Raw genomic sequence first — 288,358 nt, forward strand, 5'->3', positions numbered from 1 at the left:
CGTTCATTGTGATTTAATTGTCGAGATCCACTTAGGTTGCGTCTAATTGTATACCCTACTACTATTCTCGTAATTAAAAGACACGATGTTAACTGCGCTAACAATATCGCAGATCGACTCACTGACGCATCGAAATTTTCCTCTGGACCAACCTTGAGAACATTAGAATGCAATTTAACTAATGAGTCATTCGAAACATCAATATAGTTCTGCTGGTTAGCAGACATATCGAGCATTCATTTATCCACGTTTTTATCAGATCTCTATTTTTTTTATCTTATCTGATCGCGAAAATTTATTTCTGAAATCTTGTCACCTGTATACGTCACTGGCGCGATAATCAATGTATTAATAGCCGGTTACAAATGATTCCAAACGTGATGCATTAATATTGATTACCCACATTTCATTATCGTGAGAACCTTATCTCGCATAATTCGAAGTTTAATAATTTTATTCGTATCCTCTCTTCTCTAAAAATAGACACGTGTCGGAGTGAGCATTATAATGAAATGAACATAATTTTCGTCCAAGTAAATCTTATTCAGAAAAGCCAACGCCATTGTAACCAACGTACTCTGCCAGGGAATTATTTTCTGGATTGTAGCACGGTAGAAATTGAATGTTCTCATTTACAAGATTGTCATCTTCATTTTTGAGTTTTTCTTTATAATTCTTTATAATATTTGATCAAACATTGCATAATGCTGTCTTTTATTAACGCATTAATTATGCATATTTTTCCATTCATATTACACACACTTTATTTCATCATCACTATAATGCCTGTCATTATCAAAATAACAAGAATGTGCCATTTTTACAATGTATGCGTAAAGAAAGAAATTTAGTGGACAATATTTACATTTTTACAATCTCAATAATCCTAAATTAACACTAACCGCACCGGACACAAAATGTATCGGATATATCGAATTCATTTAGACTTCTCACAATTTTTATAATAAAACGTGCTCGAATAAAGAAATTTACTCAATAATTTCTAATGAAAGCATCTTTATAATTTCAATAATTAAAAAATAAACAATGTCAGAGTTAGTGTTAAAAATATTAAAATCCACCATTTCTAGTATAATAATTCGGCCAACCTCTGCATCTTCAGCGTGTCCGAGTTAGTGTATCTCCATCTAATGCTCGTTTGAGTGAGTAAACGCACACACGTCGAAATATTTCGAAGCGGGGAAAGTAGTTTCGGCGGTTCAAAGTCAGACGAGGAAGTAGCGAAGGTTTTATTTTGATTCGAAGGCAATTAGATTGATGACATCTGTGAATGACTTCGAGCTCTTCGAGAAAATTTAAAGTGTGATACCCGATTACCGACCGAGTCGGCCGTCAGGGTGTCGCTCGAACGATAAAACACGGCTGGCTGGAAAGAAGCCCTTATGCACGTTTTATCGTGCAGACTCGCACTCTCGAGTTCTTCCCGCGCTCGTTCACGAGAGCCGTGCTTCGGTTGAATCACGTGGACCTTTGACAGGTTTGTATACAAAACGCACGTGACACCACCGCGGAACGGTCAATCGGACGATGATATCCGAACCGGGTTCGAAGTTGCATCGAACATGCAACGTTTTTCTATAAATATCTCGGATAGTTCGTAAACAAGTCTGCTCTCCGTCAGAATTGACAGTCGCAAAACCGAGCGAATAAAATGCTATGTAACAGGGTCAAAACTTGATGGGAACGCAACTGCTTTAATTGCTTCTTGGCTATTTTTAACGGAGTTGATGTTGGATCAGGCAGTTCTTACTGACATCTTTTCTTAATTATTATCCTAATGATTACGATTCCTTTTGCTTCGGGCCTTGTTACCACTTCAGATTACTTCTTTACCCACTATTTTACTTTGTTGATTGACGAGGAAAAAATTCCTGCTTTTTTATTTGCAGAGTAATCACGAATATGTATTTCTGAAATGTAGAGCAGAAATTTTTGCCTCTGTTAAACTGTATGTGCCGTTTCATATTTTTACAGTTATTTTCATGCCGTATCCTTCGAGTGTAGAACGGCGCTACGTTTCTTTGTCAGCATAACCGTAGAACAAAGAGCATCTTCGCGCAACGTTTTCATAATTTTTTAAAGCGGCGTCGCGTCGGATTGACGCAAATATTATACTTGGAAGTGCTTAGTTATCGAACGCGTCGAGATAAATTATTAGTTCTAAGGAATGCGAGAGCAAAACGAGAACGTTAGGTATTTAACACTAAACCTACCACCACCGGTCAAAATGGCCGGTTCCAGAGATGTTCTATTTCATAATTATTGAGATAATAAAAATGATTACACAAGAAATTATTGTATAGATGTCTGCAGTGGAGCACGTATTACAAAAGGAGCCGCACAAAGTCTAAATAAAATCAATTTTGTCATTTTTATAAGGGAACGTAGCCGTTGCTTTTAACCCGTTGCTCTACAGTATCGTGTCAGATTCCTGATCAAAATTCGAAACGGAGTCTAATAAATATGTATGTCATTAATAGACTGCGGATCTCTATGCATTTATGGCTTATGAAAATGTTCAAAAAAGACTAGATTTTAAAATTCAATAGCATTTTGTACAATTTCCATTTGTTTTAGATCCACAAAGGCTGTTTCCATTAAAAATATGATTTTACTTCATTCCACTTTCTTAAAATTTGTCGACAAAAATTGAAAAATGCATAAACATTCGCAGTCTAGCCATTACTTTAATTTAAACCGAATTAAAGTTCTTTTTTGCTTTTGTTAAATGTACAGCTACTGCAGAACATAAAATCACGATCTACAAAAAAGTTCTGGTCACTGAAACCGTGAAATAAATCGTAGGGCAAGGGGTTAAGTCCCGGTAGGTTTCGTGTTGAAAATATCCTGGTACACGGAACAAGGCAGATGTACGCGGATGAAGATCCTTTCCGACTTGAAACTGGTCGTTTCTATCGCGTGCTTTCGCACGGAAATAATGATAAGCGACGCGTCGCAACGCGGGCGTATCGATATTCCGTTTGTGCACGAAACAATGGCGTAATTCACGTGCATTTTCTGGAAGCGTTTTATTTTCTTCTAATTGCTGGTTTTATGCAACGATGACGGCCCCGGGTAATTACGATGTCCCTGAGGGAACGCCGCGGCACAGCGCGGCGCCACTTGAATCACTCGATTGCGAAAACAAGGAACAATTAGGCGCCTTAAGCATTTAAGTAACCAACAAGAAATTTTGGGAAATGCGCGTCGCGCGTTGCCAACGTGCTCGAATCGTTTAAATCGGATCAATTGACGCGTCTTTGCTCGTTCGCGCACGCGATACCGCGAACCCTCGTTGATTACGGCTATCGACGCGTGTCTGCATCATGCACTGATGATACCAGACCAAAATGTCGTCATTTCTGCATGCATCAAACACGAAGCCTACTTTATTTACACAATTGAACGCTGAAAGCTTCGTCATACGTACGTACGTGCGCGCCGCGCACGTTTTTATCACGTTCAATGGTTTTTAATGGCCGGGATATTCATGATCTGCTCGTAACAATCGACGGATCTATATTCGACGCGATAAAATTATCTTTTCTATCAACGCCAGATTACTTCCGTTCAACGTCTCCATATATCAACTTCATTCGCAATTTTTCTTTCATATCAGCAAGATTTTCTGGCGCTTTCTAGTGTACTTACTAGTTTCGTCTAAATTAATTCAATTTTAATTTATTGGTCTTCGTTCGATACCGATGTTCAGTATTTTTATAAAACAATCATTTGATGGGGCTAATCTTGGTAAATGAAATCTTGCAAGTTGAACGAGAGCCCGTTGATAAAACGGGTTTTTATATGTGCTTGGCTCTTCCTTTATTTATTTAATTCTTTGTAGATTCCACAGGATACAAATTACAACAAAATTTGAGTAATATTTAATATAATTAGTAAAGAAAATTGTTTAAAGTAAGTAGCAGTCAAGGAACTGTCCTTCGAAGTAAAATGAAACACTTAAAATAGCAGGGAGTTGTCGGCAAGTAAATTGAAAAATAATTCGGAGTGTAAAGGGTTAAAAGCACTTTGGAAGACGATAGTTTTGGTCGTGGCGATTTTATGTACAATGCGTCTAGCTCAGGATCTTAGCTTAGCTCAGGTTCTTACTCAGAAGCCTGATCCACGAGGTAGTGGGGGAAGGGGGGGGGGAGTAGCAAAGTCCAGTAGAAATTCTTGGATGTTACTAAAGGGTTGTACGAGGTTCAGAGGCACGATTTTGAATAATTATTTATCTTAAACTAAATCCTAAATATTACCGAGGTTAGAGCTGTATCTAAGATATATGACAATGAAACCTCTTTCCAGGATCTTTTCAAATTTACTCTTTTGCGGGCCGACTTGGTGAACCCAAACTATTCCGTACGGCTGGCTACTGACATGTGAAACTTAGCTTCGGACACGTACACGTCTTGGAATTTTAGCACGGAGTAAACTAAGGCAACGAAGAACATGATATGTTATGTTACCATGTACATATACGCTGTTTTCTTAGAGGTCCTAAACTCATACACATAGATCCAAACACGAATGAATTCGCGAGCTATTTATAAATGTAAACACGAGTGAAAACACAAGTATATTCGGACCCAGCACTTAAGGTGTAAATATTAGAAGTTCATCATTAGGATCGCTCAGTATTTCCCCGATTGAAAGCATTTATACCATGAATATCTAGTTTCAATTAATTCTAACGAATTGCATGGTAATTTCACTGATTACAAAAAACGGAGTTCGTATTCTAGGGAAACGTGCAGACAGGAAATTGTGCGAACGTTTTTCATTAGTAGACAGCGGATCTTTATGCAAACAACAATTTTTTAATTCCAACAAACTGGAGTGAAATAGAAATTGATTTCCTTTCTTAATATGTTTAGTAGGTTGAAAATAATATTAAAGTATCTTTAAATTGTTCTAATGTTTCCACTGTTTGGAATTACACTTATTAATTTTCCATCCGTGCGACGGATGAGTAGAGCGATCGAAATACACGAACCACTGGCAAAATAACTTAACATTAACGTAGGCGGCGTGGTATGAGGTATCGGTATCTCTGTATCTAAGTGTGCATGGTACAGTGAAAAGGATAGTGTATCCTCCCTGTCGCATTCCACCGGGACGTGGAGACAGGCTGGAAGAAGCAAGCATTTGCAGGCAGACAGTTATTTAAAGATTCTCGCTGCATTCAAATTGTGTCACGTGACCGTTGGCTAGCTGCCGTTTCTTCAGCCTCTGCGTTACCTCTACGTCTACACGCAGAACGTCCGGGTGTAGAAAAAGAGAAATCCCGTGTCTACAGGTCATTTCACGCTCGTAGAACTCGATTCCTCCGTACAATCTGCGCGGCTTGCCAATTTCTGTTCGCAAAAGTTCGCTCAAGTCTTCAGGCGAGGCTGTGACATAAGCTCCGCCATCTTTGTTCCGTTTTATCCGCCGATCGTTCTATATATACATAACGGTGGGCTAACTTTTGGACTACTTTCGGAAATACGATAGACAGAGAGAGAGAGAAAGAGAGACTCGAGCCATGAGATTCGACAAGTTGCTCAACTATGTCGATAGCAGATTGTTCGTATCGTGAGTGATCATGTTGATTAGTAGATCGACAGTAGCTGGCGCCTGCCTGCCCGTTTGTTAACCTACGACCTTTATGCCGCAATTAACAACGTGGCGCTTTCCGTTCCTGTAAACTTACACGCGCATTTTTTCTTGACACAGATTCAACAATTAAGCGAAGAGAGAACCAACAGGCCCCCGAGGATGTTCAAATAAAAGAGAAGACGATAAAGAGAGTATTTGGCACATCGATCGACGGTGCTTAATATCAGCTGCTAGATATCGTGCTTCGGTAGGATAACGTCGTTCGAGGAACAAAAAAGACAGCGCAGGTCGATCACGTTCGTCGCAATTATCGTACAGCTCCTTCGTGAGAAACCCACCGATGACTCGTCAAATTTACCGATCTCTGCACGCCTTCGACTCGAGCGGTCTCGTCGAGATGGTGCTACTGTCCACTGGAAATTCGTGTCTAGAGTTCTCTATTGACGATATAAAGTAATGGTAGCCGGGCACCGAAGGCAATAGAACGACTGGTGCGCATGTTATGTACCAGGATATCAACGAATTAAAACATCCCAACCGCTAAGCAGGTCACAAATCATTTCTATCCTAAAATTCTATCTACATTCGTAGATTTGTTTCCAGGAACCAAGAATTTCTACATCCTCCTCCTTCTAAATCAAACATGATTGACAAATAATTGCGCAATCTTTGTTCATACGACAGGTTTAGGACAAGCAACTTCTGTTTCCAGAAGACCCCGCAGACGTTCTCGACACCAAGAAAGTCAACGGAACGACGGGCGAAACCACCGAGAAACGGTCCTGCATTCTTTGTTCGCCCACGAAGTGCGTTATGCGCAAGTGCAGTCAATATCTTCGGGTAGAACCATAGTCTCCTATATTATTGCGGTAGACGCGCAATCCGGAGCAAGGACAGCCTCGTTCACGTACAGCGATCCTTGGTGTCGCCAAAATGAATTCGTTAAAGGAAACCCTGTCGCCTCTGTAATCATTCGAACGTGATCACATTAATGTGGCAGACCAGTCTGACGAACTGTCATGTCGCGTGTCGAACTGTCGTCGACGGTACACGCAGTCGCCGCGTGTGTTGTCCCACGCGATTTTGCGACCCTCGCAATTGAAACTGCCTGTAACCCGGGTGGTCCTCGTGTAGCACACGTTACGGCACGGAGAGAGAGTATTGACCGTCTCAGCGGGCACAGTGGAAATTTCCACTGCCCTACCCCAAGACTCTTGGTGACTACCACATACACTTTCCGGCTCGCGACTCTGTGTGCCCCGCGTGCATGTAACCGAGCCCTAAAGTCTGCAGTCTCCAATGCTAAAGACACAGCCGTCTTTCAGGCTATGTTATGCCTTTACGTGTCTCGGCTAGACCGCAATTCGATACGAGCCATCGTAAAAATCAATAGCGACATTCGGCGAGCACTTTTAAAACCGTCCGCAGCACACGCATTCCTCTGCGCTTCGTCATTTCTCCGAACGGCTTTCGATCAGGGCTGCTACTTTTCCGAAGCTACGACACTTCGAAGATTCGAAGGACTCGGAGGAACGAAGGGAACTTCGGAGTGTACGAAGTTTTGAAGTATCGAAGCCTGGAAGAATATTTAGTATAGAATAAAAAATTTGACAGAATTTTCATAGAATATAAAAAATAAAGAAAAGCTTTGATTCGAAGGTTCGAAACTTCGATTCTCATCACTTTCGAAATTCCGATATTCGAAGGAAAGTAACAGCCCTACTTTCGACCGCTCCGAATAGGATTAGAAGAGTAGCTCCGCACTTTTCTTAGCAGAATAATTATCACCGAAAATTTGTCGATGTCTGCAATGATTCGCAGAAGTCATCCATTGTAATCGTTAGATGAATATGATTATTAATGAATTCCTGTGTTTCAGGTTACTGTTCGAAGCGTATTTCTGCATATGCATGAACGCATCCATGACAACGTGTCTCGACAGTGGACGTTTATCGATTTATTGGCACGCGACGATGATGAGAACCACTGGCTGGTATGCAAGACTTCTCCGGTTTGAAAAGGTGTTGAAGACTCTACCAGGTGGAATTTTGTGATTGGTTGCCGTGACCTTGGGTGGAAAACTGCAGAAAACTGGCGTAGCTCTGGCGGCTGGAGCCGTTTCGTATTTCCGTGGCATTTTTTCGTTCGTACGAGACGAAGAAAAGGGAAACCGAAGACCGCTGATTCAGCATGCTTGGCTAGAGTAACACGAGATAGCGGTTCGTGCTCGCCTATTTTTAGCTAGACGCCGTCCTTCGGTTTTACGCAACTACATAAAAAGAATGTATTTGTTGCATTCCGACTGCATTGTCGCAGGCAAGCTTGTGAAATCTTTTGCAAAATTGTCGTCTCAATGAAAAGAACCGAATGTTCATCTTTTGTCCATGTTCGATCATCATTCTCCGAGGAATTTCAGTCTGAAAGATATTGCGATTCTACGTGAGCCGTTTAAACAAGAACACGTAGTTTGAATTCATTCGTTCAGACTTCTCTTTTACCGATTTATGATGTACGCGCCATCTACGGTGAATGAAAAATCATTTTGATCATTCAGCTGCAGCGATAATCGCTAATGTTACCGGCTACTGGTAATACTGTGTTCTGTGTTATTCAACGGGACGGGTAACCGGGCGCAACGGGCGCGGGCACCGACGAGATACTATTAAAGACTGCCAGCCTTATGGGAGTTAGCGGGACTCGAATTTTTCGGTATTTCTTACGCTCTCTAGGATATATTCTGGCTCCATCCAGAGAAACAGAAGGCCAACGACAGCATTTTGTCGGTAAAGAAGACCACTGAGGAGATTCTCGTCGCGATGCATCGGTGAGAATGCGAATTATCACGAAACCATATCGATTATTATTAAATGTTACATTCTCCGCCATATTTCAGACGATGTTTTGGCACTATTTTGGCACTATTTAGAACTTTTAGCGATGTGGTATATCAGATCACTGTAACTTTCCCGTTATCCCCGCGCCCACTTACCGGTCCCGCGGAATAACACAGGGGCTGGCAGTCTTTAATAGTATCTCGTCGGTGTTACTGGTCCTGCTGAATAGCCGTTGATGATACTATTGCCCGGTCAGTACAACTGAATCAGTAAATAGATGTGTATTACAACATTCGTGGAGCTTGCATAAATATCTGTAAATAATTTCTAACCGTAACAATTCTCAGTAAATTCTGCCAGAAATTAATTGGTTATTATTTATTCCCTGAGACATTATATTTACATTTATTGATGAAAGTCAAGAATATTGGATATTCAGTACAGCAACAAATGATTCGTGCCGCTGTCCCCATAAGACACAACGCACATTCCGGTACGAATTAAAACGTCCGTACAGCGCTATTTTATGCAGCGGCGAAACGTTCGAAATGTTAGCCAGATATAGTTCCAAATCTGCCGCTAGATGGCGCTGTACGGACGGTCTGTAACATGCAAATCGAGTTATAAATAGTTTAATTTCCGTTATCATTTTCTATTCAAATTGAATTGTCTATTTATTATTAATTCTTATTTAGTTTCTGACTGTTGGTCGACTGAAGTTAATGAATTTGTTGTTTCTGTTACAGATTCCGAGGGAAAAGAATCCATGGATACTACTCGATGCTATTCGGTGCTTTCTTCAATAAGTAAGTACAATTAATAAATATTCAACTTTAATTATTTAATTCCTCTTGCGATTAAATGGATTTATTCTTTCTGTTACAGAGACCTAAGGAATAAAATATTTTGAACCTGTTGCCTAATGCTGCCTAATGCTGGATGCCTAATACTGCCTATCTTGACGACCCAAGACGACATCGATACTGAGTGAGATCGAGAGCAACGTATCGTGTTGTATTCAAGGGGGAGAGAATGTGAGTACCAGGACATTTTTGCAATTAATCTTTATTATAGAACATTTGCTTTCAAAGTATTAATCAAAAATTGTACATCCTACACTTGCTATTTCGAAAATCATTTAAATAGCATTTAAATTAAAATGTTTTTATATGCCAATGAAATTGTACGAATCTATTTTAATATGTTTTTGTCTTATTTTTTGATTTCAGGAATCTAACGCAGCTTCTCATCCTCCCAGCAAGTAGTCAGTGAATAAACAACTGACTTTTTTGTTATTCTACTTCTTTCGTAGATAATTTAGACGGGTACAGTGACCGTGAGAACGCCAGGCGTTCCCTCGGGTAGTAATTTGTTTCCTAGCTAGGTAGGGTCTTTTTGTACGTCATGTTTTTGTTTTTATTAATCAAAAATTTCATAGTTTGGAACACAATTATTAGAATCACTTTTTATCATTGAGATAATCGTTTGTATTTTAAAATTATATTTTGAATTGCTCAGAAACATTAGATTAGATACCATGTACAAAAAGACAATTCGCGACGGATCGATTCTTTAGACAAAGCAAAATTACTTAATTAATTAACCTTTGACGATTACTTTACATTTAGTAGAGTACTTTTTCATTATTTCGAAAGTTTGCTGTGTCGAAAGGGTCGTCCGAGAGTTTTCAAATATATTCATAAAGTATCAGAATAAATAAATTAATATAAATGAAGGTCTTTATTAGAATCATTTCAGTCTCTTTTCATTCGACGCGATAAAATTCATTACCGTTTTCTCTAATTAAATATTCAATTTGTAAATTAACATTAAAAAATTCAGATTCAGAAGCAATATTTAAGATATTTCAATTTTATAAGAGTTTAAACTTTGCATACTTATTTTGCACAAAATGTAAAGTAGTTTTTCGGATCTCTGTCCATTGAATTAGCGTTGCGCAGCAAAAGGATCGTGTTTGCGTTCGAGTCTTTCAACATTTCAGGCGCCCATGCTCCATCTGCAAACCACTGAAAAAGTGGTCCATACAGTCGATATGGCTGCCGGGTGTAGTGTAGGCATTCGCGATTTCGAGTAGTGTTGCGAGACAATCATAATGGTTTGTCAATCGGTTTGTTAATTAGTTACTGTCTTTGACAATGGCAAAGAGAGATAGTGAAGGAACCGGTTCTCTCCACCAGTACACTTTGCCATTTTTACTGCATGCCGCGAATTAATTAATAGATCGCGAAACACCATCTCTGTGCAAGAATTTATTGTCGCGATTGTTATAGTGTCGCGAAAAATACCAACGCGTTGTATTAAGGCGGGATTAAAGTGGAGGCTATAGTTGGTCGATCGTGTCTACACGCATATTGGAAAATGCATCTAACAGTTCACATTTAGTGATAAGAGTCGCGACCTCGTATTAGAATAGATGACCTGACTTTGCAGAATCACTAGCGCACGGAGCAGAGGACCATTAAATTTCGGAGATACTTCATGGATATTCAAATGTATTTGGATATTCCTTTAGAGTTTTCGATACCGTCAAAATGTGGAACATATGCCTACCGGATCACTACGTAGACGAGAAACGTATTGGTATGTTCTTAGGTCGCAGTTAGAGCAAAATCACGGTGCACGTTACTACGGTCAACTCCCCGCGGTGTGCCATGAGACATGGCTCGTTTGCTGTTCCAGCAATGGAACAAGTGTTTCCGCTGTCGTACGACAATACCGTACACAAAAAGAAGACGTATTAAGATACGTCAACTGTGGCGGTATGCACGACTATGTCATGGTGACCATTGTATTAGCATCTAATGCGGTGCAAACCATGGTGTTGGGGCGTGACTTACGATGGCGGAAATCACTGTAGTTTACCTGAACGTAGCGACGTGTGCCTTTAGCCATTTAATGTTGTGTGGGTGCTAAATGCAGGGAACGTACCACTGCGTTTCAACAGAATGTATATTTTTTGGGCTAACCCCCACAACGTAGTGGTTCGATCGCGTTAGTAAGACATACACGATGTGTATGTAAAGCGTATCGAACGCCTCGTCGGCCCGCATGGTAAAAGACGAGGTATCTTTACGTTTAATGCAGTAGCTTTGTCAATGAAATTTAGTATTCATAGCGCCCTGCGAAACTGATTTCTGCAATGTCCGACTCTGTAATAATATTCGAGACCGCAAAGTATCTTCAATGTGAAAGTTTTCCAATATTCAAAAGGTAGAAAATCTCTCTACCTCTCCCGCTTTTTAGAGTTGCGATAAATAAAATGCTGCACTGCACCTTAATATGACTGCCGCTGATGACTTCTATTCGGTGAGGCTGCCCCTGCATTCTCGCAGTCATTCCTTTCCGGGGTGAACCAGCTTAAATAATATATTTTGTTCCGAGAGAAGGTGTCATTTTAATTAGCAAAATGCCACAAATAAGTTGATGAAAGTCCCATAAAAAAAATAATGAAAAATAAAGAAGTTTTGTAATTGTTTATGAAAATAGCTACATGCGCAGCATGTATGCAGTCATTATGCTTCCGAATAATGCAAATGATTCTGAAATGTGAAATCATGAAATTTTGAGGGCGATTGCGGCCTAGATTGATCTAGGGAAGGTCTAGATTGATCGAGAAATGAGAAGGCGCATCCCTCGCCCTTGCAATTCTAGAAACGAGTCTAACCCCATTAATTCGTTTTACCTTGCATCTTCGGCGAGATCACTTTTCGCGCACGCGGTTGGATGATAGAATTAGCGTGGGTTAAATAAAAAGCGGCCGTGCTGAAGTTGCGTTAAGTATCTTTCGTAAAGTGCAGGCTTAATAACATAATTAATTGCATAAAAAGAAATGTAGCATCCTTTGTTTCCACCTGCTCACTGTACAAACGAGAGTCCCTCGCTGCGCGCCATTATCACCTGCAGCCGCCACCGCCGCGCCGCGAGAGTCTGAACATTTAATGAAATAAAATCTGTTAAAAATTGAATGGCCACGGACCGGCAGTGTTCCCACGAAAGTTTCGAACGTAAGCGAACGAAATATCGCGGGATCTATGTAAATTACATTTGAAATAGACCAGCGTGACGCGGCGCGGCGCCGCGACGAACCAAAAGCGGTATAGTCATTTTCGTGCGCTTTCTGCATTTTCATGAATTGCGATGAGTCGTGGATTTAAGTTAGCCAGCATAAACAAGCGGGCCCGGTGGCGGAGAGTATACACTAAAATTGCAGCTAATGACATAAAATATTCCAATATGATTAGCAGGTGTACGCGGAATATACACAGCCCACTATCAATCAGTGGCGGTAATCAAATGCAGATTTCATTCCGCGAGCGTTTAATCACCGCCTCTTGTCTGCCTTATTTATTCTTCGGGTTTCTTCTCGCAAATTTACCTTCGGAGCCCAACGCCCGTGGAATTTTATACCCCTAATAACACAAATATTGACGTACCAGCCGAGAGAAACGGCCACGGACTGCTTTATTTCACGCGCTGGTCGCACGAAACGAATATTATCCGAGGACTTCGTGTGTGTGTAAGTTGTGGCCGGAATTACTCTACGGAAATGTGACTCGTATTTCACTTGATAAAAAGGTTAACGGAATTGTTATTTTATGCTGTGCATCGTCGGAGCTACCGCAGCATGTGGCGGGTCTCGGCCCAAATTCGCGAGAATGGATACAGAGATGTCTAACATTGCTTAATCCTCTTATAGTTGGATTTTATTCTATTCTCTTTTAGAAATATTATTGTGGTAAACTGTAGATGGGTGGCCACCAAAGAAAAATCTCTGTGGCAAATTTCAAGTCGGTACCCTTGCCACAAGCCGCCACAAGGGTGGTTAGCAGGTTTGAAACTTATATTTTGTGACATTTAAAAACATAGATATAAATAATCGCTAGAACCAATTACTCCCCTCATCTGGCGACACTACTGCCAGGGACTTTCTTGTTATCCGACGACAAGAATAGTTGAATTCCCGTTATTTTTCAGCCGTTTGAAGACACGTGACCCGTTAACCGTACACTGGTATCAATTTAGCCATGGATCTTTCGGTCTGATTATTAACATAACGCGTCTTATAATCCAGGAATAGATAGAGTAGGTGGTCAAACGATTGACGGAGTCGACCGTTCAAAATAAACTGACCGGTGAACGGCCTTTGGGAAGGCTGGCCAAACAGGGGTAAAGACACAAAAGAGGAGATACGGTTACGTGAACATTGGCACTCGAAGAGTGTCGCACCGGAATATCGATTTCCGATAGAATGGCCCGGGTATATATTCGCCGGCGCTAATTCGAAATATCGTCGATAGCCGGTTGTAAGATTGGAAATTCCGTTCTGTACATATACTTCAAGGGCAAGCACGCCTAATACACGGCGATGTTACGTTACCACTTGACTACCACCACCGCCACCACAAATCCCCACGATCCGTATAATCCTGCGGAATCGGCCGATACGGTCCCGCTACTGTGTAAACCACCGATTGGATTCTGGATTATCATCGTTTCGCAATATCTATCTTCCCCCGTCTTTTACTGTAACGTCTTTCCGCTGAGCCGTGCCGCGACACGGGACTCCAAGTCGGTTAATTGGAAACGTCTGCACTTTTCTTGCTGGTGGATTGCGGCCGCAATATTTCCGCCTTCATCGCCGTGCAAACAATCGCAGGAATTAGTTCGAATCATCAAACCAATGCGTTCCAAAAGTCATCACTTCTTTGGAGATCCTGGGAGAGACACAACGCACAGTGGTTTGGCCACCGGATCTAACAGTTCATTTGGTAAAACATGACCCAACAAAAACATCCTGCAAACAGGAGCCAAGTTCCTATGGTCGTAAAAAGTTGTGAGATCAAACAAAATACGTCCAAGTTCGTTAGCTTAGACAAATACCTCTTGCAATACTGAAAAAGCGTTTGTAAAAATTAGTTTAAAAGAACGCTATTTAATTTTTGAAGAGTTACATGGAGGGGCTAAATTATTTTCGATTTTTGAGATCCGATATCTCGGTACCTACACTGAGAAAAAAATCCTGTCGAAACAAAAAAAATATATGTTGATTCAATAAGATGTACTATTGAATAGTGCCAATATCATATGAACTTATTTTAATATTTAATACTATTGAATTTAATAGCAAAACTCATTTCCGCCAATCATATAAGCGAATAGCTTGACCATCAATGTTCTCAAAAAAAATAAGATATGGCCTCGAACCAATTTCAGTATAAATTAATACATTTCTCAAATTTTTTTAACAACATATCTGATTGAAGGAAAAAAAGAAATATTACGAATAATAATGTACGGTATTGAATCGAATAATATTTTCAATCATTTCATGATAGACAATTCAAATACATCACGATTTGCTTCTAAATTTCATACTATTGAAAAGAATACATTGATATTCATCGAAGTAAAAAAATTAGAATAACACGCGTGTTATTGAAGTAACTACTTTTTTTTCTCAGTGTACTAATGTTAGAAGATTAATGTTTTGTCAATATTGAGACATGATAGCATTTAACAAGTGTACGTAATTACATATCTCCATCTGCCTCCAGTGCCTTCCTGTAAAACGAGGTAGTGCGAGAACTTGGCTGGTGCACCTAGATTTTTCTCGTATCGGTATTTAATGCATCTAAAGTAAACTCGCGATCTAGCTCACTGAGGATCTCCACGATCACTGTCCCTTCGCCTACCTCTTCTACTGGTATCTTTTGTTCTTTCGGCGCGGTCGACGTAATTATAAAAATAATTTACCTACACAATCTCTCTCTCTCTCTGCTCGGAACAGGCGATGGGAGTTAAATTGCGATTTTACTGTAAATTATAATACTTTCCAAATGTTTAGCAACGCCGACAATTTCGATATCAATGAAATTTAATCAAAATTATTTAATAGGACAAGCATTTAAAACATTAACATTTTGTGAATATGATTTTGAATCGAGAAAATCACTAATTTAATATTTTTAAAGTTTACTTTTTAAATGAAGAGCATTCTTTTACCTTGAAAGTGCATACCTCAAATTTAGAATTACAGTTTGTCATTTATTAAATCAGGAATTCTTAATGGACTTAACTCCAAACAGTTCTGTATTTTTTCAAATTGGAATAATTTCTGTATACTTCTGCTTGTATGATGCCGCATGAATCATTCCCACTTGCGTCATTCTTCGGGAATTATTATTGTTTAAAATGTGACAGATACTTCAGTATATTGCTCTCTAAATGCCCATCCCTTCAAAAACGATTAAATGAAAAAGATTGATTTTAAAAATTGTACTAACATTTTTAAAAATCATTTTATGAATACTATTATGGACTACTGTTTATTTTAAAACTGAACATGATTTTTTTTTAAAACAAGAATGTTTTAAACAAAAGTCAATCAACATTTAGCGGTCTACAAATTTCATAAATTACATTCACAATTTCGTTCATGATTATATGCCACTGACGTTTATTAAATAATTTTTACATTTTCTACCTCCTGTGTATGCAGTACACGATTCTTTTAGACTCGTTCCATAATTGAGAATAAATGTGATACTGGAATAAATGAAATGTCCACTTTTGATCACTAAGTAGAATCGTTCTTCTGTTTTTTTGCGCGTTTTGTTTATCATTCTTTGTTCCATAAACGTTCGAGCGAGTACACTGTTTTATTTTGCCTTTTGAACTAATACACCCCCCGGTAATTTTATGGCGACTATCGATTTATCGAACGTGTGCCGGGTACGATAGCGACCGTTATTTGGCACTCGTTGGTCGCATTTGCGGCGGTGTCCGATGATATTTGCTGTGCTCCTATCAGTTTTTGTTTGACTTTTATTCGAGTTCGAATAAGAGTCGATACAGCCATGGTTGTACTCGCGGAGAATGGTAAACGGAGTATTTGTTTGCGATGATTTGCCAGGTTTTGAATTACCGAATCCAGTCTGGTAGCATCGACGAAACCATATAATATAACTATATAGTTATCGTCAAACGCATGATCAACTTTTACAGTGCTATATAATCATGCTATTAAATTTCAGTCGATACGGATTTGTTATTTTTTCGTTCACGTCATTCACAGTGAATTTATATTTTTCATCCTTCTTTATGTTCCTGACCTTACATGACCTTAAATCACTAATCGTTGAAATTGTCTCGCGAAAGGCTACAAACGCAAGAGTTCAGGTTGACCTTCGAATCGCCTAAGCACCTCCAAAGCCAAACAAGTTTTGTGTGAAACATTTCTTCCTATCTCAAAAAATGTAGAAGTTATTCAAGTAGCTTTTTTTAGGTGACTCACCCTGTGCTTGTTACTATATTGTCTAAAATACAGGGTATTTCACCTAACTTGAACACCTTGAAGATCTTTGTTGTTTTTAAAGATACGTCAAATGTCTGAAGGACAATAACGTTTTCAATATTGCACACAAAATTGCAACTGGTTGGGATTACAAAGAAGTTGTATTTTACAATTTATGTGGGCCTATATTGATAATTTAAAAAAATAGGTTTTGTAGATCTACACGAATTATTCTGGAAATTTCGTCTGTGTCTATATAAGGGTTAATGAACAGAGATTGGATGTTGGTCAAGATGCTTTTGTAGACACCGACGCGGCGGCGCGGCGCCAACAGAAACGCGGCGTGGCGTCCTCCGCGTTCCATTTTTATTTGCAACGTGCAAAACGTAAGTACCCCGAAAGTTCCATTAAAAGGTTGAAAATGCACGGCGTTGAATCCTCTTCGCCTCCGCTTCAAAACGAGTGGCCACTGCTGAGCCCTCTTCAAGTGGCTTCAAGCGTGCTTCCGACAAAGAGCAGTTTCAGCTTTTGATTCGCTAGCTAGCGTTGATGATCGTCGTCTGAATTCCACATTTTCCCGCGGCCGTCGCGGCGCTTTTGATCAATATTTTATTTGTCCATTCGCGAGTAGAATCGTAACCGGAAACAAGGAGCCACCGGTCGCGACAAAAACTTTCCCACCCATTATTCATCGAAAAGGCCGTAATGCCGTTCCACTTCTTTTTAATCGTTCATTTTCATTCCGACAAGGCACACAACGAAATAGCGAGAGCCACGCTGAAACTTTCATTCGAAGTTATAATTGCCATTATAAAATTTGGCAAGCGCAGATTGCTTGTCCCGTCACTTTGCCTCGCGGACCGTGTGCAACTGTGTGCACGTGTCGATTCGTGCGTGGAAACAATGGCGGCCGCGTTGCCCGCTTTTCTGACCGAGCTTTTAGCGCGAAAGCACCGACCGTCCGGCCAACCCTCGGGAAATAAACTACTTTGCTGGATGCTCGTTGATGGAGACAATGGAATGGACGGCGACCTCAATGGACAGACCGAAAACTGAAAGGGGAGGTCGATAAATGTCTATACAGACGGCGAAAGTTTGCTTCGGAAGAGTTCTCCGCCGCACAATACCGTCAGGACTTTTTCCGCTCTGATCTTCAAGACGGAACCTGTCGTCAACAGGTTCTTTTCTTACGTTTCTCATTTTTGCATTCTATTTTCGCTATATTCGATATAGGGTAAGCGTAGCAGAGACGCCATTTGCATTAGGAGCCAATATCAACTTTGTTTCACAACGTAGTTTTCACATAGTCGGGACTCTAGCAAACATACTACGAATTATGTCATATTTGGTATTATTCCGATTCGCAGAATGTCACAAACACGTTGGTAAAAGTTTCACAAAAACATAGTGGAAAATTAACGAGTTCTGTCATTGAATTAATATTGTCTCACCGACGTAATCTTTATTCTGTGAAAACTAATGACTAGACCAGGGGCCGCCAAACTTTTCTGATCATCGACCACAAAAAATTTGCTAATTCTCTTATCGACCCCCGCTATAAAAAATGTTCAAAAAAGAAAAAAACATGTTTTTAAATGATTTATTTTATTTTGACAAAATCAAATTTTTACATAAATCAATGAGAAGGATGTACTTGATGACACTTAACAAGATTAGCAATGTTTCGTTCGAAATTTGCGATTGAATAGCATTGGTATTCATCGACTCCTAATCTACCCTCTAGATGAGATCGACCCCTAATTATATATTATATCGACCACTATGATGATCCTTGGACTAGACTTTAGATCTTTATGCGTTTATAGCGAAATTGAGTAGATGAAATTCAAAACTGTTGAAAAATTTTAAACTATTAAACTCAATAAGGGAAGAAATAACATTCAATTTGGTTTCCATTTCTTGCAATCGATGCAGACAATTTTTATTGTGCATAAAGATCCGCAGTCTCCTAATGACTCACATGGAAACTTCTCACACTTTCTGAAAGCGTGTTAAGTTAAATACCTTTCCACATTAGGATAGTAAATGTGATATTTTCTTCTGCGTACAAAATTGGAAAGAACGAAATTTTATTGTCTTTATTAGATAGCCGGTGGAGGAGTCAATGTTTCAATCAGACCTTCTCGATCGACTCCAGCAACCACCGGCGACGATATTACCGGTATCCTGACCCGTTAATTACTTAGACGTATTAGGAAATGAACAGAAGGGACTGGAGAGGTATTAGGAAACGAACAGAAGGAGACGGGTATTCTTTTCGCGTAACTTTATTCCCCAGCAATCGGAGGAATGGATTCCAATCCGGCTCGAAGACGAGCAGACTGTTGTTCGTCAGCGGCCGAAGCCGTTTTCATCGGCTCAATTTCCGTCTGTTCTCTTCACCTTTTTTCTTCTTCTCTCTGCGCCCTGTCTTCTCGTGTAATCGTAGATGTCGAACGAGTAGTCCGAACCAATTCTTCCGCCCCCGGTTGATTATTGGTTTCATATTAACAGCAGTTTATATCCCAGTTTCGTTCTGTTTTCACGCATTTATTTTCGAACGTTCCACTACTTTCTCCCAGCTATTTTGTTTGTAATAACTCTTTTCTTATTCTTTAACGCTCTTTTTTAATTCTTCGGTAAAAATTAGAACATCAATATTTTTTATTACATGGTACTTTCATTCAAAAACATTTAATAACATTTTCCTAATTTTTTTAAACCTGTTCGAAAAATCCGAAAAATCTGAAAAAATACACATATATTAATAAATGTGCCACTTTGAAAACTTTAAGATAATATCGACAATTTTATGCTTCTGGATTTCTTAAAGAAGTTATTTTACAATAAAAAATTCTGAAATAATTTACTGTCGTTTGTGCTAATAACAATTTTTCCGTAATTTTTTGCTGAGCAGAACAGAAGAAATGGAGCATAATTCATTGAAACCGTGCTCACCCTATAACTACCCTTGTGGTAGGGGTAACGACTTGAAACTAGTTACAGAGGGTTTTCTTTGGGAGCCCCATATATCGAATGATCTTAATAAAAATCAATTTGGTTTGGGGGCATTTTTCAACGTCTTATCTGGCGACAGCCAAAAAATAAAAAATAAAAATTGTCTGTACCGATTGCAAGAAATATAAACGAAATTGAATGTTATTTCTTCGCTTGATGATTTTAATAGAGGAGAAATCATGTTTTGACATCTTCAATTTTTTATATTTTCCACCAATTTTCAATTTCATTTACTCAATTTTGCTATAAATGCATAAAGATGCGCAGTCTAGTTATCATACGTCATTTTCTTGCTGAAGACAAGAAAAACCCTCGACCATACTCGAGTCGTAGGTCAACTATGACACTGTATGACGGATTAAAGATTGTTCGGCCTTATCGAACGTTGCCTTCGTGACAAATAGTCGACAAGCTACGATCCCGGTAATGGCCAACAGGTGCAGCCTTCCATTCGCGGAGACAATACATTCTTTTTCTGTCGGTTCTGTTCTTCGTCGGCGATCTTTCGCCGCACGATGCAAACAGAGGTCGACGGACGGGGGGTTGCATTAGACCGATGGAGGCAGGAGTGGATTAAACGCCTCGGTGACAGGTTGTTTTATGAGCGCATTTGATCCAGTTTCCGCCATAAGTGCACTACCGCCAAGTACAGAACTCGACCCGCTAACACTCCCTCCACGCCTCGGTTTATTACCAACCGAACTATTTTCCGACGCGCGGCCCTTTTCAATTAAGTCGGCCGTTCCTCGCTCCGTTGTGATATATTTACGCGGTTGTTTCAATTGAAACACTGCGTCGCGAGATAACCGCGTCTAATGCAACCATGACAGCGACTCCTGCGAGTCTGTCATGAGAGCAGGGTAAACGGTTCACGCACTTAGACGAAGCAAATTGTTCCAGCTAGTGAGACCAGCGATCCAAAGAATTATGGAAGAATTATGGTATTATGTGATTTTGTATTTTACGTAAGGAAAATCATTATACGTCGGAGAACTAATAACAGCTCTTAGCATTAAATACAGCTACGATTTTTTAAAGAATAGAGTCATCTGAGCTGAAAATATTTAACTTTAACGTGTTAATAAATTTTAAGAAATCATGATCCGTCAGGTGAAAAAAATTATATCTCGAAAACTGTAAGATTTTATTCAGAATATGGTTTCTGCACTTAAAATGTTATTCATAACTAAACAGTAAGAAATAGTATTATTTTAGGTTTTAAACAAAATATTTGAAGTTTATTTTTCGAATCATACTGTAAATTGAAAGATACTTAAAGTACTTATTTAAATACTTATTTCAATAACCAGAAAAACTCCTGTGGATTTACAATTCGGGAGGAGTATTGTATATTTATGTGTGTGCTAAACTCTTGCGTGAGCGACGCAGGTTTAATATTGACAATCTGCATTTATTTCGCATAAACAATGATATGTGTTTTTCGCAGCCTTCTGGCGCAATTAAAATATGAGGAAGATAGGAAAATGTACGAGAAATGTACATACGCGTGGCGAAAATAAAAACAATACAACTATAAAAATACCATGTATGAGTTTATAGTAAAATCAATACGACGGGAGCAGCTCGTCAATGGAATTGCATTTGCACACCAGGCCACGCGTGGGATACGCTTTTATTATTGCAACCTCGAGTTTTCATAAGGAGCCGGAAGAAAAATCGAGATACGCGCAGGGGAGATAACACGCGTTCTACAGGTTACGTATTAAAAATTACCGTGTTTTGACGTCGAGACGGCCATTACTCTTGCATATATCTAATATTTAGGTACTCACGGAAATGAACTGCAAGCTTCGCGTTGCCGGCCCATTTAAAAGAGAGAATTAGAGAGTAGAGAAATCCTTTATTTCGCCGGAATTACGAGGTAATCTTGAAGTGAAGGGTGATACATGGCTGAGCCATTAACTTAATTTCGCGAAAATCCCGGGTCCGTTATTACGGCTCGCGCGCTTTCCGTCTCCGCGTTTCGTTTCGAAGTTATTCCCCTCCGTTTGTGAATAGTTGAAATATTCAATAGCAGTTGTCCAGCCGAATAATATTTCATGCTAAACTGTCAGAAATTCACGGAAACGGATGGGATCACCACGGATTTTCTCGAGGCTCGACCGGGAAGCGCGTTTCCACGTCTTTTCCTATCTGCATCCTGCTATGAGCAATTTCCATTCGGAGGAACGAAGGGCTGCTGTTCGATCTAGGGTACCACAAATTTTGGACTTCTTTTTATATAATCCCGTTGATTGTGACGAGAAAATGTCGATAAGCCAAATTTCAATCCTAGGAATTCAGTAGTTCAGAAGTTATGCGTGTTTGAAGTCAAGCGATTTTCAGTATTTTTGATAGCTAAGGAGGCTGCCATGTTGCTACGTATTATATACTTTGTTTTGGAAAATTTATTCTTGAAAATCTACATTATCGATATCAGTGCGTGCTTGTGGTACCACCTAGCGGCTGCGCTCACTACGTACCAATATGGCGGCACCTTTACCAATCAAACACGCTGAAAATTGCTGACCTTAAGTACTCGTAACTTTTGAATTACTGAACTTCTAGAATTGAAACTTGGATTTAAGCGTTTCCTCATCAAAATCTACGTGATTATATTAAAAAAAGTCCAAAATTTGTTTGTAACCATTTACTGACGCAAGTAGAACATTAGAAGGACTTACTATTATACTTGGTACTGCTTCGTGGTCGCTGCTGCTCTGGTGTTGCTGTTGCACTGCTATCGATGCTTAGTCGATGCTAACGAAGAAATGACTGAGCAACTCCCAGATGGTCGACAGGATTTTTTATGTTTCTATTCCTCCGCCAGTAAATTCGAGTTCCTCCGACCTTATTTACAGGCACTCTGCGGGCTGTCAGCGTAATTCATAACTTCCGTAAGGCGGCATGTTATAAATCCAAACACTCTTGACATATTAAAAGGGAGCGGAGGGAAACAATTTTACGATATCGGATTTCGGCGATGGCTCGTGTGTCACTGGCCAATTTGTTCAGTTCCCAGACAATTCGGAGAACTGTTTTCAGATCAATGACTTCTTCTCGCGATTTACGCGTCAGACGAGAATGAAATTTATCGAACAGACGAAATTCAATCGACCCGCTCTAAGCTTGGCTCGAGGTCTGATTGTTTTGGGATTGGTGAGGACACTGGCGGACGCTTAACCATATCCCAGTATACTAAAAAATACTATACTATAAACCGATTTTTGTCCCAGCATTGCAACTGTAAATATGAAATTTTGTTCAACTTCTCTGGGACATTCGGCTTTGTAATTTTAAAATATATAGCTACTAGTATTTCAATAAAGTTTAACAGAATGTTTAGGACGATCCCAGTATGGTACTTCTTATTGTTAGTTTGAAGAAACCGTATACCACTTAAGTGTGCAAAAATGTGTGCCAAGATAATACATATTAAACTGTCTAAAATGGAAACAGAATATCAGATTTATATATATAATTAACGCTTAGCAGTCGAGGGGAGACTTAGAGTCACTAGTAAAAATTGCTGTACCATTATTTACAATGTTGTTTAGATTATTAAATATTTTGGTATCTCTAATCAATTACTAAACATTTAAGTATTGCATATCCATAGAATGAAAAGTATCATATACGATGGAATTAATCCAGGTCGGAAGAAATGTTTAATTTTCCAGTTAAAATATTTCCGAGTGAAAACGGTGAATATATGAAATATATGAAATATATGAAATATGAGAAGTTGAAAAAACGATGTGTATTTTAACGGAAACGAAGCAACGCAATCCTCCCTCATTGCGGTCCGGAAACGCGTATCCACTCTCGACCTACTATTTACCAGATACTGGATATTACCCATTATCCGGTGGGTTTTGATTAATCGTTGGGAATAAGCTACGCTTATTGTCGACCTTCCCGCAAAGGTCGGGAATCGACCGTCGAACGTGAGCGAACGTGGCGTTCCGTGTATACCCCAGGACTAATGGATTGTCGGTGGTGCGTAATTGCGTGCGTGCTCGGAACTGCATTATGCGGTTGTTCTTCGTCAATGCTTTCGATCGTATAATGCTGGTGTCCTCGGGTACGAGTATGTATCGAAAATAATTTGATTCCCACCGGTGCAATGAATTCCCGTCGAATCTGATTAGACTCCGGAGTTGCCCTAATTTTCACGTTAAACATCTTGCGAGCAGTTAGTACGTAACACGTTATTAGAGAAAATACGATACATCTACGGGAGATCCTCGAGCTAACCAGCGTTATTACATTCCCCTAGGTCGAGGTCAATGTTCCTCAGATTATTCTGATACGAGAAATTGCACGGATTTAGAGTCTACGAATCTAGTTCATTCATAACTAGACAGCGGATTTTATGCATTTATGACAAAAATGAGTTGTTGTAAAGAAGCTTAATTCCTAGGATAAGAAAGGGTTGCTCTTTTCCTTGCGTAATCAGAAATTTTTACCATTTTCCTATGTTATTCGGTAGATTTGGACGAGATGATGAGAGAAATCCAAGTTTCGATCCTGCAGGGGAAATGGTTCACAAGTTAAAGATGCTTGAAGTTGAGAAATTTCCTGTGTTTTGGACAGAACACTGGAAATTGATCAACTTTAAATATTTATAACTTGTGAATCATTGATCGTGCAGGATCGAAACTTAGATTTCTCTCATCTTCGCGTTCAAATCTACTGGATAACATATGAACAAGACAAAGATTTCTGGTTACGCATGGAAAAGTTTACCCTAAAAATGTGGTGTATTTGATGATCGGGTGTAACTTACCTCGGCCAAGGTAGAGCCCGTGTTTCTTTCCGATAGTGAACCAACACGACGAGTTTAAAATGTTCAATTTATTTTGCAGGTCGTAGTATTGTGAGGATGAAAACATGGCTTATTATTCTATGTTCGAAAAACTGTACTCTTACAATTCACACGCTCTCCGATATTCGACGACGCGAAAGAAATGAAACGGTTCTACGGCGACGCGGTGAACCGCTAGACACCGTGCAGATCGCAAATTTAAAACAATTCAACACTACAAACGTCAATCAATACGATCCTGAAAATGTTGCACTGCGGCTAGCAAGACTCTACATCGCTATTAGATAGTGAGCACATCGATTCGGTAAATGTCAATAATAACCGTCGCATCTTCCGGCGAGGTGTTCATAAATTATTTGGTAATCGGTCTAATTAGTAGAAACGCGTACGCTTGTCTGACGAAATGTGTATTATCCCATTGCATGTAAAAAGACACGATAAAATCCTTGCATCTCGTGTATCTTGTGTCGTTCTAGTCACTTTTGGCCGGAAGATCGATCTCATTTTTCCCCCTGTTAGAGTAAATAGAGCTTTCGATCTTTTAATTAATTCATTTCAGTAATTCAATACTAAAAATTTAGAAACAGATATTTTTTTAGTGGGATGTCAATTAACAGTTTTTTAATTTGCCGACGAGAGTTTACTGAAAATAGTAAAACTGTTTGCTTTAGAGTAGGAGAGAAACAATTACGTAGCAATTTGAAGAATTAGAAAAGACGAGGTTCGAATCGAGGATAATTGGAACGATCTTCCCGACCAAGATGCTGTATCTAAACGTTGCGCTTACTTATTATATAATTAACATACATGTATATACACTGATCACATTAATACATTAGGTGAGCATTTTAATGTTACCTGGAAACATTGATTGTGTTCTTAAATCGATAAAACGGCTCTTACGCATTCTGGAAAACGGTGTGCATGATGGGACGATAGACGATTGCACTTCGTAATTTAATCTAACGTAATTGACCGTTGATTGACAATTCCTGAATAAAAACCGCACGAGTTTTTATCAATACCGAACGGCATGGGTCACTCTTTTTTATATTCTCTAGTTTCGCAGACGTTAAAACCCTTTGCACTCGGAGATATTAACTCGAAAATTAAACATTTCTTCCGACCTAGAATATATCCATTCCCCACAATTTTTAAAATTTTATGGATTGCTGTGATACCTCATGCAATACCTAAATGTTTAGTAACTGATTAGATATCTACATATTTAATAATGTAAACAATATTTTCAATGACGGTACAGCAAGTTTTAGTGGCGCCGCAGAGTCGCCATTCGCGTGCTAAGGGTTAAGTTTACAAATACATAACAAAAGATTGTAAGAACTAGTAGATTGATGACAAAACTAATGAGAAAAGTCAACAGAACAGCAGCTGACAACAGCGGTTTATTACCAGACTGAGAATTTTTATGCAAAATAGAAAATTTCCGAGTGCACGTCAAGAACAGAAATCAAATAAAAATATCCTATTCTCCTCCAATGTCCTCGCAAATTAAAAGTAAAATTGAAAATAGAGTAAAATTCCAGATGCAAGTGGCCCATGCACACGATTCCGCAGTTCGGAGATCTTGAACAGCAGTTATCAGGTAGCAACCGTGAAGATGGCGTGCAACTGTCGCAGTCGCGACACCGAGTTTCCGATAGTGACTGTCCACTGCGAGAGTGTTAATTAAAACCACCACAGGGTTCCGTGGTACACAGTACAATCGTCCGTTCGCGACAAAAGGTGAAATTGTCGTGGCCAGCATTAGAGGAGAAGATCGAGGGCGTGGAAGAGGAGGAGCGGGGACGGCGCGTTCGAAAGAAATTTAAGACAATGGTAGTCAGTATTTATACGAGAGACGGTGCATGAACGACAACGTAAATACGTGAATAGGCCATGCGCGCGACACTTAGCCGTAGCCGCGTGTGACTTGCCATTATGGTGGTCCTTATTTATCGAGCATATTCCGCCGCTGCTCGAACGCCAGGGGAGAAGCGGCGAAAAACTTTTGACACATTAAATTCGTACGGATTCGAGAGCGACCTTGGCCTCTTTCAGTTCTTCGGCGACGCGTGTTGCCACTCGTTTTATTCGCAAAACATTCGCGCACGCCAAACGAGCATGCTGGGAAACGTGAATGCGCGCGGCCGCTGAATGCTCGCGACAATCGCCGCGCGTTTTCCGCGTCGTCTAAACGTCTCGCGTTATTTTTCTTCTCTTAATTAGTGAAGACGACGTGTCGGGCACAGTCGAAAGGCTTCGAATCTTGGCGCAGCAGTTCCCCGGGTCGCGTTGACATTAAAGGCTGCTTGTTACCGACGACAGTGTGAAACGTTCCTTTGACTCGAGTTTACGGTATTCAGTCTAGCGTCGCATATTTCGTATTACCAGAGGCAGAGACACGGGATCATTCTGCTGGAGGTAGACGATCGTTTGAGTCCGCAGAATCCGAAAGCACCTTTCTCTTCAGGAGTAGACTTGGCGAAGTTGAGGAAAATTACGGTGAATGTCGAATACATTTCTGTGTACACACGTGCCGTGTTCAACGATTTCAACAGACGTTTCGAATCTTCGCGTTACAAATTGTAATCAGACGATGGTATCACGAATCCAGGATTCCGAGGTGTAATAGTAGAGAATTTAAACGACACGCGATAACTCTGCTGGAAGTTGCCAATCGTTTTGACTCCGCAGCGTCGTCAATAAGCTCCGATGATGACGTTGAGGAAAATTGCGGTGATGTCGAATACATTTTTGTGTAAAGTCACGTGCCGTGTTCAACGAATTTCAACAGACGTTTCGAATCTTCGCGTTACAAATTGTAATGAGACGATGGTATCACGAATCCAGGATTTCGAGGTGTAACGGTAGAGAATTTAAACGACGCGGGATCATTCTGCTGGAAGTAGACGATCATTTGAATCCGCAGCGTCGTCAATGAGGTCCGACGGAAAGCACGTTTCTCTTCGGGAGTAGACTCTTCGCAGTCGAGGAAAATTGCGGTGAATGTCGAATACATTCTTGTGTAAAGACACAATTGTTTTGTTCCAACAGACGCTTCGAATCTTCGCGTTACAACTCGTAGTGAGACAATGGTATCACGAATCCAGAATTTGGAGGTGTAACGGAAGAGAATTTAAACGGCGCGCATACGGTCCCGACGAACTGGAACGTCGTCCAATTTGGAGTGTTCCCCTAATGACAGCGTTGAATGTTGCACCGTGGCCCGAATTCTATCCGCGAAATTTGAAGTTGTCTCGGCGCTGCGAGACTTCGAACTGCTTCGTAACTTTGAAACGTCGCCGTGAATCCGTTGTATCGCGTTTCGCCGTTCATTCGAACGCAGACACCGTTCCTCCTTGGTTATCGTTATTTCAAGTCGACGTTTCATCAGCGCGTCGCGTTTAGATAAACTATACTCGGCGCCTCCCCCTCCCGAAGAAATCATTCGCACGTCTCCCCGCGTTCACGGAACGAACTTCCAACGGTACACACCTGATCCAACACACCGGAGGAACGTGTCGTTCCCAATTCACGTGCGGCGAGTCGCTCAAAAGATCGCGCAAAATGAAAAAGCGGCAGCGCGGCCGCTGGCCTAACGAGAAAGGTGTCGGGAAATGTTCGAGTTCCCGGCGGATGCTAATTCGGCGACGATGCTGATACGGTGGGCTGGTCACGTGACGCGGGAATGATGCAGACAGAGGCGGCTTGTGCACTGTACACCGAGGAAACTCAGAAAAATCAACATGACGTTGATGGACGCCCGACGAGCCGTGCTCCGCCGATCGCCACCGTGCATCGCTGCTGGTTTTTCCTCCTCTGGAAAAGAGAAAAGAACGACAAAAACATTAACCGTCCTCCGGCTGGAAAAACAGCTGATGTTTATGATGAAAACTGAAAGATGGCCGGGCGGGATGTTGACGGGTCAACATGACGACGAAAATATGAAAAAATGTCTTTCGAACGGGAGGAGATTAGTTTTTTCGGATGCGTATGGTTTTATTGGAAATTCGACGATAACGATGGCGCACAGTCCACCTCTTCGGCGGAGATATTTTGACGAATTGTTGACCGAATGCAATGAGGTAGAATTGGAAGAAAAACAGAGGAAGAAAGAGAGTAGAGAGTCACCGAAGAAAAGAGAAGATAATAGAGTCGGGAGTAAGGAATTCTTTGATGCAGAAGGTACGGAACATTATTGCATTGTGTGTCTCGAATGAATGAATGAATGAATAATGGAATGCAACGATGCACATGGAGAATGGATTATTTCATACTATTATATACTTCATATTTTATAAGAATTCTGCTCATTAAACGATACTATTCTCAACATCGATATTCATTAAATTTTGATTAGATATGTTTGCCTCATTATTACCATAATCAAATATCAACGGTTAGACACATAGCTTCATTGGAACTGGGTGTGTATTGCTAATTATGTTTACGGTAATACGATTCGCAATTAGGTTACAGTTAACAATACAGTTAATTGTAAAAAAGATATTCGATATCCCCTTTGGGGACATTACTATTAGCGTCATAAATATAGTTTTCAGGAGCTAATAGTATTAATTGATCCCTGTTAGCTTTGTCCCTGCAGATAATTTCATGGAGCAGCGAATAAACATTTTGAGAAGTACTTGCTGTTGTGTGTATACCTGACAGGGAGGAGTGAGGGTAGAATGTGTAAATTAATCATTGGTTTAGATCACTGACCCTCAATCACGTGGATCATGATGTAGGCAGGCTTGGCGTTGCTTGGAGAGCAAGTGTAATTGGCGGCGTGGGAAAGCTTCACTTTGTCAACCGTCAGGATGGAGCCGTTTTTCGTTGCCTCGACCGTGACGCCCGGCTCATTGTCGTAATTGATCATGTGACCCTGTCGGTACCAAAAAATGAAGCTGGGCGCTTCCGCCGAGGCCATTAGCTGGCATTCCAGTCGGAGGCTGGATCCTTGTTTCACGTGTAGATTCGGCCCGCCAGGGATCGTCGAGTACGCGTCGGTGACGTTCAGTTGAATCAATCGTTTCTGGATCGGATTCGTTTGTATCTAAACAGTAGTAAACAGACGAAAAATTTCTTCGGTCCTAGGAAACAGAACGAGAATCTCCACAACGACATCCGATTACAGTGACCGGAATTAATATTCGGACGCTCTAAAAAAGACGATAACTTTTTTGATATTGTACTATACGAGTTTAACTTTTTTTCGGAAGCTAGAGCAATTAGTTTACTACAGGATGTGAAAAGAAATTTTTCCAAAAATTGCGATTGGTCGGAATTGTATTGGGTTGGCAAGAAAGTAATTTCGGTATTTTAAGGTGAAGTGAAAAACCAAATTCTTTTATTCAAGCGATGAACTTTAATCAACGAAATATTTTCTTATTTATTCTTTTTGGCAAAAGATCATCGAACCAAAGGGAAAATATCTTATTCATTAATGTTCATTACTTGCTGAAAAATTGGGCTCTATTTCTCCTTAAAATACCGAAATTACTTTCTTGCCAATCCAGTCTAGTCATAAGATGTGGAAAACTGTTCTTAGTCTATCTTGATAATTAATGGTTCACTATTTCACTACTGTTAACACGTTTACTTCACCCGACAATGGCGTAGAATAGTGTCGTCTCTGCAGTGTTCGGTATATCCGGCCGTCTCACAAGTCACCCGTAATTTTATGTTACCGTTTGTTTCGCTTTTAGTGGCTGTACGACATTTTAAGACACTATTCTACGCATTACCTGACACTCGTAGAGTCCAGCATCCTCTTTCTTCACGTTCTTGATCATTAGGTTCCAGTCCGGCTCATTCAGGACAACCATGAAACGCGTGTCGATGGAATGTGTGCTTCTGCCCAATGTCAGCAGCTGTCTGTCTTCTTTCAGTCTGCTCCAGGTCACCTAGAACAAGAATAATTATACGTTTATTACTATTGACGCCATTTAAGAGCGTTAGTTTTTCATCGATTGCCTATCAGTTATTTATATCCTGGTAAAATTAAAAAAATTTTTTACAAGACTGTAGAAATGGAAGAAAATGGTTGGATTTATTTGTACCGACTTTTATACTTTGGTTGTTCTATCTTACTGTTTTGTTTTTGTATCTCTACATCTTTTCTTCTTAAACTGTCAGTAGTATTGTATCTCTCTACATATTTTTCATAAACAATCAGTATACAGTTAGGAGCAAAACTGATCACACACACAGTTTAAATCAGAATAACTTTTTTATGAATGGACCGAACGACTTGAATTTCTCTGTAAGGCTACAAGGATTAGTTTAGTAAATGACGTCTAAAAAATATGTTGAAAAAATGCATTTGGTCAGAATTGTGAAAAACAATAGTAAAAATAATAAAAAATGTAAATTATATATGTTCTGAAAATTTCATTGAAATTGGTTAATTGGTTATAAACGATCAAAAGTGGTAAAAAGGCCGCAAATCTGGAAAAATTGCAATTTTTACCACTTTTCATCGTTTATAACTCGTAAACCAATTAACCAATTTCAATGAAACTTTCGGAACGTTTATAATTGCATTTTTTGCAAACGAATGCATTTTTTCAACATATTTTTTAGACGTGATTTACTAAACTAATTCTCCTAGCCTTAGAGAGAAATTGAAGTCGTTTGGACCATTCATAAAAAAGTTATTCTGATTTAAAGTGTGTGTGATCAGTTTTGCTCCTAACTGTACATACATAAGTATGTAGATAAAAATAATCGTTAAAAAATATGCGCGTAAATCAAATGCATTTTCATTAACTGATATTGTACGAGTTTCGAAAGGTTTCACCTAATATCTCTCTGTTCATTGTCACAGGGAAAGTATTATACCTTCAACTGTTTTTTTTTTTACAGCAAATTCAGATCCTTAAATATTAAGATCCTAAAAATTAAACATCCATCTAAATCAAATGCATTTTGATTAACTGATGTTGTACGAGCTTCGAAAGTTTCTACCTAATAACTCCTGTTCATTACCGGAGGGAAAGTATTACGCACGTATTGGGGATTGTGTACGAGGTTAATCCCCTATCGCGAGTCCTTTAATTTTTTACGAGTCCCTCCTCTAAAAAGTTTTGCATTTTTAATAACGGCACCGCGGCTCTATCCGTTGTACCCTCCAGACAGTAAATATTATACTCTTTCGAGAGATTGCCTCCCTTGCATTATTTATGGCCCATCCAAACTGAAGGAAAGTAGCTCTAATAATAAATCCTTTCCTCTTCCATAAGTACGAAACATCGTCATCCGGCTTAGCCATCCGTAATACTGTTTTCATTTCTTGGCTAGCGTTATTCTTACGGCCGCGGCAAAGACGATTTGCGCGAGAAATGCCGGGGGGTTCGGTCCCTCTCCAACCCTCTCCTTCGTCACGCATAAATAGGAGATTAAAGTCCCGTCGCGATGGCAGCTCGAATACATTTCTCTGAACACGCGATCTTTTTTGGTGACTCAGAAGAAAAAGAAATCACAGATTTCTGACGGTACCTTCTGCCCTTTAACCTCTATGGGTGCCATAACTAGTCTAAATATTTACATAGCAATTGTTTTTTATATATCACCCAATCCACTTCTTCGAGGTCAACGTTATTCTTCTTCTTGGACTGAATATACAGAGTGGACGGAAAACTTCCGTTATTTGTAATGATTAGACTTGATGCATTTATTTAAAAAATGAGTAGGTGTTTCAAACAGTAAAAACATTAGAAGAATGTAAAAGTACTGTTATATTATTTTTCACCTATTAACAATATTAAGAGAGAAAATCAATTTCTATTTCACTCCAGTTTGTTGCAATTAGGGATGGGATCCAGTACCTCGCAAACAGGTTCGAACTTTGATTCATCGAATTCGAACTCTCTATAAGCACTTTCGAAAAACAGAAATAGTACTCCTAAGTATACTCGAATCTATGCCAAACAGTTTCGAACCTTTTACAAGTCCTTTGGTAAACGGAAATAATACTTGCAAGTATATTCAAATCTTCGAGTTATTCTTAATTTCCCTATTCCCGATTTTATAGGGAAGTTATTGTAATGACCCCGAAAATCGAGTTTTTAGCGCTCAACGCGCTCAAAGGCTGGATGGTTGGCGTTAGAATTCCCAGTATAATTTTGCAGGACTCCGGAAGTTGTCATCGACAAACGTAGAAAGATCGTCTGTTCTGAACGACTGCGCTAGGAAAAGGAGACCGGACCACTTGCGTGGCTTAATTGTCTTTGTCGAGCGCCCTCGACGTTCGCGGCAAGTAGGTTTCGCGATTTTCTGATGCAGGCCCGAGGATCGACAAGTACCGTAACGACGAGTGCACTCGAGCATAAACGAGTTGAATAATGAACTGCCGCGACGTATTACGAGTCAGCGTCTACCTTTCCCGTTGTCCGTTAACGCAATCACCGCGCCACTCAATCTTTTTTCGCTCCTTTGAACCACGCGATTTCGTTCCTCGCGAATCCCCAGGACAGGTTGCTTCCATAAAGTCGATCACAATTGTCCCCATCGCGACGAGTCCGCGAAACGGGATTTTTTTGCGGCGTTTGCACAGAGTTCGTTCCCGCGAGCAAAGAAACGAAAATAATTCTTCTTCCGTCCGGCCGAGCTCCATTAATCAGTCTTTTCTTTGCACGCGTGGTCTCGGTCGCTATTTAATTAACGTCTCCCTTCGAAAAAATCCTTCGGATATCCATTCACATTCTGCTCGAGCTATACATATATACCATGATCAGGAAAAAACTCTCATGAAATTATCGACGCGAGAAAAGTCCGAGAAAAATGACCGCGGAATGATTGAAAATATTTCTTCGAATTTAATCTCGTCCTTTCTCCTTAGCCAGAATTTTTAAGTACGCCCGGAGGACGCGAACTTTTTTCCTTACACCGACAAAAAGTAGGAAGAATAGTTTTGTCAGACGCAAAGAGATCTCCACGAATTATATTCCGTTATTTCGGGAAGAAGCGAATCGAGGATCGAACTCTAATTATTGTAAAACTCTTCTATGAAATAGAAAAATTGCTGTCGCGTGGTAACCTCGCAGAAGATGAAGCTCGAATCGATGGAGAGTTAATTAAAAAAAAAAAGCCCGGGCAGGCTCGACCGCAGAGGATATACAGTTATTTTTGAAAATTGAATTTACGGAATCGAAGTTGCATTTTTATCAACAAATATATCGAGTCGGGTAGACCGTGCAGAAGCGGGGCGTGTATCGTTTTGCTCGTAATCGCGATGTGTATTCGCGTCGGCTCGAGCTCGTATAAAAATAACTTTTAATTATCATGCGCGGGAACGGCTCTTTAATTGAAAAGTAACGCGCGCGGAAGTTATTAATTCGACGGGTTAACGAATTCCCGCGGCCCGCAATTTTTTCGAATCAATTCCCGCCGGCTTATGAGAATTTGAAACGTCGAGGATCACGTAGATTAGGCACTGTATCCATGAAGATGCGGCTTAGGGCACGCGCGGGAACAACGAAAATCAATGGACAGCTACTTATCCAGACGATATCGCAACGCGAACAGATTAAATTTCAATTATGTGCTTATGATGTCGAGGAATGATGGATTAAGCGACGCGTCGCCGGGAAGATCGATGCCTAACGCGAGGCCAGATTTTTCGTTTCATTTTAGCGTGGATTCGTAGTCGGCCAATCTCCTAATGGAAACGGGATTAATAAGCACCCCTTTGATGATATAATTGAATAAATCAACGCTACACACTGCCGACGCGAAACCTGATCACAAAGAAATGCATTAGCTTGATGTATATTTTAGCGTTTCCTATTTTCTTTGACAATTAAGAGATTGTTCCGCATAGGAAATATATGATGCTTCATTTCATTGTACATGCATGTTACCTTGTAAATTATAATTTTTGGAAAATCTTTTTTGCATATCATTTCGTAAACCTATGATACTAATTGATTATAAGGAATCAGGTCGTTTGGAACAATTATAAAAAAGTTATTAGTTTTTAAAAGGTGTACGAATACTTTGTACACTCGATGTATATGTTGCCTTATACAAATGACAAGATTTAATTTATTTAGACTTTGCGCGGTTTGTTATTATATAATATGTGCTCTAATAAAGACATGTGTTGGGTGTCAGTAAGGGAAGGTTGAGATTAGGAAAACCAAGATGAAGATTCGCGTGACCGGGATAAAATAAATAAGTGATAATCTTCAAGATGCGTCGATCTGGTTCGGTCAAATGGGCAAAACTTTATCATTTCATGTATATGTCTGGTCGAACGACGTCGCTCTACTTCCTCTTACGACGTACGTGCGACAGGTTATAACCAGGAGGGAATTTATAGCTACTAAAATGGCTATTCCGTCGCAAAGTGCCACCATTGCAAAGCAGTTGCCTTTAATTGCGCTCGCGACTCGGAAACGTATTCTCTCCGAACGAAGTATATACCGGCCACTGATGTTCCTCATTAATATCATTAACTAGTCTGCTTAATCCATGGTAATGAACCAATATGGTGCGCCGTATCCTTCCTGGTGGTAAAACGGGCGCAGAGTGTGGTGCGTGTCTGCTCGTAAAACTCGACAAGTCTCGTAAAGCTAAACGATTATTATGGACCTCCAGCCTAACTTAAGAGAGTCTAAAAGGTGCTGGGAACTGGTCCATTGAAATGTAAACAACCACGGCCATAACAGACCATGCGTGATGTTGAGTACGAGGAATAACTCGTAGAAGCTTCAGGGGTTACATGTTTTTGAACGGTGGAAAAATAAGAGAGATCCGACAATTATGTTTTCTTAAAAAATTAAACTGTTCCTTTCATTATATATAAAATACTCTACGAATACTCTATAAAAGGTTCAGTCTTTCTTGTAATTTTCTTCTATTTATTTATTTTAATCCACGACTGTTACTAGTCGTAAATAATTAATCAATGCGAAGTTCATTAGATCAGAAATGACATGAAGTCTGAGACAGCTCGGGTACCTTTGTTATTTGATCTAATTGGCTAATTATAGATCTTTTACACGAACTTCTAATTAAGGTCCATTTGACGAGTCTCGCTTTAATTCGAAAGACAGACAGTCGGCAAGATCGTTGATCCAAAATTTGATTGCATTATACCCATTCTGCCAGCCGGTTCTCCTATTCACAAAGGGAAACAACAGAATGCATTATAATCAGCGGATAGCCACACAACAACAGGCCAGTCGGTAATCTTTGTTCTCCCATTTAATTGTAGTATTTACGGGAACAATACAACTGATTTAGAACAGTGCAATATTACCTTGTTCAATTGTATTCCATTTGATCGTTTCATAATTCTTTGATGTTATTCACATGCTACATGCGCGTAACATTAAGCTGTTCCGTAATTGGATGTTATTAGCTGAAAGTCGGATTTTGGAGAAGAATAGCGAGTGAATTGTTTGAGGTGTTACGCTACCACGGAGGTTCAAAAAATTGCTTTTAGAGGAACGAATCGGAATTTTCGTTGAAACTGGCATGTTTTCCAAAATTTTCATCCGATCGCTTTCAAATGTTAGCATAATTCTACTGTATGCACGGGTACTTGAAACAATTCCAAGTCGATTGACAGAAAGTTGACCGAAACGGTGTCCGAGGGATTGTCTTACAATAGCGACACGGCCAAATATGTTTCACCCTCGGCGACTGATTGTTCGAGTGACAGAAAGGGGTTGAAAGCGGCGGATTCCTCCACCGTTTCCCATTGGAACGTGTAGGGGCGGGCGAAATGCCGAGGAACACGTGATTCCCCATTCATTATACTGCAGGCTGGTATTGAGTGGATCTTCGAGGGCTCTCGACGTTCACCGAGGGACAAGATGCGGTGTTATTCGCGTCGGGAGCACGCGACGTTGCGGCTCGCAGTATCCCGCGTGTCTGGTCTCTCTCCTCGGCTCGGTTTCACTCGGTTTCCCGATCTTTCCCGGCACGCAGGAAGAAGGATGTCAAGGGAGAAAGCCAGGCGACGGGAATTCGCCATGAATAAAAGATCTTGGAAAGGATCGCAAGTTTCCGCATGGCTCGGCACCCGGCCCGACACGGTTCGGTACGGTCCAGCTAGCGATGGGAGCGATCCAAACCTTTCTCACAATTTTCAAGTAATTAAAGCGTATTCGAAAGTAAAGTACTTGCGGTTTCGGCAGCTGATGTTGAAGACTGAATGAGATCATGATAGAATGTCCATAATCAAATTCAAATACTTCGTGATTGATCAATCCAAGATCAATCCACGAATAGCCGATGTTTTCGAGTAGGGATCATTTAGGAATCGATACTGATTGATGCTTACTATTCACACGCATCTGCAATCATACTTTGTAGTAGGATTATCGATATTAATTCAGAACGATCGTGCCCATCGCTAGGTCCAGCTACCCTCCTCCCCATATCGATTGCCTCCTTCACGCTTTTTGATCTGCCACGATATACGAGTCGAACGGAGCAACGGGTTATCTTCAGCCCGTGAACTCACTTTATGTGCTTTTTTTCACCATCTACCAGCCTCCGGTCTATCGCGGCTCGACGAGATTTACTGCTCACCTATGGCCGCGCGACCGGTCGACGTTTAATGTCGGGAAGCAAGTTTTAGAGCTGGAAAGACAGGCTAACTCGTCCGCCTCGATCGGAATACCAAGGTCCTTTGTTTGCGATAGGAGTTTTAATGTTATTAATCATTTTGTATATCAATTATTATTAATACTGTCAGATGATTGCATAAGTTCGTGCCCGATTTCCATAGATGTCGCAAACTATACTGCACGGCGGAGTGTAAAAAGAATTACATAGCCACCATTCTTTTTAAAAGAATTGTTCAATTATTTTCTAATTGTAGACAAGAATGGTGACTATATAATTGATATATTTTTTTAATAAACTTAAATAAAATAAAAATAAATAAAATTTAATAAAACATAGTTTTATTTAAGTTTTAATAAAAATAGTCATCTAATATAATATTAATGTGCAAAATTGAAAGAAAATCCTTCGTGGCTTCGTGAGTTTTATACGTATTTTCCATATGGTGCTTTGTTCATACGAAGCTCTGAGCAGCAGTAGTTATGGCCGCTATTCATATTCCTGTTGGGAAACTAGATTTGTAACTCGCACACGATTAAATTGCTACTATTACTACGTAAATTATATTTTGACAATCTGAGAAATCATATTATTGGCGTACCAAGATTTTAACTACGAGATTGGATGTTCTCCAGTCACACATCAACAGTGTAATTATGTAGAAACTTCGATAAGCTGTTTACCACCGTTTCACTATCCTGAAATTCGAATAGTCTTATGTTCGATGAATATTCCTGAATGACAGTTTCACTACGTAGAACTGAATTCTGTTTGTTCAATACATGCACGCAATCGATAACACAAATTGTCCTGATAGTCTGCAAACGACGGCCTTGTCGTTCTCCATACGTCTATAGAGATGCCCGTCACTGTGTTATTCCACGCCTGTATCCCCTCTTGGCCGTGTTTCCATTCTTCTATTGTCTAATTGTATGCAAAAATATCCTAGACGATAATGGACGTTGGTCCACGAAAATAGAGGCATCAAACTCTAAAATATCCACATCGATTGACTATTAATGAAACTGTTCGAAAATTATACATTTCTTTCGACCTAGAATATTTCCATTCCCCATGATTCCTCTCTGAAATTTTATGGATATGACATTGGAATAATACCTCGTACAATACCTAAACGTTTAGTAATTGATTAGAGCCGACATATTTAATAATGTAAACAATATTTTCAGTAATAGCACAGTAATTTTTAGTAGTGCCTCAGAGTCATCATTCGAGTGCCAAGGGTTAACATGGAATTATACCACCCTCGAAACCAAGTTTGGTCCGATACATTGTTTGCTATCACCGATAGCAACATTATTCAGGTGGCCTGTTTTAGAATGTTGACCTTGACAACATATTTCAAGGTGTGACAATATATCCCACCTGCCATATCATGTAGAAATATCCTAGACAAAAATGAACGGTGGTCTGCAAAACTAGACGCTTCAAGCTTTAAAATGAGCCCACATCGATTGTTGCATTATATTTCTTAACGAAATTATCAAGGTCTGAATATAAATTATTTGGAGACATTGTATTAGGTAGGCAACTAAATTCGCGACCTTTCGTTTCGTAATTCTTTTATCGTATCATTCTAACCTCATTCAGTGACCATTTCTCTTGATCTGTATATCATTGGAGAGCTCTGAATTTTTCGATTAATTTGATATAAAATACTCGTGCTTGAAAAATATATATATATATATAAATGATTTTGTGTGAGAAAATGTGGAGGTCGTGAACTTAGTTGCCAACCTAATATATTTGACTGATCCTCGTAGAGCCTAAGCCTAAGCACCTTCTCTCGACTAGCCTCGCGTCCGTCTGACGACGCCGAAAGCTCGGTTCAGCCGCAGACTTATTTGATCCGCAGCTCGGTATCAGACTAGCGTAAAATATTTCTATCGGTCCCGGCGATTGTTCGGCCACGTAGACAGGAGGCGATCGTGTGTGGCGTGTCGATGCCCGCGCACGGAGCGAACGAGGAGTGTTTCAGCATTATATTCGACCGTTGTGCCGAGTATAAATTTCACGGTAGTTGGAGGCAATATGAATATTTCGGAAATCGGTACACGTGCGTTCGAAATCCAGGGGGTGCGCAACTTCTCCAATTTTCTGGTCAGGCAACGAATTGTCTCTGAAACGCAGCGGAAAGTTCATCTTCAGGAGATCCATGAATTCGTGGTTAGTTGACCCGCTAATCAACTCCCGAATAAAGATTGTGTATCACTGCGACGTGCGAAAAAATATTTATTAGAACAACGAGTAACTTTCTATTAGTCCGCTGATCGATCCGTGATTCTCTCAAGCATTCTCTCAAGTTAATTGGAACCGACAACATGATTATAGAGAGTAGTGGGCACGACACTGCGCTAATTTAATTGTCTGCCACTTAGGGCTATCTTCGCTGTTCACTGATTCGATCGCAATATCAAACGATATTATAGAGAAGGAATGCTCGATGCGCACGAAATAATTCGGGACGTCGATGTATGTTTATAAACGAATTCGTTCGATGTATTAAGTGCTGGTCTTCAGGGACACTCCACAGAGCTAGATGGGCTATAGCACCGGAGCTCCAGAGCGGCAATTTTGTATTTTAATTTGTATATTGGTAATACAGTAAATGTTCTATAGATGCAAAAATTTTTGTACGATAGATGCGAAAAAATATCCCCCTCCCAACTTAGTAATCTGATCTCGGCTCGGTATATCGGTGTTAACCACTATTAACGCGACGCGGAGAGTCGCAGTCGTCGGCACAGTTCAAACGCCCGTGCGTTATCACAATGTAATACCAATGTTTAATCTTCTTTATTTTTTATGGAACTTTCAGCAATATATTCCTGGCATTTTTCTAATGCAAAATGATACCAAACACGATATAATTTCAACTGTATTTAGTGGTTTAATCGATGATGAGAGTTTCGAACGCAAGGAAGGACAGCCGTGGTCTCTCTTTACACGCGCTGTCCTTCTCTACGTTCGGCTCGGCCTTTGGATCCTTCTCTACGTTTGGCTCGGCCGTCGAAGCTCAAAAAATAGGTACCCATATGCGATAGATGCAAAGAAATCCCCCCGAGACCTTCGCGTCTATAGAAAATTTACTGTACAGTCAATCCTCTATAGTCGCAAAAAATAGTAGACGGACACTATTTTCATGAGGTTCAAAGACCGAGCCGAACGTAGAGAAGGACAGCGCGTGTAAAGAGAGACCGCGTGCTTTCTTTCCCATTTCTTTCCGCGTCTCTTTCTTTCCCATTTCTTTCCGCGTCTCTTTCTTTCCCATACGCTGTCCGTCCTTGCGCCCGAAACTTTCATCGTCAATTAAACCACTAAATACAGTTGAAATTATATCGTGTTTGGTATTATTTCAATCAGACAAATGCCACAAATATATTGGTGAAAAACTCGTAAAAAAATAAGTAATAATAAAAAAATTTTTATATTGGTATTAGATTGTGAGGACGCACGGTCCTGTGAACTGTGCCGGCGACTGCGACTCTCCGCGTCGCGTTAGTAGTGGTTCACACCGATATACCCGAGCCGAGATCAGATTACTACAGTGGAAGGGATATTCTTTCTGCATTCATCGTGTATGACCTCTTTGTGACTATAGAGGATTTGCTGTATATTAACTTCTTTTTCAGTTCTGAATATAAACTTTTAGTATATCTTGGTACAGTCTAGTTTATTCTGGTATATTCTAGTATATCGTGGTATATGATCTCATAATATTCACTATATTTGAATGAAAAGGGGCGCATTATTGTTAGTAAATATCTCTGTCAAATATCTGAGAGCGGCTCTCAAAATTTGTCACAGTGAAAGGGATTCAATTTACGAAACAAGTGAAAACGCCACACGTTCAACGAAATTAACTTAGCCATGTCCCGGCGGAAACAGGAAGATTTTAATTATGGAGAAGTTTGATGCAGTTTCGGCACGAGTTCGAAACGCAGACGTTCCCGGGATGTGTGTTAACGGTCGATAATTTTGAATTGACTCGATCGGTGTAGCGTCCCGAAACTTTCGAGGCTGTATTGATACAGAAGCTTCCGGCAAACCACAAATTGAGGAAGCTGCGCCGAACTTTCGTGGAACGGGAGCGCGGCGCGGAGCAACGTCGAGCCTCGCAGAAGAATCGAACTATTTGACGGGAATTGCAAGACCAGTTTAACATTTACTCGAAGGGTTGACTGGATCGCGTCGGTAAATCAAGCGTCAATGGTAAAACACAAACGAACCGAAAACCAGATTAACCTATTTGCCGTTCGACGATACGCAGACCCCGCGATTCGCTCGCGGAAATGACGTTGGCTTATTGATAGAAATCGAGAGCTATACTCTCGTTTGTCTTATTACCCCGCGCCCGACGGGTACACCCGTTCGATTCCCGAATTAACGAACCATTCGAATATCTGCCTAATCTGCATAATCATTTCCTGACCAGCTGCTTGTTATCTGCGCGCCGAAAGCGGGCTCTCGAAACCCGTACATGTTGCATTGACATACGCGCTCATTGAGCCGAGTTAGAAACTGTTCGTATTACCATTGAACAGATACGAACACTCTATGTCCAACAACTTCAATCAGTATTATCTTTGCCTTTCGACTTGCCAGAAACAAGGGTAAAATACAGAATAAATTAAGAGCGATGTCTATTGATCTGCGAAGAAATAGGAGGGACACTTGTACATTTTAATCCTTGGTCAGAATATTGTTTAAATTATTACATATGTTGGCATCTAATCTCGATTACTAAACGTTTCAGCATTGTATCAGGTATTATATCAATTTCATGTCCATAAAAATGAAAAAATCATATACAATGGAATTATTCTAGGTCGGAAGAAGTGTTTAATTTTCAAGTTAAATCAGCTCCGACTGCAAAGGGTTAATATAAAAAGTAAAGGCTACTACAGTGAGTGTTGCACCACATATCTTCAGTATCGCCACAGTTCTAAGACGTTCAAAATATCCGGAATCTACTAATAATTATTCGTCATAGAACTCCTCCACCGACAAAAAGATTATTGCAGTCTACAGCCTCATTACAGTACAACCTTCATGTGAAATATATTTGTCAACGTCTTAGAAATAACAAAGATACTTACTTAGACACAATCAGATTAATTACTTCACTCTGTACATTCCACGGGATCTATCTGGTGCACGTTGCAACTGTCGTCGAGTCTCCTTGTTTCCGAGAATATTAAGCAAAGTAGATTGCCGTGCAGAGGACAGTCCGGATATCGAAGCGATAGCTTTGGCGATAATCGAAATTCAATATCGAATAAACTTTGGTAACGAACTGCTGCGAAAGGAGGAAGTTCGTTCTGCGTGCCGTCCGACGGATTATAAAAGCGGGTCTCGCTCGCGTAAACGGAACTATTGTTGTTCGATCTCGACAGCGTGTCTTCTTTCCATTACGCTCCGCCATTAAAAGTCCTCCTCGCAGCCGATACCGTTAGAACTCGATGGCCGCGCAATTTTTCGCACTCCCACCGGCGCGATCACGTTTTTTAATGGGTTTTTAACCCGGCAAGTTTTTACTGTTTGTCCCCCCCCCCCCCTTCCCACCACCACAGCCGTAGAGCAGCATCTGTTTTCTCCGCGGGAAACTCGCGCGAAAGTTCACCGGTTTACGAGGAAATCGCCGCCATATTGCCACCATATGGCACGAGCCGAAACGTTTCGAGAAAAGTACGGCGAAACGAGAGATACACGGGTCGGAATTGTTTCTCGATCGACTTTACAAAGTTACCCGCGGCATATCAGAAATGTTCTGTCGTGTTCTTTTTCTGTTTTTTCCTTCTTTTTTTTTCGTTACGACGCGAAGCGATGAAATCTATAAGACTAATGGACGTCGAGCTTGATATTTCCTTCCAACGACGACACTTTGAACTTCCAAGGTTCACGTGAATTCCCGCGGACCGCTTCGACGTTTGCAACTTCGAACGACCTTGCTTCACGCGGATAAAGATGCAGTAAATATCGCAGAACCGATTTGCTGCTCTGAAGCACCTGCAATAGTGGACGACTGTTTAACCCTTCGGGGACGACGTCAGTGTTTCAAAATTATATGTTGCGACCACTATAGATTTGTTACAAGAATGGACCGCTAAATTCACCTTAACATTGAATTCCAAGATCAAAAATTGTTTTTATATTGCATCCTATAGTAGTCATCGCGACTAACAAAAGTCTGGAAGGAACTGTAGGTGTCATAGTCCAATTGTTCTCTTAAAGAACAACTTTAAAGATTCGCCAACTATTTTACTCCATATGTCTACAAGGTGTCTTGAAATGGTATAAACGTGGAGGGGATGATTATACACGGGAAAATAAGTCGAAAATGTAGAATAAATTTTTTCATTTGACGCGTCGTTTTCGAGAAAACGCATTAACAATCCGTCAAGTTCGCGTGGATAGTGTTCTTAAGAAGTAGAATGAGTCGATCATGAACAGACGCGTCAGACGATTCCTATTCAATAGCCCGCGTGTTCGCCGAATTTTCAAACTCAAATTCCTCTGAAAGGAGGAGACAAATGAAAAAAATTTGTTTTCTTACAGTGAGCCGAATATTCATTAATATTCGGACGCTCTCAAAAAGACGATAACTTTTTAAATAATGTTCTATACGATTTGAACTTTTTTCGGAAGCTAGAGCAATTAGTTAACTACAGGATGCGAACAGAAATTTTTCCAAAATTTGCAATTGATCGGAATTGTAGAAAAAATACTAAAGGTTGCATTTCACAACTTTTATATGTGGGCCTGTATTGAAAATTTAAAAAATACGTTTTATAGATCTGTGTCAATTAAACATATTCTGAAAATTTCGTCAAAATCGGTCGACGTTGCAATGAGCTACAACGTTTAAACATGGTAAAAATTGCAGATTTTTACGATTTTCTCCCTCTATATATACATATATATAACACTGCAATAAATCTAAGGTTTCCTACGTCTTTAAATGCCTCTAATTTTTTCCCGCATCAACCGATTTGGATAAAACTTTCACAGTGCATATAATTGACACAGATCTACAAAACGTATTTTTATAAATTTTTAAAAAGTTGTAAAATGCAACTTTTAGTATTTTTTCTACAATTCCGAGCAATTGCAATTTTTCAAAAAATTTCTTTTCACATCCTGTAGTGAACTAATTGCTCTAGCTTCCGAAAAGAGTTCAAATCGTATAGTACAATATTAAAAAAGTTATCGTCTTTTTTAGAACGTCCGAATATCAATTCGGGTCACAATATGTACGATCATCCCCTCCACGTCCCTACCATCTTGGAACACCCTGTAGACATATGAAATACAATAGTTTACGAAACTTGAAAATCGTTTTCTAAGAAAACGGTTCACATGAGACATATATGGTCCCTGTGAGACTTTGGTTCGTTGCGATGGGTACTATAGTACAATAAAATAAAAAATAATTATGATTCAATAAATAATCAATAATTCAATGTCAATCTCCACCGATCCAGAGGTGCACAATCAATCTAAAAGAATAGTTTTGGTAATTGTACAGTAAAAAGTACACCTCACCGATTTTGATGAGCTTGAAATATGTTGCAGAGCTCATCATTCCGAACAACTTTTCCCTACACATGTTAGGACACAGGGGGTTGCGAATTCTTCTTCTTTGTTCAACTGTAAATCAGCTCGGATAAATGGGAATGAAACACAGTAACGGTGTACACGCGAGTGGAAAAACATTCTCGTTATATTTCCGCGAAACAATGCCAGTTAAATAAACATGGATTAATTCGCAACGCGTATCCGGCTCGGATGTATGCAGTACAACTGATCGTTCGCATGGACCGTTTCGACTGGCTGAATGGCGAACAAACAATGATCAGTTACATGGTGGAAAATATCGTTATAAATTATAAAATATTATAGAAGAATATGGACGATGCTTGATATAGCAGGTGAGAAACTGAGGACACCGATTTCCATGGCCTTGAGATTTGTTATCAAGGTCAACATTCTAAAACAGGCCACCTGAATAAGGTTGCTGGAACTTGCGCGGTTTCGAGGGTGTTATAATTCCATGTTAATAGTCTTTTTTGTAGGTAGACGCTTAGAGGACATATGAAGGTCAACTCTCAGACACCGACTTTCTATGAAGCTTTTCTTCTCCGTTTTTTCTCTTCCATTGCCGGCTTGAACGAGATCATGTGAATAAGGGGACAGCTAGTATAGCGGGCGACTTCTGCAACTATATCGAAGGGCCAAGGTCGAAGAACGTGTAATCTCGGGAAGCCCATTTTTTTCCGGGGGCTCCCTGGAATATTCGTGAAATGGGTTCGGCGGTTGTCTCGGATCGACAAGCGTAGGCAATATACAGTTTGTGACGTATAAAATATTCGATGAGATGAAGCCTGGCTCCCCTCGCGAATCCACGCCTATATTAAACATGGTATGGCGACTCCTCTATGCGTATGGTCGAGGGGATCGTTCCATTATATGAAAAAGTTCCGCGGGAAGAATATACAGGGTGTCCCAGTATTCATGGTTACAAGTGAGAAAATAAATCGAAAATACGAAATAAATCTGTTTCGAGGCTTTGTGTTCAAGAAAATTGACTTTGAAAATCCGTCTCGTGCCCAGCATTCGTAAAAACGGCTGCTCTTTACTTTATTCGACTCAAAATTAGTGCGTTTCTCCTATAAATTATGATGTATTTGGTATGTAATCCAGTAGATTTGTACCCGGCGCGGATGCAGATGGAAGTTTGGAACCTCTAGGATCAATAGTTCAGGAGATATGGTCGCTTAAAGTTGAGCATATTTCCAGTTTCTTGACAGGTAAGGGCGCCGCCATATTGATTTGTAGTGACGGTCGCAGCTGCTTACTGAGTTGGTTAGGATTAAGTTGAAGGGGGTGGGGCGGGGGCGGCGGCAAGGTAAGCGGTCCGCGGTCGTCACTACACACCAATATGGCGGTGCCCTGACCTGCCAAAAACACTGAGAAATGCACAACTTTAAGCAAGCATAACTCGTGAACCATTGATCCCACAGGATCGAAACTTCGATCTGCAGCCGCCCCGGGTACAAATCTTCTGGATTACATACCAAATACATCATAATTCGTAGGAGAAAGGTACAAATTTTGAGTCCGGAAAAGTAAAGTTTACCCGTAAAAAATCTATACAACCCGTGGAAAGAACTATTTGGTCGCATTTAAAAATGGTACTCGTATAACTCTCTTTAGAGTGGAACCAAACGAGTTGAAATTGTTCGTAACGTTAGAAGAACAAGTTTACTGAATATGGAGCAAAGAAAATTCTGAGAAAAGGTAGAAGTCAGATTTTTTCAACTGTTTATCCGAGTCTGTTGTTTTTCCGCGCACGTGTAATGAATTGCGGTCAGAGTGCCACAAACATGTAAGAGTCGTAAATCCTTACTCCGTCAAGGTTGCACGTGAGGGATTCCCTATCTTCTATGTATATACATATGTATATACACGGTGAGAATTTCATCGAAATCGGTTAGCGTTGTTATGAGCTATAAACATTTATGGGTAATCACGCGAGGGTGAAATTTCCTGAGATCTGCGACTTCCAGCCTTAAGCTCTTGAGCTGTGCTAGGGCTTGTGATTTGCGGGTTGTAGAACCAGTAGGTCGTGGACAGTCGTGTCAGACGAGTTCTATTCAAGCCGAATTTTCCAAACTTGATTTTCTCGCGAAACCATATTTTCGATTTATCTCCTCAGGATTACACCCTCCACGGTTGCGTCATCAATACTGGGACACTCCCGTGTTTCCCCTCTGTATCTGCTGACCTGGTGTTATGCTTATACCGCGATTTCCTTGTTATCGCCTCATAGACGCTTTAATCCCTCGCAATAACAGAACAAACGCTCCTTGTGTCCGCATTATTTCACGGGACAAAGGGGCGCTCTTCTTTCTCGCAGCCGCCATGCCAGGAAGCAGTAAAAAATTCCCCTAAACAGGGGTTACAGCAGCGGGCGCAAAAGAAAATTCATTCCGACCAATGGCTCGTATACTCTTTATACAACTTGGATCGTAAAAAAATTGTTTAGTATAGAACAGCCGTCTCGTATATCCGGCGGGAATAGATTCTGCATTATGAGAATGGTACGTTCCCCGATAGTGGAAGACAAAAACTTTCATGGCCTCTCGTGATTCTGAATTACCATGCGAATACGCTTTCATTCATCGAGTAATCGTTTCCGTAAGCTAATTTCGAACGGACTCGCGCTAATGATTTTCATTCTGGGATCCAAATACGCGGGTAGTTCAAATATATTCTACGTCTACGTTTCGTTAACCCCTTGCCGTACCATTTTCTTCACAGTTACAGTAATTGAAACGACTTTATGCACAAAAATGTCGTAGAAGGGAAAAGAAAATTTGTATTTTTTATATGAATCAAATTTTATTTCATCTAAAATGAAACGCGTAACATTCATATTTGCTGAAATCCTTCTACACGAGTCTGGTTCGTCAAAGTACGACAAGGGGTTAAACAAAATGTGTATCTCTCGTATTAGTCACGACATATAAGTTCCTTCCCCCCTGTACCCAGTGAACTCTCGGTTTATGTCACTATGATGAAGACATTCGTATCGTACGGGGGTAGACGCTGAAAAATAAATTGTGCTATTTAGAAATCGGGTTGTACGATAAAAAATAGTTGCAGAACTTCAGAATATCAGGTTACAAGAGGGCTGCTTATTACAAAAATTTCGGAGCGTGCTACCCTCACACACAGCAGTGTATTTTCTAAGGGGAATACCGTGCTAAATAAAACTACTGCCAAGATTATTTACACAACACTCGGCTGGTATTTGTTTACAGGAATTTCGGGGCACGGCGGCGACAACGTTGACCCTTTATCAGGGCAACGTCTATCGGCGGAATGTTTCTGCAGCAGAACGTTTCTACATCGGTTCGTTCGCGCTCTATCGCGTAGAAGGGACGAACGAAAGGAATAAGGGAGGTAAGAAGGAGTTTGTTTTACGATCCAGCGCCTCTGATGAAATTTTCTATTATTTTATCTGCGCGAGGTGCAGCGTGCCAAACAACCTCCCGGATTACAATCATTGAGCTTTGTGCTGCATCGCGCGGCACGTCCAATCGAATTTTTTCGGTTTCTCTGTCGTATCAGCAGTTGCAATCGGAGCCATTCCTCCGCGGACCGAATTGAAATTCTAACCGGGTGCGAATCGATCTTTGGCCAGCGCTAGGTGTCCTTTTGTAGGCGAATGCGCGTCGTGCATTCCCAGTTATACATCAGTCGAGGCGAGCTTGCGCCTTAGTCGCTGCTGCAGTCACGGGGACGTGCCTCGTTACTTTCAAGTGCCACGATATTATACGATACTGAACGCCGAAGCGTATCTCTCCGGCTCCTCGAAGACGATCCAATTATATACGCCGGAGGTATCCTTCAAATGACTCTCGCCCTACAAGCGCTTGAATTTAGACTAATTGTAAGAGCGTTCAAACCTCTCGTTCGAGAAATATGAATTCTAAACATTTTATTCACTGCAGCGCCGACGCCCGGACACTTTCAACGCTTTTTCATCCTCGCGAGTCGAAATCATCGCCAAATCCATTCAAATTATTATACAGGGTTGGGGCGATAAACTTGTCCGCCTTGGATATTTCAGTTATCCGTAATCAGAGTTGTTGGTGGACTTGGAAAAAAACCCACTTTATTCGAAATTGTTATTCAAATAAAATTTTTGCCCAACTCTGCTCGTAGTAACACGAAAATATGACGTATACAAAAGTTGAATGGGGTGTAGAGGGGGAAATATTGTGGTGTAAACACTTTTCAACCACCAAAATTATGTGTATTTAAAGTGAATGCTATGAATCGGACATTCCAAATGCAACGGCGTAATGCTTCACATTTTTAATGTGAAAACTTCTTTAGGCGCATCGCGTACACAATTGCTGGACGGTGAATGAGTCTGATCCGTCACGCTCCGAGGTGAAACGCTGTTCGGGTAAATTCGAAGAAACAGACAGGTGTGCAATCGCCATAGATGTGTTCACGTTATTTGTGCGGTCTTATGCGCACAGTATTGGTCTGATTTTTTTCATTGAAAACAGTAATGTTCTTATAGAAATGTCGTCCTCTGTAGACGACCCGTGCGCATCTTCTTGCTGAATAAAATCTCTCATAGTGATATTTAGATGCATACAGGTGCAAGATTTGAAATTCAATTGGTTTGAATGGAATCTGGCGCATGCCAACCAGTACTGCAATGTCTTTCAGGCGACGTGTACGAGTATTAAGACTCCGGTGGTAATTCAAACTTAAGACTACCCATTTAGTTTGTTGAGTTACTGCCGCAGACAGCCGCGTCGAAGACGTATTCTATAGTGCATAAGAAATTAGGACATTGGAAGTCGCGTTCACCTACTTTAGACTGAAAGATTAGAGGATTTACTTACTCGAATGAATTTCTAGAAACGCCCGAGATAAATAGCGAGCGTTTAACGAGCGCTTTCCACGACCCCGCGGCACGAAGAATCGATAGTAACGCGACACACCGAGTCTATTGCAATTACTCGCGTTAATAGACCGATGCGTTTTCAACTCGCCGCGATCATACTCGAGCAATGAATTTATATTAAACCGGAATTGCTTTCGTAACGGAAGCATCGTATCGTCGGGTACATCTGTCGCGATGTTCATTTCTGTTTCCACCACGCACCGAGATCTCTGCAATTGTGCGGTACTCGCAAACGTATACGACTATGAAACATTCCTCTCTTGCGAATTGCACGCAACGCGAATTACTTCGTTCGCAATTGCACCCCTTGGAGTGTTACTCGCGTCTTTATACTAGCCGCAATCAGGTTTTAATTCTCTTCCAAGTTTATTTGTCCATACGCGCTTTCATCCTCACGCGTCCATCATTTTCGTAATTGAACTCCTAACCACATAATAGTGGATCATATTCGCGACGAACATTTCAAACAGGATATACTAAACACGAGCGTTATTCTCGTAAAAATAAGTCGGAAGAAAGGAATAATGTTTTTTGAAAATGCAGCAAATACACGTGCTAAAATTTAAGAGTTACTATCGTCGAGTTGTCACAGGACGATAGAAAACAAGTTTTAGATAATGATAGTAAAAGGTGTTTCTGATAAAATAAAATGCGTTTTCTTGTTTCGTTTCATTAAGTAATGGTATAATAATTTTGGCGGCGACAGGATATCAAGGGACAGCTGATATTGGGTCTATTTCATGCAATTGAATAGTGAAATGTATGTTAACACCCTAAACGAGCAATTAACAAAACATGCACATTGCAATACTGAAACAGAAATACATCATGTCAACAGGACAATTCTAGTGTAGGGGAGACCGGGACGCGCGGTTGATACAGGGACAGGGTTGATACAATGCAATTATCTAGACACTATGTATATGTAGCACAATTATAGCTAAATATTTGCGGCTTGTCAGTTAACTGTGATGAAAATTACGCATGTTTCAACAGCGTTGACAATCTAGTTTGTTTCGATGTATTTCAAAGTTGCCGCAAATTCAAGTATTCAAATAATAAAGCTGGCTATTTAAACGATTCAATTTTGTTTCTTCTAAAATGAATATTATTTCAATAATTGTGAATCATTTAAATAGAAAAATATTTCTTCAAGAGTGTGAATATTATTTCAATAATGGTGAATCGTTTAAATAGAAAAATATTTCTTCTAAAGTGTGTGTGAAATGCTATTTCAATAATTGAATCGTTTAAATATAAAAATATTTCTTCTAAAGAGAATATTATTTTTCAATAATTGTGAATCGTTTAAATAGAAAAATATTTCTTCTAAAGAGAATATTATTTTTTTTCAATAATTGAATCGTTTAAATAGAAAAATATTTCTTCTAAAGAGAGAATATTATTTCAATAACTGTGAATCGTTTAAATAGAAAAATATTTCTCATGAAGTGTGTGAATGTTATTTCAATAATCGTGAATCGTTTAAATAGAAAAATATTTCTTATAAAGTGAATGTTGTTTTAATAATTAAATCGTTTAAATAGAAAAATATTTCTTCTAAAGCGCGAATATGATTTCAATGTTTTCCACTTTGTCCGTAAACGATTGAAGCGGCGAGTGTCAGGGGTCAACGAGCGAGTTTGTTTCAATTTCTTCCGGGGTAAACATTGAATTTCGCCGTCGCGGCCGGAAGCACAATACTTTTTCGACGGCTGTAATATTTAACCACGTTGTTTGGCCCGGAGGAAGAGGCAACAAGCGCCGGAAAAAAAATCTGGCACGCTCGCTCTAAGAAGAGTATCGTTGCAGGGGCTTCAGTGGCTCCTCCGTTATGAAAACACGTCGCCCGTATTTCTTGGTCGTGTTTACCGCTCCCGGCGGTATTTGCCTACTTTTTTCGAGACGAGGCGCAGATCCACGGAAACGCGAGAGTGGCGAATCGAGCCTCCCGGAAACAATAGGCGAACGAACGAGCACTCGGAAATGGCCCACTTAACCGTGCGTCACCGGCAACATATCGATATCGCGATGTTGCTTTTGTCGCGAGCAAGTTCCACGGATGCCTTCGCTATAATTGAACTGCGATGCCATATCTCGCTGTCTCTCTTCCCCTCTTCCACCATTTCTCACTCCTCCTCGTATACTTCCTTTGAACTACCAAGAAGCAATCGACGAGGAGGACGGGAAAGTCACTGGTGTCTTCGGGCATAAGGAACCGCACACAAAGTCGGGCAATATTAGCACACACGGGGAAGCCAATATGTTAACGTTGACGTGTTTGGGAGGCACTTTTAGCTGAATTCAGGCGTTCGCGGTGTTTATAGAGGAGCGCCCGTACTGGGGGACCGTCCCCGACGTGTTCTGATCTCGTTTGAAGGGTGCAGTTTTAGTCGAGAATGGAAAAATTGATAGACTACGTCTAATAGAGTGGGTTACTTGACCAACTCCGTACAGACCTTATAGTCCCGTCTAGTGGGCGAAAACTTTATTTTGAGCTGGATTTTTTACTTTATTTTTACCACGAATATTTTCATATTTTGTACAAACACAAGTCACATACCAGGCAAAGTTGTATTACTAGATTGCGGATCTGTATGCATTTATAGCAAAACCTTACTTTACCGGACTCAAAATTAGTACCTTTCTCCTACGAATTATGATGTATTTGGTATGTAATCCGGTAGATTTGTACCCAGCGCGGATGCAGATCGAAGTTTCGATACTCTGGGATCAATAGTTGAGGAGTTATGGTCGCTTAAAGTTGAGCATATTTCCAGTTTCTTGACAGATAAGGGCACCGCCATATTGGTTTGTAGTGACGACCGCGAGCCGCTTACCTTGCCGTCCCCCCTCGACTTAATTCTAACCAACTCAGTAAGCTGCGTGCGACCGTCACTACAAATCAATATGGCGGCGCCCTTACCTGTCAAGAAACTGGAAATATGCTCAACTTTAAGCGACCATAACTCCTCAACTATAGATCCTAGAGGTACGAAACTTCGATCTGCATCCGCGCTGGGTACAAATCTACTGGATTACGTACTAAATACATCATAATTCGTAGGAGAAAGATGAAATTCAAAATTGTTGGAAAATTTAAAAAATTGAAAATGCCAATATATGTTTTCTCCTCTATTAAAATTATTAAGGGAAGAAATAACATTCAATTTGGTTTCTATGTCTTGCGATCGATGCAGGCAATTTTTATTTTACATAAAGAGATCCGCAGTCTATGTATTACAATACACCGATATAAGATTCCTCCAAAAGGGTCATCTAAATCGTATGGTATATGGATACGGCATGGTGCTTTCTAAAGTAGCAACAAAATAGAAGCGGTGCAAATCGTTGGTGTTGCTCACATTATTTGTACCGCGAATTCTGATGTACCTTGTACAAATCAAATCGAAAACTATAACAGTAAAAGTTGTACGCACAATCCCCTGACAAAAGATGGAAGGGTCATCTAAACGGTGTTTCCTAGGGCGGCAACAAAATTGAAGTGGTGTTAATTGGCGATAATTGTTCGAATTCGAGGTCAAACGCCCTCATAGTCTCCGGAAAGTTCCGCCCCTTCGCTCGAGAGCGGCGTAGCGCTGTTAAGGAGGGGTTGCTCGAGTGGCTTCTGAAATGAAAAGTTCGAAGCCGAGAGTTCGGAAACGAGTGGCAGTTTTAATATCGCACGCAACATTTAACGCGGCGGTGTAGTTAAGGATTCGCGGTTTTCTGGTGAATTCGGCTCGCCCCGGGCGGGGGTTCTCGTAGACGTCGGTGGATTTCTGCGCAATTACCGCCGCAGAATCGCGAGAATTGGGTCGCGCGACCGTTTAATCTTCCCGTGGTGCTCGGAGGTGTTGAACGGTCATCCTGGCCGGCGCATACATTACTTACTCTGATGGTACTCGGGGTCGTCCGGGGACGAGCGCTATTCGAGTAAGTTTTCGTCTTCGTAAAGATGTAAAGTATATTTCATTCTCCTCGCGAGGATGTGCACTATAGTCTTGCTCACTTTTATGAAGACATAAAGAGTATAACGGTATAATAACGAACAGAATATTTCCCGTTTATGGAGTAAAAGACGAGAGCTCTGGGAGTTATGTTATTTTACTTAAATGCAAACCAAAAACCCCATAAATCTCTAGCAGTTGATTGCACGAGTACGGGGACCATTCAAATCTATGATCGTCGTCTCTTATTTATAGGGGGATGCCTCTAAAGAGGCACTATAACCGCGCCAGGTGCATTTCAACATGAAAAAATAATTTTATGGCACAGATAAACGGTATCTCTTCGAGAAGATTCATTTCTTCATGTTTCTATTTAATGTAGTCTCTCCCTTGGAATCTTTACGATGAGTTGATTGCTCTTTCAGTGATTCATGGGGTCCCACCTAAGAGTAGAAATTATAGATTAACTGGTAAACTCAATACTGTTTTCGAAACAAGCCGTTAAACAGGAATCGGCTGACGTGTCTGACCATAACCGACCAATTCTACTTCTTAAGTTTGCTAGGACACAAATCCATAATTAACACTAAAGCTACCACGGTCAAATTATAAAAATCCATTTATGGAAAATAATGGAATAAATTTCCTTGTCCAAGCATCTATTATATCGCAAACTTACAGGCGATCTCAATCAAAATTTAGCGTTGCCATTTTTATAAGGCAATATTTACCAGATACTTTTAATGCTTGGTAGGTTTAGTGTTAAAAAATGGATATTTTAAATTTTCTTTACGGACACGTATTAAGAAGGTTTTACAAAGTACCTTTTTTATTTTCTCATGCGATTCTTACCAATTGCAATTCCTTCAAAATCTTTTAAACTGTCAAATCTTGTAATTGCTCAAAAAAAGTCACGTCGATTCTTAAGCAGTGGACAGTCTTTTAACGGTAAGAAAGTGGATCCGTTCGGCCGAATGTCTGAGATCGTTGCGGTTTAGCCAACCTCGCGTTATTTCTTCCTTTCTTTCGTTGACAGTTCGCCGGTTCACTTTGATTTCACGCTGGCGCAATTAACTGCTGTCAACAGCACACGCTCGCCGAGCGAGCTGACGTAGGCCGGAGGAAGACAAAACCGGCGGTTGGAGAAAGAAAGGGTAAGGGAGAGGAGTTTCCTCAGCCCGGAGCGTGGATTTCTCACCCTGTCATGATCACATTCTCACTTAGACAGCCGGCGCGGCCTGTCAGCGTTCCGTCCAACTTCCGCTCTCGTCTATCTATTTACTCCGGTTTCGTGTCTCGACTCGTGAAATTGATCTCGTGTACTTTGTTCACGTGGTCGTTGGCTTTGTCGCGCTACGTGTTACGAGAGCAGACAAAGCTATTCTGCTGCATTAACCCTTAACACCTAGCATCACTGAAAGCGACTATTTCACATTACTTCATGAAAATAACAATACTTCATGAAAGTATCTATCCAAATTGTTAGCCATTCTTTTCATAATATAAATTTCTTGATGATTTCAGTGTGAATCTTTGCATTTCTATAGTACACATTTTAACTCCTTGCCGTAATTTGACGAGCCAGACACGTGATGAAGGTTTTTGACAAAGTCTAACAAATATGATTGTTACGCGTTTCATTTTAGATCAAATTAAATTTGCAATTCTCAATTTTTGTAAGCCAATTTTAAGAATGTGGAATTATATAATATTGTACAAAATCCCATTCCCAGTGGTAGTAGTCTTTACAGATCTGAAATAAATAAAAATTGTACTGAATTTTGTGGAATTTTATCTACTAGCATTTTTTGAAAATTTTTAGAAGCAATAAATGATATCGTATTTAATATTTCATCAATATTTAAGCATTAAAATAAATGTAACCGTACAAAAGATATACATTTTCTCTTCCCTTCTACGACATTTTTGTGCATAAAGACGTTCTAATCACAGTAACTGTAAAAGAAAAGGTACGGCAAGGGGTTAGAATTGAACTGAGTGAAACATTTCTTTCGATGATTGGAAAATTCATTGTAAAATGACAAAATTAAAAATATTGTTATATTTTAATAATATAAATACTTTCTTTCGATTGAGAAAATTGCACGCGCTATAAATGAATAAAGATCCGTAGTATAGTAATTAGTTAGCCAAGATGTTCATTATTCCGTCAATAATCACCGTTCGAAAGGTCATAGAACGCGAATTGGGCCAAGAACCGCGATGATTTTTCTACATAACTTATCCCCCTGTCTCGGATTGCTGACGTATTGGTCTCTTAAAGGGTTCACTGAATGGGAACGTTTATCACCGTTGGGTACACGCAGCTCTTCTGTCGTCAGTCGAACGGAAAATCAATCCTGCGTGTCCTTCCTGAGTGGTAATGGTCCGCGACACGGTCAAAGCTTAGCTGCGACGTTCTCGAGCTTAAAGGACAGGGGAAATCCGATTCTCTCGTGCAATTTCTCTCGCAAATGAACTACTGGCTTTTCCACGTCCCAGTTCTCTCGTCTACGATTATTTGCACCTCTATGCGCCTCAATCCACGTAGAACTAAACCGCTATCGATCACGATGCGCCGGTTATTTAATTTCATCTATCCTTCCATCAGACGCTGCCCCTCGAGAATGTATTACTACTTGTGCGAGTGGTCAAAGCATACATATACTGCGTTGCTCCGGAATGTATTTGATCATTACACTTTCGCTTTTCGACCAGTTGTCGATATTTAAAAACAAAACCTGGAGGAATAAGGTCACGTTTTAAAGTTTGAAACATGTTTTAAACAGGAAACTGAAGACACGCTGTCCCTCTAAAATGATACAATTCGAAACATCTCTGACAACATGCTTCAGAGAAAATTTGAACGGTATCGAGTGTTATTAGTAGACAGCGGATCTTTGTGCAAAATAAAAACTGTCTATCTGATTTGCAACTAACTGGAGTGAAATAGAAGTTTATTTTATTTCTTAATATGTTTAATAGGGGTTGGTAATGAATTCTTCTTCTAATGTTTCTACTGTTTTAAATAATACCTACTCATTTTTGTCATGAATGGTTAAAACTGTCTAGTTGTTCGTTTTATTCGTGAATCGACGCATGAAGGACATATGGAGGTCGACTTCGTTGTCTTTAAATTTTTGAATGCATTAATGGACGCAACCCGACATTAATTATAAATAAGTATTAACCTAATTACGTCGAATCTCGTCCCCGCGAAGATTCCTATGAATTTTTTCCGAGAATTTTTCATATAAAAACATGGTCGTAGAAGAAGTTTCCACGCGAGGCCGCGTTAATTGGAACCGGGGCCTCGACCCCCGAACAACAGGCCGCGAGAAGTTGTCGCGAAGACGATAATATTCTTGGATGATGTTGATCAACCGAGCCGAGGCCGGCGCGGCGGGCTGTGGATAAAATTACGTCATGCCGGAACGATTCTGCCCACCTACGTCCTGAATAATGCAGCATGAATCTTAATCACGCTCTCATTGTACATACTCGCGGGAAATACAAATTTTCCACGGCAATTTCTCCGGCCGCGTCTGCGAGTGGCGCGCGCGGATCGGGTTGCTGCCGAGCTGGGAAACTGTGGTTCCCGGCGCGGCGCGTTGACGCTTGCAACATTAATAACGAGAAATTACGTTCCCGGTAGGGGCACGGTTTTCTCAACCCCGGCGACCCAACCTGGACTTCTTCCTTCTTTCATCCCCCTATTTCCCGGCATTTCTACACGCTGCTTGCGCGAGACTGCCATCCGGCTCGTTCGGGCCGAAACGCGCCGCTAGGATTTTCTTTCCTCCGTTCGTCGCAACTTCCTGTTGAGCTATGTCCTGATTCGATATCGTACGACGACAATATCGTTTTCAAACAGCTAACCGGTTTCGGTAATATTTTTATACAAAATCAATAAAAAATAATTTTATCCCTTCCAATGACCAAGTTCGTCGTAACTTCCTGTTGCGCTATGTCCTCATTAAATGTCGTACTAAGACAACATCATTGTCGTACACCTGTCTAATTGCGGTAACATTTTTACACAAAGCAAATAAAAAATAATTTTATCCGTTTCAATGACCAAGATTGCGGATATAAACGTGTGTGACAATAATAACCGGCATGGTATGAAAAAAATCCGTAACTGTGCAGATGTGTTCTAGAAAATCGTGACCCAGTCAATGGTGAAAATAGAATATTTGGCTTTGATGCAACGGGTTCTATTAAAAGTCTTGGAGCAGCAGCAAGGTAAGTCTGTCATGTTCCTGTCATGTGACAAATTTTTCTATTATTCATTTGTATAAACCTTAAAAATAGCACTGGTCCCTGATTGGTAATAACCTCATCTGTCAACGTGTCAATCATCGGGATGCAGTTAGAATGTAGACTAGGGGAGATTTTATTTTTCGACTTCTCCGAATTTTTTTAGGATATCCCCTACTATTGTGACACTATGATTTACCATAATTTATCACTATGTATATGCAAATAAAATGCAATTTTGAAATTTCATGAATTGGATTTCGAAAGAAATTTTTTCTTTAGCATTACATCTACTTCGTCTAACAATACATACAGGTTGTGTCTATCGTTATCACCTCAAATATCTTTGTTGTTTTCGAAGATACATTAAATGTCTTAAGGACAATTTTTGTTTTTGTGTAATTTTTTTAGAAATATCGAAGGTCACCTTCATTTTTTTAAATTGAACCACCCTTTTGTAAACATCTACAATGATAGTCCCTTTCATTACGAATTCAGTGACTATAATTATTCAAGGTCATTCAAGTGACTACTGAAGACAATGAAATTAATATTTGAGCAGCTATAGCTGTCAATCCATATGTGAGTACGAGAGAAATTGCCCGAGAAGCAACCACGAGTCAAAGTAGCGTACTTGATACGAGTTCTGGCCCGACATAAATTTCATTCGTTTCACATATCGCTACATCAGGAATTCATCAGGTTTTTTCTGTCCGTGACCTTTAATGGCCTTGAGTAATTATAATCACTGAATACGTAATGAAAGGGACTAACATCGTAGATTTTAAAAAAGGATGGTTCCATTAAAAAAAAATGAAGGTGACTTTGATATCTCCAAAAAAATGACATAAAAACAAACATTTTTTTCGGTGTCATATGATCCCCATTTTACCATTCAACTTTGTCCGCAAGACATTTAATGTATCTTTGAAAACAACAAAGATATTTGAGGTGATGAGGATGATTTACCCTGTATAATGGAGAAAACCGAGTTAAAAAAATCATAAATTTTCAACCTCAATAGCGGCACGTTTTCTATTCTTTTAGATGGTGTCACAATCCTGGGGAGTGTCCCAGTAGACTACAAAATTAAGTTTAGAATCCTGGAGACATTAAAGACTTCTTTCGTGTTTCCCAAAATACGAACGGAATTAAGCCAAGCTGCGCAGTTTCGCTAACAGAAAAGGCTACCAAATGATTCAATAACGTAAAAGCTTTTCGGAACGGTTTACCGTGTGTACGTCAATGTGAGAATCCGCGCTGTTTTCCCCGCACAATTCTCCAGTTATTGCCGCAAAGTCCAGCCGCGCCGGCTCTTTTAGAATTGGCCATTCCGCGTCGCTCCGTCTTTCCCGCATTATCCAGGCCATTAATAAATGATCGGGCCGGAAGCGTTTGCAAGCCTCGAGCCGCACCGGGGTCAACATTGGTGAAAGGTGGGACATCGGGAAACGTGTCTCGAGAACGACGCACAGTGGTCCGCAACGACGTTTTAGCAAGAGTTTAATTTAAGGGCAAATAGCTTTTAATATGAAGGGCGAAGGAAATCTACACAACGATGTAACAGTGAACGAGGAAGTACTTCTTCCTCTGTTTGAGTGGCCCTCTAAGACGGACCCTGTTTATAATTTTCGTTGCAAATATGGAAGAGTAGCTAAAAAGAAATGGGTCTCAGGAATCACTCCTTTTAAGGAAGTAAGGGACTGTAATGTACTAGACCGCGGATTTTATACATTTATGACAAAAATGGGTACATACACTTTAAGACAGTGGAGGTGTTAAAAATATTTAAGGCCACCAGTGTATTACTTTTACCTTAATAAGATAATTAATTTTATTTGGCTCCTGTGTCTTGCAATCGATGCAAACATTTTTTATGTTGTATAAAGATCCGCAGTCTAGTAATGACAATAACGCACTGGCTACATCAATGTCATGGTTGTCAATTTTATTTCAGTTTATAAACAAACTTTTGAGCATTGAGGAGCAATAAGTCGTGTTCAGTGTAGCTGTGCCAAGCAGAGGCTAAAAATATGTCGTGAAAAGTTTTATCGTTTTTCCTATTGATTCGTTCTCAACTGCAATAAATGAAGTGCTGAATGAAGCTGCGATAAAGAGAAAAAAGCGGCGCCGAAAAAAACACCATCCAAAAAATCAGAAGCGTCAGCAAAATTTTTTTACCGAAAACATTGTCGTCAGAAAATTGGCTAGAACTTTTCATCCGTTGACGCTATCATTACATTGGGTTGGCGACAAAGTAATTTCGGTATTTTAAGGCGAATAGAGCCCAATTTTATTATTCAAGCAATAAACTTTAACGAATAAGATATTTTCCATTTTGTTCAATGGTCAAACAAGAATAAATAAGAAAATTTGATCGATTAAGTTCATTCCTTGATTAAAAAAATTGAGTTTTACATCACCTCAGCGTACCGAAATTAAATTTCTTGCCAACCCAATACTTCCTGCAGCGAAAACGTAGCTGGAAACTGTACCTTTCCAACGGTATCAAATTTTTTGCTTAAACTCGTCCTATGAAATTTAAAAACTAAAAACAAAACTTTTGCCAACTATTACGACTATCAGTTTCTAATAAATACAGTAAGGAGCATAACTGATTCCACTCACTTTAAATCAGAATAGCTTTTATATGAATGGACCAAACGACTTCAATTTTTCTGTAAGGCTAGAAGAATTGGTTTAGTAAATGACGTCTAATAAATAAGTTTTGAAAAAATGCATTTGGTCGGAATTGTGGACAACAATAGTAAAAATTGATTTTTACGACTTTTTTAGCTGGGCCAATAACGAAAATTTAAAAGATGTATTTGGTCACAACTTGTATAAATTATATACGGTCCGAAAATTTCATTGAAATTGGTTAATTGGTTTACGAGTTATAAACGATCAAAAGTGGTAGAAATTGCAATTTTTCAAGATTATCGGTCTTTGTACCACTTTTGATCGTTTATAATTCTTCTCGCCTTACAGAGAAATTGAAGTCGTTTGGTCCATTCACAAAAAAGTTGTTCTGATTTAAAGTGTGTGGAATCAGTTATGCTCCTTACTGTACGTATAACTATTTTTAGCTATCCATTACTTGTTCGATCAAAGTACTTAGAGCATTTTTGATTGGTAACAGCGGCGTTCTTGTAGGAATTTCGAGTGTAAGCGGGAACGCGGCCCGAAGCTGGGAAAGCGTGGCTCCCTTCCGACCTGTGACACGTGAAATCTTAAAGACGGTGGCCAGTCTTTGAGAGATTTTTGAAAAGGCGAAGCCCCCGGGGGCATTGAGCACTGGTACGTCCCGCGGAATTAAAAGCGGGGCGAAAAACCGTTGCGCAACGCAATGGCGCGGGCGGTGTATGAGCGTCGGAAGAGAACGCTTGTCCCCGGAGCGGCTTTCAGCGAGCGCGTTTCACGCGTGTGGTTTCGGAATGCGCAATGCTCCGCTCCCCTCTGTACACTCGCAATCTGCAAGCCCGACTGTTTATCAATGTTCTCCGCTTTACACAATGCCACGCAAACTTGTGTACAGTATTACATATTTCCTTGGTGTGCAGTGGCCCGTGGATAATGCGGACACCCAAGCAGCTAGCACAGGAGTGTACGGAATGAACCCTGCTACCTGATCTGCCAACATTTCTTCGCGGCGCGGCGCGGCGTATCGTTCGAAGGTGTTCGGCAAATGTTATTCGGAATAACGAATCAACTCAATTATTTGGTAAATAAATCAATTCAATCGTATCGCACCGCGAGGTCTTTACACGAGCGAACCTTTATTTTGCGACACAGCTGAACATGTAAAGTGTAAGCTTCAAACTTGTAGTCACAGAACAATTTTCCAAAATTTTTAGAGACATTTCAGTATACAGAATTGCTGTTTCATGCCAATACAGTCAGAGTTGGGCATTAATCGATTAAAATTTTAATCAAGATTGATTAATGTGTACGATTAAATAAGGTAATCATTGAGAAATCGACGATTGATCCAATCGTTTGATGAAGTTAATGAGCAATCGTTGATTAAAAAAAGACTTCATGGAAAAAAAACATAAAAGCACGTAAACAAAGTTGGTATTATAGACCAAATGACAATACACCTAAACTCGGTTTACATTTCTTTCAGTATTCATATAGTTTCGATACCGTATTTCATTTCGAAGTTTCAGCAGTTAAACATTAATCAATTATCCGATTGACGTAGATGAAGTAGAAATTTATTTGTCAATCGCTGATTAAATTTTTGTCCAACTCTGAATACAGTGAAATATTTTTGAAAGGAATAATGCTATGAGAACAATATGTTTCAACAAAATTTGCTTGGTATGGAGGAGGACGTTATGTGGTCTAAATATTTGTTGATACCTCGTATAATGAAAGAGTTAATTTTGACTTAAACAGTGGGAGTCATTAATATTCGGACGCTCTAGAAAAAGTGATAACTTTTTTAATATTGGACTATACGATTCAAACCTTTTTGCGAAGCTAGAGCAATTAGTTTACTACAGGATGTGAAAAGAAATTTTTCCGAAAATTGCAATTGGTCGGAATTGCAGCGAAAATACTAGATGTTGCATTCTACAACATTTTTATGTGGGCCTATATTGAAAATTTAAAAAATACGTTTTGTAGATCTGTGTCAATTAAACATATCTGGAAAATTTCGTCAAAATCGGTCGACGTCGCAATGAGCTACATACCTATAAAGATGATAAAAATTGCAGGTTTTCACAATTTTCGTGAAAATCTAAGAATTCTTACATCTTTTAATCTCTGTCGTTTTTTTCTGCATCAACCGATTTGGATAAAAATTTCACAATTGATATAATTGACACAGATCTACGAACCGTATTTTTAAAAATTTTCAATATAGGCCCACATAAAAAATTTGTAAAATGCAACTTTTAGTATATTTGCCGCAATTCCGACCAATTGCAATTTTTGGAAAAATTTCTTTTCACATCCTGTAGTAAACTAATTGCTCTAGTTTCTCAAAAAAGTTTGAATTGTATAGTCCAATATCAAAAAAGTTATCGCTTTTTTTAGAGCGCGCGAATATTAATGACTCCCACTGTAGCTGATACAGCGTTGTTCTTTCATCAGGTACATGAAGAACCGAACAGTGGATTACGAAAATAGAGACTTCAGGCTCTAAAATGAGTCCAGAGGTATTGTTGTGTGATCCTTTTCTACGAAATTATAACAATTTCAATAAAGACAGTCTAATCAATAGGTTTGACTCGATATTCCAATGAAAGGGATTAGGACGAGTCCACGTTTACCATGATGCGGTTCTGTTTTACAGAGTTATTCAGCTGGTTCGAGTAGTTTTTGAGGCGAGGGAGTGTATTGTGCGCGGTAGGAAAACAAATTCGATTGAACCATCAACAACGGAATAATTCAAGGTGATCCCGTTAGGAGATCCAGCGTGTACGTGGGGGGCTCACTTGTACGCGAGCTATCTCCCTTGTGTACCTCATCTAGAGCGCATATATTTGCCCGTACGCAGGTATATATGTACTCACTATTCCGGTGCCAGTGAATCTGCACGGTAGCATAGCGTTGCCTCCGGTCTGAGCCAGGACATTCTTGGCAGGTGCAGCCACCGAAGAAAGGACATTATTCTGGCTCCGAGTCTCCTCCGCGGCCAGCTTCTCGTTTCGAGTAGCGCCATCTGGAAATATTGAAAAGCACCGTGTGTAGTACATGTCCCGGTCTGTATACGTCAATGGATCTGGGTTACACGGGAAATAGACGGAGGAAATTAGTGGGACGGTATCGCAACCCGTGTAAAAAGAGCCCGCCCGCCCGCCGAGTGGAAGCTGTCGTTCTCCGACGACTGCGTACGCCATTCTACGACCGGCCATTATGCTTCCTCGTTGGCTGACACTAATGCAGACCGGCCGTTTTGTTCCTGTCTACCGTACAACAAGAATGCCAAGACCGCGGACATTTCTACAACCTAATTTCCGATAGACTTTTTAAGCATCGAGCGCTATCGAGTCGCCGTGAAATATCGCCGAGAGAAACTCCGAGGAACGGTGGCTTATGGGAGGATGATCTCTCCTAGAGGCGCTATAAAAGTGATATAGTGGCACGCCAGTCGGAAAGAATGATATCCTGCACGATTATCTCGGTTTTATACTTTCAAAACTTTCGTATATACGATTCTTCGGTTCCGTGTCGTGTGAATGTATATTCTTCAAGTATCTTTTAAACTCGTTCGTCTTATGTCGTACGTTCCTTTTTTCTATCGTATTGAAACGCAAATCTGTAGGCAATTTCAGTGAAAACATTTGGTATGTACGTCACCTTTCTTTAATGCTTTTAACATGATACATATAGCTACGGAGATTTTTAAATGTTAGACGAGATGGATAAATGAATTTTTGAGGATGGAGTTATCAATTCATTCGAGCTCTGAAACGTTAAAAAATTCCTACGGGAGTATGTTCTAAAATCAACTTGGAAAATCCTCTTAAAATCGTGTGATTTTTGTCTGTGCTGACAGCCAGGTTTTATCGAAATTTCGGCATGATATCGTATTTCTTTTTAAACGTGAATATCCCTATCATGAAATGCAATATTCCATCTTGAATTTAAACCGTAAAAGGTTCGAAAATTTCTATACGAATACATTTTAAAATGGAGTCGACGAATCCTCTTAAAACCGAGTGATTTTTGTCCAATCTGATAGTTGGGTTTTATCGAATTTTCGACATGCTGTTAGATTTTCTTTTAATAAGTAACAATAGAGATTTCGAGGCTTGAAAGATTTATGATTTTTCTGTTGCGCATGTACGTTAAATCTGAATCTATTTTAAATGGGTATCGGATTAATTTCTATCTAGGTCATCCCATAAGTCCACCCCATCAGTAACCATCGTTTTATAACCTTCCCCCATCTTTCAACTAACGTTTATATGCCGAGTTGAATTGTCAATAGTGAATCTACGTCATCATATTAATCATCACATCAATCATGGGAAACATAGTTTCTAAAAATTATTTTTATAAAATATAAAGCTATTCTGCAATGATAGAAACCCTGTATTTTTGCAACGCAAAATAGTCTCGCCCGAGATCAAAGTTGCTCGAGTAAAAAACAGAACAAAAATTGTCTATTTAGAAAATAAAACGTCCTGCTGTTTCTCTGCTCGTGGCTGAACAGCTTGACGGTTATTGGCGAGGACATTTAATGAGACGAAGTTCAATGTAACGACAGCTTTTGGCGTCGCGCTGGAAAAGTTGCACGTTATCGGACCAGGAAACTCTCTGACCTGGATTTACGGTGCCAAACAAAAGCACGGTCCGGATGTTCGTATAAAATTCTTTGTAAATCTGTGATGAATGTGATTGAATACTTTTGTCAAATATTTCTTTTATCCTTAAAGTATACCACGAATCATGAATTTTCGAGATGATTATTAGAATCTGGAGATGTTCAGGTAAATCTTAAGAAAGCGGTAACAAATATAATCTTACTTTCAGTAGAAGTAGCCTCTATAGATCTCAATGAGATTTTATATTAAAGTAAAAATTTATTAAAGATCCGCAGTTAAATGAACATAATAAAAAAAATGAAAAATTTGTTAGAAAATTTGTTGTAACAAAGTAATTTCGGTATGTTAAGGTGAAAAAGAGCCCAATTTTTTTATCCAAGCAATGAACTTTAATGAATAAGATATTTTCCCTTTTGTTCGATGATCTTTTGAAAAAAGAATAAATTAGAAAATATTTTATTAATAAAGTTCATCGTTTGAATAAAGAAATTCGGTTTTCTTTCACCTCAAAATATGGAAATTACTTTCTTGCCAACCCAATAGCTAACCATTTTCAATGTTGGCAGACCCGTTAGATCACGGGAACAATTTAATCGTTTCAATTCGATCGAGATTTTCGACAATCGAGCTTCTTGGCTGCTCAAAAGGCAAATTCCACAGTGACGGAAACAAATATCTCGCGCAGCTCTTTCGCACAGTAATAAACAAAATCCCGGAGCAGTTAGAACGAGCGTTGCATTCGTCCGTTCTCGGCGTGACGAAGCTGGGGTGGTTACGATTTTATCTTGTTTTGTCCGGGTTTTTACAGCATCCAGTTGAGACCCGGTGTCTCGATTCGCAGAGGAGCGTCGCGTCGTTCCTCCGGTTTGAAGGCAACGATGGTCATTCCGACGTGTATCCCATGCCGAGTTTTCGTTGGTCGGTCGCACGAGAAGCGCCGCCGGCGTTTCCCGTGTACCTGAAAGTCTCCGGCATAGAGTAACGTACGTGTAACGACTTGGAGCTCGGCCGAAAACTCAAGAAATTGCATTACCCGAGAATATCGTCGGACGATCACCGGGGACCGCAGAAGTCGTTGCTCCCGATGCTGATTGAACCAAGCCGGGGAGAGATCGGTGCCAAGTCGGGGGGTCGACGCGACGACGACGTTCAGCTTCGTCTTCGCTTTATTAAATGCATTTATCGTCGACGAATTCCGCCGGCGCGGCTCTACAGATCGGTTCTTCCTGCCTTTCGATGGGAACGGGTCCGACTTACCCGAGATGCAAGCCGGAAACGTCTTCCCCTTTACTTACTATTGTTTGCTGGCTAGCACTCGAAAAGTTCTCGTTCTTCGAATCGGTGGCGCCGGATCAGAAGCGATCGTTCCTGAACCGGTCAGACCCGAAATGTAAACCCGGTGCCACGATCGCGCAACTAGGTCGCCGGTAATTACCGAAGTTATTCACTCAGCTATGCAGACGGAAGCAAGCCAGTTGCGGCTGCTACAGAATTTAAGATTCACACTACGTACACCACTCAACTGCTGCTGGTTATCTCGGTTGCTACCCGTCCCCTCCCCTCCTCTCTCCCTCTCACTCCTTCTCTCCTCGCTGTACCAAGCCGACAGCCATCTGCCTACGGTCCCTGCTGCCATCCAGGGTTGACGAGCTTCTTAAATTGCATTACCTATTAGAGCGAGTGCCTTAAAATTGTACCCTCCTCTACTTGCTCCCGGCCGTGCCTGCCTGCTAATTTGCACCAGCAAAGAGAGGGCCCGGTAATTCGGGGTTAGCTCGGCTTATCTGGCCAGCTGCAATATTCGCAAAGGGGCTGCGAATCTCGCCTACCGCCCCTACCCTTCGCTCACTGTCTCCTTCTCCCTCCGTCGCTGTCTCTTCTTGATTAATGGCATGATTTTTTGACTCCGTCAAGACGGAATTATGCCGGCTACTTCACCTGTACCATCAATCCGAGGGCATGCTTCTGCACGGTACTTTCGAGACGTCGCTTGGCATCGATTCGGCGTCGGCCAACCGTATTGCAAATTGGACGCACGTTACCAGCGATAAGAGATTTTTCTAAATACAGAGGTGCAGCGCAATATCTCTGCTGGAATCAAGACGCGGAAATGTCCGAGATCAAAATTCCACGGTTTCGTAAAACGCTTGAGACTTTGCTGTTGGACCTTCATTCGACCAATTAGTATACTGTTAATAACAGAGTTGGGCAGAAACGTAATCAACGACTGACGCATAAATTTCTACTTCAATCGTTAAACGCAATTAACAATTAAACTCCTTCTTTTCAAGCCATTCTTTTCAATTGTAATCGTCAATCGGATAATTGATTAATGATTAGCTGCTGAAATTTCGAAATGAAATACGGAATCAAGATTAAAATTTTAATTTATTAATGCCCAACTCTGGCTAATAATGCTGCAAATTGTTTTCTTTTTTCGAGATGCATGGCTAAATTAACCCTTTGCACTATGTTGTCCCCTCTGAGGCACCACTAAAAACTGCTGCAGCATTATTCAAAATATTGTTTACGTTATTAAACATATCGGTATCTAATCAATAGACAACGGATCTTTATGAAAAATAAAACATTTCTGTCTAAATTGCAACAAACTGGAGTGAAGTAGAAATTTATTTTCTTTCTTAATATGTTTAATAGGCTGAAAATAATATAACAGTATTTTTGGAATCTTCTAATATTTTTACTGTCTTCAATTACACCCACTCAATTTTGCCATAAATGCATAAAATTCACTGTCTACTAACGAGTTATTAAACATTTAGGTATTGTATGAGGTGTTATATCAATTTCATGTCCTATAAAATTTCAAAAATCATAGGGTATGGAAATATTCTAGATCCATATAATATTCCAGTGAAAATAGCTCCGAGTGCAAAGGGTTAATATGAACATGATCTCCTATTTAATCAACGGAGAATTATAGTCAATGGTAAGAGACAGATAGACTATTATTATATGAACCACCTGATTATGTGAACCAACTTGGCTTCCCACAGTTTCATATAAATCTACATCATTCTTTAGAAGATGTAAGAACGCGAAAAAATTTTTTTTATGCATTAGGAATTTGAATGTTACAAGCTTAATTCTTCGAACATTTTCATTTTGCTTATCGTTATTGGAGAGCGACCTTAATATTGTTCTAGTTATTTTCATTTTGCTCTTCGTTACTAGAAGACTACTTTTATATTTTCGAATAGTTTTCGTTATTGGAAAATAACTTTTTGTAGAATTCGTGTTGCTTTTCGTTATTGGAGAACAACTATTAATTCTTCTGACAATATTCGTTTCGTTTCGCATTATTGGGAGACCACCTTTACTTGTTTGTAATACTTTTCTTTTTGCTCTCGGTTATTAAAAAGCAACGTTTAATTCCTCTAATAATTCCCTCTTTGCATTTCGTTATTCGGAAATAACGAATAAAAGAAGGAATTTGCATAACTATCCGCAGTTTCATTATAACCCTTGGATCTACACTTTCGGTCGGCCAATGTCTGTAGAATGTAAATTGAAACGTAATGAAATATCGATTGAATCGCGGCTAAATTGCGTCCTTTAATTAATCCTCAGCTTTCCGGGTGTGTTGACTTTGTTGGTAAAACGTCGATTCAAACACGAGATAGGTTTGTTTTTGCGAGCGGTGCTATTGTCACGATCGAGGTATCACAGGTCACGTAAACTGACCTCTGAATCATTCAGAGTCATGATCATTCGCAGAGGGCAATATCTCCGCGTGTGGTCGTATACAATAATAATACGGTTCGTTTTAATGGCTTTACGGCTACTGAAACGAGCACATAAACCAAATAGATTTCACACCGGTCATTTTCCGAATTCATGCCAAATTGATCGTTATAAAATCCTTTAACAGTTTTTTTCTAAAGATTTATGCCGCGTTCATTAAAATCGTGCTTAATCTGCTTAATCTGCACTTGGGCATCAATCGGTCTCGTTATCAGCGTTACCAAATTTTCGAAATAAATTTAATTCCATTTCAAAATGCAAATTCTTTCGACCCGAAATGTTGTCAACGTTTAGCTGTGTCGAAATCGTATAGCAATTGAATTCACTCATATCACTGGAAATATGTATTATAGTGATGGTCCAGATGTGCGGTTCTAAAGGGTTCAAAGTAAATTTGAAATTCAAAGCAAAACATACTATACTTTTGTGTATGTAACACAGTCGAATCTCCGCGAAATGAACTTTTTAGAGGTATGCAAAATATTCGCCACACGGCGAGAGAATTATATTTAATTAATATTTCACATTCATGGGAATTTATATTATACTTAAGGTATTTCAGTATTCATCGAAATTGCTCGCCCAGGAAATTACGAATACTGTGTCTCATGTAAATGGCAAAGGTGTTGACTATTATTATGATCGCACAGGAATAAATTAATTTAGTTGATGATTTTCCAGAGGATCATAATTCCGGAATTACGCTGGAATTTTGCTGTAACATGCGAAAACATTCTAGAAAAAATGAGCACTGGTCACGTTCTCATTTCTCGATAATACAAAAATGGGGGTTTCTAATACTCAAAAACGCTAGATAAAAGATCGATCTAGGCCGCTATCGCCCTCAAAAGTCCTATTTTTTCGTTTACGAGGCGTAATTTGCATTATTCGGCAGCATGTAGCTATGAAAATAGCTACATTCGTAGTTGTATGCTTCCGAATAATGCAAGTTACGCCTCGTAAACGAAAAAATAGGACTTTTGAGGTCGATAGCGCTCTACGTCGTTCTTTTTTCTAGCGTTTTTTAACTACTGCAAAACAGAAAAACCCAATTCTTCTATTATCAAGAAATGGGAACGCGAATCACGGACCCTTGCAATCCTGGAAGAAGTAGTCTACTCCCTTAATGTTGTACCGTTATTTTTCAGAAAATTATCACAGGTCGAACGTAGACAATTTCTCAAGAATCGGGGATTTCGTGTTCGAACTGTTTTTGGATCCACTGTACATTTGTGCTGCTTGCCGGTTCTCTTAGGTAAATAATCAAACGGCCGTAGGATGACATTTCCGGCCGCGTGTAGCATGCCTTTCCGGGAACAGATATTACTACGTGTTATGTGGGATGACACAGAAGACAGAGGAGCTTATACCGACAGAGGCCTTACTACCACAAAGGCATTGCTGCCTCTGCTGTGGGATCACAAGCCGTCACGGTATAGTGCGGTTTACTTTGTAGATCAAGACTGTGTAACCAGCGCGAACGTTTCGCGACGTCATCGTCGACGTTACTATTGAAGATTACCAACAGGTTTACGCATTCAACTTGTTAGAAGCGCCGCATATAGACGACGTCCATTTCTCTCCCAGAAAATATTGTTTTCTTGCGACATGGTCATTTAACCTCGAAATATGTACGAGGATCCAGAGTTGGGCATTAATCAATTAAAATTTTAACCATGATTGATTGATTAATGTGTACGACTAAAAAAGGTAATCATTGAAAAATGGACGGTTGATTCAATCGATTGATGAAGTTAATCGTCAATCGTTGATTAAAAAAAGAAATCATCGAAAAATCGGAGACTGATTTAGTCAATTGTTGAAGTTAATCGCCACACGGCTTCTATCTTTAATTTTAATTTACACCTATAAATTTCCTTTTAAATGATTTCAACATCGGACAATCAGTGCGATTGTCGCGTGCCCTTTTTTTATGTGTGGAAAAATAACATATTGAATGAATGAGTGGGTGCAATTTAAAACAGTAAAAAGATTACAATGATTTAAGAGTACTAATCAGGGACCCTAACTGTTATAATCAAAAAGAAAAAAGTCGTAGAATAACAAGGTATTTCATCGACTAAAATCGAATTGGTTACGAATAAGGATTCTAAGTGACAGAAAATTTGTTCTCTTGTTGGTAAATGTTATCATTGAGAGATTATTTTAAATTTCAATAATAATCAACTTTTTATTAATGATTTTTATCGTAGAGAATTTTAGAATAACTGTTATTTTTGGTCCCTGGTACTAATCTATGAATTTTTTCCTCAGCTTATTAAATTGATTAAAGTAAGTCACTTGATTAAAGTAAGGCTCCAGTCACTTGGAATTACCAACGCACTATTTGTTGATAGTAAAAAGAACTACGAAATAGAGATGACAATCTTGTAAACGGAGCATGTGTGTGTGACCAAAAAATTCAATGTCTACCATAATAAAATCAAGAAACGTGTGATTCCTTCAAGTTCCAGTTCAAAATCGGACATTTCATATGCAACGTCCTAATATAAATTTGAATTCTGTTTCAAGAACAGTGACGATTGAATTAGAGACAATGAAACAACGAGGACGACTGCAGTGTATTAATTGGAAGCCACCGTTACTGAAACCGTATATTATTTGAAAGCCTGCGGCATTACCGAATACTCGGCAAATGATTTTATAATGGAACGATAAGACCCCTCAGAGCTGAAAATACCAAGTATGCCTTGATGATGTTGCGTAGGGGTCGCGCGAAGTTGATCGTTGTTCATAAGAAAACAAGGTCCGTAAAATATTCAGCCGCGTGTACACTTGCCACCCCTGCGAGCAGCGCACTTTGAATTAGAGACACCTTTACCGCTGGAAATCTTCCCTTTATTCCGCGGCGCTCATAGCTCCTCATAAAAGGAAACCGTTGCTGGCCGGAAGAACAAAACGCCGGGAACCGTCGCAACTTAGTACTGGAGGATACTCGCCACCCCATTCCCGGCGGTCTTCGCCGTTTCTTCCGCGCAAGAAAATTTCTCTTTAATGGAAACGACCGCGCTACGGAGCATCTTCTTTGTTACATCGCCCGCGAACAAGACGAGGGAAGGTGATGCAGGAGTAATGGTTGGGGATCGCAACGAGGAGAATATATTTGGTCTTGTACACTCGCAAACTAAGTTTGCTCATCATTACCGTACCGGCGGAATTTTCGTTAAGGAACACTGTGAGTACTCCTCCTTCTACCCCCTACTCCTCCCGTCCCACCCCGCTCTTTACTTACCCCCACCCGAATTGCATACTCCGCGTTCCCGGAACCACTCGCAACTTCTTTGCCAATTTCGTTTCGGCGATGCGGCTCGGTTAAAAAGTGTGTGTGTGCGCGCTTCGCAGTAACGATGTCAATCGTCTGCATCCCTTTAACGGGCCTCCTTGTTTTAAAGGGGTAGACCACTTCGGCTATACAGGGTGTCTCAGCTGAAGGAGGCCACCTGAATATCTCCTTTATTTTTAATGGCACAAAAAAAATATTTATGGCATAATTTAAATGGTATGGAAGGAGGAATATCATAGAAAAACAATTTTTATTTGTCCGGTTATTTTTTCATAGTTTTTTCAATGTCACTGTTATTTTTTATCGGCAAAACTTTTCTTTTTTATTCAATCTTGTTAATGACTTAAGCATATTCAAATGTATTTTTTCAGTCGCTGTAAGATGGAATTAAAAACAAGTTTTCTCGATAAAAAAAATAACAATGACCTTGAAGAAATTATGAAAAAATAACCGGACAAAAGAAATTGTTCTTCTATGATATTCCTCCTTCGCTACCATTTAAATTATACCATAAATATTTTTTTGGTGGCATTAAAAATAAAGGAGTTAGGTGGCCTCCTTCAGCTGAGACACCCTGTATAAAGATGTGCCACGTTCTCGGGAATTTTCTCAAGGGCAATTAATTAGTGAAAACCTCCAGTTTTACAGCGATATTGGCCTGCGTAACTATCAACTTTATTCGCCATTTTCTTTTCAGAAGAAAATGTGAAAAAATGCTGTTCGGCGTGTTTGTGCACGTACAGAAAATCTACTGTCCGATAATAATGTGCAGTCAGAGTGACGACCTTGATAACATCTTTGAAAATCCCCTATTCCGAATAATTACGATAACATTGTGTCTTTTTGTTATCGATATTCGAATATAAACCCTTTGCACTCCTTTGACAACTGTGACTCGACGTCAGAGAAAGCAAAATTTATTTAATTGTCTTACTCTTTAGTTACAAACAAATGTAAATTACAACAAAGTTTGAGAGGTATTTTTAATATAATTAGTAAACAAAATTGTGTTTGCAATAAGTTGCAGTCAAGGAACTGTCCTTTGAAAAAAAGAAAAAAGGGTTGATGGAACAAATATAAATTTTATGTCTCCTACAATGTCCGTGTGGCTTTGTATTACACGCGTCAATTTCCATCACGTATGTGCACGTACAATAAAATCTACTCTGTCCAATGATAAGGTACAGGAAGAGAAACGCTACGGTGCGGTGCCCGCGTGGGAATATTGCAGCGAAATTGTGCATCAAATAAATATCGATGAGATCGTTCGGCGTGTAACATCTCTTTGAAGGAAAAATTATGCCGTGGAATCGACGTTAACGTCTGCCAGAATTGGCGGACAGATAGCGTCAGAAAGGAGTTCGACGTGCGGAAGAAATTTCTCGGAAAAAGTCGACACTGCGAACTACTCGTTATCCCTTATCGGAAAGAAATAGTTTCTTATTTCCTGCGCCGAGGTCCAAGCAAACTTGTTTGCATCGTTATTGGCTACTTTCGAACACCCGAGCGAGACCCGCGCTCACTCCTGCATCCCTAAGAATGACTCAATTTCCGCTGTTTTCCTAGGACCTGCGGAGTCCTACAGCAACCTACAGTAGTCCGAAGGGAAAAGCTGGACGAGCGTGCACGACTGTTCTCGCGATGTTCGAACTTTTCTTGAAATTCATCTTTGCAAATTGTCCAATTACGCGACAATGGTAGACTGTCCCTTTCTCAAACTTTCGTTATCTACAGCTCTTCCTCAGGGATGCTCCAACTGGTTCGATCAGTCACGTAAGATTTCGTCCATTGCCCGCGTTCCAATAAATCCCACTTGCTTTCGCGCTTCTCGTTACTTTTATACAAACTACGCTGCACGATTCATTTAACCCGAGTTTACTCGAAAATTGTGTTACGCACAGAGAAGATTTGCATTTCGATTAGAATTTTCACAACGAGGTACAACGGGATAACCTTCCTGGAACAATAATCTTCTTCAATGTTTGTGTTTACATTTCTCATTGAGCCTGTTCTCCTTTCGCACTGTTTCATTAGAACTAATATTAAGTTATCGAACTTATTGTACGTGTACTCGGAGATCCGTATTTATCTTCTTTATATTCAAATTGGATTTACGCGTACATATACCGAAATGAATGAATAAAGAAGAAAAAAAGAGGATTTCAATCTCGTCAGGAAGCGCGAGGAAAGTGGATTTCAAGAGAATCGGGAACGAGTACAGAATCGAATTTCAGTACCATCAAGAAACAGCAATGCATAGGATTTGAACGACGCCGCGGAACTGTCTAACAGAATTTTAGTGGAAGAAGTTTGACAGTGACGGGGACATTAAGCGTACGAGAATGATCATATTTTACTACATCTTTGAAAACATCTTTACAATTCCAATAATCGTGAAAGAAGTGCATTATAGATAAAATTCTGTCGTTTTCAATGATTTTTTAAATGAAACTGTCACCCATATATTTTTGCCATTTTTCATCAATTCCCATCATATTTGCCTGTTTAATTCACAATACAGTAGAACCTCAATTATTCGAACTGATCAGTGGAACGTGAGTGTTCGAATAATAAAACAGTTAGTTAGCTACAGGTTAAATCGTTATTGATTTGTACATACAATAAATATTTTCGCTTTGGACAGCGTTGAATTAAACTTGATAGAACCGAAGTCGCGCGCGGATGTTAACGGTTCGGAAACAAATGTGCTCCGAATTGTGTCATATTAGGTCTCATTTTAATCAGAAAAATGTCCGAAATATGATCGTAAAAAAGTTTCATAGAAACAAAAAATTTTGATCACTGAATTAGTATTGTCTTATCCCTCGAGAGTAGTCGAGAGGTATACACCGCGATCGTAGACAAATGTTTCACAATTTCATGCATATATACAGTGGGTGTAAAAAGTATTCGTGTGCCCCTTAAAACAGAATAACATTTTTATAATTGTACCAAACGTCCTGATTTTTTATAATCAATTAGAAGCATTAGTTTACGAAATGATATGCAAAAAAGATTTTCCTAAAATTATAATTTACAAGGTTACATGCAAAAATAAAAAAGGCATTCTTTAAAACTTTTTTATTTGGACCCTTAAAGAGAATATTTAAACTATATGTTTTGTAGATCTATGTTAGTTATATACATGACTTTTGATCAGTTTCTGCTTAAAACCCACAGAATCGTACATCTTTCGATGCGTGTCGTTTTCTCCTGCATCAACTGATTTCGATGAAATTTTTAGTGTGTGTATAACTAACATAGATCTACAAAACATATATTCTACATTTTCTTTAAGGGTCCAAATAAAAAAGTTTTAAAAAATGTCTTTTTTATTTTTGCATGTAACCTTGTAAATCATAATTTTTGGAAAATTTTCTTTGCACATCATTTCGTAAACCAATGCTCTTCTAACTGATTATAAAAAATCAGGTCGTTTGGTACAATTATAAATAGGTTGTTAGTTTTTAAAATGTGTACGAATACTTTGTACACCCACTGTATGTATATCGAGGCGTTACTGCGATCTGAAATCGATCATTTGGCCGACCATGGTGGGTTGAGTGTAGAAAGAACTAAGATTTATGAGACACGTTAAAAAGCTTTCGCAACGACGATCGTTAACAGTAGCACCGAGCAGTTTGATATTTACGCGTATTGGTAACCTAGCTTGGATCCCGGCACGATAGTACATCATTCCTAAACCGTAATTCACAATGGCCGCGGCTATAAAACGATAATCACCCCGGTCAGTAGCACCATCGAGCTGGTCGATCAATAGAATGAAACCATAACGGTTAAGTGGTCCTTAAAACGTTGATTAGGCAGTACTAGTCTAGTATCGCGAAATAGAATTTTAACAATTATAGAAGCTGAGACAATTCGAACGAGCAGAAATGAGACGCGAGTTTGTTACGCATAAGCGGCGCCAGTCGAAACAGCTGCCTAACGAAATTTAGTGGTGATCTGGTTAGATGTCATTCGTAATTCGAGAATTTACTGTAATTCAATTGGCAGCCATGCAGATCTGTAATGGTTACTCTATTCAACAATTTTATGAATCGCGTTGATAAACCTTACTCGACTAAAATACACGTCTGTCTCTCACACTCTCAATTAGTTGATAATAATTGTTTATCCCTTTTCTAAGTTGACTATTTAGATGCCTTAGTAACCAGAAATTTTTACCTTTTTCTTTATGCAATCCCGTAGATTTTGGCGAGAAAATGCCAAAAATCCAAGTTTCAATCCTAGGAGGCAAGGGCGTCGCCATGTTGGTATATACCCAGCGTCCATCCCAATATGGCGACGCCCTTGCCTGTCATAAACGCTGGAAATCGCTCAGGTTTCAACACTCGTAACTTTTGAACCACTGATCTCCTGGGATTGAAACTTGGATTTTTGGCATTGTTTTGTCAAAATCTACAGGATTGCTCAAAGTGCAGCTGTAACAACAATTTTCTTTGGTATAAAGAATTTTACGGCAAGTTTCTTCTACAAATGTCCACCGATCCATAGGCGTAGACACCTTACTAGGATGGATGAATTTTTAATTTGTAGATTTAAACTGGGGTTCTCCGAGATGTGGTATCATTTTGATGGAGAGTGTAGACCGCAGACAATTTCGAACGCGATGCATGGAAAGTTCATCCAGACCTTTATACGGTGGTCAAAGCCCTTTAGACGCATCGATCGTGCTCACTCTAACGTGGATAGTTGAAACTTGCGCCAACGAGCTGACGATATACCGTATACCAGTGGTCACGGTGCCTGTACGCGGCCAAGTACACGCGCCCATATGTCACGTATGGCCGCATTGATACAGCGTTCAAGGTATATTTACGTTCTCCATCTGCACACTGCTTTTGTCGGCCACGTTGATCTACCAGTATCGAATGGCCACTGTTCCAACTGTACAATGTTACCAACTGCAACAGGATTGGTAACGCGAAAATTGATCCGTGTTGCTTGATTCGGCGGGAACGGTTGGCCCTCACCCCTAGGGCACTGGTCGGTTTTCTGCTTAATAATTCAGCATCACGCTAGAAAATTGGGCGGTTCGTCTGTGGATCGATGAAGCTCTGATCAAGCTGCGAACGTCTATGCAGATTTTCGATGTTCGAGAGTGCTCTAAGAGAGCCAAGGACATTCATTTTGTCGAATGGATTAAGAGAAATGTTACTTGTCCTAATCATTTTAACAGTTTACCTACCGGCAGCCTATTAATAGTATTTTCAATAATTGTGCCGTACCAAAAGAAAGCATAGAAATTTCCTTTTACATTGCAATCTTAAATGAAACTATTAGATGACGTTATCGAGGGTGACTTGTTAGTTCACAATGAAAATTGCTGTTTGAAGGTTCCATTAAAAAGTGTTTATAATCACCGGTCGGTAATGTGTTAATGTCACGATAACAATAATATCCTCCATCCTCCATTCTCACTGTTTATGTGAGTGTATGAAAATATGTGAGTATGTGAGAATATGAATTTTCACATTTTCCATTTCGTGAAAGAGCCAAACATATTTATCTTTACATTGTGTTTGTTTCAAACGTTGCAGGAGGCTTAACATCGCATTGCCCTCTATCATTAATGAAAATATTTTCCACGTAAAATATGCAGACTGTACATTTGCGTGATCGAATACTTTCAGCAAAAGTGCATACACGAGCCAATGGAAAATGGAACTAATTAATTGCACTTTTTTATAAATTTCGTGCCCTCGTTATTCGAGCATGCGCCAGATATAAATTTTTTCAAGAATGGAATATCTACGTTCATAAATGTATGTATGTATTGTCGAGAGATGGCATACTTCTGAGCACTAATTGGTACATGATGGAAATTTTTATAATTAACTCCATGACGGAATTTTAAAAAGTAATATACAATTGTACTCTCAAGAATCGAATTTCATATTTCGAAGATTGATGAGAGTGTCACGTTTCAGGAAATAGAATCCCTGATTTGCATATCAGATAGCACGTTATATAATTTTCAGTTGATACGAGCTATTATACAGAGTGGTTCACTAGATATTTCCATATCGATTTACATCATTATTATTATTCGAGAAATGTTTGGATGGAGATTAAATATATTATTTAATATGTATTATAAGATGTATTTCTTCCTTTAATCATTTTAATAAGTCGAAAATAATATTCTTGAATTCTTGTAATACCTTTACAGTTCCGTATCGAGCGCGCGGTCATTTTTGTCATAAACGCATAAAGATCTTATCGTTTTGTCGTGGAGAGTGTACCCGGCCGGTTCGGATAGTTTCATTAGTCCATTCTTGTGAATTTCACACACAACCTATTAATTCTGATTTCTCCATTAATTCCTAAGTTTCGACGTAATGGAAGAAAATTAATCCAGAAGTGGCGCGGTGAGGGGAAATTTTCAAGGAGCGGGATGAATCAAAGGGGAGGAAAGTTTCCGGGAGCGCGTTCCCTTGCGTGTTCTGGAGAGGTTCGCGTTGCGTTCGTTGTCGACACCCCAATCGGGAGGGCTCCTTTTATTTCGTCCAGGTTCGAAAACTCGACAAAAACCGGTTGTTCCACGTTAACGTGCTGCCCGGGAAATAATTTCACAAGATTTATCTACGTCGTTACACCGGGGAATAAGCTCCGCTTCTTAGCCGGGCCAGCAACTTGTACCGGGACAAGCGATACCTTTATCTTCGTTAAGCGTATTTCGCGCCGCGCCGTTTCGGCCCCGACATATTTTACCGCTTGTATCTACTCCCGGTACGTCGACTCGGTCTAGCAGCTAGTATATCAGGAATCTGTTGTTGGCTGGATGCTAAAGGTTTATAAGCATTAATGGTGACAGTTACGGCGTAATAAAAGGTGAGCGCGAATTGTTCCTCGAGCCTCCGCTGCACTGTTTACGTACCCACTCGGGGCTATTAATTGAAGAGGAGATGGTCGAATATGAAATAGGGCGGTGATACGAGACCCTAAGGTACTGCCCTTAGTCTGTACTGTATATCACGTACTATGACTACTGGAACACTGACCTATTGCAACTGTTCTTGATAGGCATTGCTCTTTTGTTTAACACTAAACCTACCACCACTGATCGAAATGACCGGTTCCAGATTTTTTATTATTATTAGCACGCTTATATTAACTTGCCGCGTTGTGTTGTACGCGTCAAATGTTGTAATCGAATTTTAAACCTCTTGCTGAAATTTTGTATACACACTTGCTTCCGATGTCAATAAAAGTAGAAAATAAAATTTATAAAAAGAACTTTTTAAAAACCACGCTTATATTAAAATGCACTGAATAGAAGAAAAGAATTTTTTTCCTGGTTCTCTATAAAATACCGTATCCAGTTAAATGATTAATGATATTTTTCCCCAAAAATTTTAAGCAATCAGTTCAAAATTTCTTCTGTTATAAAATTAGTGCCGGAATAGATGGAAAAATTTAATATACATTTAAATAAAATCATGACATTAGTGACTATAAAGCTCCACGCTTTTATTTTTATAGTCACTAATGTCGTGATTTCATTTAAAGTTATATTAAATGTTTCTATCTATTCCGACACTAATTTTATAACAGAAGAAATTTTGGACTAATTGCTTAAAATTTTGGAAAAAAATATCATTAATCATTTAACTGGATTCGGTATTTTATGAAGAACCAGGAAAAAAATTATTTTCTCCTCTTCAGTGCATTGGTCCGTGTTTTTCGATAATATCTCGTTATCAGATCCGCGGAGAACATTTTCGCAAATGAAAAAGATTCTTCAAAAGACCTCAGGAATTACTGTATATTTATATTACCAATTCCCCTTCAAACGAAATCAAATTATACTTCGGTGTCATCGATATGCAGTCCACAGGCCAAATCGATTAATCCTTTCCGATTCTATATCGAGCCAGACTCGGAATTGGAATTATTCTCTTCCATTATCGTGTAATATATTACTTTTCGAATCTACTGCACAGTTATGTAGACCAGGCCTGGCCAACACGCGGCCCGCCGTGCTATTTTATATTTTTATTGAAACTTTTGTTTCTCGTTGTATGTATACAAATATATTAAATAAATGGAAAATTGCATTTGTCACTGTTATAATGCGCAAGTGCGACGTATAACAATAAAGTTTTGTTCATTTTGTATTTGTATTACATTTTTTAAAAGCATGATTACCTCAAGTGCGGCCCGCGAAACCATTTAGGTTGGCCAGGTCTGGTGTAGACTGATACGAAGTCCGTGATTTATCTGGAATCGTGTAAATATCTCCCGGAAACATACGAACGATACAGAAAAGGTTTTCAGACGAATGTTGTTGGGTTTGGAGGAGCAGATATGATGCGCTAATATTCATTTGACTTTGCGATGATTTCCCGCGATTGAGTTAAACTGTTCAAACAGAAACGTGTCCACAATCTCACAAGAATCCGTATAAACGATCATACGCGTTCAGCAATTAAAGTTCCGAAATCTTTCAAAGTTTAAAGAGATGATTGAAAGCTCTTTCTTGGTTACAGGCGCGCGGGACCAGCATCCGCAACGGTTCGAGGATATCGGCGATCGAACCCCTCACTGATTCAAACGAACGACAGTAATTAAAAGCTGCGATTCCAATCGGTCCCCCGTCCACGCTCCTCCGGCACTTTTAGACGGCGACGTCCCTCTTTGTCCACGACGAAACTCCCCGGGAAGAAAGTCAAGTGAAAGAGAGTAGACCCGGGTGGAAAAGAGGAGTAACAGCGGAGAAAGTGTCGAGAGAGAGAGAGAGAGAGAGAGTGGGTTGACAGAGGGGTGAGTGCAGAGCGGAAGACACAGCCTATCGGTCTACTCCATCTACGGTCCCAGGTTCATCGTGAATACGAATGAGCTCCTGGTCGATCGGGCTCTCGAGCACTAATTGAGAAAGTTCCACGGGCGGCGGTGCTCTGCTAGTGTTCCTCAGGATGAAGATAGCCGACCACCTCCGAGGGTAACTCTTCCTCGTCCATTCCTCTTCTTCGTGATTAAGGCCTGTTTCTTTAGGCGGCTTCCCGCTGGCGGGTAACCACCGGGGAAACCGGCGATCCTTGCTGGATCTAGCTGCTCGTAAGTGACGTATCTTGGGATCGGACCGCGCGGATGTTTAGAATGAAAGGGGAACTCCCCCATCGTGTCGTTTCGGTGGATTCGAGTTTTATTCGGCGCCACGACAGCGTTTATTACCCTCCGCCGCGAGTTTCTCCAGACTGACGGCTGGCTTCCTCTCCGACTATTCGAATTTAAAACTTCCAATTTCTCCGCGCTTTATGTACCCATTGTTTTGTCGCGCAACTGTCGGTTCGCGAATATTCGGATCACTGCCCGCCAAGCTAATCTTGGGCAGGTAATTCAATGATATGATGAGCATAAAAGACAACAATTATTTCGCATGAAAATGAATGACGTTAATGGAAGCGTTTCGTCCCGGACCTGCTAGTGGACTCGTCAGTAAGGCTGATCTAGCAGGTCCTGCCTTATACGCTTGGTAATTCGTGACATTTACCTTATTTTGTCGTGGAAAGATTATTGGTGATGGAAGTTTTGATTACGAATAAAAGAGTCGTTTTGTTAAATCGATCGTAACTGTTTTTTATGGGGGGAAGCATTTGTTATTTGTTTTTGATTTGTGCCGAAACCTTCTTCATCGTGAAGATGAAGTTTCATGAAAATGCAAGGCGATGTGTTGATTGGGCATTGCCGAATGTTTGCAAAATCCATTCAAACACACCCTTGATGACTCGTCATCCTCCACGGCCGACTTGAGCAGCCTTCAGGTGAAAGAAGAGAGTCAAAGAATGAAGTAATCGATATTACTCCAATAAATGGTCTCTTGTGATCGAGACAAAACGCATCTAAATATCGTCCGAAGGAAATACGCGAATATTGTTCCTGCGCGACGGAACACCCATCGTTTCGAAAGCTCTTGTTGGCCACAGAGTCTCTTTCGACAATTTCACAACAATTAGGATAGAAGCATTTACCCTCATTCGTCCCTCGTGTCAACTTGTCAGATTGTCGACGTAAAGGATGACGTTTTACTTATTTTTAATATGACATACAGGTATTTAGTATTGTCGTGAAAAAATGTGACAATTTTTTTATGTAGTACTAATTTTATATTGAATGACTAGACGGCGGATTCATGCGTTTATGATAAAAATGTGATAGAAACGTGAAAATGGAAAAGCGAAAGGAATTTGGGAGTATGAATCTACCTTTATCAACTTAATAAAATGATTAAAGTAAGGAATAAATTTTAATCCAGAGATCCGCAGTCTTATAGCGGCAGTAGTTATTTTCCTCGTTAATTATTCGACAGAAAGTCTTTGTACTAAAAATTAGGGAACATCTGTAGGAACGTAGGACGACGGAAGAAATGATACAGATCTTCAAACGATGTAGTACCACGCGATTATAATCACAAGATAGATAGTTCGCCTGGATCTTCCAAGTTTCCTCCGAGTTTTCGACATCACTTGACTGTTATCTAGCACAGAGAGAAAGCACAGTCCTTGAACCGCGAAAACTGGTGCTTTCGTTACGAACTTCTACTGGCAGCGATATCGATGAAATCTTGGTGTTAAATAATACTAGCATTCGGAACAAATTCATAAATTCCTTTATACTCGAGAATACTGTTGTTTGATCAATCCAAGTTTTCGCAAACACCATTCTGATATCAGTAATTGTACAAAGTTGAAAATGGCTCACTCTATTCGGTTTCGTGTTTCCAGAATTGACGATGTTGGCGGATCGTAGAACTATTATACAGTGCACGAAAAAGGCGAAAAACGGAACAAGCGACGGTATTACGAAAAATTTCGAAAAACCACGCCACTCTTTTTCAAAGCGTTTCTATGTAGGGCCACTTGGAAAAAAGCTAAAAAAAACTATGGCCCGGAGCGTAAATTTTTCTTTGAGTATGCGCATTCATTAAATGGAAACTCGACTCACCGATCGGATGAACGAGGTAGCGCGATGATGCCAGCAGCAGGAGGATCAATTCGAGTCCGCCCATGATGGCTTCGATTCATGTATCCATCGTGCGTTCGTCCATGAACTCTCCTATAATAGAAAAATCTGTATGGGTGCGCGATCGTTGCATCTATTGGCGAAATCCGACTGCTACTCGAACGCGGAATCCTCGTTGAAATCGAGAGCTCCTGACGGAAACTGAATTATTCGCGATTCGCGAGCATCATTTTCTTGCTAGCATTTCAAAACGATGCTGCAATCGACTTTTTCCAAAACTGGGCCATCGCGACGCCTATTTTTGTACATACCTGTACTCGCGCATAGTATTCGCAGAAAGTCATACCATTCGATAGGGCTCCCAAAACCTGACTTATCCCCAAAAAATTTACCTGTGGTTCAAGTCTGTATCACTACCACAAGGGTAGCTATGACGTAAACATGGTTTAATGACTTATGCTGTATATTACTTCTGTTTTGTTTAGTAAAAAATTACAAAAAAATATTAAAAGACATTCTACCGGATAGCACACACTACTGTGAAATTTGTTCGAATACTTCACTGCAAAATGGATTTTTAAAAAATTCCAGAATCTTAAAATGACTGATTTCATACTGGTAGTTGTATCTGATTATGGTTATTAAATATTATTATTAAATTATTATTATTATTAATATATAAATTATTATTATTAAGTTATTATTAAATATTAACCTGTATTTTTCCCGATTTCTCGGGTTAGGTAAACATGTTTAAAAAAATTGAAAATCTCCAAAAAACCGAACAACTGAATATTTTTCACAGAAAATGAAGCTTCTTGTACTTTTTTGTTCATCTTCTATGAAAATATCGTCACCTTGTTCATAGAAATATAATATGATTTGGTTCGTGCTTTTTTATGCGTTCTCAATACTATTAGATATTTTAATTACGCGTGTGTCGTCAAAGAGAAATCAGGATACCGAGAGGTACCGCGCTGTTGACACTTCCGCGAAAATAAATATTCATAAGCGCATCAGTTTATAGAAATTAATCATACCTCGCGAAACGAGCGACGCCACTAGAAATTTTATTTTCCTCGCGCGGCCCGTTATCAATTTGCGAGCTGCACGATTATGAATTCGTTAATTGCCAATTATCTGCGCGTAACGAGATCGACGGAATATAAATTGCAATCGCTGTGAGACGTTTTCATAGAGATTGTAGTCGTATTCGGAATTTAATCCTCTGGGGGTCGTAGATGTCGAGACACTCGAACGGGGAGACGAGAGGAAATTAATAGGCCGATCTAAGGAAGACGAACGGAGCGCCAATACATTATTACGTTAATTAATCACTATTATATTGTAGAAGTCGCCACATTTGAAAACGCCTTTACAATTCGTTGTACCGCGTCGAGAAATGCCGGAATATTGTGAAAGAGTTTTCGTGGCTCCCGTGGCTCCTCGATAATCCGCAAATTGACTAATGGAGAAGTTGATACGGTGGTAAAGGAATGTAAAATGTGGGAAACTGAAACTGCGGAATGGTGCTTCGATTAGCTGTCGCATGGCGGAACGTTAGACAGTCAAATAAAAGGCGCAGCTGGGCCGGTTCCAAACGCACGATAAAGTTTATTACCTGTCCGTTCGTAGCTAATCTAGCCATACCGTAGCCCGATACGTAGAACTTAATACTGTTTCTCCAAAATCGTTTTCGGGACGTACAATCAATTTTATCTGTAACAAGTGACAAATATTTTGAACACGCGTTTTTAAATTTATTTAAAAATCAGTCGTATCAGTAGATCTATAACTAGACTGTGGATTTTTATGCAAAAGAAAAATTGTCAGCATTAATTACGAGATACAGAAGCTGTGTAAAATTTGTTGTTTTCTCAAACAATTTCGTACATTTTTAAAAAAATATTTAATCTCTTCAGGAAAAACCGCTGCAAATAAAATCAAAAGTTGCTGAAGTACAACGTAATCACTACAGATTTTCTGAACAATAAGAACAGAAAATTCGTCTCACGAAAGCACGGATAATATTCCGATGAAACAATAAATTAATCTGTGCGCGCCCGTATCGCAAATGTTTACTATTAGCGTGCTCCTAACGTGGTCTCTATAATCGGCAAACACGCACACAATATATGAGAAGAGTAACGAGGTAGGACAACGCAATCCCCGATGTAACACGAAGTGCACGCAATAATCCGAGCATCTGGATAGTTTCCGAGCTGCACACGCGAAATGTCTGCGCTCGAACGAAGCGCAGGGAGGCGTGAACGCAGCTCGTGAAGGTTGCCGGTCGCGTAATCTGCGCGAATCGGTTCCCGATAATTCACAAATCGGATAATCTGCCCGCTCGGTGATATACAGTGACAAAGGAATATGATAGGTGGGCGACAAAACGGAAACCGGTGCGGTACGGTGCGGTGCGCTGGTTGCACAGCTGTTTCAATGAATACCGGCAACCAAGCGGGAAAGCGCCTTTTGTATATAGAACCTTGAAAAACTCGATTTTCCTTTGATAATGTTTTTTGAAGTGCTAATACACCCAGTATTTCTATCTCTTTGATAATGCCGAATGTGAAAAGAATGTCTACAAGATTAAAATCCAAAATTCAGAATGCCACCATTTTGTTAAATAATAAAATTGGATCATGCCACAACTAAATTCATTCTAATTGAAAGACTACTTAAATTTTTTCAGACCAACAGAACGGCTGGAATCATGTCAACTAATGAGGCATTTGTTTCGTATAGTATGCCTCTCTTCAAGAAATCATAGCTCCCACAATTTTAAGGGTTCCGACTTGAAAAAATTATATTGTATAGTTGAAGTAATACAGAATATGTATGCAAAACCTCGATACGAAACAGTCGTCTGATTTCTTTACAAAAGTGTACGAAGAATGCTTCTTCATTTTTATGTTTCAGGCCAATAGAATGGCTGGAATTTATCAACTAACGAGGCATTTTGTTCGTATGCCTCTCTTCAAGAAATCATAGCTCCCACAATTTTAACGGTTCCGACTTGAAAAAATTATATTGTATAGTTGAAGTAATACAGAATATGTATGCAAAACCTCGATACGAAACAGTCGTCTGATTTCTTCACAAAAATGTACGAAGAATGCTTCTTCATTTTATGTTTCAGGCCAATAGAATGGCTGGAATTTATCAACTAACGAGGCATTTTGTTCGTATGCCTCTCTTCAAGGTATTATAGCTTCCACAATTTTAAGTGTTCCGAATTGAAAAAATTATATTGTATAGTTCAAATAATATTATAGAAAATATGTACGCAAAACCTCGATACGAAACAGTCGTCTGTTTTCTTCGCAAAACTGTACGAACAAGGCTTACGAAATGACGCTTTGCACCAAAAGAGGCTCTTAAGAGCGGGTGAGGCTGTTAGGTGATCGGTCGAGTAGCTTCGCAACACGGGTTGATCCGTAGTCCGTGCCGGTGGCCAGTGAAACCGGGTACACGAAGAGGCGGAGGCGGCACTCTCCGGTGTCTACCTGGCTTATTCGAGATACCCGGCACATCACCGCGAAATCCCGAACACACATTTTCCGAACGAACGGCCCGCTTGTCTCGCTATAGGTCCGAACGGATGAATGGCTGCACGACGCCGGATCTATGCGAATCGTAGTCATCGATCGGCATTAACAATGTACGGGCGGCTTTCGTTCGCGATAAGGCTTCGCGATCAGGGATACGCGTATCGCGGATTAATTAGGATTTTCGAGGAGGAGAGTCGTATCGTTCCCATGTTGTTCAGCCGAACCGAGCCACCTACGCTTTATTCTACAGATCGTCGATCTATTTTCTAATTAATTCACTCGCTCTGCGGGAATGCGAGAACTGGGGGCGTGGTTATTGCGTTCAGTCTTAATTATGGTTGGGCGCTCCGGATTTGAGCGGCTCGATTCTTGTATGAAACTGTAGAAAATTTTGTGATAGACTACGGATTTTGATGCATTTATGAAGAGACGAGATAGAAAGTGTTAAAGACTTTATTTGATTATGTAATTAAATAATCCGCATACTTTATATGAATTAACTCAACGAGTTTACTCAATAACGAGAAATGCAGCACAAGCAAAACACGTCTTTACGTTTAGAATGTAACACGTCAAGTGAGGATCATTCGGGTTAGAAAATTGAACGATACTATGAGCAAACAACCATCGATTTCATAAACAAACTGAAATAAACTCATGTTGAATAGATCGTTCCTTGTGCGGAATAATAGATTAATTTTGTTTCTCAAACCATATTTCAACACGGCCCCTCAAAATTAAATCTATTATTTAATGAAGGAATTTTGTTTATCAAACAGACTTATGTTATATAGCCAGATTGTTATTACTAGACTGTGGATCTTCATAGAAAATGTTTTGAAACAATTGTGGACAGCAGGAGGTAAATAAAAATTAATTTCACGAATTAAAACATGAGAACAATATTCTTAGATTTTTCTAATCTTTGACTGTTTCATATTTTATCTAGCCAATTTTTATTTACCTCCTGCTATCGACAATCGTCACAAAACATTTTTATTTTCTATGAAGATCCGCAGTCCAGTAATAAGAATCTGGAGATATACCTTCCTGTTTCATATTAGGTCTTTAACACTTTCACTGTAACGTCATACATAATGGGTTATCCAAAAGTACCTTTAGGATGTTGAATGAGAGTATCTGTCAAACGCCATGTTTGTTTCTTGTATTTCTAACCTACAATGATATACAATTTTAACAATGGAGTCGTATACGATTGAAGAGCGTGTTGAAGTTATTAAAATTTGTGTTGCAAATCTGTGTTCAATAAAAAGTACCCATCGTAAATTGCGTGATTTTTTCGGCATACATAATCGTCCATCAGAGCAAAGAATTCGAAATTTGGTTAAAAAATTTGATGAGACTGAATCTGTTCATGATAAACCAAAGTCTGGCAGACCAAGAACAGCTCGTTCGAATGAAAACATTGTTGTTATTCTTGAAAATGTTGCTAATAACCCATCAACGTCAATTCCACGTCGTTCTCAAGAATTGAGCAATTCTTCGAATTGAAGTCTCTAAACGTGGTCGTGGTGGTCATTTGACAGATATCGTCTTTCACACATAATTGTCATAGATGATACCTGACTATTGAATAAAAAAAACCAATAAAATAAAAAATAGTATGTTTTTTATTTAAAAAATATTTTCTATAGTCTATTTTGGATAATCTTATACAAGCTTTTTACTATTCTTTTTGTCTAGACATGAAAATTAAATTTTATCACAGCCTTGCATTTCATATAAAGTTTCTTGTGTCATTGTTAAGGAGAAACTTCAATCTTCGAATTTTCTGAAGAGTGATTCACGAAAAAACTTTTTCAATGTTTTAGAGACGCTTTAGACTGAGAAATTTAGTGTTTCGATACTTTTCGGTTTGCTCCGAACCTTCTCGATTGTTTCGAGTTTCACAGTTTCGCAGGTCGGATTGAAGCGACGCGTAGTCCGGCTAATTCCAGCGAGTTCGCATACGTGCTCGTAATTTCCGCACTTAATTAGACGGTCCTTTAACTTGTAGTTATGTTCGTTACAGCGGTGCGCGCGCGACCGAGCTGAAAGCAACCGACGACGCGACAGGTGTTCGTCGGTGTGGATGGACACAACTAAAGTGAAGAAGCGACCAGCTTTACCTTATCAGCGAGTTCCGCTGTCTCGGGAACGATGCTCGTCGCTCACCTATTCATTGATATAAACTCCTCCCGAGTTGGAAATAAATTTCTTTGATGGCTGGTGTTTATCAGTGTCTCCTTTATCGACTGGCGGACGTGGCCGATGCTACGAAACGACACTGTCGCGACACAGTTTGTTCTTTGTGTTAAAACTTGCTCTTTGTACTAGGTCGACCCGCTGTTAATCCATCTGACGTGGCTAATCCTCTGACAATCTCTTTCAGTTGGCTTTGTCCGAACACTTTGCTAGTTATAATACTTATAATTGCATTTAGAGTTCCTGAACAATTCCTTTAAGCTTCGCGAGAACATTAAAGATTACATTAACACGTTTTTATTGGACCACGAAGATTGCAATATTGCGTGGAGTTAACGAGCTGCCTGTCTAGGCACAAACGTGCTGGTCTGACTTTCTTATCGGTTCAAGTGCATTAAAGAATTATGGCGGCGCGGCGTCGCGATATATGTACAATTCCATGTCATGTCCTCGGGTCTGAAACTTCACTTATATCGTGTACTGAAACGATTCCTCGAGGAATTGCGCCAGGAGCCGCAAAGACGCGGCCGAAATTCAATTTCTCAAGTTTAATATATTAAAGAAATTTTCTTTCTATGGACTGAAAAATCCATTAAATCTTGGAAACTCAAAATATCAGTCATTTTAGATGATTGCACGATCCGGGGCATCACCCTGAAGACGAAATTCGTAAATTCAAGGTAAAACGAATTTCTTTAGGACTTACTTTAGAAATTAGCAACACATAAGAAAAAAGGGTGAAAGCTCACCAATTTTCTATTTCCAGGTAAAATCATTAATCATTGTTGTTAAGACTGTTGTTCTCCGTGTACTATTTTCACACGACTAAAATAATGCAATCTCCGCGAAGTTCCAAACCGGTTGTTGCACACCGGGCCGGTTCACTGCCTCGTATCGGTATAATCGGATTAACACAAGTTACCCAGCACTTTCCTTTAAGTTTTGGTTAAGTTTTCGTGAAATTGTTTGCATGCTCTGGCGATCTATGACACCGCAGCACCATCGTTCAAGAAGGGAATGACACCGTCGTCTAAGTTGCAACCGTTAACAGGACGTTCATAGCGTTGCCGAGCGACAAGCATGCATCTTGTAAGTCCCAAAGTTTGTTTTGCAACGTATACATAAAGCAAAGGATCATTTGGTTGAATGCCATGCTTTCAAAGAAAAATCTATTCATCAAACGGCTGTTCATACATCAAAGTATACTGTACCAATCTAGCGATCCTATGCTCGATACGGAATCGTTTATGCATTACATCCATAAATTTTGTAAATCGCCCGCACCTTCCCGCGAATAAAAATTATCGATCGGCAATCAGGATTGCAAATTTCAAATATTCCCAATAATGATAATCCGTTGTTTCTCGGTGAATTTTAATTCGGTATGGAGCACAGGCCCTGAATAAACACGCCATCCGCATTCTGCGTTTTTTTACGCCTCTCAAACAAAAGTCCGGAAAATGTAAATGGGAAACATAATGGGAAAGATACGACGATTTCCATCGGAATCGTCGTTGATTACGAGGGTAATTTTATTCCCGATTTTATTGTATCGCCGCGTGATGAATTTATTTTACGATCCTCTCTTCTATCGCATCGAATTTCTCTTCTGTTTTTTAAACATTTAATGCTTCCATACTGTATTCGTACACCTCGATACATTTATTATTTTGTTAACGAGTTCTTTTATCTCTTTTGGTTTGCGCCATAACTGTATTCATACTTATATTAATTAGAATGCTACTTTATTCTTTCACTCGCGACCAATAGAACGACTGGAACCGTGTCAGATCTCTAGTCCGTTTGTCTGGCCATAGATCGCCATGTACCACTTATCCTATCGCTACGCTTTGTATTCCACTTGTCTGGCCATGCACCGCCCCAATCTACTTGTTTGCTCGTAGACCTCTCTACACTGCTTGTCCGCCCAACGGCGTCTCTATACTACTGATCTGACTGTAATTCGCTTTATCTTATTATTATTTTGACACGCGCATATGACGTCAACTTTTATTTTACGCACTACAGAAGCTTGTTATATTAATCGACTTCGAATATTATGCATTTACGACAAGATCGGATCGGAGGAATTAAAGAATTCAAGACAGTCTATACACATTCTTCACCTTATTGAAATTTCTAGAGCAACGTTTTTTAATATGAATGAAGGGATTAAAGAATTCAAGAATGTCTATATACGATCTTCAACTTATTGAAATTGCTAGAGTACGAGAAATATTTTTTAATATGAATGAAAGGATTAGAGAATTCAAGAACGTCTGTACACGATCTTCAACTTATTGAAATTGTTAAAGCAAGAGAAACATTTTTTAATATGAATTGAAGGATTAGGGAATTCAAGAACGTCTATACACGATCTTCAACTTATTGAAATTTTACTGACCTGACTGTAATTCGCTTTATATTATTTTTTTTACACGCGGATGTGACGTCAACATTTATTTTACGCACTACAGAAGCTTGTTATATTAATCGACTTCGAATTTTATGCATTTATGACAAGATCGAGTGGGTGGAATTAAAAACAATGAAGGCATTAAAGAATTCATGAACGTCTATACGCGATCTTAAACTTACTGAAATTGCTAGAGCAAGTGAAATATTCTTTAATATCTCCTGATTGCTACAACTGAAGCTGATAAAATTCAATTTCGCAAAAAAAATCGACAGTGTACGTATCAATTTAAGATAAGGAAAGAATTTCGGGAATTCTTTCGAGACTTTCATTGTTATGGCGTAGCAGTGGACAGTGTAGCGAAACTTGAAATCAAATCGTGCGAGCGTGTAGAAAACGGAGCCGGAGACTGCGATGAAATGAAGTGTCGAAGTGGTCTGCTGGAAAAAAGAAAGAACAACCCGGGACAAGTTCGGTACAGGTGCTGCGTAACCGCGGGAACACCTTGGAAAGACGAATGGCAAGAATTTCTCACGCGGTCCGGCTTCTTGCTGGAAATATTTAAATTTCATTAGACATTTATTTGGCGGCGGGTTCCAACGGCGGGATGTAAAACACGTAGTTCCTTTGAACAGGATAGCGGTGGTCCAGGGGGATGGGAGCTAGAATTTTACGACGGGCTCGAGAGAAACCGGGAGACACGAGGAACGGGGCAAATTAGTGTCAGCGCAGAAAGCAGAAGCCCGAAAACCTCGAGAGGAGGAAATATAAATGTGGACACTCCCATCGCGGGTCACGTACTTTTCTTTCTTGCATTTGTCGCGCTTTTCGTCGCTGCTGGGGATGCGAAAGACGCGGGACAGAACGAGAAAACGAACGAGAGCGAGAGAGCAAGAGAGAGAGAAAGAGAGAGGAACGAAAAAAGGGAAGAAGTCGAAGAGGTACGTGGCCTTTTCGGTGAAACGTGCCTGCGCGTCTTCAAGAAGAACTCTCGTCGCCAAAGGGGAAGGAAATTGAGGAGGTTGCAGAAGTTGCTAACGTCTTGACGACGACAATTAGGTGCGTTTGTCGGATTACGGAGACTGATCTCGGCAACGTTTTATTCTTATCGCGCTTACATGATCTCCCAGGAATTATTCTCGAGATGTTGCTAGATCGTTTGAGAAATTGTAAACCACCCAGATGTCTCTACTTTCATTTGTATATTCGAATATGCAGGAATATCCGAGAGTAGACATTTTAATGGTGACTGCAGACTTTTCTATAAACTAACAATTTCGAAGTTGAATTAAAATGAAATCCATACAAATACGTAACACAAGCCGGTCATTGTCAGTACAATATAATTTGTAGCAATATGATCACTTACGACAAAATATTTTGAACTTTTGTAAAATTTAATCCTGTAGATTTTGACGAGAGATTTTACCGGTACAATCAAAGCGGTTGTATTTAAGGATTTACTTTTGTCGGGCTGTTCGTTCTCGTCGAATCCATAGTGAACTAAAATAAACAAAATATTTCAGTTTTCGTGATTCAATCTACCTTGATTTACGTCACGATAAAACGTCGACTGTCGTATGGAGTTGCATTTAGATCTAATGAAATACGAATCTTTTGTCGCCATAGTGATTTCTAGTGGTCCTTCTTTTTTTTATCTATCTATAAATGGCATTGTATTTTGTTCCGGTGGAATCTGTCGTGAATACCATCCATTGCTCCTCTAAAATTGATGAGGAAGCGCGCAGATTATTTACGATTCCAGATACGGTTATTAAATATAAAATATTGTATGAATAAAATTCGAATGGCAGACGTTTTATGCATAGTCGGACCCGGGTGGATTTTCTGGTCGGCAATAAATATTATATGTAAAACGAAAACTAGTTCGCACGGTGCTCCATTCTTCCGGAAAACAATTTTATGAATTCGCAACGAAAAATAACAATTTTTAGTATCGATTTCGGAACACCAGAATAATTTTAACAAATTCAAAGTAATTTATTGACTTCCTTCACGCTTCGATTACCACATAGAACATAAATTTTTAGTACAATTTATTCTAGAGTTCAAGTACAACCCAATGTATAGCTAAATCTATAAAAATAGAAAATCAAAAATAACAGAAGAATTGTAAAATTACGATCGCCAACAGATTGCAAAAAGAAGACAGATCGAAATGAGCGCCCACGACAAACACGTCGGTCGTTAACTCCTAGTTATCCATGTGCCCAATTTGGCTGCTCTTTACTTTACCGGACTCAAAATTTGTGCCTTTCTCCTATAAATTATGGTTTATTTGGTATGTAATCCAGTAGGTTTGTACCCGGGGCGGCTGCAGATCGAAGTTTCGATCCTGTAGAATCAATGGTTCAGAAGCTATGCTTGCTAAAAGTTGAACAATCTGCAGTGTTTTTGACAGGCAAGGGCGTCGCCATATTGGTTTGTAGTGACGGTCGTGCACCGCTTACCGAGTTGGTTGTGATTAGATCGGGGTGGAGGGCAAGGACCGGCGCGGCAGTTTTGTTCGGTGAGCGACGCGTGACCGTCACTACAAACTAATATGGCGGCGCCCTCACCTGTCAAAAACACTGCAGATTGCTCAACTTTAAGCAATCATAGCTCTTGAACCATTGATCCTACAGGATCGAAACTTCGATCTGCAGCCGCCCCGGGTACAAATCTACTGGATTACATACCAAATAAATCATAATTTATAGGAGAAATTATTAATTTATAGGCTAATTATTTGGTATAAAAGGGTGCGATGCGTTTGCAAACAGTGCATTTCAGAGTGAAATGGACTCCGTAATAACATCGCGATAAAAATGATGAGTTTTGCAAGTGGATTCGAGTCCGTCAATTAGACGACCAATGAAACAGGCATTTGTTCAATAATTGACGAACAGTTCGGCCCGCGGGCGTTTCAATTGCGTCTGTTACAGTCGTCGCGTCGGTCCGTTGATAAAACGGTCGCGAATAATGTCACAGTGATCGAGGTTTACAGACGCACTTCTGTGGCAGTTCGCGAAGCAAGGATAGACAGCGTTGGTACGGTCCGTTGCACACAGTGCAGCACCGTCGATATAACATTTAATCCCTTTCGCAGTTTTTCTCGCGGAAGGAACGAGCAGCCTTACGCGGAATCGTGATTTACCGTCGAGCGGGTCGAATTATCGATTGCAGCCCATGCCGATATATTAACTGCGATACATTCTCGCGACGCGGCTGATACCATTGTTACCGGGGTCCTATAATATCCTACATGCACACGGTTTCGTTTCGTTTCCCTTGCCACGCCGCGGCGTAACGTATGGAGGGATTTTTCTTCTTTTAACTTTCGTTCGCTCGTACGCGAGCTGCGCCCGGGATGGGAACTGGCACGGTAACAAATGGCCTCCGTGCATCCAACACTCGTTTAATTTTAAATAACGCGGACGAACCAAATGGGAACGATGGAGATTTTCGTGCACGTTAAATGCACCGCCACTGAATTATTTCGATTTTCCGAATTTTCCAGGCGCATCGACCGCTTAAATTCTTCATCAGCCGTGTGCCTTCTACTTACTTAGCTTCTCCAGTCTGCTTTCGAGCTATTTGTTTCAGTTTTCTTGATGGAAGCGATATATCATACGTATTTTCAATGGAGGAACACTTTTTATGGATATAAAATTGATTTATATCAATTGATTCATTCAATCAATTGATTTATATCAATTTTATAATACCTCAATAATACTCAATAATAATAACAATACCTCATATAATACTTAAATGTGTAGTAATTGAGATTAGATACCAACATATTGTATAATGTAAGCAAAATTGTCAATAATGGTACAGCAATATTGAGTGGTGTCTCGTTAAAAGTAAAATACTCGATCAAAGTATGAAGTATTCGTACACCTTTTAAAAACTAATAACTTTTTCATAATTGTACCAACCGACCTGATTTTTTATAACCAATTAGAAGCATTGGTTTACGAGATGATATGCAAAAACGATTTACCAAAAATTATAATTTACAAGTTTACATGCAAAAAAGGGATATTTTAAAACCTTTTTATTTGGGCCCTCAATGAAAATTTAAAATATATGTTCTGTAGATCTATGTTAGTTATACATATGCTGAAAATTTCATCGAAATCGATTAACATACACACGAGCTACAAGCGTTTAAAAATGTAACCTTGAAAATTATAATTTTTGGAAAATCTTTTTTGCATATCATTTCGTAAACCAATGCTTCTAATTGATTATAAAAAAAACGTGGTAAAATCAGGTCGTTTGGTACAATTATAAAAAAGTTATTAGTTTTTAAAATGTGTACGAATACTAAACCACATTGATTTTTCTTCATACTATTCGATAAGGCCCCCTCAGAGAACCCCTCTACGGCCAGTTTTAAGTCGGTATTGTTGCGTTGGTGCAGCTTGTTTCATTTTCCTTGTGGATTTTTTAAATAATAAATGACACGTATAATTTTGACTCGTGACACACAGGTTTTTATTTTATCTCAGGTAAAATTCTGAAGTAGATGAATTTGTAACAGCACACGGCAATAAATTTGTTATGAAGCATACAGTTCTTATTACACAAAGTTGCCTAAGACTGGAACGCAGAATGCTAAATTATTTATTTCAGAACGCTACTGTGCAGTAAAAATGCTTGGAACTCTACCAGGGAATATAATTCTCCTACGAAAGTCTTTCGAGATCTTGCGAAATAATTCCAGCATTTCAGAGATACCGTATTTAGGTGTCAAAAGCGGAAGTTTTATTATATGTATTCATATTTGCGGGTGTAATGAATTCTCGGCAGTATACTCGCATATTTCATACATTCCATGCAAGTGAGATAAACGGCAGAAATGAAAGGTGATTTATTTAGATTACGTTTGATTTATATGATAGACAATTGTGTGTTCATACATAATTGTCGAAAATATTCTCACTGGAAAATACAGTGGCTTAGAAACATACTTCAACACTGAAAGTTTTTAAATCTGGAAGGAATATTCATGTTTAAATTATTACATTTTCGTAAAAACGAAACGTACAAGTACAAATTTGGAGTTGCAGACAATTGAAAATAATGAAAATTACCATTATTGTGATCTTTGGCCTGTAACTGCAATTTTTTTCGGTTAAACTTCACCTCCGGAAACCAAAAATTTTCATTTTTTTAGAAAATGTAATGTAGATTTTGACAAGAAAATACCGAAAATCCAAGTATTAATATTAGGAATCCACTGGTTCGAAAGTTATACGTGTTTAAAGTTCGCCATGTTGGTATATGTATAGTACCAGCCAAAAACTTTACAAACTTTACACGCATAACTTTTGAACCAGTGAATTCCCAACAGCAAAACTTGGATTTTCAGCATTGTCTCTCCAAAATCTACAGGATTACATGCAAAAAAGTGAAAAATTGTTAGTTTCCTGGGGTGAGGTGCAGCTGTAAATCTCATTAATTTCATCGTTTTTGAATGTGGTAAATGTCGATACGAGCAAGTTGATTTGAACGAACTAATTCTTCGATCTGACCCAGCGTGCGACGTGTTAAGGTAACCTGGTGAAGACGGACACTTTTACCGAAAAGGCGGGGTTGAAGAGGGGCGACCGTGCACTATGTAGCTTTCTTCGAGGGTGGAAGTCCATCAAGACCCTGCGAATCAAACCTCAAGGCACAGATTCGGTAATTAGTACAGTCACGCGGCGGGAATAGCAAAGTGGGATTCGAACAGGGGTGTTAACGGGTTACTCGAGGAGAAAATTAGGTTTCCTCGGCGAGCGGGGAAGCCCTTCCTGGTGAAAACGTCTGCACGTGGCGGCGAAGCCGCACATGGGGACACTTGAATTATGTATACAACGCCGTCAGCCGAGCGTCTTGACGGTGTAACGAGCTGTCGATGTCAAGGCAACGAACGGGGGCGGCAACCCTTGCCGAGGTGGAATTTATCGGCACGTCATAACGAAAGAGGATGCTTGTTCGCGCCGTTAGCCCCCTCGACACCGAACGATCCGCGATTCGGATCTCTTCATCTAGTCCGAGTTCGCGCACCCTCGTATGTCAACGGGTTATTACTTTGCAGGAGGGTAGATCGATTTATGCGATTTGATGACTGCTGCGCAACTCAGGATCCTTATACTGCTTCGCGATCAGATGGGGCTGGTTCGGGTGCTGTTCAGTGTTTCATAATTATTGCGCACTGAGTACGTAACAGTAGACGTTTAACCCTTTGCACTCCGTTGTCCCCTCTGAGGCACCACTAAAAATTGCTGTACCATTATTGAAAATATTGTTTACATTATTATATGAATGTGTGTACAATATTTTGTGCTACTAGGATAGGGGATGGAAATATTCTAGATCGAAAGAAATGTTTAATTTTCCAGTTAAAATAGCTCCAAGTGCAAAGGGTTAATCCTATGTGGACGAGGACTTTTTATAATATTAGACTCTCCTTAGGAAAATTCAGAGAAACAGGATGTTTATAAGAAAACCAGAATGCCTTTAGAGCAATCAAGGAAGATTTATTTGTAGAGATAATTACGAGTAGTATGTTTTACATTTTGTATTGTATTTCTCTTTTATCAAGGAATGCGTATTTTTCTTCGAATTGCTCTTTCGTTAAAAAACCGCCTTTATTTTTAATCACAGCCTGACATATTCAGGACATCCTGCCAATTAGTTTTATTATTATTATTATTATTATTATTTATTATGCAGGGACCGAGGTCCATTTACAATAGAGTAAAGACTTACAATAGAATAAAGACTTAACCTAAATTACTAAGAAAGGACATGCATAAAAGAAAAAAAAAAAATCTATTGGTATAAAGGTACTGATATTATGAGTTAATCCTGCATAATTTTTTTTTGAAAGTTTGTAACGATCCATTAAAATAGTCAATACTGTTATATAGAGTGTTGGAATTCGCAATAATTCGATTTATAGGATTTGTTAATCCATATGTGGATTTGCATTTACGTGTTTGGAAACCTGCTCGAGATCTCAAAGCACGTTCAGGTGCGTAAAAATTGATTTGCATAAGGAGAGAGGTGCAGTCTATATTGTTATTAATTAAATTAAAAATAAAGCTCTGGTCGGATACTCTTCTGCGAGCAGACAATGTTTCCAGGTTGACTATGGTTAATATTGTGGAGTAATCGTGATCAAAGATTGACATAAGATTATTAATCTTATGAGTTTTTCGAATGTTTCTAATTTGATATTTTTCAAAGACGTCGTACACTGGATGTACAAACTATACAAGAGCATTGTGGGCATAAGAAAATTCTGAAATCTGTTTAGAAGTATTATTCAACTAGTTAATAATTGATATAATGATCATTTCAAAATTTATCGGTATATTTGAAGTTTACGAAAATCAGCAAGTGAATCGCAACTTTCGGCAGGTAGTGTACTTCCGAAAACCGATTGGACTGAAATTTTGCGCATAGGTTCATTTATTTAACGCACATTAAAGTTTACATATTAAAAAAAAATTTCGGCCTTCGACAGTGTGGGTCGTGCACGGTATCCTGTATCGGCTAGTCGATACAATTACTTTCTCGGAGCTTTCCGGCACGATCGCCGGGCTCGTTTTCATTAGGAAGCCGATCGCAGAGTACCCGACGTTACGAGCTTCCTTGATTTTTCCGAGAGTTTTTGGCGAACGAGCCGGTCTCGTTACGCGAGAATCGGATTTGCAAATAATAGGTAATTAAAACGTGTGAGTATCGAGGGGATTTCGGAATCGGGCGAGTCCCGTCGCTTGTGTCGCTCGTATTTTCATATTAATGAACCAGTACGCGTCACGCGGATAATTATCCGCTCCTCGTTTGTTTGGCCCCGATCACGGGTGCACTGATTTTAATTCTATTTCGAGCTGCATATCGATGCCATATGCTGCATGCTCTTTTTCCCGGATAAGACTGGAAAACATGAGAATACTAAAAACGCCAAATATATCAAGCTCCGTGCAGTTCGAATAAATTGCTCTCCTAACTAGGCTACAGTTACTGCAGCAATGTCGAAAATGTCGATATTAATCTAATAAAACTTATAATTAGTACGAGCATCTAAAAATGAACGTTTTGTGAATGTGATTTTTCATCGAAAACCTTCAAAAATGACTCAATTAATAAGATTTATTAAAAGAACATTTTGTGAATACCATTGTGCATTATTGTTCATTTTAAAACTAAATTTGATTTTTCAGGCAGTTCTGAGACAAAGAAATGTTTCATTCTATAAAACATCAAGGTCACCTTTAATTTTTAGAGATCAATATATATTTTTTGGGTGCATAATATTGTAGCTGATGTCAAAACGAATCCAACGACCTACATTGTTACACTCTTAAACTTCCAAATAGTGCTAAAATCTTCATGAAACCGCACCCCGGCAAGAATAGTGACATAACTGAAAAATCCAGTATTCTCACAATAACGATTTTAAGAAAATTATAAAATTTCCATCTACGTTGTACAGACCTTTTTAATTTTCAAGAAAAATATTTTTGGAAGTAAATTTGACTAGGCTCTATAAAATGATATTACGCCACTGCAGATATGAATTAGCTCAAAAAGAAAACCTGACGCAACTGCCTTCTAGCGGTTCAATTAGGAGTTAGACACATGACGTTTTTCTAACACGCAGATACCAACTAACCTCATCTATCACTGTTCCAACTTCAAAATCGTTATTTCTTGAATTGTGTCATTGTTCTTGCCAGGATGCGAAATGCTAGATTGTTCCCTCGGACCATTCTGCGACGTGGTACATCTGATTACGAAATTATAGAATAAGGTAGAAGGTAAATTCACAGAGCGAGTATACTTGGACATCGAAGGTCGATGATTCGAGCCGCGTAAACTCAAATAGAATTTTAAATCAAGAACGAAACGACTGCTACTTCTAGGTAATACACGGCTCTACAATGCTTTCATTATCCATCCGTTCCTCCTTAGCGCGCTGCTTCTTCTTCGCATCGAAATCATTTTCCTCGGTGGATCCTTGACCCAGATATTAACGTCGCGGAATAAAGCCGTCCCGCGTACAATGTGTTGCGACGTAACTTGCGAACGGTAGAAATCAAAGCAGCTCTCAAGTAGCAATTTCAGTGAAATGTACAATTGTTAGGTAAGTACTTTATCGATCAGTCGTGCCCGGCTAGGTCGCTGTAATTGCACTATTACGTCCCGCCGCCGATGGACGGTCGCAATCTTTTATATTAAGTTACCAATGCCCCCATATCGGCAGCCTATACTTCGCTCACCTAATCGAGCCATCGATACGTCTAGAGTCCGAGTGCCCGCATCGATCGGAATGCGTCCCCCGTTTCTCCACCGAATTTCGTGCAGACGTTTCACGACGTTATCAGAACATGAAAGGTGGCACACCTGGGAATTGACTCGAATCAAGGGAAATACAGTTATCCTTTCTAGTCACGTGACATTGTGACGTATGCACGACAGAGACGAAACCCGTCACGTGACTGGGCCACGGCGTGGGGGAATAGCGTCGCAGAGGGGAAGGGTAGAGTGAGAGACAAGTCTTAATCTGTGTGACCACATCTTCATCATTCACAACTATAGTAACTCTACCGATTGATACTTTCCACCCTATAAAATAGATGCCTTTTTGTGTGAATCCTCTCTTTGTCCATAAATTCCTTAAGTCTCACTGTTTGCACCTTTAGAGTTGCCTTCAGAAATGTTCTTACCTTATTGTCAACCCTAGATTCTAAGTTATTCTTGTAATGTCAGCATGCACAGCAATGTGCTGTTGCCAGTGTTGGTCAAATTATATTTTAAATAATAAATAAACATGTGATTTCAATTGCAAATAATAACTAAACTTTTTATTTCAATAAAAGTAATTTAAATAATTCCAAAAGTGATTTATTTCTTATTTCTTATTTGCAAATAAAAGATATTATTTACTATTTGGATCGAGGTGGAAATAAAATAAATAGTTTTTAGTCTTCTCTTATTTCTTGTATTTTGTATATATACAATGTAAATGCAATTTTTCAATACAAATAATGATTGAAATTGTATTTGTAAATAACAATTAACTTTATTATTTTAAATACTTCTATTTGGACTTGCTCAAATAATAAATAATTATTTTCGCTTTTTATTTGAGTATCCAAATAACAAATAACTTGTTATTTAAATAAATTTATTTATTGCCCAACATTGGCTGTTGCTAATAATCCCATACAGGTTTTATAGCTTAATATGTTCGCTACCACCGTCGAAAATATGTGACATCCATAATCTGACAGTTCACTTAAAAACAGTCAAATTAATTTTATGCACTATCTCTCTCTCTCTCTCTCTCTCTCTCTCTCTCTCTCTTCGTTGTTTAAAGTCATGGTAGAATGCACAATTTTCAGAGAATCTGTGACTTTCTTCTGCTAAATTGTTTGAATAATTCAAAATTGGGTACGTTGCATTTAATAAAACTTTCGAACAAGGAAGGTTAGCAAAGAAACAAATGTTGGTAGCGAACGTGTTAATAAAAAAGAAAAGTACCGACCAGGACCATCTTCATGATTAGTACTAGTAGTAGTAGTAGTAAGTGCGTTTTGCCGGGGAAGGGCGGGTCGGCCGTCCCTCGCTTCCTTAGGGCACATCGGATCCAACACTAACTCTATGCGTCCTCGTGTGGGAAGTCGCGAGTGGGGAACCTGATGGTGAAGAGGGAAGCATACACTATACATTGGCAACGCTGCTCGCATCCAGTTTGACTGTGTGCACTTAAAGAAACGCGGTCCGCGATTCGTCGCCATCACCGTTAACCTCTGGTGTTGGCCACGAATTTTCGAAGTAATTGCAAATCCGTGGAATTTGATTACACCGTTGACTCTCAGGGCGATCGCAATCCAGACGAACGACGCCGCGCCGCGCCGGGGGAGAGCACGTCGCGCAATTACAATCGCTCACGTGCACGCCGATGCACGTTCCGCCGTAGAACTTTTACATCGTATCGAGGAAACTTTCGCCGACCAAGTTTTATCACTCCCCCCTCTTACCGAATGTTTTCAGTGTCTTTCGCAACCAGTGATACCTTCGATCGTCGCAGAAATAGGGACCGAGATTAGCGAGAGGCTTCGCGAGAACGAGAACCGCTCGAGCACAGCTGCAGCGCTTGGTAAAGGCGAATTTAGACTTGTCAGTATTTCTACAATGGGGGAGAAATTTTCCAAGTATGAATATCTTATTTTCAAATCTGTGGAGTTGCTGAAATGGAAAGACATTTCTATTTGGCTCCTGCTTGTTATAACTAGACTGCGGATTTTTATGCAAAATAAAATCTTTCTCCCTGAATTGCAATAAATCGGGGTGAAATAAAAATTGATTCTCTTCATAATATGTCTGATTGGTTAAAATAATATGAGAACATGAGTGTATATGATGAAGACATGAAAAGTCTTCTAATGTTTTTACCGTTTTAAATTTCTTCTACTCATTTTTAATGTAAATGGATAAACTCTGCAGTCTAGTTATAATTGATTCGGGAAACATTTATTTCCCATGAAGATCCTTAAGATCTTCAAGATCAAGAATTGATTGGACAAGATAATTGATACAAATATAAAGATGGTTTGATGTTCTTAAAACCTCCTCTAGAAAAATAATCCCAGAATGAACGATTGGATTATGTTCTTGAGAGTGACCTGTTGATTCATCGCCAAAAACTACTATTAAGAATTATTATTTCACGAATTCTCGCGAGGGTTTCGAGTCTGCTAACTAGAGGCTAAAGCGAATAAGAGAATCGCTGAATGTTCAAATGTTTCAGTATTCGGATGAAAGGTAATTTCTAGGATGAAAGAGTACATCCAGTGTTGAGGGACCACTCTAAATCGGAAATTTCTAGCGTTTCTGGCGACTTTGAGCTCGCTGAAACAATTTATATTAGTCTTGCTTTGTTTCGCATAGCTGTAGGAGATTACGTTTGAATGGCGAAGCGCTTCGCCGTGCCGTGTCCGTGCGTTTTCTTCCTTTTGTAGTCAGAATTCATTCGATGCCGGAAAAAGAAATTAATGGACCGTATCGCCGGTGCACTCTGTAAACGTGGCACAGCCGAAATTTCGTTCGGTGCTCTTCTGTACACGTTAATCGAATCGACTCTTGCGCTAACGTCTCCACGTTAAATTCGGCCGGGTATCGACGTTGCTTTTTAATCGAGGACGCAGCAGATTAGTTTTACGATCGAATCGAGAACGCCGGCCAACTGAAACCGAGTCTGTACGCTGCTGTTAAATCGATTGCGCGAATAACGAATTCCTTTCCTGCGGGCGGAATCGACAGGCACATCGGTATTCCCCCGACGAAATCATTAATTATTCATTGATTATCGTCGATGTAGAATTATGTTACTCTCAGACGTCGAACAAGACGCAATCCAAATATCTTTTCTCGTTCATTTCGATCTTTCATTCTGATCTTTTTTCAACAGCGAAATGATGTTTTTGTTGGATTCACTTAACGTGCTGTTTACTTATAAATACGATACCGTCAAACGACGTAATTATTATTTTGAATGGTATTATTACAATTGCATTTTACTTCATTATCCATTTATATTTCATCTGTTTAAATTTCAATTAAAATTGTAATGGTCTGCTTTATGCCGAATAATAATAATAAACTCGTGTCGACGATTGTTATCGCCTGGTTATAGCTTTGAGTTTGCGATACAGCAGCCTTTCAAATGATTATCTGACTTTTGTATTGTTGAGTAGTTGTAAGCGTACATTACTGCTTCGACTAAATAATTATATTTACATTGTCGGAATGCTACGTGCCACAGGATACGGATGAATTATGCATATGCTGCTGTCGCTTGGACTTTCCAGTGAACAATTGATTGTATTTTATATTTTTACTGTATACTTTTCAACCTCTAAAAAACTGTTTTATGTATTTGGGTCGCATGTCTGTCATCTTTCGCATTAAATGCAATTAAATTACTAGTCCTATATTTTGGTAACGAAAACAATTAACAATTAAAACAATTACACTGTGCCACTGGAAATACATGGGAGCGAAAGGTTCGTCTATATAAAACTTTTTTCACAAATAAACTTTTATATTAATTACATCTGTCAGTCTTCATTCATTGTTACGTACGAAGTGACCGACTTTCTAATTGTGTTACTTCGAAAATACGTGTATAAATTATAACGTTATAATTATCATAACCCCTTGCAATTTTTGCATAAAGTTGTTAGTACAGAAAGTTACAGTTTTGTTGACCCAGAAATTGGATATTCTTAAACGCCAGATTCCACAATAAATTAAAGTCCGTCTGTGGTCTGGGACAAAATCCTCCTTTTTTAACTCAATCGTATTATTCTGGGCGGTGTTTCCGTTTACGTCCTAGGTTCTTTTTTGACTAAAATGATGATTGTCAGAAGGATTTTTTTAATGTCAGTTAAACCTTGCCGACAAAATTTTTTTACTATTTTAATGTCACTCTAGAGTCTAAGTAGAGGTGGCATTAAGAATGATTCAATTATAGATCACATGTGTGAATTTTTATGGCGCTGTGAGGTCAACAAATCTGGTGATGATCCATTTTTGCAATTAATTAAAATTATTAAGTATCTATATTCTGGAAATTAATATATTCAAAATTCCAATTGTTAAACCAATTAATTGAATATCTACAATGGGAAGATTATGCGATCAGAATTAGTTAGGGGGTGGAGAGAGGGCCCGTCCACGCATACGAAAATACAGGAGTGGTGTCGGTAAGGTAGGGAGTGACATTGAAATGGTAAAAAATTTTTTCTCGAGTCGCCAAAAATCCTTCTGACAATCATCATTTTAGTTAAAAAGGAACCTATTCCCAAAATTTCATCCAAGTCTGAGCACGGACGTAAACGGTAACTTCGCCTTATTCTGAAATATTAACAATTCCAACTTGAAAAAAGATTAATTAATTAACGAATTAACAAGTTAGCTTACTGCCATAGTAATTGGGACAGGTATCCTATACTGTCATTTTGTGTCCTAACCCAGAACGTGTTTATCAAATTTCAACGCGATCGGATTTGACCAGATTTCAGCGACGTCACGTGATAAACACAATCACTCACGATCGACAATATGTATCACTGATCATCGCCATGGGTGTAGCTATAATTCTATACGGAACTCATGGTCGAGTTTAATATTCCAATATTTATACTCCCCATTCCGGTTGTCGGCGTATTTATTTTCATAGCTCAGCCTGCTACGGCGACACGTATATTTTCGCGCGGCGTCGCGCCTCGTAGTTCCAATCCTCCCAGGGAGGCGGCATTTTATTTGACAAGCGACATCTCGTTAAGGATGCTGCGCTCTCACCCCCCTACCCGGCTGCTACTATGCTTTCGCATCCTCTGCCCGTTGAATCCGGTCCCGGGACCTATACTCTGCTTTCTTAAATTCCTCGAGTCGCGAGTTCGAAAGGATGCGCACCCTATCAGTGTCAAACACGGCGAAGAGAATCCTCGAGATTGCGGAACGTCGAATCGACGAACGAATGGAACGAAGAACTCGCCGGGAACACTATTCCATTCGTGATAAAATCGCAGAGTTTCTTTTGTGTAGATCGAAAGTACGGGGTGTACCAAAATTGTATGTCAGGACCACTATAGCGTGACTCTACACTTCTGGATGACTATGATTTTCAAGGTTAAATTTTTTCATTGTTGCATTTCACTCAAATAATTGCCGAGGCTAAAGTTAAAGGAACATCGGCCGTAACTCGAACGATTTCTTAAAAAAGAGATGTAGAAATTTTATTTATGCCTAAAGTTTCTTCTTTTTATGTTTATATATTCTAGTTTTGTTATCGTACAAGAAATGGAACATGCTTCGACGAAAGTGGAGTCCGACGTACTCCGTTGAAGGAATACATAGAACCTGGAACACGTTCGTAGATGGTATGGGAAACTAGAAATCCTCTCTTCATCATTCCTGAAGGGCTCATGAATCATGGTGCGCACTTCGACGTAAAACTCCCCGTTTGTTATCGGCTGACTAATAAAACTCTCGCTCCCTTCTAATAGACACGGGCAACCTTTTTCCCCATTCCTTTGTTACGCGGTCTAGATCCTCGTCCTCCGAGATTGCGGGATAGACTGACTTAAATCCTGCCAGCTCTCTCTACGTTTATTCTTCTTGGATTTTTCCAGATAATATTAGAACGGATTTGCTCCTGTATTGTAAGTGAATTTGTGGTCTGAAGAAGGAATGAGAGAGCGCTGTTTTATTCTTGTGGTGTAGAGTGGAGGTAGGGTATTTCGGAAAATATTTATGAACATCCTATGTCAGAGTGAAGTCTTTTCATGGTTATTATTAGCAAGCGTAGTGAATTTCGCTAAAAGTTCAACAGTTCTTCTGAAAAAAATTAGAAATGATATTGAAATATGTATGAGTATACTTTGAAATTTTTACCGCAAACGGTGCTATGTTCTGGGGTGCTATGTCGTAATGTCCCAAGGTCCTACGCCCGAAGGTTCTACGTCCCAAGGTCCTACATCCCAAGGTTCTACGCCCTGAGTTCCTATGTCCCAAGTCCCTATGCCCCAGATCCTATATCCCAAGATCCTATGCCGCAGATCCTATATCCCAAGATCCTATGCCCCAGATCCTATATCCCAAGATCCTATGCCCCAAAGTTCTATGCCCCCAGGTCCTATGCCCCAAGGTCCTATGCCCTAAGTTCCTATGCCCCAGATCCTATATCCCCAAGGTCCTATGCCCCAAAGTTATATGCCCTAAGTTCCTATGCCCCAGATCCTATATCCCAAGATCCTATGTCCCAAAGTTCTATGCCCCCAGGTCCTATGCCCCAAGTTCCTATGCCCCAAGTTCCTATGCCCCAAGATCCTATGTCTCAAAGTCCTATGCCCTAAGGTCCTAACGTCCTATATCCTAAGATCCTTTGTAAAAAAATCCCCAACACCACAAAAAATGCGTTAGGAAATCCCCTTGAGGGTCTCTTCGAGACGTTCTAAAAACACAAGTTATGATTCGAAGATGACCTGAGATCAGGCCAATGTTGTCCTTCTCCCTGATCAACAGCCTGAATGATTATTTCGCGCGTGGGCGACGTGCAGGCTCTCGATGGAAATTCTTAGGGTGACGAAGTAGCAAAGGGCGTAGGGCAAAGCGGAGCCAAAGCCCGATAGGTTTGACGGGATTTAGTGCTTGTAATGGCAAACTCGACGTCTGGTGTTGCGGTCGGCTTTGGCCAGCGTATTAAGGTAGGGTCGGCTGGATTATAGAGGTGGGGTAAACACGGCCCCGCTCTAAACTGCGCGACATTTTGAAAGTTACGCTGCGCGAATCCTTCCTAAACGCATTAAAACCTCTTATACGTGTACTACGTAACTCGGAGGAACCGTCCTACCTGTCGTCAAGTAACATAGGGATTAACTGCAGTACGTATTATACATATAAGCTGCTATCGTTGAAACGATGACAGTCAATTTTCAACTTGTCTCGTACTTGTTCGAAACACTATAAAACGGTGCGGCTCTTCTGCATCTATTAGCGGCATTCAATTTTAATGGCTCTGAAACAACAGCTGTTACCTACAAGCGATTAATACATTGGAGATCGTTATGCGTAATCTTGCAATGAATAGGTAGAACGTTCGAAATCTTTAGGCAAAATGAAAATTGTTTGCATCAATTGCAAGATTTAGGAGCCAAATAGGAATTTATTTCTTAAAATGAATATAGGCAGAAAAAACATTATAAATCTTTGTGCAAAATGAAAATTGTTTGCACCAATCGCAGGACGAAGGAGGTAAATGGAAATTTATTTCTCTAATAAATAATTTAAATAAATCGTAGGAAGTATCGTTGTTATAAAATATTTTTAATCTGATTAGGTATACTACTAGGAATTTCATCCAACATTTCCGTCGCAAATGCATCAAATCCGCAGTCTGTTGCCCAAAGTAATTAGGAGTAGAAAACCGATGGGAACTCCAATAAAATCGGAAACGTAGAATGAAATTTTTATTCGACGTGTCAAATTTGTACAATTAATGAAATTTTCCTCCTGCTTCGTCTCTTTGCATTTCGAAAAACGTTAACGTGCACGTATCGTACTATAATATTATTTGCATACGGACAAACACACACGGACGTTCCAGCAAAAAATATGGAAAAATGCTGGTGGCGATTTCAAATATTTTTCAGCGATGGTTCCACTTGATACGTAAAACTAGAGCGGAATGGCAAAGCAGCCAATATGAAATAGTCAATGTTTTGCTTTTTCATTTTACCGGGTACATACACAGCGAATGATATCAGTGACTAAATACAATTTCCTATCCGTGGTACATGCAGTACCGTGCGCGACTTTATATGAATTTTATCAGCGACAATTTCGTCAAATAATCCTCTATATACGTTTTTCTGCATACGAATATGTTTTCAGACTCGTCGGATCGTGCGGGGGAAAATAAAATGCAGAATATACAATATTCGAGAAGAGAAAGTGGAAACGCGGAAACATGGTTGCGCGTTCGTTTATGAAAAATATTACCTGTCCCGAGAGTAAATGGATTTATGGTGGCAATACATTCTGATGTAAGTGTACGCAAGAACGCGGTACCTGTCAAAGTGTTCCCCGCTCTCTAATGAATGTTTCTTTGCGTCGTTTCGCGTCATCGCGTTTCAACTAACGAGAGCAGGGAGAAACGACCGCGATCCAATCGAGCCGTGTACTGTGCGTGCCTCACAAAAACTCCCGTGAAAATAATGCGGCGCTGATTGGTCAAAGGGGAAGGGGCACTCCGCGTTTCACACGCATTTTCGGCGCTAGCAAACTATTGGTTGAACAATAATTCGGCTAGAACCGAAAGTGCGAGTGGAATGACCCAATAGATCAGTTTGCTGTCGCATTCCTTCCGAATTCCTCCCAGGAGACTTCTTGTGTGGCATGGGGAGTATGTACTGTCAGTGCCTTGCAAGAAGTCTCATTGACGGGACAGGGGCAAGAGGGTTTCTCACTCGCTACGCTTATCCCCATCGTTGGCGCTCCCGTAGATCCAATGTTTGGGCTTTGACGTCACACGCTACAGAGTTCACCCCGGGACAATACGGGTCCCATTGAAATCACCGACACTGTTTTCACCGACAACATTCCATCGACTCCAGATTTGACCGACAGATTTCATTGACAGCCGCTTTAGTCGATGGTGGTATTAACCGAGAATTTTTCTTATAATTGAAGGGGTGGATGGATAAAGGTGTCAAGTTTTTTTCGGTAAAGGAGTTTTTAACCAAATATGTTGTCCTTTTTTGATGAATGAAGATAATCATTATCTTTTTTTGTATTAGAGATTAACCGTAACAATATGTATATTTGTAATTGATTTGTGTTATTATCTTCATTCATCAAAAAAGGGCAACATACCTCGCTACGAACTCTTTTACAGAAAACAAACAATTTGTTACTTGACACCTTTATCCATCCACCCCTTCAATTATAAGATGATTGCATAAGTTCGTGCTCGATTTGAAAATAAAATTCAACGGTTAAATTTTAACACTAAACCTACCGAGCACTAAAAGCGATTAAAATGTTTTACCTTGTAAAAATGACAAGGCTCTGTTTATTTAGATTGCGTGCAACTTTTATTACAATATGTGCTTGGATAAAGAAATTGATCGAATCAATTTCCATGTGAGCAACTTCATAATTTCAATAATTGTGAAATGAAAAATATAAAACTGGTCATTCGACCGACAGTGTTAAAGAGTACAGCTCTGTTAATCGATTATTCTACAATTAGATAACAATGATGACTATATAATTTTTTTACACTCCACCGTGCAGTTCAGTTTGCAACATCTATGACAATCGCGCGAGCGCGCGCGGGCACGAACTTATGCAATCATCTGGTATAAAGAAAAACAGTTGAAATTCTCGGAAAATGTCAACGTGTTCCTTCATTTCAAAGGCCCTGTAATGAATTTACGAATTGGTCGACTGTTAGATCGGTGAATGGACCATCGAGACCTTTAAACGAACCGAAACTATGCGGTCGCATCGACGCCGGCAACAAAGTTTCGGCGGCAAGTATTGTTCGCTATTCCGCGGGATAAAGCGGCGCAATCGACCGCGTGTTAGTTAACGCAGATTTCCGCAGGTGTGGGGAGAGTGGACAGAGCAAGTGATGGTCGCACAAAGAGTAACAACCAGTCTCGTTTGGAAGAGTGGAAACACTTCGAATCAAATTGAAATCGAGCGAATAGAAATTTTTCGCCGGTATTGTGGTGGCGAACCGGCCGGAGTGTTTAACGCCCTTTTATAGAAAATTGCTGGGGTAAAAATCACGCCTGTCCATGGGGCCGGGCAGCAGTTACGACGATGACGATCGATTCCGCGTGAAAATATCGCGCACCGCGGCGTCCGCTCGTTTCCGAGATATCAATGACAGCTTTTTTCACCAATCGCATCTAAATTCTTGTCGAGTCGGACGTGACCCGATTGAATGATGCACTGGACTCGGTTGCAGGCTTGGTACCTCGTGATACGCTACCGCAAATTCGACGATTCCTTGTGTGCTGAATTGGTACGTACGGCAAATTGGTTTTATTTATTGATTTGTTTTTTCGATGGCGCAGTTTGACAGCGGTCGACGCGAGTTACTACAATACGGGGTGGCTCACTATACATTGCCACCTTGATTTACGTCATTATTATTGTGCGTAACGAAAAATGTGTTTTTTGTTGGTGGACGAGTCAAGAAATTTTTTTGACCTTATGGAGGGTGGTCTCTCATCCTCCTGCTTGTTATTGATGCTGGAAATTTTAGTCTACAAAACAATATGTATGCAGAGTTGGGCAAAAATTTTATTTAAATGAAAATTTCGAATAAAGTGAGTTTAAAACCCACTTGATTCGAAATATCTATTTAAATACAATTTTTGCCCAACTCTGTATGTATGAAATATGAATCGAGAATTATAGGGGACAAGAAAATCAGTACAGATAAAGATGGTCCGATCTTGCCAAAACCTCCTCTAAAAAAATAATCCCAGATTGGATTACGTTCTTGAGAGTGACTCGTTGGTTCATCGCCAAAATTGTTATTGCTGTTATCATTTCTTCACAAATTTTCGGATCGTAAAGGTTTCGAATCTACTAACTAGAGGATAAAGTGGGGCTGCTCTTTACTTTACCGAACTCAACATTTTTGCCTTTCTCCTACAAATTATGATTGTTTTGGTATGTAATCCAGTCGATTTGTACTCTGCGCGGATGGAGATTGAAGTTTCGTACCTCTAGGATCTATAGTTGAGAAGATATGGTCACTTAAAGTTGAGCATATTTCCAGTTTCTTGACAGGTAAAGGCGCCGCCATATTGGTGTGTAGTGACGGTCGCACGCCTCTTACCGAGTTGGTTAGGATTAAATCATGGGGGGGGGGGGCGGCAAGATAAGTGGCTCGCGGTCGTCACTACAAACCAATATGGCGGCGCCCTTACCTGTCAAAAATGCTCAACTTTAAGCGACCATAGCTCCTCAACTATTGATCCTAGAGGATCGAAACTTCGATCTACATCCGCGCTGAGTACAAATCTACTGGATTACATACCAAATACATCATAATTCCTAGGAGAAAGGTACTAATTTAGAGTCCGGTAAAGAGTAAAGTTTACCCTAAAGTGAACAAGAGAATCGCTAAATGTACAAATATTTCAGTATTCGGATTAGAGGTAATTTCAAGGATCCAAGAGTGGTTTGCCGTATATCGCCATCTTGATGTACGTAATTATTATTGTTCGGAGCGAAAAATGTTTTTTTTTTGTAGGTGGATGCGTCAAGAAATTTACTTGCGCAATCGTTTCAATGTGACCTTACGGAGAGAGGTCTCTCATTCGCAATCACCTCTAAAAGGCTGATCTGCGATTTTTTGTCGCGGTTTTATTGTACTCGAAATGAGAAGTGTGCAAACAGCCGAAGATCCCGTAACTCCGGAGTTTTTTACAGTAGGAGCATTCGGGAAATTAGAATAGAAGTGGGTACGTCGGACTTTTCACGCTTTTCAGTGTCGGCCGTTCGGCCCGTGGCGCGCGTACCGGCTCGCCATTTTTCGCGCCCGTGCTCATTTCAGCCTCTTTCGTATTCTATCCCGTTCGAAGGGTCTGCATTATAGATCGTGTGAAATCCAAGTGTCTGACCCCAATCGAATGGTCGACTTGCGCGGAAAACAGAGAGCCACGCGAGAGAAGAAAACGGAAACAGAAACGGTTGAGAGGGCGTGCAGGACGGAAGACGAGTCCGTCGGTGAAATCCCATGCGAATCCGTTGGGCCGTGGGACTACACTGTATCGATCAATAAATCCCGGTACGGATAACTCTTATGTGAACGCTGCAAAGCTATCGTTACACTGAATAATCTTTTGCTCTTGGTATCCAGCGACGACACAAAATTTACGTCATACGTTGCAATTATAGCAATTGAATTTGGTTCGTCGAGCACTAATACCATTAGTGCCAGACACTTAAGTGTTATTTTAAATAAATACAAAAATATGATATTCGGGCGACTACTATTTATGCATTTATGGTTCACGAAAATTAAAAAAATTAAATTTAGAACGATATTTATTTATTTCGAATCTACAAATGCTATTACCAATGAAAATAGGATTTTATTTGATACGGCTTCTTTAAAATTTGTCTGCAGAAATTGAAAATTGCATAAACATCCGCAGTCTAGTTATAAATTAACAATGTCAGGAATCAGAGAATAAAATATATTTAAAATATATATTAAATGATTAAATTATTAAATAATTAATAAATAATTATTGAACTATATTAAAAATATTTTTACGCACGTGGTAGTATAAGCTCCCTCAAAATATACAATATGCTAATACGTAAATATGTTAAAACAAATACTGTGCACTTTTACAGAACATAGATACGATTAGCACCTGCCGGATAGACTCGAAGTTACAGTTGTCTGGCATCTTCTCTGGATTACCGTACTTCGAAAATTGAATTTTGCCGAGCTTTTCGAGAAAATGTAGCAATGTGCAGCACTGCAACGCGGATTATCTTGTTTCCACAACAGGTTCCCGAAGCCGGCCGCGCTCGATACAAGCTGCTGTACGGTTTATTAGCAGCCAATGCGGGGAAACTTAGCTATCGGGTAACTTTGACAAAACGACCGGAATGGATTTCCTTAAACCGGGCCGCTGACGCCGCCCGAAGTTTATGTTTCCCTTGAAAGTTACAGCCTAGGCACCCTCGAACGCTTGAATTGTAGGAAACCTATGCGAGAGTGACGTCAGTGTAAAGACAACGTAAACACACCTAACGCGAATCCTGACGAAAGGAATTGCACAAATCCACGGTTTAGTGGATTCTCTCTGACGATCTAAATGACAGGTTTTTAGACATTTGCGTTAAATGAACATGTCAATTTCAAAATTTGATACGTGGACTTTATTCAAGGTTATGTTGCAGTAGTTCTGAAAACAGTATCACTCTTCAACACTGAACCTTCTTACCTTACAAAAATGACAAGACTGTATTTACTTGGATTGTGTACAATTTTTATTATAGTATCTGCTGGAATAAAGAAATTTATTAACACATTTCCCATGGAACTAGTTGTATAATCTTAATAGTTGTAAAATATAAAATATGAAAACGATCATCTGACCGGCAGCAGAGTGGTAAGTTCAATGTTAATTGAATTCGCAAATGTTTCGTTAATCTTTATCAATGTTGAAATTGATCGAGAGGGAGTAACGCGTAAAATGAAGACCAGTTGCAATAGACAAACTGGCGGATTAGACAGGTTGATTAAGCTCTCGGAACTGAGACAATTCGCTCAGAACGGGCGGATTAAACGAAACAATCAGCGCGAGTGAGCTCGATTCGACGGAGAAAACGAAGAATCGCGATGAAGCTGATGAATTGCTGGAACAATGAATATCGATGAAAAGTTCGGAACGGCCGAAAATAGTAAGAAACAAACGAATCCTACGAAATTACCGAAATGAATTCATTGATTGGTTAAAAGGCAATCGAATAAAAACCGATATAAAAGTGATGAAAGTGGATTGTACGAAATTATCAGACTGGAGAAACAACGGGGACGGTTCCATTTAGTTAATGGAATAAAATACCGAGATTCAATTAAATCGAGCCTCGAAGCTCGTAGAAAAGTGTTCGCCGATCCCGGCGTTGAAATTACGGCGTTAACAGAATCCCGAAAATTCGGCGTGCGACCGGGGCGGCTTGTTGCGCGCGAGCGAACGCCATGGAAACGAATCCTTCAATGAATTTCTTTTCATGACGCGAGAGTGAATTCAATATCACGCGGTAATTTTCTGCTTGGCGGGGCCCTGGGTGAAATCTAAGAGTAACCCGACATTGTTCCTCTCTCGATTTCACGGGCCGCGTACCCGTGAAGCACAATAAACGACAGTCTTGAAATTCCTTCGCATCTGTCCCTGATTTCCATGCCTTTGCTCCGGCCGTGCTGCCGGAACGATTAAAAGTTTTTCTCTCCGCCGCACCGCACCGCGCCGCGTCGCGTCGCGTCGCGTCGCATCGCGTCGTCCCCCACCTCGAGCCCCTCGTAACTGCAATAACCATTACTTATGTTCTCTTACGGATATTGCGTTTGTTCGACGACGAATACCAGCCCCCTGTGATTCCCAGGCCGCGCAATCGGCCGAGAAGTTTCCGGCGACCGTGCAAGTACCAACAGCTCGCCGCAAACAAGACCCCGGCACACATTAAAATGTTTCCGTTGACAGAGAATTACCAAGTCAAATTAACCGCAATCAAGATGCACTGGACTTTTCCTGTTACCGCCTCGCCGTTTAAGAATTTCCGCGAACTCGGTCCACTCCCCCCACTCCTCGACAGATACGCACCCCACTACAGTCCGCGACATTACAAAATAAAAAGTTTGTATATCAATTACAAGACACAGGAGCTAAATATAAATTTAAGGTCTCTTAAAGTCTTTTCACTGTTTCATATTGCACCTACTCGTTTTTGTCATAAATGCATTAAATCCGCAGTCTAAATAATAAGACATGTCATTGTAGGAATCAAATCATGAATTCTATTCGACCTTTTATTAATGCAGGGTTTGGAATACCGTCAAACTTGCATTTTTTCAACATATGTTCTAGACATCATTTACTAAACTAATTCATCTGGCCTTACAGAAAAATTCAAGTCCATTCATAAAAAAGTTATTCTGATTTAAAGTGTGTGTGATCAGTTTTGCTGCTAACTGTATAAGTCACATTGGAAAGGGTAATTTTAGGAGTTCAAACAAATCCTTGTGTATATGGCATATGTTCAAGAAGGCTCACAGTTAAGGAAACTGCAAATAAATTGATTTCTCCAAACTTCAAAGCCAGAGTGCCCGCCTAAATCCGGGGAAAAATAGTCGGTTTTTTTTATTTTCAGTGTCCTGGAGAACTTTACTCGACCCATTTCATTTCCACAGCTGTCGATATTCGGTCAGCACTCGACCCGGCGCGGCGCGGCGCCACCCAAAGGGTAATTTCGAGTAGCGAGATAAATAATTAGACATCCAATTAAGTCGAGCCTCGTTGTTTTTACGAGGTTAAGCATGTTAACGGTGTCGACACGATGCAACCGTCCACCTTTCGAAACGGAGGAACTGCTTAATCATTTCAGTCGAATGGCACGGCATGCATTTTATAGCAAGCGGAACGTCCGCTTGTCTCGTCATGGTTAAAATTTCAAGTTTCTGATTGCGGAGTGGAAACTAATTGAGAAGTCTGCTCGTAATACTTAATAGCAAGTAGGTCAACGAAAGCTAGCAGCGAAATAATGAATAGCTCACCGTTTCTTTCCAGTTATGGACTTATTCCTACGAGAATCTAAACTCTGTCGTTCTTCCATAATATTCATCTGTCGTCATTATTATCTCTACTGTGATCGTTGTTGTTTTTAGAGAAATTGATAAGCTTTATCAACGACATTTTCATGTTCCGTTTAAAAAGTAACGTTTGCAAACGAATATATAAACTAACAACATTAAATGCACTTTTTCATTATCATCGCAGATGGTGCTAACGAACGACATTCATTTTTATGTCAGATACGAAGGAATTTCTGGGTGCACCTTGTTACTACAGTAAAAACAATGTTCCGTAAACATTGCACCGTATACAATCATTAGATACAAATCAAAATTGCAGATCATTATACAATGTATGGCTAATTATTTAAAATCTGTCTCTATTTTTAGTCCTTTCAGGTCTAAACTTCTAACAGTAATGCGTGGGAGGGGCCATCAATGACCCACGTTGTCCGGGTCGCAGCTCGGATTCTGATAATCGACTCCATTCTTCATCCGTGAATACGTAAACCAGAAGCTCGGTTTTTTACGGCTCATTTGCCCTACTCCCACTTCATCTCCATCCTGGTAATAACGGGGCGATAAATTTGGAAAGGGTCCGATTTGCATAAGATCGGCGAGACGGGTGCGCCATGAAAATGAACTACCAATAAGAATCCCTGGATCGTCAAACCTCGGAGACTGATTCATCCTGCCGTCGAACAATACTGGAACGAAGAGAAGAATATTTTTCACCTTGATCACCTCTTCTTGTACAACGAAATAAATCTACGAGCTCCATCGGTCACGGCCCGGCTATAAATCGACGAATCGCTGCGAATAATCTCGTAGATTTCTAGGGAAAAATATACTAAACGCTGTATTTTACAATTTTTGTGTGCCCGCATTGAAAATTTGAAGAACGCTTTGTGTAAATCTGTATCAATTATATACATTGTGAAAGTCCTTTAAAAAGGACTTTAAAAACTGTCCTTTAAAAACCGTAAAGCGAAAAGTGTGATAATTCTTCTGAAAAGAATTCCAAAAAATTGGAGAAAACGGCATTCATGACCAGACTAGCCCTTGAAGGAGTGGAGCCTTTAAATTGATAGGAGAAGACTGAAGTTTTTAGCAACCAAATGCCCGGATGGCGGTACTCGAAAATCGTGAGATGCAATTTACGCGAAGAAAGCTCGACGGAGAAGCGAAAAACAGGACAGAGGGAAGGGCAACAAATACAAATTATTCGGGAGAAGCACGCCGTAAATAAGAGGCGGAATCCTGTGGCTGACAGTGCAGTGCATCGCGCTTATTATAATTAAGTAAAATTGCGTTCTGAAATACTTGCGCGAGAGCGAACCTCAGCAGTCGGGTGAAAACTCGTGAAATTTTTTCACGAAACCAATGGCGGATCCCGGTTGAAAACCGGCGGCGTATTCTCTTCGGTAAACACAATTGTCGTTGCGCGTTCAGCATTCCAAGGAGTACTTCGTCAAACGGTTCGAACGGCAAATTATTATTGCAGACACTTTTCAGGTACCATGAAAATTTCTCTCGTCGCCGCCGTCTTATGAAAGCCCGAGGGCTGGAGTTAGCTCCTGCTTAGGCAGCCTGCGCTGAATAATAAAACGCACGCCCAAGCACGCGCATGGATAAAATAGTCAGCAGCCGCTGCGTTCCTGCCCGTTATGAAAATGCAAAAACGTATTTACGATGTATGTAATGTTTTATTAAAAAACGTATTTCCGACGGATTTGAAACTTGCTCGGTTCATTCTGACGGACTCGATTGTTTGCAGGAGAGGATGAGAACCACTGGTTATTTATCTGCAATAATAATGTAATCTGTGCACGTATATTGCTCACGAAAATATCCGAATGCCCTTTATTTTTTATGCCCAGTTTTTTTTTTAATTGAAACAAATAAATGATGAATTCACGTTAAAATAATCGTTGTGCATTGTATACACAATGGGTGTAAAAAGTATTCGTACGAGCTTTAAAATAGAAAAACTTTTTTATAATTGTACCAAACGACCTGATTTTCCATAATCAATCAGAAGCATTGGTTTACGAAATGATATGCAAAAGACATTTTTCAAAAATTATAATTTACAAGGCTACATGCAAAAATAAAAGACATTTTTTAAAACCTTTTCATTTGGGTTCTTAATGAAAATTTAAAATGTATGTTTTGTAGATCTATGTCAGTTGTACACATATTGACAATTTCATCGAAATCGGTCGACGCAGAATAAAACGACACGCATCGAAAGATATATGATTCTGTGGATTTTAAGCAGAAACTGATAAAAAATCGTGTAAAAATACGAGTCTTACCATTTTTAACCGATTGTATCTCGTGTGTATGTTAATCGATTTCGAGGAAATTTTCAACATGTGTATAACTAACATATGTAGATCTACAAAACATATATTTTAAATTTTCTTTACGGACCCGAATAAAGAAGTTTTAGAAAATGCCATTTTTATTTTTGCATGTAACCTTGTAAATTATAATTCTTGGAAACTCTTTTTTGCATATCATTTCGCAAACCAATGCTTCTAATCGATTTCTAATTGATTATAAAAAATCAGGTCGTTTGGTACAATTATAAATAAGTTGTTCTATTTTAAAGGGCGTACGAATACTTTTTACACCCACAGTAAATATAAAATCCTTGTGCTTATTTTCTAAATTTAAAGTATAGCTACGTATGTTTAACTATATTATAAGCTGCATTATCCATCACACGAGCAAACACATTTTTTTCTGTGTCTCTGATAATTTATTCGGCGACTGTATTATGATTACTCGACAGTGACTGCAACGGGGTGCATAACTCCATCGCGGATGATCACCGAATCACCTTTTTATTTTCCGTTAAATACAACCTAAGAGCGAGGGAAGCTCGCTCGTTACGGAAGCCAGACATAGGCAGACGAGAACAATAAAAATGGCCTCAGTCACTAAATTGGATTCGTAGCAATTTTCTTGATTGAACTTAACGTCGGATCGCTGGAAGGCGGAAAGCCCGGCAGGAAATTTTTCTCGGCAGCACGTGCCGGAAACGAGCGACCTGCCCCTTCCGGCGTTTTCTACCACCGGCCTGAACTGATTCGCGGAACGATTGCTTTCTTTGCCGGCGTTTTTCATTCCGCTTCTTTCTTTCGAACCGTTCCCTTCTGTTGCGGTTTGTCCTCCGCGCGGAACATCCGCCCGCGACGACGATAATTCCGCCACGGAACGTGACCGTTCCCCACTCGACTCTTTCTATCAGACATTAGGTGGTTGCACTAATCCTATATCAGGTTTTTTCAATTTTATAGGAGCGCAATTTTGAACTCAAACGTGAATTGCGATAACAAGAACCAGCTGAAAATGACATCAGCCCTTTTTCCATTGGAAAAAGACTGAAAACTGAAAGACTTTTTTGGTCTGTTCTATTAAATGTTAAAGGAAAATAAGTTGGCAATGTTTCTCAAAACTTTCAGTTGGCTAAGCTCGAAGAAAATCAACCAAGTTTCTGGAATATTCTGTTGAACATCCGCTCGTGTGACACGTACCAACAAAATGCAGAAGTAACGCTCTACTACTTAGCGTGGTTCGCGTAAAAAAATTTAATAATATCAGAAGCGTAAATATAAAAAAAGTGCAATATCTGTACCAACGCGCGGCCTAATAACGCTGCATACTAGACCCGTTGTTTCATTACCCACCGAACAGACTAGGATATTGGGAGGGTAGATGATAGTATCCCCCGAAAAATGAAAAGAAAATAATCATACCGGTCAACATATGGACACGACCATCATTTGCAATCACATCTTTCCAATGGGATCGACGTGGTGCTGCAGACAGGCGAAGCCAGCGCCGCTAATTGTGCTCTTTTCAGAGTGCGGAAAATTCGAAGCTCGATGGAGCAGGGGATGAAAATAGCGGCGTGTAGGTGGCGGACAAACGGTAGCGAATCCGTGCAATTATAATCGGCGCGGCGAATGGGTTAATTGAATCGGCCGTAAATTGCAATCGGCGGAGTTGCAGGGAAATTGCTGGATGCGCGGTATGTCACGCATCTGCGGCGCGGGGTACGTGCTCCGCCGCGCCCGTGGGATCACGGTCCGTATTCGTCACGTCTTCGGACTCGGACCAGTCCTGGATCGGTTCGGAGTCGGAGTCGGATTGGATCGGGTCGGGTACGACTTGCCCAATGGTTCGATCATCCTATAATAACCGACCACGTCAAGACAAATATGCGGTGAGCAAATTTTGACGAGGTACCGTGCCCCATATTTGCGTTCGATTTTACCTTCCGGCATAACCGCGATTGGTAACCGCGGACTTCCGCTTTTCGCGTCGCGCGTCCGCACACCGATCAGCTTGCCAGTGTTACCGCGATATTACCGATGGTTTATTCCCGACGGCATCCCGCCCGACAACATCCTATCCGTCTACTTTAGTCTTATACCGTTGTTAGCTAGATCATTCGGGAATCAAATTCTCATTGGCACGAATTGGATGCGGCTTACGTAACGCGCCGCAGATTTCGCTGGTTGATGAGCTGCGGGAGCCTGTTATCTGCTGCATGCACAGGGCTGCCGGTATTATAATACTCGGTTGCCGAGCAGGAAATTTAACGTCAAAGGGAAGAATACGCACGGTACTGTGAACATTTATAAACTCAAGCGCGTTCTTTGTATTATGTTTTCAATACATTCAAGAAACCACTGGGATCATGCAGGGCCGCCGGAAGCCCTCCCCATCTACGGCTCGGTCACGTGACTAATCGGGTACTGGCAGAGAGAGGGTAACTTTTTCCCCTCAATTCACCTCAATGTGATTCCTCATTAAAGCTGTGAGCCATTCCATTTAAAAAATTACTAGACAGCGGATTTTATGCATTTACGACAAAATTGAGTAATGTAATTTAAACATATTTTTATAACATTCTCAAGCTCTTGAACATATTAAGAGGGAAAATAAATTTTTATGTCTCCCAGATTTGTTGCAATTCGGGTGGAAAATTTTTATTTTGCATAAAGATCCGCTGTCTAATCATTAATCATTACTGTTCATGAGATCTGAGAAAATGTGACTTTGACATGACTTTCACCCACAGATCCGCTCCAAATATGAGAACCTTGTTTTCGAACATTTTTTTTGTATCTGTACAAATAGCAGAGTTATTAGGGGTGGCAGAGTTAGATGGGACACCCTGTTACAATGCTAAATTAAATTTCTCTCAATTTGTACAATAAATTGTTGCATATAGATTTCCTCAGATCGGACTATTTACTAGAGACTTCAGACGGAGGTTCGCATAATCGAGGACTCACTGTGATTGAACATAGCAGCACGCGTGCTATCTGTTAGTCTGATAGCGTATTCTGCCTTGGATCGGCTCTCGACCGTCAATCCTCGGTCGTGGCGCGGTGTCGATATAAAGTTTTCAGTAGCCAAAGACAAACACAGGAAGCCAACCGTAAGTCCAGCAGGACTTAACACTTGCCGCATCCCCTCCCCTGTGACCACTGACGACAAATTATCGTCGTACGTTACCAGAACGATTTAATACTCGATTTAGGGAAGGCCCGTTACTTGAGCGCAACCCCGCCATTAGCCCGACCGACCGTGGCCGAACTTTATGGTACTAACGACGATGAATAATGGCGTTGCAGAAAATCGTTAGCTCCCCATTAACGGACGAGCCGGCCAGGAAATCCGGCCGGTAAACACTCGTAAACCAGGCATTTGGAACCTTGATAATGGATATCAAGTCGCGAACACAACGAACATCCGCTCCTTCAATTCTGCCGAAAAACGGGGATGGTCGACTTCCGTTCAATCGGCGATGGCTTCGACAGAGCCAGACTGGAACACACATTTGCTCGGATAATAGAGCTGAGACGAGCTCTGGAGAGCGGGGAAGACGTACATTTGGAACGATAAACATTTTTGCAACGCATTGGTCAACGATTTTATATTGAAACAGTCAATTATTAAGTGGAAATCCTGCCACACATACAGGGTAGCCTTACACATACAGATAGCCTTACTGATGAGTCCTCTAGCGGGTCCAGGACGAAACACACCACCTTTCTTTTCGTTACAATAGCTATTTTATGTAGAAACTGATCGAAACAGAGCGCCGAGAAAAATACTATTATTTATAATTAAAAATATAGAATATAGAATATACTCTCTCTCTCTATACAGGGTGTCTCAAAATTAGGTCCGGAGCCGAAAATGGGAGGTTCCTGAGGTCATTTCAAGCGACATTTTCCTTTGAAAAAATGTCGTCCGCGGCTTCGTTAACGAGTTATTAACGAAAAACACGGACCAATCAGACCAATTTCAATAAAAAATTGTGGTCACCTTCATTATTTATTTATAACTATATATTTTTTATTCAATAATGTTATAGCTGACGGCAAGACGAGTCCAACGACCTATTTAATGTGGTCTTTATGTATTGAAATAATGGTGAAATAGGCGTGAACAGCTAGAACTCGATTTTACCCACTGTGCGGCGCAGTAAATCGGCGAGTTCACGCTGTCGACACGCTCAGCCAATCCCAAACAAAGCTAATAAATAAATAATAACTTATATAACCTAAATACATTGACCATATCGAAGAGTGCAATGCACTCAAACTACAAAAAATAATGGCCAAATCGTTTAAATTACATCGAACTGCACAAACTTCGACCGAATCGACGATCGAATACAATGATTTATTATGAAAAACAAAAACGACCTTGACAACATATGCCAAGGTCAAGGTCATTGGCACTGTTCGATGTATGTTCACTAACGTACTTTTCCTCAGTATCTACAGTGTGTACTATATCAATGTCGAATCTTTTTTCAGCACCCTGTATATGGATAATATCAACTAGTTCTTCTAACATCTCGAGCAAGCTCAAGTCGTTTGAACGCATTGTAAAAATGTTAGTGTCTTTCGGAGAGCGCACGGAGACTTTTTCGACTGACTGTGTGCGAGAGGACGAACATAACTTCCGAGTAAGACGAAACAGCATCTCCCGATCAATTTTTCAGCGAACAGCTGGACTTGAGACTGTCGGATCAAATAATTCGGCGAAGCACTCCGTCTAAATCATTCGATTCTATTAGTTTCTCCAAGACTGATTTACTATTCACGACAGTCGTAAATGCGAGGATCGCGTACGTCAGCGTTAGGATCCTCCATTTCACAGCGAGTCCGGAAACATTACGCAGACTCGACCGCGACAAATGGAAACAACGTGGCCACCATTTTTGTCGGTGGTAACGAAGTTTTATATTACGAGTTGGAGGAGGCTGTCACCGTTGGCGGCGTTTCGAAATTTATGTTGTCGGCGGGTGTGCAGCAGCGGCGTTCGAATAAAATAACAGAGAAATTCTATCCCGATCCGCCGCGTTAATAAATCTGTATCACGTTGGAAGCGAAATTTGGTATCGGTTGCGGGCGACGCGGCCGAAGAGAAATATCTACCGCTCATTAAATGAAAATTAATTTTTAACTCTCCGCGGTAACGGTTCGCCAGAAACGGCCCGATTCATTTTTTCCCCCACCTTCGCATTTGTATCGACGTCGTTAGGCGGTAATGGCGGATTTCTTTCGGGGAGGGGGGCAATTATAGCCCGCGTAACCGTAGCCTGGTTATGCGAACGGGAACAGAAGACGGATGCCCACAGTGGGACGATTCTATCGGAATGCAGGACATCGCGTTTAGCACCCCTTTCATTTTTTGTATCGCCTTGAGATTTCGAATTTCCTTGTTCTCAGTAGTATAGAATAAACCTGAATTGAAAGGACAAGAAGACTGACGAATTTTTCTTTCTTTGGCAATAAAATCCATAAAAATATTTTTGTTCGACTTGCTATCTCTGAATGACACTCGTCAAGGTGCAATAGAAGAAGTATACATACAGTGGGTGTACAAAGTATTCGTACACTTTTTAAAAACTAACAACTTCTTTATAATTGTACCAGGCGACCTGATTTTTTATAATCAATTAGAAGCATTGGTTTACGAAATAATATGCACAAAAAGACTTTCCGAAAATTATAATTTACAAGGTTATATGCAATAATAAAAAAGGCATTTTTTCAAATATTTTAATTGGGGCCTTAAAGAAAATATGTTTTGTAGATGAATTTTCAGCATGTGTATAACTAACATATAGATCTACAAAACATATACTTTAAATTGTCATTAAGGACCCAAATGAAAAAGTTTTAAAAAATGCCTTTTTTATTTTGGCATGTAACCATGTAAATTATTATTTTTGGAAAATCTATTTTGCAGATCATTTCGTAATAATTATGAAAAAGTTATTAGTTTTTAAAAAGTGTACGAATACTTTGTACACCCACTGTATATGGGTGGCACCCACATTAGTTGCTTATAAAAATGTTCAAAAAATGCTGGAGTATTAAAGTCAACAGAATTTAGTACGATTTTTATTTATTTTGGATCTACAAACGCTATTACCAATGAAAATAGAATTCTCTTTGATACCACTTTCTTAAAATTTGTCCACAAAAATTGGAAAATGCATAAGCATCCGCAGTCTACTTATAACACACTTCAAATTTTAGTCAATATCGTGGGTTTTCGTATATTCGTCCCACTGTGGCGCGCGCCCGGGTTATAAAAACTGAGGAAATGAATTCGCGAAAGAGCTCGCCGGGAAATAAAAGACGAGATACGGTGGCCAGTGGGCATCGGGAGCATGCAGTCCATCGGGCTGTTTTATTAAAGCCATGCACCTAGATTTGCCCACTCCGACGCGGCTAACAGGCCATGACGATAAGCACGGTGTTTCTGATAACTTCGAATAACAACGGTACCGCGATGTACTAACGCGAGACCGCGGCCAGCGAACTGTCGCGAAACTGAATGCTCCCGCGGAACCAGAGATAGCCGAGGCCAGAGAGAAAACTCGGGGTCGCTCCATTCAGGGGATAATTGTGTCGCGCTATGCCGGCGTGAAAGAAGAAATTGGTGGAAATTTGCTGTATCAAATTTTAGTGGAGCAGCGATTAGACGCGCCTGCAGTCATCTGATAACATTCTTATAAACAGAATTTTATTCCTGGCCATTCTGTTCTCTCTGAACGAAATTAGAGAGCTAGCGTACTGCACACGTTATTAGAAATTATTGTTACAATGACATAATAATTTTAGATTGTAATGAGATAGGAATTTTAGTGGACTTACAATTAACAAGAATATCAGTCTGAATATTCTGTTTCGTTTCTTACGAAATCATTTTTATTATTTTAATAATCAAGTTAATTAAATTAATAATTGTAAGTGTAGCAGGTTTAGTGTTAATAATTTTTTTTTCTTATGTAAATCACGAAGAAAAGAAATGAAAGTCCACATTCCTGTTAATCTGCTTAAAAATTTTCTGTGTAGTAAGCAATATTCATTGTTTGGGAATGACTAACAAGTAAAAATTACTAGAATATTGAAATACTAACACGAAATGGCACTTCAGCCAACTTTACCAGTCGATTCTTAAAAATCTTATTAGAAACTTGTACTCTGCGAATTATTAAATCCGCGAATATTAAATGATGAGAATCAATCGAAAGTAGCAGAGCTGAAAGAAGTTCTTCTTGACCGTTTCTTTTTTTAAACCTCCTGACCGATGGTTTCGAACATCCTGCGGTTTATTCAGTGTAGTCGGTCGATCGGAGAAGGGTGTAGTTTCAGCCACTTGGTAGTGTTTCAGTGTCGGAATCCTTGTTAGCAGTGATTGCTTCGTTTCATGTTTCAGTAACCGAAATTTACTTCTGCGGTCAAGGCTTCACGCGGTTTATTAAACGTTCAATTTGCCCATTGTTTCGCGCTCTTGATTGCACTGCTGCCCGTGATCACTCTTTTTTTCTGTGTCCGGTATCTCGTTGATTGCACTAGCCGCGGAACAGATCCGGCTGTCTGTCGATGTAAACGAACCTGGGTACAGCAACACGGAAGAAAATTTAATTGTCGACTTTGAGCCAACGCGTGTTAATAGATTCTATCAGTGAGATTGGTTTAACGCGTTTCAAATTAAACTTCTCAATGGTGCTAAAAGACCAACAATATTATATATTCAAAAAATAATATTAAAACATTTATAAAGAAACATCAGTCTAGATCAGTGGTTCTTAACCTTTTCGAAGTCGGGGAACACTTTTGATTATATATGAAAAATTTGCGGTACACCAAAATTAATGATCTAAAAATCAAACAGAAACATCCCGCGTAGAAATAAATATATTTAAAAAAATATATTTAATATATTTCGCGGAATTTCGCGGAACACTTGCAAAAAGCTCGCGGAACAGCAGTGTTAAAAACCAGTTATCTAGATTCCAGAGAGAAATCATTCATGACTGTAGCACAGTCTCAGACACGACGCAACGACTAGACAATTCTAGACAATGCATAATTTATAATTCGGATTCGGTTCGAATTTCATTTTGATGATACTTTGTTAAAATTCAGTGAATAGATAATGGTGTCTTCAAGTGAAATTGGACAGTGACATACAATCTCTCGGAATACGAGAGATTGCTAATATTAGTTGCTAATACTCCTAGATTGTTATCATTCTGTTCCTATCTCTTGCTAGCACTTCGACACGGGCGAAGTTACACTCGTTTCTTTTGCGAAATTTCACGACGATTACGCTGGTTCAAATAAAAATTAGCTGCCGCTGCCAGGGGAAGAGCTACACGCGGTTATTGGACCCAATGGGTCAGAATCTATGTGGTTATCGTGTGCTAATTGTGGTTCTATCTCTTGCTAGGACACTTTTAAAAAGACAATAACTTTTATGATATTGGTCCATACAACCCAGACATCCTTTTTAAGAAGTTAGAACAATTAGTTTACTACATGCCGTGAAAAAGAAATTTAGAATACGGAGAAGCGATCAGAAAAGTTGTTAAACTTTCTCTAACCCTTTGTATACGAATTTTTCATTTTATAGATATGAAATTGTTATAATACCCCATACAGCACTTAAATGTTTCGTAATTGATTAGACACGAACATATTTAATAATGTAAACAATTTTATAGATATGAAATTGATATAATACCTCATACAGCACTTAAATGTTTAGTAATTGATTAGTAGACTGTGGATATTTATGTGTGAACCAGGGATAAAATAAAAATTCATTTCATCCCTTAATGACTTTATTACGTTAAAAAAACAACATTACAATATATTCTTAAATTTTTCTAATCTATTACTGTTTCATATTTCACCCAACTAATTTCTTCATAAATGCATAAAGATCCGGAGTCCATTCATTAGATACCAACATATTTAATAATGTGAACAATATTTTGAATAAAGGTACAGCAATTTTTCTATATACAAGGAAGCCGACAGAGTCCGGTTTCTTTGTGACCACACCACGTATAAGGGGCGGAGTTAAGAAAATGCAGGGGCCGAAGCGGAGGAGGCAATATTATTAAACAGTGTCCGTATCCTGGAGCTATCACTCTCCCGAATCGAAACTGCGGAAGACGATTCCGCCCGAGCATCATCCTAATAAAATATTCGCGTGTTATCCGTGGGCCAAGGGAGAGGGACACACACACACACGCGTCCTCGCCGAACGTGCCAACTCGGTGCTCGCTCGCTCGCGCGTTTTCTCTTAAAGGAAAAGCCCGACTTTTCCAGTTCTCGGTCGTCATTGAAATCCCGTGGGCAAGTGGCCCGTGACCCATTTAGCCGGCTACACACTCCGGCTCACCCCCGTTCGTTCGGCTTTATGTAACGGGTTGGCTTTGTGCGACGTTCCGTTTCAGTTTTAAGGATCCACGCGCGATCGATACCGAGCAACGTAGACGCGATGTCGCGATCGAATCGAATCGACGCGGCGCGCGGGACGTTCCGAAAAGTTCCGCGAGCGCCGCGTTCTCGGTCCCGATGGGATTTCCCTGTTAGAGGGCCGGGTTACCGTGAAAATCTCCGGGAAACTACTATAGGTCGTTCTTTCTTGCGACTTCGCGGGGATTACGAGGAGCCGGTGTTATCTCGAAATGAAATCTTTCACGGTAAGACCGATGTACCTCCTATCGATATCTCCTGCCGTTATCGTGCTCGGCCTATGACCCGGCTGCCAGTTCAAACACCGATTCTCACGGGCCGAGATGCTATTTATGATAATCGCAGCTCGGATACCCATCGGCAGGGCTGCAAGTTTACGTACGCACGCCACGTGACCCCTTGTTAGAACCCCAACAGAGGCGATCCTCGAGATCAGAGTGGTCGATACAAGCCGCTCTCTGATCGTGCTCCGCTTTAACGGGCTGTTCTGCTTTTCGGAACTATCAAAAAATCCATTCCTTTCTGCGGATCTTTTTTTCTATTACAAGTTTAACCCATTCGGTCATGGCGTATAAGGACATGCTAACACTAGAACTACCAGACCAGTCAAAATGACTGGTTTTACAATTTCATTTTAAAATTCCTACTTCATGTTACATTTTTTTCCCGCAATGATGTAATGACTTTTACAGCGACAACTAAAGGAGTAATATAATGAATTTTATTTTTGTTTAATTTAATTTACTTACAATTTACTTATAACTTATAGAATTTTTAATTTACTTATACCAATACCAGTCATTTTGACTGGTACTTCTCTAAGTAGAAAAGTATTCAATAATTTGTTTACCGAACCCGAAATCGTTTATTAGATATTTAGATAGATTTATTAATGTTTTGCGCAACGTCTTATTTTGGCGTCACAACATAAACATAAACATAGCTACGATGTAACGTAACATGTTAGTTATCGATGTTGTTTCACGCGGTTATAACCTTATCCTTAAAAATATAAAATATATTTTGTATACCATAGCCGTTGGAGTAGGACCTAATTCTTTTTTATATAACAATATTTTACTAGCCCTAAAAATGGCAAAACGATTGAAAATCTCTGAATTGTTACCAAAAGTGAACAACATACCAATGGAATGTTGAAATTAGTTTCTCGATCGAAATTCATATATACCAATGGAATGCTCTGATATCGAGGATGGGGAATTGTATGAGCATGAAGAAAGTAAATCAGAAGAAAATGAAATTGAACTATACAGCGTTAATAGTAATAAATAGGGTAAATGTTACGTTTAGGGGAGGCTAAATAGTAATAATAGGATAAATAGTAATAATGAGATTATAGCGACAAAGAAAATGTTCAGGAGTTCACGGAAAGTGAATTAAAAAATATTTTAAATTTACGTAAAAGAAGACGTGTTTATGTGCCTTCAAGTTCTGACGAAAGAGAGAGTCTAAGGCTGGAAGATTACCACTACATAATATTTTCAAATACATATTCGGTCCCATATTCCTCTTGTAAGATAGTAATAAATCAATAAATATTTGACTGGTTTTTGTAGAACTACCTTAGTCCTAACCTCGGTAGTTCTAGTGTTAAATAAATGCTTGGTGTATCGAAATAATATAACAATGATAATAATTCACTCACCTTTTCTTCTGAATAATCTCGTTGATTTTCACCTTCAAAAACGAACTTATCACAAAACAAAACGAAAATATATATATACCGGTTCACGGGAGCCACAAAGATAGATGGGAAGTTCACTTGAATGTGCGTCTTTAGTTTTGTTTTGTGAAACGAACACACAGCTGACGACAAGAAATGTCGACACAATTGTCAAATAGAATCTATGGTTGTGACAATATGACGACAACGTTTACAAACAACAAAATTGACCGAATTTAGATACACCAAGCATTCATTTAGTATGTTCTTATATGAGGACGCCACGACCGAAAAGGTTAAGCACGCTTTTTTTAGTTGCAAAAAGTTGTGTTGTGTCCGCCCCTGGGAGCAATTGGCCCCTGGGCAGATGCCGGTGATCGAGTACTGAGGATCTGTTATTGAAAGAGAACCGCATGAAACATGTACTCCATATTGTCAAACATTGTTCAGATTTTTCAGTTGTTACGTTTTAGATTTTACTTTTTTGAACTTTCAATTTTCACTTTTTTTAGTTCCTTTAACAGTTTAGTCGTCTCACTCAAGTTTCATCAATATTGATTTGTGCAACTTGACTATGTTTCCATAAAAAATATGAGCTCTATTATCAGCAAGTTTTCCGAAATCGGGCGGTCCATATTGCGAACGTTTAACCTACTTGACCTACACCCGAGTGACGCAATTGTTCGGCCAGATCTAAAAATTAATTTTCGTTCCATCGGTGAAACTACTTCGTGTTATGGAACTTTTATAGCTGCTAGTTAGGTAGTGAACACATTCCCTGATTTCAGTTTCTGCAAATTAGTCCCAGAGGAGTCGGTATTTGCGTGAATTCAAACAAACTGCAAGCAATTCCAACCGACGATATTTGCTGGAAGGTCAGCGTATTCTATATATCATTATTAAAAACTCGGCCGTTTGGTGCGCGGTAACATAATAACACCCTCCGCCCCCGGCTCCTGCCTGATTCTGTTTAATCGGTCGCTCTATACTGCAACGATGTTATAAATGGCCGGTTGATAAACGAGAATAATTCAATCGCGCGATAACAAAGATCGTTCTTTCGGCCTGTGACATCGCTAAAATCCTATTTCGCGTTAATTCATTGATCGCTGCGTGTCGGTGCGTCATGCTCACGGCTACAAATGTTGCCCCACTTTCGTGACTCACAACTGTCTCAACTTTCAGGGAGATTTGAAAGCTTTCACGACGATGTATCGCGCAGCTACTCTCTCATTGTTGTGGGGTTTAGACTGTTCGTTGCGTCGGGCCATTTCGGAAAAATTAGCCCGCACATTGTCGCTGGATTTTTTGTCGGAACATGTCGAAGTAGGTACTTTTTAATGAAGCAATGTCAGCAAAATGATTACTTTTCCACAGAGCTTGTATTGATCAAATTGAGTCGTGGCTTTCGCCATTAATCAAATGTGATTACATTCTCAGTTCAAATTTGTTAACCAGCATATTAGAGATTAATTAACTGCGTGTATTACAGTTGTTTATAAATAGACTACGGATTTTTATGCATTTATAGCAAAATTGAGAAGATGAAATTCTAAATTGTTGAAAAATTTTCAACATTCAAGATGACAACATATGTGATTTCTCCTCTATTAAAATCATTAAGTGAAGAAATAACATTCAATGTAGTTTCTGCTTCTCGCAATCGCGATGCAGACAATTTTTATTTTTATTTTATTTTAATGAATTCAAGCATGAAGGGCTACGAATGAATTTTCATACCTCTTCATACCACTAGATGCGTTCAATTTTCCGTACAATGTTATTTCTCTATGCAAAATCAAAAATGTTTGCATTGATTGCAAGGCACACACGAGCCGAATAAAAATTTCTTTCTTCATTTGATGATTTTTATTAAACTGAAACTAACACACAGACGTCGTTAAATCTTTTTAATATGTTCACTGTGTAGAACTCTGCAGTCTAGTTATAACCATAAGGTTTAATAGTCAAGAATATTGGGATCGCGAACACTAGACTGACACGAGTATCCTATCCCGGCTTATCCTGCTCTTGATCCTAGAATGGAAGATGTAACGCCTCGAGTTTTCTTGCAGAAAGGGTCACCGAGAAGGAGATGCGATCGCGCTAACGCGGTGCAGAGAGACAGAACCGGGTCGAATGAAACCCGTAGTCTATTACATTCGAACGGGTCGTTCGAGGCGAGGTCCGCTTTCTCGAATCCCAGAACCCGTGGCGCAGCATTGCTGCAATTTTTTCGCGGGTTCCTTGCCTCGAATGGCGACTGGAGCGGACAGCTTGGAAGATGATTCGGACCGCGTGCAGGATACGATCCTCGTGTAGGTGGCCATCGAGTGGCTGACTTAAACGATGACCGAGCTGAATCGAGAACGGAAGTGCGAAACCCTAGGAAATGGAATATTCCGGCTTGGATATTGGACGGACAACGAATCCTCCGGAGAAAACGATTGCCGGCCGCCTGTTGGCAACTGTCACGCTTATGGTCTCTTACTGCTGCTCTCTAGTCGCGACAGTAATTCCGTGGAAACTCGGTCAAACTGCACCCCAACCATTTTCGGAATCATCGAGTTACGCTCCTGTGATAGCTCCCGCGTCAAAGCAAACGAAGGGATTACAGTAGACTGCCGCATCACGTGTCTGACAATTGTTCGATATTACTGTCCCACCTAACTCTGCCACCTCTAATGATTTTGTTATTTGTACAGATACAAAAAAATGTTTGCAGAAAAATGTTCGGAGAACAGTGTTTGGAGTAATACTCTCTACTCGTTAAAATTACACAATTTTAAGGAGAGACATTATGTATCAGATATGAACTAGACCAATTTCGCTCCATTAGGAGTTTCACAGTTAATTTCCTGTCTCGGAACTTTCTATCCTGTCTCAGCTATGTTTCGCCAGTAATGACAGGTCCCTGCGAATGTTCCGCAACATTTCCAGTTAATGGTAAAATTGACAGGTGGATTTCTCCATTGGACCGCTATATTGAATAATAATGATCGCCTTTGCAGAACGAGGTTCTGAATACATTGCGAAAGAAACAGTATTAGGGGGTGACTCAGAGTTACCACTAAAAATAGCTGTATCATTATTCACAATATTGTTAGTATTAAAGATGTCGGTATGTAATCAACTGTTAAAGTATTTTATGAGATATTATATCAATTTCATATCCATATAATGAAAAGAATCATATAGAATAGAACTATTCTAGGTCTCCGGGTGCAACGTGTTAAACAATTGAAAATGGAGAGTCTGTATAAAAATTCGAGTCGAATTCTGCGTTCTAAGAAGTTCTTCTTAGTAAGAAGCCATTTCTTCCGTAATGAATAATGCATAAATAACAACGGTATGAATTAATTCCGCGTTTTGACGATGTTAGGTTGTGCCGTGGGATTTTCGGCCGCGGTTATAGAAAGAGGCTGGCAGAAATCTATGGACATCGCGAGTGAACAGAATATTCCACTTCGAATAACGGATAAACGAGGCTAGACCATTCTAGGGAAACGATAACCGGGAATGTTGGGACGGTACCACGGTGAGCCGAGAGACCGTTTGCCACGCACGGTCCTTCCTTACGACTATGGCCTTCTCGCGCAAATAGAAAATACAGGGAAACTCTTTCCTGGCCGAGCTCCGTACCCTGGAATCTTACGGACCTAATAGCTGCAATCCTATTTTCGAGTCCGCGTATGCAGCCTCTCTCCCCCCCCCCCCGGAACCTAACCGCTCCAACGGCCGGGGGATAGTAATCGCGTGCTTGACCCGCGAAACGGACCGCTAAATCAACCGCAACGACGTCGTCGAAATTCTTGAAATTACTTTATTCATCTGGCTTCCGTGGCCGAAGAATTTATTCAAATAGCAGCTTTGGTTTCACATGTCGGGCCTAACGTATTCGGAATGTTCTACGTTCGGCTAGACTCGCCGATTGAAAAGAGAACTGATCCCGAGAATGTGTGGATCGAAATTTTCAGTCGTTTTATATAAATTATACACGAATAAATAAATGCGTTCAATAATTTCTCAAACCTAATGTTAACAATCCTGCTGAATTAATGTCGAACTACATACTAACTAGATACTTGTTCAATTATGTGAACATTCTGTCAGTGCAATAGTTCATTTAACAAAATTTACCAACCATTTAGATGAACGTGAAGCAGAAGGTACAACTTACTTAGATGAGAATTAATCTTTTTTATATTTTTCTGATGGTTTTCGAACATTTTTAGATATATTTTCATTGAAAGTTCGACTAAATTCTGGCTGAATTAGTTGCAGTCAGAATGGGTGGAAGAATACATGATTTTAACGTTCGAAGACCACGTGAAATTCTCGGAAATTATTTTTAGTCTAGACCACGTTCATCTGCAAAAACTACGACACTAAACGTTCGAACCATCGTGAACATGCAAGTGAATGATTCCTCCGGCAACGAATGGCTCGCTGTAAAACAAGTGGTGGAACGTGTAAACGTCGTCGGAAGCGGAAGAAAAGTCTCCGTGTCGGCTGTCGCTCACATAAACCGAGGGAACACGTTCCAATTGTTATCGTTTCGCCGATCGATCGCTGGAAAAAGCTTGGAACCTGGAACTTTCGCCACGTCGAGCTCGCCGAAGCATCCAGCGTTACAAAGTTACCGGTGGAGCCGGACGAGGTAGCAAATATTCCGTCAGTTTTTCGCGACATGTCCATCGAGAGAATGAGAACTCGAGGGAAACCGGTTGATGCAACGAAAACCACGACGCAACGGTCCAACATCGTCAAAACGCGGAATAAAAATAATAGCGTTGTTATTTATGCATTATTCATTATGGAAAGATCGGTTCTTTTACGTCGCCGAATTCGATTCTTAATAACTAGACTGTGAATCTTTATGCATTTATGAAGAAATTAACTGGGTGAAATATAAAACAGTGAAAGATACAAAAAATCTATCAAGGGATAAAATGAATTTTTATTTAACAACTTTTTGCCACAATCGACGCAGAATATTTTTATTTTGCATAAAGAACCGCAGTCTACTAATAACCATTTTAGTACACAACGTCCATTTTTGTCAATATTCAATTAACATCTAATTTTAATTTACGAATATTGAGATTGAAACGATACATCCATGAGAAATTATTCAATAAATTTGTTTGCTTGGATATACATTATAGAAAACGCTGCTACAAATTTGGATAGACTGATTTTTGTTATTTTTGTAATGTAATGCGAAATGGTTACTTTCTTTGGTAATTTATTAGTGTTGCCTGAAAAATCATGTTCAGTGTTTAAAATGAACAATAATGCATAATGGTATTCATAAAATGTCGACTTTTATTCAATAATTTCTGTTCAATTTCATTAATATCGACATTTTCGACATTCCTAAACATTTAGAAATCAATGTCGATGCATTAAATATGAGACAGGTGATTCTTTACCAAATGAACTATATCGGCCGCAAGAACCACTGTGCGTCGGGTCGGCTCGGGTCTTACGAAACACAGGTTGCATCGTGCTAGTCTGATGACGCGAATGGACAAGGGAAGGCGGAAGTCTGCTGGTCGGAATAGTTGAATTCCAAGTGGACGAAGAGGGCGAGAAGAGGAGGTCCATTCGGACCGCAGATGTCGGGATGTCGTGGAGCTAGTAGCCGCCGCGTCGGTTTTAGCTAGCCACGGCTTTTTACGAGTTTCCAGCGCGGAACTTGCATTACTTCTTGGACGCAAGGGGTTGGAAGGACGACGGGCAGACGAGGAAGGAAGGGCTACGCCATCTTCTGTCTCGTTCCCTCTCCTGGTTTTATTCAAATTCTCCTGCAGAATCCGCTTCCTTCGAGCTTTTCCTAGTCTTCCTTCGCGCGGCCTCACTCTTTCGCGTTCCAAGCGGTCCGATCCCGGCGAAAACACGGCGTCGACGCCGGAGACGGACGCGTCCCGCCCTATTTTGTTCTTTTTCAGCCACGAATACTTCTCCTTTTGTCCCTAGTTTTCGGGTTTCTGCCTCTTTGTGAATGCCTTCCGCGGTTTCGCTGCCATCCCACAGAGATGGCCTGCAGCCGTTTTAATGGAGAGCCCGGCAAAAGCCGGCGCGCCTTTCACGGATAACTAATTAAATAATCTCGCTAAATCGCGAATATTCGCTCGACTCGCTCTCCTTCTTCTACATTTTGTCCTCATTCATTGCTTCGTCAATAATCCCCAAGTCTCGTGATTTATAAAAATGATACTGGTTTCGCGAACACTTTTTATGCGATGAGAAGACAGCAGATTTTATGCATTCATGACAAAAATTATTTTCAGTCTTTCGTTAGTTTAATTATTTTCAATCCATTGAACATATTAAGAGAGAAAATAAACTTCCACTTCACAGCAGTTCGTTGCAATTCAGGTACAAGGTTTTTATTTTGCATAAAGATCTGCTGTCTATCGATGAGAATGTGAAAAAAAAACATGAAGTAAGAGGCATAAATGTATGCAATGAATTTCATTGTGTGAAATAAAGAAATGAGTGTGCATGAAGCAGCGTATTGTTTGAAAATATTATGTCTTACATCCACTGCTCGAACACTTTTAACGCTGGAATTACCGAGCCCTAAACGAGACTGATGTATGTTCCTTTATAATAATAACAGAATCATTATAAATAGACTGTGGATTTCATGCATTTATGACGAAAATGGGTACGTATAACTTAAAGCAGTGGGCGTGTAAAAACTATTTAAGGACATCAATGTGTTAGTTTCAGCTTAATAGGATAATCAAAAGAAGAATACAATTTTTATTTGGCTCCTGTGTCCTGCGATCAATGCAAACATTTTTTATTTTGCATAAAGATCCGCAGTCTAATTATAAATAATCTTTATTTTCATCTAATCCGCTGGCGACCGACTCGAACCCATTTTTATTTTGCATAATAATCCGCAGTATAATAATTCTTGGCTAAACAGCCCTCGTAAACGATTGAACCGTATCGTATGGGAACTAAAATAGTTCACACTGTACTCGCGCAAAGATTTAGAACGAAGTCGCATGTAAGGGGTTTTAACAAGAAAAATATAAAATAGATCGTTTAGCACGAGTGACCCGGTTGCAACTTATCGACAGCCGGCCCTAGTTACAATAAACACGCGAGTTTGGTTCGCATCCGTTCCCCTGGCACGGACGTTGTGGGAATGTTCAGGCGATTCGTTCGAGGCGAAGTTTACTAGCGGGAGAAATCGTTGCAACCGGCGTGCAATTGCATTTTTACAGCGGTGGCTCGCGCGAAGGCGGCTGGGAAATACATAATTTCGTGACGCGGGGGTGTCGTACAATTTAATAATGCCCGCCCGATGTCCTCTACGTGACCGGATTTCTATTCTATAAGTTCCGGAAGGCGGGCAGGACTCGGGGGTGGGAGGTTAGGGGGTGGTAAACTTTCGTCGGCAAGTTTCAACGGCGAACAGTTCTCCTCGTCGTTTCATTAATCCGCGGATGGCTCGAGTAATACCTAACTGCGGGGAGTCCTGACGATGCATTCAAGATTCTTCGGGGTGACAAGTTCTTAATAGAACTCGCCCGATGAGATAACGTGAAAAATCGTGTCGACCTGCGCGACCCTCGACCATTCTTCTCGATCGTAATTTGTCTTCGCCACGATAATTCCGGTCGGCGGTGATTCCGCGCTTAACGCCGCACGAATTTGTTAGGTTAATTCTAATCGCACCACCACATTTTTTATTTCGCTCGAGGCGGTAACGGGCAAAAGGCATTCCAGAAATTATTCGAATGACAAATATTCGGTTGGAACGAGAGTTCGTAGCGTTTGTAAATTAAAATTAAGAGCTAAAATTCAGATGTTTATTCATAGATTTATTCAATAACACATTTTCTAGAATAGACATATGAATAAATACCTTAATTTTATCTTCGAATCTTAATTTGAAAATGCTGCGAACTTCCTTTCCAACCCAATACATTGTCGATTTATGATTTTTTTCTTTTTCAGTTTGCGAAATTAGAATTTAGATGTTGTACTCGATTGTTAAAGTCTAAATTTGGTTACTACTGTATATGTATTGGTAATTATTCACAGCAAATGAAATTTAACAGTAGAATTAATAAATTTAAAAAGGAATTCACAATTTTTGTGCATACAAATGATTGTTATGTGATTATTAATAATTCAATTAGCTCTTAAGTTCAAATTACAGAAATATTTATTCAAATACTCTAAATATTCAAAGACAAATGCAAAGTATTCAATGGAAGTATTCGACACTTTATACGTTTTTCAATTACAAAAATTGTATATACAGAATAGTCGATGGAGGTCCATCAAGAAAGAAGACAAAACAGGCGCATTTGTAATTCATCAGAGAAGATGAAATCAGTCTTCTTTTTTATTTAAGAGCTTACACTGATGAGTTACAAATCCGTTTTATCCACTTCCCTTCAAAAGGTCTTCACTTTATCAGCAACTGTGTTCGTAAATATTAATGTTCCTTTAATGAAACGTTAAGACGCAGTGGATTCGAAGATATTTTATAGAGAATTCAATAAAACTTTTAAAAAAATACTCCAAGAGTCTTTCTCTTAAGAAATATCGATATCAGCAAAGTAGTATCTACGTTCGCTCGAATCAGAAAAATCGAATGATATCGATATTGTTTAAAGTTTCTCTCGCGATCTTTCGTCACGAGTTTAATGCAGTATCCATTAAAAGAGATGCAAATAATAAATAGACCAGGCCTTTATATCTCGATAAAATTTTATTTAAGCTTTTCCTTTCTGAATCCGTTTGGTATATTTAGTGAGCGTTCCGCCGTTTACCGCGATAGAGTGAAGCGAGCACGGAAATAACACGAGAGACGGAACTAATTTGTAAGATTTTATCGGGATCCGGGAATCGGTTCTCTAAATGAAATTAATTTCATTCCTGGGGGATTCCGAAGGGATCTCGGCCCTTTACGGACTCGGGGAATTGTTCTGGCCGGAACTGTGGTCCCCGTAGCAAAAACACGTTCGCGTTCAGCCATGGGGTTTTGTTTGCTCCGTCCCGGAAAAAGGGGATGATCCACCCCTCTAATCGCTGCGCGTAACGTCTGTTATTTTCATCCTCGAGTGACGGAAGAACGAGGAAACCCGAGTCGATTCCTCTCTTTCTCTTCCAAGGGACAGGAAGCTAAATCATGTCCGGGGGGAAAAATGTTAGCCGGTTTTTCAGCCCCGCGTAAAATCGCGGAGGTCGAATGTGTGTAGCGAACAACGGAACGTTTACTTCCGAAACGCGGGCATAAGAAGGAAAGAATACGAGCGGCATGCAACTGCGGAGGAAGTCAACGGTGCAGGAAAGAGACAGAAAATACACAAACCCGTAATACCATAGAAAATAGCCGAAACATGTACCGAAGCCTGCATAATGCATTTTACTCTCCGGGCCCAGACGAACCTTTGCTTCCGAAAGTCACATGGCCCTTGTGATCCAAAAAATTGCGAATGGCGCTAAATATATAATTTGATGCGGAATCAGAAGTGTGCTACGCTGTCATCCGCTTCTCGTGTTCATATTTACCAGGAAGAGGGCCACCTAAATATCTCCTTTATTTTTAATAGCACAAAAAGAATATTTATGGCATAATTGAAATGGTACCGAAGGAGGAATATCGTAGAAGAACAATTTTTTTTTTGTTCGGTTGTTTTTTCATAGTTTTTTCAAATAGACTGCGGATTTGATGCATTTATGACGAAAATGGGTACGTATAACTTAAAGCAGTGGACATGTAAAAAATATTTAAGGACATCAATGTGTGTTAGTATCAGCTTAATAGGATAATTAAAAGATGAATACAATTTTTATTTGGCTCCTGTCTCGTGTTTGACTTCTTGTCTATTTAAAAAAAATAAGTTTTCCCAATAAAAAAATGACGATGACCTTGAAAAAACTATGAAAAAATAACCAGACGGAGGAAATTGTTCTTCTATGATATTACTCCTCCGACACCATTTAAATTATTCCATAAATATTTTTTGTGTCATTAAAAATAAAAGAGATATTTAGGTGGCCTTCTTCGGCTGAGACACCCTGTACAAGAAGTTACAGAAAAAATTTTATTTACAAAAAATGAAGGTTACCTCAATTTTTTTAGATATTAACATATATTTTAAATAACACAATATTCTAATTAGTGTCGTGACGAATCCAACGACCTTAAATAATATAACATTAAACCTTCAAATAGGTTCCCGGACAACTGTGTGCCGGTTTGAGATGTTAAATTAATACTCAGTATCATATAAAACTATATTTCACGCCAAAAAAAAAACAAGTACCAATCGCAAAGTCTACGCTGTTACTACACCATGGGTTAAAACAAAAAATAAAGTTAATTTTTACGGAGACTAGAGTTTCTATGAAATTATGGACCATTTCGAACACGACCCTCTGGGCATCGGACCATTTTGTTTATAGAGCAACACGAACATTAATGAAATTCTTGTCGCTTGGGTAGAATTTCAAATTTTTTAAGTAGAAAACTTTCGTTCTACGGGTAGTCAAAGTTACCCCTCATTAATTGGAACCGAAATTGGATTTTCCTCTCAAACTTTTTACACAGTGACCGAAAGCGTAATACTAACTTTTCGCACGCATTATCGCGCGAGACGGAAAGCCATTTGTGAATTGCAAAAATATAATTGATTATTTTGTGACAGTTTTGTGTTTCTCTTTATTGTTAGACCCAGAAAAATAAACGTTCCGGCGAAATCAAGTTAACTGCATCCGTACAATTGAAAAAGTGCAGTTTAATAATAATTAATAATGGTAACCGCAATGGCAAGACATTTGACCATTCACTGTAAATGTTGGATAAATGGTAAATCGAATCACGCAAAATATTATAAAGTAACATTTAATTTATAAAGTAACAAGTTAATCATTTGTTTTCTATCTTCAGTAACAACAGAGCTAGAATTCGATTTACCACGTACCATATAATTAATTAACAAATCTGTCACTTAAAATGCTTAACCGCTCGTGTATTATTTTCAAAAATCGGACACGAGCTGTCGCAATAATAAAACTGAAAGCATGCAATTACAGCTGAAAGAGTGAATCGAACGTTTCGTTTGTGTTGGTAGGTACGTGTCGGTTGGCTGCGAGTGTCGATGGAATTCGGGGGAATAGAATTTCGATCGTATCGTAAATACGAAATTGACACTAATAATCGTTTGGCGACGACAGTGGTGAATACTTCAGGAACACTTCCATTCGATCGAATCGTACTGTTCCCTCGGATTCGTACGGCGAGCTACACACAGCGGCAACGATACAGTGGTAAACGTTAATATTTTATCCGGTGATTTACCGAGGCCACGGCTAACGCGCGATAATGGCAGATGGCATCGATTACGGTCGAATTGCTTGCTACAGTCGAGATGCATCGCGAGATAAATGGTTCTCCATTACGTGAAAGAGCTATCGGAAATAAATCGGGAATTCGGGGTTCCGAGCAACAATGATCAACCATCGGAGAATAAGATATCGGTTTTTTGATAGCATCGAATCGATATGTGCAATGAGTTAGCTTCCTCCGATTCGTCCACCATCGCTCCTCATCCTTTCAACCTGCGATCGGCGGAACGCATTTAAAAAATATTCGAATGACAAATACATTATCCACCATTCGATTATATCATATCGTTACAAAATGTTTCTATTGAATACATAAAATGCATTTTGTATTTAATCATATCGCTCGTGCATAAGAAAAACTTCACAAATAAGGAAACACAAAATTTACAGAAGTGCGCTTCGAAGTCCTTTGATAGTTTAATTAGTTATGGGTGCGAGTATAAATAAAAAAAACCTAATAGTTATATAAAAAAAACTGAAAAAATTATAGTTGTGACGTTTTTCTTCAAACATGTAATTGGCACTTTGTGTGATTTCGTGAGGTACAAAGCAAAAGAAGAAACAGAAGAAGTAGGTTGCAAAAAAAAAATTAATAAAAAGTCACATTTGTACGAAATTCAATTTTTTAAATTAACTATCACTGAACTTGTCTACATTAGAGATATACGTCCGGCGAATATTTTAATGCAATAAAACGAAAACTGAAAGATTTGGAGTTGTCACGTTTTTCTTGTGCATGGACGATATTATGGAATATGAAATACTTCTATAATTTGTATTTAGGAGCTCATCAGACTCATCAAATTTCGTCACGACACGATCTTATTAACCCCTTGCTGTACCTTGTTAAAGAAAAAGTAAATGTATATTTTTTGTACGGCTACATTTATTTTAATGCTCAAATATAACACATAACATTCATATTTTTTATACTTTGTTAAAATCCTCATGACGAGTCTGACTCGTTCAAATACGGCAAGGGGTTGATGACAATGGCTGGATCTATGAATTGATAAAATCCATCCACACAAGCAGCGCACCTGAAACGCAGCACGCAGTTCAAGGACCCGACGGAAAAGTTTTTAGTTATTTTCTGCGGAACGCAGTTACGATATCGGATTTGTCCCATGTGTTCCAGGGCCGTTGTAATTTGTGGCGCGAAGTTTGCTCTCCATGTAATTGCAGTGTCATAACGCCTGAACGGGGGTAACTAGTGGCGTAAGCGGCGCGATAAGGTGGTTGGAACGCGTCAAGGGAAAGGCACTTCGTGGCTAATTACGGTGCGCGGATTAATTTCTTTTTTTTTTTAAATAAAAAGGTTCCTAGAATTCGTTCCACTCGGCCAAGCACGCGCTGGAACGACGACCCTTTTCTGAAGCTTAGGTTGAAAAATTTTCGGTCCGTCGAAAAAGGAGCATTCCGTTGCAGCGTGCCTTTGACGAGCGATGCAAACGAGCTACGTGCTACACGATGACTGGCAGAATGATTTCTTACCCGTTATCGCTCGACGAAATCGTGACCCGCGCGTCCAGTCGTTTGCTATTCTTCCCTTCGTTAGTCCATTCCGCGTGTCACAGCTTGTTTCTTCAGGCGAACGGTATTTGTACACTGTCCAGTGTCTTTTACGAAGGCGATCGAGGATTTACAGTTCACAAACGTCTCGATTGAAATCCAACCTCAGCGTCGATGCAACTACCGTCAGCTTCGAACGCGATTTCACGAAAGATAGTAATTAAGTCGTTGGTGTCGATCGTGTTTCGCGGAGTATGATAACGCGCAAATACGCACAGCGCTTCGGAACGGCTAACACAAATAAGACGATTCTTTGTATAAGCGTTAGAAACGGCGCGCGGCAGTGTGTTGAATACTGTGTTAAGTGGGATCGATTGATGGTCTGGCTCTAGAACACTGTTTCTACTTAGGATAAATATTAGCAACAGCATAGTGCACTGTCGTACGACTATAGTTTCCCAGCTATTAATACTCTATCTGCTTAGTCTGAATCGCAAATTGCGTTATGAATTATCGATCATAAATGGTTGGACGTAGATGTGGTCAAGTGGTACCATAGAATTCTGTCTCAAGTAGAAATCTCTATTAATGGTCAGACGTAAAAATTACTAATTCACATTTTAAAGCTACTAACCTTTATATCGCAAGCCAGTAATGATCAGACTCGACACTTGTAGAACAATACTATAATATGACTAAGCTTTTTGAAGAAATAAAATTAAAAATTTATTTCTTCTCTGAATGTTCACGTGTCCGCAATTATGTGGATGTGGTCAAGTAGTACGATAAAATTCTGTCTCAAGTAGACATCTCTATTAATGGTCAGACGTAAAAATCACTAATCCACATTTTAAAGCTATTAACCTTTATGTATCGCAAGCCAGTAATGATCAGACTCGGCACTTGTAGAACAATACTATAATATGACGAAGCTTTTTGCAGAAATAAAATTGAAAATTTATTTCTTCTCTTAATGTTAACGCCTCCGCAATCATCCAACGATAGTAACTATCCTATAATAGCACCAACTATTACAAAAATAAAAGATACATCAAAATTTATCTCTTCTTTTAATAATCTTAATCATGTAGCAATAGTGTCAAATTCTTGGGTTACGAAATTATTCCAGAAAATGATGTGACTTCGCTTCCCAAGTAGAATGGTTTAGCAAAGATCAAACAAGAACCGTCAAACACGTTTGAATCGGTGACTGGGGCAGCGTTGTATGTGAGATTTGCAGTTTATATGATCCAACGTTGTTCTAGCCAACAGTTCAACAATGAATTGTTAGCTGGAACAACGTTGGACGACATAAAGTGCAAATTTGACGGGAGAGCAGGATTTGATGGGAGAACAGTAAAAGGAAAAATTGATTTAAAGAAAATCTCACACACAACGTTGCTCGAACGACCAATTCATTCGTTTATCTACCGAGCAGCGCATCGTACGAACAGAATATGTCCATGGGGATTCTTAATTCATTTTTCCTTGGTAGATCACGTCTCGATTACGCTTCCCGGTTATACCGTCCCGAAGCGGGCTGCAGAAGTTAGGAGTTCCGCAACAAGGTAGCTCGATCGGAAATTGTTGCGGTGTCCTCGCTCGAAAGAGTGACGAGGATGCAACGAGAGATGCTCGTTAGAAACTTTGCGCCGTGCGCAGCGTCTGCAAGCTGCATGGCAATTCTAAGATAATTATGGTCAGATGGATTTCACTTTAACAGTGTATGCGTGGGAACGGTTGCGCGCCGCTGTGGAGATGAGACAATTAGTCTGTAATTACGGGAATAAATTTCTTCGTGGCGCGCATGAGCGAAACGCGTGTCTGATGATTGGACGACGTACCCGCGAAACGTAATTTCCTCTCATCAACAGGGCTAACGAAATGATAAGATTATATTTGACGACTATGTCCTGACACTGTGCCGGCTGCAACGAGTGGCTCTATTTTTAGTGCGTTGCACGGAATGCATTTTGCAACGCGACGATGGAGGAGATTGGCAATTGGATCTAATCGCGAATGGAAACTATCCGCACGCGACTGTTGTTCTACAGACTTTAGATCGATGTAGAGATCTACGGGATTCAACAATTGAGAATAAACGAATTCTACTAAATACAGAGGGTCCAAGGTAGACTTTGAGTAAGTCAGAAATTTTTAGTATCGTCGAGACATTGAGTCTGACACACACGGTTCTGCAACTGGCAGGTCGAACACTCCTGAAAATAGGTACATTTTCTTTGGACTTTCTTCTTCCTGTTTGGAGAACAAGCTCTCGGAAAGATATCGAGGAAGGGATCGTAACTGTTCCCTTCACGGTTGCGTATATTTTGCGGAAATAGAAAAATGTTGTGTTAAGAAAGATCTCGACGCATTATGTCGTAATTTTTTGGAAGTCTGTGGTCCATAACTAAGGATTCTTTTAAATGTATTTTTTAAAAATATCTTACGTTTAAAAGATTATTCGCAAGATTGGATGGTAAAAAGGATTATTTTGCAATTCGACTCGTGAACCAACAACTTAGAAACGTGATGTAATAAGTTCGATAGGGATTATTCCGTAAAGTATGATTTTTAAGTTGCCTTTTGGTGCAACACAATTCTTGAAAATTCTGTTCTGCTCTATACAGATAGATAGTATTAACACGTTCGACGATAGAGAACGGCGATAACAGTGCCGATTACAAACACGAATTTCCACCCAAAACCGCGCCACGTTGTCTCATCCGTAAACAAAACTGCAACGACAAACGAACCATTCCCAGGCAACAGTGACTATCCTGACCCAACCAAAGCGTACGAAAGCCGTAATATCCTCAACTTTTATTGCCGAAGATCCACAATCCACAGATCTCCGTCGCTGGCTCACGGCACAGTCGCGAAACCGAGCACGTTCAATTTCCTTAGCTAATGAAGCAGAGGTGTCGTTCCCTCGAAAATAATGCGAGCTGCACGAGGAGATGTCACACGAGATGTCAGCCGGACGTGCCCGAGCGACACGCATCCGGAAATAATTTCCGCGGGCATAAGATTCGCAGGTTCGTAGCTGCGATATGTGTGTGTTGTGCGTGGGTGAGATAAGAAGGGAGGTCGCGAGTCACTTTGGAATCGGCGGATGCGCGTTTGGACCCAGGTACGCAGGTGTGTCGGCGTTTTGGCGCGTAGGAACGGACGCGGGCGCGCGTCGCGTGGGAACAGGCCGCGAAGCCGCTTGTTTCAAGTTCGGCCGACGACTGACGAACGCTCCTGGGCTCGACGCCTGCGTCCCGACGCCTCCATGAACCCGGTGCGCGCATCACGGACCGCTCCGCATGCATCCGGATCCTACAGTGAGTAACTTCAACATTCAAACAGTTTTCACGAAAGAGTCACCCAAAAACGAAGGGTTTTTCTTCACCCTTTTTGGTCCCTAGATTTTAGCTCTAACTTTTGTGCCAAATAGTTCATGTCAAGCAGAGTAGGGCAATAATCAACTAGTATTTAAAAATGACTAATAGTCTTTTTGAATGTTAGTCATAGCAAAATAGTAATTAGTCAACACTTTTTGTTTAGTTAGTGATAACTAATTAATAATATTAATGTATGTTAATCGCACAATAGTGACTGATGACTAAAGATCGATGACTGATCATCAACTACTAATTCACTAATAAGCAATAGCTAACGATTACTTAGAGCTGTGACTAATTATTTGCCATTTAGTTATCACTAACAAAGAGTCACCCAAAAACGAAGGGTTTTTCTTCACCCTTTTTGGTCCCTAGATTTTAGCTCTAACTTTTGTGCCAAATAGTTTATGTCAAGCAGAGTAGGGCAATAATCAACTAGTATTTAAAAATGACTAATAGTCTTTTTGAATGTTAGTCATAGCAAAATAGTAATTAGTTAACACTTTTTGTTTAGTTAGTGATAACTAATTAATAATATTAATGTATGTTAATCGCACAATAGTGACTGATGACTAAAGATCGATGACTGATCATCAACTACTAATTCACTAATAAGCAATAGCTAACGATTACTTAGAGCTGTGACTAATTATTTGCTATTTAGTTATCACTAACAAAGAGTCACCCAAAAACGAAGGGTTTTTCTTCACCCTTTTTGGTCCCTAGATTTTAGCTCTAACTTTTGTGCCAAATAGTTCATGTCAAGCAGAGTAGGGCAATAATAAACTAGTATTTAAAAATGACTAATAGTCTTTTTGAATGTTAGTCATAGCAAAATAGTAATTAGTCAACACTTTTTGTTTAGTTAGTGATAACTAATTAATAATATTTATGTATGTTAATCGCACAATAGTGACTGATGACTAAAGATCGATGACTGATCATCAACTACTAATTCACTAATAAGCAACAGCTAACGATTGCTTAGAGCTGTGACTAATTATTTGCCATTTAGTTATCACTAACAAAGAGTCACCCAAAAACGAAGGGTTTTTCTTCACCCTTTTTGGTCCCTAGATTTTAGCTCTAACTTTTGTGCCAAATAGTTCATGTCAAGCAGAGTAGGGCAATAATCAACTAGTATTTAAAAATGACTAATAGTCTTTTTGAATGTTAGTCATAGCAAAATAGTAATTAGTCAACACTTTTTGTTTAGTTAGTGATAACTAATTAATAATATTAATGTATGTTAATCGCACAATAGTGACTGATGACTAAAGATCGATGACTGATCATCAACTACTAATTCACTAATAAGCAACAGCTAACGATTACTTAGAGCTGTGACCAATTATTTGCCATTTAGTTATCACTAACTATTCAAAAAGTTTGGCTAATGACTATTTTGCTATGGCTAACATTCAAACAGACTATTAGTCGTTTTTAAATATTAGTTTATTTAAATATTGCCTTACTCTGATGTCAAGACAGGGATCATTCAAGAAATGGAAGTAATAGTAATTCTTGGTTAAATGTCCAAGACCATTTCCACTTTCCCCCTTCCACTCACAAGGGAAGGACCCGAGGTGGTTGTCGTCGATTTTAATGTACTTTTGCACGGTGGTCGTATACATGTTTCTGATGATGTATGTAAAATATTAGGTGCAGTTACTTATAAATATTGAAGATATGAACATTTAAAAATGACGTACCTTCAGCACGCAGTATCAGTATGGAACAGCAGAGTTCCATTTACAACAATGTACGTGTGTGTCTGTGTTAGCGCGGGGTTAATTGGTAGCGAGACTAGTAAGCTGGAGAGATCATCGGATCAAATTCGGGTAGTTCGCAATTTTGAAAAATGAATTTAAAAAAAAAAATCGAAAGCGACCGGGAGTTGATCCGATGATCTCTAGCTTACTAGTCCCGCTGCCTATTAACTTCTACAATGTACAGAGTGTCCTAGAAACAGCGTCGACGAAAAAGGGGGTGATTTTTTATTAACACCCTGTATATATACTGTAAATTACGTAAGTAAAATGTATACCATTTTTTAGATTTTTTAATAAGGATGTTTTCGTGGGAAATGACTGAATACGTTTTTGATTCCAGTATATATTATCATAAAAACCGCAGAAAATATAAATAAATTTAATCTTGTTATAATATACACACATCAGTCACTTTGGATGGTCGGTAGTTTTTCGTTAATTGAACAGAGCACATAAACATGTACATCTAACCGCGTACGTTATCTTTACTTTACGAGCAACATGATAAAGCCGCGGGGTAAAAATCTGCAGGTGTCTGAATTTTGAAGTAACTTGCTGTAATTCGGCTTCCCGAATCGTATCCTGCTGACTTTACTCGAATATGTTCTGCACAAATAATACCTGCAGCTACGAATCCGTGTAGGAACGTTACCGCAAGAAAATTAACGTTATGCTCGCCGCGTTTCGGGATTCGCGCGACGTTCCACCGCTCCGTTGCGAAACATCGTCACGGGATTCAACGTATTTCCTACTCATTGTTCTGCTTGTTTAACTTTGCTGTTTTGATTTCGACCGTCGCTCATTGGCTAAACGAAGCTGGAACGCTACGGAATGTTGCAAAATCTCGATGAACATGTGACGAGTTACTGTAACTCTCACAGTGCTGTTCAGCAAGCTTTGTGTGAGGTCAAAGTTACGGGAAAATGACGTCAGTTGAATTAAAGCGGAGTGGGGCAAAAGATTGTTATTTGTCGATGATCATTCCATTTCATTCATTTTCTGTTAAGTGCTGTCACTGTCTTCAGCGAAGAACGACAATACGTACGATGGATACACGCAACGTACCCCGGGTAGGCGTGGCTTGTTGCCCGAGAAGGCGTGGTTTGTTGCCCAGCGAATTATGTATGAGTGAGCAATGCTCTTTAAATATTAGACCATACAACTTGGATTTTTTTAGAAATTAGAACAATTAGTTTACTTCAGCATATGGAAAAAATTTTTTGAAAAAATTGCAATTGTTCAGAATATCAGAGAAAATACTAAAAGTTGTTTTTTTACAACTTACTACGAAAATTGTCTTTTTTTGATATTTTAAGTCTTTACATATTTAAAATTCGCGTAGATTCGTCTGTGCGTGTGGTTTTAAAAAGATAGTTTCTTATTCTAGCAAATAAGTAATACCATAAATAGGTTCTACGGCTCCAAAACTCTTGAAAACCATTCTGTTCGTAATTGATGGTGTATAATTAACAGGGGTATGAATTTTGCCCGGCTTTTTGCGATTGTGACCCGGTGTACGTCGTTCAAAACTGTTGCCGATCGAACCTGTTGTTCGTCGCAACTGTTATTGATGACTTTTCCTCGGTGAAAGCTGTGTCGGTGATTTCAATGTAACACAATCTGTCAGACACTTGATTTTGATTGCAGTACACGTGTTCTCCGTCCAGCAAAACGATTCGAAATGGATAAGCAAAATACAAGCGTTCCTCTTTTGTTAACTGTCTGAAAAATGTAATTTCAACTCTGTCGCATTCAAGTCACTCGACTGTAATCGTTTTCTTTTTTACAGTTACAATTATCTGAATAGCTTATGTGATTACAGAGAACAGAGAACATGATTCTCTGGTATTGTTCCATCACTTCGCCTGTTTTGTCTCGTGTAGGGAAATAGCACGACTGACAACGAAGTCGTAAAAAGTGTTTTAAACCAACCAGGCCATGTTTTGCACGTAGATTCTACACCTAAAAAAAGTAACAAAACAGTAATGGGGCAGTAGGTCAGATTGGAGTGGTAGACCAAGAGAAGAATGTATTGTCGAGCTGCATAACCAGAAGCGACCTCGGATTTTGGTAAATGAAAAGCATTCTACTTTTTATAAGAATAATCTTGATTCAATGAAACGCTCACCATTCTGTCCGACAACCACTCGTGACTACAATCAACTCTCGGGTCTTTATATAGCATAAATTATTATTTAATTGTGACAGAAGTTTCTTAAGAAAATATTTTTATTCTTTTAATCATTGAAGAATTCAGGAACAACTTTGACCCGTCTGATGGTTCTAGCGTTAAGAACGTTCCGGAATCGTAAAAGAAAATACAAAAGAGATGAATTCGCGTAAGGATTGCTTGGATCCACCCGTTGGTACAGCAGCCTCATACATATTCAAAAGTTCAAGTATGGCAGTTTATCTTTTTATTAAATGAACTATGCCGTATATGGTACGGTAGGTTTTGAATGGTTTAAGTTCACCTACGAGATACATAGATCCCCTAAAAATGTCTCATATATTACAAAACATCCTGCATAGACTCTAATTAAGCTCATAAGTAACATTATAACACACCGAACTTTGTAACTAACATTTTGCTCTAATTCAAGCGATTATCTATATTATTGGGTGATAGCACAAAAGTTCATATCCAATTCTCAAAGACCTCAAGGCTTCTGAAGAAAAACCACGTGTTTTGTTTGCAGATCGGGCACGAACGATTGCACAATCATCAGCTGCTCTTTACTCTACCGGACTGAACATTTGTGACTTTCTCTTATGAATTATGATGTATTTGGTATGCAATCCAGTATATTTGTACCCGGGGAAGCTGCAGATCGAATTTTCGATCCTGTAGGATCAATGGTTCAGGAGTTATGTTTGCTTAAAGTTGAACAATCTGCAGTGTTTTTGACAGGTAAGGGCGCCGACATATTCGGCAGAATAATTAATTAGTTGGTTTGGTGATTAGCGGCGCGCGACCGTCACTTTAAACCAATATGGCGGCGCCCTTACCTGTCAAAAACACTGCAGATTGCTCAACTTTAAGCAAGCATAACTCCTGAACCATTGATCCTACAGGATCGAAACTTCGTTCTTTAGCCGTCCCGGGTTCAAATTTACTGGATTACATACCAAATACATCGCAATTTATAGGAGAAAGACACAAATCTTACGATTACAACAATCTTACGATTGTTACTCACTCAATATATTTTATAATAAAAGATTTATGACTCGTAAAACTGTTTGATTTTGCTGAAAAATCTCTATTAGCTTATAGTAATAGCAAGTTAAGCTCGTTTAAACATTTCATAAAAAGATAAAAAGATTTTCACTACGATTTTGGCTTAGGGTGCCAATTATTGTACAGTTTACCCTACTAATGGTTGGGACCTTGCGGTTCTCGGAGGGAAACGAGTTGGAACTTTCTGATCTAATAGATACAAGATTTCAAGATACAACGTGACGAACACTAATCCCGCGGCACGTTCAACGAAGATAATAAAAGGACCACAAGAGTCCTCTCACGCGGAAACGCAAACGTCAAAGAGAAAAGTGTTTCAACGCCACGAGCACTTGACAAACTCGCCAGCCATTGCTGAGCCTGTCGTTTATTATTTTGCGTAACGAAGCCGTTCGTTTGGCGCGCATGGCCTTCGGACGTTTAATAAAGAAGGAAGAAAAACGTCGGCGACGCGACGTCACGATTGTAAATGTTTTTTCGCCGCGCGTTTAGCTTGCATCCAGTGTTCGCCGGCTCTGTTTCTTTTTGCGCGGGGAACTTACGCGTTCAATGAGGTTGGAAGGGGGTCGGTTGTTTAAATTGCGGCGAAACGACCCCCTCCAGGAAACCTAGAAATGAAATCGGACGGAAGACGAAACCGTGGTAGGCGGTTGCGACGGATGACGTCCGACCATTGTTTGAGATTAAAATTAAGCCGCGGTTCGTTTCACCCTAACGAGACCGTGCCGCTTAATTGGCACGAAACTGTCCGGGGCAAATTCTTACCCGGCCGGCCGATTTTAATCCCCTTCCCCGACTCGCCGGTCATTGACAGTGACAAGTGACGAGTGGAGTTTCTACTCTCTAGTCACTGTTAATTGTAAGGCAATTTCTCCGCGAGAACATTTCGCGAACCGGTTACACGAACGTCCTAAATGTCTCAATTATTTTTACGATCGACAAAAAAGTCGGGGAAAAATTGGTTGCACCATTATTTATGTTTCTGTTGATTTATTTTCGGATTTCACCTTAGTTGTAAAAGCGAAAATGAATATCATTTTTTCGTTTGATATTGTAGGCAATATTGAGCATGTTATAATGGGTTATCCAAAAGTACCTGTAGGATGTTGAATGAGAATATCTGTCAAACGCCATGTTTGTTTCTTGTCACTCTCTTGTATTTCTAACCTAAAATGATAGACAATTTTCACAATGGAGTCGTATACGATTGAAGAGCGTGTTAAAATCATTAAAATTTATTTTGCAAATCAGTGTTCCGTGATTTTTTCGGCATACATAATCGTACATCAGAGCAAACAATTCGAAATTTGGTTGAAAAACTTGATGAAACCAGATCTGTTCATGATAAACGAAAGTCTGGCAGATAAAAAACAGCTCGTTCTAATGAAAACATTGCTGCTGTTCGTGAAAGTGTTGCTAATGACCCATCAACATCAATTCCACGTCGTTCTCAAGAATTGAACATTTCTTCGAATTGATGTCTGCAAACGTGGTCGTGGTGGTCATTTGACAGATATCCTCTTTCACACATTATTGTCATAGATGATACCTGATAATTAAATAAAAAAAAACCAATGAAATTAAGAATAGTATGTTTTTTATATTAAAAAAACTTTCTATAGTCTATTTTGGATAATCATATACATACGAGTACCCTACAACTAGTATAGTAATGACTAGACTGCGGATCTGTATGCAAAATAAAAATGTTCTTCATTAAATCACATTTCTAAATCACTTTGATAACTAGAACCAATTGCGTCGTCACGTAGATGTCCAATGGACTAGCCGCTTACGTCATGTAAAAACGCCGGCCGAGGATTAAGCGGCCAAAGATGCCGCGCGAACACGCGAGCTGATAGCGTTTCTTTGTTTCGAGATCTTTTCCAAGTTCGAGGGAGCTACTAAAGTCTGCAAATGGCCAGCAACTGGAAAGAAACCGGGCAGAGGTTGCAGATAAAATCTAGGAGCTGGTGTCGAGCGTCGGGCACCGGCCTCTTCTCAGGAATGAGGAAAGGTCCTGCAGCTTTCACAGCTTAGAGAAAGATGAAAAAGAGACGCACACGCGGGGGATGCTCGGTCCTTGCACCCCCCGGGTGTTTCCCTCTGTTGGATCCTCCCGTCCGTAACAGATTGGCAGTGGAAATGGCGGGTCAGCGTTTTCCAGGAGGTGTGGAGTCAGAGTGCACGAGACAGAGAGAAAAGAGAGAGAGAGAGAGGGGGGTGGGGGGAGAGGGCAGGAGAAGGTCCAAGCCTGCGGATTAAAAGGCGCCGTCCAAAGGCCGACTGTAATAAGAGTCAGCATCTTTTTCCGAGCAATATTTCACGTCATTACACACCATTTCCCCGCAATTAAGATTTGAAAATTTTCGGTAGAACGCGGTTTATCGAGAGCAGACCGGCCCATCCTTTTTACATTCGCGCCCACCGTACCCAAACCCGCCGCTCCGTTTTCTGCCTCACTTATTATTCCCTTCCGATAATGTTCTCGACGCGCAGGCGAATCGCTCGCGAGACCTCGCGCCTTTCTTTTTCTGCGAGTCACCGTCAGAAAATTCGGGATAATCGATGGCGGGGTCGCTAGTCTATCAGGCGGGCCCGGAGATTCGCCTTTCTGAATATCGACGACCCTCGGAAGAGAAACGTTTTCCACGGATTTTCATAGTGGAAGCCGCAAACCGCTGGAGAAGTGTGCAACATTTGTTGTTCCATTCCATAGGCTTAGTATAAAACGAGCAGACCGCAGGTTTTGTCTACTACTACCTTGAAGTTATATGTACACTACTATCTTGAAGTTATACAAATTATGAAAGAATGGAAAAGCTTTCTGTTTGAAAATGAAAAAGTGTTTATTTTCGCATAAAGATCCGCAATCTATGAGTACAGTAAAGCCTCGATCTAAGAGAAACTCTCGGGTCCATTCCTACTATTTCTTTGTGACCTTGTTAACCGCGTCGAACGTAGAAAAGTAGTCTGTGACGTAGAATCGGCTACTAAGTACCACTAACAAGGGAAGGACTCCAAGTGTCCGACTTCGATTTTGATAATTTTTTTGTGAGATGATGGTATATGGATCTCTAATTATGTATGCAAAATATTAGGTGTAGTCACTCAATAGTTCTAAAGATATAAACAATTGAACTTTCACGCAACCTGTTTACACGGCTAATGGAACTTCGAAAACTACTACGAGTATGGAACTTTAATTGTTTATATCTTTAAAACTATTGAATAACTACACCTAATATTTTGCATACATAATCAGGGATCAATATACCATCATCTCAGTAAAAATGATCAAAATCGAAGAGGACATTTGGGGTCCTTCCTTGTAAGTACAGTTGAAATTATGTCACAAATAAAAAAAATGCAACAAATAGGTTGGCGAAAGTTCCATAAAGAAATAAAGCAAAATAAAGAACTTTTTTAATTGAATCACGTGGCATGTTTACAGTTTACACTGCTCGGCGGTGGAGGGGATGTTCGGTTTTCGTAGATCCTGCGGTTCCCGATCTCTTAGATCGAGGCTTTACTGTAATAAGGTGAATAAAATGATTTCACGCGAGACTCCGTTCCAAAAGTACTTTACTGCGAAAGTGGATAGGCGGATGCACGGTAAAATTGAAACAGATGAATCCGAGATTAAATTTCCTCGAATCGATTTGCGGAAATATTTTATTCGAAAGTTTCGAAACTAATGTTCGAGATATCCCGGGGGCGAAAATCCGTAATTCTCCGTTACGGTTGAATGAACGACGATCGAACGGTAGTGCTTGAATGTGGCATAATTCAGTTAAGGAATTCGAACAAATATCCCCGCGCACTCGAGAAATCGACAACTCGAAATCTCTTTAAGGGGGTCAGTCGCAACTTTCCGTTCGACAAATTCAGCGAGCGTAACTTCGCAAAGTCGACGCATACATTCGCAGCCCTCGCGCGCATTATCGAGAGTGCATTCCGCTGATCGTCCCGGGAAATGTAACCCGCGTTTTTCGATCCCGGAATGGCCAAAGACCCGGGATGAAAATTGTATGCCATCCGACGCTTTCGAAACTCGTCCCCGAAATCGACTACAAGTAAATCGCGTTGCTGGATAGACCGGCCCCATTCGGCTCGCCGAGATTTTCAACATCTGTGCAGTCGTTTTGACGTTTCTTCTCGTTCTCAACTTTCGTAATCTTGTTCCGGATTCTGTACATTCTGACTGGAACGCGAAGCATTCTTTTCTCTTTCTCTCTGCTGTGTTATATTTTAGAAGTAACACTTCTATTACCACCTAGAAAACAGCAACTTCTATTACAGTAGACATTTCAGATATTTCGGAAGTTTGTGGAACACCTGTGGATGGATTAGGAATCGATCGTAGTATAATAATCGATTGATACGCGGTAGATTGCTTTGTACTATGATGTAGATGTCAGCATGGTAATTAATTTCTACTGTTGATGCTATTAATCAAGTTACAACTGTTCCCTATTATCAGGCCCATGGCATCGATCAATAAATTGACAATTGTTCTCCGTTGTTATGTTGATGGTATCGACCAAATTGAACTTCCTCGGATTTCACACACGCAATTACAGATATTGTCTTTTGCTAATTAGATGGAAATTATAACTAAACACTGAATTAATTATTTATAACGTCTGCACATCCGTGAAACGTGATGCAAAGTCGTTTTTGTATGGTAAACAAACATTAACATAAAACATTTACATTAAATGAAAAATATGCGCGCTGTGCAGAAATTGGGACGTGATCTGAAATAGGGACATCCACCTTATGCTACATTGGTTAATACTAAAAGTACCGAGCACTGGAAGCGATTAAAATGTTTTAGCTTATAAAAATGACAAGGCTCAATTTATTTAGATTTTGTGCAAGTTTTATTGCAATATGCGCTTTGATAAAGAAATTTATCGAGTCATTTTCCACGCAAGTAACGTCATAATTTCAATAATAATATAATAAAATAAAAAATGTAAGACTGGTCATTTGGCCGGCCATGGTAGGTTTAGTGTTAATTCTATGTTACATATGACTGTGCAGCTGGATTCTAACCCCTGGGAGTTCGAAATCAAAGTTGTTTTCACAAAGTTGTTTCTGTATCAGAAACAAACATTTACATTAAACGAAAAATATGCGTGCTGTGCATAAATCGGGACGTGATCTGAAATAGGGACATTCACCCTATGCGACATTGGTTAATTCTAAGTTACATACGATTGTGCAGCTGGATTCGAAATCCGTGAGAGTTCGAAATCCCAGAGACGAGGCGAGATTCTGCGTGACGCAAAATTATCTTGAGCCAACAACGGGGGTAACGCGATTTTCCATCCGCGACGTTCGGTCTTCCCTCGTTAATCGGTCCGGCAAACGTTTCCATGATTTAATCGAATTACAAGGAATAGTCGTCGCTAACGCTGTAAACCACCTCGGGCAATCCTCGCGTCGATCGATGCGATTAGCACCGCCTCTGTAACCGGAAGGAGAATTCCGGTGGATCCGATTAGAGCGGCGTAAGCTCGATCGAACGAGGGACAGACAGAAAGAGTGGGAGAGAAATGGAGCCCGACGCGAGGTGGAACGTCGACGGCCGCGATGATTTATAAATGACGGGAGAATTGCCGACTGGCACGGCCATCGCTTTCTAATTGCCCAGTAAAAGGAACCGCACCAATTCGATAGACGAGCGGGATTGGTAGTTCGAAGCAGGCCCGTAAAAGATGTGGCGAACGCATGAAACGCTTAATACCGTCTAATGTACTCGATCACGAACGATCCGGTATCAACGATCACCGATAGACGAGATAGTCCTTGTATCGCAGTAACGATCTATAATCACCCCATATAAAATACTCCGCCGCTGGAAGTTCGCCGCCTTTAATCCACAACGAGCTATAAGATTCCCAAGTATTTTCGTCTGAATGGGCGTTAAAACCGTTTTGTCTTCGCAATAAAAAAATTAAAAATGCAACTTTCATTTCAACTGTTTTTACCGTGCTTATATTAGGTTGCCGAGTTGTCGTTGTTGTTGTTGTTGTTGTTCTATGCGTCAAATCTTGTAATCGAATTTGAAACCACTTCCCGATGAGCTAGAGACTTGATTAAATCTAGAGCTAGAGACAATATTAAAAAAACAAATGAAAAAAAACTGTGCGTTCGGCGATTCCCACTCCGCGCGCCAGCTCTCCCTACTCCACTACGTGTTCCCACTCCACTGGCCCACTTCGCACCGAAGGAGTTCAGTGTGGTTGTGGTGTTCCGTTCATTCAGTTCCATTTCGGACAATTTCGGAATCTATCAACAGACGTCGTCTCTCGGAGTCATCCCCTCATTCTATCTCGCGTTCTACCTCATTCTATATCTTACTATGTCATAGTTTATTACTGTATCTTGCGTTCCATTTAAAAAAAACTAAAAAGTAGAAAATAAAAAATATATAGAAAAATTTTTTTTAAACCACGCTTATATTAAAATGCACTAAAAAGGAGAAAATAATTTTTTTTAGACATTAGTGACTATAAATAAAAGCGTGGAGCGTCCACAAAGATTACACTAATGTCTAAAAAAATTATTTTCTCCTTTTTAGTGCATTTCAATATAAGCGTGGTTTAAAAAATTTTTTTATATATTTTTTTTTAATATCATCTGTCGTTCTTGAGATATTCCACGAAAATATTGAAATTTTCTCAAGGGCTGATTTCACCCCTTCAACGCGAGAAATAGCACGTAAAAAATAGGGTTGTATTAGGCATAACTTACTCTACTTGTGTGGGAAGTTTCGTAATTTGTTGAATGTACCGGTTCGATAACTCAGCAACGGGACTTAGAAAAATGTGAAGCGCGGTTCCTGGCGACTGCTCGAAGTTGCTGATTGAGTGACATTGTTGCGTCCGAACATTCGAAATTCTGTCAGGGTTGATTCGCAACCGTTCCGCGGAAAAGAAACTCTCAGTCTCTTCATCAACGTCCACATAGTTTCGCCGCAAATGCCTCGATAAGTTTGAGATGCGTGCAGCCCCGAGGAACTTGGGGAGAGAGTCCGAGACCCCACAGGAATTCCACACCGTATAAGCCCGCAGGAAGTTTCGCGGTCGGTCCACACGTATCCTTGGATCGTTCCATTCGTTAGCTGACTTCGCTCCGCCCGCGTTTTATTCAGGGTTTCCCGGCTGGGTAACTTTCTGCTTCCAAGGTTAGTTTTCTCTTCGCGGTACGTACGTGGCGAACGATGTTTCTCCGTGATCCTGGATCCCACCCCTCCCCATCCCCGACCAAGCGACCGTAAAACTTTTTACCGCAGTAAAACCACGATACTTGCAGATAAATCACGCCCGATTTTCAATGAAGCCCCGATCACTTCTCGATGCAGATCGGACGGAAACGAACCCGACGAAAGAGAAGTTCATTTGAAGATGTCTCGCGAAATCATTTCTGTAATTTCGACAGATTATGAATGGCAGAATCAGAAGCAAATTATTTCGACCAACTCGGTAATTAACATTTATGTGCGAAGTTATCCACAAACAAATCGTATTCACTTTATCCTATTATCTCTTAACCCATTTAATCTCGGAACTAACTCTGTCAGAAGTCAGAATATCATGGAATCTTTAATAGGCAAAGTATGGTAATTTATTTTATATTTAATCAGCTGTACCGTATAACTGGGCTAATTATTATGTATCGAATAATGTGAGCGCAATACGTTTGTTGTTCTATTACGTAATAATTCCTGTTCCTGTAACGAGGATCGGCTATGCGCGGAAACGCTGAAGAAATGTCAGATTTGATATTTTACACGATTCTTGCTCATTTTTCCTGTCGAATTCATTCCAAACGCAAATTAACGCTGTAAGATTATTCTCAAAGAGCGTCCGTTCGAAAACTCGCGATTCCCAAGATATTTGTGCTCGTCCCGGCGATTACTTTCACCGAGAAACACGTTCCAGGCTGTGACTATCGTCTCGAATTGTTCTTTTACAGCAATCATCGTGGCTCTACGGTATTTGTTTGACTAATCTTCGGAATAATGAGCGACGAGTGAGACCGAGGGAGAACCGTTGCGTCGCGTCGATCGTGACGGTGAAATTCTTATGGTCCCTTCTTCCACTATCGGGGTTCCCAATACGGGACCCTTCGGGATACCTCATCCGTGGAACAACTTCATTATTCACCCGCATTCTTCAGCCGACGAGTGTCCCGAGAAATCTAGCGTGAGAAAGACGACGATCCGGGCCAAAGAGCGTACATTAAACGAATCGTTTAGAGCCTCGAGTCCTCCTTGTCCTCGGTTCGCGTTTGATAACCTGGTTCGTGACGAGGAGGAGGATAGTTCTTTGAATAATTTGTCGTTTGACTCGGCGCCGGCCGTCTCCCGTTGCCCCTGCCTAATTGGAAACTTCATTCAACTCGTTCTAAAAAGCACAGAACGAAAAATACCAACAGAAACATTGAATAAAGCACACTTCCCGTAACCCCTGGCTAACCAGATTATCTCCTTGCGATTGTCATTTGATTGTTTACCTTGCAAACGGACACAATTGGCTTTGTTCCTAACTCCTCGCATTAACCCGTTGTCCTACGATTTATTTCACGGTTTCAGTGATTAGAACTTTCTTTGTAGTTCGTGATTTCCTCAAAAAGGAGAAAATTTGGGTCTAGCAGATTAAGAATGGTCCAGCTACCCCACCCACAATTTTTATTGATATTGTGTGGAAAACAATGGTTTTAGCTTGGAAGATAATCCTCTAAAATTTCAAGTCACTAAGCCTTCATATAAGGATGATATGAGAGTAAATACCCTGAACTGTATCATTTTTTTTTCTCAGTTGTTGATTAAGATGTTCAGATGAGAAAAGGAAACAAAAATATTCGAACATACCTCCTTCATATCACATATTTTCTCACAATTGTGATCAAATTATTAAGGGTAGAAAAAAATCGTTTAATTTTTTGGGGGTGGGGATTGCATGCAATCCTTCGAGTGACCACTTCCAAAAAATTCAAGAACAATGTTCTTGAATTTCATCTCGATTTAAAGGAAATTAATGACATACATATTTATTAGACTCTGTTTAGAATCTTCATCACGAGTCCGACACGATATTGTAAGGTAAGGGGTTGAAAAGGTCAATCAGCCCTTGAAATAATTTCAATATTTTCGTGAAACATCTCTCAAGAACAACAAACGATGTTTAAAAAAAGTTGAAATGAAAGTTGCAGGGTATTATCCTGTCAACCAAAGCGGAGGAAAAAATTTTTTTAAATGCATATTTTTTTTAGATATTCATTTAAGAAAATTTTTCACAGTTTTGTAGATACAGTAATACCATGCAAGTTTTGTTTCAACTTATTTTTTAATATTGTTTGTTGCTCTTGAGATTTTTCACGAAAATATTGAAATTTTTTCAAGGACCATCTCACGCTAGTAGTAGCAGAGAAAAAATAGTTTTACGGGTTCTCGACCCGTCTCGGTATTGGTCACGCGGCGAAGCTAATTCGCCGATGATATTTTTATCCGAAGTTTGTTCGACGGATCGCGCGACGACACAAGAAAGCCGAGCGACCGGAAGTTTTGTCGAAGAACAACTTGTAACTCGACTATGAAATTTTGCGGGCGACGTGTTCGGCCAGAAAATGGCCGAAATTATTGCCCACGGCGGGTGCCGCATCGATAACTCGGTTTGCTCGACTCTCGGGATAGTTAGTTCACTTTTACGTGGCGCACTTATGCTGCCTCGTATAGTCACGAGCTTTCGCAGTCGAAGGTTGTCTTATTATCGTTAAATTTGTTTTTCCATCAGCAGTGTCACAGAACCGATGAGAACATCGACATGATGTGTGACATTCAGCCAGCACTTTGAATTTTTTAGCTCCGTTTCCCTATGTGTATCGTGTGTTTGTACGCGAAACGAACCAAGTGACTTATATGTAGTACGCGGCGCGGCGGGCCCCTTAACAAAAAAATTATTTGCACACCTTGTGTGTAAACTAGGCAGACGTATCCGGCCGGATTCCGGTAAATTGAATGTTAGTGGTACGCGCACAGTTCTTTGATACATATACAGTGAGCCACGAAAGTATTCGCGAACGCCCTTTAAAACAGAATAACTTTCTTATAATTGTACCAATCGACCTGATTACTTATAATCAATTAGAAACATTAGTTTACGAAATGATATGCAAAAAAGATTTTCCAAAAATTATAATTTACAAGGTTATATGCAAAAATAAAAAAAGGCATTTTTTATAACATTTTTATTTGGGCCGTTAACGAAAATTTAAATATATATTTTGTAGATCTATGTTAGTTATACAAAATTATATTTATATAATTAATAGGGAAAATCGTAGTTTTACACGACAAAAGATCAGTTTCTATTTCTGTTCAGTTACTCATTTCTGTAATAAATGCATAAAATGCGCTGTCCAGCGATTAATCAAGATGGCGGAAATAATTGTTGTAATGTAATATTTTCTATACAGGACAACTCGCGAAATACGAAACGGTGATTTCTGTGCTGCAGATTATCCAAGATTACAACGCAAATGACGTAACAACGGAGTAACAATATCTGCAGGAACTCCGACTGGCTTTCGGTTTCAGTAACAACAAACGTCTAATCTTCTGGCACCGCGTACATCTCGCTACGTGACACGCTTGTAACTGCGGCGAACCGTCCAGACGGGGCTGAACGTGTGAAGAAGCATTTCTGAAATTGCTCGCGCCGGTATTTCGCCGCAAGGCGAGACGAGGCGAGGCCGCAAAACGGTTTTTCGCTGGGTATAAATCGCGAAGGGATTCCGAAGGTAGGAAACACCAAGGAAATCTCAAGGCAGAAAAACTTGAAAGGGGCGAGAAGGATTAAAAGATGGCTGGAGACGTCCGAAAAACAACCCGAGAGAACCCTGGGTGGTTAAGAAGCACGGAGGACGGGCTGAAATTAAAAGAAACACGGAGCTTTGTTCCTTATTGATAATCTTTTGCGAGCTGCCGAACCGAAGTTCGCAGAAAAGGGAGATTAAATTAGAATTCATTTTTTCGTCCAGTAAGTTGAATAAACCGCAAATAATGTAATAATATCTGTAGTTGTCAGGAAGAACGCCGCATGTCACTTTCGGGAAATTGCCATTTGCAGTTTTGATCACTAATTTCGAATTTGTTTTCATGACTTTTTTTCTGGTAAATACATAAATCGCATTTAGTGCATAAAATCCGCAGTCTGGTAATATATTTGAAATTGTGGCGTTTTTCCTTGCAACCACAGATATTTCTAAATTCGCCTAACGTCTGGTAAAGTGTTGTGAGCAGTTCTTGACCCTCGCAAGACGGACGTTGCCTCTGATCGAGTCTCGCGTGACTCATACTCGCGACTATACAGTCAGTCTAGTGTGCTACTAGTAAATAACATGATACATGCATGTCTTCTGAGATATTCTGGTCTATACGTATTCGAAGTTGCAGCCTGAAGTCTCCAGCTACTTCCGCGGCAATCCAATAAATGTAGAACAAGAGGAAACGAGAACTAAGCTAGTCACGTTGTAGATACTTTATCCGGAAGCACGGTAAAGATAAATGATGCATGCGGACCGAACTAAATCATTAGATATGCAAGGTAACAGGTGGCACCGGTGTTCCAAATGAATACCAGACATTAAAGTGATCTTGAAAAATCGATACACAGTACCGGCGGTTACAATGGCAATAAGCGTCGAGAGGAATGAGAAAATGTCTCAGGAAGCAATAGCGAAGATAGCGAAGATCCGCAGGAAACCTGTAGAAGAAATGGGAGAGAATCTCGCGATACGTATGGGAGGGGGAGTTGAAAGGTTAAAATAGTTGCCGGTAAATAACTGTTGGAAATTTGTGTTGCACGGGGACACGGATGGAAAAGAACTCGGGTTAGGAGGGGAGGGGCAAAGTCGACAGAGGTTCCCGTCGGCGAAGGAAAATTGCGTTTGTGTGTTCTAAGCCAGCTAACAGAAATTCCATCTCATCTTATATACCGTAACCACGATTCACCCAGGCAGTCAGCTACGGGAGGGGCGACTGTTATTTATTTCATTCCGCGACTGCCGCGCGATCCGTCACCTTTTGCTCGCGCGGATGAATTGCGGTTCGCTCGGAGCGTGCAGGCACTTTCCTCGTTAAACGTGCTCACCGCGAGATATTCCCGGTGTTTCTGTCACCTTGAAACGTCATCGGTCCACGTCCGTCTGGTCCCGTTTAATCTTTGAATTGCGTTCGCCCTCCCGAGGCGTCCCGACGCCGCGATGATGCATCCTCTTCCTCCAGAGGCAGCTTTTTCAAGGACCAAACTAGATTCAACCGTATCTTGTGACGAATATGTACTCGGCTCCGTCTCGAGCCATTTTAACTGTATACGATGTTCCGTAGACGTATCCTGGATCTACATTTAGTCTGCCTTTCATTAACGTCAACAGGGTCTCCCTATGTTGAGATTATACGAATCTAGTTTAGCTAAGGTTCACGATGCGGACGTGGCTTTTCTTGAATGCACTTACAAGGGAAGGACCCCAAGTGTCCGACTTCGATTTTGATAATTTTTTGCGAGACGATGGTATATGGATCCCTAATTATGTATCCAAAATATTAGGTGTAGTTACTCAATAGTTTTAAAGATATAAACAATTGAAGTTGAATACCTATTCATATCTTTCATTCATATCTTTAAAACTATTGAGTAACTACACCTAATATTTTGCATACATAATTAGGGATCCATATTACCATATTAGGTGTAGTTACTCAATAGCTTTAAAGATATAAACAATTAAAGTTGCATACCTGGGAATCACGCAACCTGCTTACACGGCTAATGGAACTTCGAAACCACGGAAACTACTAAAGGTGTGAAACTTTAATTGCTTATATCTTTAAAACTATTGAATAACTATACCTAATATTTTCAATACATAATTAGGGATCCATATACCATCATCTCACAAAAAATTATCAAAATCGAAGTCGGACACTTGGGGTGCTTCCCTTGTTTGTTCTTTATTACTATACTTTTAAAACAGCTAACTTAAAATAGCAAAAGGATTAGAAGAATTTATGAACGTCCATGTATTATTTTCATCTTGTTCAACTTGTTAAGAAAAGGATCGCAATTTTATTTGGCTCATGTTTCTTACAAATTGATTCCAACAGTTTCTATTTTGTATAAAGATTCTCAGTCTATTTATTACTAGACAGCGGATCTTTACGCAAAATAAAAATTTTCTACCTGAATTGCAACGAACTAGAGCGGAATAGAAATTTATTTTCTTTCTTAATAGGTTTAACAGGTTGAAAATAATATAATAGTATTTTCACACTCTCCTAATGTTGTTACTGTTTTAAATTACACTTACTCATTTTTGTCATAAATGCATAAAATCCGCTCTCTATTTATTACTTTATTTCGGTGGCGGGGAGGAAGACTCGGAAGTTCTTCCTTTGCGTCAAGAGCAGTAACGTATCATAAACCTTGTAGGCCACCACGGTCAGTCGCGAGCTGCCCGTCTTGGGATTTTCCCGACCTGCATACCGTGTTCACTGACCTTGTGACCTGTCTCTCCACCTTCATGTATGTAGTTGGTATGGACTTAGGGAAAATGGGAGGACACGCTCTTCAAGATCGACATTTCTACAATGAATTCGCTAAAAATTACATTTCTTGGGAATTGCTGATAGAGGGCACAACTTTCACGACTTCGAAAAATTGAGAATTAAGACAACCAACGTACTGTTCCTCCGGTGCTGCTTTCCGGCAGCCACGGTTAACAATTTTTCGACGGCAGCATGATATTTCTGTGATGCTCGAACGAGGACGATCGATGGCATAGATGCTGTGCGACGGTGTACGCGCTGCTCGATGTATTGGAAACCCAGTTCCAGCCGATCCTTTCACCCTTTTTATCGCTCTCACAATTGCTTGCGTCTTTTCACCTCCACGCGCGTGAGATGCGCGATGCTAATCGATAAATTTCCCGATCATGTGCACGATACTTTGCGCGTTAATTATTTGTATTTAATATATTTGAAGTTGTGTGAACCCGATAGAGTGATTGGTAATTGGATTTAAAATAACATCGATCAGAAAAACTCAAGTCGTTTCTAAATGGTGTTCACTTAATTCTGTCACCGACTGTATGCATGTGGTTGCGAAATAGCGTATCACAATCGACAACCGAACATTTCATTACGATAACGGTAAAAATTTCGATTCGAATCGCAACGGCAATTTCCGGTCGGCACGAAGTAATTAAAAAGTTTGCGAAACGGCCAAATGGGAGAACTAACGTCGTCGTCGATGATTGAATTCTCTGTTCCGTGAAAAACGACAAAAAAAACAACAACAAAAAATAAACACGAAAATTCAAATATTCCCGTGAAAGTGCAATTCGATTCGACGCACGTTTCCTGTCGGACTTGCCGTGCATGAGATGTTACGCCTTTCGGAAAATTGCTCCCGACCGAGTTGTCATTCGTCCCGGTACATTAGTCGATCGAATGGTATCGATACCGGATTGCAACCGGGAGCAGCAGCGCGGAACAATGAACGGTATCCACGCCTGTTGTCGTTTAACATTCGCTTTGCGCCGCGCCCGGGCGTTTTTGACGTTGCACAACGGTTGTACACGTCCAGTGAAAATTAAATCATTCCTCGCTGGCCCCGCCAGTGTTAATGTTTATTGCTACGTCCACTCTCTTTAATTACCAAGAAACAAAAAACAGAAACCGTTCATTTTTGACGTAATAACGTTGACGCGAAACGCAAACATACGCGGGGGCCTCGGCCGCTGCAACAACTGAATTTTATCCACGTAGTAAACAACAATCCGCCGCTGCAAGAAGCTTTTCCGTGGATTCTAATAAACGCTGTTGCCGCATCCGACGCGCCATTTTGTGTGGGTAAACTTGCGTCTCTCGCCCGATGCGTCATACGTGTCACGCGTGTTTACAGTCACCTGCAAACTCCGCCGCCGCTGCTGAATCATCATTGTTATTGTTCGCATATTTGCGTAAGTCGCTGCCGAGCTGCCTGCGTCGCCTGGCTTTTCGCGATTCTATTAACGTGAAATGTGATTCTAACCGGGTTCACCTACAATCGCAGCTTCGACGACGCCGCGCCGCACAGTGCTTGATTTTCTTTTTCCGGGCGAAAATCAATAACGCTCGAAATCTCACAAATAAGTTAAATTTATTAACACTGAAACTACCGACGAAAATTTCCGTCCTCTCGTATAAATTGCATTGTTAAATCAACTTCTTTCGAAAAGAACTAAAAAACTACTGGACCAAAATGGACCAAAATCTAATCAGCTCTAAGTTACAGCGGGGCACATCGATTGCATCATTCATCATTCTGATCGCGTTGTTACTTTTTCAGAAAACGTTAACGAAAAATTTGATACCATACGCACGGACATACATACGCGCGCACACACACATCAGAACATTTTGCTAAAAATAGTCTAAAATGACTCCAATAACCATGAAACGTGAAGATCTGCTAAAAAATCGATTTTCGATTTTCGGGGTCATTATAGTAACTTCCCTATGAATCGGGAAGTTAATAATTAAATAATAAATAAACGTATGATTTTAATTGCAAATAATAAAACTTTTTATTTAAATAAAAGTAATTTAAATAATACCAAAAGTGATCTATTTATTAATTCTTATTTGCAAATAAAATATTATTTATTATTTGGATTGAGGTGGAGAAATCAAATAAATAGTTTTTGGTCTTCTCTTATTTCTTGTATTTTGTATAAACAATGAACACGTGCGCGTTTTCTGTCTGCTACGGCAACCTTTTCAGGTATACCGCCAGTGGTCGGGCCCGTCCGGCCTAGCTGCCTATAAAAAAATACAATTTAATTTATTCTTTATCAATACAAGTAATAATTGAAATTGTTACGCCGGATAATTAATCGAGACGGCGGATAAAAATTGATAAACTTTTTTCATTCCTCTGCTATTGTATTGGGAATTCATTCTGCTGCTATAATTTTTCAGACAGTACAGACACTATACATTCGCCTAACTAGCCGGGGATTTTTTAACATTTTCAGAGAGATGCAAAGTGTTTATGCGCTGTACTAAAATGTTCTAAAGTTTCTACGTTCCCTTGGGTTTAATGAAACCCTAAAGTAAACTGCAATTCCCTGGAACTACCATTCTTGAATATTTTCCTCGAAAGTACAAATTTGCATAAACATACGCAGCATAATTAAATAGTCATCTTATCATATTATTAATTTCACCGTGAAAGCACATCTGTGAACAAAGGCAAAAAAAAAATGTCTTGAATATCCTGAACGATCCGGGGACGGTTAATTAATTACACGATTAAATTATATACAAAAATGTTAAAATTACGCTGAATTTTCCAGCAGAAAGGTTTCACGATACAGGTTTCAATTTCCTGAGACTGACTAAATAAAATCTTTAATTATACACAAACGAGTTCTATAGTGATTCACGGGGGGTGCGGGTTAGCGTGACCCGCCTAAACATACGATTTCACTTTAGCGTCACGTCGCGTTGGCATCGGCGTCGGCGGGAAAATTGAAATCGGCAATTACGTTTCCTGAGAGCCGATCGGGAACGGCGTCAGGCCGGGTCCTCCGAAACGAAATAATTAACCGAGTCGTTACGTCGTTGTCTAATTATCTCGGGGGCAGATTTACGCGGCGGATCCGGACGAAAACGTTTCGACCAAAGGTCGAGAACCTTCGAGCCCGTACCTCGATTATGCGGCGGCCCCGCTTGGCCCGATAAACGTCCTCGCCTATAAATCAAGCCCCGTCGCCACGGACGCATTAATACCGCCGGTTGTCGTTTCGCCTGCCCCTGGCCATCATTATGCGAAAACCAATTAAAACCGGTTCGATTCTCTATGCGTATTCCTATGTACAGGGTGTATGAAAAGTAATGGTCATCCGTCGTAGGGGTGAATCTACACCTCTGGATCGGTAGACATTTGTAAAAGAACCTTGCTGCAAAATTGTTTACAGCATAGAAAATTGTTGTTAAAGTTTGTTTTTACATCAATACTTTCTACTCATCGAGAAGAGAAAAAGTTTGAAAGAAGCCACATGTCGCAAACAAATAGTTATTGAGAGATATCAGCTGTTAACGTTCTTGAATAGACAAAAGCCTACTACCACAGTCCACACGACCGTGTCGATGAGACGGAACATGATCGTGTGCGTGCTTCAAGCCAAACGAAGTTTAAAGGGACATTCGTCGCTATGCCCGTACCAGAGGTGGACATTAATCAATTAAAATTTTAACCAGGATTGATTGATTAATGTGTACGATTAAAAAAGGTGATCACTGAAAAATGGACGATTGATTCAATCAATTGATGAAGTTAATCATCAATCGTTGATTAAAAAAAGAAATCATCGAAAAATCGGAGACTGATTTAATCAATTGTTGAAGTTCATCGCCACACGGTCTATCCATAAATTGTAATAACCAGGGAGAGAGAGCCAGAGAGCGGAGATGGAGAACTGACAGAAATATATCTCAACACAAACTCAGTTTACATTTTTTTCCGTATACATACAGTTTTTCATTTCATACAGTTTTTCCGTATTCCATTTCGAAATTTCAGCAGGTAATCGTTAATCAATTATCCGATTGACTATTATAATTGAAAAGAATGCAATCGTTAACCGCAATTAACGACTAAAGTAGGAGTTTAATTGTTAATTTCGATTAGCGATTGAAGTAGAAATTTATTCGTCAATCGTTGATTACATTTTTGCCCAACTCTGGCCTGATTCTCGGCTCCATGTAAAAATACAGACCCATGACAATTTTCGTTCTTTTTTTTACCTGTTAAACAATTTAATAAAACTGCTATAAAATTTCAGGTCTGTACCCCTAAGTTTAATGAAGAGAGCTCACGACAGTGGGGTCGTCGATTTTATTTAAACTTTTTCTGGTGAATCTAGAACAAAAATAAGCTGACCCATGTCCGAGCGTTTTTGACAATACTCATTATTTATCAAGATAATTAACATTTAATTTTATGACCACCCGCCCCATTGTTATTTGAGATATTTCGATGGGAGAATTTTAAATCCGTTATTAAGTGTTGAAAAAAACTAATTTATTTTTCAGGTGTGGTGTTCACAAACCACCCTTCGGACGAAAAAACAGTTATTCTTTGTAAATGGGTTTTAAGATATTCATTAATATTATAAGGTCACGTTGTGTAATGTTATTGACATTTTCCTCAGAAAATTCAATAAACGGTTATTATATAAAAAAGAATTGCGTAATGGCATTCAAGACTTTACAATGCTTCAAGTATCGCAGAATAAATCTATATTGATGCATTGCAGGGTGAGCTAGCATTCACGCTTTATTCATTGTTTTTTGTCCGTTGTATTGTGTCATCCTTTATTCTACGTTACAAATACAGTCGTCGTATAATAGGATATCCGGAAAATTAACAAACTGTGATCAAACTAAATAAAACATACTCAGCTCACTATTTCACTGTCATATAGTCTGATCTATTGAGAAGCTGTAGCTTTCAGCAAATGTTTAACCAGTAGTCACACGCGTGGAAAAATTGTAACGTTGAAATTTATAATTAAAAAAATTACAAGCAGGGGGTGAAAGAACTTTTTCCACAGTCTTCTTTGATACGTTGACGTAGAAACGTGATTTTACGAGGTAATATGCAGAATATTCAAGTATTAAAATAAGCTTGAAAATAAGCTTGAAATATAAAATGAAATATTTCCGTGTGAGGTTCCGTTAATTAGAAGAACAAGTATTATAGATCGTAAGGCACGCGTGTTTCCCAGTAGTACTGGCTAACAGTCTGACTATAAACTTACTGTTTCTGCTTGTATATAGTAATGCACGCGTGCTCGACAAATTCTAGAACTAGATTTTATCGTATAACGTAAAGCCTCATACATGGTGTTTCTTTTATCTTGCACTCCTTAAAATCTACGATATTGTTATGCAATTCTATAAATATTCCGACATGACTTTTTTTTTATTTTCTCGCTCGTTAACATTGGTTTTTGATCACGTAGCACACATCAAGATGAGTTCAACGAGCCGCAACATCATATCCTTCAAATTACCTTCAACGAAAAGGAATTACGCTATCTTAAATGAGGTAGATACGTCATTATTCTTTTTGTCTGTAGAAAAAAGTGCAAGCTAATAGAAAAAAATCTGTATAAAACACTATTCTTCCATATGTTTAACTCATTTTTTCATTTAGAATCGTCCTAATAGAATCAATCTGTATAAAAACACTATTCTTCCATATGTTTAACTCATTTTTTCATTTAGAATCGTCCTAATAGAATCAATCTGTATAAAAACACTATTCTTCCATATGTTTAACTCATTTTTTCATTTAGGATCGTCCTATTCCCGTTTGCATCGCAAATGCTGGTGAACCCTGTATATATATTTCTTATGCGATCAGTAATATTATGCAGTGCAATGAAATTCGTGGAATATACATAAGTGGTAATTCGGGGTTCATTTTGCTGCACCAGTAAATTTGCGAAACCGATCTTGTCATAGAATAAGAACATTAGGGCGTGCCAAACGTTTCTGTACGACTCTGTACTTTATAATTCTGTGATTCATAAGCTGATGTGGAATGGAACTCTGCCCCATTACCAGAATTACCCTGTATAACACAGGTTCGTTAACGTTTTCGTCATCGCGATGAAGATCGTATCGATACTCGAATCCATTCGGAATCGTGCGGCCAGAGACGTCGTCGTCGTTCTTTAAGGTACATTTTCACGTGCCAAAATTCATAATCGTCGTTGTGAGTCTGTAGATCCCATTTCGAAAATTGTTATTTAACTTCTTGAAATCATACAATAGCTTAAATACATCCGCTTTTTTTTCTGAAAACAAAATCTAACAAAAAGTACATCTGAAGTAGAAAGCAAGTAGAGCTATCGCGTGGAAACGTAGCTTTATTGTCGGACTCGCGAATCGAAACAAACGATACTCGGCACGTCGTAAATCTGTCGAGCTTTCTTCTATTTTTTTCCCTAACGTTCCGCGGGACATGCAAAAACTTCTTATTAATTAGCTATCAACCCGACGATTTTTTGCACGTCGTTGTAAATTACAGTTCTTCGACCCTAATCGTGCTTGCCCGTGTTTCCCGCGGCCTCCTTTTTACTCGATCCCTTGCGGGGCCAGTTCGCTCGACCCGCCGCCTGTGAAAAATATCCGCTGAAAATCGCCGGAAAAGTATCCAACGACTACACGAGATATTTATCATCTTGTATTGGTCATTCTTCTGCCTGATCTTCTCGCGTGCTGCCGCTAATTTCCTCTGGGGTGAGCGTTCGTTCCAAACGAAACTTCTTGAACGTGGCTCGAACCTTGAGAATCGTCCAAGCAAAGTGTATAGTAAGCAGGGATGGAAATAAACAGTTGTTTTTCGTTTTTGAAAATTTTCTGTGTGACCATACATTTACATGTACTTGATTTAAGAAAATGTGATTAAGATTTAAGGATATCGGTGTATTATTATAATTTCAGCTTAATAAGATTATAAAACGAAGAAGGAAATTTTTATTTGGTTTCTATGTCTTTCAATCAATGCAAACATTTTTTATTTTAATTGTAAATTCAAATATTAACTTCCTTATCATCTAAAATGTACATAAACATTATTGAACATTAGAAACTAATTTATTCAATTATCGCTACAGAGATTGTCCCGACGCGTCGATTGAGTTATAGCTGTATCAGTTTTCCCAACTCCCGGATTGATTTAATTGTGCAGTCCATTTCGAAATTACTTTTCAGCGAATTGCATTGCGGATGGCAGAACGAGAGAGGTGGCATTTCCGGTATGTCATCGCGAATCTTTCATTCCAGTTGCAGTTCGGAGAACTTTTTAACGAAACGCAACGAGTTACCGTCGCTGAAAATGGAACGGAACGTTTATTCCCTTTTGTTTTCCGGTTAATTGACTTAGGTGGCCAGTTTTCGGCATATTCCGTGGTAGTTCGCACCGACATTGGTTTTCGACGGTCAGGCTTTATATTTTTGTAGGCAAGTTTATTCGAACGTTCTTCCCGAACGCGCCGCGCTCGTACATCACTATAATATTCCGCGCGCACTTGCCATCCTATCCGCCGCGCCGCGTCGTTCGCAAACCCGAAAATGCTCGACAAAAAATGCCCCTCGTTCGCCGCGATTGTTACTGCCGATGAATTGATCACTCACACTATCATTTTCAGGCGTGTGCGGCCGGATTCGTGTTTGGCAATCTAAAATAAAATGGTTTACAAGCTGCACATTTACTATTTCGCTATCTAGTATATTCTCTCCGTTTTTTCACGTTAATTTCATATTTTTGGCGTCACTCGAATGAGCCGACTAATGCAAAAATGGGGAAAATCAAAACAGTTAATCGTTAACCTTCCGTTACTCGCGGCTTCTTCCCATCATACTCCTCTGTATGTGTATATGTATTGTGTATCTGTGAGATACGCGCGAGTAACGGAAGGTTAAATATCGAGGAATTATGTAAAAGTTCTACAAAACACAATAATGTCCAGCCAAGCCATGCTCTAAAATTGTACCAGAATTATTTGATTGGAATTGAGATGTCGCTCATGCACAAGAAAAACGTCACAAATATAAAAATACAAATTTTACCGGAGAGCGCTGTGGCTGCTGGTAGAAACAAATAAAACCTAATAAAAACGTATTTATTAATACAGCGGTGGGTATTTTAATGCAATGAAACAAAAACTGAAAAATTTTGAGTTGTGACGTTTTTCTTGTGTGTGAGCGGCAGATTTGGGCAAAAAAATCAACAATTGACGAATAAATTTCTACTTCAATCGTTAATCGCAATGAACAATTAAACTCCTATTTTAGTCGTCAATTGCGGTTAACCATTACATTCTTTTCAATTGTAATCGACAATCGTATAATTGATTAATGATTAACTGCTGAAATTTCGAAACGAAATACGGAATTAAAACTGTATGCATACTGAAAAAAATATAAACTGAGTTTTTATTGAGATATATATCAGTCAATTCTCCATCTCCGCTATCTGTCTCTCTCTCCCTCCTTATTACAATTTATGGATATACCGTGTGGCGATTAACTTCAACAATCGATTGAATCAGTCTCCGATTTCTCGATGATTTCTTTTTTTAATCAACGATTGACGATCAACTTCATCAATCGATTGAGTGATCAGTGATTACCTTTTTTAATCGTACACATTAATCAATCAATCTTGGTTAACATTTTAACTGATTAACACCCAACTCTGGTGAGCGGTGTGACGTTAAACAAAATAAACAAATATTGCCTTACACTTATATGATGATACAAAAAAGTCTTTTGAAGGTCATCGATGGTTTTGCATACGGTGCCATACATTTTCAACTGCATAGCGTGCTAGCTGATGTCGAGACGAGTTCAACTATGTGGTAAACTATGATCTTCAAGTATTTATGTATTATTTCGCCCCGCTCTGTATGTCCCGCTCATTTTTTCCCGTTGAACCTGTCCCGCTTCAGCCTGCGCAATCAAGTGTCTCCGATTGGAAGCTTTAAAAATGGCGGTGCGATAAATCCGGGAGTGTAATCGCAGCGATGAGGAACAGGTTCAGCGTCCAGATAGAAGCGTGTCCCGGAATTACGAGGGTACCAAAGGCACCCGTTTCCGGTAGCAGATATTACGAGGCAACGAGGGAACCGATTCTCATCGCCGCCGCAAAATGGAGCCGCGTACCCAATATTTCTTCGGCCTTGTTCTCCGGCCGTGCTCTTTTTTTTTTGCCTCCCCCTCGCGAAATTTATGTCCACGGCTTCCGGACTGCGGTTTACACGTCGGGAGGAGGCGGGACGAGGGGATGTGGGTGTATGAGGCGGGAGAGGCAAAACTGACAGGTCTCTCCGAGCAGTAGAAAAATCGGAACAATGGGCGGACGGACAGAGAGCGCCGCTGCAGAACACGCTAAGTGGAGAAAAGTGGTAGAGGGAAGTATAAAAAATGCGGCGCTCGTGTTAATGATACTTTATACGAGGTGGGGGAGGGAAGGGGGAGGTGTGGGTAGGACAAACGAGCCCGGACGATAAACGGGTAGCAAGAGTTAGCAAGGAGCTGCAGCGAACGACGCCTGCCCTCGGCTTCCCTCGAGGAGGGAAACGCGCGCGCTATGAGTAATGATGTTACGCGACGAACACCGTCGCCAGGTATTTTTAATTTGGACCCTCGTTTCACCAGAATGTTCGAACTTGACGCGATAAGATGGCGACAATCGGGTCGTTTGCTCTCTCAACCCTTTGCGCGCGTGACCTGTGCACACTATCGGCACCAGTGTGAGCAAACTTCCCTACAGTAATGCCTCGATGTATGCGGCCGAGATGTGCACGATATTTGCGAGAAAGTTATCCCTACCACTGCGCTATGACCTCGCGAGACCCAGAACAGTAACGTGATACGGAATCAGTATATATCGGTGAGAAAATACTACAAACCCTGGCTAAAAATACCGGGTCGTTGCGAAAGTCTTGATATGATCTCTGATTTATTTTTTCTATTTTTTTATTTAATGCAATTTGAATCTCCAGATAGAAATTATTTTGCCGTACATTATTTTTCAATACATTTTGATACTTTACACAGGGTATTTCACGTAACTTGACCAGCTTGAATATCTTTGTTGTTTTTAAAGATACGTCAAATGTCTGAAGGACAAAGTTGAATGGTAAAATGGGGCTCATACGATACCAAAAGAATTTTTGTTTTTATGAAGGTCAGCTTCATATCTTTAAAAAAATTTACATAAAAACAAAAATTTGTTGATATCGTATGAGCCCCATTTTACCATTCAACTTTGTCCTTCAGACATTGTACGTATCTTTAAAAACAACAAAAATATTCAAGGTGGTCAAGTTAGGTGAAATACCCTGTATAATACAATACAAATTATACATAAACGTAGGTCAATACGCAAGCAGTTTTAAAGATGTACCGTTTTCTTAAACCTTTATAAATCATAGGCATTCAAAAACGAGTAAGTTGTTTTGCATATTTCCACCGTTTCGATTTATTTCGAATTTGTTCCTTAATACAGGAAATGTTACAATCCCAACATTTTGGTAGCGTTTGTACGACTTTTTTCAGAAACACTGGCTGAAACAATCGACATGATTTTCATAGGGTATTTTTCATTTCTCAAATTTCAATTCGTAACGTAATTCTTTGAATGAACTGACACGGATGTAGAAGAACCGAAAACGTAAACAAAATTTACGAAAATAGGTTGTTTCATTAAAGCCATTTTCGGAGCTAGTTCCGGCGGACTTTGACTCCAATTTTTTGTAACGAATATCAAATTTTCCCAGCAAATCCGGGCACTCGTGTTAGTTAATTGACAGTGGGATACCATAACATAACCTAATTGGACATCTGGGTAATTTCCCTCGCAAGTGTTTGCAGTATGACGCCATTCGAGAAGTGCGTGCAATATAATTCTATTTAAATTGTTGATCAATACAATTCTATTATAGCCGAAGTTTACTATGATTCTATTTTGGCATCGAGTCCTGAGTGATTCCACCTCGGGCGAGGATTCAATAATCGAAATGTACAATGTAAATTATGTAAGTAATTTCTAAAGTGGACGATCTAATTCTGTGTGGTACTTTCCACATGACCTCTGAACATTTAAAAGTATGCGAATCGTTGACATCGGTAAACGTCTAACTTTATTTCCAATGGTGCATACAATATGCATTCAGTCGGCGGTAAAATCAAGTAACACTCTTAAAAACTAATGAATATTTCAAAGTTGGTCCTGACATCTTCAGTTCCTTTTAGATGTTAAAAGGATTAGTTTACTTGGTCATGTGTGAAGAAAAGTTTTTTGAAAAATTGTTATTGCTCGATATTTCGAAGAGAAACATCGCGATTTTTAACTTCTTTAATGTGTGCGTACAATGAAAATTTCAAATACGCCTTTCAACCAAAAGTAGCCTAAATCCGCTTTAGTCGACAGCCAGCAAATAAATAAATTCTACGTGTATTTACTACAGTTGAATATGGATTAAATAATCGTTTTCCATTGAGCTTCTTAAATTCTTATTATTCCCGTGATAATAAAACGTGTTCGGACACACGATATGAAAAAATATGCGTAGCTAATAAAGATTTATTGAACTGCTCGTACCGGAAAGGGGTTTTTTCAATTTTGTCCATGTTTTTTCGTGCAGATTGACCACTGTGGCGGCGCAGTATGATAATGAGGACTCGGTAGGTTGCTAAGGGCGAAGTTTCCGCGAGTCTTGGCCGAGTAATTCAATCCTAATGCATTAGCATGTTTCCAGAGGAACATTCCCGCGGACTCGAACTTTATAATGCCTTGTCCTTTAGGTAATTTTGATAATTAAGTAGCTTTGCGGCTGGATGCCCGGGTCTATGAGGAACTGCAACCGAATTCAAACGCTTCTAATTATTAATTGCCTTGCTGGCAGCTCGTTAACGATCCGCCCGGGTGACTAAGCAGCGCCCAGGTGAAACCCGACCATTCAGTCACTAAGTTCCGTGGCCCTTGATAACGTTCACAACAGAATGTTCGAGGATGTAGCTGTGTGTCTGAGTTGTCCTGCAGCTTTGGTCAGTTTCACGAAAGAAATAAATATGAATTACGAAAATCAGTCATTTTTGGACCTCTTACTGACGGTAATATGGTCCTCTAACAGGAATCGTACGAAATCATAAAAAGATAATACAGGGTGAGTCACCAAAACAAAATACCTGAATTTCTCTGCTGGTATGAAGGATAAACGAAAGTTTCAAAAGTGAAATGCAAGCATTCAGAGGGGGCAATGATTAACGTTTTTCTCGTCGTTTCATAAGTGTACTACATCGTTGAATTCGACGACGAAACGACGAAAACAAATGTTAATCACAAGATCTGTGGATATCATCATATTGCACCCTTCGAACGGTTTCATTTCACTTTTAAAACTGTCGTTCATCCTTCATACCAATAGAGAAATTGGGCAAAAGTTTAATCAACGATTGACGAATAAATTACTACCTCAATCATTAATGAAAAGTTAGAATATGCTTCAACTATATGGTCTCCGAAGCGTTTTAAGTATGAAATCATGCTCGAGAGAGTGCAGCATAAATTTCTCAGGTTTTATGCATATAAGACAAACAACCCAATGTTAATCTTCCATCATGATTACTCTAGAATATTAAACACAGTGGAAACTGGAAACAATTGTAAACATTTGTATAAAAAGATCTCGATCCGTATATAATAATAATAATAATAATAATAATTAATCGCAGTTAACAATTAATCTCCTAGTTTAGTCGTCAAGAAAAATTGCCGTTAACGATTAAATACTTATTAATCGTTAATTACGGTTAACGATTAAATTTCTACTTTAGTCGTTAATAATTGATTAATGATTAACTGCTGACATTTCGAAATGAAGTACGGAATCAAAACTGTATGAATACTGAAAAAAATATAAACTGAATTTCGGTTTACATATTGTCTATATAGAATACAAACTCTGTTTACGTGCTTTTATGTTCTTTTTTCGATGATTTCTCCTTTTAATCGACGATTGACGATTAACTTCATCAATCGATTGAATCGATCGCCGATTTTTCAATGATTACTTTTTAATCGTACACATTAATCAATCAAACTTGTTTAAAATTGTAATCGATTAATGCCCAACTCCGTAGAAAATTGCTAAGACACGCAATACTTCTGTAATAAATGGTATAAAGATTCGCGGTCTTTGACCAAAACCAATTGCGCTGGTTGCCCGGCAATGTCAGATCAACTGTGGAGCAGATTAAGTCGTCTACCGCGCAATAGAGTGAAGTCTATCGGATTACCGCTGTGCCCTAATTATTGACAATAGGATAACTTAATGCGTCATTAGTCGGCCGTGGTTCAACTCGTACAGCATCTACAATGCATTATACTCCGTGGATCGTTGGTACATGTTGGACTGTTGGGAGTTCGGTATAATAACGTTTCATGCGAATTACCTTATCGCGGGTATCATGCGCGAGAGTTCCGGGCCAAACGTAATTAGAAATTCATCGGCGTAGAACTTCACGAAACGCAGACAATTCGCGACGTCAAATATGCAAGGCCGTCCGAAGTATGAGACTGTGAAACTCGTTCATTTTGCACTATTTACACGATACGCGCGCGAGAATTAATGCGGGTGACACAGAATTTACGGGAACCGGTTGTTAGGGCGCTGAATACTTCGTTTGGCTCTGTCGCGGTATAGTTATAGTTGTGAATAACTTCTTCACAATTGTGTAGGTACACTCAAGAGTTTCCTTCTTTGAAAATCATTCCTGCAGTGTTCTTGACTTAATCCTCTATATACGTATGCATTTAAATGATTAATCCATGAGTTTTTAATGCGACTACCTTTTGCAGAAAATTCCTCGACGAAACACAATGGCACGAAGCTAGTTAGAAGCGTGCCAATTTTTTATCTGAAGAACTTATTCAGTTTTATTACTACGTTTTTATTAGGTTGCTTTCTTGTCTGTCTATCTATCTGTTTGTTCGGTACAAATTTCGCATTTGATTTTAAACTAACTTCCCGATGAGCTAGAGACTTGAAATTTTAAACATAGCTCAGAACTGGATGGCAATGCAATATTTAAACAAAAATGTTTAAAAAGCCTATGCGTTTAAGGGATATAAACTATTAAATTTAACCCTTACACCTCCCCGCGCGACGCTCGGTAGTACTTACGTGTCGCGTTCAACGTTCAGGACTATCTGTACGGGGTTAGGAATCTGTATGGGGCTAGGAAAAATGATTTTATACTTTTTAGTCCGTTTTAAAAAAACGTGGTATTTTTAAAAATTTATTCTTATTTTTTTTTTAATTAATCTACTCCCAAGAATGTTAAAATTGTGTTCAGTTTTACTAATGACTGCAAGGAAATGTATAATTAAATAGTATAGATCTCGAATTTGTTGATTTCGCGGATTCCTTGCGAGCACGTAAGCATTTCTCCGTACGAGGGGTTAAGAAGTAATTCTGCTTGAGCGCGCGTTCATCGAATTCGTTTCTGGCAACGGACGATTTGATAAGCATCCGCAGTTGGTTCATAAAAATTCTGGGTTCATAAAATAATGATATTTGGATGAAAAGCTCACAACGGTAATCGCCACGAAACGAGCCAGGTCATCTAGAACGGCGTCGAGTCGTCGAAGCGGGAAAAAGCGTCTGCCGCATTCGAGTTTGAGAACGCGGAGATTATGTATTTATGCAACACGGTAGATTAAAACGGAGTGCTTAGGCTTCCTCCGCTTTTGCCGGGTGGTTTCTTCTTCTTCTTCCTTTTTTTTCTCCTGCGTCTGTGCGCCCGCAGTCACGTCTTCGTATGGCACTTATGCGCGCGTGCGGTAACTAACTTGAAGCCGTGTCTCTTCCTCCCTCTCGGCCTTTATTCTTCGCCACTTGTTCCTTTCGAGACAGCGACGACGAATCCGAGCCGCAATTTCAGGCACCCTCGTCTGGTGGCCAGTTTTACGAGCCCACTGTTTCGTTCGTCTGTGCTCATGCCGCGCCGCACTGCGTAAACGGGTCCACCGTGACAAACACTGTCTTCTCATAATTTCTCGTCTGCAACAGTATTCGGCAAATGTCATTCGGTGTTACGAATCAATTCGCGAATAACACTGATCAATTTATCTCGAATTCCCATCTATTAAATCGCCAACCCCCAGCCGACAATACAGGGTGTCCCAAAATTCGTGAAAATGCCGAGAGGGGGAGGTTCCTGAGACCATTTCAAGACATATTTTCCTTTGCAAAAATGTTATCCGCGGCTTTGTTTAGGAGTTATTAACGAAAAACACGGACCAATCAGAGCGCGACCTAGAAGCGAGTTGCCACAGTCGGCCAATAGACAGTTGGCGCGCCGGGCCGACTGTGGCAACTCGCGTCTAGGTCGCGCTCTGATTGGTCCGTGTTTTTCGTTAATAACTCCTAAATAAAGCCGCGGATAACATTTTTGCAACGGAAAATATCTCTTGAAATGGTCTCAGGAACCACCCCCTCTCGGGATTTTCACGAATTTTGGGACACCCTGTATATATTTATTACGATAATTATCAGCAGATAGGAATCAGTTTTTATTGAATTATAGTGCAAATTTCATCTCGATATCTCTTATGGTTCAAGAGTTATGCAAATTTCATCAAATCGATCACTTTTTGCAGACGCCATCGTCGATTTTGTTCGAAATGAAATATGTTGTAGCCCATGTGAAAGTAGGGGGGGGGTTTAAGTAATCATTTTGCCGGTTTCGAATTTTTTTAGAAATGGCAGGCCTTCAAAGTTTTCAATTTTTGTATAAAGACGCGATGAACTATGACCGATCATGTCGCAAAACCGAACACCGTGTCAAGTCACGAGTGTCTCGCTCGCTCCATTACACAATTTTTTGATAAGTAACAAAATTAAATAAATCTTAAATAAATCTTAAGTACATTGCTTAAAACAGTTCAAAAACTACAAAAAGTGTGTCTTTTCCTGACGGATGCAAACGCTCCAATTCGATAGTTTTCCTTCGATGGTATTTAAACTGTAGAGGTTTAAATGACGATGGGCGTTTCGGGCGCAAGGAAGGATAGCGCGTATAGAAAAGAAAGAGACGCGGAGAGTCGCAGTCGCCGGCACAGTTCAAAGGCCCGCGCGTGGTCTCGCTTTACACGCGCTGTCCTTCTCTATGTTCGGCTCGGCCTTTGAAGCTCGAAAAAAGTAGGACCACGATCGAAAAATGCGAAGAAATCCCCCCGATGCGTTCGCGTTTATAGAGAATTTACGTATGTATAACTTTTACGTTTCGCTTCTTCTGCCTCTTCAGAAGTAATTCTTATCGCTAGCTAAAAGCCGTTGACTCGCGTTCGTGTCTCTAATTGATGTGGTTGATTCCACGCACCGCAACCTGAGATATCCGAGGTTAGAGAGCCGGCGTACAAAGGCTTGACAAGCGCGATTAAATCGCGCAGCAGGGACAGTGAAATATTCACGATCACCGAGTGTCTGAAAAGAGCATTGAATTCTTATCGGTCCGTTTGCGTGGCCTGAAAGAGTGTCTCTTGAAAAGCTCATGATAAAAGAGCAGGCTCTAAGTAAGATGGTTCATCAAAGGGAGAGTAAAATGAGCAAGGACGAGGCTAGGGGTGGCGAGAGGAGACGAGACGAGATGAGAAGGTGTGGTGTAACGGGCGTGACGGTGGCATAGAACGGTGTATCCCTTCAAAGGGTCTCTTCCGACGATCGAAACACGATCGGCGACGGATTTTATTTCTCGGTGTTCCCATTCAGCGGCGTCGCCTTACGTCTGCGGCGCTGTTATCATTGGCCCTCTTCTCGCTGCGATTGTATCGGTTATTTCAGACGGCTGGGAGAGCGGACAGAAGCGATCGAGTCGATGGGGATGAATGGATATTGATTTGAATGCTAACTCGACTGTGCTCGAACAACCCTTCGTTTTGTCTTAAACGAGTACAGGATCAGCGGGGAAAGATAGAGAGAGAGAGGGGCGCGGGACAGGACTGATGGCGGACAATTGTGGATAGATAGTCGGCGAGGAGTCCAGGAGGATAGGGACGATAGCAGGATCGAGGGACGGATAGAGAAACAGGCGCGGCCGAGAGAAGGAGAGAAGATAAAAGCGGACGGTCGAGAGTAGAGCAGAGAGAATCGAATGTCTGCAGGGATCCAGGGATACGTACTCGATCGGAATCTATTTACCAGGTACTTAAGTGGATTCGAACTACCGTCCAGGATTAAATTGACCTGCAACCAGTTCGGTACGGCTTCTCGAATCTCGTGCAGTTGCTCCGAACTCTCTCTTTCGCTCCCTTTCATCTCTCTATCTCTCTCAATTCCTCTCTTCCCATTTCTGTTCCACCCGTCTCACTCGTCGCTCGTTCATCTCTCTCGTCTTTCTCTATCTCGAATTTTCATTCCCGACGACTTTTCCATATTTTCACAAATTCGCTGATTGGATTCCGCGTAGCTGCGAGCCACGATTCAGGGACGATCACGAAGATCTATCGGTCGGAAACCGGCGCGGCGCGGCGCGGCGCGGCGGCGTCAACCATCCGCTGGGATGCTATGCACACCGGTGCGACGGATGTTACACGGCAGACGGCGGGCCAAATGTGTCAGGAATCCTGCAATTTGTTTTGTTGCGATGTAACACTTTCGTTACAGCTCGACGCGATCGTTCAGAGCCACGTTTCCGTATGTTTCCAGATCGATTCCGTGGAGCGTTTTGATCCTGGTGCATTGAATTTTGAGCATCCGGGACTAAATTTTAAATGATCCTCTTCTCGGGTTAAGCGAAAGTATTCTGTAACTTATCTTGGCTGACGTAGAATCGAATTATGTATTGAGACTGCGGATTTGATGCATTTATAATGAAACATGAACAGGCCAAATGCAAAACCAAAAACACATTGGAAAAAAATTTAAGGGTACAATTATATCATTCTCGACTTCATAATATGATTAAAAAATAAAATTCATTTTCATTAATCTTCGATTTCTTGCAATTGACTGTATATGCATGTACACTATTGGGCTAATGGAAAGATAATTGAGTTTTTGTTCTTCAATTCTAAAGCTACATATAGAGTGGCCCACAAAGATGTTCGTACACCCTTTAGAACAGAATAACTTTTTTGTAATTGTACCAAGCGACCTGATGTTTTGTAAGCAATTAGAAGCATTGGTTTACTAAATGATGTGCTAAAAAATTTCCAAAAATTATAATTTACAAGGTTACATGCAAAAATAAAAAATGCATTTTTTAAAACTTTTTTATTCGAGTCGTTTTTTATTCAGGTCGTTTGGTACAATTATAAAACAGTTATACATACTGTTCTAAAGGGTGTACGAACACTTTTGTGGGCCACTGTATGTTTGCGCCAAAAACGAAAATTATATTCGTATTCAGTACCTCGGAACGAGTAGAAAGTATGGGGGTGGATGCAATTTGAAAGTCTTGCCCTATAGAGACCTTATTTCAGCAAATCTGCCAGAACTTAATTTTCCAAAGTTCCTCTCACCCGTTTCGTACCGCATTAATAAAATCTGATCGCTCGGCTGTAGGGTGTCCCAGATAAATTCAGTCGCAAGTTGTCCGGCCACAGGCGTGTCGATTCAACTTTTAAAAGGTGCACGATGATTAATTGGCGCTCCGGCGTAAACGAAGTAATAATTAGGAGGCGAGTGGCAAGTTTGCTGACGCTGTGATCACTGTTTCGAGGAAAAGTTTCCCGGGGTTGATGAAAGGGAAGGGCCCGTCATATTGCCGTTGATAAGGAAAATCCATTTGGTAATTATAACGCGGCTGGCCGTGGAATCGCGGACAGAAAAATGAGTCGATAAAATTCCGCCGCACGCCGCGCCGGCACGAATCCCCAATGTTCATCAACGCTTTAATGAAAATCTTTTAATTAACAACGCCACTTGGCCTGGGAACATTGTTATTGTCGTTATCAATCTGGCCTTTGTGACGGGTCCCTGGTAAATAATCACAGAGGACTCGTTTGATGCGGAGAAGTATGATTATACGACTGAAATGCAATCACCGCCGCAAATTTTCAAATGAGCTCCCTCTGCCGTGCCGAATTGCTTCAAATATATCGTCGATATTTATTCCAGAAATATTGGCGCTCTTAATGAAGCGTATGTACGATTCAGAATGTAGGCCGAGGTCTGGTTTTGTCGAGGATTAATGATCGAAAGGATGCTTACGGAGCGCTCGAAAATATTCCATGGAGGCTAAATGAACATGCACACCACGCCAATCAAAAATTATTCAGGAAAATTTCTTCGCCCGATACGACACGACGACGCTGAAAAGGAAACGATCGAATTACGTTTCTTCACGAAATGGTTACGATGCGCGTACCGAGGAAATCGGAAAATGGTGGCTCACTTTTTAAAAAATATTTGTTGTATATATACAATATATATAATAGTTTAATAACAACTATACCTAGAACACATAGAAATATATTTGTTTCGCACGTCTTATTTTCCCAATATAGTCAATCCTCTATAGATGCAACAATTTCTATATGATAGATGCGACCAAAAATATCCCCCCCCCCAACTTAGTAATCTGATCTCGCTTCGGTATATAGGTGTGAACCACTACTAACGCGACGCGGAGGGTCGCAGTCGCCGGCACAGTTCAAATGCCCGTGCGTCATCATAATGTAACACCAATATTAATCTTCTTTATTTTTAATTATTTTTTTATGGAACATTCACCAACATATTCGTGGCATATTTCTAATACAAAATGATACCAAACACGATATAATTTCAACTGTATTTAGTGGTTTCATTAACGATAGCGTATAAAAAAGAAAGAAACGCGAACAGTTGTAAGAACAGTATTTAATATTCACTTTTGAAATTTCAGGGGTGTTTTATTGGCTAACTTAATCGTACAGAAATATTCTTTTTATTGCAAAAGGAAATGAATAACGATGAACGAAAGAAACGTACATATCTAAATATCTCCTTTATTTTTAATAGCACAAAAAGAATATTTATGGCATAATTTAAACGGTATCGAAAGAAGAATATCATATAGAAGAACAATCTTTTTTTGTCCGGTTATTTTTTGAAGGTCATCGTTATTTTTTATCGGGAAATCTTTGTTTTATTCCATCTTATAGCGGCTGAAAAAATACATTTGAATATGCTTAAGTCATTAACAAGATGGAATAAAAAAAAAAGTTTTCCCGATAAAAAATAACGACGACCTTGACAAAACTATGAAAAAATAACCGGACAAAAAAGATATTCCTCCTTCGATACCATTGAAGTTGTGCCATAAATATCATTGTTGTGTCATTAAAAATAAAGGAGATATTTAGATGGCCTCCTTTAGCTGAGACACCCTGTATAATAGAATCACCCCTGCCCGTTTCTACTACGATTTCCGGCCCACTCTGTATAGCTCGTGTTGTTATAGCTATTGCAAAGCTCAACATTTCAACAGGATTTATAATAAAATCGTCTTTACTATCACAGGACAATATACTCTCTACGATTACTTCGCAGTCCGAAAAAATGTTTGAAATTTCATTTCAGGAAAATGGCGTATCCGATACTGCGGATTGTACATAAACTCGAGGATATAAAGTCGAAGGAATATGTAGGACGATTGTAGACCTCTTAACCTCAGCTGCCCAGTTCCCTCATGTCTCTAAAGGTATTCTCATCTTATTATGATATAACATGTCATCCTATCTGAGAACTAGAATCTATACTTTATCTCTTAGATATCTTTCCTTTATTTTTCTTTAACGGAAAGTGTTGAGGGATATGGTTGAAGTGGAATCAAACACAGCCTAGTGAAATAGGTAACTGAAAAACTTTATTATAAAACGGCTAATAAAAACTGTACCAGGTATGTCCTGTCTATACCGACTCTTCCGTCAAAACTGAACTCGCGTCTCGCGTCTCGATCTCGCGGCACTTCGAGGTGACGCACACCACCATTTGTTACATTGTAACAGCATTCTTGGGTCCTGAGTTTTCATTTCAGAACTGTTTTACTTCAACAGAAAAACGATGAAGAAGTGGACCAAGACGAAAGCGTGGTTCAAGATGAATTTACTCATATGTAACACAATAGCTTTCGAGGTCATGCAAGGACAGGGAAGTATGTAGATTGAACATTTCGTAACATGTCGAGATTGAAGGGAGGCATTCCTTTCGCGATCCTTCCGAGTTTCTTCGCTTCATTCCCCAACAACTAACCCCTATTCTGGTGGGTAGGGGGTGTCGAAAAGCGATGGGTTTCAGGTCGAAGGCGACTCGATTGGCTGATATCAGTGCTTGAGACGTACGCGGCTACTTAACGGGTGCTCGTTCTTCAAACCGCCGATAATAATCGAAAGGGAGTCTTCCCCATCTGTCCATTTACCCTCTGGTTCATTCGAGGGAGAGAGAAATACGTCTCGAGCATAGATATAGCCTCCATTAATGTACCTTCTACTTGGATTCACTTTACCGTAAACCCCTCGAAGCGGCCGGCGAGGCGGAATCGAAAATCGAACCGCGCCCCGAGGTTCTCCCGAAATACCGAGGTAACAATGCCAAATGGAACCCGGCTATGTATCCTCGGCCGACTTGTCTAACTCGATCGTTGGTCGTCGAGAAAGTTAAAGACTCGGCGAGATTCTTGCAGAGTTCACCAGCTACCGACGGGGAATGGCATTGTCTCGGTCTCGGGAACCGGCGCGACGCGGTGGGAAAGGGGTGAGCTCGGTGCTCGGCTCGTTTCTCGTTCTTCGATTAAATCCGTTTCGGTTATCAAGCGGTGTATTAACTTCCAAGGCTATTATATCAGCTTGAGCGACAGCGTTTGATTGCTATTGCGAACGTTCCCGTATTCTCACGACGATTAAATCTATCGGCGTGCCGCCGCCGCCGGGCTCGATGAAAGTTCCGACAGCGCGCGGCAACGTTATTGAAACAGGAACCAGTCGATTTTCTGGTAATTTTTAGCTTCCGATCACAGATCTCGAGAGACCTTTTACGAAAAAAGACCGTCCAGTTTTACAATGAATATACTGCTCGTCTGTCGAATGATGGCTGGCGAATAGGGTTCCCGTCCGTCCGGGTTTCCCCTGATTTGTCCTAGTTTTTAGTGCGTCCGGGGGGATTTTCTTTACGGATCCGGGTTTTCGATGCACTGCATTGGATTTTGTTCAAATTTGAATATGTGTAGTCTTTACGATCATAAATAACGACGTCCATAAAATTAATTTTATTAATATCATAACAAACTACTGGTTGAATCGCATCTTGAAGACAAGTGAAGCAAATTATTATTATTATTATATTTGTTCTGAACATATTGAAGTCCTTTTATACAAATGTTTACATTAGAATAACAAAAAGAATTAACGTAATTTAACAAAGAGGGAACATGTGCAAAACTGTTGGAATACAGGTATGGTTGTTGTATTCCGGATACTCAATATAAGTATATTTATTAAGTACAATTTCTAAACGAAATACAAACTACGGACGTAATACAAAAGATCTTAGTAGTCTAGACAAGACTCGGTAAGAGACTGATCGGAAGCGAATGAAGACTGAGAAAAGAATGCTCGCGAGAGGAAGAAATCAGCAGGAGATATAGGTTTTGGGTTCTGTAAAGTGGGGGTTGTTTTAGGTCTAATGGTCAGTAAGGGATGAATCATGGGGACGAGGTTCAAAGATGAGTAATGGTAGATGGAATGTCGAACTGAAGATAGAGAGACGAACTGAAACGTTTAGATTACATGAGTGATTACTAATGCTAGAGAGAATCTTATCGTTGGTATACAACATGGTATTATCAGATAATCGTGCGTAATTTTCTTTTGAATGCGTGTAACGACCCATTAAAAAAATCAATACTATCATACAGGCTGTGTCCGTTAAGTTATGTCACCATTTTTTAGGCATTTCCAGTAGTGTAATTAAAAAATGTTTTAGACAAAAGTTTCTCAGTACTTGGTGAGCTACATTTTCGCATATTCTTAAATCTGAAAAAATGCTTTCCACGTAAAAGAGTAAAGGTCACCTTGACTTTTTTATATGGCACCACATGCTTTGGACATCGTAGGATTGTTTCTGACGTCGTGACGAATTTAACAGTGTACTATACTATAACCTTGAAATGACCTCGGACTTGAAAATTTTGTGTAAACGTAATTTTAATGAAAAATTATTTCTTACAATATCCATCAAGTTACATCAGATGTTCGACATAACTTAACGGACACACCCTGTATAGTGTGTCAGAGAGTTTGCAATAATGCGATATATAGGATTTATTAATCCATATGTGGATTTGGATTTAAGTGTTTGTAATCCTGCTTGATTGAAATTGATTTGCATAAGGAGACAGGGACAATCAATATTATTATTAATCAAATTAAAAATAAAGCTCTGGTCGGTTACTATTCTTCGAGCAGACAATGTTTCCAGGTTGACTGTGTTTAATATTGTGGAGTAATCATGATCAAAGATTGACATAGGATTATTGATCATATATGAACAAAACCTAAGGAACTCATGCTGCACTCTCTCGATCATGATTTCGTAATTAAAGCTTGATAAATAAACAATAACATAAATTGATAACTAAATAATTACTCAAATAATTTTTCCTCACAGACTCGGATAGCCAATTTATTCAGTTCATACATTTTCGAAGACGTAGAACCGTACCTTGTTAAAATAGTTCGTCGATAGAAAGTTTAAAAATCGTGTTTCTGGAGCGATTTCCAGCCCCGTCGAGAACTTGAAATTTTTCCGGGCCAGGGGCTGGGGCCCGTTGTTCTCGCGGAATTGTACTGTGAAGCCATTAACGCGTTCGAATAATAAGCGAACTCATTAAACGCGGAATAATAAACGAACGAAATTGCGGCCGAGCGCAAATAAAAATGGTGGTACGAAAACTTTTAACATGTTGTTAATTCGAGTTGCCGGGATCGAGTTAAGTTGTAATTAAAAACGCGATGAAAATGAAGCTGTAATTAAAAAACGTAGTTACTTGGTCGATCGTAAGCTTAACAGCCTTTCCTTTACATTTTTTTTTTTAAAGAAGTTTTGAGTTTGTAAATTTACTTTACCTTGCTGCAGCCAGGAAACTTGGGAAATGGTCGGCTGTTTCGTAAAAGGAGATTACATACAAAGGAATGCTCGCGTAACCTTCTCATTTGACGGAGTGTTTCATCTATTAGTTTCGCCAACTTTTCGAAACGAAGATGCCAAAGATTATTAATCATAATCGAAAGCCCTCGTGGCCTAGACACAAGAGTGTAAAGTCTGCAGTGTGTAAACTGCATTTTTACTGCGAATCTTTAGTATGATTTAGAGACAATGCACAGGCACAATTGTATATACACCACATAGAGGCACTTACAATTAGTCTTAGATATTATAGAATATATTATAGAATATTATAGAATAAAATATTAGATCGAGTTGAAAAATCTGCAACTTTGACAAAAGTAACACGAATGTAGGTGGAATTTTTGGATCTCAGAAGGATGCTACAATGACTCCTGGATTCCTACGATTAAAAATTGGATTTTCGGCAGCTTCTCATAAAAATCTACAGGGATATATCAGAAAAAGATAAAAATTTCTGGCTTCCTCAGGAGAAGTTTAACCTGAAGTTTTATCAATGGTGGTATTTCAGATCGTAAGACACGAAACTGCTTGGTCTACTCCTACACCTCGTCTGCGATACGAGAGCCGGAAGTAAAGTAGTAAGGGACCGAGTGTCGCTTGTTGATCTTCGACTATTATCATCGTACATACCGATGAAGGTTGTAGGCAAACAAACGACACACAGTGCCGGCACCAGGCGAAAACGTGCGAGTCGTTCGCCGTCCTCCTTTCGGTCGCGGCGGCCGGGCCTTTTGAACAAAATCCATGCGGGATTTGAATAATTTTTGTCCCTTATCGTGAACGCGGCAGGAAACCAGGCCACCTCGGTGTAGTTTTGCCAGGGAGGCAATAAATTATTCTTGGGAAATATCGAGCAGCTTCGACGCTCCCCCCGAAGGTAACGCGCGTGCAACTTTCGAATTTCGAGCGGGAGTAATTCTACCAGGGATTAACTGGAGTTAATAGTTCGTCCGCCGAATTTCCATCCCACGTATCTCCGCCGCTAGCGATAGGGCTCGCTAATTAATCGAACGTCCCGGCGAAACGAGCTCCCTGCAATTCCGGCGAACACAAACTTGAAGAATTCCGGCATCGATATTTTTCTTTCTTTACATCTGCCCAGCACAGTGACTCGTTTCTATGAAACAGATGGAATTCGATAAAAAATGTTCATGTCACGAAACAGGTGACAGCTAACAAGGTAAGGACCCCAAGTATCCGACTTCGATTTTGATAATTTTTTGTGAGACGATGGTATATGGACCCCAATGAAGCCTGCAAAATATTAGGTGTAGTTACTCAATAGTTTTAAAGATATAATCAATTAAACTTTCAAATTTTCGAAGTTCCATTAACCGTGTAAGCAGGTTGCGTGAAAGTTCAATTGTTTATATCTTGAAAACTATTGAGTAACTACACCTAATATTTTGCAGACATCATTAGGGATCCATATACCATCATCTCACAAAAGATTATCAAAATCGAAGTTGGACAGTTGGGGTCCTTCCCTTGTAAGTATTCTGATGTTTGAAGACATTCTGACGTCATCAACGCAGTGGAAATGATTTCTATTCGGTATATTCTTTATTTCTGGAAACATATTTTTGATTAACTACAAACTATTTCATACACACATTCAACGCATGTCTTTCAGAATATATTTTTGAAATATTTCAGAAGCGATTTATTCGAAACAAAAATTTTTTTCAATTTTTCGATCGATTTATAGGATTTTCTGTTTTCTATATTAGGAAATTATTGAACAAAAGTGGTATCACAAAGGGGTTTAAATCCCTCCTGGCTTTTATAGCGTGTATCCTGAGCTCTGTGACAAACTAATTTCCAAACATTTTACAGAATGTTCGATCGATGCACCGTGCAATTCGGAAAGGTATGTCGACATCTTCGATGAAGCTCGGAAAGTTCGTCGGTTCAAGATCTCTCGACGTCACCTACTTCGCTCCCACTCATGCCCGATTTACGTGGCGAATAATTAAAGCTTCCCCCTTCCCGATCATCGAAATTACCGTCACCGGTCTTTCAATCTTTTTCCGCCTTTCATCGTATTTCAGTCTCATCCCTGTTCCACGGAACGCTTCTCACACCTCCAACGACGGCGACCGGCGTCGTTATGTCTCGGTACGGTCGTTAATTGGCAAGATTAACAACTGACTACGCAACCCGTAAAACGACACCGCAACGACCCGAGACGCTCCCTTTCTAGCCTCGTAATCGGAGTCCTCGCCAAGTACCCGGAAAATTGAAGCTGCGTACCACCCTTCGCATGCATTTTTTTCGAAACCTCAGTACTCTTTCGTTAGATGCAACCACCACGTAAAATCATGTTATTGTACATCGACACTCACCTGCTTTCCATCCCTTATTTAGCACGTTGACTGAATAAACTTCTCTAAAAATGTTGAAATAGAACAGACAAGATTTATTATAGCGATTTCTTTTGTGGCTACCATTTATTTAACAAATACGATCAGATGTAATAAGTCTGTGTCCTTTTCAGTCTATCGCAATGAAGTATTAGATCTATCTACCGCGATTAGAACTTCTTTATCGATCATAATTTCTTCGAAAAAAGAAGAAAATTTATATTTATTGTACACCTATATGTTCTCCAACGACTAGACTGCGGATCTTTCGGCAAAATAAAAATTGTCTGCATCGATTGCAGGAAATAGAAACTGCATCGAATGTTATTTCTTCCCTTAATGATTTTAATAGAGATATCATATACTGACATCTTCAATTTTTAAAATTTTTCAACTATTTTGAATTTCATCTTCTCAATTTTGCTATAAATGCATGAAGATGCGCAGTATACTAATGACTATATATTGACGACAACAAAATATAATTTTGTTTCGGTTTAAAAAAAAATGAATAATATTGATATTTAGTGGAAAAATTTTAATCACGAGTCTCACACGATATTGTAGTGCAAGGGGTGAACACATTTCATGACATAAAAAACTTTTCGATTACTTTAACTGATTTTGTGAAGACAGCCCACCGTGCTCCGATGTTTAAAGTTATTTCAGCAGCGTCGGCGTTTCGCAACCGTCTACAAACATTTCCACTGACAAAGAATTTACTCGACGTCAGCCGAGTAAGCAAATATTGGAGATCTTATTTCCAACACGTGCAAACACGTTCGGCCGCAATGTATGATCGCGTAGACGAAAGCGAGGCGCGACGAAGGGCGCGGTTAGCGTGCGCTAATTAAGATCTAACATTGAGTAATGGCTATTAATCGTTGCCCTGCGTCGGCGAAGTATAACTCACGGTGCGATGCAATATAATTCGGTGGATGGGGACGGTTTCCACGAACCGCATTTTCCTTCAGGAGCGTGCTGCGTGATTTAAGCGGTCGCGGGTTAATGAGCACCTGCACTCCTTCGAAATTGTCGACGTGATTTTACCACTTAATCGCGGCAAGTCGCGCTTAAGCTTTGCATGTTAGCCACTTTTTTAACATCTTAACTGAAAAACCTAAGTCAGACAACACAGGTTACAGTCGCCCGATCAAACATGTAGAAACTACATACTTTTTGCAGAGCAAAAGAGTATTCGGTTCGGAAAAATTTTCTCCAGGTCACTTTTTTGAGATTTCAAGGTCATCGAAGTTCCTTTCAATGAGACTACACACTTTCATTACAACGGCGTTACAGCCAGAGTTGTGCAAAAATTTTATCTAAATAAAACTTTCGAATAAAGTGGGTTTTCTCCAAGTGGGTTTTCAATGCAAAATTTAAATTTACTGATTTTCACGACAGTATTAAAAATGTCATTAAATATATAAAAATTCTCTATACATATAAAAATAATAAATTCAATAATTTAAATTCTCTTTTAAATAATATGTCACCTACAACATCCCAAGAGAATTTTGGTCATTTTCCATTCGGCAACTTTTCATGTACGCTTTTATTGAGCTGGGGGTGCGCTTACACCCCTATACAATCGAAAAAGTGTTCGAGAATGTTTCGGCGCCTATATATACGAGACAATTACTCTAAAGAAGGAAGTTACGAACGGCAAGAAATGGTCGGAACAAATATAATTCAAAACAAACAACGAGTTAACTAGTTTCTCCTCTGTTAATAAATTAAATTAATTTCCAAAAGGAATAACCGTAAGCAAACCGTAAATTTTACGCAACTACAGTTCAAGCAACAGAACGTAATATAATTAAAGCTGAACTTTAATTAAGTTTCACACAAACATCATTTCCTCCATTGCCTGCGAAAACGTAGTTAATTCCTCGGCTGTTTGAGAAATTGTTACTGTGACACACTCTGGCTTGTGCTAACATTCACTTTTAATTGTGCAAATTTGCTTCTCTAATTATATGGTAATATGTAGATACACTTTACGGAAACATTATTTGTACATTTTCACAAGTTCAAAATAAAAGGAAATGAGTGGAAATAGATGTTCGTTGTACGAACATAACGTTGTTCAATGAATGTTTGTATTATTAATTATCATCGATTATTTTTGTAAAACAGCTCGTTTTGTAGGGGATTTATTCTAAAATATTAACATACGCGTTTACAATAAATAAACGTTGTATTACATTTATGAAAATGAGGGGATGGATTAAGGGGAAAATTAATGGATCGATGAACGGATTATCGGGATACTGTAGAATAATAGGTCCAAACAATTGATCTTCTCGCACAACATTTTAAAAATATAATCCTAAATCTTTTTAATCGTATTAAAAAATATCGCATGCATCATGAGCATATACAAAAATGTGACATTTTCTTATTAATATTCTTTTAATTAATTGAGCTATTGGCGTGCTTAAAAACGTATTATACTAACAAATGAATTTTTAAGGCAACCTATTATTTATACTTGTATTATTAATACTAATAAAACACTAATTTATCTATCTGTAAATAAATTGGGGAGATAGGAAACTTCAAAAATGGAACGAAACATGTAAAATTTCTCGATAGATCACTGTTATCGATCACGTGGATTCGTCAGAAGTCACACATACACACGCACACACAAAAGCGCGCGCGTCAGATGAGTTCTGAAGGAAAACACATAGGCAGTGCTTCAGGGAAAAGCTTGCGCACGGCTAGGTAAGAGTAACCGAGCGTTGTCACAGGGAGATTTACTCGCACGTCGTGCGCCACTCAAGTTTTCTAATTAAGTACACCTAATGAGGAAACGCGGCGTCTTGCCGCCGCCTGTCTAAATGGCGAAGTCTACACCGGCGCCGAGGCATTGCGTAACGCTGCTGCATACAAACCGCTGCCATTTGCGGCAATACCGGAAACTGACGCACTTGTGTTTGTCTACAGCGTTGCCGAGAGATGGATGGGATCGTCTGCGACCGGGCAAAGTCGGAAGAATAAGGGGGCTGGGTTGATGAGAGACCGAGAGGAACTAACATCACTATCGAACATTATACTACCATGTCGCGAAGTTACATTTTTAATTCTGCTAAAATATAATGAATTTTGGTTTCCTGGTTTACGTGTGTATACATTAGCGTAAAAATTAATAACTCAACCATTTAGTAATTTTATTTAATAATGAAAATATAAAAATAACGCTAAAATGTTGCTTAACCTTTCATGAAAAAATCTTTCTTTCACAGTATCTTTATACGAGAAAAAATATTTGGGTTTACTCCATTTTATTAGGCTTACAGGGTTGCCTCTATAATTATTTTATAAAAGTGTGTAATTGTTAACACCCCTACAATTATATAATATTTCAGAGAATATACGTTTCGTAGAAATTGAAACAATAACAATAACGACTGATACAGTTGCAGGGGGAATCAATAAATTGAAATTTTAATGTTCCTATAAAAGTTTATATATAATATATCGTACAAAAAGTACCGTTGATATCAATCACCCCAATATGTTCCAAATAATGATACGTTCGTGACACATTGAAATTGTACAGAACTGGAGCGATCAAACGATGGAGGTATTCTATATGTGAAGCCACCATTATGACATCCTCTGTGTTACCCCTGACAATCTGTGCTAATTAATAGTAGTGTATATTTGTATGGTTGAACAGAGAGCACCCCTCGAAACACAATTGCAATTATAGATCGACGTGTCCGTAAGACCTTGATATCGTACAAATACGGTCGAATTCAGTAGTTTCGTGAGACAAGCGGTGAACCATTAAATTAAAATTACATTCTGGATATATACAGTGACTCCAACTAATATTGGGACACTCCTAAAAAGACCATAACTTTTTACCACGCTTATATTAGCTTGCCGAGTTGTTTTTATATAAAAAAGTTTTTTTTACATACTTTTTTTTTAATATTGGAATATACGATTTGAAATTTTTGGAGAAGTTAGAACACTTGGCGTGCTACACAACGTGACAAAAGTTTTTGAAGAAAACTGCAAGTTGTCGGAATTGTAGAGAAAATACTGAAAGTTGGATTTTCCAACTTCTTTATGTGGGTTTATATGCAAAATTTAGAAAACACGTTTCGTAGATCTGTAGCAATTAAACATATTCTGAAAATTTCATCAAAATCGGTCGACGTTGTAATGAGTTGTAATAAAGATGGTAAAAGTTGCACAGTTTTTCACGATTATCGGCGTTCAACTGCAGTAATTTTAAGGATTCCTACATCTTTCAATGCTGTCCTTTTTTCCCGCATCAACCGATTTCTATGAAACTTTCACAGTGCATACATATAATAGTCACAGGTCTACAAAACGTATTTTTTAAAATTTCAATATAGGCCCGCATTAAAAAGTTGTAAAATGCAACTTTTAGTATTTTCTCTACAATTCCGACCAAATGCAATTTTTGAAAAAATTGCATTTCACACCCTGTAGTAAACTAATTGCTGTAGCTTCCCAAAAAAGTTCAAGTCGCATAGTCCAATATTAACAAAGTTATCGTTTTTTTGAGAGCGTCTGAATATTAATGGGAGTCACCATATTGCAATTCGATCTTCAATTTCAATTCCCTCGTTCGCATTTTAACAAGAACCTCGAGTTTCTCATTCGCGTCTCCATGGCGCATCTGTTACATGCCCCTTAATCCAAGGTCGCAGCTGTGGAATTGCTTTACGATGCAATCTGTATAGTAACGTTTGTAAACCTGCAATTCCCAACCGCTGATATGTAACTAACAATACGCCGCAGATGCACCGTCGCGGAAGGACCTAACTTATAGATAATAAGACGACACAGCTACGTACGTTCATATGCAGGTTCACCGCAGCAGCGTGCTGATTCCAGAGAAGTGAAATACACGCGAGACTCAGTTGCCGCGAAAAGACGCCACGAACTGTTGCCAGGGCTGCGCGAAAATTAACAATTCACGAGCGTAAACTCTTATCGGAAATCACACTTCTGATAACCCGCGCTACCAGTCAATTTTCATTACCAATTTTTTATTTAAGTCTGTCGAAGACGATCAATAATTTCGTGGACACTCTTTAACATCTCAAAAATATTCAAATCGTTCGGTTCAACGTTGAAAAAGTTATTAAATTTTTCCCTTAATTTTATTCCTGGCTGTATACAATGGAAATGATTTTATTTCAATATTTTGTATATGTATATCAGAATGTCGAAACACACATGGCTATTTTATGAAAACTTTTTAATACACGTTAAAAGCCTCTTTATGAAACATTCAATCACGGTGACACGTAATTTGTAATATAGACTGCAATCATTATGGTAGTCCATTATTACAGAAAGTATTATTAAAACAAGTTTTTGGGTGAAGTTGAGTTGACGCGTGAACTGGTGTAGAACTCTCAATGGGATGTGACACGAATCCGACATTGGCAAAAGTTCAACGACTGACGTTTCACGAAAACGTATATTATGGTTATTATGGAGATGAGACACACTGGTTTTTGAACGAGGTGTTCTTTTTCCGAGGGACATAGTAACGGGCAACATTTGGTCTTCCGGGTGAAATTACCGATTCCACTCAGCGAGATTGGAGAAGAAATCTTTGATCTTCAGCGACGGCAGGGCCGGAAACTCGGAGCCTGAATGTTTTACGACTGTCGCATGAGGCTGCAGTACCACCAGCACAGAAATTCGCGCGAAAGTGTCATCAGATAGTCCTGTCGGTCAGCAGTCGCAAATAGTTCGCACACGCTCTCTTCTGTTTATGAAACTGTGCTCTTTGGAATAATCTGGCTGCGGATGAAAGGGTTCCTTCAGTTGCGGCTGTAGTGGCATCACTAATTTGGAAATGCTACTACAAAATTTATTTAATGGGTTATACGAGAAACTGAATGTGGTGATTCCTGAGCTGATTCTAAGCCCCATATTCCATCGCGCTGCGGCGTTTTGTTGTCGAGTTATTAACGAAAAACTCGAACCAATCAGAGCGCGGTTGATGCTCACTCAGCGACAGGCTGCGCGGAGCGTAGTGTCAGCGTCGCGCTGTCGTTGAGTCGTGAACAAGACAGAGAGAGCAGAAATTGATTTTAACTCTTTTACATTGATTAATATCAAGATTTGTTACCTGGGACAAGCTTTCTCTGCTCTGACAACAATTCTTTTTGTCTCATAAAAGTATCATAATTAATTTGCGGATTTTATGCATTTATGAGGAAGTTCAGTTGATCAAATATAAAACAGTAAACAATTTAACAAGACTGTTAAGAATTCAACAACACTGTTAAGAATTTAACAACACTGTTCTATGAATTTTTACTATTTCAAATGATTAAGAACAGAAATAAATGTAGCTCTCGCATCAGAAGTTGTATTGCAACTTTAAGGATTTACGAGGTACCGATCGTGATTTTCACTAACCAAAAGCTAATTTATGAACTATGTGTTTGTGTAAATAAAAGTGAGAAAAGTTCCTCATGTATAATGGTCTCATGAGGCTTCTACGAAACCTGATCGTTCGTGTTTAGCGCAAGTTTCACTAAACATCCGCGAAACTAATAAAGCCCAGAGAATTTGAGATTCTATCGTCGGTTTAAGGATTTACGAGGGATTGATCGTGATTCTCACTGAACAAGAGGGCTAGACCAAATACCAACGGATTTGTGCAAAGCAGAGCATCGAGAGCTGCGTCAGATTATGTTAGCGTTAAACCGAATATGTTCGTTCTATTCGCGTACGCGAAAATTGCCAACGTAAATTTTCAGACTTTACATATACTGTAAACGAATTTCGAACCAGCAAAGTCAACTCGCTCTAATTTCGCATGGAGTACATTGTTTCAACTTCATGAAAATCATTAACCGTGCCAAAAAATGTTGAATAAATTAATTTCTCGATTGACATTTTCTTTATACAGGGTGTCTCAGCTGAAGGAGGCCACCTAAATATCTCCTTTATCTTTAATGGCACAACAAGACTATTTATGGCATAATTTAAATGGTATCGAAAGAGGAATATCATAGAAGAACAATTTTTTTTTGTTCGGTTATTTTTTCAGTTTTTTCAAGGCCATCGTTATTTTTTATCGGGAAAACTTATTTTCTTTTTATTCCATCTTGTTAATGACTTAAGCGTATTCAAATGTATTTTTTCAGTCGCTATAAGATGGAACAAAAAAAAAAGTTTCCCCCTATAAAAAAATAACGATGACATTGAACAAACTATGAAAAAATAATCGGACAAAAGAAATTGTTCTTCTACGATATTCTTCCTTCCATACCATTTAAATTATGCCATAAATATTTTTTCTGCCATTAAAAATAAAGGAGATATTTAGGTGGCCTCCTTCAGCTGAGACACTCTGTATGTGCGTTTTTTTCGTGCATCGTTATTCATTTCTTTTTGTAATAAAAAAAATATTTTTGTATACGGTTAAATTAGCCAGTAAAACATCCCTGAGTTTCGAAAGTCAATATTAAATACTGTTCTTATAAAAAAACTCCTAAAATTCGCATTAATTTTATTAATTTCCTCCAGGCCCGCCCTTAAGGAATGACCGGTTCTCGAACTGGCACTGACGCGGCATGCAGCTCATTGAGAACCTCTGGAACTGTAGCGAAGAGATACTGACGCGGAAGGCGGCGCGAGGCATTAACGAGGATCGAGGAAGATCAAAGGGGAGTAGAATCAGCAGATTCTAGTGAGAACTGTGTTGGCATCGACGCCGACGTGCGCAGGCGTTCGCGCCGACGAAAATGAAGAGCATTTTCCAATTTTCGTCTGGATATGACGTGGGTCTTAGCCGCTGGAATCCGGAATGCCTGATACGTGATGGCGTTACCGATTTCGCCCCGCGAAGAAGGTCGTGCACAGCCGCGGAATGATAACGTTTCCAACGAGCTCTAGCTCCTGCTTCTCCCTTTCTTCCTTTCCTTTCCCTCCCATTCCCTTTCCCATGGCTGTATGTCTGACCTTTCTGCCTCACATACTGCCGCGGAAGGAACCAACGTGCGCCGGCCGTGTGTCTGTACGCTACATCAGCTAACGTTCTTCTGCTGATGAGAAAAGATCAACGGGGAACGCGGGAGAAGATAGGCGGATTGATACATTGCGCTGGAACAATATACCTGACGAGCATGAAATGCACTCGGTTCCTGCTACGTCGTGGTAGATTTAAAAAATGTTGCTCCTTTTTATGCATCCTACTTGTTTCGTGGCGAGAGAAAAACATTTCTGTTACCGCGAACGCGGAACCAATAGCATTTTTCTATTTCGCGCTATACTTCTCAACTGGTTATGTTTGTTTGTCACCTGAGTTCGCTCTATTTAAATGTATGTAGTATATGTCGATCTGTCTCCTTAATGTACCCTCTCTCTCTCTCTATCAAAGTTGGGCAAATTGAAATAAAAATTTCGGGTAAACTTTACTTTACCGGACTCAAAATTGGTACCTTTTTCCTACGGATTATGATGTATTTGGTATGTAATGCAGTAGATTTGTACCCGGCGCGGATGCAGATCGAAGTTTCGATCCTCTAGGATCAATGGTCGCTTAAAGTTGAGCATTTTTGACAGTTAAGGGCGCCGCCATATTGGCTTCTAGTGACGACCGCGAGCCGCATACTTTGCCCCCCCCCCCCCCCCTCGAACTAATCCTAACCAACTCAGTAAGCGGCGTGCGACCGTCACTACAAACCAATATGGCGGCGCCCTTACCTGTCAAGAAACTGGAAATATGCTTAACTTTAAGCGACCATAACTCCTCAACTATTGATCCTAGAGCTTCGAAACTTCGATCTGAATCCGCGCCGAGTATAAATCTACTGGATTACATACCAAATACATCATAATTCGTAGGTGAAAGGTACCAATTTTGAGTCCGGTAAAGTAAAGAGCAGCCGAAATTTCGAATAAAGTGGGTTTTTTCCAAGTGGGTTTTGAACCCACCTTATTCGAAGTTTTTATTTAAATAAAATTTTTGCCCAACTCTGCTCTCTACTATCCTCGTTCAAGTCAGTCTAGTTCCCAAAAGTCTTCAAGTAATCGGTATGCTTTCTTTTCCGTTCAACTCTTGTAATAGACTATTGTTGAAACCATCTCCTTTTAGCTATCGGGCTTCGAGAGATTAAAATTTAACCAATCTCCCACTACGGTTTCCAACTGATTCTTGTGGAAAATTTCTCCGTAAAGATCATCAGCCAACCGACGAATCTTTATTTCTGTGATCTGCAACAGTCCAGCGTGCAGAAGTGGTCGGAAACAATCGCGTTCCGCACGATAGAACCTTTAAAGTCAAATTTTCAATTGGCCGAGATCCAAGCGAAACGCGGCGTCGATAGAAAGATAGAAAAGGGAGAACGGGGTGCCGTGAAGATCGCGAACGATAGGGATCGGGTGACAAAGCGACGGCAAACGGGTTGGGGGGTGACTGGAAAGGGTAGCTGTGATATTACGTAATAAATCATCTGAATCTCGCGGTGTCATACAATATGTGCCTGTGCGAGAGCGGACGACGTCTATACCAATTTTCATTCCGAGCGACATTCGACGTTCCCGTTGTAGCTCGGAGTCCTTTCAGGCCACCGTCCATCCGTCCCCTCAACCCTCCGTAACCCCCCAGCAACCCCCGGAGCAAGAGTCGACCGGGCCAATTCTATAACCCGGTACTGGCCTTCCGTTTCGCGCCGGAGATTAATTCGTTCTGCGTCACCCCGCGAGCCGTATTTCAAGTTTGACCGTGCCAGAAAACTTATGGCCCTCAAGGTCCACCAGTAAACCTTCGATGCCATTCGACTCGCGGAACTGTCCTCCTCGGTTCCGGTACCTCTCGGACAAGTTAATCGAACCCGTCCGTGTTTAATTGCTTGCGGTCGCCGAGCGTTTTGCCACGCTGCGGAAACGAATATTGTTCAAACTCGAAGCACAGTCGGGGAGGTCTCGCTCTTAGGGGTATCAACTTCTTGCAGTGCGATTCATTTTACGGAGATTTTGTCGTCCATAATTTCTTAGGTCCTAGAACAAGAAGGAAATAGTGATCTAAAAATGAGGTGCTTCGTGTCCCCTCTTTTGTATTTGAATCAAACACTTATTCCTACAAAAAAAAAAAAATTGTATTGAAGTGTGCTGTCCAGCAATGGCTCGATTTAATTTTCTGATTGGCTTTCACGGAGCAAGAATAAAGAGCAGGCAAGCATGATAGTAATTTCCTCCCCAATCGCATTTATCATGCGTACATGATTACCACGAGTATAGAGCATCGAAGCTGTAATTCGGTGCAGACCATATGAACATTCTGTAATATTCATGACGAACCTGCACTCCGAACGTTAGCATGAGCCGATGGCGTTTGAACAACGTTTCCCAGCTGGTACGAGTAGCTTGAATTGCGCTCTGTTCTCTCTTTTACAAGATTGAGAAGTAAATTGTAGGGCTAAGAGGGAGAAAGAGAGAGGAAGAGAGCGAGGGTTTGCTGAGAGTAGAAGAAAAACGCTGAGCATCGTGCAAGACTGTCGGAATCCATCGAATTCTGAGGATGATTATTTCATGAGGCACTCTTCGAGCAACTGCATATTTCCTCGTCCACGAAGATGTTCCTCTCACGCGAGACGGAAAATTATTCGTACAGGTGTAAATTGATTTCGTCCGTGCGAGCAGACTCAAAGAAGACAGCCGCGCTGGATTCTTGAGCACCTCGAGGCGGAAAAGTCGAGCTTCCACCGGCTGGTCCCCGGGAAAAAGGCGTACGTTTACCACTCTTCTTCCAGTCTGCAAGCTAATAGGTTGCTGCGTGGCGTGCAACCTTTTGAGGCTTCGCCTCCACCCTTTACCTTGATCCGCAAGGATCGCGGTGTCCAACAGGGCGACAAAGCCGGGTCGCTTTGTTCACCGAGAATCCGTCAAGGAGCTCAAAAGCGGCCAGGACTCTGCGGAACTTTTTAATTTCCAGATACTTCCGACCGCCGTCGTTGGAAAATCAATAAACGTCCGACGTTCGCCGTACCTGACGAGAGGAGAGCTTCTATAAGATTCTGTCGCGGCTTGTTTGATCAATTATAACACGTTCACTGCCATGCAAATTTTAACCATTCCACATGTGTTTCGTCTATTTTATTCATAGAAACGACCGGCGTTCTTAAATAATTATTTAGTTAATTTGTTATTTGGTTAGATATTTAATAAGTTGGATATTAAATAATTATTTGGTTAGATATTTGATAACGAAGTTCTCTGCTTAGACTATGAACTAGTTCAGGCCTGGCCAACAAGCGGCCCGCCACGTTAAATTGTGCGGCCCGCCGGCCGATTTTACATTTCTATTGAAACTTTTGTTTCTCGTTGTATGTGTACAAAAACTATTAAATAAATGAAAATTTGCACGTGTCATTGTTATAATGCGCAAGTGCGACTACGAACTCCAGTTCTATATTTGATATCCTTGATATAATTGAGTTACAGTGCAACAATGAAATGAACCAAATTTTTGCGTACACATCTTAAATTAATTTTTACAATACTTATATTACATCCGAGAGATATTCCAACTTAAGATATTTTGCACAACGAGTTGTAACTGCTTTCGGAACCACATATGCTTGTGAAACATTTTTTCGGAGATGAAATTTATAATGAGTTCATCGCGTGTTTCATTAACTGATGCCAATTTAGAAAACCAGCTAAGATGTGCAACGTCGAACATAAATATAGATTTACAAAAATTAAGTGAAAGAAAGGATAAACAAATGTCTCATTAATTAAGATTCGAGAGTGAATTATATTGAATCATAGTACATATAACGATAAAGTTTTATTCATTTTGTATTTGTATTACATTTTTTAAAAGAATGTTTACCTAAAGTGCGGTCCACGTCATCAAAGTGGCCCGTAAAACCATTTGGGTTGGCTAGGCCTGAACTAGTTCATTTCAGGATTAATAATCTGATCTTCAGTAGTACTAATTTTATATGACAGTTATTTCTCTTTCTGTGGTACCAAAATTGGATTCAATCAGATTTGTTCAGTGGGACAAACGACCTCAGGAACCGCCTCTTTCAAGACAATCCGACATTTTTGGAACACCCTGTACACGCATAACCAGAAAGCAACACTTTTTTAGTATTTTCCCGTTAAAAAATTTGATATCGATATTCTTTGTAGCATTTTTTGATATTTCGGTGAACGGAACGAATCGGTGCCGAAGTGCTTTTAAATAAAACGCAATTTCGACTGTAGCTCGACTATGAAACTGCGTTAAACTTTAATCCGAAAGTCGAACGTTGAAGTTCATTGTTCATAGATTGCTATAAACCAAATTAGGAAGGCACGGTACTTTTTTATCCAATCCTTTATTGCGTTCCGAGGCAATTTGGGTGTGCATTTTGATCGATTTTTAAGTGTGTTATATCTGCCGCTGCGTTTCATTAACTTTTCATTGTGAGAATTGAAGATACCGCATCTGAATATTACGCAAGACATTGTTTTTTGAAAAATGCGTCAACTATTGTTAGAGAAATTGTAGATAAAAACATTGATTTCTTATGTGTGACAGTACCTTTATGATAGGTATATTGTGGTTGTAATTTGAAAACAAATTCATTCCCGGACTGTGACATACATTTTGGAAAATCTGTTTTTCGTGGAGCCCAGGTGAGAAACGATATGGCGTGACGTACCGAAATCGTGTCCTTTTGAAACGTTTTAGATTCGTCGCCGGCGGAAATCGCGATGGCGGCGTATATGTAACCATGTAAGCCGTGGATGGCGGAGTTAAAGGACTACTTTACAGGACGGTACAAACCGAGGAAAATGGTCGAACTCGCCATTAATTTAATGCGACCGTTGTAAGGTCGAAAAGTTCGTGGATATAATACGCGCTGCGGGGGTGGCACGCCGGGGGGCACCGTGTCCGAGAATTTCGAATCCGTTCGAGCCGTGGGTGATTGATTGGCGAAAATTACTGACAGATTGATGGAAATTAATGGGGAGTGCAGGTGGAAATTAATGGCTCGAGTGTCGCAAGCCACGGGTAAAGTTAAAACGCCACTCGATCGGTGTACACGAATAAATTCGCGCCGGTCGGATGACGCGTAATATCGGTACACGGCCGTAAGTATGATTAAATTTATGTGCGGCCGCGAAGTATCGGGATTAACGACCGGCTGGCTCCACCGAAATTCACACCCACGACCTGTTCGCGAGGGAACCGTGCGATTTTTTTTCTGACACTTGCTGCCACTGCACGGTGGTCCAGTAACCGCGAAAACGTGTGGCCACAATTCAATTTCTCAAGTTTAATATTTTGAAGACATTCTCTATTTTTTATGAACCCTTTAAAACTTTTTTAGATTCTATTATCAAGAGATTATCATCCTGAAGACGAAATTCATAAATTCAAAGTAAAACTAATTTTTTTTATTGGTGCTCATTGTAAAACACAATCTCAAAGAGAATTGTTATGTACTACTGTGTTGGTAATGTCAGACAGTGAAACTTTTTACTCCGCCATTTTTCCTTTGTATTTTCTATTTTCGAGGGGAAAGCTGGACAGTAATAACGCGAACACTTTGTATGTAGATCAAGAAGATTTAGAATAAAAACTTAATGCATTACACGTTTTTTGTAACAGCAAGCTCTGCGAATAAAGTTAGCTTGAAAGCTTCTTTATTGTAGAACAACACAATGCAATCTGCTGGGAACACTTATTATTATAGCTTTTAAGAAAGCCTTTGCTTGTTATTCTGCAACGCATTGCTTGGATCCGTGTTATCCACCAAAATTCTGTAATAGTTTATTATACTGGGCGAGTGTCACCTAACGTTGCCACCTCAAATATCTTTGATGTTTTTAAAGATACGTCAAATGTCTGATGGACAAAGTTGAATGGTTCAGTGGGGCTCACATGATACCAAAAACAATTTTGCTTTTATGTGATTCTTTTTAGAGATATCAAGGTTACCTTCATTTTTTGTAATGGAAGCACCCTTTTTTAAACACCTACAATGATAGTCCCTTTCATTAGGAATCCAGCGACTATAATTACCCATGCACGTATAAACTTTCTAAGTAGCTCCTAGTTCATACAACAGACACAGAACATTATTATTTTGCATTAACCATTAAAAATTCGCAGTCTACTCGTTAATCACTCACTAATTTCGAAGCCCCTTATTTATAGAGTTTGTACTTAGGCTTTAAAAACAACAAAGATATTTGAGGTGGCAACGTTAGGTGATTCTCTCACCCTGTATGTATACATATAATTGTTTTTAAAACTGTGGTTCTAGTGTTAATGCATTGCCAAAAAGTAGACTGCAGTATTTATCAAGTTTATCAGTTTCGGTAATCTGTAGTTCCAGTGTTAATGCATCTGTTAAATGTAGGTAACATCGAACTGACTTCTCGTTACAATTCGTGGCTCACTGGATCCGTGTCCACACAGGATCGTTTATTTCAAGATTGGTACCGGTCACGTACCCGCGAGGGGACTGCGTTGGACGCTTCTGGACGGAAAGAAAACGTTGAACCGAGAAATTAAACGTTATCGATGACAGGGATTCCTATGCACGTGTCCAGAATTCCGTTCCTCGTCCACGCGTGTAAATCCGTCAGCGAAATAACACCTGGCCGGCTTGTTAGCCGGTGCAGAAAACGAGCCAGTAACTTTTTCCGCAAATACCGTCGCAATTTCGATGCTTTTTCAAGTGATCGCGTCGAGATCCACTCTTGGTTCTCGACAACTATACATCTCTCTCGATATACAGCGGCACCAAATCGTGTTTCAACACAAATATTTCTTGTTTGAAACTGTTATAATCCCGGAGAAAGAAAAAAAAAATAGAATCGTACAACAGTAAACTCAGTCAGATTTACTATAAAGTTTCAACCCTCTACTTTCTAAAAATAAATTCAGCGGTGAAAACAAATTTTCCAACGTTTTTTGGAGAGTTTTCAATTCGTAGTATTTTGTAGCAGTTTTTAAATTTATAAAACATTTTAGAAAATGAGTTAAGTACTATATAAGAGCAATGAATTATGCAAGTGCAGGCTTCAAGTATTTTTACGAAATTATTACAGTTTAAATACGTTGATTAAAGTAGACTTGCATATCCATCCACAATTTCAAGAAATAATAGCAATAATGGATGAAAGTCTGTCGTACTTAGTAATTTGGTCCTGTATAATGAATTTTGAACGTTTGTTAGAGCCAATACGGTGCACAGACGTCATCCCTGAAGGGTTAATTGGATTTTGTGGTGATCAGTGATAGATAGACAAGCGGTTTGACTAGGCACCTGGCGTTTTCATTGCCTGGTACAAGAATGAATTAATATCTAGTAATAAACAGTAAGATATTATATACAGGGTGTCCTAAACTTAAACGACTAAACTGCGAGGGCTAAATCTACACCCGAAAAGAAGAAAAAGTGTTACGTAAAGTTCGTCAGGAAACAGGCTGGACCAACAATTGCAGCAATCCACCTATAACATACTTATAATGTATTTTATAATAATAATATCTATTTTATTTTTCGTCCTACTGCTAGGCCGGACAATTTCAACGATAAACTCGCGAGCCTCGGATAGCAAGGTTCAGCGATTTCGCCTGATTCCGCGAAAATTGATGCGCGACAAACACGTCGACGCCGCAATATAAATAAATCGGTCCTCGTCTCTCGTCCGCTGGGCTCTCGCTGAAAAACGAATTTCAGATTTCAATTTGTTCCTCGCTGTGAAAGGCCGATAAATAGTTTTTCCATCCCGCTCCGTACCACGTACAAGAAGCTTCTATTATTTTTTTCGAGCGGCGCGGCGGGTAGGGAGGGGAAAAAGAAAGAAAGAAAAAAAGGAGAGAGAGAAAGGAAGCCGGCCGAGCTTTCAGCCATGTTTCTCGTCCCCTCTTTTTCCCTCTTATTTCCTCAATGTTTTCTCTACTCTCGCTACCCTTGTGTTTTTTTTTCGTAACCGATTGACGTCAGCGTGAATCCATCTACGCGACTGAATTGATCATACTCGTGAAACGCGACGCGACAGTGCGCTCATCGTGCACGCTATCCACAGGAAGCCGTAGCCAGTTCCAACGGATACGATAAATTCGAAATCGCAGTGGAACGACGGTATTTATTTTTATTCCCAGTTCCGGTGACGTGTAAAATGCTGCCCATCGATTAAAAAGAAAGCACGGGAACGGAACGGTTCATCCGGCTCCGATTCGGACCACCACGTGGCTCTTTCGAAACGCGACGAACAGGCCCTTTGTCTCTCGGCGTACATGTGCAAATATGACGCCGCGTTTGTCAGGCTTCCCATGGTAGAACGATTGTTTTCGGAAAACTACGGAATCGTCTTCAATCCCGATGATAGGATAAAGCTGTCTAATATGAGACGTTTCTCATAAATCTCGACCGAGAAATACTTTCGTTTCCCCTCGCTCTGTATACAGGGTGTCCCACTTACGTGAACCATTTTTCACGTGCAATTCCTTCAAAGTCCTCGATGTTTCCTTTTAAATAACTACATACAGGGTATTTCACCTAACTTGACCACCTTGAATATCTTCGTTGTTTTTAAGGATACGTCAAATGTCTGAAGGACAACGTTGAATGGTAAAATGGGGCTCATACGATACCAAACAAAATTTTTGTTTTTATGTAATTTTTTTTTAGAGATATGAAGGTCAGATGCAGCTGGACATTCGTTATAAAAAAGTACCAACCTACGTATGTCGAAAAGTTAGTAGTTCAGGAGATATTTCAATTTAAATAACTCTAAAACACCATTACTGTCGTACTAAGACGTTAGCGTTTACTTACTTGTGTAACGTCGTAGTACGACAGTAATGGTGTTTCAGAGTTATTTAAATTGAAATATCTCCTGAACTAACTTTTACTAACTTTTCGAAATACATTGGTTAGTACTTTTTATAACAAATGTCCAGCTGCATCGATTGATGTATTGAAAAATACCTCATTCCACTAAAAAAAAAATGAAGGTGACCCTCATATCTCTAAAAAAAAATCACATAAAAACAAAAATTTTGTTTGGTATCGTATGAGCCCCATTTTACCATTCAACTTTGTCCTTCAGACATTTGACGTATCTTTAAAAACAACAAAGATATTTGAGGTGGTCAAGTTAGGTGAAATAGCCTGTATATTTTCGCGACGAAATTAAATTTCGTCGTTCAGACTTTGCGAGAAACGCCAACACGACTAGGCCCTCTTCGTTTCCGAGAAACGTCGCTACATCTCCGAGGTTTGTCAAATCCGGCTGGTCCCTATACACGATATCCTCGAGTCGCGAGGACTCGACGTTTTCGCGCCGATATTATGAAACTTACAAACAGTATCTTGGCCGGTGCTCGCCACTTCCCCCGGCACGTATAAGCCACGGCGCGGAGGGGAGGGGGCGGGGGGTAGAGGGGCATCGAATTCGTGTCGGCTCGAAGGAGGGAAGGCCGCAAACTCGACCGAGATAAAGTTAAAATTGACTCTTCAACATCGATGCGGAGAGCCTTCGGAAGTTGCTAAGTAGTTCTGAGACGACGAGGTGATCCCCTCCTAGCGAGCGAACCAGCCCGCCATCCAGCCGTTTTCCATCGTTCCATCGTGGAACCACCGAATCTCCTCGCTCGCCAATCTCGATCTTACCCGGCGTCGTTCAGATTTTCAGGATCCGCGACACGGGATCGGTACGTGGGATCGAACGGTTGCTCCCGGGGGCGTTTTCGATCAGGGATGGGGTCACGGTACGTGTCCGCCGGCCAGGATTTATGTAGTAGAACGGACTGATTGCAGTCGCGTCGTTGAATCAATGGAAGGATAGGTGAAAAGCCACTGGACGAGAACCAATTTAATCGCGAACGGAAGGCCGCCGTTGCCGCTCGAAGAAAAGGAAGACCCGATTCATACGGTATGACCGATATTGGAGGACCTTCGAAACGGTGCCCGGAAAGGATATCCGATCGCATGGAAGTGTTCGCCGCAAGGAAAAACCACGGCAACCTGCCAACGATGAATCTTCAAGCCCTCCTCCCCCCCCCCCCACCCATCCGGCCGCCCGATGTTCCCGATCCAAGTACCTTCGTCCCGTTTCTCCTTATTTCTCGCCGAACACCTTTCATGTCCCCGCCTGTCGGCGTAACAAACCCTGCGACACGTTACACAAGCTTACACACACTGTCTTTCTCCATCTAATCCCCTTGACAGTTGCTCGATCCATCGGGAATGAAGGATCTCGGTCGCGCAGTCTTCAGAGATCAATAAACTGCCGGCCTGTCCTCTGGCAAGAAGAGAGCCTCTTGATCTCTTTCATCTCTGGATTGTAATGCCTCCGCATTCTCGCTTCTTATCAGGGACCCTATCCTGGTTACACAAGCCCATCTTACAATTAGCGAAACTGATGAGAGACATATAGTCCTCGGAAAAATATTTGATAGATATTTTTTTTCGTGGTCAACGTCCATATTGGTGTATCTGTGCGAGTCTCTCGGAAACTAGAGAATGTGGAACAGCCTTTTTTCGAATGGAGAATTTAGTTACACATGGAAATTTCAAGAAAAGTGAAGTTTTTTAACAATATCCAGAAATCTGTCGACTACGCGATCAGAAAGATAGACCATTTTGAATCTTATTCCAGCATCATGATTTTTTAACTAATTTTTCATGCATCAAACATCTGAGTTCAATAAAAAATTGTCGCACTAGTGTCCAGCGTTATAAATTTGAGCTTTCATTTGTAAATCGTGGAATCAATAACTATGAAAATTGTACATTCTGAATTTCACAGTAAATTCGTTTTTTTTTTTACTAATGTCAACATTTTCTCAGTGTCAATCATCTGAGTTCATTTAAAACTCGTTGCACTAGTGTCCAGCGTTATAAATTTGAGTTTTCATTTGTAAATCGTGGAATAAATAACTATGAAAATTGTACATTCTGATTTTCACAGTAAATTCGGTTTATTTTTATTAATTTCAAATCTTCTCAGTATATTTTCCATGAAATGTGAGCTAAATTTCTCCTCAGTCAGAACGAGTTAGAATTTAGGGATAAATGAGGATGCGTGTGAGAGAGAGAGAGAGAGTGTGGTAACGGATATTGGAACGGTTTAGGTTTACAACGGAACTATTAACTGAAAGGCTAGGAGATGCAGTAGTTTAATCAAGCAGCAGTCAGCCTTTGAAATAGTCGCGTCGTAAATTAAAGATCTCCCGCAAACATGAGACCAATAAACTATTTTATGTTAACCACAAATTCACGCCATTTAAACACAAAACCATACATTAAAACTCCCTGCGTTATTAATGTACCGGGTGTCCCGCCCAACTTGATTACCTTAAAACCTCTTGTATTATTGACAATGGAAAAAATGTGAAGAAAAATCATGATTGGGTTTAAAACAGCAAATATTCTGACAAGCGACGATTTTTCTCAAGGTCTCATTTTTCGTAAGACAATTCTAATATTATTTCTGTTAGCCAAGGTCATTGGATTCATGTTGATAAAAAAAGTTGACCTTACAATCTTGAAAAATGTGTGTTTTGATATTTCTTTTATAACTTTTTAAATAAAGTATTGGGTTGGCAAGAATGTAATTTCGGTATTTCAAGGTAAAATAAAACCGAATTTCTTTATTCAAGCAATGAACTTTAATCAATAACATATTTTCTTATTTATTCTTGTTTGCAAAAGATCACCGAACAAAAGGAAGAATATCTTATTCATTAAAATTCATTGCTTGGATTAAAAAATTGGGCTCCATTTCACCTTAAAATACCGAAATTACTTTCTTGCCAACCCAATATTTATGAACTCTTTATTGCTAGATTTTATAAACAGTAAAGAGTTCATAATAAGAATTTGAAAATGTTAAATTCATATATGCTATTTTAATAGAAATGGAAAATCATGAGAGACCTTCCACACAGAATAAAATGCACTTCCGAGTAAATTTTGAGAAGACAACGAGCATTTGACTACACCATCATCGTTCGAGGACAAAATTGGGAAGAGCGTCCAGGAACCTCGAGAAATTTAATACTAACCCTTGCCAAAACTTGCAAGTCGCAAGTCGGAACGGATGCGGCCATCGGTAATATCGCGTCGGGTAGCGGTATTCTGTAGTGCAAATTACTTCATCCTGACTCTGGGAACATTTGTTCACTGCGTACTTCCGTGAGAAGTGGTGCTCATGATTACGTGAACTTTGAGTGTTGACGCTGTTAATGGAATGTTGTTGTCTTCTACGTTGTTCGGGAAAGTGTTCGCAGAATAGATGATGAGAACTGCCGATTCAGTTAAACAGAAAGTCAGAGTGGTTGCGCGATAACTCCTTCCAACTTCGCTAATTCTTCATATGTATATGTGCACATCGTTTTGCTAGTACGAATCGGAGCAAATGCAGTTGCAAACATAACTGGCATGTCATAAATTATGAATGTAAACTGAACAAATTGTCCGAGTACTCTTAACCCATTGCCCTGTAATATCGTGTCAGACTCATTATTGGTTCTAAAAGGTTCAACGTGTTTACAAAAACAGTAAACAAACAGCCAGACCAGGCTTACGCAAACGTTGCCACGGAACGTGCAGAAATTCGGAAATGTCAGTCCGGTAGTAGCAATAGATTTTTGAGAATATTTTGAGAACTAAAAGAGAGCTCCTGGTGTATGAATAGGAAAAAGATATTGGAAATGTGTGTAGCGCATAACATATTCAGATTTCATAAAAATCGGAGAGGAGAGTGTCTCTTTTTAAATAATTATACCCCCTCAATTTACCCGGTACGGCTAAACTGTGAACGCGGGGACTAGCATAGCTCGAATAAACGAACGGTCGATGACGTTGATATATCAGCGTATCAACATAGGAGAGATATCGCGTGTGTGTTCTTGACGCGCAAAACACGCCGATCTACCCTGACGCTGAAGCGAGAACTGCAATGCCAAAGCGATCGGAAACCATGGGTGCGTTGTATATTTTCGGGACGCATTGCCCGCACGTAAATACACGAATCGCCGTGTGTGATCAGGTGCACTGTTGCTCGCATCTTGATCGAATGCTTTCCAACAAAGAACTTTCGCGTTCGACGGACAAACTCGCTGGTTTCTCTTTCAATACTTATACTCTGACGGCGTTGTTGCTGCGACAGCAAAGAAAATAACGCGCTGCTCCTATCGCCTGATGTACAGTGTAACCGGAGTTGTGCAAAAAAAAGTGCAATAAAATTGTTAGTGATTTAGGTGTTCATGCATCAATTATCTATTGCATGCGCCCCACACGTTCTTCGTTTTAAATCTTACAAGTATTTTCATAGCTATTAAAAATTCAGAATCACTTTTCAGGACTATCTGTACGGGGTTAGGAGTCTGTATGGGGCTAGAAAAAATATTTTATACTTTTTAGTCCGTTTTTTAAACGTGGTGTTTTTTAAAAATTCATTTTATACTTTTTAGTCCGTTTTAAAAACGTGGTGTTTCTTAAAAATTTATTTTTATTTCAATAATTATTTAATATTGGACCACAGAATTTGAAAACATTGCAATTGGTCGGAATTCAGGCATAATACTAAAAGATTTACAACTCTTTTATGCGGGCCTACATTGAAAATTTGAAACATACATTTTCAATGAAAATTCAAATCATAATAACAATTTTTGAACTTCTAAATATAACTGTATGATCTTCTTTTTTCTAAAGTGAAATACTTTTTACTCAAATAGTAAAACTAATAGAATTACTTGGAGGTGAACATAATGTTCTAGTTTAATAATGGGGAAACAGAAATATGTTTTAGATGCGATACGCTTTTTCCTTGTGATTACCGTGTTCTATACTGGAAAACAGGGGTTTAAAGCGAGTCTGCTTTTGTACGTTCCACGCCTTCTGTTACGCGAAACTCTTACATTTTCATTCTATACATCCAAAATTTCATTATATTTTCTTCCCCTTTTCTCATTGTCGTAATTTTCTCATTGTCGTAATTTTCTCATTGTCGTAATTTTCTCATTTAATAGATGGTACCGTCCGTTTTGTTTCGTATCCGCGTGAAACGAAATTGAAATGTACGTAATTACATTTTTCCTTCGTCAGTCTCGCAGCGGTTGTAACAATGACGTTCACAGTTTTTTTGCATCGAGACGGTAAAATAGCGAACAAGCTATACAGCTTGCAGGAGGGCATACCAAAATTCATTCATGTCGAAGGGGTGAAAGCAGCCCTCAGAGTTGGGTGTCAAAATTACATTTCTTTAAAAATCTCGAGAACTAGAGGGTGTGGAATAAAATTTTTTAAATTACAAATTTAACCGTGTCAAACAGTTTTTCTAGTTCATTTGTGTAAAAAATAGATAAACAATGACAAGTAATTTTTTGGCATAGAGACTAACGTGTCTACAAGAAGAAGCTGCCGTCAAAAATGTGTTTAATAAAATTCATAAATGAAGTAGTGAATAGTCCCAACATTCTGAATTATAAAGTTGAAAGAATGGCTCACCGTGCAAAGGTTAATGACTGGTTTTGCGAAATGAAAGGTACATATCCCGAAGTCTCGCTTAATTCCCGATAGTTCGCGGCATGGAATAGTTGGACCAAACCGGGGAGTACAATCGAGCTACTGATCGATCGACTCACACTACGATTGATCGCCAGTAAAAATTGCTTTCGCCTGCAGCGCGGCGGCGGCGATTGATGCGAAGACGACCGGGGTCTTCGAGCGGGCAGCTTTTTATTCATAAAGCGGTAACATTTAATTGCCAATCGAAGTTCGGTTGAATTGAAATCAAGTGGTTCACGGGGACGTTGCAATCAACTGTAAAACGTTTTAATTGACGGCCGATGAAAGAGCTGGTCGAGGGGACCGCTGATTGCAAAGGGGAATCCGACGAAAAACGTCGAGTCTACTTGCGTTACCGAACACCGCGAGAAAAAGGGATTCGCTATTGTTCGCGAAACTTCAAAGCATTCGAATCTCTCGATTGTCCATAGATTTTCTTTTTTATTAACGTCGATATGGATTATATGCTGAACGCCTGGCTCTCTCTCTCTGTTAGTAAAACAAAGCACATTTCTAAATAAATCATTCTGGCGCCGTTTCTAGCATGTCTTATTTGCTTTCACACGATTTTTAACATCCGTTTTGTTGGCTTTTATGCAGTTTTTGCCAGCAACCTTTCTTTATTTTTGCACTGCTTTTAACAGTTTTTTCCCGCCTTGTAAAAAGAGAACGAGATGCACTTACAAACAGATTTCCTTTTAGTTGTGCGAATGTTAACAGTATCTGTACACATTGGTTTTTCAAGATACAATTAAACAAATGGAGTATTCAAATTTCTTGGAAACATCCTGAAAATAAACTCCTAGTTCGTGACAGAATTTGACAAGAAAATATTGGATGAAAATTATTAAAATGAGAACAAGCAAAGGCCATTTCTTTGTCCGTACTTTTTCATCAAGGGAGGAAAATATAAGCATAATGAACTGCTAAACTTCGTTCTTGCAAATAAGAGATTGCGCAGTGTTGAATTAAAATACAGACTTCAAGGGAACCTGTTTTCAACGCACAATCAATTTTTCGTGTTGATAAACACAATTTGATGCACAAGTACGATTTCTATTTCAGTATATACCATAGCTGTATGAAAAATGATTTAAAGTCATCCCTGCTCAATGATTGTGGATCTTATGCCATTTTCATTATGCCATTTTATGACAAAAATGAGTGGGTGTAATTCAAAACACTAGAACGATTAAAGGAATTTAAAAATGCCGATATACTATTTTCAACATATAAAAATTATTAATGAGAAATATACATTTTTACTTAGCTCGTATAGTTTGCAATTGATGTATAAAAATTTTATTTTCCCCATAACGATCCTCAGTCTATGGTTATACCACATAATTAGGAGGACAATGATTCATGTACACAATCATAGTAAAAGAAAATGTAATAAACGTACAGGGTGAAAAATGCATCAAACCAAACTTACTTGGTATCGAGACGTTCATGATTATGAGATGTAACTAATTTTTTTAGAAGTAGGGACGTCAAATATAGTGTGTTTCACATGCAATAGAGAATAAACTGACGTGTTTATAACGCCCCACCCTGTATATGAAAAATAGAATTTTTCTAAGCTGATTGTAAGTATGGTATGGACATGATATTTGGTCCCCTCAGGGTTTCAAATTCATTTACCAATCCTCTCCTCTTTCCACTCTCACCATCGCCTTTTCAGCGGGACCTACTGTTTATGGTGGGTTCCGAACCACCTTAGCTGATTGTAAGTAATGTAAGCTAAATAACAAGTACAGTAAATGTTCTACGTTCTACAAATGCGAAAATTTTTGTACGATAGATGCGAAAAATATCCCCCTCCCCTAACTTAGTAATCTGATCTCGGCTCGGTATATCTGTGTTAACCACTACTAAAGCGACGCGGAGAGTCGCAGTCGTCGGCACAGTTCAAACGCCCGTGCATCATCACAATGTAACACCAATATTTAATCTTCTTTATTCTTCATTATTTTTTTATGGAACTTTCAGCAACATATTCCTGGCATTTTTCTAATGCAAAATGAAACCAAACACGATGATGAGAGTTTCGAACGCAAGGAACGACATCGCATCAAAAAGAAACAGGCGCGGACAGTTGCCGTCGCATTGACAGTTGCCGTGGTCTCTCTTTACACGCGCTGTCCTTCTCTACATTCGGCTCGGCCTTTGAAGCTCAAAAAATAGGTACCCATATGCGATAGATGCGAAGAAATCCCCCCGAGGCCTTCGCGTCTATAGAAAATTGACTGTATTTCATCTTTCGATAATTTTAACAAGCCGAAAATAATGTAACAACATTCCTAAATTCATCTAATTTATTTGCAATTTTGTTTTTCACTCATTCGTTTGAAATTTGCACTGTAATTCATATTATCCGGGTTTCAGACGGAAAGTGGGTTTTCATGCCGTTTGTCCTGGGTTCGGAATTTTATAGATGACAACCCTTAGAGGATATTTCGCCGGATTCCGATAAAAGAGACACCCCGTATGTAGGCGTTTCGTTCCACCGTGATATCGCCACTATACTCTGGCGAGACAGACCATATAGCAGGATCGTATTTGCCGCTTATTGCGAGCGAGCGTTGGGAAGCTGTCACCGGCGTGTCCGTAACGTCATTATCCGTCGAGTCGGTGAACAATGTGGCGAATCGATGGAACCGTGGCGAAAGGTGAAAATCTGACGGGTGCAGGCGTACCATACCCTCGACCGCGTAGCTCTCCGGCCGAAAATACCGGGCCGGGCGCGAGCAGGTAAACGGCCCGCGCCCGGAATTTCCGATTAAAACGTGAATAATTGCGGCGGAACACGCGTCAAGCAACCGCTGGAAAATCGCGACGATCGGCTCGGAACGGCCGCGGAGTTGTTTCACGTTCCCGAAATGAAATTACACCATGCCAGCTCTCGATGGATATTTAAACCGCGCAATTAACGGTTCCGCACGCTTTAATTCCATAATCGGTGCGCGTCATTGCGTCCACGCAGCCAATAGCTTAGTCGATTCGCGTTCGTCCCGAAATTCGCCGACGAGATTTTCATCGGATCAAGGGTCAAACGAAATCGACCATTCGATGACGATTCGACGACTAATGATTCGTCAACCGTTCATCAATGCGATATTGTACCGAGACCATAGGCGGCGATTCTAGTATACAGTTAGAAGCAACGGGGAATTTTAACATAAATATTCACCGAATATTTGCATATAGAACATCCTCCTAACTTAAGGATGTTCTGGAGGTATATAAAAACGCAACAAAATTTTTGAAAATTTCACGAGGTATAATTCTTGCTAAATTAATGCAATTACCAAAGTGTGGGTTCGATTCACTGCACCGTTTAAGAATTGTAGCAACTTAAAGTTTGCACATTTTAACACGTCTCCTTATGGAGAATTCATAAAATTCCACTTCAAACCCTATTTAAACCTTGAAAAAACGCAACTAGAAACTCCAGTATTTTTGTATATGTAGTAAAAATTATGTAATTAATTATGTTCAAAATTTATTAGGATTCACTAAACAGTTACAGAGTAAACAAGTTATAAACTGCTACAAAACGTCAAATTTATCGTGTCGTCTCTCACTAGCATGGAAACGCGACAAGCGTAAACCACTGAATATAGCTACAGAGGGTACAGTATTTCCAAAAGTTTAATGCAAAATATACTCATGAATGGCTTTCATTGCCATGTATTGATGGATTTCGAATTTCTTGTACTTTTATCTCCCATTGTACCTCCAGAACATCCTTAACCATTCGTCATTCATTCTGTCGTTGCAACGTGATTCGTTGCAACAATTGAATGCTAAGAAAATGAAAGAGCAGTACGAGAAATTTATGTTTCGAATCAAATATCCAGTCCGATATTAATGACTCGAACCCGAAAAATATCCAGCCCGAACCGACCCGTAATTTCAGATCCCGCAATCCCCTAGTTGTACAAAAGGATTCAGTAGATGCGTGCATTTGAATCTGCCAGATGGATGTGCAACAAAAATATAGAATATTCCATAACTGCACCGCTACTGAGTGCTCATATTTGGAATCTCGCGAAGTCAAAAATCCTGCTTTTTAAAAATCGTTTTAAAGCTGCGCTCGGAAAATAAGTACAGTAAAAAATTAAAAGCTATGAAAAATACGTCAGACTGATCTGTGAAAGAGCAGCGACAAAACGAAACGTTTCTGTCACGACAAAATAAGCATACCTGATCGTCAGGCTTTGAATTCCATGCGTATACATATAACAAAAATGGGCAGCTGTAATTTGAAACAGCAGAAAGATTTCAAAAATTAACGAGTATCTTTCAACCGACTCGAATTATTAAGGGAAGAAAGAATTCTTAAATAACTCGCCTGTATCTTGCAGTGGATGCAGACAATTCTGCATGAAAATCCGCAATCTATTGATCGTCTTGCAGTAATTTCAGATTTCTGCAAATAAAACAGGCCAGAATACTTCCCGTCACACGAGATGGGAATACCAGGTCATTCAGAAAGTTCGTAGCCTGACACATAGATGATATTGGTAGCAGCAAAAACATATCGTTGTTGAAAACATCCGTCCTTGATGTGAACATACCATACGTTCCAAATCGATCTGTCAAATAGCTTGCTGCAGGCAGCTGATTAAAGTAGACGTGTTTGCTTTGGTTGGAAGAATAGAAAACTTGAAAAATCGTGCGGTCATTGAATATTTATATAAAAAAGGATTCAGCGGAAAGGAAATTTTTGATAATATGGTGAATGTATTAGGGGGCAGTGCTCCTTCATATGCAATGGTAGAAAAATGGGTTGCTCTATTTAAACATGGTCGTACAGACATTAATGGTGATCCGCGTTCAGAACGTCCAAGAACTGTAACCACTTCAGAAACGATTGATTATGTCCATGATTTGGTTTTGGAAGATCACCGATTAACTGTGGTTGATTTAGCTGCGGCCACAGGCATCCCAACTGGATCAGTTCATGAGATATTAACTAATGAATTAGGTATGAGGAAGCTATTGACAAGATGGGTGCCGCATTCGTTAAATTCGGATTAAAAACGCATTCGCGTGAAATGTTCTCAACAACATTTGGATCGTTTGCAAAAAAATAAAACTGACTTTGCGCGTCGATTTCTAACCATGGATGAGACTTGGATTTCCGACTATGATCCTGCATTGCGACAACAAATCGCAGAGTTGACTAAGCCCGGTTGTTCAGCTCCAAAGCAGCCAAAGTGGTCAGAATCGACAAAGAATGCCATGGTATACGTTTTTTGGGATACAAAAGGAATTTTGTTAATTGATTACCTCCAAACCAAGAAAACAATAACAGGAGAGTATTACGAGAAAATTTTATCGACTTCGTCCCTGGCGATTCGAAAACGTTTTCGCGGTGTGATGCCTCGGCGTGGTTTCACGCGAACGTTTCCGTCGATCGATTTGCGTAGCTCTTTTCTTTTTGATTTCCGGGAGGGTATAAGTTTCGGGTATTGCATTTTAAAAGCAAATGCAGGGATGGTCCGGTGTGCATGGCATGGCAGCCCATTGGCCGGTGGACCCTTTGACCAACGAAGTTGAGCTGAAGGAGAGGAGAAGAGAGAGAGAGAAGGTCAGCAGGTGGGCGGCCGTGGACGTCGAACGAGTACGTGGTTTTATCGATTTGTCAATTTGGAACGGTTTCCTGTCGGCGGCGCGGAATAATTTACCGTTGGCCAGCCTCATGACATTGCGCTCTTTCTTCCACTCTATCGTCTGTGGCTACGACGCGCACATAAAGACGAATAGATTGCCGTTTGACCCTGCGATATCCGCCTTTCCTGCGACACCAAATCCGCCGAGGCTCAAAGTCCCACTCGCTTTCGTTAACTGTTTCCATAAACGTTTACTAGCCTCTAAGGAACTGTTTTGCGAATTGTTATGGTGTTCGTCGATTGCGGTAAGTATAGGGGTTGCCATCTATTTTGCGAACCCGGCACGAACGGCATGAAAACCCCGGACAATAGGGTAAAGTGCCCAAATATGAACCACTTTTTGTTGATGTCATTTTTTGATTATTTTAGGATGCTCTTTTTCGACCAAATAATTACCAGTTGTAGATGCATTTCCTCCCTATAAGATTCTGGGGTCAAGTTTGTTCAAAAATTAATATAGCTTGGGAAAAATATTTTTTTTTTGTGGTGTGTCATTTGCAGGTTCTAGCGAAAAGGGGTCTTAATATGGTACACCTTGCATCCCTAATATGACACCTAGTGCCATATTCGGCACCCACACCAAGAATGACAATAGCTATACGCATATTAGGGAACCCTTTGTAGTGCCATATTGGGAACTCCACGTGGACTGATAATACTAGCTATTGACAAAGAGAAAATGAATTTCAGCCCAAACCAACAGTAGGCAAACATTAATATAAATGAACTGAAACTACAGATATGTTCAAACATTTCAAAATCACTTACCTTCCTCGAAAAAGATACAATCGAAAATCTAACCACAAAAATATTCAACACGTGGAGACACAACTGGCGGAGGTTCGATACTAAAATCTCTATATGTAGAACGGTGTGATTGCACTGCACACTGTTGAGTAAACATGGTAAACTATTGTTTGAGGAGTTTCTCGCTAGAGTGCGACTTCTCCTCCACAGGACATAAAGTAGCGTCATAATAGGAGACTATACCATATTTGGGCACTTCGCCCTATATTCCAAAATAAATTTTTTATTTTTGAAAATTTATTTTCCTTCATAATATAATCATATTTAAACACATATTTGTTTATAATCGGGATCCGGTTTATCGAGGTCCTACCCTCGAAAAATTGCAAATTTCATAAACTTCCGCAGTCTACTGATGAACAACGAGGTGTGCGTGGATCAACAAAAATGTACATTGAATTTTGAGAACGTACAAATTCGGATTTGCAAAATCTCGGTGTTCCGACATTCTTACGTCGCGTCGCGGGACACTTTCGGGAACCTGACCCAATCCCGAGAATAATTAGCGACCCGACCATTCCCGACATTCTCGGGTTCTTGCACACCCCTACAAATACACCGCTCGAGCGTGACGTAACTCCAGACGCAAGTCTAGACAATTAGTAGACGCAGGGTGAGCACAAAAAAGGTTTGTGCGTTAAATAAAGGTATGTCTAGGGTTTACGACCGGAAAAGAATTATTGTTCTGTTATCCGACAAATTCCCTTGTCCGAACACTTTTGTCAGTCATTCAAAAACGACAAGAATTTACTCTATATCCGGTGGACAGCTGTGCCGAAGACGGAATAAAATTTCACCCTCATTCATCCAATATGTTTTCGTGAATCGTGTAATATTCGTTCGGAGAAGTGATTGACGAGAACGGAATGTCCTCGACTTTCTTCCCCGACGCGAAGCATTCTCATTCAAGCCCATAAACCAGTGGTAAAAGAGGAAATCCGGAGCTCGTGGACGACTTTACGACGCAAGGTCGACGGTGATTAAGGTCTTAACCCGGGGAAATTCGTCGATTTCGTTGATCACGCGCAGACGAGGTTAGCCCAGTTTCCGAATCACCGAGCATCCGATAACGAATCTAGTTCGCGCCGAAAGAAACTCGGGATAACCGAACTCAAGGACTCCGGTTACAATCACGGGAAATTCATTCTATCTTCACGCGCATAAATGAATGAGAAGGAGACGCGCGAACGCCAGGAACCCTGGGACAAAGAATATCTTCTTCTCGCCCGCGCCGCGGATCGAACGAATCCTTCGCCGGAATGAAAGCAGCGTTTCGATTAGCACACAGGAAACACCGCTCCCTGAAGAATAAATTAGAATAAATTGCTGCCGGCGTGAGGAGAGAGACGAACGCCCCAGCATCAATCATTATTAAACCACGATCATTATGTTTTATGGGAGGTATCCTCATGCCGGATCGAATCTACGACTGTCGCCTGGGTACGTTCTCACGGGGTACGTGTCGGAGCGTATTTTAACCTGCAATAAGCATTATTTAAGGAGAATCTTTACGGACTTTTGTCGGAAGTACTACACAGTAACCGCGCGTTCACTGTCAAACAGCGGTGTTCTGCACTGACAGCGATCGCGCAGTGACACTATTTTTTTAAGACTGCGTCATAAGCCACCAGTAAGGGGTGGACCGGGTCTCAGTTTTGAGTCCTGGACTGTTAGGTTTGTTATAGTGGGTATGGGCCCGGTACATTCGGGAGTACCGTGTCGAGCCCCACAATTTCCCCCGACCGTCATCTTTAGGGTGGATGATAGTGCGTAAATTTTTCCCCAAAAGTTCTTAAACTCTTTAAAAAAAAGGGAGTAATGTGGGACTCAGATCGCGGATGGACGGCGTACCCATACCCACTAAAAAAACCTAACACCCGGGACGGTCAATGGACCGCCCCTCTACCAATCAGCTCAACGCCCGAGCTGTCGAAGAATCGGGGGACCGCTCTCCGCTTTTAGCCCGACTCTTTATTCTCGGGCCCTGACCCTTTAATTCCCTTAGTCTTTTTTTACGGATGTGGGGGAAAATACATTGTGTACACCCCAAAAGGGGGTAGTGTGGGACTCTCCTCCCAGATGGTCGGGGAGGCATACCCACTAAAAACCTGAACCACACGCGGGACGGCTAATAAGACCCAACTCTACTAATCTGTCCAAATTTTCACTGATGTGTGCGGTCCCGTTATCCACATTTCTCGCGCACCTCATAAAATTGGGTCGTACCCACACCTCTCAATTCCCTTGGTCAGACAACACTGCTTCTACCTCGCCATGTTCAAATAAACGAGGTTCTACTGTACTTCAGAACACGTTCATATAATTAATAGTATGCTGGACTGTTGTTCGAATAATAGGGGCCCGTTCAAAAGTTGGTGTGTGCGATGTTTAGCATTAATTGGTTGGGATAGACAAGGTTCTATAGTACTGTATATCAAATTTCGTGATCAATTTTACAGGGTGAGGATTAGAGACGCGTGTCAGGTGAGCGCAGCGGATGATAAATTAACATGAAAAGGTTTCGATCCGGTGGAACGTGGACCGTGCCATGAAAGAGGCTGCGAGTCGAGGCCAGCCAGCAGCAGCAGTAGCGTCGGGCCTCGATTGGCCGGCGTTCATTCAAATTAGGCAGGCCATTAGGCTGTAAACAGCGTCGTTAAACATCGATTATCGGCGGCTGCTCCGAGCCAGATAACGCGGGAATAATGAAGCCCGGGGTAAGATTAACCCATTGTCTAGCCCCTGGAGGCGTGTTACAGCGAATCGGACGGTTCTTCTTTATTCCGCCTAGCTCTCCGTGTCCTGTGTCCTCCGGGTCGCCCAACAGTCCACCGGTACCAATAATTCCACGCTATATTCTCGGTGTCGCATGTCTCCCGGGTCCCGTTCACACGGAAATTTCGCATTTCATCGCCGTTTCTTTCTTTCTTTTTTCCCCCCCTTTCCACACCACTTTCTCCAACGTGGTCGCTTTCTATTTCGCGTCTAACCGCCAACTGTTGCTCCTGCGCCGCGCCGACGCATACCGCCATGTTTTAGCACTCTAATGGGACAATGTTGCTGGCCTTTGCGCTAATCGGAAATATAATACTCGATCCAATGTATTTTGTGGCCTTCATAAATTTCGTTGTTAAGTTATTCTTGATACAATTATATAAACATTTACAGTATTGAATATTGAATAAAGTTATGAATACGCTAGTCGTTATAATGTACCTATAGCCGTAGTGTTAACACTGCCACCGCAGTGTTAGACAGTGTTGGGCAATAAATAAATAATAATTTAAATAAATATTTAAATAACAGTTTATTTGTTATTTGGATATTCAAATAAAAAGCAAAAATAATTATCTATTATTTGAGAGCAAGTCTAAATGAATTATTTAAAATAATAAAGTTAATTGTTATTTATAAATACAATTTCAATTATTATTTGTATTGACAAATTGTACTTTTTTATAGGCAGCTAGGTCCTCCGGACGGGCCCGACCACTGGCGGTATACCTTTTCAAGGTTGCTATAGCAGACAAAAAACACGCACGTGTTCATTGTATATACAAAATACAAGAAATAAGAGAAGACCAAGAACAATTTATTTGATTTCCACCTCACAATCCAAATAATAAATAATCATTTATTTATATAATTATTTAAATTACTTTTATTTAAATAAAAAGTTAATTTATTATTTAAAATAAAATTTGCCCAACACTGGTGTTAGATATGTAAGATTAGATATAAGATAGATATATTCGTTTTGAAACGCTATATTAATATCATACCATTAAAAATAACATTACAATTCGTGAAATCTCGGAAAGTATGACCTATAGACAACCTCCACCCACAGAAACGTATGTCTCCCTTCAAATACGATAACTTTCTCCCCAAACATGTTTCGTATCTGTATAAATTACAAAGTTATTAGGGGTGGCAGAGTTACACGAGATAAAATGGCAATATTATATCAAATAAATGTTTCTCAGCTTATTTTACACGTGTTGCTAAAAAGTGAAAGTTCCAAGGAATATCGGTAACTGATCCAAACAAAAATTGCTGAAATGGAAACTGAACATCGTATGAAATTGCCCCGGTCTCCCTCGTTGCTAGTGGTTAATAGGAAATCTCAGGAAGCTACCCTCGAATTACTTTACACCCTGCACTCCCCTGATTTATGGAAACGTAGACTGTAAAGCAGTCCACAAAAAGGTTTTCCAGATCATAGTCAGCTACGTGGTCGGTTATGCGACTGGTTCCCCAGCGTCCACGTCCAGACGGTTTCTTCTCCCTTCTCGCATGAATAAGCAAGCCAGCAGCGCGGCTTCTCTCTTTTGAATTCTCGCGGAAGCTTAACAAGGACGCGGGAAACTCGATAATTCATTACGATACGCTCACCGCGGAACGTGAACGTCTCCCGAGGACGTCTCTTTCGCAGTTTATACCCTTTGTAGTCTTTGTTTCGCGGCAGCTGTTTTGCAACCGTGCGCCGCCGTAGTCGTCGTGATCGCTCCCGAGATAGGAATTTTAGTTGCGCTCCCATACGATGTTCTCTTCGCTTATTTCGAGCCATTGTTCAGCTCTCATCGAGAGATGGTGTCTCTGTCTTCCCTCCGCTGCTGCTGGACCCGGGACATCGTGCAATGAAATACCGTCCGCGCCTCGGAGAACCGCGACGTTAAAATATTGAGAAACTTTTGATTTCGAAAATTTATTTATCTAACAGGTAATCGAGAAAGTTCCGCCAACTTTGTCATCGATAAACTGCACACGTTGCGTCAGCGTAAAATGAAGCATGCTTGCGCGAGAGCTTATTCATCGGAGAGCTTAACTGATTGTAAGAGCTATTCATTTGTTTAGTTGTATCGTCAAAAGGAGGTTGGAACAATGATAGTTCTTTGTGGTAGGAACTGTGTGCATCATTTATAGACTGCGCGGAAGAATTAAAGAATATTGTTACCTTTTTTATATTCGACTTTTATTCGAATTTTTGAAAGAAGAGGTACAGGGTGTATAAAAAGTAATGGTCATCCGTTTTAGGGGTGAATCCACACCTCCGGATCGGTGGATATTTGTAAGAGAAACTCGCCGCAAAATTGTTTATAACAAAGAAAATTGTTGTTAAAATTGTTTTTTACATCAACACTCATCTAGAAAAGAAATAGTTTAAGGGAAACTACATGTCGCAAACAAATAGTTATTGAGATATAAGATGTTAAAGTTTTTGCAAAATTTGATTGTGTGGAGTTATACGTATAGACAAAAGCCTACTACTACAGTCCACCCGACCGTGTCGATGAGACTGAACATTATCATGTGCGTGCCTCGAGCAAACGAAATTTAAATGGACATACGTCGCTAGGTCCATACGACGTCATCGCCTCCCTGTCCATTCGGATCATAAATTTGAAGTTGCAAAATGTGAGAGAGAATACCTTATATCCATTGTTATAAGTAGACTGCGGATCTTTATGCAAAATAAAAAATGTTTGCATTGATTGCAAGACACAGGAGCCAAATAACAAATTCATTCTTCTTTTAATTATCTTATTACGGTGAAACTAATACACTGGTGGCCTTAAATCTTTTTAATACCTCCACTGTTTTAAATTGTACGTACCCATTTTTGTCAGAAATGCATAAAATCCGCTGTCTAGTTATAAGAATATTAATCCTGTATTATTAAATGTTACCGTACATCACCGTTCTTCCAGTGGATTAGGTGATATACCTGTAAAGAACGTTATAGCAAGCAAAAAATGCATGCGGATCTTCAACCCCGACAGATGGACAACACGTACGGCGGACCTATCGAAGCGACGAGCGGATTATGTTTATAAATCACGTCATTGACGACCGAAGACAATAACAAAAGGAATTTCTTTGACAGTTTCCCCACTTTCTCAACCTAAATTCCTTCCGACACACCCCCGTCCAATTAACAAACGCAACATTTCCCCACCGAAATCCATGTTTAACCATTCACGAAAAACCGAGGTGACAACCGCAGTACTATTTTGACCGTGTTGGGAGTAACTTCTTCCCGTTCGCTGTCGCGATTTCGGAAAGTATGTTGTGTAGTGTCCAGTGATTGTGTAGAAGTGTGGTTTTTTGTGCTTCATCGTTAATAAGACGAATTCGCGAAAATGACGGTGTCCACTTGATCCGACGGAGGAACAGAAGATTCTGAAAAATTTGTAAGTACCTAGACATTAGTATTTTATAACCCAGGATTAACATTCTTATGTATAAAAAATGGATATAAGGAATTCTTTCATATTTTGCTACTTCTTTATGATCCGAATGGGCAGGGAGACGATCACTTGGTGCGGGCCACAGTTGGTCAAAAATTTCATCAACGATTGACGAATAAATTTCTACTTCAATCGTTAATCACAATTAACGATTAAACTCCTACTTTAATCGTTAATTGCGGTTAACGATTACATTCTTTCCAATTATAATCGTCAATCGGATAATTGATTAATGATTAACTGCTGAAATTTCGAAATGAAATACGGAATTAAAACTGTATGCATACTGAACAAAATGTAAACCGAGTTTTTGTTGAGATATATTTCTCTGTCAATTCTCCATTTCCGCTCTCTGTCTCTCTCTCTACCTCGTTATTACAATTTATGGATTGACCGTGTGGCGATTATATTCAACAATGAATTAAATCAGTCTCCAATTTTTCGATGATTTCTCTTTTTAATCAATGATTGACGATTAACGTCATCAATCGATTGAATCAATCAGTCCATTTTTCACTGATTACCTTTTTTAATCGTACAAATTAATGAATCAATCTTGGTTAAAATTTTAATTGATTAATGCCCAACTCTGGTACGGGCCTAGCAACGAATGTCCCTTTACACTTCGTTTGGCTTGAGGCACGCACACGATCATGTCTCGTCTCATCGACACGGTCGTGTGGACTGTGGTAGTAGGCTTTTGTCTATACGTATAACTTCACACAATCAAATTTAGCAAGAACTTTAACAGCTTATATCTCTCAAGAACTATTTGTTTGCGACACATAACTTCTTTCAAAATTTTTCTTGTCTGGATGAGTGGAAGGTGTTGATGTAATGAAAACTTCAACAGCAATTTTCTTTGTTGCGAACATTTTGGCGGCAAGTTTCTCTTACAGATATCCGCCGATCCGGAGGTGTAAATTCACCCCAGGATGACCTTTTTATACACACCCTGTACATTTTCATCTAACTTCTGTTTCTTATGATCGACTTAGAGCATTTTCCGACCAGAGGAAACTTCCGCAGGTTTTTCTCGGGCTGGAAAATCCTTGTTCAGGAGGGAGGGTTTCGACTCGTTAATTATTCCCGTTGGCAGTAAAATTCCGGGCGTAAACGGGTTGCCCGCTCCCCCGATTGATATTCAACGCGTCAAACTGACGCATCGGTTCCGATCCTGTTGACGCATTCGCGTCACGACGCGCGTGTTATGTCAATAAACAGCCAAATATTGTATATCTGTAATTGGCTGCGCTGGTCCGTGTTTGCGATGCCGTTTGTAGCTGCTAGACCCCGACGCAGCGCGGCGCGGGGCGGGGTGGTGCGATTTTAAGTTCCCCGACGATGGGGTTTACAAATCAAACATCCTTTTGCGCGCGGCGCGTTTACCGGAACGTAATCGACGGAAATTGGCGAAATTTCACGAATTCCGTGCGCGGATACGAGCCCAACGCAACGGCGGGATCGATAACCACGCTTTAATCCCTAGCTTTTGGTTCGTTTGTTGCCCGCCCTTTAATCTCGGGACCGACATCGATAATTCGAATTCTATCGAGACCTTCTTCGACGGCGTTCGCGGGTTCAAGCGCCCGTCACTGTTCACTCCTTCACCATTGTCGGACGAATTCCGCGGCGATGCACAGTAGTGAACCACGAGCTTCTAAAATGTGAACGAAATTCATGGTTTTATTAGACACTTGAAACTTGGTAATTACGGGCTTTCAAGATCGTCGATAACGAATTTATATCTATATCTATATCTATATCTATATGTATAATAAAAATCAAATGCTGTTCGTTGGTCACGACATCACGGGAGAACGGCTGAACCGATTTGGCTAATTTAAAAAAAAAAATATTCGTTGTAGTCCGAATCAGGTTTTTAGATTTTAAAAAATTGGAAAAATTGCCCGGAAACATGAAAATTCGGGAAAAACTAAAAGTGCTTTTAGGCCGTTATTAGACTAGGCCACTGGTGGGCAACTTGGTGGCGCAACTTGGTGGCGCCACCGAATTGAAGAGCTTTTATGAATCGGTAACTGGTGGTACCACCAAGCGTTCATTCCCGCTGTCGATGTAACGCTGTGTCGTGTTCTTATGTATTTTACGATAAATGTGGTGGTAATTTGAACGTCAATTGTTCATGTTTTCGCGATGCTGGTGGCGCAACTTGGTGGCTTTGTCTAATAGGCTACATTCAAATCAATACCCCGGCTGGTGGCGGCGCCACCAAATGTTGCCCGGCCGGTTGCCGATGCCGTCCACCAGATCGGCAACTATTTTTGGTGGCTCCACCAGTTACCGTAGTCTAATAGGTTACATTTGTTTCAATGCCCCACGACGTGCTGAGCCACTGGTGGCGCAACCAGTGGCCTAGTCTAATAACGGCCTAATAACGGCCTTAGAATCATATTTAAATACAACAAAAAAACGAACGTCGTAGCTTTTAATCAATATTTCAATAGAACGTCGCAGCTTTTAATCAATATTTCAATAGAAATTTACATTATCTACGTCTGTTTGTATTATCGACATTATAAACATATAAAATGCGTACCACTAACCCTCTCGCGAGCTCGCAAAGCGAGCGAGCTACAATAACCCTACTTGCGAAGCTCGCGAAGCGAGCAAGCAACAACTCGCCTCTAGTCTAATAATAAAAATGCAAAATCGCGTATTCGGTACAGGTGCTATAGAATTGTGGGCTGCTCTTTACTTTACCGGACTCAAAATTTGTGCCTTTCTCCTATAAATTATGATGTATTTGGTATGTAATCCAGTCGATTTGTACCCGCGGCGGTTGCAGATCGAAGTTTCGATCCTGTAGGATCAATGGTTCAGGAGTTATGCTTGCTTAAAGTTGAGCAATCTGCATTGTTTTTGACAGGGAAGGGTTCCGCCATATTGATTTGTAGTAACGGTCGCGCGCCGCTTACCGAGTTGGTTGGAGATTAGGTCGGGGTGGGGAGGGACAAGGACTGGCGGTTCTGCTCTGTAAGCGGCTCGCGGTCGTCACTACAAACCAATATGGCAGCGCCGTTACCTATCAAAAACACTGCAAATTGCTCAACTTTAAGCAAGCATAAGTCTTGAACCATTGATCCTTCAGTATCGAAACTTCGATCTGCAACCGTCGCGGGTACAAATCTACAGGATTACATACCAAATACATCAGAATTTATAGGAGAAAGCAACAAATTTTGAGTCCGGTAAGGTAAAGTTTACCCAAATTGTATACTGGAGATGCAGTTATTCACAAAATTGAGCGTGCACAAGCTATAAAAATCTTATTTGTTCGATTAACAAATAAGAAATAATTTTTTCCTTTATCAAATGTTTGTGTGTACACAATGTTAGGTCCTAAAAAAGAATTAACCATTAAAAATAACTCGAACAATACATTATATCGTGTTGGCAACAAAAATTAAAAAATACAGTACGTTTCTTCTCGTTACATTCCAGATATACAATTAACAATGGATATTGAAAAAAAATTAAAAATCGATTTCAATAAAAACGGTACGCAAAGGTTCGCGAAATAACAACTAGAAACGTTTGGAATTCACAAAAAGTGTATAAATTGTGATCCGAGTTTCTGGAATAATATAATATTTTCTGACGAGGTAAAAGTGGATTTATTTAACTCGGACGGTAGAATTACAGTGTGGGGGAAACCAAATACAACGTTTAATAAGAATAATACAGTACCGACTATGAAGCGTGGAGAAAGGATCGTTAACGTTGTGGAGTCGTGTAGCAACCGATGAAGTTGGAAATATGGGAATTATAAATACAACTGTGGACAAGATGAATTACCTCAGTATCTCGAAAATGTTTTATATTATTTTCTACATGACAAAGACCAAAAGCCTTCAACCTACACATATCGTGAAAGTATGGCTGTTATACATATAATTTTCCGACATTATTCAATATTATTTTGAGGGCGTGCTTTGAGGGATCTATTTCTATTTATTTGAACCCTATTCCAAACTAGCAAAGGAATTTCTGAATCGTAGCAAGCTGTCAATATCGGCGATATCGAATTGATTATAAGCCGTTAATACAAACGAGCATCGCCGCATCTCAGTTTAATACCACTGACGAGTGGAGCTAAATATACATAATCGTCTGAATTTCAACGAGAATTTCGCATCGGGGAAAATTATACATATATGCAGTGGATCCAAAAAGTGTTTGAACATCAAACATCTGATTCCCGAGAAATTGGCAATATTCAACCTGTTGCAATTTCATAAAAACTATCGTTTAGGAATAAACATGCTAATTTAAAGCTTAATTACTCGTTTTTCTCAGAGATATTTTTACACTAGAATTTTTATTTAATAAAACATACGATTTCCGTGGACGTATCGACGCCTCTTTTTTATTAGGTGTGCAAATAAGTCCTTTCCTCTTTTTTCCAAATTCAAGATTTTATTACATAAAATATAAATGTAAAATATTGTCTGGCGGGAGAGAGAGACTCTCCCAATCTTTCTCCCAATTCTCCTTGCGTCTGGGTCGGATTTTCGTTGAGCAATTCCTTTAACTTTCTCGGTGTACCTGAACGATCGTCGTCTTCCAAATGAAAATTTCCGGCTTTAAATCTTTAGTACCCCTTTTTTATCATGTTCTGTAAGATACAGCGATCTCTCCCAGTACCGCACAATCTATTTCAGCAGCTTCAACAGCTGATTTTCTAAGCTGGAATGCAAAGAGTAAGCAGCGTATTATTGCTTGAAATTATTGCATAGGACTGGAAACTCTTAGAGCGCTCATCACGATTCTTCTTAAAACTAAAAGAACGCTCTTTCAGATGGCACGAAAATCGGGAAATAATTCGAATCCAGTCAGAAGTTATGATCGTAGAAAAAAGGGGTAGGAACTTATTTGCACACCTAATATACAGGATATCTCAGCTGAAGGAGGCCACCTAAATATCTCATTTATTTTTAATGACACAAAAATATTTGTGGCATAATTTAAACGGTATCGAAGGAGGAATATCACAGAAGAACAATTTCTTCCGTCCGGTTATTTTTTCATAGTTTTTTCATGGTCATCGTTAATTTTTTTATCGGGAAAACTTTTTTTTTATTCCATCTTAATTTTATTCCATCTTAAAGCGGCTGAAAAAATACATTTGAATATGCTTCAGTCATTAACAAGATGAAATAAAAAAAAATTAGTTTTCTCGATAAAAAATAACGATGACCTTGAAAAAACTAGGAAACAATAACCGGACAAAAAAATTGTTCTTCTATGATATTCCTCCTTCGATACCATTTAAATTATGCCACAAATATTTTTTATGTGTCATTAAAAATAAAGGAGACATTTATATATAGGTGGCCTCCTTCAGCTGGGACACCCTATATTATAAAATCGCTGTTTCTGTTAGAACAATTAAGTACTGAATGAACAAACTGACAAAGTTTTTTGCGATTATCTCGGAAACTAAGGCCGAGCGACTGGTTTGACTACATATGTCAAGGCCAAGATCAAGGTAATATTCACCAAAATTTCGCTTTGAGAATCTGGATAAAGGTGATTTTTGCGGGAAATGTTTTGTATAAATCTCCTCCGATCTCGAAACCTGTAGAATCGTAGTACATTGTGCATACAATGGAGCTGCGCGTGTTCATGGGCAAACTAATAGCAATAAGGGGGACGGTATTTCATTATTGTCGCCATCAGTGAGTTGATGGGAAGCCACACGAACCTCCCATGCGATCTTCGCGCTGGCCTCTGCCTGTTTTGCCGTCTAAATTATAGGGCGTAATAATTGTCCGGCGATAACTAGTTATGCGAATGTAATTATTGCACGCGTATTATTAACGGTCATGCGGAAATTTCGGCCACTCGCTACAACGAAGAGTGACGAGAAATCCGCGCGACCCGTCGCGAAATTGAAATATTGATTCGATCCTGTCAAAGCGCATTTACATCCGTCGCGAAGAAGTTGAAACTGCCGGCGCGCTACGTGTTCATAATGTAATAATAACTTCAGTACTAATGGCTATGGGAACTTTGATATGAATTTCCGTAATAATTAGAGTTCGCCACGACTACATCGAAACTTAAACGTACCTGTACATCGATGCGTTCCGGAACTTCCAAGTCTCCATTTGCTTCGTCCTTTGTCTACTCTGTTGGGCACTCGGTGTCTCTAGTTAACTAATTTTTAGCGTATCAAATCTTCATGGCCGCACCGTTAGTATGTCATTGACTTGTTGTGTACTGATATCTTTTGCATTTACGAAGCTATTTTAACTCGAAAATTAAACATTTCTTCGGACCTAGAACAATTCCATTGTATCAGCTCGTTAAGTATGAAACTTGACAAATGTGTTAGAAATTTGTATTTTATCTGTCAAGTTTCATACTTAATGACCTGATACACGATTTTTTTAATTTTATGGATATAAAATTGATATAACACCTCATACAATATTTGAATGTGTAGTAATTTATTAGAAACCAACGTATTTAACAATGTAAACAATATTGTGAATAATGTTACAGCAATTTTTAGTGGTGACACTGACAAGGGAAGGACCCCACGTGTCCGACTTTGATTTTGATGATCTTTTGCGAGACGATGGTGTAGTATGCAGTTACTCAATAGTTTTAAAGATATAAACAATTGAACTTCGAAATCTTGAGCTGCAAATCATGGTATACATATCAAGAAGGTATGCAAGTTTAATTGTTTATATCTTTAAAACTATTGGATAACTACACATAATATTTTGCAGACATCATTAGGGATCCACATACTATCACCTTACATAAATTATCAAAATCGAAGTCGAATACTTGGGGTCCTTCCCTTGTGAGTTACCACTCGAGTACCTACCTAAGGTTACTTTTGCGAATCGATTTAATTGATTCTACGGTCGCAGTGTTTAGCGTATTTATAAATTAGTGAGAATTGTAGAGAATAAATTGCACAATACCGACATCTAGCGATACAGAACAGAATTAAGGAGGATTAATGACTCTCTATTGTGACGTAACTCCTATTCATTTGTTTTGTATCTCTACTCGAGATCGAGAACGAGAAAATGCAAAACAAATTGATTCTTTGAAAGTTTTAGACTAGACTACTCCCTTAATCGGTTTAATCCCTGTGCTATTTTCTAGGTCCTCCATACAGCGACAAACGACGCGCGTAATTTAAGCACGTTGTGACGATTCAAACTCGATTTGCGTTTCGGACGTATGTAAGCTCGGTCTTCGTCGGGTTGTTATTTCGAAAAATTCCACGGAAGCGTGCTCCGCGAAATTTCCCGTTTGAAACGCGGCCGGAATATGTTAAATAGATTTTCCAACCTGAACTTTCTCTCCATTCAGCGGCCACTTTTTCAAACGACTCGTTCCTTCGTTCGTTTCTGAAACTTTAAATTGAAAAATTACGCGACAAACCGAATTTCCCGTAAGTTTCCGGTGGGAAGCGACGAAACGCCGCCGCTGGTTCGAATTCCAAAAGTTGCCTGCCGAGGTCGACTGAAGAGAAATCGCGAACTGTCCCGAGACCTCTTTGCTCGAGAACACTTTTCTTAACGATATTGCTGTTCGTTTAGCGAGCACCGCTGCGCCGCGCCGACCCCTTCAACAACGATGAAAACTGCGCGCAACAGTTTTCCTTTCTTTCGACACCTATAAGCGGTAACCACGTTCCGCCACCATATTTGAAACGCTGTAAATTGTTCCTAGGAAACATTTACTTAATTGGCTAGCCGCGAACGCTCGACTGTAATGAAGGTATTTCAGCGTCGCACATTTACAATTAGTCGTATGCTAAACTTCTCCCCGACCTACATTTATTTTAAAAATACTGTACTGTGGGAAAATGGTGTGCCGCACTGCTACCTAAGTGGCGCACAGAACAATTATTATATTTCTTTACTACAAATAATCATTCCGTTATCTTGCCGCGTATTCATTGAGGTACAAAGTAACAGTAGAAATTAAAAAAATTCATTGCCGGGATCGTTGAACCTAAATAAGTCGTACTACCCAGGATCAAAATTATTCGATCAAACAAATCAAGCGTCTACCATGTTCATCCTTGAAGTAATTGTCGTCTTACTCTTATAATTGTAGCACCAATGGATAGCTGAGATTCTTCTGATTAAAATGAGCCCAAACACTAGATAAATCGGATTAATTTTACCGATTTAATATCGAGCAATTTTCTGTCTTAATTATGTATGTACTTGCATGCCTCGCAACAAGTCTCGCGAAAGGGGTGGGGGGCTTATTCGTTAGAGTGGTGGAGCGTCTACTGAAGCTTAAACGTTGTAATTACGCGAGCGTGGGGATAGACGGAGCGAGTGAGGGATCCCCTTCCCCCTGTGACGTCACGAATGACTTCTTTCGAGGCTCGCCCAGTACTTAAATAGATAAAAATAGTCAGATTTGCATCGTGTTTGGGCTCATTTTTATCGGAAGGATCTCGGCTATGCATTGGTACTGCAATTATCCAGGAAAGATAACAATTTACTGAAAGTGAAATGTCCATTATTGCATGTTTACATATTTTTTTTCACAATCGTCGAAGCTCGACGTACTGAATTAGCAAATAGCGAGCAATAAACTGTCAGCTCCTGAGCTGATGTAAATTTGCGCTGCTGTATCTGGATGGGCCGCCGTTTTCCTCGGCAGCTACAGAAGCAAATTCAGCAGTCGTGCGCGGAGTGTCGCGGCCGATCGGATGAATTAACAAGCCGAAGCAACCGAACGAACTAATCGAACGGGATTGAAGGAAGCAGCTGTTGCAGCGAAGCTGTAACGGTAGTAATTGAAGCGGAAGGCGGTCGAAGAAGGTACCGAACGTGGCGCGGGGCTGAAAACGGAACGAGTCGGGGTTGGTTACGGTAAGCAAGTTTCGTAGTAAATTCAGCAAGTTGAGCCGCAGCATCGGGGGCGCGGAGGTCGGCGCGCGTTAATACGTAGCTCGCGGCTATTCGAAAAAAAAAAGAGAAAAAGAAAAAATCCCGCGGGATCCTGAATGGCGTCCGCAATTGCGAAAGTTCCGTCGCCGCCGCAGCGCCGCAACCGGAAGAAGAAACTCTCGACTGTTGGTCGGCAATGAGTTGCGAGCGTAAATCTTCGCCGTCGGCAGAACGGTTCTCGTGTTAAGATCGCGCTTCTTCGCGAAGGAAACGCGACGGCGGCCGCCATTCAGCAAACCGGAAGCTGCGCTTCGCGGGCCAAGTTCCCGTCGCAATGGCGGTCGATTCTTCTGAGAAATCGGACGAAAATCGGTGTTGCTTGAAACAGTCGAATTTATTAAGAGTACCTAGGCTGATATTTTTACAGACATGCTAGAAGTCTTGCTTTTTACAATTGGTTTTTTTTATAAAATACATTTTGTGGATCTGAAAATGTCTGTCGCATCACAAATTAATAGGTCAACAAATAATTTCGTCTCGAATTTCTGGGAATCGCATCACTGGATGGTCTGTGAATGGCAAACTGTAGAGTGCATCGTCAGTTGGAGACCACAGATCCTACAATTAGTCTAATTGACTACCGGGCGATCTATTGCATAATGACCGATACGCATTATATGGTGCGCATAACAACGTGAAGTAATCCTCTTGAAAGGAATATTCAAATAGTCTGAAAATTACACGAAGAGCATTTAACAGAACTGTTCTTTATTCATTCTAAACAACAAGCATGCTCGCCGAAACGTGAATAAATTAACCGGCTGTTGCCAGAATGGCAGACATTACCCGGCTGCGGTCATTCGAGATAATGGGGGTTGGCATTAACTATTTACGCGAAGATTTCAATTAAATACGTGGATTAGATGGAATTATGAAGTAAGGGTGGATAAGATTCGAGTAAACAAGAAAATTCAACTGCCGCCGCGCCGCGCCGCGTCCTGTATAAATATCAGAATCCTTGGGCGGTTCGTTTACAAGTGTATTCCACCCTCGTCCCCGGCGCAAGAAGTCCTTTAGAAGTTAATTACCATCGTCCTCGCAGAGAAATGAAATCCTCGGGAAATTTCTGTGGAAAAATTCAATTTGGCTGTTCCCCTGTTGGACGTCGCCCGTCACGTTGTTCCCTCTTCGCCGTTCTTTGCCGCTTTCGCGTGAACGTTACGAACGAGAATTAGAGATAGGGTGAATAATCAAGTTACCGTTCGAGTTTCGTCTCGTTGCTCGCACGGCGACTAGCGAAACTTAACGTTTCTGTTGTACAAATTTGCGAACGTCCTCGGGAATGATCTTTCTCTCGGCACCACGACAGCTTCCGGCGGATCCTTTGTCTTCTCGACGACTAGCGCAAACCGCTTGGCTCGAGAGTGTCGAATGCCTCGGGGCCGTTCACTTCGCGCCAACCAACAATTTCCTGTCCCGCTTTTTATCCAGCTGTATCCCTGAAGAATCAACGCGACGAACATAACTGGCCATTGCAGTCGACGAACTTTCTATAGGAAGTTCGGCAAGCGATTCCAAAAGAGTTCACAAGAATAGCTTTTTTAAATCGATTACAGAGAAACTCCATTTACATCGCGAATGTTCCACAGTGCTCCCAAATCGCCAGAACGTGGTCGAAACCTCGAAACTGAATGTTTTGTTGGAGATACAGTGACTCGCAGTAATCCTATTCGGGCACTTTTAAAAAGACGAAAACTCTTTTAAGATTGGACATTCTAAAATTGAATTTTTTCGAATTTTTTCGAGATGTTAAAAGGATTAGTGTGCTAGCTGACTTCAAAAGAATAGATTTTTTGATTCGATTACAGTGAAACTTCATTTACATCGCGAATGTTCCACAGTGCTTCCAAATCGCCAGAACGTGGTCAAAACCTCGAAACTGAATATTTTGTTGGAGATAAAATGACTCGCAGTAATTCTATTCGGGCATTTTTAAAAAGACGAAAACTCTTTTAAGGATTAGTTTACTAACTGACTTCAAAAGAATAGATTTTTTGAACCGATTACAGTGGAACTCCGTTTACATCGTGACTGTTCCACAGTGCTTCCAAATCGCCAGAACGTGGTCGAAACCTCGAAACTGAATGTTTCATTGTGACTCGCAGTAATCCTATTCGGGCACTTTTAAAAAGTCGAGAACTCTTTTAAGATTGGACGTTCTAAAATTAAATTTTTTTGAATTTTTTCGGGATGTTAAAAGGATTAATGTGCTAGCTGACTTGAAAAGAATAGTTTTTTTGAATCGATGACAGTGGAACTCAGTCCATTTACATCGTAACTGGAGGTTGATTGATTGAGATTTGAATTGATCGATGCAGAAAATGTTTACTTTACGGAAAAATTCGCAGTCTCTTCATAATATGCGATTACTGCTAAACCGAGAATGTTTATGAAGTTTTAATTTAATGGTTCAATTACCAGCAGAATTATTTGAGATCTAGAAAGAAGAGGGTAAAAAATACTGTCATTCCGAATTCGCGAGGAAGTCTGAAAGTTTCATCCGTGGATCCTCGAGTTATCCCATTTCAGGGGTTAGTGGAGGCGGCGCGGCCCGCCGGTAACAAACTGCAGTTTTAAAAGCACTCGCGGCCTATCTATAGTTATTATCGCAGAGCGTGGCGATCCTCCGAGAAGTTTAGTTTTAATTTGCCCGAGAAATTCGTCGGGAATATTCTAACTCACTCATCGCGGAGACCGAAACTTTCCAAATATTTAACTTCGCCGAAGAATATTTTAGGGAGTAACCTTAAATCGATTCGCGAAGTTCAAGCATGCCAACGAGACGGCGAAGCGTATTGTCATTCGAGCGAACGAATTGCATTGAACAATCAACAATTCATCGGATTAACATGGCCGAGATTTCATTTCTGGTCGCATGACAATTTCAGTGTTGCGTTCGAACAGCAGGTATGCTAAACAAAATTTTTATAGCCATTCACGTAATCATTGAAATGTTCATAATTTTCATATCCATTAAACTTCATCGTGAAACTGTGAAAAATTTTATATTCATTCGAATATTGCTTGTAACGATCTCATGGTAGCCATAGATTCATTGAAATATTTACGTGCCGATTTTCTTTTACATATGTTTCAATCCACCCGTTTCGAAACCAACGTAATCCTCTTATCGGACATAATAAATTAGCTGTTAAATGTTTAAAACGTGGGACCTTTCATTCTTTAATCGTTTAATAAACCGACAATAACGTATCGACATTGTATCGTTCTTTCAATCTCCCAACTATTTTACTTTTCATGTATTCAATTTCGTCGTAAATGCATAAATATTTCGCGGTCTACTTATTACTTTTAAGATAAAGATTAATGATATCGTTCCGAATATAACCATTCGCTGGACGAACGATAAATTCTTTTGGAAACGTGCTAACTAAGCAGAAGTTTCGTAAAAGTTATCTTCTACCTCCCCGCTTCAATTGCAGTAATTGAAGACAAACTCTTTTCTCTTCCGTTTAGCTTACACTTCGCTGGATCTTTAGAATGTCATCGTAATAATTCAAGATAATCTATTCTTTTCTATAGTTGGCGAGTGGGCGTTGTGCACAAACTTTACTCTTCTATACAGGGTGTCTCAGCTGAATGGGGCCACATAAATATCTCCTTTATTTTTAATGGCACAAAAAAGATATTTACGGCATAAGTTAAATGGTATTGAAGGAGGAATATCATAGAAGAACAATTTCTTTTGTCCGGTCAATTTTTCATAGTTTCTTCAATGTTATCATTATTTTTTATCGGGAAAACTTATTTTTTATTTCATCTTGTCAATGACAAGCATATTCAAATGTATCTTTTCGGCCGCTATAAGATGGAATAAAAAAAAAAGAAGTTTTCCCGATAAAAAAATAACGATGACCTTGAAAAAAACTATGAAAAAATGACCGTACTGATATTCCTCCTTCCATACCATTTAAATTATGCCATAAATCTTTTTTGTGCCATTAAATATAAAGGAGATATTTAGATGGCCTCCTTCAGCTGACACCCTGTATATTCTCTTTTAACTAATATTTTCATTTCCGCAGACCAAAGACGAACATAATTTCTTTCTGCTTGCCAATCACAGCAAGCACATAATTTCTTTCAGCTTTCCAAGAAGTTTTTGTTCACGAGTTATACACCGCTAATATAATCTCATCAAGTTCCGAGCAAAATGACTTTTGCTCGTCTAGATTGCCGATTCGCAACGCTGTGCTACGTGTATACGAGACGCGTCTAGAAAGTAATGAGATAGATATCGATTTTCTCTGAAATTCATCATGGCAGCGTTCCCCCTACACACTATTTGATACTTGCATAACTCTACTCTACCGTCGACATTAATCTCAATTCGATCTAGCTATCACTAGCGATTTCGCAGCCAGTTTTATAGAAGCGTGATATAGCGACGCGCCACGAAAATAGAACGGCCACGATTCGAGCAGCATCATGCGATTCAGTGTTGCGTTGACCCTAATGGAATCGCGACGGAGACGTTTAATCATTTGAAAACTGCTTATGACGACAAGCTTTATCAAGGTCGCAAACATCATTTATATTGTAAAAATATTTCTGTGTCTGTACGCGCATGCGTGCGCGAGTGGAAAGTCGAAAATCCGTAGCGAGAGCGAGCAAAATTTTAACTTCTACATTGCGTTGAAGTGATCCTGTATCAAAGTTGTGCAGAATTACAATTGAATTACTCCAGGAATTGTAATTACAAAGTAGTTGAATTACATCGTAATTCAGTTATATTGTAATTTATAATACAGATCTTCATTCAATTAAATTACAATGTAATTCGTAAGTGCAATTAGAGTAAAATTACAAAGTACTTTGTAATTAAATTACATTAATTACGAATTACGATGTAATCAAATTAAAATAGTGTGTAAATGCATTTTCCTCAACGCTCTAAAACAAAAAGAAATGGGCCTCTAATATAGGGAAACATAAATAGCACCAGCTATAAAATCTATCTATAAATTTATTCTCTTTCTGTGTAGCATGGCAAGGTTGACATTCTCAAAGGGATAGCGTCTCTGACAGGGGATCAGTCTGATTGCATTTCGGACACGTGTATTATGATGGCGATTTAAAACGGTTCGAGTAGCTGGAATCCCCGAGCATAATCGAGGACAGAGCGCGTCCATGTGTACTCCGGTAGCGAGCCAAAATTGGGACAAGTGAATAGAAACGCGTTCCGGGGAAGTTTGAATGTGGCTCGATGGTAGGTACCCACGTATCTCGCCGCGACGATCTCAATTGCGACCTTCGCCGGTGAATCTCGAAGCGGAATCCGTCGGTACGAACAATTTAATCAGCGAGACCGAGTTTATTGGCCAGGACGTCGAACTTAACCTCGTGTTGACCAATTTCGACGGTTTACCCTCCCTGCCTCGTTACCGAGAGAACCTCGGGGAAAGATAGACCAGCTCGCTCAACTGAGAGGGACGAAACGGTGGAAAGGGTGACACGGGGATATACGCAGGGAGAGGGCTGCATTTACCGTTAACCGTGTCACGAGGAGTTTGCCGTACTGTAGTTATAGTTAGCGCCATCCTCGGTACCAGATCCGAGCCGAGAAGGAGAGAGGGACACTGCTCGATAGAGAAGGTGGCTCCCAGATACTTCGAAGGGAAGTTGCTATGGTTGATATTATCTCCTCACCCGGCGGCTTAACCCTATCCCTGTCCCTATCCGGCTGCAGACCACAGTCCCGTCGTCGTTCTCGGACAGCTAGTCCTTCTGAGCCCAGTCCTCCACTCGTTCGCACCCCTTCCCGTGTCCGGTAGCCGCAAATAACTAGCTTGGCCGTTGTCCAGAATTCACCAGCAGTCGCCGCCGCCGCCGCATTCCGATAGGTTTCCCCTCTTTGCAGCCGCCAGAAGAACCATAATATATGCGAGCGCTAAATCCAACGTGATTCTCGTCCGATCACTAGATCGCTGGATCGCGGCACGCACTCGCCGCGAATTCCGACGCCTCACTTTTTCCGTCAAACGGCATTACCAATGCGATTCATCGATCCAATCAGATCTGCTCCGTCTGTACTCCATTATTTACTAGGCCACTTGTCGCTATTAATGCGCTTTCGTGTTTCAATGAGCAGTAAAACTTGTTCAATTAAATCTAACTATCCGTGTATGTTTTACAAAGATAATCATTGCGTTTTTTAACTATTCAGGAATTTTTATTTTACCAGAATAATTAAATAATTTACAATACATTCATACATTCAGTAAAAATGGTGGCCAGCACGACAAACTACATTGCATTACAAATATTTTACGATACAATTTCTTTCAGATTTTATACTGATACTAGATCAGTCTAAAATTGAATCGCATTATTTTCAAATCGGCGGATTTAATTCGATGTTCGCACAACTCGAAGATCGAACGGTCTCCTGTAGCGGCGTGTGTTCAAACTTCGAGGGGCCACTGTGCAGAAAACAAGTGAACTTTCCGAAGGTCCCCACGGAAGAGCAGGGTCAACCAGAGTCCAAGCGTTCGCATTTCACCAGTGCAACTGCGGCGAAAAGATCTTGCCTTGATTCTAACAGGCCGCAATCGATTCTCGCGCGCAGTTTATCGCTGGCAAAGCACAGATAGTCTACGATGACTATCTATACCCAGCTGCGCAAAATTTGCCTCGTCGATCGCCGATGGACTGTCCTTTCAGCCACTTTGAATGGGAGGGCGCGATACGTGCCGTGCTGCGCGGCGTCGGCCTGGCCGGTTCGCCGGCTGCGGTTTTATTGCTGACGCGATAGTTTGATCGTTCCGCGCGTCATCGACGCTGCACGGAAAAACGAGCACCAAGTGGTCCCGAGCATCGAAACTCGCTCGCTCGTTTGCTTGTTCGTTCGGCCGCGCACGCGCCTCGTCGTTCGCAAAAAAAAAAAGACAAAAAGGAACATCAATTGTGCGTGCGAACCGGAAGAACCGACGCGTCGTCGCTGGAAATTAGCGGCTGGCAAACCGGCGCGGCGCGAGCGCGGCGGTCTTCCGGAGGTCAGTAATTAAATCCACTCCAGCGCGGTCGAACTTTGATCCTCATGAATTTTCACCGAGGCTACGTTCCGCCGAGTTACGCTCGCAGAGGGGAAAACAGGTGGACGCTGCTGTTCCGCAAGTTTCACAGAGGATCGCGATGTTTCGCGCGACCGGTGTGATCAGCTGGAAAAGTGCGTTTTCCGCGAAAACGTGGACAAAATTGGACAAGTTATCGAAGACTCGAGAACCTGCTGTGCCATTTAAAAAAAACACCGATGACCTTGAAATTATGAAAAAAAAACCGTTAATCACAAGATCTGTTGATACATGTCATCGTATTGCACGCTTTGAACGGTTTCATTTCACTTTTGAAACTTTTGTTTATTACCACGCTTATATTAGCTTGTCGAGTTGTCGTTGTTGTTGTTGTATGCGTAAAAGCTTGTAATCGAATTTTAAAACACTTCCCGATGAGCTAGAGACTTGAAACTTTAAACATAGCTCAGAACTGGATAACAATGCAATATTAAAAAACAAATTGAGAAAAAACTGTGCGTTCAGGAGAAAAAGAAATTTTAATATTAACCGTCATACCTCGTCGCGCGACACTCAGTAGTACGTCATCGTGTTCAGCGATCCCCACTCTGCGCGCCAGTGCTCTCTACTCCACTACGTGTTCCCACTCCGACTCAACCCCACTCCACTGACGCACTTCGCACCGAAGGAGCTCAGTCAGTGTGGTGTTCCGTTCATTCAGTTCCATTTCGGACAATTTCGGACTCCGTCAAGAGACGTCGTCTCTCGGAGTCATCCCCTCATTCTATCTCGCGTATTTCCATATCTTGTGTTTCTATATATATCTTACTATTTCATACCAGTATTACTATATCTTGCGTTCCCTTTAAAACAGAATAAAAAGTAGAAAATAAAAAATATATTAAAAAAAAACTTTAAAACCAGGCTTATATTAAAATGCACTAAAAAGGAGAAAATCATTTTTTTAGACATTAGCGACTATAAATAAAAGCGTGGAGCGCCCACGAAGATTACGTCAATATACTCTAGATCTCCACGCTTTTATTTATAGTCACTGCAGTCTAAAAAAATTATTTTCTCCTTTTTAGTGCATTTTAATATAAGTGTGGTTTTTAAAGTTTTTTTTATATATATTTTTTTCTTCATACCAAAAGAAAAATTCAGATATTTTGTTTCCGATGGCTCACCCTGTATTATCTTTTATGATTTCGTACGATTTCTGTTAGAGAACCATATCACCCTCGGTAAGAGGACCAAATAATACTTATTTTCGTATAATACATATTTATTTATACCGATTAATTTATTCGTTCTTCTTAAGTGTTCTGTTTTTCGTGAGTCACTCCGTATTATCTTATACTCTTGTGCACCGCTACGATGGTTATCTGAAACCGTGGACAGAATTGAAAAAGTACGTTTTCAATCCATGGAATCTGATTAATCCTTCTGGAACGACGTACAACATGATAGGGGCCCCTCAAACGCCTGCTGAGACAAAAATGCACATCCCTGACGCACAGTATTCAGTCAAACGGAAAAATACTGTCTTACACCACTTTCGCATCAAACGACTCAAATATAATTTGATTTCGTTATTGTAAAAATGAAGAAAACATATTTAGTAAATCCAGTTGGAAGTCGTCGTCACGAGTCTGACTCGATGTTACAGTTATAATGCAGGAGGCTGAAGACCTTTTCTCTTCTTACGACTCCAAACGAACATTTGTACCTTTTTCATAATGAATCGAGAAACTTCTTTCCAACATTTCTTAGAGAAATGAAGTTCGTACGCTCGTCAACAACCCTTCGGCACTGTAGCCCATATTGTCCCATGTCCCGTTGTTTTTCGAAGTGGACGAGCTCCATTGTTTCACACGTACCTAGCGGGAACGCAATAGAAGCAAGAACCGCGGCCGCGAGCCCGCGTTGTAGTTAATTTAGAATTGCTTCGTCATCGCGGAAATTCAGATTGCATTCACGAGAGACGCGGGCATTAATCATGCGCTGCGTTCGATTGTTTTAACGCGGTCCCGCATCGTGCGAATGGTAAATAGCGCTGTGTCAAGTACCCGAGAACCAAGTTGCTTAACACTTGGATTACTTCTCGTTCCGCGTTCTTTGAAAATTACATACACCGACGGCGAACGTTCTTATTCGCGACCAGGTGCCGCCGTTCACATCGTTAAAAACTATTGTATGAATTAATATACCTAAAGAGTTCAGCAATTACGTTGTTCTCCCTTGTGTACCTTCGTTAGTTGCAACAATGTGAAAACATACAGTCGGTGTGTAACTTTTTTGGCATTGCGTGTCGGTGGAAGTAACAGTAAAATAATACCTCTTTATATGAAAGAAGACGTCGACTGAGTTTTTATATTGTGCTGCAATGGCGTCTGTAGTCTTTTGCCATCTACATTATTTTTTGTAGAAATTAAGGTGACCTACAATTATAAAATCAATTTTTAAAATTATTATTTGATATTATACGAAACGTGGGCCAAGCCAAACAAATTCATGCGTATATGACATAATAACCTTCAAGGTTACACAAGGTCAGAAATAGAAGATATTTTAGAAATTATGGTGACCTTCAATTTTCTAAATGAAATGCTATGTATTCTTTTATATCATACGAAACCGTGTGCCAAGCCAAACTAATTCATTCGTACATGACATAATAACCTTCAAGGTTACACCAGATCAGAAATAGAAGATATTTTAGAAATGATGGTGACCAATTTTCTAAATGAAATGCTATGTATTCTTTTATATCATACGAAACCGTGTGCCAAGCCAAACAAATTCATTCGTACATCACATAATGACCTCCAAGGTTACACAAGGTCAGAAATGGAAGAAATACTTACTATATTGTAGGTAGCGGCAGACCGTAAAGTTGTGTAGAATGACATACTCCCTCGTTTTGTCAAGGTGTCGAACGATCAACTTCAGAAGAAGAAGAAGGGATAGCGATTTCCTTATATCGGAACAAAATTGTGGTTCGTGAGCCTCTATTATGCGAACAGCCTTATACCCCGATGTATTCAAATCAAGAAGGTTCTATCTGAAACGTTCATCCATCCCATTAACGACGCGCACTTTATCCGAAGGCGACGCGATACCGCACGCCGTGATTCTCTTCTGTCCACCAGCGGCTTCCTGTTTCGCAGTGTCAGCGATGCCGGTCTCCGGACGCCCGCACGGACAACGGTAAAAACTAGAAAAGCGTGGCCACATAAGAAAAGCGCGGCTGGGTCCGCACGGTGTACGGAATGGAACGGAATGGCACGGGACGGGACGGGACAGGATACGGAAATGGCACTGCGTCCTACGGGATACGTCGCGCGATTGTTTTGGCCGTGCTCCCATTTCTCCGGCTTTATGGGCAGCGGACAGAATTTGTGGCATCCCGTGGACCGGCAACGAGCGGCACTTTTGCCTCGCAGGTCGCGGCCATTCCGCCATTAGTTACAGACCCGCTGGCTTTTGCGTGACTGTTCTTCTTATTTTTCGAACTTCCCTTGGCCGCTCGCCCTCTGCGCGCTTTTTCCTCCTGGCTCTGCCGTTCCGCAGAGTGAGTGTATCCCTAGTACCGGACGCTCAAAGTTCTCTTTAAATAAATAGAACAATATTTTACTTGGTTTATTCGAAGTGATTTAGAAAGTGACTAGAATCAAATGAAAAATAATCAACATTTCCTTTTACTAATCACTAACTCGAATTAATATTATACTTTGATTATATGATTTTAAGGAATCACGAAGTAGATTCTAGTATCGGAAGGGTCATTCCATGCCAAATCGATCACTATTTGCAGGCACCATCGCCGATTTCGTTCTAAATGAAATATGTTGTAGTACTTTACCAGCTCATTGTGACGCGAATTTGTATGGTTCCATCTTTTTCAAGGGCTCGTTTTAATGGGAATACGTCAAGGAATATAACCATATTTTCTCAAAATTTAAATCACTCTGGCCCCTCACCGAAAAAAACGTAAAAAAAGAATTTGTTTAAATTTTTCGACATTATAAAGGTGATTTTCGAGGTTGAAAAAATAATTTTGTAATAGCTCAATCCTTTACGAATAAAACAAACACAAAATGTAGCTCAATCGGACAAACAGTTCCCGAGATAAAAATTCGTAAGTGAGGCCAGTTTTCGCCAAAATGGGCAAAAATTGAAAATCTTTGAAGGCCTGCCATTTCTAAACAGATTCGAAACCGGCAAAATGATGACTTGAACCCCACCTAATTTCACCTAGACTACAACATATTTCATTTAGAACGAAATCGATGATGGTGCCTGCAAAAAGTGATCAATTTGGCATGGAATGACCCGGAAGCAATATACAGGGTGTGGCTGGATGGGTGGTACAACCGAGCAGGGGGTTATACTACATGTAAAAACAAGTCGAAAAAAAGGAATAACATTTTTTTGTTTGACGCTTCGTTTTCGAGATAATCGAGTTTGAAAATGCAGCGAATACACGTGCTATTGCATAGGAATCGTCTGACGCGTCCGACCATGATCAACCAATTCTACTTTCTGCATATACCAGAGCTCGTTCAGACACGGCGCGCCGGAAACCGTGCGGACCTTATTCACATTAGCATCTATGTATTCGTTCACACGTGACCGCGCGGTCTAACAATCGAAAACGAAAATCGCGCGGATTCCGCCGTGTCTGAACGGGTCCTAAAGTACGCGGACCTGGCGAAACTTCAAACTCGATTATCTCGAAAACGCGCGCGCGCGAAGTGTCAAACAAAAAAATATTCCTTTTTTACCACGCTTATATTAGCTTGCCGAGTTGTCGTTGTCGTTGTTGTATGCGTCAAATCTTGAAATAGAATTTTAAACCACTTCCCAATGAGTTAGAGACTTGAAACTTTAAACATAGCTCAGAACTGGGTGACAATGCAATATTAAAAAACAAATTTAAAAAAAAAACTATGCGTTTAGGAGATATAAACTATTAAAAATTTAACCGTTACACCTCCCCGCGCGACGCTCTTTAGTACGTCATCGCGGACAGCGATCCGTACTCCGCGCGCCAGCGCTTACCTACTCCACTGGCCCACTTCGCATCGTAGGACCTCAGTTTACTTACCGAGTTGGTTAGGATCAGGTCGGGATGGAGGGCGACAAGAACCGGCGATTCTGCTCGGTAACCGGCTCGCGGTCGTCATTACAAACCAATATGGCGGCGCCCTTACCTGTCAAAAACACTGCAATAGCTTCTGAACGATTGATCCTACAGAATGGAAACTTCGATTTGCAGCCGCCATGACACAATATTTTTCCTTTTACAAAAGATGGTTGAATTTACTGGTTGAAGTGGTAATTAAAATCGATTACAAGACATGTAAAGACCAAAAAGTAGAAATTAAAAAAATATATAAAAAAAACTTTTTAAAAACCACGCTTATATTAAATTGCACTAAAAAGGAGAAAATAATTTTTTTACACATTAGCGACAATAAATAAAAGCGTGGAGCGCTAAACTATATTGACGCAATCTTCGTAGGTGCTCCACGCTTTTATTTATTGTCGCTAATGTGTAAAAAAATTATTTTCTCCTTTTTAGTGCAATTTCATTTAACTTGTATTCACATTTAGTATCACCCCCTGCTCGGTTGCACCACCCGTCCGGCCACACCCTGCATAAGGGTGAACCACGAATCGTGACCAGTAGAGATTACTCGGTTGTTAGCACTCCGATCGAAAATGTTTTTATCAGGTATAGCATGGTTTCCAGAGAGCTTTCACGTAATTGTAGCAAATTTTTCGTCAACCCTTTTTTTCCATGATTTCTCAAGGTCACCTTCAATTTTTTGCTAATACACCTATAAGTATTTTACGCCTATTTGTTAGAGGATTTCGAGGCGAATTCAATAAGTATCATAGCATAAAGAAATTGCGAATAATTGCTTTTTTAATTGGTGTTTTACAAAAAATTTGCTGTAATCACGTGGAAGAGCTCTCTTGAAACCATGCTTTACCTGATAAAAACATTTTCGATCGGACTGCTAATAACAGTCCGTGGTTCACCCTGTATAATTCGCGAATATAATCGTGAAAACATTTCGAACTTATCCGCAGGTTGCCGGTAGTTAGGAAATCCGTACTTTATCGTATTTCCTCGTTCTTTCGTAACTCGGCAAATGTAATACATATTCCGTGAGCTAACTCGCGATCCCGGAAATCCTTGTGCGCGGGGAAATTCCCCGTCCGACCCTTGGCGAGTCGAAATACACTCTTGTTAGCGACACAAAGCAGGGAGATTCGAGGCAACAAGCGAACACAGTGGTGAATTTCAGCGCGACACCCGCCAAGAAACAGCCGCGTTGATTCTACTTACCCCTGTCGAAGCCGTTCGTTTATATTCAACCGCCTAGCGAATTTGCTCGACTTTACGCACCGTCGATTCGACGCGTGGCCAGGGAGAGCTCGTACCTTTTTCCGCGACGGTCGAGAGAGGCAAATACGATTTCCATAATCGATACCGTGTCGAGATCAGCCCTGTATCGAGGCTGAGATTCTCGTTTTGCCGGTGGGATCACCGACGCGACGCGACGCGACGGTTGCTTCTATTCCATTCTCTCTCTTGCTCTCTCTCTCTCTCTCTCCCTCTCTTTCTCCTTCCTGTTCTCTTTCGCCTTTTCTCCTCGCAGCGTGATTCCTTCATCCGTTGGTGCACTCTGTCACGATCTCCTTCCGGATATTTCCCGAGAGGAGAGTCATCATCCCCGAAAGAAATTTCGTCGGCAGACCTCTTGTGGACGGAATGCCTGTTCCGATTATCGGAAGAGCCGGATCGAATCACGATTTGTTGCGTTCAACGTCCGCGATGATAAACGCCCGTGAAGAGATAGAGAGAGAGAGGCGAAATCGGGTTAGCAGAGGTTCCATCCGAGGAAAATGGGGAAATCGGGCTTGTGTTTCGAGCGAGATCTTTCTGTTCGAACGTGGGAATGTAAAATGGACAGGTCGAGAACCGAACGCGAGATTTCGTTCGTACGATTGCTCGACTTTTAACCGTTTCACGGGCGACGATCTTCCGAAACGGTACAGTGTTCGTTTGAATTACTTCGCCACTTGAAATGAATTGTATCATTTACAAAATAATACATACACTACCGGAAAGTTTGGAATCTATGCGTGAATTCAGAGAAACAGGATATTTGTAAGAAAAACTGAATGCCTTTAGAGCATCGAGCAAAATTGATTTGTCAAGAAACTTACGAATAATATGTTTTACGTTCTGTATTATTTGTTTAACAAAAAAAAAAAATGTAATACCTCTTTCGTTTAAGGGTTAAATCGCATCTAATCATTCTTATCATGATTGCATAAATTCCGCTTTCTAGTTATGCCGTTAACAATACAAATTTCCGTAAGAGGACTTTACGGTACTCTAATTGAATTAATGTCGACAGATGAGTTGCTCGTTCTGGAAAGTAGTAAGGGTAGTTCTAAAGAAGAAATGAGATGGAGAGAGCTAGTCCCGCGGTGGGAGTTTCTCAAGTGTTACGACGGCTTTTTAATGAGCCTTTAGTGCATTGCAGTACTCGTCAAGCCGAGATCATCTGCGGTAATCTTCCGACAGGAAATAATGCTCAGTACTTAATGCAAATTTAATAATTAACACATTTAGCACAATATCTTACTAAATTCGGGCTACCATGAACAAAGTATTGCGAAAATTGTTTAACGAATAAACTGCATATCGCAAATCTTCATACTAATAAAACTGAACAAGTGCAATAATATACAGTCACAAATTAATTTCGTCGCTGTACACATATACAAAGTGAATTCTTAATGAATTTATAGAGTATACAGAAGCCAATTTAAATAGGATTCCGTAGAATATTATACAAGGGTGCCCCCCCCCCCGATTTTGACATCTTGATTTGTTGACCCAAGTTGACGACCTTTATATGACCTTTACGTGTTCATTCACGAAAAAACTAATAACATGAGAATATGCTCCACTCGATACCATTCAAGCCTCCGCTGAAACATTTTTTGCTACGAGTAAAATAGCGAGGAAATCAATAATGAACGGTAACGTCTGACAAGTAACACTATCCGACTGATACTCATTGATTTGAATGAAATTTAACGTACTTATTAAACACCGAAAAATATTAAATACGTGCTTTTTTGTTGCGGCTAAATACGCTTTTTAGGGGTAGAAAGCACCCCTCAACCTCTGGAGATGGAAACGTTTCTATGTAAAAATCGGGTGGGACACCCTGCACATTTTCAATTCTCTTCCAGATCAGAAGTTTCTTCTGCAACTTGATACAAATCAAATTACGTAATTTATTTTTCGAATTTCCTCGTTTTACATTAATTACTTGAAAAGTAAAATGGTCTTCAATTTTCCAGGAGTAGCTCGCTGTGAACAATAATTCGAGTACCCTAACAGTATGAATTACTAGACTCCGTTAGACAAAGACTGTGTTCTATTGTAATGTTTAACAGTGAACGCGTTTTTTAATTGAAAATACACAGAAAGTTTGGACGCGTTCTCCGTGCAGTCTCGAGTTTCGAAATTTTTTAAGCGAATTCCTGAAACGAACCCGTACAAGAGCACGGAAATCTGCCACAATGGCTGCCAGTAAAAGTTTACGAGAAATTCGGAGAACTGAACGATACCATGTACGAGCAAATCGTGGCGCTTCGTTTCCAGAGCGCTGGATAAAACCGGAACTAGAACACACATAGGAACCCTTTATCCAACATGGATCCAACGTGGCGTTGATATAATTTTACTAACGCGAAACATTCGATCCTGGTCTCTACTCGAACTAGAATACTTTCCATCACAGTTGACCTTCAACGACCTTGCGTCTGAAACGCGCCTTAAAACGCCTTGCTAGACAGTACATAGAAAATTGTATCATTCTAATTAAAAAAAAATACGAAGGTGACAGTTATATGTCCTCTACACGTCCACCTATAAAGAACACATAATTTCTATTACCAACAGCAGTCGAGTTATTCAGATGCCTCACCCTGTATAATAATTATGCTACTAACTCAATTTCCAAAAATATTTCAGCTCGTCGATGTTACTAAACACTATACTCACTGAATTCGCAACTCTGCATAACTTCCCGTGCGTTGCTATTTGATTCAATTATGAACGCTGCGCAGTGTGTAAAGTGAAAGTAGACAGATCGTACAGAATGTTAATTATTCAATAAATTACAACAATAATTACGGATTCATTCGACTGACATATTAAATTGCGAGGAACCAACTCGGGGAGAGCGAAGAGCTGTTAATAACAGATTCAATTAATGTACAGCAACGAGAACAAGAATAAAATCAGCGAAGAGAATCGCGTACAACTCGATTCTGCGTAAATATGATATTGTACAATTAAATTTTGGTCGCGAGTATGCGTAATTTATGTATTATTTAACGTAACATGTTTACACGCGGCAGGTAATTCAACCGACCGGAAAATACTTGTGCAATGAATATTTACGGACACGCGGGTATTTTCTTTCGAGCGAGCGAGTCAATTAACAGGTGCTTCGTAAAAATTGAACGTGCACGGGAGAATGAAAAACTGTCGATGGCCAAGAGAGGACGCGAAGGTTAACGAACACTTCGTTGTCTTTCGATTCGGTGACAACCTATTACCAGACTGACGTACCTTTCGGATTTCAGTCGTCGCGTTTTGTATTGTTTGTTCGATGCTGACACGTCCCAACAGTTACGTCTCCCGATGGAAGGCTCGCGTAACAAAAGGAAAGCACTCGAGCTTTGGGACATCGATCGGGTGACCCGATACCATGGAAAGCTCTTATTGTTTTCGTCAATCGTAATACTGATACGTAAGATAAGCCGTCCCTCAAGATGGCTTATCGTACGAGACCTATTTACAGACTAATTGAATAGCCCCGAAGAACCGGAAACTCAAACGAAATTATTCATTATTTTTCAAAGCAATTTTTCCATTACCATTTTTCTAGTATCGAACCCTTTAACTGTAGCTTGAAACCGTCAGCTTTTTGTTTCGCGATATTTGCATGGCAGTCGTCGTCGTGGCTGGCCAGAATAATTCGGAATATATATTTATGTATTATATATTGTAAGGAAAAGCTGTAGGGAGAAACGAATTTATTAACAAAATTGGGAGGTAAACTTTATTTTATCGGACTCAAAATTTGTGCATTTCTATAAATTATGATGTATTTGGTATGTAATCCAGTAGATTTGTACTCGGGACGGCTGCAGATCGATGTTTCGAACCTGTAAGATCAATGGTTCAGGAGTTATGCTCGCTTAAAGTTGAGCAATCTGCAGTGTTTTTGACAGGTAAGGGCGTCGCCATATTGGTTTGTAGTGACGACTACGAGCCGCTTACCTTGCCGCCCCCCAGCCCTAATCACCAACCAACTACCACCTAGCGGCTCTGCTCGGTAAGCGGCGCGCGACAGTACAAACCAATATGGCGGCGCCCTTACCTGTTAAAAACACTGAAAAATGCACAACTTTAAGCAAGCATAACTCCTGAACCATTGATCCTACAGGATTGAAACTTCGGGTACAAATCTACTGGATTATGTATAATCTACTGGATTATTCATTAGAGTGGAAACAAAAAACCCCGGCCGCTCACTGCATTCTCAAAATATCATCTAAACAGATAACGGGAAAGAATCCTTTTTTACGCAAGAGTAGCGGTTTTAATATTTTGGTGAACGCAAGTGGACATGAGGATTGCCCATTTGGCAGACACGTAAATTGGTACGTGTTCTCTAGGAATTTGCTTTATGTACTGTTACTAAAAAATATGCGTCTTTCAGATCAATGTTTCCCATGAAGTATCCCAGGAAAATTATATTTATTGACGTTCGGATATTTTCCATTTTAAAATGTTCAACCGTCACAAATTTCTTTAAAATATAAACCTGAATGAGCCGTCTGGTTTTTCTTTGAGGCAATAGCTAGATAAAAAACGTGGTAAAAATTGATCTTTGTGTGCTTTGCAGCATTTTATAAAATACTTTGCATAATTACGATCGAACTTTATGTACAGGTAAGTTCGTTTCATCGTTTAATTCTTCTGTTATTTCTGATTGGTTTGGCTGTTAATATACACACATACACACATGCACCATTCGTACTTCCACTGTATAATATGTATACGCATTTTGTGGTGGTTAACGAAAAGAGGAAACATTTTACGGAAAATCGAAATAAAATATTTTTAGCAATATCCTTCGGTCAAATATGGGAAAAATGATGCAAAGAATCATTTGAGGCTGTGAGAACATTCACGGACATTTGAATAAAATTTCTGTAGGAGATATCGGTACGTGGAAAGCGTCGGTAACATTGGAGAAACATGGCCGCGTCATAGTGAGTTCTCGTTGTGCCGTAACGCGCAGATTCACGATACTATTTCGTATTTAAAGCGCGCTGCTGGCATTTATGTACTTGGTCAGCAATGTACCCGCCGGAGCGTTGTATCACATAATAACGCGATCTCGTATGTGCAATGGAAATTCCGTGGATTCTTGGCTTCTCGTCGTTCCGAGGGAATGGGAGAAAGAGAAAGAGATGGGAAACGGGGAGCTGTAGGTCGAACGAGAAAGAGGGGGAACGGCTCCGATATTGCTTCGGGGCTATATTAAGGCGCTTAATACTTTGAGACTCTCCGAGATCCAGGAAGATACTTCAAAACATCCACTGCTATCTGAATTATAATATGATAAATCCACCTGGATAACCGTTAAGACCGGCTAAATTCGATTCGAGATACTCGAGGAGATGAAAATTCTTATTGAATTACGTTCGATTATACTGATACGAGCATACGTCACCAAAGACAATTTTATATTTTGGAGAATGAATAGACGATTCTTAATGAGATCCTCCTTGGTTCAGAGATATTTTCATATTTAAGAATATTATTCGCTTTGACCATAAAAATCATGTGAATAATTCTAACGCGAACGATTTTTCACGAGATTTTTAGACCACATTGTAAACATTTATACAAATTAAAATTGCTTTATTTCAAATGTTAAAGATGTAAGAAAGATTAAGGCTACCGTTATCACTTTGATCACACTCAAATTATTGAAGAAATAAATACATGTAATGTGATCTAATGATTTTCTGGCGCTGCGGGTTCTAGCGTTAAGATCAGGCGGATATGCAAGACAACGATTCGAATATCATCGATTTCCGGGAAACAGAAGGTCGCGGATGACGGAGGAAAGGGGGCGGAAAAACGGGGGAAATCTCCAGGAATTTCAGGGAAATGTACGGGGACGTTGGCGAAGCGCAGCCACCGCAAGTGTTCGAGGGATGGGAGAGAAGACGAACGGCATCTTTTCGTAATTACCCACCTCCGGAGAACGCATTACTCTTTGTCGTCCGACGTACCACGGATCTTATCGTCGCCGAGGGGGTGCGCCGCGGGAAACTGAGGAGTTTTGTTCGTCGGAGGAAGCGGGAGGATCGTGTCCAAGGTCTGCGGAATTTCGGCAGAAGATATTCTTCTTCCTTTGCGTCGCCGAGCCGAGCCTCCTTCGAGCGTTGGAACCATCTAACGATCCTACTTTCGACGACCGACGGAAGAATTCGCGGAACTCTCGCTGAAAAATCTGGCGAGGTAAATAGTTTCGCCGGCGCTGCGAACATTCTCCGCGAAGGAATTGCAACCCCCGTCCATCGGATTAGGAAGAATCGAATTTTTTCTGATAAACACCGCCTGCCACGGAACGAAGCCAGGACAGCACTTGAACTAAACGAACTCTCGAGATACGGGAGCAACAAGTAGCGCGCTCGAACTTCCCATACAACTGATCCTCTTGTTTTAATCGCGACTGGATAATACAGTCAGGAGGTACATTCAAGCAGTTAAAGCATCTTTTCGATAAACCAGTTTGTATGTATTTGAGCCGTTTATTTTGAAAGTGGCCCAAGTCCATTTTCCAGAAAAATCAAGCTAGCAATTTTAATATCTCTACATTTCTACGTTATCTATTCATTCTGAAGCAAATTGTAGCTAATATATTTAATATCACAAAGATTTTGTGAAAAGGAAATTAGCTGGTTAAGAGAATGATACAAATTTTTATTTTGCAAGTGGCCTGAGTCCATTTGTCAGTTGTTTGATGTTGTTTGAGGATTTCGTATCAACACGATTTTTGGAGGATGCAATTTTTGAAAGAGTAAAGAATTCTAACGGAGAAATAATAATTGGTTAAAAATACGCTGGATGCGTTTTTAGAGAAATGAACCATATACAATTTTCTATATGATATCGATTTTATTACCACGTCGGGGTAGACCATGAAAATTCGAAAATATACAATATACAACAGCGAAATACAAGGATATGATAGACTTACTACGTTATATACCACCGGAGCACCATTCTTCAAATCCCTCCCGCATACACAAAATATAAATGAGGAGTAAATTGTTATATAATTTATATAGTTAGAAGATTTCCTGAATTGCATAAATGGTGTTTTTCAAATTTTGTAATGAAATATAAAATAAATTGAATATTGTTTTTTCAATTTGAAGCATTTAAAATTATCTCGAATGGATTTGGGCTGTTTCAAATTTTATGACAAATCTAGTTGTTAATTTTGAAAGTGGCTCAAGCCCATTCTTGGTAAAAAGACACATATTATTCACTGAATAATTGCTATTATTTTAACAGGAATTGTAAATTTAACACTGTTAGATACACTTAAGGAGTGTGATACATCGATATTCTATACGTATATTTTTAATTTCATTGAAACGCGCAAACTCTTAAATATCTCAATTTAAACTTGGGACTTGGGGGCCACTTTCAAACTAAACGGCTCATTTAAGACAGGGTCCTACAAACCTGAAGTAGCTCACAATTTTCTATTCATTTTAAACTGTGACACGATTGATATTCCAGCTCTGTTACATTCTTTATGTGCTCAAAGAAGTTCACAATTTTATATTATTTATTTTAAATTGTAACACGATTGATATTCCAACTCTGTTATATTCTTTATGTGCTTAAAGAAGTTCACAATTTTACATTACTTATTTAAATTGTAACACGATTGATATTCCAACTCTGTTATATTCTTTATGTGCTTAAAGAAGTTCACAATTTTACATTTTTTATTTTAAGTTGTAACACGATTGATATCCCGACTCTGTTAAATTCTTTGTGTTTAAATCTTATATCGTATTGAAGTCTTTATACAAATAATCAAGTCCATATAGTTACACCAGACACTCCGAATGTTGCAGTTGCAGCATGGATGCAAGTTGAGATAGACAAGCAGTTTGAGTGGTAAGCTGCAGGCTTTAGGAGATGTCATTCACTCTGACTGTCGTTCTTTTTCTACTCTGCATCCGTGATTTATCCCTCTGCATTGCTGGATAGATTTATTGTCTTCGTGACCATTCATTTTACATATTCCATATATTGTATGCATATTGATACGTAATATATTAGTTGCTTGGTAAATCAATAATTTCTTAGTTATTTCGAATATATATATTAATATTAAAGTATTGTAAATATTTGCAATATCGCATCCATAATGTGTCAATCAGCAGGGCAATTCATAATCATTGAATTATGAATACGATTCATATATGATATAGAAGATTGCTTCAATTACTCGAGAACTACTATTAAATGCATTTATTGGATTTTATTATATAAATGTTACGAGTTACACATTCATAATATTTGACATTTCATATTAGCCATGTCAAAACATTTCGAGCTTTAAATACGACCGTTTATATTGCACAATTCATATCAATGAATATTATTAAATTAACATTTGCCTGCTCGAAATAATGTAACTAGAAATTCACATAAATTTCATTCATCGAATATAAACTATGAATTGAATGTATACGAAAGTAAGTCACTTGATCAGAATAGTCGTAAACTCATGTTATTGCGAAACAAGTGACGATAACTCAGAATACGTCGTCGATTTTATCGCATCAATATTACGAAGCTGCAGCGAAATCTATATCGCACAAAGAATTGAATGCATAGACAGAAATAGAAAATATTTCAGCGCACTTTATCGACTGCATCATTCCGTTATTTAGCTATCTATTTCGCAATTACGTTGCACATAAATTCAACATGGACATGGCAGGCTTAATAACCTTAAAATTTCATCCCTGTCACAGAGGACCTCGCATCGATGCAATCCCCACCACTAAAACAACCGAAACTACTCGTTAACACCCATTCGACATTTTGCTCGAATTAGCAGAAATAAAGGAAAAAATATAGCTTCAAAATTCAAGAACGGAATCCGTTCAAAAACTATTTTTGCACCAACCCAATATGTATTTGCTATTCCGAACATGTGTCAGAAAACTCGCATAGCGGAATTAAATGTCACCGATGCCCGTTCTAAAACAAAACAAAGCGCTGTGTAGTTCAAAGTGTAACACACTGTCCTTGTGTTGCATTCCTATAAAAACTATGTGCAGCGACACACGATGCGATTGTCAACGGTATCGCTCACGCTGACAAATCGACGCGATGTATCTAGAGGCCGTTAGCTGCGAGACATCCCTTCATATCTCACGATCACCGGGCATCAGCGAAGTCGTAGAGCTTCGCTAGATGCGCCGGGGCTTTAGCGTTTATGATACTCCACTCGAGGCGCATTATATTTTCAGATTCGTTCCGCATCATTCTTAAACCGGGTATTCGCCTGTATCCGTCGGTAACGTCTCACAATGTGAAAATATCGAAAACATAATATTATGCAAACAACTGATTAAATTCTACATATTTAACGTATAACAAACACTTCAAAAGAGAAGTCACTAAAATAACGAGCAATACACTCACAAGCTAATTTTTGAAGTGAAAACTTCTTTAGGCGCATCGCGTACATAATTGCTGCGCAGTGAATAAGTTTGATCCATCACGCTCCGAGGTGAAACGCTATTCGGGTAAATTCGGGAGCCGACAGATGTGCAATCGTAATAGAAGTTTTCACTTCGGTCGTGCGGTTTTGTGCACACAGAATTAGTCTGTTTCTATTTTTTTTTATTTGTAAGCATTTTAAACCCTTCTGGGTTTATATCGCTTTACAGGAATATTATAAGTAAATTCAATAAAATGGAATACAGTAATGATACAATAAGAATACAATAATATATTACAAGTGAATACAGTAACAATGTCCGTTAACACTAAATATGCAGATTACGATCTTTGAAAAAAAAATACTTACAATTTTAAATACTTACAAGACTTAGATTTTGATAATTTTTTGTGAGGCGATGGTATATGGATCCATAATGATGTCTGCAAAATATTAGATGTAGTTACTCAATAGTTTTAAAGATATAATCAATTAAACTTTCAAGCTTTCGAAGTTCCATTAGCCGTGTAAGTAGGTTGCGTGAAAGTTCAATTGTTTATATCTTTAAAACTATTGAGTAACTACACGTAATATTTTGCAGACATTATTAGGGATCCACATACCATCGTCTCACAAAATATTATCAAAATCGAAGTCGGACACTTGGGGTCCTTCCCTTGTTAGATAAGCTTTAATATATTTAGTTTCGTCATGAGTGTGTCTACATTAAGAGGTGGTTGGAGGCCCATACTAATTGTAAGTAGGGCATTTGTTAGCTTGCGTCTTTGTGGATTATACAATTCGCATCGCCGTGTTATGTGATCAAGGCTTTCGCAGCTCTGATTCTGTTTTTATTTTGTTTCCACGTTATAATATGAAAAAAATGACTATTATTAATCCCCTATTGACTTTTCTGCATACGAATTGTTAGATTCGGATACCTGACTTGCCAACTAATTGTATTATTTCTTAACAAGATCAAAATTCAGTCATGATTTCTTTATTTTTGTCCATTTCATGATGCCGGTGCTATGCTTGTTCTCTATGAAAACTATTTGAATACGATAAAAGGAGGTTTCGCGGCCGGTCGAGGGTTTTATCGAAAGCCTGACCGGAGCACGTCGTCGTCGTCGTTTCGCGCGTCCCGATGCGGTGCCGCGTTTTCGATCCCAGCCTCGAAGACATCCAACGGAGCCCAGGCTGTCCTCCAGCACCCGGCCTCTGCTGGAGAAATATCCGCAGGATATTGGCGCGCCTTTCTCTCGCCGACAGAATATCGATACCAGTGCACGATAGTTGTCTGGTCGTTTGCGGCAACGCGGTGTCCTGTAACCGTACGATATCGACAGGAAATCGTCGTTGCCGTGAAACTCACCGCGGGTATACAGGCTAAACGAATCGGAGACGGAACTTGGGCGTACCGGGATACCAGTCAGCCGAGAGCCGCTTTTATGCGACAACAGGGCCGCGGCTCTTTGACTACTGACCCCATCGGCGGAACGCTTTGTGTGTGTCGAATTATGCGCTCCGAATATTATTAAAATATTTTCTGAGCGGTTCTTTTGCCCACTGACGTGATCGCGCTTTTTGTGATTGAGCCACACACGTAGGGGTCCGAATGGATTAATATAAAAGCAATATTAACATATTATCGCCCACCGGTGATTATTGCATAATTTTGAAAAATCTGTGGTACATGGCTAAACACTTTTTAACGGAACTTTCAACAGCAACAGCAATTTTCATTGTGAACTAACAAGTCACCCTCGATGACGTCATCTAATAGTTTCATTTAAAAGAATCATTAAAAGAAAGTTTGTGTGCTTTCTTTTGGTACAGCACAATTATTGAAAATCTTATTAATAGGCTTCCGGCAGGTAACGTGTTAACCTACCACGAGTGGTCAAATGTGTGACCAAATTTAGATTTTTTATTTGACATTTTATCATTATCATTTCAATTTCAAAATCCCCACTCCTTATTCCTTCCGAAACCGATGGCGGGTTCTCTCTCGTTACTGGTTCTGATTCTGAATCTCACCTCTTAGCAACTGCGCAAGTCATATAGTTACGCTCTTCGTAAGATCATACGCCTTTGATCATACTCACTGTTACACATATCCAGGTTGTTTTATTAATTGTACAAATAAGTTCTCGGCCTGAGAATAAAAACGGATTTCATCGCCTCGCAGACTTCATCGAGTCGAAACAGCCATCTTTTTTTCACCAAGGGATTCGTCGTCTGCCCGAGAGGTGGAGGAAATGTGTAGAAGCAAATGGAGACTGCTTTCCCGATTAAAACATACTTGTATTTTAAGTAAGAAAATATTGAATTTGACGAAAAAAGGCCGAGAACTTATTTGTACACCTAATATTATAACATATCTTTTGGTTTCACGTTAATTTCTTTTTTATATCTCCACCTCTCTTCGTCTTTTCACCCTTCCCTATTCGCCTTTTCGTACATACTTCGAGACTCATCTCGTCTCGTTCGTCTCAAGTTCGTACAACTGTAGACGCTAGTTTCTTGTATCCGGTGTACCATTCCCGATTCGTTCGTTGTCCCGCAATCAACGTGGTTCAGCCCTGATTACTCGTCACATTCAGAAACGTTAGCCTTCTAACGTACCGATGCCGGACCCGCAAATTAAGATCACAGATAAGGGTAGGCGGGGGCTGGTTGGTTGCAGGAAAACGAGTAGGACGCGCGGAAAAGCTTCTCCGTAAGCCGAGGGGCGGATCAACCAGGTCAGATAAAAGCCTGGCTCCGGCTAAACGATGCCTAGATGAGCTAATCCTGGTATAGTTCTCGTCTGGAAGGACAAGAGATCCTCATGGAAGATGTTGATTCCGGCTGGAGGATTTAGATAACGCGTCGGCTATGGTAAAAGGGAAACGAAACCTTCCCGCGATTGGAGAGAAACGAACGGAAACGAGATAACGTCTGGTTATCTCTTTTTCTGCTGCTGCTATTCCTCCTCTTATCGGACCAGCGTCCATTTAGAGAATCGTTGGTCGTTCGCTCCCTGTTCTTCTTTTTTTTCTATTCCCGCTCGCGACGCTTTACTCCCCAGATCGAGATAACAGGGTAAATTAAAATAGAGTTTCGACCGAATTTTTGGGGAATGGCCACTAGGAGACACGTATGTATAGGAGATCCGGACCGTAGCGGATGCGGAACAGTTGCCAGGCAATAATGGAGGAAGGAAAATGTATTTGAAATGTTTAGGAACGTTGCGGGAACTTAACGCCTTATATTAGGACAATCATCTGAACAGAATCTGTTACACATGTAGGGCATGGTTTCTCAAGCCGTACCCCTTAAGAAGAAAACCGTATAAAACTTAGGATTTATCAAATAAATAGAAATTAAATGTGCTATTCAAAACTTGTGTTAATATTTTTGTTATTTATTATAACGAAATTAGAAAATCTATATGCTTTCACGTAAAATAAACTAAATCTTTAAAAACTTACATCGGTACATACGACTAAAGTAACTGGTTTCCTACGTCGTACCATCTATGGCCTTAGTCGTACCTAAGAATTCAATTGAGCAACAATAATAATTAAAACGTATTTTTTTTATTAATCTGTTTAGATTACACATAGGTATTCAGTTAGTACAAACATCACATACAAATTTTTTTTATACTAAAAAGTATAAGAAAATTGAAATAAACTTACTTGATGACAGGATTTATAATGAGGCTGGTTTATGGCAGACAATGATACGCAAAGCAACTTGGTTCACTCAGACGTATATTTGGTTGCCGTTGTATGTGCTGTTGTCGCCGTAGTTCGTTCAAAATTCAAGTGGTACGACTTGAGCACTGGTACGACTTGAGCAACCTTACCCTACGTTATGTTAAGGTGTCTTCCGTTTCTTGCAATTGACGCAGACAATTTTTATTTCTGTCTGGTTATCGATTCCCATTAAACTGAAACAGTACAATTCCATTTTGTTTCTATCTTGTTTAGTTATCAATTTTCTTCTTCTCCGAAGAAATTGTATAATAAATCGTTGAAAGAACTTTATATCCGTTAATAGAAGAAGTTGGTTGTTTTGACGACACAGACATATTGTCATTTTTAAAGTAGTTTTGGACATATTTTGCCGCGCGTTACATCTTTTTCACTGGGAGTGTAGATGGCTACGAGGCTACGTGACGGAGTCGCACTTCTTTCAAGAGAACTTCGCGGTGTAATCCGTGCGCCCCCCACAAAGCCACCGCAGAATTGTACGCTTTTTCTCTGAACGGTATCGTTCTGGCGAGGCTTACCACCGCTTTATTATTCCCACGATGTAAAAGTGCATTAGCGGGAACAATAAAGAGCACGGCCGTACAGCGGGCTGGGAACGCATTTTTACTGGCCGGAAGTCAAAGTGTCATTGCAACTTTGTAAAAGTTGGTCACTGATTACTAGACAGCGGGTTTTTTGCATTAATGACAAAAATGAGTAGGTGTAATTTAAAACAGTAACAACATTAGAAGAATTTGAAGATACACCTATATTTACCTAAAGCGAAGGCCGCAAAGCGAAAAGCCGTATGACGAATCAATTATTTACATACAAAACCATACAAATTCAGTTGGATCCGTTCCAATTTTACCACGTTTTTATTAGCTCGCTTTCTTGTTTGTTTGTTTGGTTCATTGTCTTGTCTTCAATCCACATATCTAATAATTTTTCCATTTTTTCCATAATGCTGCTTCTTTGGCGAGTTAATTTTGAGACACTTAAAGGTGCAGCAAATAGTGAATGTGTTTTAATTTCTTCTTTTCTATCGCGAATAGTTTGAACGGTAGCCTTCGCTAGTTCCATAGCCTTACAAATTTCAACAATTTTCTCATCAGCTTCAATACGACGTAAAACTCCTAGTTTAGTCACTAGCGTGAAGGATTTTCGGCTTCTCATTTTATTTTTATCAGTATCAATCTCCAAATTCAATGAACGTTTCGAAATGGGAGAACCTGGAGCTCTCGCGGGGCGAGTAAACAGAGGTCGCTAACAGTACGTACAGCATTTTTTTGACCGTTATAACGAAACATTGTGGGCCGTAAATCGAAACAGTGCCATGATTAAAAAAGGCCGTTGCAGCGAAATGCCGTACAGCGAGGTATAGGTGTACTGTTATATTATTTTCAACCCATTAAACGTATTAAGAAAGAAAATCAGTTTCTATTCCGCTCCAGTTTGTTGCAATTCAGGTAGAAAATTTTTATTTTGTATAAAGATCCGCTGTCTACTGATTACTAGACTACAGATTTTTATGCATTTTTGAAGAAATTGGCTGGATGAAATATGAAACAGTAACCGATTAGAAAAATTTAATCACATATTCACAAAATGTTCATCTTTGAATGCTTGTTCGAATTATAATTCTTATTAGATTTCATTAATACCGACATTTTCGTCCAAACATTTAGAAAGTCGTGCAGATGCATTAAATACCAATACGGGATCAGTCATTTTTGATCGAATGAACTGCTAGATCGGCCGCCCCGACGGTGTGGAGGCGAGTGCGAGGGTGGCGATAGATAAAGGAACCCTGACGAAGATGCTCGAACGTACGTCGCGTCCCGTCGTCGTAATCGAGCCAAAGAAAGGATGGCTGAATGCCGGAGTGGCTTACACGTACTCACCCGATTGTTTTTCCCGAGCCGGTGACACGGGCCCCTTTGTCATCTCAGTTCGCCATTGGCCGAAACCACAACGCCACACCCACGTTCCCTATCTTTCTCGTGTTACACGTATCCACGAAATGCCGGAACACCTACGCTTTAGCCGAACAGAAAAGCGTAGCCACTCTAGCTAATGTCTGCGTTCCGTCTCTTCCTCCTAGTTTTTCTTTCAATTCACCCTCTTCCCTTCGCGTTCTCCCGTTTTAACTACTTCCTGACCCACTTTCGGCGTTCCCTCGTTAAACTTCCTCTAGTCCGATGATGGGGGAAGACGTCTTGACGTCGAGGGGCTGCGAGCATCGACGATAGAGCGAAATCACCGACGAAATTAGAGATTTATAATTTTATAGGATCCCGCTTTCTCTTATTCGTTCGATTAACTGAGATTCTCGAGCTTCGGGATTGCAAGCTTCAGAGCGCCAGTCTTTCTACATTGAAAACTTGAATTTTCGTGAAACTTGAAACTTGAAATGACGTTGGAAATGATGTGCCACGCACGTCGAAAGGTTTTGTCCCAGTGTTGGAAATTTGTTCTCTCAGAATTTTCTATTCTTTTATCATTTCATTTGTCTTAATTCTTCTGTCTTTTCTTGATAAGATACTTTTTACTGCACACACAGGGCTTCATCACGCGTATTCTGGCGGAACACTTCTTTTATCCTTTCATCTGTTTTAATCCTTCTGTCTTTTCTTGATAAGATACTTTTTACTGCACACACAAGGCTTGGTCACGCGTATCCTGATGGAACACTCTATCCTGGGGATCCGAGAGGTTGTATCTCGATAATAGTTTAGCAAAAGGAAAATTATTCTAGCGTTTTGAAAACGTCTGTGTGCCACCTCCAATAATATGTCTGTGGTTGTCAGTAAGAACGCCGCATGTCACATACTTTCACTTTCGAGATATTGTCGTTTGAATTTCTGATCACTAATATGCTTTGACATAGGACATAGGATATCGGTTAAGTTGCACTATTTTTTTGTGCCTTTAGAATTTATTTTCATGACTGTTCTTCTGGTAAATACATAAATCCTATACTATAGAGCTCAATTAATGCATGAACTCGAATTTTTTGAAATTGTGACATGCGGCGTTATTCCTTGCAACCACAGATGTAATCAAAATTACTTAGTGTAATCTGTACAGAACTATTCAAGGTTACTGCCAGTAAAATATGTCAAATAAACGCAATCATATGCTAGAGCTTTCGTCGAAAGAATAGAATTTGGCCGAGAAAACGGGCTTTCCGACGCACTGTGCACATTCGCGCTGCACCTGGTCGCGTCGCGGCCGATTCCAATTACCCTTGAGCCTGGCACAGTTTGGGATCGATTTGACGCGCGACGTCACGTGCTCTCGAAGATCCCATCGAAGTCCCAAGAGCGTCGCGGTCTTGTATAGGGGACGTATCAGGATTAACTGCGACGTCTATCGAGAGGGGAGGGTGGTAGGGTGGCGTCGAGAGCCGTGTGTCGCGCGTGCATCGTGAATGCAGCCCGCGTCTCTGACGACTTCATCTAGTTACAGACGGCTTTATCCGGGGACGATAACAGGCCGCGATAGGCACGGCTGCTCGCTGCAAGGCGACGCGCGTTTCCGACCACGTCTACATCCGTGTTTTCATTCGGTAAATGGACGGGGCGCATTGTTTCGCGGCGCAGCGTCGAGCATCGCGGATGAATGGAGCTACGAATCGTCTGAAAGCCCTTTTTTGTTTTCGCGGCCTGCATATACATGCATTCGGCGCGAATGCATCCTCCGCCAGAGAGAACGACCGAACAGTAACTCCTAGCCGCCGTTGATTCTCCGCCGGGTTTTTATTTAGCTCCGACGCGGTGCGGCGCGGCGCCGAGCGCCGTGCTTTCTCTGGATTTTCACTTAATTCCCCCCCTTCGGTTTAATAAATCGCCTACCCCGCAGTAGAAACATCCCAACGTCGCGTCGTTTCGCGCCGCGGGTAGTACCTAATTGGGGATATCGCCGTTATTAATTACCGAATATAAATTTCAGAGGAATGTATGGGCCGCGATAAAGTACCGTTGACAAAGGTTTTTCGTAACGAGTTTCTCGACGGAGGAAGTGATAAATCGACCCTACTAATAATATAGATCTCCTTCGAAAGGCGGTTCGTAAAAATGCTCGCATCATTCTTCGACAAACATTTATCTAGACATGTAAACCCAACAAAAGCATCCTGTAAACAGGAGCCAAGTTCCTATATGGCTGTGAAAAGTTGTGAGATCAAACAAAACACGGCCAAGTTCGTTAACTTAGAAATACCTCTTGAAATACTGGAAAAAGCGTTTGTAAAAATTAGTTTAAAAGGAACGCTATTTAATTTTTAAAGAGTTACATGGAGGGCTAAATTATTCAAACTTGGCCGTTACTTTTTAAACCAATGGCCATAAAAGGTGTTAGGTAGCGGTCAAGTTTGAATAATTTAGCCCTCCATGTAACTCTTTAAAAATTAAATGAATAGCGTTCTTTTAAACTAATTTTTACAAACGCTTTTTTCAGTATTGCAAGAGGTATTTCTAAGTTAACAATAAAAACGGAAAAAAAGTTAAAAATAAAAAACGGCTAAGTTGTTTCGTGTAAAAGGAAGTAATGCGAGAACTTGGCTGGCCTAGATTCATCGGAATAACAGATCACTTTGGAAGTTCCGAGAAGTTGATGAAGCATGTAGATCGTAACACAATAATAAAATAATAATCTGAGTTATTACAGCTTTAAAAGACATAAAAGAGAAGTCACAAGAAACGTATCATAAATGAAGGAGAAAATACGATGAGAACTGTTATCTGGAACAACTCGTTACTTAATTGTATTTCGAGAGCCTGGTTAACGAATGTATAACGAACGTTTGTATGTACGTCTTTAATTCGATTACCTACGGATATCAGTTCGTCGAAAAGAAGCGAGTCGTTTCGCTTTATCGGCGCCGTGTGCCGCTACCTCTAGTGGACAATTGCGTAATTTAACTAGCGCTCATTAGATCCTCACTCGTGGAGCTTTCCGAAATGGCGTAGTCCGCTCGTTTATCCCTCCCGTACGACCAGGTTATCGAGGCTCTTACGGTGCGCCGTGTTTTTATTTATCCCCCGTTGCTTTTACCATCCTGCAATGCGAGAAGTTTCTTTTGTTAACGGCACGTTACGCTGCCACTTTACTCGCCGGCTGCTTTGTCATCATCCTTCTTCGGTGTTCTTTTCTTCTAGCAACGTAGCCAGCCTTTGAATGAACACTTTGACGTTGTTGACGCGTCGGCGAAGTAAGAAGCGGTGTAAATAATGTATAAACTCTGGACGTTGATTGTAAATTGAAGGGACCATCGTCGGAGTTGCGAGAAGGCGGTGCTCAAACGGACCAAGATACTTTCTAATACACTTTTATTAAGGGGGTAGACTCGTTCCTAGGATTGCAAGGGTCATTACGCCTCGTAAATGTAAAAATTGTTTGAATAAAAAAAATTTTTAATATTCCACGTTTTTAAGACGGACTAAAAAGTATAAAATAATTTTTCCTAGCCCCATACAGATAGTCCTGAAAATACTTGTAAGATTTAAAATTTGTTGGATAATTGATGCATGAATAGTTCACCTAAGTCACTAACAGTTTTATTGCACTGTAAATAATATGAACTGTTGTGCGAGTTTTCTTACTTTTACCTTGCGCCCCACGTTTTTCGTTTGAAATCTTACAAGTATTTTCATAGCTATTCAAAATTCACACAATTACAAATTTTCAGGACTATCTGTATGGGGTTAGGAATCTGTATGTGGGACCAGGAAAAATTATTTTACACTCTTTAGTCCGCCTTGAAAAGGTGGTATATTACAAATTATTTTTAATTTAAATAATTATATATACTTTCTACTTTTTAGTCTGTAATATTACATCGTCATCCAGTTCTGAGCTCTGTTTAAAGTTTCAAAGTCTCTAGCTCATCGGGATGTTAACTTAAAATCAATTGCAAAAGTATCGAACTGACAAACGGACAGACAAGAAAGCGAGTTATTAAAAACGTGGTAAAAATAGGACTTTCGAGGGCGATCGCGGCCTAAATTGATCTTTTATCTAGCGCTTTGACTACTGAAAACTTCCATCATTGCATTACACTGTCCAACAAATTTCAACTTTTTTTGTTTCCTACTTACTGTTGGGTGCTTCTTATAGAGTTTTTTTGCTGATTCCGAATCTGTCGTTAATTTTTCTCCTAGACGCACAATTTTTAAGAAACATGACTTCCAAAAAACAACATTTTTCAACTTCAAACAAACAAATGCTTTTTTAACATAATAAACACAAATGTTTTTATTCAAAGTCATGTTCCTCAAAAACTGTGCGTCTAGGAGAAAAATTAAGGATAGATTCGGAATCAGCAAAGAAACACTGTAAGAACCACCCGACAGTAATTGTGGAACAAATTCGGTGTTGGACTTAACTTTCTGTTCAGGCCGATTGCAATTCTCATCGAAAAACGAAGAATTCCTTAAAAATTTATTGTAAAGTCAAGTAGAGGCATCTTGAGACTGTAGAATATTCCGACCAAAAAAATGAGGTGTTATAAAAAATGCTGTACAGGGCAAAACAAATGGCGTGAATGAAAAATCGAGCGAAAACAGCTTTGCACGGAAAGTGTTAATACTTTAGTACCTGTTCTGCAGGACGAAAGAGCATATTCGACTGATATTAGTCAGCACTCGTTGCGCTTCACTTTTCGCTCTTCTGTGTCTTCATCGTCGTGCTTCGCCACCGTTTCAACGTTTCCTTCCTTCGGCTCGGTCTAATTGTGCTTCCGTGCCGCACCACGCGAAAGGGTTAAATGGTCTCGCCTCACCGAGGAAAAGGAGGAGGAAGAACCTGAAAAGAGAGCCAGCCCCGTGCCCGGGGAAATGGACTAAACGCTAAGCCAGCGGGAATGATAGTTCGTTTAGTAGCCGGAACGAGTCGCGGTTCAATTATCAAATATCCGGGGGCTACAACGTTCTATGGACACACGAATATAATGTGATTCATATGCAGCGACCCAGATATTCCCTCATGGAAAACAGACATATTTGTCTAACCAAATTATCCGGGAACGGGAACTTCTGATTCAGCGTCACGGAATATATATTTATAATGTGGAAAATTGGACGTTATCGGATTTTTCGGACGTAATAGGGTTTGTTCAATTTAGACAATTTTCTTGCCATCAAGATATCGGATATTGGTCTCCCGAGATTCATAAATGGATCTGTTTGTTGTTTGATGATATTGCGCGGGAGAACTATCGGGAAAAGTATTGAATTATGGACATGTATACACGCGAGAAATCATTTTCCGTTTTGTTGAATCAACATCGTGAATTTTTCACATTAACGCACTGGAAACACCAATGTTATGGTTGTCAACTTTCTATCTGTTTATAAACAAACTTTTCATTAGTATTAACAGCAACAAGTCGTGTTCAGTGTGGCTATGCCAAGCAGAGACTAGAAATATGTTCTAGTCTATGTTCTAAAATATGTTCTAAAGTTTTATCGTGTTTTCAAACACAACCCTTGCCTTACAATATCGTGTTGGACTCGTGATGAAGATTCTGAACAGAGTCTAATAAATATGTATGTTATTAATAAAGAGATTACAAGAATGTAAGAGTGTCGATACATTTCTTACAGCTTAATAAAACCACTAAAGTGAGAAATAAATTCCTACTTGTTTTCCATGTCTTGCAATTCATGCATACAATTTTTATTTTGCATAAAGCTCCGCAGTCTAGTTATTAATTTCCTTGAAACCGAGATGAAATTCTAATTTGGTTTCGTTAATGTACAGTGTACAGTTATCGGAGAACATGTAGGCATACAATAGATATAAATTTTTTCCTTTTTCAGGATATTACGAACTACAGGGAAAGCTCTAATCACTGAAACCGTGAAATAAATCGTAGGGCAAGGGGTTAAATACAAGTCACATGGCATTCAATGTGATAATAAGCTTTACCTTTGTCGCGAACGTCGAACTAGAATGTAGAACGCATACATATGTATACTAGAAACGTCTCCGTCGGGATCCTGCCGTCGTAGAATTTTGGTCTACTCAGAATGAAATACTCGGCTGTCACGCGCTCGCTTCGCTGGCTACAAAAGAACCGAGAAACGGAGATGAAAAGGGTGGCAGCATGCGACCGGGAATGAATAAGGAGATTATTCCTGGGTCAGGAGATAGCGGTTTGGAGAATTCAGGAAAAGTAGAGACGCGACAAAGGACAAGGAACATTCCGATCGGACGTATTGACTGAAGGGACAGAAAGGATTGCGAGTGTTGCAGTCCTGGGACGTGTTCCTCGACTGTTAAGGTCCTGAATCTCAAGCTCGATGGCAAACTGATGCGTCGTATAACGCTTGGCACTGCGCAATGGTTAACGACTCCTTAAGTGTTACGACTATGTAGCCGCTGTAATTTCTTCTCGCGACGAAATTCCTTTGTGAAAACTTCGAAATTCGTTTGCGGATTTCTGTTGTGCATGTGTGTGTGTGTCGGTAAACATGTCTGAAAAGTGCCTGTACATTGGTTGTCGTATTCGATGTTTAGTCTATTGTCAGCTTTGGAGAAAGTTACATGTGTTTTGGTACGATCAGCGATTGTTCGTGGCGAAACAATTCATGGCTTTTGCTCCACCATAATGCATCTGCTCACACATCATTGTTTGTTCGTGATTTTTTATATTCACCGTGTAACTCTTTTTTGTTCTCAAAAATAAAGAAAATCGATTTTTCAGAGGTGTTTCGAGAATTGGAAGAAGCGCTGGCATAAGTGTGTACTGTACAGTGTTGGCCAAAGTTTATTTTAAATAATAAATAAACGTGTGATTTTAATTGCAAATAATAGCTAAACTGTTTAATTAAATAAAAGTAATTTAAATAATTCCAAGAGTGATCTATTTATTAATTCTTCATTTTAATTCTTAAAAATAAATAATAATTTTTGCTTTTCATTTGAATATCCAAATAACAATTAACTTGCTATTTAAATTTTTATTAATTTAAATAAAATTTATTGCCCAGCACTGGGTGTGTACTACCTGATGGAGACTATTTTGAAGAGGATAACATTCATGTGGACGAATAACTAAAACTTTTTCCGAAAAATGAAAATTCCCGTTATTTTTTTTAACACATCTCGTTTATCTTCGTGAAACGACTCGGGATATTGCGAAGTAGGCACCTCCGTGCCATCTTCTCGTGGACGAGAAATGCTTGTATCTTGTAGCATTTATATAATTTTCAGATCTGAAGTCCGACGTGTAAATTTTAATCGTTTCGTTATTGTAAACAGGCGTTCTCGCATGTTGACCGGCCGTCGAGGCTCGATTTATGCATAGCAAAGATTGATTTATTTGGAAGCTGCCGGCTCACGGCCGAACCCCTCGACCGACTAAATACATTGTCGCGCGTCACACGGTAATCGAGTTTTTCGCGTGTCAGTCGCGCCGCGAAATTGACGTCAATTGCAAAAAATCTCTCGTCGCCGATCAATTGACCGGCCCGTTGAAAGAGAAAATTGTACGCGCTGCACTGCATACGCCGCCTACGCTTCCACCCGCTTTTCCAACGGGGCGTTCGCGCACCGTTCCCGAAACGTTTTATTATCTCGAATAATAGGGAGAATTATCGCGGCTCTAACGAAATTGGCATTTCCCGTTTGTCGCGACATCGTTAGCACCTGTTATTCCGTGAATTTTAGAACGGATTGCTGCGAGGACAAACCGACGAGACGTGAAAGGATGATTTATACTGTAGCTCTCAAGGAAATTAGTCGTTTTTGTGCCTGCTCTGTGCCCAATCCAGAATTCCCGATTCAAACCCCCGCCCCCTGTGTCCTAGAAATGCTGTAATGGTTATTTGTAGAAAATCTCGAGATGAATTCTAGTAAATCGCTATTGTTGCGGCGAAATCCTTCAAGCGTGGTATATGTGTAGTTTTATTAGTCGACGTCGACGTATTGGTGCACTTGCAAAGAATTTTAGTAGAAGCATTAATACTAAACCTACCGAGCACTAAAAGCGATTAACATGTTTTAGTTTGCAACATTGACGTGGCTCTATTTATTTAAATTTTCCGCCATTTTCATAACAATATGTGCTTGGATACAGAATTTTATCGAATCGATTTCCACGTAAGCAGCTTTATAATTTCAATAATTATGAAATTAAAAATATAAAACCGGTCATTTGACCAGCAGTGGTAGGTTTAGTGTTAACCCCTTGATTTATTTTACGGTTCCAGTGATTAGACCTTTTTATTTATAAAATTTATATCTATTGTATGCCTATACAGGGTAAGGCGTAATGGACAGGTCACCCGAATAACTCGCTTGCTTTTGAAGATAGAAGAAAGAAATGTTACATATTCCAGGAAAAGGTAAGACAATTAATTTTAGTGGAATTGCATATTAATTCCTATTAGAATTTCTCACATTCAGTGAAAAAATAATGACAAGAATTAAGCATCTTTGCCCAAATGATCGCATATTTCCTTCGACCAAGACATATTTATAATATTTTCCGGGCGTATTATTTTAATATTATGAAGCTTCGGGCTGTCTGTCAATCCGTTGCAAAAATTTAAATCTTTGTATGGAGCTTATAAAGAGGAAGGGAGAGAGAGAGAGAGACAGACATATAGCTGACGTATGAAACTTAATCATGCAGGGTAGTTAATTACAAATTCCGAAGAGAAATAACTCCATATTCGTGAGCGTAAAAATATACTGTATTGCTGGGTTTTTAATTATTTGGGAGAGATGTGAAATGTATAGAATATTTTTCTACCGTGAACAATTTAGTAATTAAAAGATAATTTGATGGGTCAGTTCGATGTGATGTATCAAGAAGAACTACATATTGTTTGCTTGTACTCACTCCGCTATTTAACAGGCTTTACCAACACTAACAATAAACAGTCCGTTGTTAACTATTACGGCTTCTTTGAATGCATATAAAATTCAGTCTTCCGGCATTACAGTCGATTCCACGAAAACGGTGGTATTTCTGCGAAAAATATATTTGTATAAATATGGTAATAAGTACATATTGTCACATACTGTTATCCTACTGTCATCTTGTCTCGCCATGTTGGCTCAGTAAATGAAAACATTGCATTTGTTTAAAACAATTGCAAACTAAATGGTGCGAAAAACATTTTTTTCAAGTGTGAGCAAGTAACATCGGAAACCCGAATCCTTAAAGAAAATCCCCTCGGGCGACCCCGGATGCAACCCTAGTTCCACCATAAGATTTTCGAAACAATTAAGAGCTACCAGATTCTACAAAAGAAATCGACTTTTTCCAGAGTTGGACAATAATCAACTAATATTATATTTAAAAATGACTATATCTTTTTGAATGTTAGTCATAGAAAAATAGTCATTAGTCAAAACTTTTTGATTAGTTAGTGATAACTGTGAATGGCAAATTAGTTAGTCAAAGCTCTAAGTAATCGTTGGCTATTGCTTATTACTGAATTAGTAGTTGATGATCAGTCATCAATCTTTAGTCATTAGTCTAAAAAGTATTGACTAATGACTATTTTGCTATGACTAACATTCACAAAATGACTGTTGGTCATTTTTAAATATTAGTTCATTATAGCCTACTCTGACTTCTTCGGAGAAGAGATTACCGTTGAAAGGGACATCGAGAAACGTAATAAATGGAAATTTTTAACTGTCTAATCCCCTTGATTAGATGCGGGAAATGAACCATACGGTTCGCCCGTTGGGGACCGGAGTTCGCCAAGTGGCCCTCGTTCGAAGCTGTGTCTCTTTCACCATTCTCCACACTGTTCCTCCCCCCCTCGAATTTCTTTTATCCTGTTCTGTTCCCTTTGCTCGCCAGCTGACTCGTCGCCTGCCCTCCAGGATCACCCTCCGCCCCCCGCGCGCACAGACACCGTTGTTCTTCCCTCCTCTCTTTCTTCGACGAACTTCCAAGCCCGGTTGAACTCGAACGCTAATGCAGAAACGTAATTTTACCCTTAGCCACCCCAGGGGCGTTCCGGAAGTATAAAGCGCGATGGGCCCCGCGCGTACTGCTTTGACTCTCGCCGACGCGCGACTCGTTGCGACGGCCGCGTTCCCGCGCACGCTCCTGTCCCTTGACGTCTTCAAGGCCGGAGTAATCGCAACTGGTGTCCAATGTTCGACTGTTAGATTCGTTTCCCCAGCATCCGGGGATCCCAGAGGATTTCGAGAATTTATTTTTCTGCTCCTTTCTCTCGACCCGCGATTCTGCTAAATTGGTCCCGGCCACGTGCTTCCTCTACACTGGTACACAGATCGCATTTTTTCACGTTGTTCCACTGAGTCGACACACTTGGATTTATTACAGAACAGAAACCAGGGGTAAACTTTACTTTACTTACTATAAATTATGATGTATTTGGTTCGTAATCCAGTAGATTTGTACCCGAGGCGGCTGCAGATCGAAGTTTCGATCCTGTAGGATCAATGGTTCAGGAGTTGTGCTTGCTTAAAGTTGTGCATTTTCAGTGTTTTTGACAGGTAAGGGCGCCGCCATATTGGTTTGTAGTGACGACCACGAGCCGCTTACCTTGCCGCCCCCCAGCCCTAATCGCCAACCAACTACCATCTAGCGCCTCTGCTCGGTAAGCGACGCGCGACAGTACAAACCAATATGGCTGCGCCCTTACTTGTCAAAAACATTGCAGATTGCTCAACTTTAAGCAAGCATAGCTCCTGAACCATAGATCCTACAGCATCGAAACTTCGATCTGCAGCCGCCCCGGATACAAATCTACTGGATTACATACCAAATATATTTTTTTAAAACCAGTAATAGAGTATTACACCTGATTTTTTGGTAGGTCTCTCTCAAGGGGATGATGGAGAAAAGATACAATTAATGAAACTATAGTAACAGTAGTAAAGAAGATGTATTGTGGTGAGTTGACAAGAAGGTTTAGCGGAGTAACTTTTCTTCTTTTAGCGACACTGGGTGTCTTGTGTCTTCGTTGCTGCTCACGGAGTACTAGACCTCGGTCTACTTCGACCCAGCTATCAAAATGGTCATTCAATTACTCAGTTTTTGTCCATTGAATAGTTAATACAAGATGACCTGATTGCTTTACGGTAAACAAATGATAGTAAACGTTCATACCGAAGATGCAATCAGACACTTGTACATAAATACACACAATGATGCGTCGACACAGAATCGGAAGGAAGGGAGATCGGCCCGAGGAGGAAGGGCTCGCCCAACCATCTTTCTCAGCCGGGCTTAAACCGACGAGTGAAATTTGTTTATGCAAATTTTAATTGCAGCCCAAGGCGTAACTCCTAATTCCGGCGAAATTAATACAAATTGCTTTCGCTCGGTTCTTCCTTGCAACGCTGCCCGGCCCGGCCCGACGCGTCGTCTCCCTATCGCTGCTGCCGAGACTTTTATGAAGAGACTTTTCCCATCCTTTCCTTCGCGCCATTTGCTCTCCTTTCCGGCTCTGGTTGCCGTTGTCTCTCATCTCGCGGAAGAAGAGAGTAAAAAGATTCCATTCATCTACCTCTCCCTACCTTTCTGCCGTTTATCCACGTTAATCGCGGAACTTCCGTGCAAACCCGCCGCACTTCATCCTTTCCGTTTGAGGCGAACGCTAACCACAGGATATTATCCGTGCGTTTGTGTTCAAGAATTAACCAAACATGAGAAATTACATATTCCATTGTAAAAACTGGGGCAGACACATCTGCCCCCACACCCGAGGTAACAGACAATGAAACACTTAATTAACTCTCTCGAGATTGATATGAAATTTGTAGAGATCTCGAAATTCTTCTCTTATACGCTTTATTCCGGCCGGATTCGTTACAAGAATAGAAATTTTATTTCGCGGACAACCTTCGAGACGAGGTTGTTTATACTTCGCTTCGTCATTTACACGGATTATAGTGCGGGGATTAGTTCCGGCAAATCCCCCGCGGTGCCGGGACAAAGAGTAAACCAAAGTTTTAACTGAATATCGAATTTCAGCTCGGGCGCCGAGCACTATGCAATTTAATAAAACCTCAAGAACATACGTACGATGAACGTTCGACCTGAAACAACTGTGAACAATTGTGAAACAAGAATTGAACTCGCCTCGAAATTTTCGCTGGGCACGCGCGCTGTTTCGACTTTTATTTGCTGTGCAACGTTTTGAAAGTAGGCCGCAAAAATTTTGTAATATTTTATCGATGGCACTCGAATTTCTTTAGGCGTACTTTAAATTTTCAGCGAAGGCGAGAAAGTGAAAAATCGCAACATTTACGTTCCTTCGCAATTTCGACCAATGGTAGTTTTTACTTAATATTTATATATTGAGACATAAGTTTTTCTTTCTCTTTATATAAACAAGCTGAGCATTGGAAGCAACAAGTATAAATTTTTGTTTGGGTAATTCTTATCCTATGAAATTTTGTAAATGAAAAGTAGAACGTGTCCCAACCTTCACGACAGTTCCTTACCTAGTAAACTAATCCTCTCATTTTTACCACGTTTATATTAGCTTGCCGAGTTGTCGATGTTGTCGTTGTATGCGTCAAATCTTGTAATCGAATTTTAAACCACTTCCCGATGAGCTAGAGACTTGAAACTTTAAACATAGCTCAGAACTGGATGACATTAATATTAAAAAACACAGTTAAAGAAAAACTGTGCGTCTAGGACAAAAAATTTTAATATAAACTACGTATATTGACGTAATCTTCGTGAGCGCTCCACGCTTTTATTTTTATAGTCACTGATGTCATAATTTTATTTAACTTTATATTAAATTTTTGGGAGAACCACAGGAGAAACTTATTTTCTCCTTTTTAGTGCATTTTAATATAAGCGTGGTTTTTAAAAAGTTTTTTTTTATATAGATTTTCAAATTGTATTACTTTATCAGTTTTTAAGGGCGTCTATTTCATTTATCTACGACTGTAGGTTAGCGTGCAACAGATACCTACACGAACGAAACGCGAGAAAACGAATGTGTACGGATGCAAAGTCCGGATCGAAAATCAGGGCATTTATAATCTCCGATTAAAAGAGGTGAAATCGATATGTACGTTAATTCCGAACGGCGGCAGATATTTTTCGTTCATTTTGTCGTTCTCCCGTGTGCTAATGGCGAACGAAAATAGCACGCGTAGAATTCCACCCGGGGCTTCCTCGAAACATTGCTGCTGGTTTACTATGCTACAAGCACGATGAATACTACTGGCGGCGGGATAGAAACGAGTCCGGGTTTCGCGGATCTCGATAAGCGGCGAACACGCGAAAGATAGATCCTGACCCCGATTCCGATTTCGAAACGCGTTTTCAATCGTTACCCACGCGTTTACGTGCGCTGCAATTCGACGAACAGAGAGAAACCGACGGCGAGAGAAAGGGTAAAAGAGATCCGTATACACGCGTGCACGTATGGCGAATAGCGAGAACTTTTTTTGGGCACGGCTCGTTCCGTTTTTATTGAAAACGGCCAGACCGTGATGCGAATTTATTTATCAAAAGGATTTAAATCCCCTCGGATAAGTGTTGTTATGAAATTTCCACCGTTGACGGGCCAACAAAAATTCCGCTTACCATCATGAATTTGTTGAAATAATTCTACCGTGCTCTCTTCCCAGTATCCATATTATACCAGCTGCACTGTTTACTGTCAATTCTTTATTTCAGCCCCCCCTCTCTCTGTTATTGGCCGAGTCATTTAATAACATACTGCGCACTGAAAAGCATAACGATCCACATCAAAATCGAGAGAGCTTTTCAATCGTTTATTTTATGAAATTGAAAATGGTTTTCATCCGAACCGATGCACTTTTTACAAAACAATATGCGCCCGTTCGATTTCCCTGGAAACGTGCAGCCGCGACATAAACGTACTGTCGAGTTTATGCGTGTAGCGAGAATTTTTTCACGTTCATAAAATTTACATGGAAGATGGTTCCCCCCCCCCAAAATATCAATTGTTACTGGCTCGTGATGAACAACAGAGAATAAAGAAAAGAATGTTTTTTAAAATCACGCGACTTTTTATGTGAAACATTACAAGGAGATAGTTAGGTCTACAAAAACGTCCACGATAGTCATCGATGAACTATTATAGTCGTTGGATTCGAACAATCGAGTTGGAATTTATTCTGGACGTAGCCTGCTTTCATTATTTCTCAGTGTTTTCATTTATTTGTCGTGATATGAATAATTCACTGCTGTTTCATTAGTACCAGGCTACATTGGGCTGATCCGAGCGAGTATCGAGTTGTGATTTGAATTGAGCGTTGTCTCCGCTGAGCTCAGGTCAGAGATAACCTGGCAAAAAGTTAAAAACTCGTCAAAATCATAGGTGGCCGCCGGTTTTGGAACATTTAGGCCGAGCACAATTATGTTTTCCTGTTGCCGTACATCAGGGCTAGGCACCGTCCTCACCATAGCGCCCACTATCCCCTTCCAGTAAGCGATTGGAGGAGGTTGGAGGGGGAAGCAGACGTTTGAGGGGTCCCAACTGTGCCCAGCACTCTTTTCTGTTAAGGGGGAGGAGGAATAGATTTAGGCACACCCGGCCTCCTGTTTTTTCGTTAAGGAAGTCTTTTCCAACAGACGACGCTCGCGCGTGAACACTCGCACACCGCTAGACCACGTATACCTACGCGAGGATTGCAAGGGTCCGGGATTCCACTTCTGATTTCTCGATAATGCAAAGATGAGTTTTCTAGTAGTCAAAACCCGCTAGATGAAAGACCAATCTAGGGCGCTGTTTGCCACAAAAGTCCTTCTTTTACGTTTCCGAGCAATGGTTTTGCAATATTCGGCTGCATGTTGCCCGTCGGAGAGGCTAGCACACCGGCGTGACTGCAGCGTCATCTGTCGGGCAACATGTGACGGGGAACATGCTGCCAAATATTGCAAAACCATTGCTCGGAAACGTAAAAGAAGGACTTTCGAGGCAAACATGTTTACATGCTGTCTTTTTCTACGTTCGGCATCCTTTGTACTTTCGGCGCGGTCAACGCAGTCATAAAAAGATAGTTTCCCTACACGATCTCTGTCCCTGCTCGGAACAGGCGACGGGAGCTAGATCGCGACTTGACTGTATATCGTCAAGATGCACTCGATGCGAGCGTACCCGGAATATCGTCAGGGAAACCTAGCAAAGAACTTGGTAAATGGGTTTAATGAACAGAGTAAGTGCAACGCGCAACGGCATGCGGTCCCTGTGATACTGCCTGGGAAATGGACGCGAATTATTAATATTTGGAGGCGTTTTAACGTTTGTGCTTCTGATGGTCGCAGCAGGCAGCGCAAAGAGAACCATTTGCGCGAAAGACCAGCCGTGGAAGTGAAACAAAGAAAGACATTACGAGACCCGCTTCCCCTCGTTCTCTCTTCCGCAACAGAGCCCCGACGTTCTAATTGAATTAGGAGAAAGAAAGCCGTCCGAAGCTACGGGAAATCTGGAAATTCCGCGACGACGCCCATTTTCTGCAGAGCAATAAAGTGGCGATCGTGTTCGCTCGTCAGTATCATTGGGGGGCCCATTAACTTCTGCTGTTAATGTAGGTGTCGGGATGGACATACTTGTCCATCTGCCGAGCTAAATGCTTTTATCGTTCGAACACTTCGATGGATCTTGAATTAGACTTCCGTAGAGACGTTCTTCTACTTTTCAATGTAATCAAATCCTTGAGTGGGAGAACAGTTCTACAGTTTAGGTTTGTTAGGCTAAGAAAAGTGATCCAAAAATTCTTCGGATGAGTTTCGCAGTCTCAACGTGTAGGCATCGACGTCACACGCTGCATGGCATGCGTGACAGTATTGGTTAGTATTTTGGTTGGAGCCGAAAACGCGTTGAAACGAGGCGTACCCCTTCCACTCTGACCCAATCAGCTGCGCAATCGCGTTATTGGTAGCTGAAAATAAGGCGAAGGAATACACTACGTAACATGTGCCATCAAAGCGCAAACGTTGGAACTAGGGAGCATCGGTGGTGGGGCCAGTAGGCGTGCCGGGCTAGAGACCCCCCTTGAGGGGATAAACACGTTTCTAGGATTGCAAGGGTGCGGCATGAGCCTTCTTATTTCTCGATAATGCAAATATGGGGTTTTTCAGTGGTCAAAAGCGCTAGATAAAAGATGAATTTACGAGGCGTAATTTGCATTATTCGGAAGCATGTAGCTGTCGGAGCTTTATGAAAATAGCTACTTGCGCAGCTGTATGCTTCCGAATAATGCAAATTGTCTAGCGTTTTTGACTACTGAAGAACCTGAAGCATCTTGCAATCCTGGAAAAACGAGTCTGCCCCCTTAACCTTGAGCCGCCGCAGGTGATTTCTTTTCAGCTCCCAATAACACCTTCTCATCCCGCGACAATACATTCATCCAGGTATTTAAAATTTCAAAGATAGCACGCACGTGCCACACTGCGGGATTTTCAATTGAAAATAACGCTGTTCGAATCGCGGGTATGGAATGCAACAGAAGGGTCGAAGTAAACACAAATCGCGGCCGGCTTGCATATTAAACGTGCCTGAAGCATTGTTGTTCGCGGAGCAGACGCGAGATGAAAATTTTAATAAAAAGTGCCACGGCTGATAACGGGGGCGGGTGGACGCGCGTTACGCAGTAAACACGCGTAAAGTGTGTATGACGTTTCGCATTACAATGGCGATGGGCCGCGCGCCGGCAGCCGATCAAGCGTAATTTACAGGGCCATGTTCGGGACGGGGCGGCTTCGTTAAATTGCCTTCATTCCGCGGACACGCTGTCGTGTTTATCGCGTCGATATTAGCACTCTGCGAATAATGGCGAATATTCGCCCGAAGGCGACCGGCCGCTCGGCCCGGACCGGCCGAGTTGAGCCGGGCCGAGAACGACGCAAACGAGCCAGCACACGCGAATCAACGTTATCGTTTACCCGATTAAATTTCGCATTCTCGTTACGTAACCGGCCGTCCCGCAGTCCCTTTATCCCTGCAAAAACGACTCGACTTCGCGCTAGCCAGCCGGTTAATTTTTGTGGGCTTTCGATCGATACCGTTTTTCGATCTTATCAACCAGCCGAGTGTTATTCAAATAAATATTTTTCCCCCGGTCACCCTCGCGGAATTGTTTCGCCCCGATTCGTCCCGCCGAGTAATTATTGTTCGTTACATTTATTACATCGCTGCATACTTAATCAGGGATCCCGTTGATTGATAAAGTGAAGCACGCGGTCCATTGTTTGCCAGACGTCCTTTGTATCTACCGATGAAATTATTGGGGACCGCCGATATCGACTGAAATACTCAGCAAGGTACTGAAATCGCGTTTAATGCGTTCGCTATCGTTGTTACAGATATGTGACGTTCACAGTCCCGCAGTGTGCTACATTTTCTAGAAACGAAGGGAGGGGAATGAAATTTCCAGAATACGCGTAATTGCCACAGATCTACAAAATTATTTTTAAAATTTGCCCACATAAAAAAGTTGTGTACAATAACTTTTATTATTTCCTTTGTAATTCCGACCAATTTTTCAAAATTACTTTTCCATGTCCTGTAGTAAACTAATTGTTTTAACTTCCAAATTGTATGGTCCAAAATTAAAAGCGATACAATCATTTTTCTTTATTGAAGCTCTTTAGACCCTTAAATGGGTCTATTTCGCTTTACGATGTGGCGTTACAATTTTATAGGTTGGTATTGCAATGTTACAAGGTGTAATTATGATTTAAATAGATAACTTACGATTGGATATAACTGCAAGCCTTAATATTAGGTTCCGCTATGAACAATATAATCCTTCTAAAAGTAGCTGAATATTACTGTGATTCACTGTAGGTACATTAGCAAAAATGCTGGCAGCGGACTTGTAAAACCAGACGATTTCACGGAAACGGTGTAAATGAATTTCGCCGAAGCTCAGTTATGGATTCGACGAAAATCTCTCCGAGGAGCCTGTATCAGATTCAAACTTTAAGGTCGGGGATTCAAAGTTTTATAAAAATTCTTCTAGAGTTTCATACAACTTAAAATAGCTGCGAGCACCTCCCGCATTTCACCCGCGCGAAGTTAATAGAATCTTCCTCAGCTTTTCCTGACTATTAAATTTGCTTTGTGTCAACAAAAATCAGTTGTTTCTAGGTCCGTTACGTTGGATTTCAGTCCGGCTGTTAATTAAACAAATTATATGGAGCGCGTTCGATACAGTATAGTTTACGCTTCATAAAAAAAAAAGTTTATTCGGCGATCGACGTTAACCGAATAAAATTGTATCCGTTTCGCCGAGCTTGTCGACGTAACTCCAGCGATTTCAATTTATATCAAAAACTCCCGTTATTACAGCCGGCCCGGCAAAATGGCGTATCGTCATTTGCGTTTCAATTGGCGATGTTATTGAATCAATTAATCGTGTCAACGTTAATGTGGCGTCACAGGTGGTCTCCGATTACCCCTCGGGATCGATCAACAAAATACGCTCGACGAGCTCAACGATGGACAAAAATTTTCACTATTCGTCGCATAAGTATATTCCCTTTGCAATACACAGAGTTCGTAACTAGAAAATTATAAACTCTGAATATTGCGAAACACTAAATTGTAAAGCGGAATTAATAATCTCTAAATTCGCAGGAAATGGCAGAAAATCCCAAAAGTGTTTTCACATTTAAAATTGGATACTTTGGGATTATCCCGTCGACCATTTTCGCCAAACACGAAATTATTATTATACCATTATATTATTATATTTTATTATTATAATAATTATTGTTATATCATATTATTACATTATTATTAAATTATTATTATTATATTATTTATTTTGGAACTTGCTTTCATTACGATGGCGCGAGAGGTCGACGGGATAATCCCAACGTACCTAAAATTGTTTATTTCGGAGAGCAACTCAGGATTTCTTTAGTCAAAAATATTTACATTAGTTTTCCGTTTATTGATGACCAAAAACGAGCGATTTCGTTGCTACAAATCACCTTTTACTCATCATTCAAATTTCATCGAATTATAAATTTTATGCGAACCACTATCCAGCGGGAATGGTGACTGCAATCGAATTTTTATAGATTCAAATTTCGAACAGAGGAGAATATTTTCGAAAGTTATGTAGCGGTGAATGCCGTCGGTACTCGATATTATCGTGAGTGAAAATGTCCCGCAATATTCGGACAAAGTAGTCGCGGTAAATTCGGTTTTGTCCGAAATAAAAGCTGGCACGGAAAAAAGACGATTACAACATACAATTTTTTCACTTTTGTGTGACGCATTGATTTTTCTTTTGTCGGTAACGCGAAGCGCGTGGACAGCGTTCCGAACTGGTGCAAGAGAATTTTTTCCGCGCTGCTTGCATTTCCGATAACGCGGATTCAATTAGTCGTGTAAATTACGAACGCCAAAATTTCGTTCGACGTCCAAACGCTAATCAAATATTTTCCGTGCTTCTTTTCAGCGGCCAGCCCTCTGACCCGGCTATTCAACGTTAATGCGTTTCATACGAGGAATAATGTCGTTAATTGAATTACAGCTCATCCGCGTCGGTTTTCGATGCGCGGTATTCCCCGAAGCGACCGTGCGCGGCCGAGGGGGGCATTTATTAAATCGTTTTCTGCTGCACACGGGGATCTATTTGTCTCGCGTTTACATTTATGTTCGCCGCTTTATAACGTTATCGAGAATTATGCCACTTCGGCTTCTGCGGAAAATTGATTTTAATAACGGCCCATTCCCTTTCACGTCTCCAGAACCCCGTGTATTTCAGTTTTGCTACCGGGCTGTAATCGATTCGACATTTTTGTCCACCAGATTCAATTCTCGCGAATAATATTGATTCGACATCATTTATTTACTTTACACGATTCTACATCGCTTTATTATACTTTACTGTGCTCCAAACTGCGAGGATCGCTGATTGAAACATTTGTTTGCATTCTCATCGACGGTAATTAATAACAACAGGCTTTAGTATTTATATATTAGGATATTATATGTACTATTTGCGCGATAACCTGCATATTTAATGTCTACAGTCAATTAAATTAGATAAATATGTGATTTCATTTTCGCATTTATTTATCGAAACCCGTTGCAATTTTAATTGTTCTCTACATGACAGAGTATAAATATGCGGGTGGGGGGGGGCAGAGATGGTCAAAAATTTAATCAACTATTGACAAATAAATTTCTACTTCAATCATTAATCGCAATTAACAATTAATCTCCTAGTTTATTCGTTAATTGTGGTTAACGATTAAATATCTATTAATCGTTAATTGGGAATTATGGTTTTTATACTTTAGTCGTTAATTGCGATTAACGATTACATCCCTTTCAATTGTAATCGTCAATCGGATAATCGATCGCGTGCTTTTATGTTTTTTTTCGATGATTAGCCGATGAAAAAATGCCATGTTATGCGATCCTCCCGTCGTTCTGTACCTTTCATATATCCATACCGGCTCAATGACTGTATTCTCTCCTCAATAAGAGAAGTTAAGGACTTAGGAATTCATTTCTCCTCTAGCTTGGACTTTTCCAACCATGTTTATAACATTGCCAACTCCGCTTCGCGATTACTTGGTTCCATACTTTATCTTTTCGCTAATTTTCATTCAATCCACACACTTAGATTACTATATATTACCCTCGTCCGTCCCCTGTTATGCTTCAATTATATGGTCTCCAAAAAGCTTTAATTACAAAATCATGCTTGAGAGAGTGCAGCATAAGTTTCTCAGGTTTTGTTCATATGTATAAGGTGAATAATTCTATGTCAATCTTTGATCATGATTACTCTACAATATTAAACACAGTCAACCTGGAAACATTGTCTGCTCGTAGAATAGTATCCCACCAGAGTTTTACATATTTTTAATTTGATTAATAATAATATTGATTGTCCCTCTCTCCTTATGCAAATCAATTTCTGTGTACCTGAACGTGTTTTGAGGTCTAGATCAGGATTTCAAACACTTCAATCCAAATCCACATATGGATTAATAAACCCTATAAATTATTGCAAACTCTAACACACTATATAATAGTATTGATTTTTTTAATGGGTCGTTTTACACACATTCAAAAGAAAAGTACACACGATTATTCAGATAATCATTACCAGTAATTGTCAGTAATGCCATACCTGTATTCCAACAGTTTTGTGCATGTCCCCTCTTAGTCAAATTACGTTAATTTTTTTTGTTATTCTATTGTAAACATATGTGTAAAAGGACTTCGGTCCGTTTAAAATAAATATAATAATAAATTTCTTTTTTTAATCAACGATTGGCGATTAACCTCGTCAATCGATTGAATCAGTCCCCGATTTTTTGATGATTTCTTTTTTTAATTAACGATTGACGATTAACTTCATCAATCGATTGAATCAATCGTCGATTTTTCAATGAATACCTTTTTTAATCGTACACATTAATCGAGTAAATCTTGATTAAAATTTTAATCGATAGAGGCCCAATTCTGACGGTGGGTCGGAAATTAAACGGATAGGGGATGATTTGCGTTTGGTAAAACACTTTGAAATTGAACATTAACATGTTTGGAAACAATTCCGGGGTGTCCAATGGAATATAATGTTTCGCTGAAGCAATCGCATGGTGCGCAACAATTTAATGTACGACCTCTGCCAGATGGCAAATCCGCGGGGCTTAACACCGGTTCCAGAAATTCTCGGCAACAAAAGTTGGCACTTGCCCGAAGGATTGTACTCGGAGGATCTCCGCGGTACTAAATACTTCTGCGCGATTAAGCGGAAATTTAGAGGACTCGCCGCTGTTTCGATTATTTTCCTGAACCGGATAGAGGAGCTGCAGAGGAAAGATGCGGGGCGAAGCTTATTTTCTATGAATGAAACTTCGTCTCGCGAACAGAATACAAGATACCGCGAGGCTAGAGGCTTCCGCTTTTGAATTCCTGAAACTCTTTCTCCCTAGTATCCGATAACTCGTCCCATTCTCTACGCCGCGCCGCGCTGGTAACAACCTTCTTCTATCCTGGCGTAAATTCGGCCACGGTATTTCTTACGAAAGAGGGCCATGAATTCAAATTTATCAGCTCGCTTAAATCTCGGAGAAAGGCTCGAACATTAATCTAGAGCCAACAGATTAAACAAATGTTTAAAGGGGTTTCAACAAGAACAGGACGCAGCGCAGGGAAACCAGCGAGCAACAGACACGTGAACGAAATCGTGGATAATTTGAACGAACGAATTTTCACTCTGCGACGTTTCAGTTAAATAATATTTCATCCCATCAATATCCAATATTTTTCTCAGAACTACATTTCTGTGTGTCGCTTCGCTATGCACCCTTCTTAGTGACATTTCGATCCCGAGTTTTCCCATGAATCGAGGCACATTACTTTATTTCTAGCAGTGCGGCTGATACAAAAATAATTATTTAAATAAAAATAAATTTTTTGAAAATACCATGTTTTTAAAACGGACTAAAAAGTATAAAATAATTTTTCCTAACCCCGTACAGATAGTCCTGAAAATTTGTGATTGAGAATTTTTAATATCTATGAAAATACTTGTAGGATTTAAAACGAAAAACGTGGGGCGCAAGATAATATACATACATACATATAGTAAGGAGTGTAGAGAGTAGCTGCCGTTGAGAAAACACGCACAACAGAACATATCATTTGCAGTGCAATAAAATTGTTAGTGATTTAGGTGAACTATTCATACATCAATTATATATTGCATGCGCCCCACGTTTTTCGTTTTAAATCTTACAAGTATTTTTATAGATATTAAAAATTCATAATCACAAATTTTCAGGACTATCTGTACGGGGTTAGGAATCTGTATGGGGCTAGGAAAAATTATTTTATACTTTTTAGTCAGTTTTAAAAACGTGGTAATTTTTAAAAATTAATTTTTATTTAAATAATTATTTTCTTCTTTTCAGGCTTGTGCGTATGAAATTTTCAAACGATTTTAAACATTTTGATGAGATTATAACAGAGACATGTAGTAAATTTCAGACGGTATTGCGACCGCGTCATATTGAAAACAAACGCCGTGGTAAAATGTCAAAGACAAAGGTTCGACGGAGAATCTCGGTGTAACTGTTCTTTCGCTTGGTAAACAAACATTATAGTATAATAATAAGCGGGTCAGTGGAGTGGGGATGAGTCAAAGTGGGAACGCGTAGTGGAGTAGTCGCGTGGGTAGGTGTAACGGTTAAATTTAATAGTTTATATCTCCTAAACGCATAGTCATTTTAAAAAATTTTTGTTTAAATATTGCATTGTCATCCAGTTCTGAGCAATGTTTAAAATTTCAAGACTCTAGCTCATCGGGAAGTTAGTTTAAAATCAATTGCAAAATTTGTACCGAACAGACAGACAGACGCGAAAGCGAGCTAATAAAAACGGTAGTAATAATGATTTTTGTCGATGATAGGTCTGTCAGACCACTTCCATTACCTCTTATAATTACAGCAAACATGCAGCAGCCAGACAGCCCCATTCAACAATATGATTCCACCCCCTCAACAGTATGCAATCCTCTTGGTTTGCAGTTTATATGCGCGGTATTAATAATGTATCGCGAGCAATGCGGGCGAAGAGCAAGATCAACATCGAGTTGGTAGGGATCGGGAACAGAACCGCAGTCTGCTCGCCCGTCGACTCGTAACGCGCTGACAATCCGTATTGTTCAGCCACCAGCGACCGTGTCTCTCTGGCTGGGAATGCATCGAGCGGCTTCGTTCGTTCGCGTTCGTTCCGATTTCGACTCCGCCCTTCGCCCGGCAATCTGCAACGTGGCACGCGCGATCTACAGCTGTTTCGCAACCGTGAACCACGGAACGCGATCGGTTTAAGGTAGGCGCACACTAGACCGCACCGCGACTGCACGTCGACCACCCGCTTCCGCTGTTTTGACTTCCGTATATGTAGTTCATTGTTCTATGTTTTACATCATGCATGGGCAAATTTTTGCTCGATCGAAGGCATGTTCAAGGGATACGGCACTACGGCCGCCACGGGGAGCGAGACGCGCGGCCGGGAGAAGTGATGGTATCCCTTGAAAATGCCTCCGATCGAGCAAAAATTTGCCCACACGCGTGATGTAAAACATAGAACTATGAACTACATATACGA

At 40.0% G+C, this 288,358-nt stretch overlaps 1 protein-coding gene and 1 long non-coding RNA gene across 7 annotated transcripts; one reads left to right on the top strand and one right to left on the bottom strand.

Annotated features, from left to right (window-relative positions):
• The first annotated feature begins 5,339 nt into the window (after window positions 1-5,339).
• Window positions 5,340-14,123, top strand: LOC143211048 (uncharacterized). Its single transcript, XR_013009375.1, has 5 exons — window positions 5,340-5,598; window positions 5,740-8,707; window positions 9,203-9,262; window positions 9,342-9,490; window positions 9,686-14,123. It is a non-coding gene; the product is annotated as an uncharacterized LOC143211048 (long non-coding RNA).
• Window positions 14,124-24,630: 10,507 nt separating this feature from the next.
• LOC143211047 (limbic system-associated membrane protein) lies at window positions 24,631-146,017 on the bottom strand. Of its 6 annotated transcripts, none has more exons than XM_076428458.1 (7): window positions 145,591-146,017; window positions 142,752-142,959; window positions 83,252-83,362; window positions 63,454-63,602; window positions 30,367-30,525; window positions 29,342-29,675; window positions 24,631-28,438 (listed from the first exon to the last, which is right to left on the bottom strand). In XM_076428458.1, exons 3-7 carry the CDS (start codon window positions 83,313-83,315, stop codon window positions 28,293-28,295), a joined length of 852 nt encoding a protein of 283 aa, XP_076284573.1. In that variant the 5' UTR covers window positions 83,316-83,362; window positions 142,752-142,959; window positions 145,591-146,017; the 3' UTR covers window positions 24,631-28,292. The 6 variants fall into 6 exon arrangements, with proteins under 6 accessions (XP_076284573.1, XP_076284572.1, XP_076284571.1 ...); XM_076428457.1 differs by having other exon boundaries at window positions 142,752-143,060; XM_076428456.1 differs by having other exon boundaries at window positions 143,404-146,017.
• Between the last annotated feature and the right edge of the window lie 142,341 nt (window positions 146,018-288,358).

Source organism: Lasioglossum baleicum, chromosome 7 (assembly GCF_051020765.1).
Source record: "Lasioglossum baleicum chromosome 7, iyLasBale1, whole genome shotgun sequence".
NCBI classification, from domain to species: domain Eukaryota; kingdom Metazoa; phylum Arthropoda; class Insecta; order Hymenoptera; family Halictidae; genus Lasioglossum; species Lasioglossum baleicum.

Coding starts and splice junctions, on each gene's coding strand:
- LOC143211047 (XM_076428458.1), bottom strand. CDS start 83,315: ATGGGCGGACTCGAATTGATCCTCCTGCTGCTGGCATCATCGCGCTAC. Junction 63,603..83,251: donor CTACCTCGTTCATCCGATCG/GTGAGTCGAGTT, acceptor CAATATTTCCAG/ATGGCGCTACTCGAAACGAG. Junction 28,439..29,341: donor CATGATCCACGTGATTGAGG/GTCAGTGATCTA, acceptor TCTCTTTTCCAG/AGGAGGAAAAACCAGCAGCG.